The 288358-nt window shown below is 33.7% G+C and overlaps 12 protein-coding genes and 2 non-coding genes across 31 annotated transcripts in view; 7 read left to right on the forward strand and 7 right to left on the reverse strand.

The window, feature by feature from the left end:
• Positions 1 to 1078: 1078 nt before the first annotated feature.
• LOC125059982 (1,2-dihydroxy-3-keto-5-methylthiopentene dioxygenase) lies at positions 1079 to 3753 on the reverse strand. Of its 2 annotated transcripts, XR_007118751.1 has the most exons (5): positions 3544 to 3753; positions 3228 to 3394; positions 2588 to 2720; positions 1931 to 2114; positions 1079 to 1831 (listed from the first exon to the last, which is right to left on the reverse strand). XR_007118751.1 is itself a non-coding variant. In XM_047664715.1 (4 exons), exons 1-4 carry the CDS (start codon positions 3667 to 3669, stop codon positions 1983 to 1985), a joined length of 558 nt encoding a protein of 185 aa, XP_047520671.1. In that variant the 5' UTR covers positions 3670 to 3753; the 3' UTR covers positions 1079 to 1982. The 2 variants fall into 2 exon arrangements, 1 of the variants encoding a protein (XP_047520671.1); XM_047664715.1 differs by having other exon boundaries at positions 1079 to 2114.
• Positions 3754 to 7404: 3651 nt separating this feature from the next.
• Positions 7405 to 66038, reverse strand: LOC125059973. Of its 2 annotated transcripts, none has more exons than XM_047664701.1 (5): positions 65803 to 66038; positions 26672 to 26728; positions 20728 to 20818; positions 7976 to 8652; positions 7405 to 7786 (listed from the first exon to the last, which is right to left on the reverse strand). In XM_047664701.1, the coding sequence occupies exons 3-5, from the start codon at positions 20783 to 20785 to the stop codon at positions 7676 to 7678; spliced, it is 846 nt and encodes a 281-aa protein (XP_047520657.1). In that variant the 5' UTR covers positions 20786 to 20818; positions 26672 to 26728; positions 65803 to 66038; the 3' UTR covers positions 7405 to 7675. The 2 variants fall into 2 exon arrangements, with proteins under 2 accessions (XP_047520657.1, XP_047520656.1); XM_047664700.1 differs by lacking the exon at positions 65803 to 66038 and adding an exon at positions 45428 to 45547.
• A 4665-nt stretch (positions 66039 to 70703) lies between these two features.
• Positions 70704 to 75867, forward strand: LOC125059977 (EF-hand calcium-binding domain-containing protein 1). 2 transcript variants are annotated; one of them, XM_047664706.1, is made up of 5 exons: positions 70704 to 70912; positions 72072 to 72174; positions 74115 to 74377; positions 74805 to 74927; positions 75582 to 75867. In XM_047664706.1, exons 1-5 carry the CDS (start codon positions 70704 to 70706, stop codon positions 75691 to 75693), a joined length of 810 nt encoding a protein of 269 aa, XP_047520662.1. In that variant the 3' UTR covers positions 75694 to 75867. The 2 variants fall into 2 exon arrangements, with proteins under 2 accessions (XP_047520662.1, XP_047520663.1); XM_047664707.1 differs by lacking the exon at positions 70704 to 70912 and adding an exon at positions 71690 to 71789 and having other exon boundaries at positions 75582 to 75864.
• A 1114-nt stretch (positions 75868 to 76981) lies between these two features.
• LOC125059971 (epidermal retinol dehydrogenase 2-like) lies at positions 76982 to 89066 on the reverse strand. Of its 2 annotated transcripts, none has more exons than XM_047664698.1 (7): positions 88976 to 89066; positions 82246 to 82381; positions 80589 to 80740; positions 79729 to 79906; positions 78601 to 78786; positions 77750 to 77932; positions 76982 to 77143 (listed from the first exon to the last, which is right to left on the reverse strand). In XM_047664698.1, coding segments are annotated over exons 1-7 (918 nt in total). In that variant the 5' UTR covers positions 88978 to 89066; the 3' UTR covers positions 76982 to 77062. The 2 variants fall into 2 exon arrangements, with proteins under 2 accessions (XP_047520654.1, XP_047520653.1); XM_047664697.1 differs by lacking the exon at positions 88976 to 89066 and adding an exon at positions 83501 to 83599.
• Positions 89067 to 99876: 10810 nt separating this feature from the next.
• Positions 99877 to 132451, forward strand: LOC125059969 (17-beta-hydroxysteroid dehydrogenase 13-like). 5 transcript variants are annotated; one of them, XR_007118750.1, is made up of 9 exons: positions 99877 to 100018; positions 101579 to 101648; positions 120436 to 120595; positions 126031 to 126182; positions 126864 to 127041; positions 128680 to 128865; positions 129321 to 129503; positions 130607 to 131441; positions 131676 to 132451. XR_007118750.1 is itself a non-coding variant. In XM_047664693.1 (9 exons), exons 2-8 carry the CDS (start codon positions 101587 to 101589, stop codon positions 131437 to 131439), a joined length of 996 nt encoding a protein of 331 aa, XP_047520649.1. In that variant the 5' UTR covers positions 99877 to 100018; positions 101579 to 101586; the 3' UTR covers positions 131440 to 131441; positions 131676 to 132451. The 5 variants fall into 5 exon arrangements, 4 of the variants coding, with proteins under 4 accessions (XP_047520649.1, XP_047520647.1, XP_047520648.1 ...); XM_047664693.1 differs by having other exon boundaries at positions 131365 to 131441; XM_047664691.1 differs by having other exon boundaries at positions 130607 to 132451.
• Positions 115730 to 115818, reverse strand: Trnay-gua. Its single transcript is given in 2 exon segments — positions 115730 to 115765; positions 115782 to 115818. It is a non-coding gene; the product is annotated as a tRNA-Tyr (tRNA).
• A 5628-nt stretch (positions 132452 to 138079) lies between the features above and the next one.
• Positions 138080 to 174690, reverse strand: LOC125059938 (oxysterol-binding protein-related protein 1). Of its 10 annotated transcripts, none has more exons than XM_047664644.1 (22): positions 174543 to 174690; positions 174061 to 174216; positions 173481 to 173641; positions 172984 to 173181; positions 171851 to 171995; positions 170598 to 170743; positions 169964 to 170173; positions 168687 to 168807; positions 166998 to 167134; positions 165950 to 166060; positions 165476 to 165568; positions 164506 to 164575; positions 163809 to 163928; positions 162246 to 162429; positions 147139 to 147359; positions 146090 to 146205; positions 145369 to 145511; positions 143979 to 144179; positions 143199 to 143397; positions 141177 to 141290; positions 139563 to 139777; positions 138080 to 138670 (listed from the first exon to the last, which is right to left on the reverse strand). In XM_047664644.1, exons 2-22 carry the CDS (start codon positions 174191 to 174193, stop codon positions 138562 to 138564), a joined length of 3147 nt encoding a protein of 1048 aa, XP_047520600.1. In that variant the 5' UTR covers positions 174194 to 174216; positions 174543 to 174690; the 3' UTR covers positions 138080 to 138561. The 10 variants fall into 10 exon arrangements, with proteins under 10 accessions (XP_047520600.1, XP_047520599.1, XP_047520603.1 ...); XM_047664643.1 differs by having other exon boundaries at positions 165464 to 165568; XM_047664647.1 differs by lacking the exons at positions 162246 to 162429; positions 163809 to 163928; positions 164506 to 164575; ... (9 more) ...; positions 174061 to 174216; positions 174543 to 174690 and adding exons at positions 152726 to 152894; positions 155441 to 155541.
• A 104-nt stretch (positions 174691 to 174794) lies between these two features.
• On the forward strand, positions 174795 to 181469 carry LOC125059962 (PR domain zinc finger protein 15-like). Its single transcript, XM_047664684.1, has 3 exons — positions 174795 to 175020; positions 179312 to 180378; positions 180793 to 181469. Exons 2-3 carry the CDS (start codon positions 179372 to 179374, stop codon positions 181055 to 181057), a joined length of 1272 nt encoding a protein of 423 aa, XP_047520640.1. The 5' UTR covers positions 174795 to 175020; positions 179312 to 179371; the 3' UTR covers positions 181058 to 181469.
• Positions 181335 to 186523, reverse strand: LOC125059967 (17-beta-hydroxysteroid dehydrogenase 13-like). Its single transcript, XM_047664690.1, has 6 exons — positions 186078 to 186523; positions 184940 to 185077; positions 184000 to 184191; positions 183374 to 183503; positions 182398 to 182574; positions 181335 to 181506 (listed from the first exon to the last, which is right to left on the reverse strand). The coding sequence occupies exons 1-6, from the start codon at positions 186309 to 186311 to the stop codon at positions 181361 to 181363; spliced, it is 1017 nt and encodes a 338-aa protein (XP_047520646.1). The 5' UTR covers positions 186312 to 186523; the 3' UTR covers positions 181335 to 181360.
• A 75-nt stretch (positions 186524 to 186598) lies between these two features.
• LOC125059940 lies at positions 186599 to 206427 on the forward strand. The gene is made up of 18 exons (XM_047664654.1): positions 186599 to 186800; positions 187888 to 188115; positions 188308 to 188469; positions 189753 to 189977; positions 190673 to 190873; positions 191914 to 192073; positions 192715 to 192864; positions 194661 to 194788; positions 196980 to 197081; positions 197516 to 197637; positions 198753 to 198882; positions 199249 to 199399; positions 200463 to 200580; positions 200710 to 200760; positions 201445 to 201592; positions 202690 to 202860; positions 204219 to 204396; positions 206261 to 206427. Exons 1-18 carry the CDS (start codon positions 186657 to 186659, stop codon positions 206359 to 206361), a joined length of 2670 nt encoding a protein of 889 aa, XP_047520610.1. The 5' UTR covers positions 186599 to 186656; the 3' UTR covers positions 206362 to 206427.
• Positions 195263 to 195424, forward strand: LOC125060054. Its single transcript, XR_007118786.1, has one exon. It is a non-coding gene; the product is annotated as a U1 spliceosomal RNA (small nuclear RNA).
• On the forward strand, positions 206358 to 237291 carry LOC125059934 (tripeptidyl-peptidase 2). Its single transcript, XM_047664637.1, has 25 exons — positions 206358 to 206538; positions 208435 to 208616; positions 208699 to 208830; positions 209103 to 209289; positions 209446 to 209596; positions 210244 to 210407; positions 217776 to 218019; positions 218948 to 219078; positions 219533 to 219695; positions 220630 to 220700; positions 220923 to 221062; positions 221699 to 221870; positions 223009 to 223174; positions 224226 to 224389; positions 224990 to 225174; positions 227699 to 227913; positions 228898 to 229009; positions 230113 to 230235; positions 230574 to 230729; positions 231190 to 231278; positions 231814 to 232037; positions 233198 to 233309; positions 234170 to 234325; positions 236167 to 236338; positions 236757 to 237291. Exons 1-25 carry the CDS (start codon positions 206358 to 206360, stop codon positions 236964 to 236966), a joined length of 4002 nt encoding a protein of 1333 aa, XP_047520593.1. The 3' UTR covers positions 236967 to 237291.
• A 6719-nt stretch (positions 237292 to 244010) lies between these two features.
• LOC125059942 lies at positions 244011 to 247485 on the forward strand. Its single transcript, XM_047664656.1, has 3 exons — positions 244011 to 244139; positions 244846 to 245178; positions 245250 to 247485. Coding segments are annotated over exons 1-3 (2397 nt in total). The 5' UTR covers positions 244011 to 244137; the 3' UTR covers positions 247312 to 247485.
• Positions 247486 to 287718: 40233 nt separating this feature from the next.
• Positions 287719 to 288358, reverse strand: part of LOC125059978 (heat shock protein beta-1-like) — an 817-nt gene continuing 177 nt past the window's right edge. Inside the window, exon 1 of the mRNA XM_047664709.1 lies at positions 287719 to 288358. This exon is cut by the window's right edge and continues 177 nt beyond it. Coding sequence (XP_047520665.1) covers positions 287794 to 288358 — 565 coding nt within the window. The 3' untranslated portion in view covers positions 287719 to 287793.

The raw sequence follows: 288358 nt of genomic DNA on the forward strand, positions 1-288358 counted from the left end.
AATTTGACAGAGACAAAAGAATACTTTAAAAGAGTGGAATTACACTGATTTAATTTTTAACAATAAATGTAACGCTTTTGTTTAACAAATTACAGATTACATTGATACCAATTATAAACTCTCACTATATCTTAATATTAATTTTTGAACTAAAATACCATAAGGAGCAACAAAAATCAATGTTGGTTGTTACTTAACATCTGTGTTGGTACTCTGTAAAATTCGACAGCGTTTTAAAAGATTTTATATACAATATTAATGTTGAGGGCCTCATAGCCTAGCGGTCTTATTAAGTGGTAGCTAGGTGAGGGGTACCGGGTTCAATTCCCGGTTTGAGGGCAAGTTTCAATTTAATTTAAATTTGTTCTCGGCCTTTGGGAGGGTTGTGCGGTACCGGGCGAGTGCTTAAACCGTACATGGAGGACATGGTCGAATTTATAAAAATCTTATAATGCTGGCTAATGCATAAGCCGTGCAAGAGCCATAAAAAAAAATATTAATGTTGGTGTTACTAGATTAGTTAGTCCAATACAATAGTGAATCCAATACATGTTTGACATTTGGGAGTCTTGGAGGCTCGACTCTACTTTAGGGTACAGGTGTAGAATCATTTATAAAACCTTTGTAGCAATAGCTAATAACACCTAAAGTTAGGTTTGGATAATATAAGGAGTTTCGCAAGTTCACAATAATTGTCGAACCAAATCTATATTGAAGTTCAGTCAAACAATTTTGGTCATAATTAAGTGCTCAAGAAAATGGAAACCTGCAAATCTGGAATAAACATGAAGTCAGAATATACAGTTTGAATTCGAGTAGTTTTATTTACTAATAAGCGTTCAAGTATTACGTAACGCAATTTTTGGAGATTATTGACCCACCCCCCCCATGTAACTCGCCGTAACGTTTTTCAGTACCCAAGTACAGTACTGTACCCAAGTATAGTAAAACGTTTCGTGACCACCTAGTGACTCTTCAGTTACTATTATGTGGTGTAAGTCGAAAATAATATTAACAATAACGTGTAATTCAATCCCCGCCCCGCATCGTAACGTTTTAAAAATTACCCCCCCCCCCCCTCCCAAAACTCGTTACGTAATACTTGAACGCTCCCTAAGATGGGTTCCTGGGAATATTAAATAGAATTCTTCTTGTAAATTACAGAAAGGATCAAAAGGCCCTTGTTTGATGAAAGCACCTTGCTTAGTACATGTCCTAAAACAACAAACTACTGAATGAACTGAATATTGATAATAGATGTTAGAACATTAGTTTAAAGTAAACACAATACTTCGACTGTAAACATAACAGATGATACAGGGTTTAACATAACATCCAACTCTTGCCCATAGTAATGGAAAATACGTATTAATTAGGTCAGATGAAAACATATTCAGCAGGTCATACATTTTCTCTGCACAGAATAAAGGCAATAGCCGAAATTAATGAAATGTTTTATTTGATCCGGACATAAATATGCTCAAGTATGCCAAACTAAAAAAAGTTTTTGATAAAATTTAGTCAAGACTCACAGACGGATCAAAACACAAGTCTCGATTATGTGTTTTACTCCGAATAAGTGTTTGGGCGTGATGATGATATGCTTGGGTATGGGTTGCTACTTGTGCTGTGTTATCCCCGGAGAATGAAATACAAGAGCCTTTTGTTTCGATTTTGATACACTCAAAGATACTCAACAGTAAAGTTCAGTAACCATCCTTGAGATAGATCCACTAAAAATCTAAGCCCCTTAATACAAAAGAAAGAGGCAGACACTTAATCAGTACGAGACAGATGAAGAACTGGCAAAAGAGCCAGAAAATAAAAACATAAAAACAGTTATAAACGATGAAGTAACTAAAGAAGAACATAAAAGGAACCCCACCCCTGTATATTGTGTGGTATATAAACCAGGTACCATCACATGAAGTTACATCATACTGACCCATCTCATTAGTACCAACATGGCAAAATTATTTAATTTAATTAACTGATACAAATCCCTTTTGCAGTTTGTCGACGTACTCCTTACGACAGGACATGTCATCAGCAGGGCGGTTGTATGGCAGCCACACCGGTTCACCGACGAAGAAGCGCTTGGCACGAATGTAATTCTGAAAAATTTATTGTACAGATTAAATTTATTATCTAGAATAAAAAAATTCTATATTTTTGTTTGTCCGTGGTTAAATCTTAGGAACTATTAGTTTTAATAGATTTTTACGTTCAGAGTTATGTATTACCAAGGCATAAATAAGAGAATTTACGAAATTATTTACTAGGGTAAAACTAAGGGACATTGTATCATTAAACAAATGTTCAAGGGATTAATAAAAACATAATGTCGCTCATGTCTGTGAGTCTGGACCCTGAGATTTATTTGATCTTTTTCAGAGGAGAGACACAAACTCACTTTCACATAAATTATTTCTGTTAAATTTTAATTTTATCTAATTCACTCTGATAAATATAATATACTAAGTATATAAGTCAACTAAGTGATTGATCTATTTTCAACCTTGGCACTCAGCTCATGTTCATAACATAAAAGGTAAATGATTAAAATTTTCAAATTTTTATAACTTACGTTAGAATCTAGTGTGAATCTATGGTAGATTCCACTTGGTATTATGATGAGGTCTCCTGGAAACACAGCTATGCGTATCCATTGGTCTGCACCATCTCGTACATCAAAGTAACCAGAGCCTTCAATGACTAGTCTGAAATTATTCATTAAATTCTATTATAATTGTTTTTAAATTCTATGGCAATGTGGATGCTCTCTTTGGCCACAACACTCAAAACACACAACACACAAACATAGGATGGCCAAAAATCTACTAGAAAATTGTAAAATAATCCTATTCCCCATTGAATATTTACACATAGTAATCACCTATTATATTGCTGGGATAGAAAAAGTTGAGTTTCCTAGAATTAAACTCATGTAAATTATTAGATTTCCATCCATTTGTTCTTCTGATAGGCTGGTGCGAGTCCAACTTTAAGAATACAAAAATAATGTTTTAATATGATGATTTCAAATTTAAAAACCTTAAACTAGACCAATTTTTTTATGTCTACTGTCATAAATGTTTTATGTTTCTACTTTATGATTTTTTAATATTGGTTGGCCAACAAAACTGCCATGGCAGTTAAACATTACCCACCAACAAAGGGAACTATGGAGGTTGCACAGTAACTTAGAAATTTCAATGAAGGCCTACCGTATTTCCTCATCAGTATGCAGATGTTCTGTATAAAAGGATTTAAGCTTTTCTTCATAGTTGGCTAGACAGTTTTCCGAGCAGGTGATTTCATCTTCATAAGTGTAGCCTCGTTCTTTTTTTATTTGTTCAAGAACCCCGTCTGTGGTGTATGACTCAACATTTAGCTAGAAACAGAAACATACGTGTTTAGAAAACTAATATAATTTAATGTGGATTACAATATATTGAAAAAAATTAGAGATATCACGAAAATAAAAATATAATTTATCATTAGGTTCTTGACCTTGATTACTATTCGATAACCCCAACTTACGCTGTAATATTCTACGCCGGTCTTCTGAACTAGTTCATCAAGAGATAAATATTCTGGGGGATTCCTGTGATGTTCCAAGCGTTGGTCACTTGTGGTATCGTTATCCATATACCAAACTTTAACCATTTTCTAATTTCGTTAAGAAATTGTTGCAAGTGCTTCGCTAAGGATGCAAAAATTTATAAATTTCAAGACTCTACAAGTCATAAGCAGAAATTAAACTAAATAAAACAAATAACCTCAATAAGTTTTTTTTTTTTTTTTTTTTGTTATATGTCACAGTTAACAGTTTACAATTTACCACAGACTATCATTATGGCATTACAAGAATACTAAAATAGAGGTATTGCTATCACAACCGAGTCTGTGGTTACAGGCTAGGTATGTAAGTAACGAATTTCAAATTTCAATGTTGTATTGTATTCCAGAAGTGCACTTATGGGTATATCGACAATGAAGGACTGCACCGTTAACCGTACCGTTATCACAAATTCAACGATGGATTCGTATCGTATTCGTCTGTTATGTCAATACTATAATATCGTATTGTATACAAATGCTTGTTTATATTGTATGTACTACACAAATTATTATTATTCAAAGTTGAAACGATGTTCGTGCTTGTGTATAATTCAAATACACTTGCACTGTTAAATTAAAGTTGAAGGGCGTACAAACTTAGATTTTGTAAATAAAAGATGCCTCTATGCCAGTAAAAATAAATTTATTAAATATGATTCATCTATATAGATATAACATTAAATCTACCTTACAATACATGGGGTTTCCTACAAGAAATAACCATAGTTTGTTTTAAGCTCATGATATTGAAATGATTATTTAAATAGGAATTAAAAGAAATTTTAACATTCACGACCTTTATAATAAAAACAATTCCATATAAATAAATGTACTGATTGAATGTACTGATAAACTTAGCAAAAATGAAACTAATATTTTATACAAATCAGCTTGAGTAGAGATCTATATTACATTTTATGATTTTAATTAGTTTTATAATTATACACAATTATTTTCATAATTATAAACAAGTCATTATTATAAATTTACATTATTGATGACATTTTATAAAGTCTTATATAGGTACTTTGTACATTTAAGCTTGATATGAGTTAAAATGAAACACTAAAAAGCAAAACTCTAGTCACAACCCCGATTTAAAAACATGTCAAAAATAGTGAATATATTGGTTGTGATGTTTAAGGCTTCAAAAAAAGAATTTTAAATTAAAACAATTATCTTTATATATATAATTCTTCTGTGAGTGTGTATGTCACTGAACTTCTCTCAAACGACTGGACCGATTTTGATGAAATTTTTTGTGTGTGTTCAAGGGGATCTGGGAATGGTTTAGATTCACAAATCAGCCCGCCAGATGGCGCTGCAGTCGGTACTTTCATACTTTGCTTTACTAATCGCTTGAAATATCATGCAGGACAACGTCTGCGGGCCCACTAGTTTTAATATAATATTTAAAAAAGCTTCAAAATGATTCTAATGCTTTTAAACTAATGTAAATAAGTTGAACAATGTAACAATTAATTATGTAGAAGTAATAATCGTAATTTAAATATATTAAGCAAGTTTTTAGTTTCAGCATATTTAATATTTAAAATATATAATGGATGTGAACGCACTGTAGTCTAGTTTGTTTCAGTGTAAGATTAAGAGGCGCGACTTTGCGAACCACTCTTGTACGTCAAATCCTAAACGTTTTTGACATAAAAATTGTGTAGTTTTGACATACTCAAAACCTGAGGGTTAATCCTTGTAACAACCCTTAGCATGAACTTCACAATAGTTTCCTCGCAAACATTGAATACCATAAAATTGGTATCCATTTATTTCATTTCATTTAGGAGCTCTACCTAAATGTATCATACAAATTTGGGCTGCTCTACTGCGGAACCTTTTCGATGTTGTTACACAGTGTTCGTGATATGGGTATAAAATAAACGTTTGTCAAATTTTATTTTGCAGGATTTCATCCAGTTTCGAAATAATAAGTAGGATTTGTAAAGAATAAATTAATTTATAACAACATAAAACAGTATTAATTTACCAAAAACACTAAATGCAAAAAAGCATGGACGGAAAGCGATACAAAAAAAACTTAAATTTCAGTAAATAAAGCTTTAAAAACAAACAAATTACATCTTTTAAAACTTTGAAGCTAAGACCCCGCCATAGACACACGGGAGTCATTACGACTTTTATGCAAAAAAAATTGCCATGATTAATAAAAACGATTTCAGATTTATTGATACACTATACAAATTGTTTCTTTTAATTCTGTTAAGTAGCTGAAGATTAAAATTTAATAAAAATTCAAATTACAATATTAAGTCAACAACGAAATTAAAAAAAAAACACTAGGTATTTGTATTAGGCGAAAAAAACATTTACAAGCATTCGTCTTCGTCGATTCGACTAATCTCTGACTGTATTGTGTTGATTTACTGATTTTATTCATACATTAATTATAAGTTATTTAACTCCATTATGCTTTTTAAAGCTTAAAGCTTTTTAATAACTCAATGACACTTTATATTTCATACTGTCAAAGTACCCTTAGTGATATTGAATAGCCGGTTCTCATTAGTAATAAGAATTTTAAATAGTAACTCTAAAGGCTTAATATACACATATTTTATATACAAAATAATAATATAAATAATACATTATGGATATAAGTCCAAACATATACTACCTATTGTTATGCAAAGTATCACAATTAAATTTAAACTAAAGCTAAATTAATATGTAAGCTTAAGAACTAAAATTAATTTGAATACTGAGATCAATCACTATTTCTAAATTATGCAGGTTTTGGGTAACGTTTCTTAAAATATAGTTTTGAGTTGTCAAAAATGTCAAACGTCATAGAGAAAAAAATATGGTTGACAGCCCCAGACTATACTTGAATTAACGTTTTAGAATGTAGGTGTGAAATTAATTAATTCCAAATCGATAGAGGCCTTAGACAAAAATAGTTTATACGTTAATTGAAAAGGTCACGTGACCAAACGAGCCTTTGTCAATTACATTTATAGCATACACGATTACCGATCACTCCTGCACTAAAGTTTATTTGTGTAGAGCATTTTCCCAACCAAGATAGTCTATTAAAAAAACAACTACCCCATCGCTTGTGATTTTTAACACGAAATAAGCGACAAGATCAGTCGTTTGGTTTTATATCGTTATAACCCATCAATCATGTTTCAAAATTACCTGGAGATTTTTTGATTCACATACAGATGCACGATTTTGCACGCCTTTATATATTAAATAAATAAAATATAGGTAGGTATACCTCATCACCTTTATTCAATAAAGGTCGATAAAGGTTACGTTAACCTCTTTTGCATAAAATACCTTCTGTTAATACGTGAAGATAAAGATAAAAATTGCTAGTCTGTGCGGTAAGAGAAACGGCGTGGTTTTTTGCAAAGTAATTTAATCCTTATTTGCTACGTTATTTCATTAATACACAAAAACTTTACATTTTTGTATATTATGTTTAAAGTCTAAGTATCTCTCCAACGCCGGGTCTCTTTCCGCACATAATAAGAAAAACTTTTTGGTAAAAAAGCGCGGTTTTTGAACACTTCAGAATACACAAATGTCACTCAAAAGGCTACTTCGAAACATCAGCATTTCTGAGTATCTTTTAAACTTTCTTAAAATTGAAAATCATAATTTTGTCTATTAGAAAACCGAATATAAAGCCATTAAAATGTACTACATAGTGTAGATAAATCAAATGAGCTAAATTAACTTTAAAGCATTGGTAAATAAAATAAGGTAATTTGGGAATACAGAATCTTATTTTTCAGAAGCTGATAACTTGTCCTAACCTGAAATTGAAAATAATAAAATGGGCAATCGACAGATAACTCAATTATTTTGATAGACTTTTGTGTATATGTGGCATGAAGGGTAAGATTCAGAAAGCTAGCGCTAAGTCTGATTTCCGCACGTTCAAAATGTCTTGGATTTTGACATACGGTAGACAAAGTCCGCGCTAAGTCTATGAATCCCCAAGAACCTAAATGTAAAAGCTACAATTACTAACATATATACAAAGTATTATTATCTATACAATATCTTATAACTTGGTGTGTTTCACTGTGTCTGTCCAATAGTTCTGGATGGTCATGGCTTCAAGAGAGTTCAAGAATGAATCGTTGTCCAAACTGTACATTTCTTCGGAGTTATCCTGAAAAAATAAAATTACGAATGATTTTAGAGGACTAAGATTCATACCCAATTTTCTTTAAAACAGTAGCTGATATTGCCATCTCTATAAACTAAAATATAAAAAATAAGTTTAATACCCAAATTTTTACTAAGGTTTTTGTTGACTTTGAAAGCTATTATTCTAATTTCATAGAAGAAACTAACTTACTCTTATAGTACTGTCATCTAAGTATCCACTAGAATCAGGATTAGAACATTTGTCATTCAATGTTTGAGGTTTATTTAAATATCTTCTTCTATACAGAATAAATGCCGTACTGCCAGCTAGTCCAGCTAAGGCCAGAGCAGCGAACGAAATCCCAGCTATCACTCCTGTATCCATACCTCCCTCTGGGTCTATAACTCTTCTAGAAGACTCTATATTTGCTGGAATCTTCGTCTGCACAAATGCCGTTTCAAGGGATAATGGCTTTTCAGTCACTATCCGGCTTTCTGACAGACCCTCTATCGGAATATCGTCTTTCATAAAAACAGCTCTCCCTGATTCCGGTCTCGTCAAATTCCGCCTCTTTGTGAAAGTCGTGTTCTGCGCTTCTGTGACATTGTCTGTAGTAATTGTTGTGTTAATGTTGGCAACGTTTTCGAGCGTTACATTATCTGTTGCATTAACTGGCGTCCATTGTATTGGCTCTGTGGTCGCAGTGACGTTGACAGGAGTTGAAATCTTCAGCTCCTTTTGTGTCACGTTCTCTGGTTGCTGTAATTGTGGAGTTTTTGTGAAGTACATAGCTCTAGGTTGTCTTTCATATCGCTCTGTTTGGAGGTCAGTTGTGATGTGTAGTAGTTCTTCTGACTGAGGCGCAGCTATGATCCTTCCGGTGCTGGCTGGAAAGATAAGATAGGCATAATTAGCCGCATGTTTTAACTTAAGAATGACTCAATTTAGATAACAAAACAGGGTAAGGTTATATAGTATATCTAAAAAGCTGACTTAATGCGACACTTATATAGAATTATGGGTCTAATTACTTTTGTGTCAGGTCTATAGCAAGGTATACGGATGAAACCGCAGGGCTCCGGTATCTAGCAATTACATTAAAAAAACATAAAAATTTAATCCACTGGAGTTGATAATTTGATAATTTCATTAGGCGTTTAACACGGTGAGTACGTATAGTATTAAAATTCATGAAACGTGCAAAGTTTGCATTGATGTGGGCGTTCAATGTTGATTGTTAAGTGTACGTGCAATTAATTTGAGTAGATAATTGTAATTAAAATGGAAGCCGGTGGAATAATCTCCGTATCGATTTCGTTTGCGAAAGGCTGTATAAATTAAGCATTATTTCTTGTTAAAATCAATTTATATTATTACCAATTGTTTTTGCCCAGTGTCAATTTTTTTTAATATAATAGGGGGGCAAACGAGCTTGCGGGACGACCAAAAGGGGCAGTCTTCGCAGCCATAGACACCTATTTTTATTTATCTAAGGTGTTTTACAAGTGTAAAAAAAGATAAATAAAAATAAAATAAACCAGTGGCGCTACAACCTTTTAGGTCTGAGCCTCAGATTTCTGTATCTGTTAAATGATCATTTGTCAATGTAATAGGTAAGTAAGTGATCAGCCTCCTGTGCCTGCCACACGCCGTCGACTTTATGGGTCTAAGGAAATCCGGTATCCTAACGATGTTTTCCTTCACCGTTCGAATGTTAAATGCGCACATAGAAAGAAATCCACCAATGCATAGCCGGGGATCAAACCTACCACCTTAGGGATGAGTGTCGCATGCTGAAGTTGCTAGGCCAACACTCTTTGTAACAAAAATACTAAGCTTATAATTATATATATAGATAATATTCAAGTTAATTTGATGAAATACTACCTACTAACAGCGCAATGTAAATGAATAAAAATGTATAAACAAAAGCCGTAAACATAGTAATAAAATAAGATTTAGAATGTCACTGGTGTCCATCTAACAATGTTTAAATATTTTATAATACTACTTTAGGTGGTCCCTTTCTACGCAGTAAGTCAGTTTACAAGAAGCTGGTCTAAGTTCTCTACTCATTTAACACTTTCTTCTTTCTGTGTTCGAAACATCCCAGTAAAAAAAATACGATAAAAGTTGTTCGAGTCCTTGACCGATTTCTTCAATAGATAAGGTTATTGTAAGGATGTGAACTTGACGATATCCTCCTTATACAATGTTGTGTTTCCGCCGACATTAGTCACATTCATTTACATAATATGTTCTTAACTATTTAGTAACCATTATGAAGAAAATATGGCTTCCACTATAGTGGTACATTAAGATAACCCTATATTAAAATCAGTCAGTCCTCCTTCACTCTGTCGCATCAGTGGTCCAACCTACTGGTCTCCGACCACTCACCGCCCCTGAGCTCAAGGTGCTCCAACGTAGTCGATGGGCCTTATATTCGCCTATAATTTTGGGCTGGGCTGCCAAGTCTTCTATTTCAGCATTTTTAGACTCTCCTCCCGAAGCCGTACTCCTTTGTCGCTCCCAGGATTTTACGCAATAGCAGCAGTTGAAAGCCAGCAATTGACGGAAAATTCTCATTTCGGAGGCCAAAACACTTTTTGGGTCACAGAGCCAACGAAGTAGTATGAAGACCTTTTACTATACATTTTTAATGTCCCGTTAACTAATAATTAAATTTCACTAAGTTTCTCTGTTATAATTCTCATTAATCACTTGAAGTGAGACTGTACCGACATCCTAAATTATCACATTGATGTATTTTTAAATTTATAAGCCGCTCCTCACTTCTACGAAACTAATATTATACGATTTTCGACGAAAAAAGGCTACAAGTAGCAAGTTTTACTACACCCATATTAAATTCTCGCAAAGCAATTTAATATTGCGCGCAATTTTGCCGTTAACGCTTAAATAGCTCTATTCATGGCAAATTTATGGTTATCCCTCATTGTTCGCTAATACCTATGTGTTTTAACTGTGTATATATTGAATCTAGACAATATGCGCACATACAATATATATGAAAATTGCACGGTAACAAGATTAAGATTTGAGACAGTTTTTGCAGCGCACCACCACTATGTAGAACCAGCTGAAGTATTTCCGTACGAATTCGATTAGTCTTTTAAGAAAAGTGCGTCCCAATTATTAAAAGGCCTGCCACACACTCGCGAGCCTTCTGGCATTGAGAGTGTAATCTGTTTTGGTATATGGTCTATGTGTTTTCTTCTATAATAAACTAGCTGACCTGGCTAACTTCGTTCCGCCCTACAACCTTATAATATCGTTGTTACTTTAATTTAACTTATTTTAGGATTTCATTAATGTTAAGTATTACATTAATACAACTCTTTTGCAAATACAGAAATGTTTTATTGCTTGCCATTGCGAAAGAAGAATGGCAGTTTTACACATTAGGCATCTTCTCTCTAGCGTCAATATGGCGATGCTGCATGTTAAGCACTTTCTGATATCCAACATCTTTTGATCAGGATCAAAGCATGGTTATGCATCTCCTCATTCACATCAAGATCGGAATTTCTTGAACTGACACGAATTCGACGTAAAATGATGCGTAGTTTTGTCAACAGATGGCACCATATGGTTTTTGCATTCGTAAAATTAATTAATTAATTTATTGTTATTCGATAACTTATCCGATATTTTATTGCTTATTCTGCTATTCGGGACGGAAACAAATCCAACAAATCAAAAACCATGGCAATCGGTCCAGCCGTTCTCGAGTTATAAGTGTTGTAACAAACACGACTTTCTTTTATATATATAGATAAGTATTATGTACCTTTATATATAAACGATCATCGTTAGTGAAGAAGCCCATCCCAAGAATATAAACTATCAATAACTAACAACTAACTTGAAGGTTTGAATTTGAACAAGCGACTGTTCCACAAGAAACTCGTAACTGTAGTCTAGTTCATGACATAACTTAAACTTGTCAGAGTTCTCAATTCCACGTGACACACTAATTCAAGATCAAAGCAAGGTTCTGTAGGATTACAACATGAGCATCGCTAGAAGGTATATTAGTATTTACTAACCATACAACCAGGGTTGTTACAACGCAATCATCTTTATATTAGGTGGCCAGCCTTCGGTACCTACTTGACACACATCTTTGATTTTCCCGGGACAGTGCTCTCTTCACATAGTAAGAACAATCCATTGGTGTCAAAGAAGTTGATTACGAAATGATAAATCTGAATCGTGTCTAACACACAACGCAGCTTTCTGAGTAACGGGTTGACTGAGCCTTTCTTCAGGCCACACCAACAGCAACCGTTCCCAACTCTACAAACCAGGGCGAATAGGACGATGACAGTATGGCCATTGCTGTGTCAAGATCCATCCCCCATCATCAAGATGATTGCGTGACTGGATGCACAGTCTAGGCCAACACAGATTCTATTTTAAAAATGGAACAAGTGAGCATTGTCGGCAAATATTGTGTGATGACAAACTTGATGTATTAAATTTTCTATCTCATACATGATTTGCAAGAGGCTCATATAATAGAAGCCTAATATAAATGAGTATTTCGATAGATTTATTGCTGTCTTTAAATAGTGGAATTTAATTATCTAAGCATTAATTAAGTAGAGTCCACAAAGTCCAGTGATTGAGAATATAACCCACGGGAGTTTGAGCTTGTTACAGTTTTCGGGGAATTATTAGCAACCTAGCGCTCTGCAAGAACTCAGTTTATTGGCACCAAACTATTGCTATTTCAGACGGCGGAAACGAAGGTTATTTGCAGTCCCAAGGGGCAGAACGAATTTGTGGCAAAAAGCCCCCTTAACAAAGACGTTGCGAGTGCTTAATACTGTCTTCGAATCGACAGTTTTATATGTTCTCAGAGCGAATTCGCAAAACTGGTTAAATATCCTAACTTACGATAATTAAGTTACACAACTGTCTCATTGGCTATTAGCTGTTAGGGTAGTTGTATAGTTATAAATAAATAAACATTTAAAATGCGAAACAAAAGTCGTCTTTGTCCTTCTTTCAACCTTCGTTTTAAGTACGAATTTCAGCAAAGTTTTTATTCAAAAAGACTGGCCATTAAGCCAAGGTTAGAGTCGTTAGTGGTTTAAAATACTTGCATTTTCTTAGCATTACTTCTAAGATATATCTGACAAGACATGCACAGCTTGTTAGTATTTCTCCAACTATATTATATTGCTGTAGTGTTGGCCTAGTGGCTTCAGCGTGCGACTCTCATCCCTGAGGTTGTAGTTTCAATCCCCGGCTGTGCACCAATGGACTGTGTGCGCATTTAACATTAGCTCGAACGGTGAAAGAAAACATCGGCTTGCGGCGTGTATCAGGCACAGGAGGCTGATCACCTACTTGCAACAGATACAGAAATCTGAGTCTCAGACCTAAAAAGGTTGTAGTAGCGCCGCTGATTTATATTTCTTATACTATTTTAATATTGTTTAAATTCTGTTAAACCTTTCAATCTTTTGCCTTATGCGATATGCATTGTTGATCTATTAAAATATATTTTCTGGCTTTAGTGGCGGTTTTGGAAAGTTCTTCCTTAAATAAAATCAACGTCCAGACAAACTTTTATCTTTAATGCCTGGTGAGTGACGCAAAACAAAAGACTGGCGATGAATCATCATTTTTAGCCATAAACACAATAGTGGTTATAAAAAACCTATATATAACAAAATACCTACTACATGAGGCAATTTAATGAAGATTCAAGCCTTTGTAAGATTTTGAAATCGTGAAATTCTGGTAAAGGCATGACATACACGATGACTCAAGCACGAAGATGCCTCATCACGATTTGCGCAGTTTGCATCATCCGACTTGGGGAAATGTTAGTTTTTATATAGGTCGAACGAAGTAATATCGGATTAGTATGTATAAACGGTACTTTTATAATGTGAGGGAGTTCCTAGATTATAAGTTTGATATACTGACGTAGAATGATTGTTTTTTTTGTATGTATTATGTAATAAATACATTAACATATTAAGACATTATAGATAGACTAGCTGTATTTAATTATATTTTGACGTTTGCATGCTGATTTGTCACGCCTGATGGGTGCGGTTTTTTGAACATTAAGGTTTATTTTTGGTGAAATATATGTATATTTGAGTTAAATTATACACAAAACTTTTAAAACAGACCAAAGAGATCGGACTTCATACTACAGCTATGAAACACAAATATCTAAATGCATCTATAAATATATGACAACCAAGTGACAATTTTTTATTATAAAATGAGAAAAGACATCAAAAATCTCAGCTAGCTCTAGGCTTCCATTTTCCCACCGTTTAAAACTTCCCGAAATTCCATAAATATTTCAAGATCATAATTAGCTAAATCGGTCCAGCTATTCTCGAGTTTTAGCGAGACACAAACAGTAATTAATATTTATATACATATAGTTTATTTAACATTACCTCCGATCAGGTATAAAATAATTGGAAACCCTAAGGAAAAATAGATGGTGGATTCTATTTTTTTTATAGAACAGCATACGGGCAGAAGCCTCATCTGATGTTAAGTAATACCGCCGCCCATGGACACTCATTCTCAAAGAGAAAAACGAAAGAGAATTCGTTCGGAAATACTTTCTTCACTCCAAGTAATGTCCGCGAATAATTAAGGGTTATAAAATTTAAGGGTTTTCGATAGCATGAAGGATGCGTCAGATGTGTACTCCAAGTGATAACACTGAAGGACGTTTTACAAGTGTAGATAGAAATTATTATAGATAGGTATGTAGGTAAACCCTATATCAGTATTTCTCAACCATTTTCGTGCCATGCCCCACATGTTTTAGCCTTAATAAAACTCTTTGATTTAAAAAAATTTCATAGTTAAATTAAAGAAACATAAATGATACCTATTATATATTTTTAGGAAGAAATTACTAGTTAATTGTTATCGATACACATTAAGTAAAACATATATATATATACTAGAAGACTCGGCCAAGCATTGCTGTGGCTAAGGTTGTTGTTATATTACATAAACTATTCAAAAAAAACGGTAGGAGAACATCCGACATGGGGACCACCATGCTTTTGGTGGTTATGCCATTAAATTGTAGCTTATGTGAAACGTTGGTACTTTCAACACAGCGCCTTCTGTTAGAATTGTGACTGTCAAATAATATACAAATAATTTGCAATAAAATAATATTGCGGGTTTAAATTATGATGTAAGCTATTCTATCTTTTAAGATGGATCAAACTGCAAACGGTGTGCGAATTTGATAGAAATCGGTTAAGTAGTTTAGGAGTCCATAGCGGACAAACAACGTGGCGGGTAATTTATATATATTAAGATTTATATACTGTTTGTGCCCGCACTGTATGGTTTAAGCACTCCCCCAGTACCATACAACCCTACCAAAGGCAGAGAAGAAATTTAAAGTTACATAACCTTGCGGTCCGACTGGAAATCGAACCCGAATCACCTAGCGGACACTTAAGACGCTACGAAGCCCTTTGTTGAAGCGCAACTAGATATAAGACCAGATTATTATTCACGGTTTTATGGTTAAGGCAATGCGTGTATTGGATTTATGGATTTCATAAATTGGATTATGTAGCAATGACAGTGAGGTTTAGCGAGAGGTCGTCTCAGCGTCCTTTCTTGCCCGTTCTTCACAGAACAAGGCCTCCTGGTACTTTAGCGAACGGATGGCGCAGTCTTGCTCTTTCGTGAATTTTGTAAACGTTTTTAACATTCATAAGCATGCGCTAAGACGCATCTAAACTGAATAAACGTATTTTGATTTTGATTGAACACGAGGATTTGAATCGCAATCGTAAACGCCACACAAAACATCTGTAGCGCTAAATAGTGAATTTATAATTTATTCCAGCATTCTTGATAGCTTCTACGATTTTCACAAGACATTTTCTTTCACGAACTAGCGAACTGTGGATCGACCCCCGGTGGGGGTCTTCCCTGGAAGATACGATCTTCAAAGTCGTTTAAAGAAAGAGTATACTCATCCCGGCCCTAACCTAGGCCTCAAAGGCCGGCAACGCATCCACTAAAATGCTGCGATGGCTGCCTTTTTTGGGCGTCTATATATATTCTATATTATAAGCTCCGGTGGAAAATCCATCTGTCTTCTCTCTCTCCAACCAACCATTTTCTTTTTTTTATAAAGTGTTATTTGAGTCATATACTTATGTCAGAAACGCCCATACGAATTGTAAAATTCGAAACTTCCACGGCCTTCAATGAAATTGTTTAAATTATCATATACAAAAGCAAACGTAAATTAGCATCTATTTGTAACATTAGCTTAGTCATTATTGCGCTTCATAAACATTTGTTTTGATAATTATTAGGGTAATACTGCTAATAATAGAATGTTATGGAAAGTACTGATTTTAAAACTGACGAAATAAAGGTAGTATCGTAAGATAGGCTCAGTTTTCTGAGCATCTAAACTAAATTAATTATTATTATATAGTTATTAGGAACTCGGTCTCTCCGTAGATTTAAGTATTATTCAGATTGGAGATTTAGCGTAATCCAGTGTTTTCCAACGTTAGTCTTTCTAAAATTCTTAAGAACCCAAAATTTAACATAAATATTATTAACAATTGAATTGTTCTCTTATTTTTATTACTAGAAAATTGTCAACGAAACACAGTAAGTAAATTTTTAAAACACAATAAAATATTGAAATTCCAAATATTTTTAATACATTTTTGAATAGTCCCCCTCAACAATCAAATTGTCCCCTGTGAGTGCCCCACGTTGGGATGAAATGAAATGTCAAGAGCGGCGATATTAGTTCTAGTACAAAAAGTCCCCTAACTATGCCGCGGTCAAAATCATGTATTGCGTAATTGATTGCATGCAAATGGATCAAGTTGACGTGGGCGTGGTATTTGCATTTGTATTACCGGTTACAATGGACATACAAAATATCAGTATTTACGTTAAGAAAAGGCCAGATATTATTTACATACTACGTAGTACTATACGAACAAATAATCGCCGGGTTAGGTTAGGGCACTAATCTTTCCCTACTATCTATTTAGTTATACTGCTCAAAACAGAAATAGTAAATTAATGTCTTCTAATCGAGCACTTCTAGAGATGAGCATGACGTACAGACCCGAGCTGTTACGCAGGTTCGGCTCTGAGCAAACGTCTATGGCGAGAGAACGCCAAGGTATTTTCTACCGCGGCTAATAAATGGACTACCCGGCAAACTCAAAATATCTTAATTCATATACAAAACAAGTACACTTATGAACACTAAAACAGAAGTTAAATTAATTATAAATTTACATGTACATACTATCAGTTCGCAAGTCAAAGGCGTAGAGCGGGTTCACAATAATTGTTCCACGTGGCTCGTACGAACACGAATTATCTGCGTAATTCGCCAATGTATCGGGTTTTAGCTAAATACAATAAAATTATTATAAAGATGTAGAATTTTTTTACCTTACCATAGAGGGTGTGAGGAAATATTTTAGGAGGCGGGAAAACAGACTTTATTTAGTTAGCAGAAGTGACATTTTCTTTTTTCTCTAAAATATTAAGTTATTTGTTTTTATGTTTAGTTTTATTTTTTATCTATTAATGTACTAATGTTTTCTGTTACATATATTTTGTTCATCAATGTAATCTGTTTTGGCTTTGCATATTGTGTAAGTGTTTTCCTTTTTAATATGGATATGTGTAGCTGTTACAACTAGTAAATAAATGATATGTAATAATAATACTGCTATTCAGTGGCGGATTTACCAGCAGGCTGAGTAGGCTGGAGCCTAGGGCGGCAAATTTTAAGGGGCGGCAAATTTAGTTCATACATTTTTTATTTCGGTTTACAAATTTAAAAAAAAAATTATTATACACACATAATACGAATTTCGAAAATTGGAGAGAAATGAAAATATTTAACAAAAATCGAAATATTCTCATATACAGTGCTAATTAATAAATATTTCAACATCTCTGCATGCCATGCATTACTAATTAGATTAAATACATTAATGATTATGAACTTTTAGAATATCGCGATTCGATATTGTAATCGAAATTTAGTAATTTTTACATATATTCTTCACTTATAACTGCTATAATTTTTTCTCCGTGTACCTAATAATTATGAGATCTGCTTACCCAATTCAATCGATATAATATCGATGGTCTAATAAAAATACTGACTAAAATTGACTAATTTTTATTAAATAAAAAACTAGTTCAATATCTAGTGAGTGTAATAATAAATGTTAATCAAAGTTCGCCAAATGTATGTTTTTTACGTAAGCTTAATTCATATTTTGTAAGTATTGTATAGTTTTAAGACATACCTTACCTTACTTTAAAAGTGGTATACGATTGAGATATTTTTTCCTTAAAATAATGTTTTTTGATAATTCTTTGCTGTAAAAATAATCAAGCATCTAACACGGTACCATAGTTCTCAATAATAATAACTATATGGGAAAAGTTGATGTAACGAGGATGATGGAGCACAAATTATAAAGTTGGAATTTTATTGATAGAAAATTGATATGATTTTGGACTAAGATATCAAAATTTAGAGGCGGCAAAAATTGAATAGCCTACGGGCGGCAAATCTGTAAATCCGCCACTGCTGCTATTGTTGCATTAATACATACCAGAGTGGTTTTCAAATGTAACAAAATTTGTGAAAAAAATTGTCTATTGAAATGTTACATTGGCTGAACTTGAACTTGAAGACTTTTTGTCATAAATCCAAAATTACAAATTTTGTAGAGGATCTGAATGTTAAGTTTGGCCCTCAAATTGTACCATTTCAATGGACTAAAAAGTCACGACAGTGTAGATCAAGTCATTTAATCATTTAAGTATAGATGATAATAGGTACTTCATATGGAACTTCGCACTAGAATCACAAGACGTGAGAAGCGAGTTAACAAGAGCACGCTAACGACATTGTTAGCGACACTGTCATCGCTCGACCTCATCTGAACACTGGAATACTTCTTTAGGCATGGAGCGCGACATGATATGCACGTTACATCCGTTTATCCAATGACAATAAAACGCATGGTTTTTCTACGGTTCATGTCAAATTGTATTTTGTCAATCTAATAGGCAAGTAGGTGATCAGCCTTCTATGCCGGCAAGCCGGTTTCCTCACGATGTTTTTTTTTTAATAGAACAGGTGGCAAATGGGCAGGACGCTCACCTGACGTTAAGTGATACCGCCGCCCATGGACACTCTCCATGCTAGAGGGCTCGCGAGTGCGTTGCCGTTGTTCGTTAATCGTTATCGAAAATTCCTTCAGTAGATACCATTGCTCGGAACCCCTTCACCGGTAAAAGCCTCCTCCTGCTTTTTCTAGGTGTCTTTTTGGCTTTCTTTCTCCATTCGCCTCCTATTAACGCTTCTACTTCTTCTATCCATTATTTAGGACGCCCTCTCCTTCTTTCCCTTAGGTACTCTCATCCCTGAAGTGGACATTATCAATTGACTTTTTTATGTGCGCATTTAACACTTACTTGTACGAAAAACATCTAGAGGAAACGGGTATGTTTTAGGTCCAAAAGTCGACGGCGTGTCAGGCCTAAAAGGCCGAACACCTACTTACCTATTATAAAAAAACAAATGATAACGAAATTTACATGCAAGATGTAAAGTTGTAGCCACTGGTTTCGTTTACCTTGTCGTTATATATCAAAATATAATTTAGTGCATATAAGTTCCATAATACATAGGTATATCTCTATATATTATAATCCAATCACGGTCACGATTTCTTTGTGACATCAGTCAGCCTTCACGTCACGTCACTAAGGTTATATCTAACTGTTGCAATTGAACAGGTTTTATTATGTAATCTTGTTTGTATGTGTTTAAATAAATCCTTAAGGGAATTTAAGGGCATTTTCAATAATCCTATACTTCCTTCGTGCATGAAGTAAATTATGGAGAGATGTATGATTTTAAGGTAGGGTTTACTAACTTTGCCTGTGTGAACGCATTTGACGCAAATACTAGATCTCTTGGGTGGCTTCGCGGGTGTTATGTAGTACTTAATACTTATATTACACCAAGATTTTATAGATGTTATTCAAACGAGTAACATTCTAGAAAGCAATGGAAAGAAACGTACTAAGGATACAAAAAGTAAGAAACGAAAAAATAATACGAAAATCAAAACTCACTGTCCTTAAAGACGGTGTCATGCAGCAAGACGCACAGTTAAAAGATGGACTTTAAAGACAACTATTTGGAAAGGACTAAGGGGACGAAGAAGAGAGCGGCGTAGAAAAAAGTTGAAAGAAGATGTAGAAGCGATAGCAGGAAGCAAATGGAGAAAGAAAGCCATAAAGAGGTTTGGAAAAGGTTAGAGGTGGCCTTTACTCGTGAACGAGTTCCCATGAATTGTACCTACTGAAGGAAGTTACGACAACGACTAATATGAAAAAAATTAATAAATATAATAAACGTAAATTGTATATATTAGAATTAAATCAGCTTTATTATTATGTAAATGTAAATTAAGAACTGTATTATATGATAAAACACATCTATTTAAATAAAAATAAATCGCAAAATATATTGTTATGTGCCAAACTCTAAGATGGCTGGAACAATTCGAATATTTTTTTTTTTAATTTTATTCCATGAACTCTGAGGTTTTTATAGAGAAAATTTGGAAAAATTTCACGAAAAAACCTAGTAAGGCAGTTTTTATTTGCGAATAGCGAACATTTCCTATGTCTCATATGGTAGCATTAAGCAAAATGTACCATACGTTTGTACTACTACTAAAAAGGTAGCCTAAGTAAAAAAATCATATTAAGGGAAATGTTTCTATTATGAATGAATTCCTGAAGTTTCAACAATTCTCGTAACTTCAGTGCAATGCATAAGAAGTATGCATTGCTTATGGATAATTTTGTGCGAAACATAAGTATCTCACCTATAATAACGAGCAGCGTTGTCACCCAGAACCAGTGCATCCACCAGTGCAGTGTCATGATGAAGGCGTGATGGTGGCTGGTATGAGTCACCTGAAAATGAAGAATGAGATCATATAAATTAAGTCAATACAATTAAATTATGATAACTATTGCTTATATAATCGAAATACCATCGTAAAGTACCAACTCGGAATAACATAACATAATGTGCTAAATATCTATTTAAAAAATGCATTTAACAGGCAGGCTGTATTCAAACTTATATAAAGTTTTAAACTTTAAATTCATCGACTGCAAGTTCATTTGTTTTTTAATTAAAATTACAGCCCGAAGTAGTATAACAAAATTGTCTTAATTGATTTCATTACAAAATACTACATGACATCATCTCAGATAAAATTTATTGCAGCAGACTTCTAGAAAAATTGCACTTCCATGTTTCTGCCAACCAGACTCGTTATCGTGCTTTGTTTCACGTTCCTCACATCACCACCAACTATGCAAACTCAGTTTTGTATCGTGCAGCCAACACACAACGACCACTATATAAGCCTTGACTTGTTTAAGCTATCGCGGAATACGCTTAAGTATTAAGAATATCCATAGCGCTAAATCAGCTGCATCATAAGCTCACCCCCACATAGACACCCTCACTTTCACACCATCACACAGTTAAATGTTTTTAATAATTTTTATTGATTATTTCCTTTCATAAATTATATTATAATTAATCATGTTACCTGTAGTATTACGAAATAAATAAATATTCCAAACTTTGCTCCACTTAATTTTCCAAGTAAATAAACTCACACCTATAATAAGACCTTTTATTAAATGGGTGTTATTCAAAAGAAACCACGCAAAAGACTGGACTTTCAGCAAACAATATAAACAATTATCATCATTAATTCTCAGCTATGAGCATCACGAACCAATGTTAATTCGCTAATTACATTATAATGGTCACATGAATGTGGAAGAAACAATGGATTAGCAGAGGTTATTCGAGATAAGGAATTCGCTGGGAAACAGGTAGTATCGAAGGATTTTTAAATTGAATAATACTTGAAAAGAAATTGTGAAAACAATTTGAATAGAGGCTCATTTCTTTTAAACCACCTTCAATGATAGATTATATTTCACATGTTTTTTCCAAGACACCATTTCAGATTATTTTTAGTTTATTAGTGATTATAAACCTATGCTGTAATATATTCTGTTAAGTATTTTGATAATTCAAATATTCATAATATCAATAACCCGCCAAAACGCTTCTCTATGCAAGATGGCGTCGCACCCCTCTGACCTACCATGCACACGTTGACAAACGTCAAGTTTTTAGTGCGTTAATTGTCAGTCAGATATTTAGAAGCATACTACATCATCTTTCGACTAATCTGCGACCGCTTTGAGTTACGTGACTGAAGTTATTTTTAACAATAGAATTTTAATAAATTCATAAAAAAGCTCATATAATAGCTTTTAAAGTGTTTTATAAATATTACTCATAATAACACTTTATTATTCATTCTGTAAAATAGCTACTCGATGACTAATTTAAGACAGTTTAGTAAACCCCGTAACTCCTGAACACATTTCAGCGTTTCATTAATAATTGTTCTTCTGTGCTTAATTACGAAAGTGGACACTGGATTCCTCACGATAATTTTCCTATACTTACGACCTAATACTAATGATTACTGTGTATATAAACAAACCAATCTAATCAGTTATCCGTGTTACGCTACACGCTCATTTGCTGAGCCAAATTGTTCGTGCAGCGTGCGAGTGCAAACAGCGGAAAATTGCTTAACAGAAACGAAAATGTCATAAATATAGTCAAGATCTTGCACGTAAAGTGCAATTATGATTGCCTTAGTAAGATTTTTACTTACTAGGTTGCCTGGAAGACATCGCTTGCTAGCGATAAGGCCCCCTGTTTCATCTCTAATACTTTAATGTTACTTGTATTTATTTGTAATGTAACAATAAACAAAACAAAAAGAACTTTTGATATTAACATTTTTAATTCTGCATTCGTATGCCCCCTGTGCGCACCAGTGCTACGGATATAATATCCTAAGAGCCCAGGGCTCTTTGCTTAGGCCAGACCTTCGTCATTTTATAAAAGCTGAAAGTTCTTCTATGCGTGTCCCCTATACAGGTAAGAACGACCAGAGACTATAGAGTTTGGGTAGTGGTTACTTTGGCAGATAACAGGTAGTAAAGGTGTATAAAATAGTACCTTAAATCCCTTAAAGTATAAAGCTCAATTTTTTTATATTTTATTAGGGATAACTTTATAAATATCGTCATACATTGCCGGACACTTATGACAGTTGCTTCCCCCTGCCAGACACCCCTAAACATTAATTAATTATAATTATACTTTCGTTAGAGTATAAAAGCTAAATTTTATATATATGTTACTTGGGGACCTATGAAAATATGATACCTCAATAGCCGGACAGTTTCAATGGTTTTTACACCCTGCCAGACACATTGAAAGTCCGTTGTAGGTCCGAGCGCAAGCGCTTAGTCTTTACTACCTGTTATCTGCCAAAGTAACCACTACCCAAACTCTATAGTCTCTGGTCGTTCTTACCTGTATAGGGGACACGCACAGAAGAACTTTCAGCTTTTATAAAATGACGAAGGTCTGGCAGTCCTGGGCTCTTGATCTATAAGGAGAGCTACATGAAGATTTCTAAACTAGACGGCGTATTTGACAAGTTACTGAACACCGTTACGTATCAATTACGTATCTCTTCGTTCTTTTCCATAATAAAACAATAAAATTTAATTTATTATTAATGAATAAATGAAAGTAATCTGATATACTTATTCTATAACAGCGTAATTATGCAAAGTAAAAAGTATCAATCAGTGAAAGTGATGTGGAAATCGCAAAACTTTCGCTGTTATGTTTTAGAAAACAGTAAGACACGGCTGGACACGGAATCATCACAATCCACGACTTGGGTAACGGACCAAAACTGCAACTATAGTCTAAGAGATAACCTTCGCACAAGGTCAATCTAAATATGTAGTATTTCTTTCGGGCACAAAACCCATAGACTAAATAGATAGGGATTTGGTAAGTTAGAAGATTGCTGTAGATATTTCTTTATTTTTCCTCGATCGCGTAGAGGTCATCCGTTAGGGGAAGCATTACCGATGCACGGAGTTTCCCCCCAAATTTAGGGGGAATCAAGATATTCATGAGGATTTTTAGGGCTTACATTTATGTAAATTGTTGTTGGGTTTTTAGATTTATTGCATATTATTACATATTTCACAGTCCAGCCAGCAAGGCCAGCTGTACAGAAGCCAAAAAGCTTTAACAGTCTTCTTTTTTTTCCCCCAATAGTAATAACCTAATCGAGTATTAAGATTGCACCATTCTCAAGATATATATAATAAGCTTTTCTTTCAATGAGATTTTATATATATATTTTTTTTAATTTTTAATTTTAATTAATAAACTTGACAATAAGCTTAAAGCTATGTATTATACTGAGAGACTGGTGCTTGAAAAAGGTTGGGAAAACCTGTTATTACAAGTCACCAGTCCCTCTTGGACATAGTGGCAAAAAGTATTGCTAATACAAGTTTTTAAAAACGAACAATAAATAATTTATAAAAAATAATAACAATAATAATTAGTTAATTCGTAAACATATCTTTTAATGTTTTAAAAAATATGTTTAGCTCTTAAACTATGAACTGGCGTTACGGTTTGATTGTTGCAATCAGCGAAACTTCTATTTCCGTGTGTGGATCGAACCCAATGAGTTTTAAAGTAATATTGTTAACACTTTACATACGGCTTCCTTTAAACTGTTGAAATATTTTGAACACTAAATGTGTATTAAGCTATGTTATGTGTGTATGTATAAGTTCTACTATTTTTTTGTATTCAAATTTTAGTTTACACCTACACCTACTGGCTATATATAAAAAAAAACAACAAAACAGACAGAACAAAATCTGCCATTACGTAGTTAAAGAACGTCCATTTTGTGTTCCCATTATACATCATAATTTAAGAAGCCTTTGAAGGGTTTAGTCAAAGGTAATCTTCATGTATCATACAGAGCTTTCGACAAAGGAAAAGCAGTTTCTAGACTTAATACGGGATAAAGGGGATCTTGAGACTATATGAATAGGTTATTATCTGTTCCATATATCATACATAGCCTTTTATAGTAGCTAAATTACGGTACATTCAATTCGATGAGGACAAAAATGCTTTGACGCCAATAAGTACGATGACGTCATACCCTGAAACGCGCTAAAAGAGTTATTCCGCTAAGGATTACAACTACTCGACCGAAGCAATTGCTTTTACTCCGCAACGGCCCAAGCCGAGGTCCGAGTCTCGCAGAGACGGAGACTGCCTTGGTATAGTCTCGGGAAAATACCATTTCTACCGCGTCACGCTCGCCAGAATAGACCGAGCTGAGCTGTCAAGGCCCTTCAAGCCAACAGCGTGATTCCATTAAAAAAAAAGGCAGCGGAGGCATTTGGGCGAGTCAGTGGATACAACATCCTTCCTCTATAGTTTCATTTCACCTTTGTCCTATGATGACCGCATTAAGCATATTAAACAATCAGTCATTTCTTCAGTCATTTATAATGTTAGCATTAATAACATATATTTTTACGTTTTATCTATATATATAAAAATGAAACCCGTTTTCCGTTGTCACGACATAACATGAAAAAGGCTTGACCGATTTGGCCAATTCTTTTTTTATTATATTCTTTGAAGTACGACGATGGTTCTTACGGAGAGAAAAATTAAAAAAATTGAGTGAAAAAGTCTAAAAACAACACTTTTCTATATACATAATATTTATAATAATACTTAAAAGTCAATTTGAACTTTTATACCATATCATAAAGTTCAAGTGTTAGTGGAGGGGTTCCGGGAAGGTAAATTTTTATTTTTTGACATAATGTATTTGTTGTCTTATCAACTTTCTTTTTTTATCTTAGCTAGACCGGTGTCCTGAATAGCAGAATAAGTATTAAAAAAAAATAAAGAATCGACTGTTAGGCGGTACGATGTTCGCCAGGCCAGCTAGTATGTTATATAATTTAAAATAAATTAATTTACGTATTAATTAAATCAGCGACTCTGAATTCAAGATTCAAAGCCTTTATTTCAACTAATACAAGAGAACGCATACTACGAATACAGCGACTCTGAATACTTAAAGCTAAAGTTAGGCATCGAATTAGGGTCCTTCAAGAAAAGAGTGTACCAATTTTCTGGCATTGAGAATGCCCATTGGCGGCTGTTCTACAAAAAATCAAATGTATTGAACAGTAATACATAAAATAAAAAAATATTAATCAAATGAGGTGTTCGTAATATTTTTAACTATTTAAAAAATAACAAATTCCTTTCACATCAGGTTAAGTTAGCATAAACAATGTTTTGCCTGAACCGCGTTTCACGCTGCTCGCAGCTTGGGTTCAATGACATCAAGTTCAAAATAGGCTCATATAAAAGCTATTGAGATCTTTGTAAGCGAAATCACTAGCTTGGTTGCGTTAGAAATAAATGTCTTTAAATAAAAATTTCCAAATCATTATTAAGTATAATATGTTACTGAATTCTAAATTTCACCTAGTATTTATAATTTTATTTAATTTTTAAGAATAGATGTTACAACTAGATTTTATACTATGCTTTAAGTGAATGATTATGTAAATGAACACGACTTAACTACCTTTTTAAAATTAATTTACATGACCTGGTTACGAGTCCTTTCGCCAAAATCGTCCAAATTTTCCCTAACCTATTTAGGCTCAACTTTTTTTTTAAACTCATGCCCGGGTCAGTAATGAAAGGTTTAATAGTATGTTTTGGGATTGAATATAAGTAGCACCATTTAATATCTGATTAGTTTATGGTTATTAATGGGTACGTACTTGGAGAAACCGCAACGCCGATGCTTACTGAGTCCCAAAATCCACAGATTCTTGTATCTGAAAAGTGAAAATAAAATGAATGCCAAACGAATGTTAAATTCTAATAACTGCAATATCTATAATAAAAATAATAAAGGGAGAAAATAATTGAACTTTTGTCCAAATTAAGGTTATTTAGTTTATTCAAACTATACTAAAACGAACGTCGAAGACCAATAGCTAATAAATAAACCACTCCTTTTATGGAAATTGTATTCATTTTTACAACAAACTCCCAAGCGAAATTAAAGAATTATTACTTCAATTAGTCAAAACTCTCGTTAAACGTAAATTAATCATTAAAGCTTTTTTATGAATTTGACGAATATATAAATGATCCTAATCCTTGCGATTGATTTTTCAAATAATTTGTATCACTCAAAACTTGGTATGACGTAATTAAAAAGAGTGACAAAGATTTTCTTGCCCGCTCTACGCCCTTGACTTGCGAACTGCCCTGCGATTCTGTAACTCACTTTTCGAACTCACACAGCGGTTTTCGCATCGGCGGTCGCTCTTAAATCAGTCGTGAAGCAGTCATTTTATGATTTGGCATTCTGAAAAGGTAGGAGCTTGTAGTTTATAGTTTATCAGAATGCCAAATCATAAAATGACTGCTTCACGACTGATTTGAGAGCGACCGCCGATGCGAAAACCGCTGTGTGAGTTCGAAAAGTGAGTTACAGAATCGCAGGGCTGGTAGTAAATGTAAATTTAGAATCAATTTAAGCTCTTTTCTGTTGACATTCATAAGTGTACTTGTTTACCTATTCGAATAAACTTAGTTTGAGTTTGAGTTACCAAAATAATGTTCAGCCGTGCGAAGTAGAGACAAATTAATATAGAGTAAATTTTCATTGTCAAATACTGAATTTTGCAACTAAGATCGCTTGGGTAAGACTATGTTTTGTCTGCCTCTCTCTGACGAAGGTCGTCCTGGTTAACTAATGAAGGGTAGACAACATGGCCACGATTTTAAAATGTAATGTATTTAAAGAATATTTAAAAAAAATTACAATGTTGCCAACTTCAGGTAAGTAATGTTTCAATGATAGATGTAAAAAGTGACTACAAACCCGAAAAAAATATTTTTCTGTCAAAACTCAAAATTGTTTTATTGCTTTACCTTTTTTTTTCATTAAAAATAATGTAATACCCGCATTGTTAGCAGGAAACAATTTTCAACGGAAAAGGTAATTAAAGAGCCTGTTATAAGTACGTTCAGGTCAATCTCACACTTGAGTCATCAAGCGCAGACAGCGAACTGAGTCACCATAACCATATCAGGAAAATCCGTGAGATCATGTCAACAAGTGCTTCCAATGAGAATGTAGTCCAGCAAAGATACCGTAAAATCAGTAGCTTTATCATGACTTTGACAAGTATTAAACGCTAGGTAGAGAAGTAAATCCTATGCATCTGCTCAATCCTAACTTTTGTAATTCTTGTATTATTAAAATTAGCTTTTAAAATTTAAAATTTCAGTTTATTAATTAAAAAAATTATGCATAGTTACTTGTCATTTTATTTTTATTTATTTAGTCATGCACTTCTTTTTTTTATAGACCAGATTTATTGCTATTTCTTAATTTTTTTTCCTTACTAGGCTACCGTTTACCGGCTACGTTTTTTAAGCGAAAATTCCGCCCCTTGCATCCCTGATAACTTGTGTTACCTGTACTTTTATGTGAAGAGTTTTAAGTATTTCAAAATATATGAACAATCTTACAGAGCTTCTGGTTATGTGCAAGACTTCAACCTTTACAAGATATTGTGGCTTTTGGTTGTATTTTAGTAGAAGATTATATTCCTGATAGTATTCCTAACAAAAACAACTTCTGCGCCGCTTTATGTCATCATATAAATATAGTCAGCCCATTTACTGTAAATGCGGTAGATTCATTTAGCACAGAGTCAACATATATCAAGTTATAGTATATATATATGATATTATGTCAAGTTCAAGTAGATTTATCGAGTAAAGGTCGATCATAATTCAATTACATACTTATTGAGTGTTTTCTAGTAAGCGTCTAGAGGTTAAAGGCTATATGCCTTTATCAGTACATGGATAATATATACGTAAGTGTATTGATTTAATTTTTCGCCTGAAAGATACACATAAGGATCTTATTATTATAACATGAAATCCCGTCCCACACAAAAACCGTTATCAAACAGATTTTAGATTTAATAAGGTAAAATTTTTGATTGAAAACTCAAAACTCGAAGACGTCTGGACCAATTCGTATTTTTTTTACTCCTAGAACTTTGAGATGTGTTTTTAAGGAGAGAAAAATTTGAAGGATGGCACTGAAAACCTAGAAAGCAGTTTTTATTCCGGAATAGCGAATAGTCTCTATGGGGTATAGGAAAATGTTCCATATGTTGGTACCTATATAGCTACTAAAAAGGTATGCAAAGTAAAATAAACATATTAAGGCTAAAGAAATTTCGAGGGGGACATCTAGTATTTAAATATGTATTTATTAACTTTAACAACTCTGAGGGCAGTAAGACTAGTATTTAGAATCATTAAATTCAAATTAGCGAGCCGAGCCGAGCGTTTGCCATAAAAAAGACACGATAGTTTAAAACAAAAATATGACACAAAAATAAGGCCAATTATCAAATATACAAAAATACAAGTTCAGCGTCAAGGCAGTTACCAACTTCTAAAAGGCACTTAGCGATTTGCAACTCAGCAAAGTTTTCATTCGAGTTCTAAACTTCTAAAACGCCTTTATTGTCGCTTTTCTCAACCATGCTTTAGAACGGATTTCAGACTTTGAAATGTTTGAGTGGTATCTCGTTATAAAATTGCCTAATACCCAGATTTCGTATACACTTTTGAATTCCTATTTTATTACTATTATTAAACTATTTTATTTGGACAAGGAAAGGAGCTGGTGGCTGTTTCGTAAATTATCTTTCGTCTTGTGATCGGAGGTGGAAATGGTATGATGCGGAGTAGGTTTCAACTCGCTGCTCCCAGAGGCTCCCAGGTTCTCTTTCGCATTATACTGGTACATTAACACATTATTACATAATAAACAGTCTTATTGAATGACTTTATTTTTCTTCAGATGCCATTTTATCGCTGAAGATTGGCAGCGGTTCCTCCGACAGTTCATCGGCGGATGTGATGCCACCCCGCAACCTTTTAACAGCCCGTCTCTTGCCTTGAATTTTCCCATTATAAGCTGCCACAATTGGTATCGCTGATGACGCAAAGTTTGTCCGGATATGCCTCTCCCCGTATTATATTTAATACTACAAAATAAGTACTAGCCAAGATAAGCGATAATATACAGACTATCTGGCTTTGTCCAACATTATATATCCATTTGTGTTTATTATGTAAATAGCCGATCATTATTTTAAAGACCTTGGGATTTGAAAGTAAATGTCAATATATGCTCAATGACACGCTCATAGAGTATTGCTGCTATAACGTAGTAAAAATACTATTTATCATGAGTACTTACAAAGTACAATTCCCTTACGTCAAAAACGAATTGGATTCTGACATATCAAAATTGTAGTTGGAACTAATAAAATTGACATCGTATGTGGCAAGGGCTGGAACTATCCATGCAAAGATTAAAGTTGTCAAGAAATTTCAATGAAAATAGGTATTCTATATAAAATATTACTACATCTTCTGTATTCGCACCCAACCGCTATACTCGAGTTGCTGCTGAGTCGACTGTAAATCCAATAGCACAACAGTTGTAATTTGATACAGATTAGAGAACATTATTGTATGACATTGTACGTCATACAATATGTTTCGTATGCTATTCCGTCTCGCTCGACAGCGTTACAACAATGAACACACACCTATATTTAAGCGATTTCCATCTCTATTACTATAAAGGTTGACCGGTTGGGTTCTCTCATCAGGGTGCGGTGTGCATGACAGTTTAAGGTCGTGTATTGTGTAGTTTAATTGCGATATAAGAAAATTGGAAGCAGTTTTGAAACTACTAGTAGAGGTTAAACTATATGTATACAATATATTTTATTTATTTAATAAAAAGGCGGCCTTATCTTAGGAAGCGTTCAAGTATTACGTAACGTATTTTTTTCCTTTTGTAAAACGTTACGATGCGGGGCGGGGATTAAATAACGCGTTATTGTTAATATTTTTTTCGACTTACACCACATAATAGTAACTAAAGAGTCACTAGGTGGTCACGAAACGTTTTACTATACTAAGGTACAGAATAACGTTAGGGCGAGTTACATGGGGGAGGGGGGGTCAATAATCTCCAAAAATTGCGTTACGTAATACTTGAACGCTCCCTTATACGTACATATATAGCATATACGTTTGACCTATTCCTTTTATAATATACATATAAGCTATACGGGCATAATGAAATGAATGTATATTGCATTTGAAAGCCATTAGACGTTATATTTCATTAATACAGGTGTCTTATAATCAACGCCAAGCCGAAGTCGGGTGATAGGGCAGGTTCTAACCCCAGAGAAATAAAAAACATTGGACTTGCCAACATTGCATATACAATTCTTCTACACTGTCGGACACAGAATTATTATATGACACAATACATAAAATTAATTAACTTTTTGGAATGGCAATAATTTAAAAAATACGTGACAGTACTCCCTCAAAGGCCGGCAACTCATCCACTTTAATAGGTGTTTCAGACCTTTTTGGGGGTCCCTGGGTTCTTTAAAAAAAAAACAGTTTTTTATTACTTTTCTGGGGTTAACCATCACTTATCCCGTATAGTTATAATGACAATACAATCCAAGTATTTCTTTCAATACACGATCTATCTGCACCAAAAAGCAATCTACAGTTAAAAAATACGATGACTAACCCACTCACAAACTGTTTTTGTAATAAAATCCACAAAAGGAAGGCCGATGACACTTAGAAATTATGATATTCAAACAGTTCGCTTGTCTAATATGGACACAGTTGACTTCTATTTAGCAATATTATATCACGTGTTTATATATTTTGTTACGTGGCGTTTTTTGTTTCAAACATGGCGTATAGCGCGAAGGTTTGCTTTAAATAACCATATTGCATAGTGTATATTAATATAAACATTAACCATATTGTATTGAATAGTGGGTAGGTGTAAATATATCTATGTAATAGATAATTTATAACCAGTCTTTAAATCTTTTTGGAAAACTACATACACAGTACGTGACAGGAAGTGTATTTTTAAACACGAATATTTTTCTAATATACCTACGCTTCATTTGTAAATATAATAGGTAAACGTAAAAGTATCAGTGGCGCACCTTATGGGGTCTGGGCCTCAGATTTATGTATCTATTTCATGATCATTTCCTTTATTATAAAGCAACCTGCTGTGCATGACACAAGCCGTCGACATGTTGGAACTAAGGCATGCTGGTTTCCTCACCATGTGAAGTTATCTATCACCGTACGAGCGAGTTTAAAATGCGTCCACACAATCCATTGGGTTCGCCAGGGATCGAACCTACGACCTTATCGATGATAGTCGCACACCGAAGAAACTAGGCCAACAGTGCTCTCTAAAGGTCTCTAAAGATTTTGTAAAATAATCAGTAGATTTAGTACCTACTATGTATGATGTCGTCAACTAAATAAATCAATAAAGGTAACATAAATAAGTAAAATTAAATATTTCAGGTCTTTACTTGACCCACGAGGGTGAAATAAATATTACGAATTTAAAATAAATATCACGTTTTATGATTGACTTACTATATGTACTTACATATATTAAGTAAATCTTTAATCATATCCTGCCGACTTGACTCGTAATCGTACTTTGTTTCACGTTCCTCATATCACCACCAATTATGCATCGACCAATATTTAAGCCTTGACTTGTTTAAGCTGGCACGGAATACGCTTAAAATTAGTATTAGTAATATCCATAGCGCTAAATCACCTGCATCACAAGCACACCCCACGTACACACCTTCACTTTTACACCATCACACAACACACCCGACTTAGGTATTATTAAGTTAAATGTATTTAATAATTTACATTTATGTTAAATCCATTCGTTTCAATCTTTTTGTATATATTATTCCATCTTTGGCTGTCTTTGGTAAAATTGTTTATTTGTTATATAACAAATTATGTAAGCTGTAGGAATAACGAAATAAATAAATATTATTTAAATCATTTTTATAACTAGTTTTACATTTTTGCTAAACTAAACTATCAAGTACAAGCAACTGTGAGTGGGAGCTGTTTAACGAGACAAGTTTTCTAAATATAGTTTTGTTCGAAAAATTCAAGCATTTGCTATCATTTTAGGTAGTAAATTATAATTTCTCTAATCTTACACAATGTTCTACATTATGTTTGATTGTTTATTTTGTCATGTCCTGTTTGAAATAGTCTTTAGTTGCCTGAAGATCGCGATCCATCAAGCTTTTAAAATTATGTTTGTTAATTAGGCATAAATATTTCTAACATTCATTACCATACAGTGAGTTCAATTTGTATAATTTGCCGCTCAGTAGTAATATGTTTTTTAACGTGAGAATTAACATAACAATTCCAAGCATTAAGTATTCACATTTCCGCAGGTTAATGTAGTTTCAACTTAATAAGTTCACCTCAGCCATACTTATAAAATAACACGTTAATCTTTCGTTCTTGGCTTTCTTGTGCCTTCTTTCTTTGCCAAGGCTGGAGTTTGGTCTGAGATTTTTGTATCTGCTTTCTAACTTTTAATGTAAGCATGTAAGCATGACTTTTGTGCCTGACATGATGTTTGTAACATGGTAAAAAACTAGAATGTGAATCAGTGGCGTAACAATAGGGTGGCAGGGCTGGCAAAATGCCACGGGCCCCCGACCCAAGAGGGCCTCTGCCCAAGAGATATTATGTTCTATGGATGAATGTGAAGTCTTCAATACGCATTGGGCTAGCGTGGGGACTACAGATCATACGCTCTCGCCTAAGAGAGGAGACCTATGGCCATTAGTCGGACATATACAACGTGTAATTGAGTACGCTTAAAATCTCGAAGTTAAACTGAGAACGTGACGATTTTTACTGATAGGGCCCCATCAAAAGAATTGCCACGTGCCCCAGATAGTATAGTTATGCCACTGATGTGAATGTAGAGTCCAAAGGGGAGCCGAACGTCCGGTGACAGGGTTCACAGACTCACACCTAGCCACAAACTCTACACTGGAATAAGTTGGGTACCAATAGTAATCTGCGCAATCTGCAATTTTCTTCCTTTATTGACTTTAATGACTACAGATGAAGTAATTATTTTATACTTAAACTTAGATCTAAATGTCAGCCATAGTAGGTTACAGGTCATGTTTATTACGAACACATCCATCTGACCATATTCTATAGAAAGATAGCTTAGCTAGCGCTTTAGTCATTTAGTATTAAGTAGCTGGTGCGACTTCGTCTGCGCAGGATTAAAATAATATTTGTGCAAATGATATTTTTTTATTTAATAGACAAACGGGCAGGAGGCTCATCTGATGTTAAGTGATACCGCCGCCCATGGACACTCACACTACCAGAAGGCTTGAAAGTGCGTTGCCGGCCTTTCTGCCTTAAAAAACGCTCTAAATGATTTAGCGTGAAAGACATATTTTGTGTATGTACTTTAAATAGCAGAAGCGATAAAAGTAACTCTAGCAGTTTTGGCACCTGAGGGACAAAATATAGACTTGATTCTCTATTTCTCTATGCAGGGACATGTGTCAAGTCAAAATACGCATAATTTAAACTGTGTACTGTTGAGTGTTCTGAGGTGTTTGGGCTGATCCCGGCTGCCTTTTAACCTGGAATTATTTCGTACAGTAATGAAACGTCATCACCGCACGAAATAATTCCAGGTTAAATTTGCACCACCTTGATGGCTGAAAGTCTTACACAGTCCTCATCTCTGGGGACATCTCTTCCTTTTGCGAAGTGGCGAGCTGTGGAATCGACTTCCAATGAAATACTTTTCTGGGACATACGACCTTCAAACTTAAAGAGTTCACACTCCTATCTCCTCTCCGGCAACGCACCTTCTAAGATGAGTGTGCAACGGACCAACTAAATGGGCTGCGGTACCTTCCTTATGGCTGTTCCGTAGGTACGTTTCCCTATCATATAAAAATCAAAGTAAATAGATCTTTTAACGGAACTAATGTAAAAAAAACGAAGGTTGCAACTTTTACTTGTTATCGTAATTTACCCGAGGTGGGACTGACTCATATTTCAACCTTGAATCAAGTCATTTTGTCCAACAATTTTATAAGTTTAAAGTGAATTACTAGAAATAACTCTACATATTTATAATTAGTAACTTGTATTTATTAAAATTAGCTAAGCACAAGTTGCATACATTTAAGGCAGAGACATACAAACAACGTATGCACTTCTACTATTTTGTCTGTAGGGCGATTCACTTATTAATTTTACTGCAGCTTAGTTGACCGAAGTTTTGTATCATAAAAACCATTAACCATAAAACGTTCCCCACTAAAACGACACCACTACAGGACGATTATCAGAAGCGACTTCGCGCGACTCTGGTATGTTAAAATCTAATACATTTTTGACGTACAGAAGTCAGACTTAGCGTCTTTCCGTAAGCTGAAGCTTAAACTCAGCACCACGTAGGTTTGATCATTAAAGATATATAAACAAACATATATTGAAACACCAGCTAACATATATATGAGCAATCAAGACTAGGAAACACTGTTCAAATCTTACCTCGACATAAGTTAAAAACCGGTTGACAATTGAACCTTAAATGACATACAGAGCGTGATCTAACGGCTTTTTAGGAGCGCGTGAGCATGACATATTTATCCATTGTAAAATACACCATAAAACAAAGCAGACACGATTACAATCCACAATAATATTGGTCGGTAATACTGTATGGGGTCACGGATCCGACGATACCATGACCTCCATTAGATAGATTGTTTCGTAGTGACTTTGTTAAAATATTTTGGGTGTTGGGTTATATAACCAACTGTTATATAGTTTAAACTATCACGGAGGTAGGAAAGTAGATTAAGTGTATAGGTAACATCAATCCATAGGCGAATGCTACACGCTCGATATTTATCGTGATATTTGGATCGTGATCCAAAATTACGATGTGTAGTACATGCGTATCACGATCCGTGATACGGATCGCTGGATTTCTAGAAATCTAAAAATCCACGATCCGTATCAATTATCGTCGATAAATATCGAGCGTCTAGTCTCTGCTCGATATTTATCGCGTCAGTATTTATTCTGCCAGCGATGGAAGAGGACGCGCATATATGGAGGCGGAATAATATAGAGAATTTATACTTGTATTAGAAACATTACCTATAAGTATAGGCTGATTTACACGTATTAAGTTGCCAAGTCTTAACTAAATTTCAAGTGACTTAATTTTAAGTAACCGTTTACACGTAAAAATACTAAATAATTAGTTAAACTCATTTATTCGCTCAAGATGGACGACCACAGAACAAAATATTATAGGATTTTCTCTTCCTGATTGGGGATTTACTGTATTGTATGCTCCAATACATGATTGTGAAGGTTCTGGGGACTCAACGTAATACGTATTTGAAGAAGGCGAAGGAGTAAAACGGCTACTATTATTCATTGGGGAAGGGGTTCTACTACTGTTCATTAATTGTTGTATACGCATATCGGACAAATAGTTTTGGATATGTTTTTGAGCTTCCAGCGCCGAAAGCAAAAGCATAGCTTTGCAATGACTCCGCCAGCTTATGCTTTTCACTTAAATTTAACTAAATTTTGCCTGTCCAAACGTGTCAAGTGATTAGCCACGCCCACCAACTTAACCGAAAAATAGACAAAATTCTATTCTACCTTGTTTAGTTGCAACTAAATTTTAACTTGCAACTTCTTACTAAATTCACTGTTTACACGGGTTAAGTTACTTAAAATTAAGTTAATATTTAGTAAATTTTTCGTCAACTTAATACGTGTAAATCGGCCATATGGGACACCTCAAATGCAAACTAGGCAAACTACAGAAAATAATTTAAAAAATAACAGATTTGAAACGATCTGGTGCTGCAGCGGAAAATGTTTACAATTCAAAGTCTTGGATATTGATGTATATCAGCATATACTGATAATAATAATAATAATAATGGCAACGCAAGCTTTCTTAATATTGTTACTCATATTGTAACACGAAATGTACGAGTGTACTCAATGAAATTTACCGTCGTACTGACGCGATTCGTATCGAGTGTGTAGTATACTAAAAAAATACAAGATAAATATCACGATAAATATCACGATAAATATCGAGCGTGTAGCATTCGCCATAGAATGTCACATATATGAAAGTGAATTGCTGTTCGTTTCTCTTGCTAAAACTTGAGAATGGCTGGACCGATTTGGCTAATGATCTTAGAATATTTGTGGAAGTCATGGAAAGGCAAACTGTGGAAAATTTAAATAATAAGTAAATAAGAATACAGAAAAAAGCCAATTAAAGATTTTATTGGGCGCCTGGTAGATAGTACCGGTGATCCCAGAGCAGGTGCTTTCATCACTCAATATCACAATACAGCGAGGAAATGCTACCAGCATTAAACCGCTACAGGGACCAAGATTTCTATTAATCTAATTTTAATAATTACAATGTTGGTTAATAATATTATTTAAAAAAAAACCACATTTGTAAATTCGTTGCTTTAATTATTTATTAAATATAAATATTACATAAAAAATATTCTTATTTTAAACCCTCGTGAACTGTAATCGACTACTTATGCCGTTTCAAAGCACAAAAATATCAAGTTAGTTACGGCACGTTACTATTCGAAATATGTAAAATGGTAATATAATACACCAGGCCCTGCTTAAGTTGCCCATATAAAAATATCGTAACTATTTCATTTAACAATTACGTGTTCCTAAATAAATGTAGAATTTATTATAACCAACGTTTTCCTAAACAAAATTTGCAGTCCCAATACGCGCTATTCGTGTGCGGTATTGCGGTTAATAAATTCTTTACTTTAGGCGACTATTTTCAATACATATAGCAGGAAATAAACAAATAATTATGTAAATAAATAAATAAATTTGTGGCGCTACAACCTTTTTAGGTCTCTGTCTCTGACTTCTGTATGTTTCATGATCATTTGTCAATCCAATAGGCAACTAGGTGATCAGCCTCCTGTACCTGACACATGCCGTCGACTTTTTGGGTCAAAGGCAAGCCGGTTTCTTCACGACGACTCATTGGTCTAGTGGTTAGTACCCCTGACTGCGAATCCATGGATCCCGGATTCGATCCCCGGCTGAGACGAACATCGATGTGATGAGCATTTGGTGTTGTGCTTAGGTCTTGGGTGTTTAAATATGTATATCTATCTATAATATGTATGTATATCCGTTGCCTAGTATCCATAACACAAGCTTCACCAGCTTAGCATGGGACTAGGTCAATTGGTGTGAATTGTCTTTAAAAAAAAAAAATTAAAAAAAAATGCGCACATAGAAAGAAAGTCCATTGGTGCACAGCCGAGGCTCGAAACTACGACCTCAGTGTTGTGTTGAGGGTAACAATATTCTAATTTGTGTCTAATATTATATTAGTCTAATTATATGGTTATATAAGCTACCAAGACTCTTACACAGTACGACAGACGAATCAGTACTTTAAAACAATAAACCTGATTACGTTATGAATAAGATAAATGGTGCTAAGACTATTAAAGTTTTGTCTTTATCACTCCCATGTAAGTTTGTATTAATAAGTAAAGGAGACATAACTTTTATTTATCATTTAGGTGATTGTATATATAAGTTTCCGTTCGCAGTGTCACAGACTTCGTATTTTTGTAACGAACTTATCAACAATAACTGTTAAACTAACATACCTATAATGAATTTATTAATTATACACCTAAGCTTTCTCGGGTATCCTTATTAGCTGTCAAAAATCCGTTCGGTTACCAACGCGGCTGAAAATTTGTTTATAATATGTAATGATTATATCTTCATTATTATTATTTAAACTGTATTATCGTAAACGTAACGAGTACCAACGTTATTAAATACGTGACACAACGGTAATTTACTTTTGCGTGTAGTGAACAAATAGATTCGCTGTTTAAATACTCTACATAGTGTAAGAGTCGAATACCAATTAGGGCAAACAACCGCCTCGAAACACGTTCACAAATTTTTTTAAAAACTCGTTAAACATTCTAAATACCGATTGTCTCGGTATAAATTATAAGCTTCAGAAGTTATAATGAAAAACATAGCTATTAAGGACCTGGTTGCATTAAGAAGAACTACGAATGTAATTTTTTTTTTATGGATCAGGGGGAATCTTGCAGGAGGCTCATGGTGCTACGGCTGCCCGAGGATATTCGCACAGCCCGAAGGCCAGTGCCAGATGAATCAGTGCGCTCTTTTCTTGATGGTACAATTTATCTGTCATACGTGTTAATATTACACACATTTGTTATATGTGCATATATGAAATCATTTTCAGATAAACTCTTTTATAACGCGTAATAGAAAGATACTATTCTTTGGTCACGTCCCAAAAGTTGAGGACAGAATAACAAGTGTTCGATATATTAAATTCGTCACAGTTACATACATTTAACAACTTTATCGACCTAAATAACGTGTAATACCACTGTTAAGTACTTATTACTTTCTCTTAAAATTGGCTTTGGAACATATCGCCTCAAAGCGATCACAGCGAGACATCCTGCCTTTGATATTTATCATTGTTGTTTTTGTTTTAGTGAGTCTTAAAAGGTACATATATATTTTTATTTTAAAGCGGAACACATAAGACAGAGAACACACAACATAAAAAACACATATTACACGAAAACAATTATAACAGAGCAAAGAAATAAAAATAAATGTCATTAAACTAGATTAAGAAATTAAATCATATGTATAGGAAATTTAAAAATGTAATAATTTCTTCTTTACATTTGTTATTGGTGACGGAACAATGGCTGGCATCTTACGCCTGAAGATAGATAGATTATTTATAACGTAATACACATCATAATAAGTATACCTTTTAGTTTGAATAGAAACTCGATACAATTCAATTTACCTAACGCAGAGTTGGAGATGCTCCTGAGACCTAACATGTAGTTACACATTACACTCACTCATTCACTCACATGCTCACTCGTGCACTCACTTAACGCTTTTTGTAAAAAAAATTGGAAGATGTTATAAACAGTTTAAAATAAAAACAAAAAAAATGTTATAGAAAAGCTGAGAACTCTACCACAGTTTCCCAAATCTTACACACTATAATGAATAAATATATTTTTATTTTAATACACTGTAAACAAACATTACAAGTAGGTATTTCAAGACCATCTCCTAGACTATGTATCTCATCTCATACATATTTAGACTTAGTTCAACGCACTATGACTAAACTGAGAACAATTAAGAAGATTTATAGCGAAAGTCAACATTTCAGCAACAATAACCTGGGTTCAATGACAGTTTTGGTGAAACACCGCACTTGTAACTGACCGAAGTACAAATATGTATCATAGCCACTAAGTAGTCTATATATATTTGGTCGATTATCAACTCATTTTGTCCCTTTTCATACACATGTAAAATATAGGTTTGAATGTTTAAGGAAACATAATAATATTATAAACGTGAAAATTTGTATGAATATTTGTTGCTGTTTAAATATATATAATAATAAAACTTTACAATAATACAGCTCATACATTAGATTATACAATAAGCTATTTATTTATAAAAGCTTGCCAACGCTCGGCACACTAAAGTTAAAAGAAAAGTAAAATACAATATTGAATGAGACAAGCACTTAGAGGCAAACATAACTAACAGGAAAATATAAAAAAATACACCAAAAAACTACAGGAAAATCGATTTCAAAGTGTGAACTATAGATATCCATTATATCGGCAAGTTTTGGCCAAAACTTCGACATTAGGGACAAATGCTATAATAAGCTATAATTAATTAATATCCATTTGATTATGAATTACATAGCCTCACTTGAGACCTTAAAGGATTCGCCATAGGTATAGTTTTCAGAAGCTAGGCTATAGCTTTGATCTCCCTTGAATTTAAAATCGTTCTTGAGGTAAGAAGGTGTATATGGATTGCAGAGGAGTGAACATCACGCCGCTGATTTATTTTAAGATTAACTGGATAATAAATATGTTAAAAGTGTATTATTATATTGTTTTTACAAGTTTGCCATATCTAAATTTCATGTGTAAGCTACAAGCTAAAAACTGAATTGAAATCACAGTACAAATTTATTAACTTTCGTAGAAACAAAATAGGCTACTCAAAGTACTAATCTCTCCATAAGCCCACCATACCAATGTTTCATACTTCGTTCTTAGTTTAGTCGTACTAAGTGAGAATTTCAAAAGTCTTACACAAACGTTTGAGCAAGCAATTGATTTAGTGAACTAATTACAACCTTGTTTCCCAGGTGAATCGAACGAATTTCCAACGGTAATATTACGTCCATCCACGACCCAATTTCAATATCTTGAACACTTTGATAATATTTCTTAAGAACTTACAGATTAGATCTATAAAATTATTAATTATTCTATGCGATGATTTCTCTGTACTGAATTTAATAAAGTTTCGTAATGTTGGAAGAAAAGTGTCTCTGTTTTACGGACTGTTATATATAAATAGGTATTAATATTCTTTATTACAAAATAAAGTGACCCAATTTGTTCCTATCGAAACAATTATTAAACCATGGTACTCTGGACTTACATAAAAGAAACTTGTCTTAACTGCATACAGACATTTGATTGATTATATTTATTATACTGTACGGAAAAGAGTTCGAGTTTTCCGAAACTGATATCGAACTCTTTTTTTACCCCTTATATATATATCTACAGGTTTTAGCAGCACTTACCATTTAAATGTATCTTTTGTGACACTTTAAATATAAATGAGTACAAAATTTTTACTAATTGCTGTGAAACCACCAGCCCGCATAGCCGTTCATTAATTAAAAATAAGAAGAGATTAAAAGGGGATTATTATTTTGGCCTTTACCGTGAGAACTGAAAACATATTAGGAAAGCCAAACGTTTAACACCTTCAAAGGAATGTTCCAGAAAAGGCGAATATAAATTCTTTTGAAATAAAACTCGGTAACGGTAACGATGTTAGTAGGACTCAACTTTTAGATTTGTACACATTGAATTACTTATATGGTTCTATGTTTTCCTGTGTACTTTTTCTGGGTTGTATTTGTTTCTCAAATACGACGTCGTCTAAAGCAGGATGTTCTGTGAATTGAATGGCTTGTTGCTTTTAGTACAATTGGGGACTGTTTTGATATTAAAAAATATTGGTTGTTTGTAAAGTAGGTTTACGATCGAGATGTTTACGTGATAACGTCTTATTGGTGATATAAGTTTTTGGGAAGTAAGGAATTAATGAAGATAACAATTTTTTCAAATTTTAAATTACATCTATCGTTTTATTCACACTTTTGATGATAAATTTCGGGTGTAAAATGACAAGTTTACTTATTCGACTATGATATACATTTTTCTTCATACATTCACGGAATGACTGGCAGCGCTCGAGATGAGACGGGAGATCGGTCCGTCTCTCTCTCGTTATACCTGCGATCGCGCTCGTGAGGTTTTGGTGTGACACAAGTTTCTGAACATGTCACCCGACTTAAACGATTTTAAAGACGTTATCACGTCAAAAAAAGCTTGTTACGATACTTGTAGTAGTAGTAGTAGTCATTTTCTGACACCTCAAACACCGTAGAGAATATTTTTTTTTAAATATCACAGGAGGGACCTGATGCTAAGTGATACCGCCCTCACATTGCTCGCAAGTACAATCGTACAATCATTTCAGAAAATATAAATGTCTATGAACAAAAGGATATTGTACTCCAAGAACTGGGTTTCTTAGTACCTATGGGATATGTGCGACGGCGAAGACCTAGGTTATTTGCGATAAGGCAAGAACCAGTCTGTTGCACAGATCCCCGTTATCAAAGACGTTGCGCCTACTGCTGTCTCCGACACTATCGACATATTTATATGTTCGCAGAGTGAATTCACAGTAGCGATATTGTGTATATTATGTGTTTAATATTATATATGTACTTTATTATATTTTATTTAATGTTTCTCGACATTATCGTAATGGCATAAATAAATAAATATTTGAAAAAGACTAGGGAATGTCAGGATATGAAATATTAACACTTGATAAGGATGAGGGGGAAATGTCAACATGTGTATGGGAAACCATATGTATGAAAACATATGTCATCGTATTAAAATAAGCAAGAAGGCAGTAGACTAAGTCTTACAAGTTGCACAATCGTTTGTATATTCAATAATTACATATTTGATTATCACAATCCTATATAAAAAGGTTTTTTTTTTTCAAAATGTGAAAATATTCTTTATTCTCGTCTACAAATATAGTTTTCCTTATATTATTTACTAGGTGGTGCCCGCAAACCTAAATTTAAAATAACATTTGTCCTAATGATGTAACATGAAAGACATATTTTATCTACTTTAAATACCAGAAGCGATACAATTTGAAAAGCGATATTTTCATTTAGGAATCAATTTATTACTACCAAATGCGCATTTGAAATAAATTTTCAATTTTTATTGTAGTCATGGTTCACTATTTTGGCTATAGTGGCTTACACATAAGACATAGATATATACTGCGGCGGTTTTTTGTAGGATTATTTAAGATAAACATTTCCATCATACATTACATATGCGTAACTTTAGTGGTTTTGTCAGCGCACGCCAGAATAGCTCACATATGCTAGATTTTTCCAACTTACCTACTTGATATTTTGGATAATTCACACAATATCTTTATACACACACATTGTACCCTATGTGTTATACTAATGTATAATAAGCTATAAGTTTCATTAAAATCCATTCAGTAGTTTTTACATGAAAGAGTAACAAAAATCCGTCCATACTTACAAACTTTCGCGTTTATAATATTAGTAGGATTTGATTGCAAAAGATGATTCTATTTACAAAAGTAAGTCGATCGTGGGAATTACATAATAACTTAAATAATTTCCTGTTTATGAGCTCTATAGATGTTTTAAATAAATAGTACTCGCGTACATGGTTTTGAATTAACAAATAGGTTCTATATTCAAAAGGCGATATTTCAGCATTCAACAGAAAACTTACATCAAACTGTTGGAGTATTGAAGCCGAACTTCCAATTAGTGTACCCTTTGTCAATATCAAAGCTTGCTCAGCTAATTAATAGTGACCGATGACGGAGGGAAATTAATGAAAATGTCAAGATTCTTAAGAATATAGCCCGTTTTATAAAAGCCTAGTGCCATATTTAGATCAATACATCATAATCAAATAGTTAAAATAATAAAACTTGAAAGCTTCGTGGGAAAAAAGGGACCTAAAGAAGCAGACGGATATCCTAATATATGGCATATCAATGCAAGCTGCGAAAAACATATATCCTATTGACGTTCACGAATAATTGAGTATGATAATCGTGTCGTATCGTGCTACAGTATAAATAAAGGAAAACATATAGATGTCCCTGGCATTTGAGACATTCGAATTTAAACTTTGTGCAACCTTTTTTCAAGAGTAGAAGCATTTTAAAGCAACTTTAAGGATATTTTAAGTTGTGACCGGAAATTGACATAGTGCTAGAGAGAACCTTATTTGGATTTCATTGTTCCGGGTGTGCCCTGACTTGATTTTCTTATGTTGGTACCAAAAACATTGGTAAATTATGAAATATTTCAGGAAATCTATTTATTATGATTATTTAATCTTAAGACTGCAAATATTAACAATAATAATTATACTTAAACATTAAGTTATTATTGAAATTGAATTATTCATATTGGACCGGATCTGACAAAGAGTTGTACCCCATTTAAATTTATATTTGTATAAAAGCTCTTAAAAAACTTGTTTTTTACATCAATGTAAAGCGTAGGATGTATTTTTGTCTGCCGATATAAATTAATAACTTAATAATGAAACAATTATAAACAAAAATAATTAACTGGATTTATTTATTTATACACACTTCGTTACATTTATACAAAAACAAATAACATAATATATAAAAAATATAAGGGATGCAACGGGATTGTCGGGCTCGTAATCTTCTTCGTTCGATTTATATAAATAATTTGTTGCAAGCTATTTCATGTTAAGGTTAATAAATGTTTAAATAGCTGATATAAAGCGAGAATAATTTTATTATTCCGCGTAATCCCAAGTGTATTACACAGTTTGAAACAAAAGGAAAAGCCAAGTTGTGAATCATTCATTCTTTAATATTTTCTTCCTTAGGCAGATTAATTTTTTTATACTGCTTTACAATATTATGCTTTCGTAGTTAGTGCCTAGCAAAATCTCAACTCTGATGTCGTGGGTTCCAATCCCGACTATGCATCTTTTTTTCTTCGTCTGAGCATTTTTCCGCTTGCTTATACCCCACAATAATACCACATCTAACACCCAAACTCTATGACACAGGTGATCACCAATTTGTCTCCAAATAAAAAGGAGCAAAACATATTAAGTAAAGGGTTTTTAGCGCCGCAATTTTTCTATATTATTACCACATTCGTAACTCAACTATTAATATTCTATAACATATGAAAACCCTACCTTTAAATCTTTCGTACCACACAATCCAATACACAAGTACACTACACCACAGTAACTTTAATCAAAAATATATCAGATCGACTACACGTCCGGTCCACCTCCCCGCCATGTTGCGACTGGCTCGTTTCATTTCTAAACCCGGCTCTAGGCTTTATCAATCTATAGCCTGTATTTTAATGTTCTGTTAGTAATCGACATATATCCGACTTTATGTGACAAACTATACCATTGAAAGGACTTTATTACAGTATCATGGCACCAGAACGATGAGTTACAGGGTCGGGTCATCATAATCTTGATCAGCGTTTTGCGATATAAACAGCTGCAATCTGGCTCATCTCATGATCCCTGGATCAATTTCAATTTTTTTATAGGATATAGGCAAACGCGCCTACGGGACGCTCAAAAAAGGGCAAATATGGCAGCCCAAAGACACCCATTATAGTGGGTGTGTTGGCGGCTTTTTAGGGATATTCTATTCTTAAAATGATTCGAGGTCTTATCTGCCAGGGAAGACCCTACCGGGAGTCGATTCCACAGTTCGCTAGTTCGCAAAAGAATGTCTTGTGAAGCGGACCGTGGAATACTTCCAGACATCAAGGTTTCAATAACTGGAAGCGATAGCATTGGCTTAAACACTACGAGTTACGATTCTATAAGAAGCATTTGACAGCCTTTTCTACAATGCAATCTACCATAATAGTCATAGAATTACCGGTACCAATTTTGAGCATTGTAAAGTACAACTTATAAATAGTAATAAGATATCAATTTTGAAACTGTAAATGAATAATTTTGACAGGATTACAAAATGGCGTCAATTTAAATTTAACATAATCATAATAAATGTTATATTCATTAACAACTACGAAAGTTTTGAATCTTTAAGTTATAATGCCATAAAGCTGAAATTCCTGTACAGATCAGCGCAAGATTGGCAAACAGTTTATTTACATTCGGAAGTAATTTATCATTATATGTTATTTTATAGTTCACAGAGCACATTAAATCTAACCTAGTTATTTTAAAATAGATTTTGTTTAGTTTCGCGTTTACATTAATATAAATATAACGTAAGGTCTCAAACGGCCTAGTGAAACGTGAACTGAATTGTTCTTGATTTCTTGCCATTAGTTAATTGATTTCAACTTAGAAAGACTTAGAAGATTTATAATACGACGTGCACTTAATGGATTTTATAGAAGTTATACTAAGCGCTAAGGGTTTCGGTTTCAATCAGAGTTGAGAATAGCGACGAGTCGACGAATACTTGAGTCTGATTGTGATTAGATACTCAAAAAACGTATCATGTCATGTAACGCGTATTGAACTATAGATACTGTTGGTTTAGCAGAATTGAGAAATATAACAGACCTGAAGCCATAGTCTCTGTACTGTAAAAGTATACATGGAGTCAGAATGATGTTGAAGAGTTACCCTAAATCTCGACCCTCAATCGGACCTTCAGACTCAAATAGATAAGGCTAGTATATAGTATTGTCTTTTATTAACATAACTTTTACACATTTAAAGAAAACACTTTTTTACCGGATTGAAGTTATGAATTATTTTAAACTTATAATTATTTTTGTGATACTTTTTGACATTCAACAGCTTTTGTCTTCAGTCACCGTGACAACGCAAGCTTAAAATAATTATAAGTTTTTAATAATACATAACTTCAATCCGGTAAAAAAGTGTTTTTTTAAAGTCTGGTAATATTACAGGAACTTATACTTGGTTACGGTTATAAAACAATGGGCTACATAGGATTTTTAAAACTCAGTCATTTAAAATTATTGTTATATATTATACATTTACACGTATAATATATTACAATGTTATTGGTACAAATATATTTAATGCAACCAAAGCAATGCTCCGTCGTGTTTTGTATATTATTGATTAATTTATTATGAACATACCTACCTACTCGACTGACTGAGGCTGACCACCTAAAGTAGGTGGTCAGCCTGTGTGCCTGACGCACGCCGTCGACTTTTTGGATCTAAGGCAAGCCGGTTTCCTTACGATGTTTTCCTTCCGTACGAGCGAATGTTAAATGCGCACATAGAAACTATGTCCATTGGTGCACAGTCGGGGATCGAACCTACAACCTCAGGGATGAGAGTCGCACGCTGAAGCCACTAGGCCAACAAGGCTCTACTACGTCGAAAATAACATTTAAATTGTTAAGCCGCTAAAACAAAGTCTGAAAATGCGAAAAATAAACGCTGAAAACTATAGGAAACTTACTTGTATAACTTATACTTTCTAAAATGCATTGGTAAGGCCTTATTAGAGCCGCCTCGCATCGTTGCATACGGAAGTGCAGGCGGAAGGTACAGAATAGGTGAGAAACTAAGGTAAGTTTACCTATATTGGAACATTCATACATGCCTCGACTAACTATGGAATGGAATGCTTATAAAGGTTTTATGTAAATTGTTACCAAATATTTTCTATATATCTATATAATAAGATGGTTATCATTAATTCAGACATTCGTATTACAAAAATCTACACGCATACTTGAATGAAAAATCTTAAAAAATATCTATGTTTTAGGTTAAGATAAATATTTCTCTATCCTGATTCAAAATAAATTATCACCACTATGCTGCATTAATATGCATTTATGAACATGCTTTCTTTGTTTATCACAGGGTAAACACAAATTGACAGAAAGAGCCAAATGAGTACTATCGTATATCAGCTTCCTATCGGAGGCGCATTGTTTAAAATGTATCGCTTTAAAATTGATTTACATACACTTAAAACAATCTTCTAAGGGCCGGCAACGGACTATCCCTGGGCAGCGGGTGCTGCCTTTTATGACTGTAGGCTCGTTTGCACCTATATCATAAAACAAAAGAGAGAAGTATACAGTAATATACTCCTATGAAGCATGTCGATTGGCCCATGTGCATAAACCGGTCGACCTAGCACACTTCTAAATTAAGACTACAATTACACTCAATAACCTATATTATTTATTACCTAACAATATTGATAATTACTATTATTACCTTGGAACTAAATTTAATATGTTTTACGCAATTTTTAGAGTGACGAATGTAATTATTCCTTAGATTTTCCTTCTTCTACCGCATTTACCGTGGAGAGTATTAAGAGTAGGTGTTCGGATTAATACCTGCAGCTGAGTTTCATCATCGGACTACGAGGTAGAGTACGAAATACCACCCGTATTACCCCAACTTCCGTCGTTCCATAAATGAGCGTTTTTTTTAAGGCAGTGTTTGCCGCTCACCACCACTATGTGAAACCGGATACCCACTGAAATAGGGTTCTTAAAATTGGCTTCTTAAAAGGCCTATAACGCAGTTGCGAGCCATGACAATGTGAGTGTCCATAGGCGGTAATATTATTTAACATCAGCTGAGCTACCTGCTCATTTAATGAAAAAAAAAATATTAGAACGCAAAGAAGACAATATTCGTCTATTTCCATATTCAAAATACCAAACGTGACTTCAAAACATTGAATTTCTCTCTTTAGATAGAGTAAATCCGCTATAGCAAAACCATTGAGCCATGATAATAAAACGACGCTTTTTGATTTTCAAATCCTGTAATCATTTCTTATCCCTAAACCGATAGAAACATAGTGTTACCATTTTGGTATAAAAGGACGAAATATAAAGCTTAAGCAAGTATTTAGTGTAAGAAATCTATGCTCCCCCCCAGCCCCTTCCTTCTCTGCACTGCATTACTAGTAAATCACTGCGGAGTCCCTGACCCGCAGCCTTCTAATACTCAAAAGCGCAAATTTATTAACCGAATCTCAGTTAATTAGGTTAATTGAAGACCAAGGCCATTAAAAGCACAATAGTTGACATTTCTTTGAATAATTAGAGCGCGAAACGCACAGTAGCCGCCCATTAAATATTCTATTTTTGAAAATACAAGTGCGTAATTTTATGCTTGCAATATCGGTTAGTTAAGTTATCAGTATTGCATTAGCTTTATAACTGTATAAGGTTATGAATAACACTTAAATATAATGTGTACATACTTGAAGTACTTTATAAATAAAAATGTGTGTGTGTCAGCTACGACGCACGATTGGAGTTTACTCCTTACGAACGATAAAATGGCGATAATGTTCTGTGACTGTCGACCATATTTTCATATTAAAGGTGGTAAGAATATATGTTTTTATAATATAAATGTTTGTAGTAGTAATAAAACGTACCTTTATCATCTATGCCCAAATAGGATTTTCTTTTTGTGACCAAAGTTACCTTTATAGTAAGAGAAGAATAAGAAAGAACAATCTTTTTAGTTTTAATTTCACTGACCATTACTATTGACAAAACTCTATAGCACGCTAGACAATCTACTTTTATTTTTTACACCTGTCAACACTGACAATGTTGTAACGTGGCTGTCAAAACGTGAATTCAAAATAGAAAAGTCTGTGTAATGTATTCCATCTCATTCTTTTACACGTTCAATCCTACAGATATATATGTTTGTCTCTTTCTACATAACGCCTCAACTTTTCGTGTTACGAGTCCCGATCGTATCTGCTGGAGTTTCATTGTAGGGTCTCAAAAGAAGCAGGCCGAATAATGGCAACTGAAACTGCATTTGAGTAAATAACATTTTGGAAGCTGGGAAATTTGTTTACACAAAAAGCCGCTGATTGCGCACAGAAACTGACACAGACCCGTCTTCGTAACAATATCAATATTAAAAATCTTTTATGTTTTAATTAAATCACTGAAATCCATCGTATGAAAACACACTGTATCTCACAAGTAATATATTAAATTGTTTAGTGCGATTGCCAAGTCAATATATACAACGTAAAAGATTTTTAATTTTGATATGGTCACTATAAGATGTTAGATTACCTTTCTACAACGAAGTTATAGTCGAGTTGTTTCTGTTTCGAGATGGTACGGTGCCGCTTTTTTCTCGACTGGCGGTTACACCCCAATATCACATTTAAATGAAAATCTTTCGACAATTGTATAACCGAATATGTACAGCAGTAAAAAACCTATAACATTATTGGGTTCAATACGGAATTCAAATATCTTTGCAATTCAACTATCATGTATGTTGTAAAAAGGAAATTACCAAACAATATAATCGTTATACAATAAAACTGTTAGCAATGTAGCAAATCGATTATAACACAATTTAACATTCAATGGTTATTTAATTTTTATTGCAATGTGAACAATAAATCATAAACTATAACTTCCGTACACAGAAGTATACAACACTGCTCACTGAGCATTGTTAACCTAGTGGCTTCAGCGTGCGACTCTCATCCCTGAGGTCGTAGGTTTGATCCCCAGCTGTGCACCAATAGACATTCTGTCTATGTGCGCATTGAACATTTGCTCGCACGGTGAAGGAAAACATTGTGATGCAGCCGGCATGTCTTAGACCCGAAAAGTCGACGGCGTGTGTGAAAAAAATAATCATGAAACAGATTCAGAAATCTAAGACCCAGATCTAAAATAGGTAGTAGCGCCACTGATTTTTTTATATACAGCACAAATTTAGCAATATGCACTTTTACATACTTAAACAGCTCAAAACTAAACTGCTCAAATATACATGACATTCGTTTTCAAACACTATTCGTATTAGACCGGGAGATAGTTACACAAAATATTGGGTCATTTGTACCAGTATGGCGGTTCTTCAGGGGATGTTACGCAATGAAAAAAAAAAAATATGATGGTCATAGCTCTGGTATCGGCGGCCCAATCACGTGGACGTTAGTCGAACTCGTCGGATTAATTACGAGTGTCAAACGATTTGATCCACAAAAATTCTAGTATTTTCCGATAGTCGATAAAAAAAATAAGAGGCGGCAGTGTCATGCCATACTTCTCCGGTGTGACTTACAGCCCGCCATACCGACGCGAATGCATTAATTAAAAAAAAATCACTTAATCAATGTCGTGCATATACGAAAATCCCCATGCCATACTTTTCGGACGGTTCGAATTATATCCACACAAACGGAATAAGACCCCTGAAGAACCGCCATACTGGTACAAATGACCCAATATTTTGTGTCACTATCTCCCGGTCTATATAGTAACCTGTCCACATCGTATCCCTAACTTTCGTACTCACTGATCTAACTGCAGTTATCATGATTCGTTTGCCTTATCATGTGTTCCTTTTGTATTGTTCCTATCACTGTCTACATGTTTTAATTGCTTTGTTTTGTTCCATTGTTCGATTTCACATCTCTACGCAAATATTTTTATACCCCTTATCAACATAGGAAGTACCCTTACCTTCCGAATAAACCTTATAGTCTATAGTCCCAATCTCCAATAGACCGTCACGTACGTATAAATTAACCGTTACATTTAACTTTCGCTGCAAGGAAATAAACTCACGTAAAAGTGAAACACGTGGAACACAAAACAATCAGAGCAGTATTAAAAAATTCATCTTACTTCCTAATTGCCTATTAGCATTCATATTAATGAATTATCGTTGTGAAAGATAGGTTAACTGATTAATATGTAATGCTTTCCGTGGTTACTACTGTACATGCCTTGGTATGTATATTATGCTACAAAATATACAAAAAAAAGTGCGTACGTACAAAGTATATATGTCAGAAGTGAAACTTCTTTGGCAAACTAATTTTTAACTCTTGTTCATATTTATACAAATATTAAACTTTAGGTTTCCGAGACTTAGAGGGAGGGAAAAAGGAAGATATGTTAGGAATGTAATGAATTTAATTGTCATTAAAATATTGTGTCGAAAATTAATACAAATAATAAATTTATTTTTTTAAATTAATTTCTTTTATAATAAAAACACGTGTTAAAAATTCGTCATTTGAGATTTCAATAAATTATTTTGTATAAAATATAAAATAGTAGAATACTAATATTTCATAAATTCTCTTTACGAAATTTTAATTTAAAAAAATAGAATTTCTATAAGGTAATTCACCCTTCTCACTCTCTCTCAATCGCTCTCTCCCTTTTCTTCGACAAAAACGCTGCACATCTTCGTGACGTTCCGTAAAAATTTTACCGTCATGCGCCTAAATAAGTTTCACTTCAAAAATATTATTATTTTAATTCAATATTTACCCAAATAATTCTATTTACAAACAGTTTTTTTACACGTGGTGATCTTTTCTTTAGATTTAAAATTGAAATTATGACAGTGTCGTATCTACTAACAAAGTATAGGCGTACATGTCCGCGCGTATATATACTATGTAGCCGTCAAAAGACGATATAATATATGACATATCACACCCGAGAGTCCACAATGACTTAAGAGTTGTAAACAAAATAATTAGTCACCAGAAGATTAAGTTACAATGAATCCTTAAAACGCTAAAATTTTTAGGTCTGGGCCTCAGATTTCTGTATCTGTTTCGTGGTCATTTGTCAATCTAATAGGCAAGTAGGTGCCTCGCACACGACGTCGACTTATTGAGGTTTCGATTTCGGTTCGAGCGAATGTTAAATGCGCATATAGACAGAAAGTCCTGGTACACATCAAACCTACTACGTCAGGGATGAGCCATTGGCATGAAGCCACTAGGCCAACACTGCTCTTTTTTAATTAGAAATATTTAGCTCGGGGCATCTAGGTAAAAATATCATCAAAGACGTTTTAATAAAACCCAGCACAAAGCATATTTAGGCGAACTATGCTGAATTAAAATTCTTAACAAAGGGTTTCAGGTTGGAGAGACGTCGTTTTAATCACTGGTGCCTAGTAAATAGTTTCAAAGTAATGTGACCCTTGACAACATAAAGCTTTGTTTAAGATTCAAAATAATTAATAATAAATCTGGCCTTGCAAGTTTACTTAGACATTCTTTTTGTCGAGCTTCTTATTTCTTGCTATTTATTTGCCAGTTCTTAAATTATATGTACAAGAGAGTTTTACATTAAACGCCTCTAATCACGGACCATCAATAATCAACATTCTTTACGTAACTCAAAATGCGTAGTTAATAAGTTAAAATATCTTATAAATTTACTCAGAGACATATTTTTAAATAAATGAAGATTTTACAGGATAATTAATATTTATTAAAAAAATACCATAAAAACCTCAACATACATCAACAAACAATAATTTAATAATAAGTAATAATAATAATTATTATTTATTTATTGCAAGAATATGGTATTGAAAAATATGTAAGGTGATACAATCGTAAGTTCGCATATTCTGCCACACATACTGGCGCGCAAATTTGTCTTTAAAGGAATTTTACATTTTACATTATGGTCAATTCTTATATTATTTGTATCGTACATATCATATCATACTTTATTAAATTTGATATAATGCAATCTTTTAAATTGACAAATGCATTTTTATTTTAAATTCAATCCGTTACCTACTTTGAAGGTTTCATATGTATATTTAAAATATACTTTTTAAATGGATTAGCAAAGAATACTTGTAATGCAAACCTTAACTGGATTATTATTAAGACTTCCTCATTTTCTTAGTTATTGTCTGTTCTCGGAAATAAACTTCTATTGTTTTAACTACCGGGAGTACAGATTAAACAACAACTGATATTCTCAGACCATGGGACAATATAGAACGCACAACTAAGACACGTGTGTCGTTTGATTGTGATTCGTCAACTCGTCCAATCAAAACGACACAGTCTGTCCGTTTGACCAATTACATTCGAACGAAAAACGTCATCGTTTTGTTTTCGATCTCATTTTCCCGTTTTAAATTGGAATTGGATCAAACAAAAGAAATACATGTTAAGCCCTTCTACTGAATACTCTTGCTTTTATAAGCATGCCTGTAATCGTAACACCTGAATACACGACGTGTCGATCACATTACGTAAAATAAAGAAATTAATTTTATTTTGGACTGTTAATAGACCTGAGATCCAATCATGAACTTGATTGGGAAATCTATACAACGCAGAAAATCTGAATAGAAAATTGACTTTCAATCTATGAAGATAAAGGCATCTTTAGTCAAGAAAACATAAAAAGCCTTTTGAAATTCACAAATTGTCGCAATAGGACAATTCCCACGCGAACTTTCCATTTCATTGCGGACATAGACAATCAAGAGTAGATTTGAACTATGTCGTGTATGTATGTCAGTGCAGGCATATTAATGACGAAAAATCTTAATTGATTTCAGATTTGTTATTTAATTAAATATAAATTATTTATTTAAATAAATTTTGATTACAATAAGTAGTATTTGTTGTACTACGAAAATGATGCCATGACCTGCTACTGAAATTAATTAAAAATCTATGCTTTTTATGTCCCTGACATACTTCTAATATAATCTGTGATCTCTGGTTTATTCTACAGTCTCTCTACCATAAAGTCATATTAAATTCAAAGCAAAAGTTGTATTAATACCTCATTTTCGTATACGAGTATGTATATCGCAGATATACTAGTTTTTATTATTTTTTCTGCTGTTTTAAGTTGTCTAGGAAATCGATTTTTGATTGAAAATGATTACTGAAATCATTACACCGAATTATCCATAAATTTTCTCATAATAAATTAACGAATTAATTCTTAAATAAAAATGTATTTTCCGTGTAAGTATGTATTATGATAATACGAAACTGTAAAAGGGACTTGATCACGTTTATGAGACACTATAATCCAATTTATATACATAATATAAATTTAAATACATATAACTAGCTGGCCTGGCGAACGTCGTACCGCCTAACAGTCGATTCTTTATTTTTTTAAATATGTACTTATTCTGCTATTCGGGACACCGGTCTAGCTAGTAAGATAAAAAAAAGAAAATCAGACAAATCGGTCAAGCCGTTTTCATGTTATATCGTGACAACGGAAAACGGGTTTCATTTTTATATATATATAATATATATAGATATTATATCCAATACAAAAATTTATATGAATTATTGAAAAATATTCAAAGTCACTGAGGCGTTGAAAATTAACCGTACTAGTTTGTATTTCCCAACGTTTTGTGGTTTCTGCTCAGTTGCCTACAAAAACCGTAATGCAACTTTAAACGACTGAAAATAATTTAATGCAGCCACTTAAGCCTATTGCTTTTTCCTATACATTTTAAATTTATTACATACATTTTAAAAGCGATACTTATGATTGTGCTATCTATCTATACTATCATATGTACGATGTTACCACCAAAAACAAAGGGTATTATAAAGAAGTCCATATCTAAACTACCCCTCCAGTTACTAAAGAATAACCAGAAATAGCAGAAGCACCAACAATCAAACAAATGTCATCTAGAACAACAGGAGATGCTATAGCATTTAGACCTGAAGAGTCAAAGGTGGCGGAGGGTAGTAGAAAGCACTAGAATATTTGGAGATGGCCATTTCTAGAAGAACAGCTGGATATTTCAGTTATATAAATATTAGTAATAAGTCCACTATTGTTTAATCTGTATTCGTATTGTCGATGTAGGTACTTGTCTATGAATGTCTATTCCCTCTTAATTACGAATCATTAAGAAACGACGCGTACCAAACCGTACAAAGGCCGGCAATGCACTTGCGAGCCCTCGGGCAATGTGAGAGTCTATGGGCGGCGGTATCACTCATCAACATGAGAGCAGTGTTGGCCTAGTAGCTTCAGCGTGCCACTCTAATCCTTGAGGTCGTAGCTTCGATCTAAGGCTGTGCACCAATGGACTTTCTTTCTATGTGCGCATTTTACATTCATCACCTACTTGCCTATTAGATTGAAAAATGATCATGAAACAGATTCAGAAATCTGAGGCCCAGACCTAAAGACGTTGTAGCGCGACTGATTTATTTTATTTTTTTCATCACTTAACATCAGGTGAGCCTCCTGCCCGTTTGCCTCTAATTAAAAAAAAACTTAGTCTTATTTAAAAATGTCACCAAACGAACCGGTGTTACAATATTAAACACCAAACATATCGTATTCGCCTTTCACACCCTTTCAAGGTTGTCGTTGCATCAGCAAACCATAGCAAAAGGCACTTAATTAAGTTTCGCTTGAACAGTCCAGTCATGGACGGCCGATGAACGTTACATAAAAAGTCAATATTTTTTATACATTTTAGGTATCATGCGTAATTTCGTGAAACGATCAATAGGCGTCATAGAGACGTTGTTAAATAAATACCGTAGTGTACAGTTTGGACAACAGGACAAGTTTTTAAAGAGTTTGGCGTTAATACAGTGACGTAACTTGAAGTTACACTGTACAGTCATCCCCCCCATAACATGTATTCGTACAACGCGATTTCCGCCCTCCATATAACGTGGTATTTCTCAAACTATATTTCTGTAGTGTCCATGATTAGTTTTGCGTACCTGTTTCAATTGTGTAAGATAAATAACTTTATTAAATTCGTGTTATTGAATTGTACAAAAAAGTGGTTTTACGAGAATACTACTACAACGCGATTTGCTATAAAGCTGTCCAGGTATATCGCGTTATAGGGAGAATTACTGTATATGTTTGAAGGCCAATGAAGTATGAAGCCATATTAGCGCAAGCAAGCAACACATAATATTTCATCAATTTGTTGAGTAATCCGTCTTCAAATTAACCCTTAAACTTGATCGGGAATCCAAGTTAAGCCCAGACTATATGTGAATTAACAGCAGCAAGCAAGTTAATATAAATTAAATGTGATAAATTATCTAGTAATTATTATTAAACGTACCGTTACCCAAGCTTATAATTAATTATTTATTAACATTCTGTTGTATTTTATATTTGGTACATAAATTAAGGATACAACGGGTTGATCGCTTACAAGCGATTCCAGGCAACCCTAGTAAGAGAAAATAAAACAATAAATATTAAGGGTAAAGTACAAAAGTGCAAAAAGAGCATTACTAAATTTAAAAATATTACAGATGTAGCTTATACAATTACAAAACCAAAAAAATAAAAGCTTATCTTAAAGAGTCATGGATCACAAAGCTAGGTTCTAATAAACGTAAAAAATAATATATTTACAATTATATATTAGGTTCTATTACTAAAAAACAAATCCAAACAAATAAAGAAAACAGTTAGAGTTGCTTTTAATAAAATACCTTTATGGTTACTTGTAGACAGTCCTAAAAATTCGAAAATGGAATGTCACCAAAGAGTTTGAAAAATGGCGCCGAAGAGCTGTGTCATCTACAATAATTAAGTATTGTTGCCAGTAGTTAAAAAGCCATTTCTTTTGGAGAATTCATTCGAATGAGACTTTATACGCTTTGTATTAAACAAAGTAAAACCTCGAACTCATTTAAACAAAAGAGTTTTGCGGAAGCCGTCATAACATTAAATTACATGTATCGTTTTAAACCAGAAATAAATATGAGGCTTAATTAATATCATGTATAACTGTTAAATTATGAGTTTAAATGATTTCTTTAGTGTAATTTATACTTTTTTATTAAATCTCAACGTGATATGAAATATCTTCCTACGCAACACATTTTAAAGCTTTATCAATAGACAATGTCATTTATGTCCCATCACGTTTTGCGTCAACATCGATACTTGTTGCAGGTCATGATGGGAAAAATTCAAGGATGGAGATGGTCAAGTAGAAGGAAGATGTCCAGGTTTCAGATCATACGGGAGTGGATCGGTATCATATCAAGAAACTGTTTCGACTAGCCCAAGATACCAAGTTATTAACAGCCAATATTTAGTGCTACGTTAAGAAAAAGAAATTTATGCAAAACTTTATTACCTAACAACGTGTCAATGTACCTCTGGTAGAATGCGAAAGCGAACCTTAGGGCCTCTAAATTGGTGTTTCAGGCACCATGGGTAACTATATTGGCTCACCCGACTATGTGTAGCAGAGGGTTTGTCTGGAGCGAGTCGAAACCTACTCTACCTATCTTACATAAAAGCTCCAATATAAAAATATATAGTACAATGTAGATGTCGCAGCCAACTAGATTAATTAGTCGTTCAATCAATAGCCTAGCCTCATTACTAAACAGCGCCGTTTAATTAGTGGTCTAAATGATGTTTAGCCGTAGCATTTGTTACAACATTTAATAAACTGGCTCGCTAATGCGTAGGCTATTTCGTACGACAATGTGACGTAAATAAAAAAAGCTTATCTGACATAAGAAATTCTTTATTTAATATATTTAAAATGTTACACTTACTCTTAGTGTCAACTGTCACTACACTCTTCCGTACTATTTTTCATAAAACTTTGGAAAATTTCATCAAATTTCTTGTTGGCCGACGCTATATTGACAGTTTCGTGTGAATGGCAGAAATTGGAACTAAATAGAAATGGATGGAACTAAATTTAACAGGATAGGCAAGTAATGTAACGTCATCGATCCAAGTCATGGCTAGCTGTTTGATCAAATGGCTGAATGGCGGATCATTCAGGCTGCTAGTTAAACGGCGCTGTTTAGTAAAGAGACTAGGCTCTTGATTGAACGGCTAATTAAGCTAGTTGGCTGCGACATAGACATATTACTTTGCCTAATATCTTGTCATTGTAATTTTTTACTCCGTGTTTGCTTATGAACTAAAGATTAAAGTAAATCTGTTTATAATGACGCTAAAAACCATAATTTTTTTCCAATTATCTTGAGACAACAATTTGCATTATAGTCAAAGCTCTTAAAAGGAAACATACTTAAAAGTCATATATTTAACAGACTTTAAAAAACCAGGAGTTTGACAATTCGACGCGTACGTTTTTTTTTAAAATAAATACCGATATCCAATGAAAAATATAAATTATTGCACCGTAAAAAAGCTGTACCTAATCAAAAATTATTATTAAACAATATGCGTCACTGATCACCTTATATTGCTAATAACATCAGTGTTAAATCTATATCTAGCTAATTATTATAATTAGTAGATTGACGTCAAATTGATAAATATAACAAAGGTTACATAAGTATAATAAAGAAGTATGTACTTATATAAACTCCTTTAAAAGGAATTATTTTTTAAGGCAGTTTCGCGCCCCACCACTACGTGGAATCAGTTGCCCACCGATATATGACCAATTTGACTCAGGGTCCTTGAAGAAATGAGCTTACCCTTCTTAAAATGCCGGAATCACTTAGCATCGGGTGTGCCTCCTCCCCTTTTGCCCTCTGTTATATTAAAAAAAACTTAATTTCTTCACCTAAACAATTTTAGGTCTGGCCCATAATATAGTTAGCCCATAGCCAGTACCCATAAAGGTAATATTGAGAAACCTGAGAGAGAGACTTATAAAATATGAATCCCGTATGTCAAAATCATATGTTTGACGTATCAGACTTAGCCCTATGTCTTGTTTTTGAATCATACCCTAAAACTCTAAATATAACAAAATTGTCGCTAAAGCAATTCCCACATTATATGGACAGTATATATATACTAATAGAAGTTACACAGTCAATGCTCATGTGCACAACCGAAGTTCAAAAGCATGACCTCAGGGCTGAGATTCAGGGCTAAGGACAAAAACCTAATTCTGTTTAATAATTTATTTTCATATAAAAACATTAACATAACTTGGTATGGTCAAAGTTCATTTTTAAAATATTAACGTATAAGGACAAACAAGAACGGTTGGTGGGCCAAGTTCACTAAAGATCATATAACTTAAACTATGGGATTACATAAAAATAAGGAAATTCCGTAATGGCAACACTAACCGAATCACCTATACTAGATTGATCTTCTCTGAAACACAGCTAGAATTGTGTAATGTACATTTTAATACCACTTTAGGTAGTATGAATTTCAAGTGCGAATAAATACTATAAATATATAAAAATCACTAAGCATTATATGCCGAACAATGGCGTTTTCACCATTTACTCGATTGCCAAATATTCGCACGATATGAAACTGTGTCTCGTATGTGGGCCTTATTTCGTAGTTTTGTTTGCATCACATTCGCTATGGCCTACAAACGTTATAGGGGGTAGCTACACAATTTCACAATATTGTTTTTCTATCTTATCTTTAAAAGAGATATTTATTTATCAACACGAGCAGGGGTCACATAGAATAAAGTCCTAACCGCCGTCCAAAGACACCTGAAACGCCGGAAGAGGTCCGTTCAAGTATTACGAAAGCACTGCAACTTATCCCCCCCTCTTGCCAGCAAAAGTAAGGAAATCTCTCAAAAATAATATTACGTTTATGTATTAAATTTTTGTAGGAATCCTCGAATGTGCATTTCGTTTTCAAGCATAGACAATGTGTGGGTAATATGTGTAAAAAAGTTGACTTGTATTAAGAAAATCAAAGACGGGACTATAGTGCTTACGTAATACTAGACCAGCCCCAAGGGTTATGAGACGTTTTGCCTGCCTGGGCATGTTGTGTCTTTAAAGCTCTTAGTAGCAAATCAATTATAACAACCTGGGGATTGAGTATTAAACAAAAGAAACGCGTTTCGTTTTACGTTATATAACATCATCTTTGGTCCAATCACAATTAAGCGAAATGAGCGTTAACTCTTTTGTCACTCATTGATAAAGTTTAAATGTGCTTTGTAAAAAGTTTCTATGAATGATTATTTTAATTGCATTTAATTGTTCAAATGCAGGACTTATTAATACTTTTAACCGACTTCAAAAAACCGAAGGAGGTCGTTACAAATGCGACGTGTACTTTTTGGTTAATTTAGGGAACAATGCTTTCAAACTGTTACCGCGCCTCCCGTCCATAGTGAACAGATGGGGCTGTTGGGTTTTAGTGGGTAGGTGTTCATTGCACCAGACGGACTGACTCCCACACTTCCTGCGTCACTTTTTTATGTTTCACTGCGCCCCCGCGCCGGAGCAACGATAAAAAAGTAAATTGATTTCCCAACAATAAAAAAAAAGGGAACAATGCTTTGGTGTTTTAACTACACTTATGAAAAAGAGCGTATACACTTGAAAAACAAAAGCAATATCGCTTTGCATCACTGATAATTTAAATAAGATAAACATGCTTTCACACGTTTTGTGATAGTGACCACAGAACTATCAGCTGATAATCAAGGGCAATGTATTAATACCATTTTAGTAACAATATGTTTTTCTGTACAGAAAAATATGTGTACTCATTTATTCTGCGTGTATACCTTTAAATAAGCTTCTTTCTATTTCGTAGTCAATATCATTGTCTACGCCAGAAAGATTCTTAGCACATATAAATTGACTTTTTGCGTTTTTCAAAAAACTTTTATGTTTCTTACAACTAAGTTTGACTAATTTTCATATTTTTAATACATGCAATAACTAATTGTTCTTTACTAATATGATGTTATTAATAACTAATATTTAGTGATTAGTAAATCTTGTAAATTGACGAACAAACAATTTTTTACAAGGTAAGGTTTAACGAAATCTGATTTCAACGAGAGTCTTAGTTCAATTAGAACTTCTAATTAGATATATATACATATATATATACGTATAAGATTAAAAAAAAAATGAATCGCAAAATATGTTGCGCTTAGCAAAACACGAAAACAGCTGAAACATTTCGAGTATTTCTTTTTGTTTATCCCTTGAAATCTAAGGAAGGTTTTTATGGAGAGGAAAATTGGAAAACTTTAAAAAAATTAAATATTCAGTTTTATTTAGTACTTAGAATTTTCCGGAAAAGCGAACAGTCTCTATGGGGTAGCATAAGATGTTCCATATATGGATGGTACTCGTATGTAGTAGCTATTAAAAAGGTAGGCTAAGTATAAAAATCATATTAAGGCGAAACACAGTTCGCGGGGACAGACATAAAATATTTATAAGAAATGTTTACAATACTAATCAGAATAATCAGAAGAACCGGAAAAATATCAATGTCTCTGCTGGACAACTGCCCGCCAAAGTAGTAGCCGTAGGTTGTATCACGAGATTATTTACGACTCTTGTTTTATTTAGGATTTACTATTGATAAAGTTGTAGTGTTTCGTTTTTAACCTTGTTATTAGGTGTTTAATATTCAGATATTAATAGATCATCTTGATTGGGATCCGATGGAAACTATATCATTAAAGACTGGTTCAAAAACTGATTATCTTACAAATACTCTATAAACCTTAATAATAAAACAAAAATTTGAATTGCAAAGTTTCTTAGCAAGTAGGTGAAAAGGGAGATCAACTTATATAATTTTAAATAATTAAATACATAAGCATCATAACAGTTTCTAACTAATTAGATTACAACTAACCTACCAGTAACCATTATTGTTATATTAAAATAAAGTGCTATTTATGGATTTCACCTGCGATTTGATTGATTCGAAATCTGTGAATTTCTGACCGGAAAATCTATATTTATAATTCTTTATGTGATTCATTATTATCCACCACAGTTAATACTAATACAGACAATACTAATTTTGATTTATATGAACTAGTGTATGCCTGTATGCTAGTACAGTGTTTTTGCTCAAATTTTACAGCTCTTAACAGATTTAGCAATTTACATATTTTTTTTTTTATAAAACGGGGGGCAAACGGGCAGGAGGCTCACCTGATGTTAAGTGATACCACCGCCCATGGACACTCCCAATGCCAGAGGGCTCGCGAGTGCGTTGCCGGCCTTTTAAGAATTGGCACGCTCTTTTCTTGAAGGACCCTAAGTCGAATTGGTTCGGAAATACTTCAGTGGGCAGCTGGTTCCACATAGTGGTGGTGCGTGGCAAAAACTGCCCTGAAAAACGCTCAGTTGTGGAACGGCGGACGTCGAGGTGATACGGGTGGAATTTCGTATTCTGCCTCGACGTCATATATTATATTATAGCGATACATCGAATCGAAAACTAATATAATCTGTCCTCTTTTGCATAAATACTTGTCAGATACGGCGTTGCATTGTGTGACTCTTAACCTACTAAGCAACGTGAGCCACAATTACGAGATAGTTTTTAATAAAGCGAATCGATACTTTACAATTTAAATCCATTTAAAATCTTATTGCGTGATTGCACCACTTCCTTATGATAAAATAACACGGCTAAATAGGGTGCGTGTTGCGTTTTGATTGTAAAATGCAATCGCCGCTTTGTTAAATATACATCTAATATACGAACACATAATTAAAGAATTTTTAACTCTTTTGTCGTAAATTTGTTGTCCATATCACATAGGCATATTTTCTTGGAGATATTATGGCTACTTAATAATGTTTTATTGTAAAATATTATTGATAATAATAAAAGACAAACGTTTATAGTATTTCTCATTAAAGTCATTATTATATCTTTACTTCCCTTTCTTTAGATGTTAAAGTAACTTATTTGTTATTTAAAAAAAACGGCGGGAGATTTCCACAGATGCGCTCGGGAGTACAGATTATAAAACTAAAGAGCGTGCATATTATGTCCCTGACCAATTAGAATTAGGTCATCATACTATTTAAGAACTACAAAATCACGTCCGACGATATGTTTACTCATTGTCCAAGGTAACGAGGAAAATGCTGACGGATTTTTTACGTACCATGAGTTATGTGCATATTTCAGTTAATATCTTCATAAATACCACGAATCACCGAATAATGTTTCATTACTGCATTCTAATGCAGTCATATAAACATCACCTCATAGCGAAAATAGGTTTATTTAATTTGAATCATAGACGAATATATTGAAATTGAATTATGGTTAATGATAATACGAAATAGCTGTCAACTATTTATTCCGCGCATTACAATAATACTTATATGTACTTAAACATTGTTTATCATTTTTGTCTATGAAATTACCTTCAAATGTTCCCTATTGAATTTCTGTTGTTCAAATATTCAACCATTGTGTTTACAATTAAATCAATTTCGGTTTTAGTACCTAGTATTGTATTCCAGGAATCGGTATTATTTACTTCCAAGTTCCAACTGTAGACTGGGATCAAGGAACCTGATTGCCCTCAACCCGTAGGACTAGTGTAGCGTACTCAAAGCTACGTATTAGTAGATCGATTTGCATGCAAGGCAAAGAGGCTTCATAATAATTTAAAAAAAAAAATCATGATCACGTCAATAATTACGAATTTAGCTTAAATAACAATACGTTATACGACAGACAATAGACTTTTAAAAGTGTATCAAACAGTGGTTAAGACACCTCCACCAGTTTTATTACTTCTAAAAATTTATATCATGCAAAATGCCTTTAAAAAGTGAATACTGGCAAATAGGTACAAATTATACTTTAATACTACTAATACTTATAGATACAAATTATACAACAAAAATATATATTTTTTTTTTAAGAATACTCATAATATTTCTTCTTTTCATTTCTATGTTTTGTATTATTAGCGTTGCCTGGAAGAATTAGCTTAATATTGATAAAACGTCCCATTGTACAATGTAATATTATTTATGTCTTATATTTTTTAAATTGTTTTTGTATTGTGCAAAACAATGAAAATGAATAAATAAAAAGCAAACAGAATTTGTTTCTTTAGGGAAATGCTTTATGTTTGTGTTTATTAGTAGTCACACTCTATCAACAATCAATCTAACGAAACTGAGATTAAAACCTAAAATTTCTTGAAAGGAAACACCACTCATTGATAATGATGAATAGCATTGCCAAATAACACTTTTTACATTGTGTTTTTAATACACACATGATAGAATTCCTATAGACTTCCTATTTGAAGTACATACCACAATATACAATATCTTAATATCTATAAGTTCATCTTTGGACACTACTTCAGCTATTTTAAAATCAACTTGAATAATTATTGAATTTATCATAACCGCAGAGCTGGTTTAAAATAAAAAAATATAAAGTAACTTATGTTTTATTTTGTAAAACTATTTTCATAACAAAGGCATTTTAATTTTTCAAATTTATTTTGTTTTATACATAAGAACGACACTATCCACTATAACATAAGGAACCTTTTTATTTTGATAATTTTGTAATTTAATAATTAAACATATGATGGCACTACAAATTGTTAGGCAAGTTCAAGTGCAGAAAACACAAGTAAAATCAGATGTAAAATTCAAAAAAATACGTGCTTTGAATGTCCAACATATTATATACAAACCAAAGTCAAGTTTTAATATTTCCGATTGGATTATTAAGTAAGTAATTTTAATGAAATTCCTTAAAAAGTAAAATAAAAAAAAAATATGGGTGGCCTCTATCCTTTATGTTAACTTTTTCTTATATCTTATTTTTAAAACGAGTCATATTCTTGGCGCAATAGGGAAATAATTACAGTATACCTTGATATTTCAAAACAAGCCAAATATCAAGCCTTTGTTTGGTTGGTTTGTACGGTTTATTAAAACAAGTAAAAATAGACGATAACAAGTTAACAAGAAAATTCTTAAACTTCGTTTATTTAAATATAATCAACGAATTTTTAAAAACTAATAATAAAATAATAAAGGCTTACCAAAATTGGTTGTCGACGATGATGACAATGATTGTAGAAGATCGTGTATCAGTCCGTTATCAGGAAATAGAGCAACACTGCAAAACTAATATTTATTTCACTTCACTTCACCGGTCGTCCTATGATAAATTTATGTTAACGTTTTTTATCCAGAAAATAGAAATACAAGAAAAGCAAATACAAACGAGCGCTGGCATTCGCTAACCGATCTCCCTTTGCTTGACAACTGACAACCTTTCAGTGTTACCACTTACAAATTATTATGTACCCAAAGTTCTACCCTTAATATTGAACAAATTATACTTCGTTTAAAGTATTATTGTTATAATAGTTTTCTCCAATTTAAAAAAAAATATTTAATACTATTAGAACCGAGACCTAAGCTTTTTTTAAATTATATAAAGATACAACATTAAGTAATATGTCATTAGAAACACAATACATTGTACAAAAACTATTATGTATTTCTTATTATATTTTAGGAATATATTGTATTTTCAGTGTTCTCTAACTATAGTAAAGAGATAAAAAAGCGTAAATAATCTATAACAACAAACTTAGAATATTAGATAAAAGTAATAAATCCCTTTCATGTGTGAGGCCCAAAAAAAAATTTCATCACTCGTAATGCTTATAAGCACAGTATAATTCATTGATGGATTTAGTTATTACTAATTGATATACTTACAAACGTGAAAGCAATTAGTGTCAATTTTGTATCTTGTACCCATTGATATATAAAAAACCCAAGATGCACAGTCTCGAATAAAAGTAACGCTCGAAAGTGTCCCGAAACACTATTTCTGTCATTTTCTATAACAGTATGTCTATAACAGTATATGTTACAAGCATATATTATTGCAAAATCAACCTTACGCGAATTTCTTAAAGTTGTTATTACAACGCAGTGTATACGTACTTAAAGCAATAAAATTTTACGACCGACCGTGGTCGGTAGGACAAGGTATTGAGTGGAGTCGAACATTACTTTTTTATTTACAACTATTTAACATAATTTTAAATTTATCCGACTTTTCGGGTGCTTTACAGCGTGCGTGGTCACGGTGACTAAAGACAAAAGGTGTTGGATGTTAAATAGTTGGAAATTTATAATAATACATAACTTTAATCCGGTTAAAAAGTTTTTTCTTTAAATTAAAAAATAATTTGTTAGTAAATATATTTGTCAAAAACTACACACAAAAAAGTTCAAAAGTACATAAATTTATTTATAAAAAAAAACACAAATAAATAACATCGACTCCACGTATTAGACGCGAGACTATTTGAAATGAGTGCACAATTTAGAATGTTGCGCTCATTTTTTGAGGACGTTTTTTAGACGTTGATTGTGCATCTTGGGTTTTTTATATATCAATGCTTGTACCCCAAAATTTTAGAAGTACATATATAAGTTGATGGAATCTGTCAAAGTCGGAAAACGAGTTTTATCTTTTGACAGTGATAAATTATCACTGTAAAAATATTAAAAAAGATATTCGTTAAAACCGGTTTTGTTAAAATTCACAAATAAGTTATTATAAATATTCAATTTAAATGTAATGTAATGTTCTAAATCAATCAAAATAAATTTTTCATTAGTTAGTTATATTAAGTGGAATCTTGTGCCAAATGTAGAAACCTCATTTACTACAAGAATCAGTTCGTATTCTAGTAGTTATCCACGAGTATAATAGATGGCGACACTTAATAAAATATCTTGATATCGACAGTAAGATAAAGTAATATTTTTTATTATAGTTTTCTTTCTTCTTTTCTATGGTAATAGTACTAAATCTTTGATTATTATGGTGTATAATCAAATTAATATACACATTTCTTGTTTCATCTATTTAATAATAACCAAACTTTAATAGAAGCTTAATTTTTTGTATGCCTTTTAAACAAATTAAGATTTGTTTATTCATAAAAGTAACTATTTAAAAAAAATAACTAAAATAATATAAATTTTTAAAAAACAGTACAGGACAATACATTTTGTACTTTTTATAACAATATTTGTAAAGCATTAAAAAAAAATATTTAGCTACAGAAAAGCGATCATTTTCGTACCAGAGCAGAAGTTTGATTCTGGTATTGATTTAATTTCGCACAGGAATCATAAATTGTATCTAAGCAACAGAAAAACAGACTCGTGATACCCATACCACCATCTTATTATGCGTTATATATATGTGTTATATATATGTGTATATGTGCAGTGTGTAGAATATATCGAGAAAGGTAATGTTATAATATAGATGATGACTTAGTAAAAACAAAGACTAAAAATAAATTACTGTTACTAATTATTAAATTCTTCTACCACCAAAGACAATTAAAGTATGGGTTTGCTATAGTTGATTCTACTATTTTTGTATTTTGTTTAGAAATTTTTAAATCTTTTACCAGGCCATAAAATAAAAAATAAATAAATAGAGCAGTGTACGTGGAGTTGTATTGGTTTTCCATGTTAATACCAAGATCGTATCTGGCGAACTGTCGTAGTAAAATATATATTTCATCGTTACGTAAGACGAAATAAAACTCTATATGTAGATAGACCATGCACGTAGAGACATATTTCTTCTATAATTCTTTCATAAGGCACATGTCCCTCCAATAAGACTTGTTATAGGGTTTTATTTATAAGTAGGTTGCGTTTTGCGGACCATTAATCAGTAAGTTTACCACGTAAATTCAATAGCGATTCTATTGAATATTAAGTTTACGTACCAAATGATTTTAAGTTTGCGTTATCAGAGCTATGAAATTGAATTATTTCGTTGAGTACAAAATTGTAATCGGTATTGGTTTTAGAGAGTAACGAGGCTTTTTATCCTGTCAAGTGAACAGCTACCTCAAATAAACTGTATTAGTTGCCTATCAAAAGTCAGTTACGTAATTTTTATATTTATTATATATTATATAATTTTTTTAAAATTTATATTTAATTATCTGTGAAGCCAGAAGAAAATCATACGGCATACTTAAAGTAATATCATCTAAAATTGCTAATAAAGATTTCAATATAAATAATATAATTTCAATTAAAACCTAAACATATCAATCAAATATACAGTATTTACAATTTGCTTAACCTACATAGTGATAATACAAAATAATAAATAATAAAAAGTTTGGTCCCTGTGACAGGGGTACCTTTAACGCTGGCAGCATTTCCTTGCTGTATTGCGATACTTATTCGTTGAGCGAGGAAAGCTACAGCTCTGGGTCACCGGTATTATCTATCAGGCGCCTATCTTATATCTTAAATTAAATGCAGCTGTGCACTTGAACCCCACAGCCCAACTTTATGAAAAATTGTATCTTTTAAACCATTACGAAACGAAATCTAGGTAATGAGTCATTACTTAGCATGAACTCCCGTACGTCATATTGACGTACGAAAGATTTAGCGCTAAGTCTCGTTTCTCGTTTGTAGCTAGTGATGAAAAAGTTATTTTATGACTAAATTTGTCAGCCGTTGCATGTTAAAGTTGCGTGGCACAATTGTGTTGTTAAAACAAATAGTTTACTCAGTAAACTTTGCGTTTAAAAAGATTAACCATGAAAGTACAATAAATTATAGTTATTTCAGTCAATTACAACGATTTATCGAAGTTCACTTAAAACCTCTTTGTTCTAACTTATTTACACTCGTTGACTATATATTTAAACTTCTTATGTTACTTCTCACACAGGAAGGTGGAATACTGCAATTAATTATATTTGTAACTAGCAGTGTCCCTTGACTCGCATTAAGTCGTAGTGTGAAGTCTATCTATCCGGGAAGGTGACAAGCGAGATATGTAACAAAGAAAAAAAGTGGCTTCAGCGTCTGACTCTCATCCCTGAGGTCGTAGGTTCGATCCCCCGCTGTGCACCAATAGACTTTCTTTCTATGTGCGCATTTAACATTCGCTCGAACTGTGAAGGAAAGCATCGTGAGGAAACCGACATGTCTTAGACCCAAAAAGTCGACGGCGTGTGTGGAGGCTGATCACCTACTTGCCTATTAGATTGAAAAATGATAATGAAACAGATACAGAAATCTGAAGCCCAGACCTAAAGAGGTTGTAGGGCCACTGTTTTTATTTTTATTTTTAACAAGAGTTAAGCGCGTTTAAGAAAAAAAACAATACATGAAAAAGAGAAAAATATATATGTATAAGCAAATTGTTTTCGTATAAACCGATTTAGGTCTGGGCCTCAAATTTATTTATCTGTTTCGCGATCATTTTAAAAAATAGGCAAGTAGGCGATCAGCCTTCGTGTCTTAGGTATGCAGGTTTCCTCACGTAGTTCCTAGGCAAATATACCATTGGTGCCGGGTGCCGAACCTACGGCTTCAGGGATGAGAGTTGCACACTCACTCACAGTCAACACTGCTGTAAAGTATGTAATATAATAACTCCTGTCAATAATTTAATTATATAAAGTCTAGGCTAACAGACTATAAATACATATATATAGATGCAAAACTAGAAAGTAACCAACTGAATAGATAAGGGATTTTTTTACTTAATTCGACGTAATCTTTTGCTCTAGTTCACTGTACCTTTTGTCTAGTCTAGGCACTTTTGTTTCACATTGTCTATCTTAGAGTACACACTTAATAACCTTACCCTAATTCTTTGGTACCTCGCACCAAGCTTACTAATAGCTAGATAACTTCCTCTACTTAATTGAACTACAAATTGTGCTGTTAGACTTTGCTAGTTCCTTTCAAAGTTTTATTCAAATGTTTAGAACTTTTATTTAGATGTATTTCTAACACATCATGGTTCAACTTGGTGGACTGTAATTTAAAACATATCATTTGTGTAAAAGCTAATTAAAAGTAAGTTAAGTTAGTTAAGTAAATACCTAAGATGACTTTACAAATCCCGTATCAGATAATGGCAGAGAAGAAACAAAAGCAAATCAGCATGGCGGCAAGCGCAATTGCTCTTCGAGGTGTCCGCCTCTTCCTAAGTGCTAGTAAAGCAGCAGTGGAGCGGAAATCACCGCCAGCACCGCCTAAACGCCGCACCAAGACCGTGGTACCGATAAATAAGATACCACAGCAAGCTCTCGAATCTCTTCTGAGAACGACGAGGTTTAGCAAGTGAGTGTACTTTTATGTAAAATTAAAAAAAAATATTGATATGTTTTTACAGGTGTCTTGATGTTGACTATAGACAATAGAAATGTTATAAGTACCCTTTAAAATGGAACGATGATAACTTTCTACCTCGTAATTCGTTAAAGAAAATACAGTCGTTAATGGAATGAAGGCGTAGATAGTGCGCAATAAGGGTCAGATTTTAAAACGAGACTTAGCAATACTCCCGTCAAAATCCAATATATTTTTGACGTACGGGGTTTAGACTTAGCGCCAAATGTCTCGTTTCTAGAAATAGGACTTTTTATCATTCTTCGTTGTTCGCGCCTGTCAGACGTAATGATGGCATATCCTGTCGTTGTCAAATAAGCACTTCCAATCTCTGTGTCATTAAACTAATGCATCAAACGACCTATTTCTATTCACTTTGTATTTTAACAATTTCAATAATAAAAAAAAATTGCCATTTACTCAAACTCCATAGCATGTTCTACATCGAAACTCTATGTATGCTTATAACATAGTTGGCCGTGCCGTAGATATACGTAGGATAGGACAGGCCCTCTTATTATAACTACCTTCTTTATTTAAGGTGTGACTTTCAAAAATGTCCTATCCATCGTTCCCTTATAACAATGGTACGACTCCCAAAGCGTTTCCAATTCCATACAAAACGCATGTCTATCTAAAATTAGGTCAAACTATCATGATACGAATAACAATTACCTTATAAATTTACTGAATGAACTACTAAAGGCACTATTTCCCTCTGTTTATGAGATACAGTTCACTTCTAGTCCGCCATCGGTTCAGACATGCCTAATCGAAAGTTAAAAGAGAAATCTTTAGAAATGTTGTTTCGAAATACACATTTCAGCAAGTGAGTGTAATAGATAAAAATATAAAAACTGTTTTATTAATTGCCAGCTCTTTTAATTTTTTTTTACGCGCGCAGTCAAAATATTTATTTTCGGCCAGTACCTAATTTATAGCGACACGACTCTTATAAGTTAGGTCTTTTCTTTATGATTGTCTATGATTGAGTAATATATTATAATATGTGTAATTAGTTTTTATGTTGACAAAGCGGAATGCGCTGCTGTTTTTTGATTATATATTAAAAAATATGGTATATTAAAAGTAAAATACTGATTTTTACAAGGAATGAATTGGAAGCACTATACACAATGTACCGAAAACTGGTGGTGGATGCTCAAGCGGCTGCTACGCCTACCATCATTGGACAACCTGTTCCTAAGATAGATGTGAGTAATTCTTCCAGATGTTTAGGCCGTACATTTGAATTTTAACGAATTTAAGACACAGATTCCATTGTTGTACATTATCTATGGTCAATAGTGTTTCGATAAAAAGTTTTATTTGAATAGGTAAGTTACATTCACCTTCGTTATTTGGCTCTCGGTTTCATACCGGTCATCTATATTTTCGAAGCAAAAGTGGCAATAAATAAAATTATTGAACGTTGTCTTACTTATAATACATTGCACTAAATATGAACTGTAAGTATTTTAAATACCGTTTACCATCTAAATTGATGGAAAATTCGTTTTATTTATACCTATACAACTACCCATGCGATAGTTGTGTAACTTAATTATCGTAACTTAGGATATTGAACGTAGTGTTTGCAAATTCTAATAAATGGACTAAGTCAGTTATTAGATATCTTAATGTTAAGCAACATAAAAAACAAAATGAAGAATTATTTTTATATGCATTCGCGCTCCAGACTGCTATTGTTACATTAACACAAACAACAGTCGTTTTCAAATGTTATATACCATGATAAACAAATAAGTATCGCAATACAGCGAGGAAATGCCTTATAGGTACACTGCCACAGGGACCAAACTTTTTAAATTTCTTTTAATTTACTATTTATCAATTTTCATAATTATTATGATTATGTAGGCAGTATTTAATTATAATTGTATATTGAGATTAGATTATATTATCCTGTTATATAGTACATATATAATTTTAAAAAAAATAGACGCACATATATCTCTATCCCATGCACTATATAGGCATTTTCGTATATGAGCTATTAAGCAAATCTTACTTGGCTATATATATATTAAACAAATACGGGGAGTTTTGTTTATACAGGAAGCAAACGGACACCAACATAGCCAGAATATTCGCAAGTGCGTTGCCGGTCTTTAACAGTAAAAAAGTTTTTACTATCAATATAGTCTTTTTGTGTAGTAAACGCAAAGAAACTATTCAAAAAATGGTGATCATAAAATACAATACATGCTATGGCCTCACGCAATCACATGGTGATAGTTCAGATTCGTGACCAATTACGGCCGTAATACCAAATATTTCGACGACATATATCTCTGAAATATTGTTACGGAAATTGTCGTGACATTAATAAATGATCTTTCAACTGATATCAGACCCATTATAAAACCTTTTGTAAAATCGCTATAGTCTGCGTGGTGGTGAAACTAAAACAGGAGGCATTGCACCATTATAAGGGTCTGTTTCACAATGTACGGATAAGTTCTACATAAGTTCCAAATTAACTATTTATTACTTATTGGTAGGATAAACACTATTGTTGCGTTTCACGACTGTCAGATAGCGCTATTCGTCACATTGCGCTAGTCTATCATAAGTTATGAGTCCGATGAATGTCAAATATGTCTATAATAAATATTTATTATTATTCTCTTCCATTAAGTGTGACATAAATTATATTATTATTCGAATGTTGTTTTTAAATTATGTCCAATGTCGTAACATCTTCCGTGGGCAACTTCATTCTGTTAAGTTTGTGTAACGGTGCGTGCGCATCGTAAAATTTCACTCTCATCAATTTTTCATAACGCGCCTAAAGAAGTATAACTTCAAAAATCGGTTCCCAAATTTGCCGCCCTAAAAATTTTTATCCAGCCTACTAAGCCTGCTGGTAAATCCGCCACTGCCTCTTACCAATTTTGAGCAGTTGAAGGCTAAAATAACGACAGAAGTGATTTCTCTGCAAATTCGCTAGTCCGCTTTGAAGAGTGCATTCACCATGATGGAAGACATCTTGACGGTGTAATATTCCGTATATAAAATCCGCACTAATACATTATAAAATACTGCAATTAAAATATAACAAATACAATTTGTTTTTTTTATAAATATTTAAAGTTTATAATCGGCGCTGAGACAACCTATATAATTTCAGGGTATAGATCAGAACACATTCCGTGACGTCATGCATAACACCTTTGATTTAGTGACTGAAGAAGTAGTCCTAGACCGAATATGGAGTTCTTGGGATCGAGGTGTAAATGGCGGAGAGGGGGCCTTAAAGTTTGAGGCCTGGGCCAAGGGTTTAAGTGTGTTGTTACGGGGCAGTAACGAAGAGAAACGAACATACTGCTTCGGTGTATATGACCTGAATTCGGATGGTTACATAACTAAGGATGAAATGTTTTTGTTACTCAAGTAAGTTAGACTATAATAATATTCGACGACGAGTGACCTCTCTTTCTTTTCCCTGGTAGCTCTTTCCCCCTTGTTATGCTGGTAGACCGCAACTTTGACTCATTATTTTCTTACTCTACGATTTAAGTGGTTATCAGCAGAATATGCTATGCGTGAAACCTGCATTTCATGTTTCATATTGATTTCACATTAGGCCTATACTTTGTTGGTTTTCTTAAAATCAATAGAGATCTACAGATTTTTCAATGAAACAAACGGGTAGGAGTATCCTGATACTACCGCCCATGAATACATACACTACCAGAAGGCTTCGCGTTGTATTCTTTTATGAATTGGTGATGAATGAACCTTTTTTTTCCGGGACAAGTTCAAAAAGTCGACCAAATATTCCATAACGTAAGGTAATATTAATGTTAACTGATTTCAGAAATTCCTTATTGAAGCAACCAGGGGATGAAGACCCCGACGAAGGTGTGCGTGACTTGGTTGAACTAGTACTTAGAAAAATGGATATTGATAAGGATGGAAAAGTCTCCATTGACGATTACAGGTCTGGAATCTATTGTTAAAGGGTAGTGAATAGATTTTACATAATATGGCGTTATCGCTATGTAGTGGCGAGCACCAGAAATTCGTATTTCTTCTATGTAAGACTTTGATATAAATTGCGTCATAATTCTCTCTTACCCAGACCTTTTCATACATCTGAATCTTTTTACTTTGGGTTTTATTCCCGCCGGAATCAATATTGTTTAGGTCCAAACGGATACGTATTCAACGAAGTGTAATTCGAAACGTCGATGATCAGTCAGTTTCCAGCTTAATCCCTTGGCGTTGCGTAGGGATATGGGTTTTCTCTGCATCTTCCACAGCACTTACTATGGAGAGTGTTCAGAGCAGTTGTGCGAATTACAACTTGCAGCTGTAATTCATAGTCAGACGTCGAGGCAGAATGCGAAATAGCACCCGTATCACCTCGGCGTCCGTCGGTCCATAACTGAGCAGGCAGTTTTTGCCGTGCACCACCACTATGTGGAACCAGCTGCCCACTGAAGTTATTCTTGAAGGACCCAAGAAAAGAACGTACCAATTGTTAAAAGTGCCATTATCACGTAACATCAGGTGAGCCTCCTGCCCGTTGCCCGTCCAGAACGAATTGAGAACCGATTCAGAGATGAAAGTATATAAAAATATAATTTTTCAGAGAAGCAGTTCATCAAGAGCCTTTGCTTTTAGAAGCTTTCGGGCAATGTGTGCCGGCAAGACGTCATGCAGCGACGTTCCTTAAAACACTTTGTACAAAGTTATCAACGTAGGGACTGGTGACACTACGCTTAAATAGTGTAACACACTTTTATGACATGTGACTTTCTGGTTCTTTCTCTGTCGTTTAATTACAATTTACATTTGGAAGTGTAGACTTATGTTAGTAAATATAGAATTTAAGCGAGACATCTCAAAATATTTAGATGAAGCTTTATTGTAGTAAATGAAAAAGGTAGGTTTAAGAAAATCTTTTAAAAATATTATTGTATCTTTGATTAAGTATATACGTTATATGTTTATGTAAGCTAAATATTATGCAATGTGATTGTAAATGAAAGTATTTTTTTATTTTCCCCGCTTCACATTACTTCTAGAAGTAAGAGTAGGGTAGGGTAGGGTAGAAGGACTCCTTTCTCCGCAATTAGACTCGTGGTTGGTCCGTTGTGCGTACGAGTCCTGGCTAATTTAGCCAGCCTAGCTCCTTCCAGAAGCACAGAAGTCTCCTGGGCACTTCACAGGCTTCCCGGAGCGACCTCACCGTTCCGAGGATTTTTTCACGTTGATTAGCCACAGCCTCGCATTCCAGGACTACGTGGGTGACTGTTTCTTCTGCGCTGAAACAGCCTCTGCACAGGGGGCTGTCTGTCGCGCCTAGGATAAAAAGATGTTTATTTAGGAGGCAATGACCCGTTATTGTCCCTATCATTATTTTGAGGTTGGTTCTATTTAAGTTAAGTAGTCGCTTTGTCAGTTGCGGGTTTACTGCTGGCAGAGCCACTTTGGACTGTCTGCAGGCCGCACCATGCGACCATCGTTGTTGCTGGAGTTCAGCGGATCTCTGGCGAATCCAGGTTCGCACCAGCGAGAAGGGCAAAGGAAGGAGCGGATACGGGCCAGCAGGCATCATTCCGGAGCCTCTTCTCGCAAGCTCGTCCGCAGCATCATTGCCGAGAGATCCACTGTGTCCCTTTATCCACTGCAAGGTAACCCTATTGGTTCGGGTTATGACCTCCAGTGCTTCATGACACTCCAGTATAAGTTTGCTGTTGGTTTTTTTGTTTCCGAGCGCCATCAGCACGGATGCACTGTCGGATACGATTTTAATGCAAAAGTCATTAATCCCTAGCCGCTGCACGGCTCTGGCTGCTTCGGTTAAGGCGACACATTCACATTGAAAGATCGTGCTCTGTGTGCCCAAGGGTAGGTGTATGTTGATGTTGAGATCAAGAGAGAATATGCCAGCGCCTGAGCCAGACCCTGTTTTGGATCCATCTGTATATATACGTAGCTCATTTACGGTCGACCGATCATGTTCCTCTAGAAGAAGAGTATTGAAACTTGTAAGAATATTTATTATTAAACAACATTATAAAACTGTAACATCAACACTTATTTGTACAAAAAGATATTAAACTTAAATCAGTCGTCGGCATCAACCCCTGCATCGAAGAATTCTGACCACAGACAAGCTGCTTGGAATGGCAGAAGACGGAACAGGTACTGAAAGAAAATAATTTTATTGAATTAAAACGAGATTTAAATCGATTTAAGATGGTCATATTGACACGATTTAAGACGTTTTGCCACAAATTAAGACAATACAAACACATTTTGACACAAGTGAACACATTCTTAACGGTTTTTGGCACAGTTTTAGATGATCGCGATTCCTAAATAGTTGTGCTTTAATGTTGTTAATGTATGACATTAAAGCAATAAATTAGGATTCATCATCGATGTGTACATTATGACCTTTATACGTATCGTTAAAATATAAATACTATGTTGTAATGATGCTTAAGATTTATTGATAGTCAATAACATTTTATTTTGTTTGGTGTCTAGAAGCTTGTACAATTCCTGGGTCATCGGGAGGCTTTAAATAATAGAGGATTTTATTTTTACAATTTTAACCAGTCGCGTAAGACAATAGAATATAAGCGAAATAATAAAATGTAAATTGATATGTAACGAATAAATGCAATATAATAGTTGAAGAGAGTGTTTTCCATGTTTATTCTATGTCAAGCTTTCTTTACGTTAATATATGGTATCATGAAGCTCATAATAATTATAATAATAATGAAATGATCATTTATATCTTACCCTATTAACATAATGGAGATCTTGAGGTATCGTAATCTCAATCTGGTCTCTTCTCATTGCATTGATGATGGTGTCGGCTGCCTCACCCGGCTCCACTACCTTGAACAGCTTCTCAAAGCGAATTCGTGGCTTTTTGCAAAGTCCCGTGTTAACTATGGTCGGGCAAACAGTTGTTAACTTAATCTGTGGACATTAAACAATATTGTGATTCTGTAAGTGTATGCATCAACTTCTAAAGAAACGAGAAAAATAGGCACGCAGCTAAACACGATAGTATTATTTACATTATAAGATATATTCCTTTATAAAATATTTGTTTGGTGGGTTTTGGGTACTGATAGATTATAGAAATTAAAATCCTTTATATTATTTTTATAATAACTAAATTATCTATTATTATCTCTCGTGGGGTTCAAGTTCACAGGCGCTATTTAAAGAAATAAGTTGGCGCCTGATAGCATGTAGATAGTACCTACCGGTGACCCTAGCCTTGCGATTCTGTAACTCAGTTTTCGAACTTTCACAGCGGTTTTCGCAGCGGCGGTCGCGCTCTAATCAGTCGTAAAGCAGTCATTCTACGATTTGGTATTCTGATAAGGAGGGAGAGCTTGTAGTTTATTGTTTATCTGAATGCCAAATCGTAAAATGTCTGCTTCACGACTGATTTGAGCGCGACCGCCGCGGCCGCTGTGAGAGTTCGAAAAGTGAGTTACAGAATCGCAAGGCAGTACTCGAACATTGCGTCATGTTAAATAAATTAATTTGAATGTCGAATACATGGACAATATTCGAGATGAAAAGTTGTACAAGTGTGAACACTAGATAGTAGGCTGCTATGCATGGTCACTCACCCCGCTAAGATCCCTTTTATCAGCTCGCAGTTCCATAGCTAATGCATCCATGATTCCCCTCACAGCATACTTAGATCCACAATACGGCACCAAATTCCGGATGCCCATGATTCCAGCCATCGAAGACATGGAGATTATATGCCCGTGATTCCGTTGAATCATTGATGGTAGGAATGCTTGAATCATCTACAATATATATATATATATATGTATATATATTAACTTTAGATCTATATGTTTAGCATTTTTTTTATAATGACATAATTATACATTAATTAGTGGTTCAATGAATGGAGACATAACATAGTAGTATAAAATAGTTAGAAATATATAAACATTTGAACTTAAAATATTTTTACATATTCAGGCTATGTCATGATGAATGGATAATAGTACCTGCGGGTAGAAAACGTTGTGGCGGTTCAGATAGATATATGTCTTGGCACTAAAAAGAGTGGCAAAAAGTGTAAGTATTTTTTTATAATTTTTCGAAAATGTCAAATGCCTCGAAAACCTACCGAACATAAAACATATTTTTCGTAATCATATATGGCCAAACGCCGGCTGATACGCCGCCCATGGATACTCATTGCCAGGGTGCGTTACCGGGCTTTTAAGAATAAATCTAAAAAGTTTGTTTTAGCGTATTTTAGGACCGGTTGGTTGGATTTATATGTGTATAACACACAAAGAACTCATTTATCAAGAGGCACGCCATTCTTCTATACGTCTGAAAACGATTTATATTTCGCGGCTAGTTCATTAGTACAGACGTAACAAAAAGCTTAGAAATTTTGAAAATTTTATGATAACATCCAAGAATCCATAAAAGATTAAACCAATATGTCAGATACGACATATGTAACTAGCTGAATAATTTGTATCACCTCGACATCTGTCGTTCCGCAACTGAGGGTAAGTTGAGGCAATTCTTGCCACGCACAACCAACTATGAGAAATTAGCAACCGACCCATCTATTTAAGAAGCAATATGACTCCTTCAAGAAGAGAATGTAGCAATTCTTAAAAGGCCGGTAACGCACTGAGAACCTTCTGGCGTTGACACTGTCTATGGGCGACGGCATCACTTAGCATCAGATGAGCAACCTGCTCTAAAAAACCACATACCCATATATACCCATTGATATTAAGATCATTCATCAGGCGGATTTCCCTTTCAGTCTGCTCAAGCACTGGCTTGCAGGGCATGATACCAGCGTTGTTCACCAGTATCGTCACGTCACCGACTTCTTTGCGAACCTTCGCGGCCAATTCCATGACAGCTGTACGGTCTGTGACGTCACATCTGTGAAAAGTTACAGCTTATGTTCTTAAATATCCAGAACATTTGGAAATAAAATTACACTCAAATGAAACATTAAACAACTAGACTGCCGATTTTCATTTAATGTAAAAAGTAATTTTTATACATAAAAATCTTCTGTACGTGTATTTGGAATTAAACTCCAAAAGCTGGACCGATTGTGATCAAACAAATGTTTGTGTTCCAATAGACTCGAGAAAAGTTTAGATTAAGAATTAGATGCTTTTTTGTTACAGCTTATTAAACAAAGTTTGAAACGTGTGCACAGGACGTTTGTCGGCTATGCTAGTATTTAAGTAAAATTCTTTGAAGAATATGAACTAGTTTAATACATTCTTTAAATAAATTGACGTTTTGAAGGCTTTTCAGCAATGGTAAGCGAGAGATGATATCCGTTAAGAGGCCTAATAAATAAAATAAAAATGCTTTTTCCAACTAATTTTCTACTAAAATGCACAACATGATTAACTGTTATGATTATTTAAATAAATGCAAACATTTTGTTACTTACTTACTGTATACATAATTTAATATTCTATATGTTACAATTTTAGTAGGAACCCCATTCAGACACACGTCACATGGATATTAAAACCAAAATATAACAATCAAATATACAGTATTCACAATTTTCTTAACCTGCATAGTGAAAATTAAAACTTACTCATATTTATATGCATTTCCCTTCTCCTGCTTTATCATTAGCGTTGTTTCCTGGTTGCCTTCGGGATTAATATCGACACAGATGACCGTCGCCCCAAGTCGTGCGAACCGCAGCGCCATCTCACGCCCCATTCCATGGCCAGCACCACTTATCTATGAATATAGAAATCTATAACATCTTTATTAATTTAAATAAAACACTATTTTGACCGGATTGAAGTTATGTATTATTATAAATTTACAACTATTTACCATAATTTTAAATTTATCCGACTAAAATTGTCAAACACCTGGGATCCAATAATATCCAAATTAAAATCTCAAAAAGAAACACAATCCGCGAAAATAGAGGACACCGTGAGCCATTTTTGCCAAAACCCTCCATCTTTTAGTCGATACCAACTCCGGGGAAATAAATACAGATAATGCAACTTTCTCTGCAGCTGTGATACTTTTTGACATTCAACATCTTTTGTCTTCAGTCACCGTGACCACGCACGCTGTAAAGCACGCGAAACGTCGGATAAATTTAAAATTATGTTAAATAGTTGTAAATTTATAATAATACATAACTTCAATCCGGTCAAAATAGTGTTTTATTTAAATGAATAATAGTTATGTTAATCAAAGACAATACTATCTTTATTAATGCAATAGACGCTAAATTAAATTAAATTTTACAACTTTGGACGAGAAATTGCATGACATGACTAATCACTTATTCTTTTGCGAACTAGCGATCCGTGGAATTGACTCCCGGTAAGGGTCTTCCTTGGATATATGACCTCCAATTGTTAAAAAAGAGCATACCCTCAAAGGCCGGCTACGCTGGGTGGTTAATGCGTAATGCCGAAAATGAGTGACCATGGGCCAAAAAAAAGCTAAATAAATAAGAAAAGCGAGCATCTCTCCGGAATGGGCGTCTCCTGCGACTCGGATCTGGGCTTGGGCCGTCTCGGGGTGGTCAATCGCATGAAGTAGGACGGAGGCTCACTAGAATGAGCGATGAACGAACTAAAGTTTCTTTCCTTTCCCGGTGAAGGCGGTTTTTTAGCCCAATTTGATTTTGACTATTATTTGCCTCCCGGGCTTTTAATTTTTCGTTAGCTACAGTGATTGGATCATCCATTAGGACATGTCGGGGCCTCCTATGGGCCTTTTTTGTCCGTAAGGGGTAATAATTATATATAGGTGCTTTTACGCACCAACGGATTGTTATGATGTTGACTTCATTTCATTGGGCTATGGTAGGGCAATTCATTAGTAATTATAAAACCATCAAACAGTTACAGTTACAGTAAGCATTGGCTTATAAAATTTATATTAACTACTAGGTGCCCCTGCGAACTTAATATAACTTTTTTACTTACCGGCTATAAACTACATAACAACATATGAAACATTGCTATGCTACCACATAGAGACAGTTCATATGACTGAATAAAAATATTTTTCCAATTCTTCTCTCCATCTCGAAGACTCAGATTTCCAGGGATATTAAAAAAAAGTACTAGAATTGGTCCAGCCGTTTCCGAGTTTCGCGCTATGCAACATGCTTTGCGATTCATTGTAATGCATGCAATTGTAAAAAAAACGTAAGATTTAGCCGAAGTAGTTTAGACTCTCTCTCGACTCTGAATCTAACCCTTAATACTTACTAGAACGATTTGCCCCTCGACAGACTTCGGTTCACATGGCACCACGACCCGGATCATAGCCCGGACGCTTTCGAAAATGGACCGTAAGAGTGTCCATAGGAACTCCAGAAATAGATATATAAATGTATTGATTTCCCTAAAAATGAAATAAATTTATTTATACGTTGAAATATGACGTAACTAATTAACACAAACATGAATATAAAAGATAGAAATTACAACGAGGAAAAATCACATAAAATCAATACAATGTCGGCAAAATAGTATCTAAGAATAAAAACACCATTTAGAAACTAAACAGACATTTAAAAACTTAAACCTCATTAAAAGTGTAATAAACGGAATTACGCCTAATTACTTTATACTTAAGGAAGATATGTAGTATAAACTATAGGGGAGGCCTATACCCGTGAAGGGGGTTCGATCAACAGTACTGAAGGAAATTAGGATATCGAGTAACAAGAAAAAAAAAAATATATCAAATCATAACTGTATATTCAACATTTGTAAAGATTGTAAATAAATATGCTTTATTATGTAGTATACATTTTATTTTTTATTATTTATATATATATATATTATTTATACATTTTAAATTTTATTTCATGTAGTAGAAGTTCTAAGAAATCATTTATTCTTATATAATACAAAAACAATCTTTTTCAAAAATGTAATATAATTATGTTGTCTCATTAAACCTTTCTCATAAAACATTATTATAATGAATACGATAACGATAAAAAATTTCCTAACATACATATAAGTAATAAAAATAAATAAAAAGAAAATTAAAACAAATTTAAAAAGTTTGGTCCCTTTAATTCTGGCAGCATTTCCTCGCTGTATTGCGATACATATTCGTTGAGCGAGGTAAGCACCAGCTCTGGGTCACCGGTGCTATCTACCAGGCGCCAACTTAAATCTTTAATTAGCGCCTGTGCACTTGAAACATTTTGTAAACAAAAATGTTATATTGTTTACGAACGAAATTAATAAAGACAGTTTAAAATCAAACTGCGTTTTTGTGTACCGTAATTTGACTTTCATTAATTTTAAAGAACAAGTACAATACGATTATTTTGTCTAAATAAAAGAAGTAAAGGAAACTGAACTAAAATTTGCATATGCAATAACATACAACGTCATTATGGTTACAGTACTACGTCTTCAAAAATAAAAGTACACATAGAATTGTTACATTATTTACAGAACTATTACCAGTACATTATTCTACCAAATAAATTTTACTAATTACCTGCAATTCATATTTACAAAACAATTATTTACATTTGATGTATGCCTCACACAGCGTTTCAGTAAAGACTGTTAAAAATAGAATGTGTGTCGCACTAATCAGATTTAGCGTTAAGCTTGTAAATATAGAAAAAATTAGATCAAGGTTTTGGGAATTGGAGCACTGGAGTAATAACAAATCTTAACAGTGGTAGATAAAATGACCTCAGAGGGGTTAAATTTGGGTTTGTATGTTATCTTAAAATTTATTTATTTATTTACGCAACTATCTTAACTGTTAATTGTAATGGTTGTTTTTACGATTCAATTATCTTATTAAAGAACATTAGAAGAAAAAGTTGGGCACTATCAATAATAAATATTAACAACGGTTTTTACAATTTTACGTTGACATATACATAGCATTTTATGATGAAAACATTCTCTCTAAGCCTGTAACTCCTTATATTAAAAGCTATTTTTTTATTTATTGAGAGTTTTAAGATTGTTCACTGAATTGAATAATGAGTATTGTTTTTAGAGTGCCAAATCGTAAAATGACTGCTTTACGACTGATTTGAGCGCGACCGCCGCTGCGAAAACCGATGTGTGAGTTTGAAAAGTGAGTTACAGAATAGCAGGGCAGATCTCGCTTGAAAGACGCCACGAATACTTCTTCGAAGGTCCTTACCCACGCGAACCATAAGCCCGAATGGCAAGTGGTAGAACGCTATGCTACGCGCAGAGTAAGTACATAAGAAATAATGGCTACCTTTTTAGCTTTTTGCAAGCTAATGTGTGTCATAAGTAGGTACACTGGATGTTTTCAAATACAGAGTAAACTCCATAATCGATTTCACGAAAAACCCCTTAAAGCGTCGAAATCACTCGGCTTTGGTTGGTTTAACTTGTCTTCCATACAATGATACACTATACATAGCATTACACCCACCTTCAATAACGACAATTAAACAATAAAAAGTCTTTACGTTGCCGAAATCAGTTAAAACTGCGGAGATGTGTACGTTATTTTGTCGCTTTATTGTCCTAGCATGTAATAACTTCGACTCTCGACATCATACATGCCGAACTTTCTAAGAAATCCGTTCTTTTGTTTACAGATTGGGATTGCTTGAGCGTGATTTATCATGAAGACGCCTCAATATCGCAAGATATGAAATAAAGTAAGTAAAAAAATACAACATAGTTTCTGGTGCAGCAAAAGACATCAGGTGAAAATATCAGACTATACGCACTAGCGTTCAAAGAAGAATTGTCTGAAATAAACTTTTTCTTTTTCTACTACTGACTTTTCTTCTTTCCATTTAACGACAACTCTAAATAACGTAACGTCAAAATTTACACAGTCCCTTGAGTGTCATTATATAGAGTTTACACTGTATTCATTTAAAAACATCCTATGCAGATTGATTCTGCGTTATAAAAAGCAATTGTTATTTTAAATATAATGACATGAAGCAATTATAAGTCGCTACAACTACTTCAATCAATGGGAAAATAACATACAAGTTAATTCCACAGTGTTTATATTCGACTATAATTGTAACAATGATTATAGGCTATTATATAAGTATTCATTTATTTAATTAATAAAAAAAATAAAAAATCCTTTTTATTTCTTGCAAAAGAACAAAGTAAACTTAATACTTTATATATATAATTTTATGAAAACAAATTACACTAATTTTTTTATTATTATTATTTGTTTCTTTTTCTATTTTTATTTCTATTTCCCAATTATTTTGCAAGAACCCTTCCGCAGGTGAAGGCCTCCTCCAAGGAACTCCAGGTATCTCGGTTTTGGGTGAGTTTCATCCAGCTCGAGCCAGCCGTTTTAGCAATGTCGTCCGCCCATCTCGTGAGCGGCCTTCCTCTGTTTCGTTTCCCAATAGGGCCTCCCCACCGGGTCACTCTTATGGTCCATCGATCGTCAGATAGTCTTGCTACATGCCCTTCCCATCTCTATTCAAGCTTTAGAGCATAGTTTAGCGCATCAGTAGCTTTTGTTACGCTTCTTATTTTTGAGTGTCTTATTTTATTATTTTTTCTAATGTTAAGCATGCTCCCTATGACAAGTTCTGATTTTTCTTTTTATTTTATTTATTTATTTAATTATAAGTATTCTTACAGCTAACATACATAATATTATAAAACAAACACTTAGACAGTACAGAAAGCCAAATCAGATTACATAGATAAACAATATTATTAACAACAAAAAAAAAAACATCTTCTCTGTATATTTCCAAGTCTGCATATTGCTTTTAAAAATTTCCTTTAGACTCCAGAACTTGTTTCAAGTATGTTGAATTCGCCTTTCAATTTCTAAATAGTTGTGGTCCTTTTCAAAGCTGATCTGTTTTTCTAGGTAAACATACTTGTTTGTATATTTCAGAATTTCTCTATCGACCGATATTGTCTTTTCTATACTGTTTGTCATTAGCATTGTCTTTGTGAGGTTTATCTTTAGACCTACCTTCTTGCTAGCCGCATTTAAGAAGACCTCACGTTTACTATTCATATAAGATATATTATTAAGGATTTTCAAAATGAATCACATATTGTGTCTCTGAAATACAAAGAAACGACATTTAATGTTCACTTATCCTCAATTATATCCTTTAATCTATCTTTTTATAATAATACAATGCACTAATTAATCTGCACGTCATCCACCATTCAATCGCGCGTCACTCCGACGCGTCCCCTACCAACTTCCACAGACAACTTTTGACAAACAGATTTTATTTGTTCTCTTAACTTATACTTACTTACTATGAACACACTAGGTACATGGCTAAATAATTTAAAAGAATTAGCCATGCTCCTATATGCCATGGGCACAGGCAACAACAATAGTTAGGTAAAGCAGTGTTGGCCTTGTGGCTTCAGCGTACGACTCTCATCCCTGAGGTCGTAGGTTCGATACCCGGCCGTTCACCAATGAACTTTCTATGTGCGCATTTAACACTTGCTATTACGGTGAAGGAAAACATCGTGACTGGCATGGCTTAGACGCGAATAATCGTCGGTGTATGTCTTGATTGTTTGCATATAATCATATTTATGGAACTCATTCTGCACCTAATTAAATAATTTATTTATAAAAAGTAGTTAAGTAATTCCGCCGCCCATTGACAGCCAAGCCAAATTTCTTTTTCTTAATTCTGCTTTGAAGAGATACTGTGTGACAGTTGCCGTCGTAGATAGGAATATTTTGGCTAATGTCTACACTACTGTTAGTATGTTAATAAGAAGGAAATAAATTATTACTATGTAATAAATAATGTTATATCATTTTAATAGAACTGCTTACTATATTTAACTACTCACAAGGTGAAGGTTTGCTACAGGTTAATAACCATTTATTATTTTATGTATATTGAGCGACCAGTTCGACAAACATGTAATTATAAGGATGTGTGTTCGCTGATGTATATAGGATCTTTCATAAGACTTTTCAATGTCGATAAAACAAACTTTATTTAATCAAGTATAATATATTATTTATGTACAATTCAAACTAATTACAAATTTTAAATGTTACATTTGATATAAAATTTTAATATCTACCATATATAACGCATTTGATATATATAACGTTTTTTCCACAACTTGTAAGGAAATTAATATTTATAATTTAAAATTGTATTATGTACATCAAATATTATATCTAGTATAAAAAATTCACGTGTCACAATGTTCCTTCCCATACTCTTGCGAAACTGCTCGACCGATTCTTATGAATTTTTTATGCATATACAGTAAGTCTGAGAATCGGACAACATCTATTTTTCATCCCCGTAAATGTCAAGGGTGGTTCCCGTAAGTTTTTATTTTTTAGACAAAACTTTTGTTTTTATTTGGGTTGTATTTTTGTATGATACAACATACAAAAATACAACCCCTAATCGTCACCCCTCTACGATCAACGCCTATTTTTTATTATAGTAGATAGTTATTTTTATTGAACTAAAAGAATGTTTCCTAGAAATAATATACATGGCAAAATGACGTTTGCCAGCTCAGCTAGTATTAATATAATAGATAATAAATGAGAAAATATTTAACCCGGAGAGGTAGGCTATCAGAATATAGATAGCACTAATAATAGTTCTCTAGTCTCTACAGTAAAAATACGACTCGTAGTAATTACGACTTGTTTTATATTAGAATTCGGCCATTTAGCGACTACGACTTTTTCGTTACGTTTTACGTCGTCTTGAAGTGATTGTGGTAGTATTAGTATCGGTAATATATATATACCAGATACCTATATATACATAAATATTATATATAGGAAGTTTACTTATTTCAAAGTTGTTTTAAATAGGTACCTCATTTACGTATTGAATGAACCTACAGGTATAACATAGACCAACACACATCAATTTTATAGTTGTACGAGATATATGTTACCTTACTTTAGTTAAGTTATATTTAAATATATTAGGTAATAATTAGAAGCTTAAACCAAATGTAAATCATCGCACACTTGAAGCCAATATTGAGCCCTTTAGTTTTTACCACTTATAAATTGAAATTTTCTCGAAAATAATGTCCAATAACATAATTGTTGTATTTATGCACCCATAGATGAGTCAAGTTTGTTTTTTAGCGTCGCAACCCCTCTACCCCTAATTTTGTGTTAGTTATAAGCTCATATTTTAAACCATTAAAGTCAGTCGATACCCAGCTTCAAAGAGTTTTATTTAAACATCTCCATACAACAACCATCATCGTCCTTAACTCTAGCCATTTTGTTCACGTAGGCTTTCTTAACTCGCTAAGCTTGGCGATTATCTAAATCTTCGGATTAACGCCCCGAGTGTATAGAAAGAGGCACTCTCTTCAGCAGCATTTTCATTACATATATTCACGGCATTTAATTACTTAGAATGTAATATTCTCGTATTGTTGTGAGTGGTTATTTTAGAGTAAAAATTATCCTCTATTATTTAACCCAGCCCTGCGATTCTGTAACTCACTTCACGAACTCACACAGCGGTTTTCGCATCGGCGGTCTCTCACAAATCAGTCGTGAAGCAGTCATTTTATGATTTGGCATTCTGATAAACAATAAAGTATAAGCTCCCACCTTTTCAGAATGCCAAATCATAAAATGACTGCTTCACGACTGATTTGAGAGCGACCGCCGACGCGAAAACCGCTGTGTGAGTTCGTGAAGTGAGTTACAGAATCGCAGGGCAGCTCTCTGATTTGGTTTGTTTCTCGGATAACACTATCAACGCAAACAATTGAGTGTGATAAAGTCTTTAAGAACATATTTTAACATCTTATAATTGAATAAAATTTAACACGTTTTAATTATAAGTATAAAACTATATTTTACTCTTAATAAACATGTATTTATTTAATTAAAACCTCAATAGAGGAACTTTTTAATTTTATTGTAATAAAGTGTCGTAAGAAATTTATTTTAATATTTCATATAAAAAATCAATAATTTACTCACATTACGTCCTCCTCTGTGTCTCGCACGTAACTAACTTTTATAAGTGATAATGGTTATAATCTATAGACAGTTGACCTGCGACAGAAGATTCTGCGCTTTTGAAGTGTATCATTTATCCTTATCTATACGTCATACGCCATACGCATACATGAATAATTCTTTGTTTTTAGCGGCCGCTAATTACAAAATATTGCTGTCAAACAATATTTTACAGATTTTATTTCAATACACAAAAAAAATTTAGAATATTGATATAAGTTACAAACTGTTCATGACTGTTACTATTTAAAAAGTTATTTCCTACTAATGTTTGGTGATAAATCGCGCATATTCCGGAATTTATTTTTGCCTTTACACCAAATATCTTGCTAAAAATAATATTTAACTATTTTATATATTGGTATATACGTCATAAAATTGATATTTATTTAGTAATTTCTCGATCTATACGGTCGTACTATTTATCAAAATTGGATGAAGCAATGCAAATAAATATACGTCTCAAATTGCATTGCTTTGGTTTTATTTTAAATTCTGAATGAATGCCTAAGGTAATTTAAGGATAGCTACAAGCGATTTTATTAATTAAAATTAAAGAAATGTATTCGAAATATCGCGCTATGTAATAAATTAAGACTAATTTAAATATATTTTATTTCTAACGTCGCAGTCGTGTACGTTTTTGTAACGTTCCCAAGACAATGTAAGTTGTACGATCCAAATACAATGTAAGTAGAATTTCCTTGAATACTCTAGTTCTGATTGATAGCACAAAAAAGTAACTGCATCAATGCACGATTGACCTTTGTAACCGGTATGCGAGGTTTTAGTTCTATTTCCGGTAAAATAATATAAACCGCTCGACCGGAAGATTACTTAGAACTTACATTATTGGAAGACAGTAAAAACCTATATAAAAATACAGTTTGCGACTCATTGGTCTAGTGGTTAGTACCCCTGACTGCGAATCCATGGGTCTCGGGTTCGATCCCCGGCTGAGACGAACATCGATGTGATGAGCTTTTTGTGTTGTGCCTAGGTCTTGGGTGTTTAAATATGTATTTATATGTCTATCTATCTGTAATATGTATGTATATCCGTCGCCTAGTACCCATAACACCAGCTTCACCAGCTTAGCACGGAACTAGGTCAATTGGTGTGAATTGTCTTTAAAAAAAAAAGTAAGTGCGTGATTTCAGGCAACTAGACAGTGTTCACGGTTTATTTAGACTGAATTTAAATTTACTATTTGTATCCTACCTTTTCTGACCTTTGAGGTGGTAATGGACATGGTGTTATAACCCGGAATAATCATATCTAAGGAATTCAGTACGAAATTTAATACTAGATAAATGTACAACGAAAAATCTTTCTTTTTTGCGTTTTAATGGTATGTACATATTTGATTCAATACGTTTTATGATCCATAGATCCAATTTTGTTTGGAAATCGTTATGTCAAAATCCAATACGGATTTATTACGGAATCCTAACCTGGATTCGACAAGGTCCTCACATTGCAGACTGTCCAAACTGGCACTATCCGCTAGTGGTAAAGCGACTTCCAAGCCGCAACGGAATTAATCCCAAAATAATAGGGACAATAACGTGTCACTGTCTCCTAAATCTCTTTGGCCTTCGCGCGATAGACAGTCCCTTGTGCAGAGGCTGTTTCAGCGCAGAGGAATTAGTCACCCACATAGTATCAGCATACTATAATAATGTTGCCAAGTTAATAATAATGATCCGGTGGCGCCACAACCCTTTATGGTTGCACGCTGAAGCCACTATGCTAACACCGCTTCCCAAGTTCCTCTCCTCAATCTTGCCAAGTTAGGTACCGATATCAAATACCTCATACATGAAAGCGGTTTTGAGGATTCCATTTCGCGTTCTATATTTATTGGCGAGGATGGAAAAATGTTTGTATAAATGAAAGGTTATAATCAAAAGTGTATCAGCATTATCGGGCACTATTGTCCTGCAACCTTCAGGAAGGTTAAGTCAATAATCTCTCCAAGCACCTAGATAAGAGGTTTACTACCTCTATAGTAAGAAATGGCGTTCTAAATTCAAAATGGATATTCTACTAATGCCATTGATAAGATATTAACATTGTTTATTTTATCGCATCAAATATATAAGACTTGAATATAAAAATATCATTCAGTGGAATTTTAATATATATAATAAATTAGACGTCGCTTCATTACCATAAGATAGAAGATATAATAAAGATACTAGACCAAATCAATTGTAAAGTTTTAAATTTTTAACTCATATTTTTCTATGAGCGGGTTTCACTTGAAGGTATAAAAAGTAGTTCAAATAGATTTTACTTTAATTTCATAAGAAAATGATCTAGCTTTTCGGAGAAGTTTGGTAGATACTGTGATATGATAATTTTATATTCTTAGAGGACATTTGCGTGCATATTACATCGCCTGTTGTTATTTTGACAGTACTGATTTTCTGTTCCATTCAGGTGCATGGACGCCACGGTCGTACGTCATCTTGACGCACGACCATGCTGATGACGACGGTCATGTTTGATTGATTTGTTTTGTAAATTAATTCGTTCTGATCGTCAAGAATATAATAAATATAGATAAAGACATTTTTTAAATATTTTATATAATTAGCCAATTTAAATATAACGCCAGCGGTTCCATACGACTCTTGATAACTAAACTGTCTTACACAAATTAACAAATTATTCAATTCGATCTAACTACAATTAAATTTGCAAATATTACCCTAATGAGGCTGAAATTGTATAATCATGTCAATGATAATGCGAATGCGACCTCCTGAAACAATCTTTTATGCGGTCGTGCATGAGCTGCATGAGGTGGTTTTACAGAATCAGTGGGCCTAGAATCAATCGCTTTTGGTGGTCGATGCGTAAAAGCATTTGGTTAAATTTTTGTCTATACATACTTTTATTTATTATTATTGTTATTTTTCCTTTAGACTTTACTTTATTTTTAGTTATAGTAACGGGTTATTTTGAGTTTTTTTTTTGTTAATAATTTTTGCAATTCTTGTACTCTACCCTCTGTAGGTGTTTCTTTTTCATTGTTCCACATTAGGGTTGCCTGGAAGAAATCGCTTGTTAGCGATAAGGCCGCCCTTTGCCTTATAACTTTTGTAACATGTTTTTTTTGTATTTTTGTTATGTGTATGTTTGTGTATAAGGTAATAAAGTATAAATAAATAAATAAAATAGATGTTAGTAATGTTGGAAGGTTATGGTGCTGTCCACATACAATTGTCTATGATGCACTGCATTTAAATTTGGAATATCTTTATTTTGTTTTTAGATGTGCGGTGTCATTTAAGTTAGTTCATATATTTTCTCATACAAGTAAACACAATGTTTTCAAGTATTATTTGCATTTTAATTAATTGCTATAGCCACTAGTCCACCCTATCATGTAAAACTTCCTCCTGTTCATAAATTGTAGCAATTGTTTCTTCAGAACTATAAATAAAACTTATCAGACAATGGTTATGACAAAATTAAAGTTGTAAAACTAAAACAGTACATTTAATTTAAGGAATGTTCTTCCTGGGGTACCTTAAATGCTTGAATTTCCTCACTGTTTGCGATACATATTCGTTGAGCGACGAAAGTACCGACTCTGGAGTCTGCGGTATTATCTACCAGGCGCCAAATTAAATATTTTTGCGCCAGTGCAAATACTCCATAGCCAAAAATCTCTAAAGAATGTAAATAACGTTTTTGCAATATAATAATAATACTACCATACAATTAACATGGCGCATTTTACATTTCATTGATAAATTAGTTTTTTTTATGTAATAGGAGGCAGGGGATGATGTTTATGGCTCGCAAGTGCATTGCCGGCCTTTTTCTTGAAGGACCCTAAGTCAAATTGGTTCGGTGTTTAAAGGCAAGGTGGAATATTGCTTCTATCTATGTAAAGGCAACTTCATGCCCTAGCAGAATTGAATTATTTCGTAAATTTATTATAATAACATGATAATTTTAATATGTTAAAGCTAAATTTCATGTTTGGTTGAAAGCAACGTCAAATGTTAAAATTATATTTATTTCGCATTGTCCATATATCGGAAACTGCTGTATGAGAGTGAGAGGTCAATAACGACATCTTGCAGCGGTTCCAAGTCTTTATCAACCGCTATCTCCGCTGTATTCTGGTATATACTGGCTCTTTAACATTGGGAGTGCAACCGCGAAATTTCGATTAGCCAGTAGATGGCGATGCAAGTGGAAATGGATAGGCCATACCTTCGAAGAGATCTCAGTTTTATTTCAGTTCCTCCCAGCAGGCGCATGATTGGAGCCCGTAAGGAAAGCGAATTCGTGGCCGTCCCAAGCAAACCTGGCGTCGTACAGTTGCAGATGAGGCAAAGAGAGTCGGAAAGACTTGGAGAGAGGTGAAATACGAGGCTCAAGACTGAACGCGATGGAGATGCTGTGGACGCCCTCTGCCCCATCTAGGGGTTATAGAACATTAAGTCATACATCGGAAAATTAGTCTATGACCAAAACACTACGACGGATTTAGTGCGCAGCAATCTACGGGTCTGCTAGATTTTATAAGTATGTAAATAATTTTGATTTCACCGTAAATTTTTTACTAATAGGTATATATAAGTTAGTCTTTCTTATTTTATACTACACTAGGAGACCGGCCAAGCGTTGCTGTGGCTAAGGTTTTTGTTATATTACATAGAAGTAAACTATTCAAGGGAGGTAAGGTATGAGGTCTCAAATGTAGGATAGAATACCAGTCATGGAGACCACCATTCTTTTTTGGTGGTTATGCCATTAAAAGCTTATGTGAAACGTTGGTACTTTCAACATAGCGACATTGTTAGAATTATGACTATCAAGTAATAAACAAATATTTATATATATATTTATTACGGGTATAAATTGAGATATAAGCTATCCTATCTTTTAAGTTGGATCAAACTGCATACGGTGTGCAAATTTAATTGAAATCAGTTAAGTAGTTTAGGAGTCCATAGCGGACAAACAACGTGACGCGTAATTTATATATATTAAGATAAAATGCAAACCCGACAGACGTTGTCCTGCATGATATTTCAAGCGATTAGGATATTAAACAAAGTATGAAAGTACCGACTGCAGCGCCATCTGCCGAGCTGATTTGTGAATCTAAACCATCAAGGGCTCCACCCAAAAGCATACAAAAAAAATCATTCAAATGGGTCCAGCCGTTTAAGAGCAGTTCAGTGACATACACACGTACAGTTGAATTAAATATATTTTAGTAAGCTATCCTATCTTTTAAGTTAGATCAAACAGCACACGGTGTGCAAATTTGAATGAAATCGGTTAAGTAGTTTAGGAGTCCATAGCGGACAAACAATTTCATCATCGGATTTCGAGGCAGAATACGAAATTCCACCCGTATCACCTCGACGTCCGCCGTTCCCCAACTCAGCGTTTTTCAAGGCAGTTTTTGCCGCGCACCACCACTTTGTGGAATCAGCTGCCCACTAAAGTATTTCCGAACCAATTCGACTTAGGGTCCTTCAAGAAAAGAGCGTACTAATTCTTAAAAGGCCGGCAACGCACTCGCGAGAGCATTGAGAGTGTCCATGGGCGGCGGTATCGCTTAACATCAGGTGAGCCTCCTGCTCGTTTGCCCCCCGTTCTATAAAAAAAAAACAACGTGACGCGTAATTTGTGTATATTAAGATTATTGAGAGATAATAATATGTCGTAATGCAATATAACTTGTAGTGACACCAACAATCTGCGCTTACAAATCACTGCGATGTCCTCATACCCTGAAACGCACTAAAGAAGTTATTCGGGCCGCAGAGGCTATTTAGAATTGAAAATATCTCGGGCTAAAATGGAATACGTAAAGATACCATTTTCTCACATCAGGAAATAAGTTATACAGAAAACGATATCGGAGTGGAACAAACGGTACAAAGCTCATACCGCCAAAACAACGAAATTTTATCTATATATATAAAAAGAAAATGGTGTTCGTTTGAGGCTCTTTCACGCTTAAACCACTGATCGTATCGACATGAAACTACCACCATTCGATGCGAAATTTTTCCTAGATTCCTAGATTCCTTCCTTAATTCCAACGTTCCTTCATTTTTTTATTTCTGTTTTACTTTTATGAAAATTTTTCCCGCTAATAAAAACAAAAGAGGCTTCCTAGAACCGCAAAACGTCAACATCTGTTAAAAACTCGATTTTCGAAATATTTCAATTTTCTTAGCGGGAAGTTAAAAAGAAGAATAATAAAAATATGAAAAAAAATAAAATAATGAAACATAAAATTTATTTTAATTCGTCCAGCAAAGCGGGCGCGAAACGGCTAGTTCTTTATAAGGCCCGACCCGTCCCGGCTTCGCACGGACATACCTAAATAATTATTATGTACTAGTAGACTCGGCCAAGCGTTGCTGTGGCTAAGATTTTTGTTATACTACATAGTAGTAAACTATTCAAGAGAAAAGGCAGGAGAACACCAATCCACCATGCTTTTTTGGTGGTTATGCCATTAAATTGTAGCTTATGTGAAACGTTGGTAATTATTTTGATAAGGATCAATACCTAGGTACGAATAAAGAGCCTTTTCTAGCGGTGGTATTTTAATTAAAAAAAAATTAATAAAAGGACGCTTATTGTAACGTAACTATAAAATATAGAGACATGCTGTCGAGATATTTTTTATAGATAGTGATGTGTCCTGAAAAATCGAAGTACATCATTTTGTTCTATAGTTTCTTGTTTATTTTTTTACACCTTGGGTTAGATTATTCAATTTAGTAAGCACCCCTATTTTTTTGAAAATGAAACATAGCCTATGTCACTCGGGAATAGTGTAGCTTGCCAACGGTGAAAGAATTTTTGAAATCGGTCCAGTAGTTTCGGAGCCTATTCATTGCAAACAAACAAAAAATCAAACCTTTCCTCTTTATAATATTAGTAAAGATTTAGCAATAGTGTATAGCTGGCTCCCTTGGGTACGGGACTTGATGATTGAAAACAAAACGAAAACAGCTAGTATATGTATATAGAGACATTGGTTAATTAATAAAGATGTGTTGATATGTAAAGAATGTAAATATTACCCAAACCTTGTTCTGTAGCAATCAACTAGCAGAATGTTTGGCAAAAATTAAATGACCGATCCGCCTGGTAACCCCACTTGCTATAGCTCGCTTTGTGTAAGTTGGCATTTATTTTGCTGAAATCCTCGAATTTTGACTTGTTTTGTCTATAACAAGAATCTATAAGTTTCGGATAGTAGTGTGTCTCAAGGTTAGCTTAAACACAGTATTTAGAAAAAAAACATAAAAACGATCGAATATAAAAAAATGCTTACGTCATGTAACTGGAAAAATTACAAGTTCCAAACTATTGATTAATGTTTATAAAGACTTATCACAAGACTTTTTTTACACAATAACATAATTATGGCACGTCGTCCGTCGGATAGCCGATTTAATTTTACATTAGTCTTCTGGGCTCAGAATATGTATTAAACCCTTTTTAATTTATTAACTACGGTAATATTGCGATTTTTCGTCGGTAATCCATTAAAAAAATGTTTGTTTTTTATATGTATGGTTTGTATATTTAATAGTAACGAAGTGTAAATTAATAAATAAAAAAATGAATCCGACACAGCTTATTTTTTTTTTTTTTAAGACAATTCACACCAATTAACCAAGTCCCATGCTAAGCTGGTGAAGCTTGTGTTATGGGTACTAGGCAACGGATATACATACATAGATAGATATACATACATAGATAGATATACATATAAATACATATTTAAACACCCAAGACCTAAGCACAACACCAAATGCTCATCATATCGATGTTCGTCTCAGCCGGGGATCGAAACCGGGACCCATGGATTCGCAGTCAGGGGTACTAATCACTAGACCAATGAGTCGTCAATTATATTAAATAAGCACTATAGAAAGACAGAAATAACAGGTAGATATCGTCTGCGCATTTTATTTATTCAATTTTCGAACCCTTATATAAATACTCGATATATATATATGCTCAAAGAGTAAATAATATATATTCCATTACCCAACGACTATTGCTGATCACTGCTTAAAGCTTTGCCCAATTATATAAATTATAAACAAAGATTTACGGGCAAACATGTAATTTTTTTTATTTAGCTAAAAAGACCACTATAAACCGCGTGGACTATGCATAATCTTAATACACAAACAAAACGCGACCTTGTACTGGAAAGGCGTTCTCCGCACATTGCACTATGCCTTCGCCGTTCGCCCAAGGTCAACGACATGGTGTTTTGGCCCACATTACTTTTACGATAGATTACCGCTTTTTGTGCAACTCTTCGTGTTGTAATGTCTGTTAAGGCGGAAACATACTACTAAAGGCGGAAACATACTACCAAAACGCGACGCTACACCACGCCATCTGACGCATGTCAGTACTTATCAATCCCATATATTTAATATGGTCAGATGCACATAGACAACACGCCATGTGATCACACGCGGTAACATCCAATCGATTTGGATCGGCGTGTTGTGGATGTTGTGATGATGACGTCATGCGTCAGTCTTTCGAGTTTTTGACACGAATGTCAATTTATATACTTAGATATTTTTGGATTTATTTGGCGAAATGAACGACGAACAATTAATTGAGTTGGTGAAACAATATTCTGTTTTATATGACATGAGATTACCTCAATACAAGGACAAAAACAGAGAGTTAGGATATATAGAATATAATAAAAAAACTAAATACAACACACATACAATTTTTTATTTAAATTAAAATAGACATCTGGGAAATTTATTTCTTAAAAATAACATCATCCAGGTGTGCACCATTGCGCTGCAAACATTCCTCGAATCTGAACCTCAAATTGGTAAAAACTTGCTGGCACATTGCAATCAGCCTTCTGAATTTGCAAGCGTGTCGTGGTGTCGCGTGTTGGTAATGTGCACGATGGACATCGGGTGTCGACACGACACGTCGCGTCGCGTTTTAGTAGTATGTTTCCGCCTTTAAACGCGACGCGACGTGTCGTGTCGACACCCGATGTCCATCGTGCACATTACCAACACGCGACACCACGACACGCTTGCAAATTCAGAAGTCATTGTCCTTGTTTTTGTCCTTGTATTGAGGTAATCTCATGTCATATAAAACAGAATATTGTTTCACCAACTCAATTAATTGTTCGTCGTTCATTTCGCCAAATAAATCCAAAAATATCTAAGTATATAAATTGACATTCGTGTCAAAAACTCGAAAGACTGACGCACGACGTCATCATCACAACATCCACAACACGCCGATCCAAATCGATTGGATGTTACCGCGTGTGATCACATGGCGTGTTGTCTATGTGCATCTGACCATATTAAATATATGGGATTGATAAGTACTGACATGCGTCGGATGGCGTGGTGTAGCGTCGCGTTTTGGTAGTATGTTTCCGCCTTTATAGTTGCTTTCCTTGAATTCGCTAGTCATTATGTGTCAAATATTTAAAAAATACTTAAGCATAATGTTATTTTTTTATTAATTTTCTGCAAAATTGTTAGTATGTAGTTAAATTTATGCTATATAAATAATGATGATATTGAATAATGTTCTTGATTATATACACTAGATTGCTTTAAAAGACAGGCAGAATAGCTTTAAGAAATAGCTTTTTGGTTAGTAAGCAATTTAAATTGTCATTAAAAAAAAATTCATTAAATTTAATATATGTATTTTATATACTGTATGTAATTGTTAATAGTTAGTAAACCAGCACTGAAGATTCCACTAAAATGCTGTGTACAGATATAATTAGACTTCAGGTTTACAAATGTTGTTTAGTGTGTAATAACTGTATGTATTTAACCAATCTGTTTTCTGTTTCTGTAGGTACCTAAAATGTTAAAAAAAAAACGTTAAATTTTATATTTTTTTAAATACATTGAAAATAAAAACACTGCATTAAAATGGAAGTTAATCTTGATCTAGTACGGCTTGAGTCGTTTCAAAAGACTCAAATCAGACGGATAATAAGTATAATCGCTACAGGGCCAGGGTTTTTGAATGGGTAGGAGACCTTGGAGCAAAAACTCGATTTGCTACGTTGAATCCTTATAACATTTTTTGACCGTCTAAAAGAACTTTGTTTTAATATTAATTAAATAACTGGTTTTCGTGCCTAAATACCCAATAATATAGCCTGAATGTGGTCTTGAATTTTAATTAATTTTAATGAAATAAAATAATTAACGGCTAAAATATTAGTCTTTCCTTTCTACTTTGATTTTGTTCCCTTTGGAGTAGAGACTCTTGGGCCGTGGGGTTCAAGTGCACAGGCGCTAATTAAAGATTTAAATTGGCGCCTGCTTGATAGTACCGGCGGTCCCTGAGCTGGTGCTTTCCTCACTTAACAAATAAGTAAGTTAAGTATGGCAACAAAGGAAATTTTCAGAGAGGAGAAAGGAGCAATTTTTAATTATTATTATTATTATTTGAATAAAATCCCAAATTACTAGGTTTATTTGTCTTGGACGGCCAGGATTTTTAAGATTTTCAGTAAAAAAATAATTTAAAAAAAGCCATTAAAGGAAATTAATGAACCAAAAATGATTTACGGTGAATCATTAAAAATATAATTATAAAATTTTAATTGTTTTTGAAGTCAGAACTATTAACTAGTAGTTCCCTGTTTTTTTGGAAAATACGTTTCGGTACGGGGTTACTAAATATTATCTGTGGTCCGTAAAATCTATAGTCTATAACATATAAAAGCGCAGCAACCACATGTAAAAAGATATCTTAGAATAAACAGTATACATTTATAATTATCTTATTAATTAATATAAATGAAACATATCCACTTTGTTATCAGAAACTGCCGATGCCGGTGTCGGACATTCTCACAATCAGTATTTTAGTCATTCGTCGCGCTTTGTCCGGAGTACACGCGCATTACAAAACTCGCGATATACTTCCGGTATTTTGTGACTGTTTGATTATAAGGTAATTATTTTAAACATTGCTATAATATGTTGTCTCTTTATTTAATTTTAGGATGTCTTTAAGGTCAGTGTTGCCCGGATTTCCTGCTTCTAATAATAATATTGACCATTTACAAAAAGGTATATAACTCTAAATATAAAGAGAAATATTTGTGTTGTTGTTACTTTGAATGCTGCATTATCCCTGAGTAACACAGACTATATGTACTTCCAAAATATAATAATAAAATAAAATCAAGTATCAAGTAAGTTTAATCCACAAAATATATCAAACTGTTAGGGATACTATAAAACATTAAACTATAATTTTGATTTATTTTTCCCCTTATGTAACTATTCTGATTTTGTTATAAATTTAATGCGTTTTCAATCATTTATGTTATGTCGCGATTAGTTTCCTTAGTTTTTTTTACTATTCATAAAATGTAATAAAAACTTTTAGATATCAGACCGTTCACTATAAGTGAGAAAGACAAGGTTGGGTTTATTTTTCAGGTTATTAAGTAAGTTTTTAGTACCAAACATGCATTATTTTCAATCGCAATTCAACGATAAGGTTTATATATGGATTTATTTACCCCCACATATATTAACATCACATTAATATCTGTTCATGATAATAACTCTATTGACTTCGGTATTCTAGATATATCATTTTTTTTTAAATTGCTTAAGTTTTCGTCCAATTATGAATTTATTGTAAATGCGTATAGCTTTATACAATATTTCACGATTTTGTTATTTAATTTTTTTTATTATAAATTTGCCACAGGGACCAAAAGTTTTTAAATTTGTTTTGATTTTCATTTTATTTATTTTTATTATTACTTTATAGGTTAAGAAAATTGTAAATACTGTATTTGTGTAAATAAACTAAACTATATATTTTACTCATTATTTGTTCTACCAAAACAACCCGTTAATATTGTTTTTTAATTAATTTAATGTATATTTAAAATCAGCAGGTAATATCTGTAAAATGTTTAATAAATTAATTTAAGACTAACATACTTTACTAAAAATGATGTTTAACATAAGAAAGTGTCCAATAACACTACGTACAGTCTCTATCAAAGGGAAATATACTGTTCTTGTGTACTACTTTATCCAACTCACACCAATTCGAATGGTTTTGTCCTTTTCAATCTTCTTACTAGGCCTGTAGTGTCAAGTTAATGCCTCGACATTCACGTATTGGTGGAGCCTTTGTGTTTGGACTCCAGCAATCCTTTTGATTATTGTGGTAACGTCCTCTACATTAAGGTCCCAATGGAAGTTGTCATTGCGAATGTACCAGGGACTTTTTAGTAATTTGTCAAAATTTATTTCAATATATTTTATTTATTGTGCAGCCACGACAACCAATGTTGAAATTATCACTTGCTTTATACTTATCAATTTCTTTTCATTCCTCTGAATATACGAGCATATAATATAAATTGTGCCCACAGAAACATCCTTTGCACAGCCGGGCCTCGAACCCACGACCTCAAGGAGTGAAATCGTAAAGTTTTACTACATAATTATATAGAATATTTAAAAACGGATTCTTTTGTTACAGAACTTACCATGGCAACAACGGAAATACAGAAAAATGGAGGTGCACAAAATTTAATAAAACAGGCACCCTGGTAAGTTGTACAAAATAGTAAACAAAAACATACAAGAATGACTACTTTTGTACTTAATAATATTGTGGGGAGCAGTGTTTGCCAAGTAGCTTCAGCGTGCGACTCTCATCCCTGAGGTCGTAGGTTTTTTTTTTAAATAATATTGTGCATAAATTACTAATTTTTTTATAAAGTACATATATGTATTTGTCTAATAATATATGAGAAACGTCAACCATTTATGAATAAGCATTATTTTAAACTATTATGTCACATTTTTAAAATTCGAATTCAAGGTATCGAAAAAGAATTAATAGTCAAATATAAAACCTTTTTTTTAATGTAAACATATTATTTTAATGAAGAAAACCTGTCATTTTATTATTCACGGCACCTAATGAGGCTCGCCTTGGACATCAAACAATCTTCCTACATTTAGTAATACATAATTGGAAATAAATGCAAATGTCAATTAAAATAATACTTAAAATTTAAAAACATATATTAATAGGAAACATGTTAAAATATAATCATAGCTGATAGCTAGTTTAAAGCGACTTTGTGTTTTGCCAAATAGGTAATCTTGGGAGAGTTGGAGTCGACTTTTAGCGCGAAGTATTTCTTCCGCGTGACAAATACAGTACTTTTTTGACATACGGGAGTCTAAGCATCGTGCTTAATCTTATCCTAAGTCTACGCAATAAATTTACTAAACTTACGATCGTTTCTGCTAAAGTCACTCGTTTGGTTAGTTTTAAAGCCCAAAACTATATTTAATTAAATATAACACTCATAGAGTACTATGTAAAAAAAAAAGGGTGCGTGTACTTATGTACGCGCGTAAGAAGGTATACTTCTTTGGCATTATTAAAAATAGTTTTTGATTGCATGCAAATAATTAATAATTACAATTAAATAATCAAAGACTGGAAAAGGAGTCATTATAGTCAATAATTAAAACTCCTTTATTTGTTTAAAAGTTAAATGACAAATGTCATTATGATCATTCAAAATTCTAGGCATACGAACTTCACGCATATTCTATTTTTTTTTACTTGTAGATTGTCTTATTCCTATCTCGCTCGCGCACGCTATAATCACACTCCCAATTTTGTGTCACAGGTGCGCGCGCATCGTAAAATTTCACTCTCATAAATTTTTCATAACGCGCCTAAAGAAGTATAACTTCAAAAATTAATTTAATCTCTTTTTACTAAATAATTACATTCCATAAATAAAAAATCTTTTATACATATTTTAATACCACCCAACCGTAATTCTTTTTGCAAAAGTCTATAAAGGAGGTTGATACGGTAGAGTATGTATTCGCCACAAAACCTTAGCGATAAAAAGCGGTCCATAGAAAATTTAACAGCAGTAAGTAAGTTCAAAAGTATCCACTATATATTTAGCCCTTTATTTCGGGTGAAAGAAGTTGAATTGACAGGAATGAAAATCAGGCAAACCTTCATAAAATAATTGTTGAAAAATTCTGCATCTATCCTACATAGATTAGGGTATTTTATTTGAATTTGAATTTATTTAAAATTTATAATATCAATTACTTGAAATGTATTTTAATATTTTATAACGTTTCTCTCTAACTATTGATCAGATTTTGCGTGTTTTTCACCAATCTATCTTACTTTATTTATTTATTTCATTAATAAATTTTTGGGAAAGATTTAGGTGTATGCATTCCAATTTGTGTAAATTGACTGAAATATTATATTATTCCTAAAAATCTTGCCAAAACACGATATCCACACGGGCGTAACTGGTGGCCGAAGCTTATGATTACTTATACTCCTATCAATATTACTCACAAAAAATATTGGTTGTTTGTAAAGTAGGTTTACGATCGAGATGTTTACGTGATAACGTCTTATTGGTGATATAAGTTTTTGGGAAGTAAGGAATTAATGAAGATAACAATTTTTTCAAATTTTAAATTACATCTATCGTTTTATTCACACTTTTGATGATAAATTTCGGGTGTAAAATGACAAGTTTACTTATTCGACTATGATATACATTTTTCTTCATACATTCACGGAATGACTGGCAGCGCTCGAGATGAGACGGGAGATCGGTCCGTCTCTCTCTCGTTATACCTGCGATCGCGCTCGTGAGGTTTTGGTGTGACACAAGTTTCTGAACATGTCACCCGACTAAAACGATTTTAAAGACGTTATCATGTCAAAATATGCAATTTTAAACAACGCATATAACATAAAGGTTTTAACCTAGGACTGGTTTGGTTCTCGGTATAACAGGTATGTTAGTACAAAAAAAGATTACCTTGAGAAACAGTGATTATATAAATTGATAATTTAATTAAATATTGTGTCCCAACATAATACATGATTTTAAACAAAATCTATTAAAAATACAGAAAACAAGTAATACTTTATATTTGGGAACTAACATTAAATAAAAACTTTAGAGGTGTCAAGGGACACCCGGATGGAACGAAATTCCTTTCGATTAATTTATATGTTTATTGGTATCATAACAGTATGATAGATTTTCTTGACACCAATCTTACGACGAAAAAAAAAGCCAACAACACGAGGTGTTCTCAGGCGGTCACCCATCCAAGTACTGACCTCGCCCGACGTTGCTTAACTTCGGTGATCGGACGAGAACGGTGTATTACAATAGCAAATAGCAAAAAAGTGTCGTGACAACTTTTCGTAAGAATTTTTTCCGTCTAGCCCCCTTTCACAACGCGCGATAAGGAACTTCGTTCCAAAATAGATTTTTTATAATAAAAGGAAATGTCTGCCCCACGGTCCCTTTGAATAAAATACTTTTACATACCTATTCCGATCGACGGTATTGATAGCTAGGATATAAATACTATATGTAATATATATGTAGAAAAAAAATCTAAGCTGTATATTTTTTTTGTTATGATTAGAAATTAAACAGGCTTTTAGTATTATTATTATTTATTAGCACATACATATAAGGTCATATCAGTTCGGGACAACTTTGAATTTAAAAATTTCTTAAGAATAAAATTGTTTTCGTCGGACACACATCATCATCATCATCACAATCATTGGCGTCTGGGCCTCAGATTTCTGTTTCTGTTTCATGATCATTTGTCAATCAAATAGGCAAGTAGGTGATCTGCCTCCTGTGCCTAACAGACGCCGTCGTTTTTGGGTCTAAGGCAAATCGGTTTCCTCACGATGTTTTCTTTCACTGTTCGAGCGAATGCTACATGCGCACATAGAAAGAAAGTCCGTTCCTGCACAGCCGGGGCTCGAACCTATGACCTCATGGATGAGAGTCGCACGCTGAAGCCACTAGGCCAAAACTGCTTAGTCATCTTATTATTGTTGCCAAGTTAAGATCGATAATGACGATACTCATTTATATGTACATACATAATTCTTTGTTTTTAGGATGCCTTTGTACACAAAGTTTATAAACATAAGTTAATCACTGACTTAAGTACATAGTAACGATATAAAAAAATCAAGTGGTCAAAAATATTTCTTTTGATATCTCGTAGATAATCCTTATACCAGGATTTGAATCCCTGTCGGAACGACAATTATAAATAAATACTTTTTTAAATTTTTATATTACATAAACAATATAATTAAAGAAAACACCAAAAACCTCTTAGGGGTTTTTGAGAGAACCCCACCAGATTCGTGGCGTGGTATAGTTTGGAAATTGGTATTGTCTAAACAAAAGTCAAAATTCAAAATCATTTATCATATAGGTAACAATGAACACTTATGAACGTCAAAAAAGAACAACAGCTTTAGTGCAATTATAAAATTTTGGGTTCTTTGAAATCAAGTTTTTTAACTAATTTATTCATAATATTTGAGACCTGTTCTCAACTTCCTTAGTTAATTAATATTATTTATTAATATTATTAATAATATTTGTAATTGTAATTTATCTTAGGGTATGTGAGACTGGTCGAAATCGACTGCAAATCTTACGAATTACTATTTTATTTATTTATTACAGTAATATAATTGAATATAACTGTAATACATATAGGACATATTATTAAATAAAATACTTAGACAATGTACAAAGCCAAAACAGAATACATTATGTAACAAAATATACTACACAGAAAATATTAGATAGTCATTAAACAAACTACAAATTAATATTTTAAAGATAGAGATCGTTACTGCTAAATGAAGTCAACTCTTCCCGCTTCCTAAAATTCATCTACATCTTCATAAATTGTATTGTAGTTAGCTAAAACCCAAAACATTGGCGAATTACACTGATAATTCGTGTTCGTACGAGGCACATGGAACACTCATTGACAGCATAGCATTTATTGTGACAAAATAGTATCTCACCTAATGAATGTGTCAAGGATATTAAAAGCAACGCATTTATATTTATCACAGGTAGGAATCATTTTCGACAGCCAAGGTCAATCATAAACAAAAGATTTTTTACCAATTACGTCATGGTCTGTCAAATCTGGCAGATTACTGAGGATTACAAAGCTATTTTTAAATCAAGAACGTAACTTAAAACTAATTATCTAACAGTCACAAAATATACACGAACTATACAACTGTGTTAACAGCCATTACCACCTTCTTTTTCGTGGGTAAATGCGTTACGCATACGACTCCCTCGACGCGAATGCCGTGTGGTGGAGGGTTATGTGGGACTCACTACTGTGCATTCCCACTAAAACCCCACGGCGCGGCGCCACCAGCAATAGCCCGATGCAGGACACGGTAACATGGTCTTGTCCGCGGCCGGCCACGCGATCAGCGGTCGAAATCACGGCCCGCTATGGCCATAAATCATGTGGAATGGACCTTGACACAGCCATACTCTCATCGGCCAATTTGCCCGGCCATTACTGCATCATCTTTGTTAAGGGGGCCTGTTGTCATATATTTTTCCTGTCCTGTCTCTCTCTCTTCTGTGGCTCAGGTCTGAGCGTCGTGGTCAGCAAGGAAACATCTGGAGCGCACTATCTGTTCTCACCGGATTCTGTCCAACGGCTCTCTTATTACAGTACTCCTAGGGACCGCAAATAAGTTCCATTTTTTCCGATACGAACTCAGTTCTTACTTGTATTATACTTACTATGTATTGTATACTTAACTAAGTGTAATAAATATGTCTCACTTAAGGCCTCCTAGTTCACAGTACGTTCAATCTGTTTCTTCTATCACTCTTATTTCAAAGTAAATGATCAGCCTTCTATCTGACTCATGTCAACTTTTGGTTTGGGACATGCCAGTTCCACGCGAAGTTTTCCAGAAAGCCTGTGGGCCAACACTGCTCTTGCTGCCTGGTCATGAGTCAGACAAAATTTTATGATTGAATCATTAAGGCAAGCTATTGTTTCTTGTCATGGATCTCGATGTGTTGTTCTGATTATTGGATTCCTTCGAAGATGTTGTTAAAAAAATGCAATTAATAGGTAGGTTTGTGGGTCAGCCATGGAAAATATGTTCATAATCACATTTTTATGTCACTTAGGTATAACTAAAAACATTGATAAACCGCGGCTGATATAATACAAAGTTTATTAACCTCGGTTATCTCTCGTTTAAATAGAGATGTTGACGCGTTATTAATAAAAAAAGTATTACTCCAAAACTACAAAAACTTAAATCGCTGGATCAATGTAAAAAATGTTATAATATTATTGTTGACAAATATTAATAAAAATCTGGTATATTTAAACTCGGTCTCCCAAATACCCGTGGTTAAATGGAATTAAAAGGAGTCGATAAAGAAGATATTGATGTTATATCCATTGAATTCTATATTCCTTTCTTCCTTTACTCTGGCTAAAACTAAAAGTGTAAGTAACAATTCAGACACAACAAAAGTGCCGTATTGTATTGATCAAGAACATAATTTAATACTTACAAATAATTAATTACTTTTCGTTTTGTTATGATTTGTATATTGTTATTTTAGGTCATATTTATAATTAATTCGAGCAGTGTTGGCCTAGTGGCTTCAGCTTGCGACTCTCATCCTTGCGGTCGTAGCTTCGATCCCCAGCACCAATGGATTTTTTATGGAACTTTCGCTCGTACGGCAAAGAAAAACATCGAAAGGAAACCCACATGCTTTAGACCTAAAAGTCGATAGCTTGGGCATAGAAGGCTGTTCACCTACTTCCCTATAAAACAAATACATAAATCTGAGGACCAGACCTAAAAGGTTGTAGTGCCATTGTTTATTTACAATTAAAAACAAACAATGGTTTAGGATAACATTACATTGGGACAATGGAAAAATTATGTACCTTAATGTTAGACTTTGGCTAATTTCCAATGTTTTAATGTGAAGTCATTCATCAAGAGAAACCATAAAGCAGAACGAACCGCGTATACGCGGCAATCAAATTGTCATCTGTCACTCGTTTGCTAACGTCAGTTCAAGGCCAGATTAGACAAACCATAACAGATACATTAAAGCCCAATTTAGCTGGACAGACACGCACACTTACGCAATAACTCACACGAATACACAATTAACCTTATGTATGGACGTGTAACCTTTTAGCATTGGAATCGTGTATATTTGTATATAGTATGGATTATTCCCAAGGCCTCCTTTTGATCTTTGACAGATGTTGATTGACATCAAATTTTGCACTCTGCCCCCCGTTTACGTGTCTCAAGGCTGCTTTAAGCAAAAAATATTCATTAGCAGTAAGTTAATAATTTAAAATTAAGACCGTGAAAATATATAAATGTAGAAATACAGATAAGATAATATTTTAATTGAAAAATGCATGCATTACTTTTAATTAACGTTTTTTATTCAAAAATATAATAATGAAATCTTATTACAATCAAAACATATTTTGATATTTGAAGTAGGTACATAATATTACCGGTTTAAGATTGCAATATAAAAAAAACTACTTTTAGCTACTGTCAGAGTCGTGTAGGTTTATAAAACCTGCACGTAATGGACACAATACGTAAATTCAAATCCTCTGTAATCATTGATACCATTACCATCAGCAAATGAATAACTTCGTCGCCTTTCAACTGTTTCAAGTCATCTTTATAATTACAATAACTACGCTATTTATTCGACGCTCAGAGATATCCTTGTTCATGGAGGAGATTAACTTTTTTAACACTACTGCCACTAAATTTTGTTAATCGTTTCGAAAATTCGTCATTTTACGCTTCGGGATTGATCTCGAAAAATGGCACGAGATCTCGATTGCATTCCCTAGTTGTAACCAAGACTGTACTCATGACGATGTATTCTGTAAAGCAAGCGGTGTTTGTGTAAATGTATTGAATGTGTATCAAAATCAGTGCCATAATCTGATATTATCTTATATATACAATTCTCGTGTCACAGTGTTAGTTACCAATTACCATACTCCTCCGAAACGGCTTGACCGATTTTTATCAAATTTTATATGCATATTCATTAGGTCTGAGAATCGGCTACTATCTATATTTCAACCCCCTAAAAAAAATTTATAAGGGGTGTCCACCCCAAATAAATTTTTTTTTAATATAAGTAGCATACAAAAATACAAATAACCCCTAATTTTCACCCCTCTTCGATCAACCCATATTTTTTATTATTGTAGATAGCTATTTTTATTGAACTAAAAAAAGTTGTTCTAGAAATAATATACATACATGGCAAAACAACGTTTGGCGAGTCAGCTAGTATAATAATAAAAGATTGAAAAGTGTTTCTTTTTTCGGTATTTTTTTATGAAGTGTATATTGTCAAAATTATGTAGAATAATATACCTATGTAGTTTTTACATTCACAGTTTATAATACATATAATTAAAAGCAAGGTCGTAAGAAAATATTTTAACCTAGACTTAATAATACAATGCACATTAAACAAGGTTAAATTATTTTAACGTGAACATGGTAATAATTAAAATTAATTAAACAATTAAATTGTACAAACTATGATTTCGAAATACATACAGGTCACAAAAAATTTTAGGTAATTAAACTGTCGCGGATTAAGATACATCGAAACAATATCTTGATAAATTTATTTGATAGCTAGAATGTTTTAAATAGATTTGCGAAAAATAATTAATTTCATAATGGAGCGTGTGAAGTCAATTAAAACGCGGTTGCTAGGCAACCAATAATCGTTCAACAACATTGACATAGGTGTCTTATAGTAAACAATGGAAGTGACATTTTCTATTAACTGTACCAAATTATAAGAACTTTTTGGATGCTATTTTGCAAATGGCTTTTTCACTGTTTACCGTGTCTCTGGCCTACAAGACAGACGTCACACGGTCGTTTTAAAAAAAGTATTTTACCGGTTTTTTAAATACATATAGATCACAACATGGGATTTGTAGTTACCGCTAACTGGATTGAGTCACGTGACCACAACTTTGGACTCTTATTGCGTTTAAATACCAAAGTGAGACAGAACAGGAGGATAATTCAAATTCCAAAGGCTACCGTTATTTCGAATGTTTTTTTTTAAATTACAATGACCAGAGGGAGTTAATTAGCCAGATAAGTGTGTCGCTTTGAATTCGTACATAGGAGCTAAACGTTTCTCACACTGTTAATGATCTGTTATGTTACTAGTTGCGCCACCAATATTACGTTTTATGTACTATAGGTATTACAGCCATTGATGCAACGCGACGCATACTTGGAGATTATTGTATAAAAAGCGGATTAGCAAATAGATGATTGGTTTATGGGAACCGATACGTTACATACATATAAATACTAGATAAATATGAATGTTTGTTGGGCTTCTTTACAAGCCACTACGAGTAGTTCAGTAAAATGTATTAGAGTGCCCTGTAACCCGCAGATCCTTGATCTAAAATAATAAAATAAAAATTTGTTTATTTATTTTAAATACATATGCATTACAATGTGTAAGATTTGGGAACCCTTTTAAGTTAAAATACCTGTGTCAGGGTTCCCAGCTCTTCCATAACAAACTTAATAATAAATTCCTTAAAATATATTGGTATATAATTAATTACATCTTTTATTTTATTTATTTATGATTTTGATTTTTCAACTGTTATCAACACGCCTGAATGCATGAGTAGTGAGTGAGTGAGTGAGTGAATGAATAAAGTGTGTAACTACATACTAGGTCTCAGTAGCATCTCTAATACTGCGTAAGGTGTGCTCGTAAGCCAGTCCTTTAGTCGTATTTTTAGATTGTATATGTTATACTGTCAAAATGCCTATTGCTATTATCAGCAATAGGCATTTTGTTAGGCATAAGATTAACAGTATGAAAAATAAAGTGCTAATAATAAAACTTGTAAATAATCATTAATTTAAAAAATCATAATTAAAATATTACTTTCATACGTAAGGCACATGACACAAAACGGTCATATTATATGAATAGACGATGACGTAGCCAGTTTGTAAATAATATGTCTTGTCTTCTAATAATCTTTCTCTAAAATAGCCTTTTTTATATAATTTATGTCTGTCATATAATTCTCATCACATATAAGTTCATATAAATCATACCCACAAATATGTTAGCGCCATACCCCAATATTGTGGGTGTCATAAGTTAATTCGAGAAGATGATTACTAAACTTTGAACGCTTATAGTTTATTAAATTTAAAACTTCGCTTAACCTAGATGGGACTACATCAGTGAAAACATGATATACGTGTAAAGTTAACACGTACTAAATCATGCGAGCAAGACGAAGTCACGGGCAGTCAGTAGTTGCGTTGCGTTGTAGTATGTGTAAAGGTGTTAATAATCTGGTGAAGTAATTATCTCTTTTATACATAATATTATACTCTCTCGTAAAATTCGAATGTCTAATTTAATAAAACTTACTTGCAGCCTTATTATAAGAGCAATAAAAATATTATATTATCTTTGTATTGTTTTTTTTTTTTTAATTTTTGTTTGCGGAAGGTTTACTTTATGGCATAGTCTAATGTTTACACTTTACTTATCTGTGAGAACGCCACACATGCGCGGTGCGTTTGGCGCCATTCTGATTTGTCATACATTTTGTTGTTCCGAATGTCACGGGTAATGTTCTAGATTCTTGTCCTTGAAAATCCTTGAATCGTGATTGTAGTAAATGTGATAATAATTGTGTCTAAATAATCAGAAATTAAGAAAAAAGTTACCTCCCTTTCGAAAAACATATGTATGTATGGTAAAATCCAGATTATCCTATTAAATGAGGTTCTATTATAAACAGCTCATACAAAGTCTTAATAACACAAAATTACGAACATTTTTTATTTGCTGGAGTTTCGTCAGTGATTGTATTTTTTGTATCAAACAAATTTCCGTAGTTTTTATTTTGCCAAGTCCTAATAAAAACGAACACAAGGATAAAATTAAATACCCACTCGCATTGTTTTCAATTGATGCTGTATATATTATTATATTATTAGTGACTTAACCCCGTCCCACCAAAAAGGGTCATTCACCCCACGCTTCCTTTAATCAGTTGTTTACATATCGGCTAATTGTTTTCAAATAAGGTAGGTATAATAAATGTTTCTAAGTATGGCTATAAAGCATTACAACAAACCACCTATTGTATTGTATTTCGAAAAGCGTGTGTCAATAAAACTGGGCTAAACTTTTTCCTAAATTGTATTGAAATGACTATGGAAACAAGAAACTAATGTCTGGGTTTGAAATAATGTTGCCTTTGTATTCTAATGTCGGGAATAATAAACGGTTTTATTTGATTAGATAGTTGCAACACCTAACTTAAAATACCAAATATCGGGTGGGATTTTTATTTCATATGGGCTGTATCCTCGGCTGTGCAGCAATGGACTTTCTATGATTGCATAGTTATATGCACTCATAGAAGAGTAGGACTACTCAAGAACTGTAAGTTGTGACCGAAAACACCGTGAGGCAACCGCCACCCAAAAAGTCGACGGCGTGTGTCAAGTACAGAAAGAAGGCCAAGAATACTTTGCCTATTAAGAAAATAAAAGGTCACTGTTTTTTTTTTAATTTTATAATTATATAATCAAATTTCGCCGATATCCATTACAATGACAATTGACGTCCGTATGCCAAAGTAAATCAGCACGTTTTCGACATACCGAAATGACACTTAGGGCCCATAGTTTTGTCTTTGAATCGTAAACTAAACTAATACAGCGATAGCAGACTGTGATATATAGCAGACGGGTGGATAGAATGGTTTGTTATGATCACAGCACTGTAACCTTCATACTAATAATGAAAAAAGGTGGAAATGTTTTGTGAATAAATGAAAAGACGTAGCAAATAATAATTACATTATTTCGCATAACCGTTACGCAGGTTGTCTTTCCGCGCAGACTAGATACAACGAAAAAATTAATGATAGCTACCAGAAATATAAAATAATTACCCCATAGTACTCACAGCCCATAAAGACGGGGTTTCAGGAATAATTATTGGGGAATCCTTAATAAGGCAGTTAGCTGAATTTAAACGCCACCACTTGTATGAGCCCGTAGGTCGCCTCGTAATACTACTAAAATGTGAGCGTTGTGTCTTCTGTGTTAATAACTATAGACTATTCGTAGTTTTCCCGCCGTGAACTATTATAATACAAACACATAACGCAGACGAATCCGCGTATGCCTCTTGTATTCCATATAACAAAGCTGAATTAACACCAATTTAATAACTGAAACAATCGCGGGAAGGATCGCAGGATGCGTATTCAGTTTTTTTTGTAATATTTCCGATAATTATGCAACATGCAGTTGCATTAGTGAAAGTCTGGCCGTGCGTTGCGGTGCATTAGCGTTCTAACTTCAAAACCTATGCCGCGTGTTGGCGCGCGGCAAACGTGTATTTGACATTTAACCTTTTTGGACATAATTTGAGATTTAGTGATGTGGCTTAACGTGTCTGTGGTACAGTCCGGAAAAAAGGAAAAGCTACTGTTTTTTGAGTGAGTATCTATGGTTGATATTTGAAAAAATCGTGATAATCAGAATAATTTATTGCCATAGACAGGTAATAATTTAGGTAACTATTTTATAAATTTCCACAGTACTGTTTTGTACTTTTAGTATATTTTCTGTAGAAGAAGATTAAACATTGTATTACTGGCCTTTAGACCGTGACGTTTTAATGATCTATGGAAATACTTTTCAATTAAATAACATTAACAAGAATTAGTTATCAATTAACGAATTGTTTATTAACTATTTCTAAAGTTTAGTGACCTTATAAGAATGTACCTATTGTCAATTTATACAAATTCAGTATACAATCAGTCAGTAGTCGTATAATCTCATAGTGTCTAACTAGTAATTATTATAATTAGCTTCAAATAACCTATTCTGTATCAGTAAAATGGATGAATGAAGAAAATGGCGGCTTTTGTTGCTTACCGGTTGAACGCAAAGTTCATCTTGCTTAAATAGTCGTGTGTATCAGCTACTGTTTTTTAATTAAGTGGCTTAAAAAAACACAGACTATATTTGTGCAGAGAATATAAAAAAGACAAAGGTTAATAAATAATGTGTTTTTGTTTTTTTGTTGTAGCAATTACTTTGAATTGTAGAATTGTATTGTTCTTTAAATTTTTAAACACAAATGAAACAGCTCCCAGGGCCGTATTTAGAGGTCAGAAGGGCAACTCCTTTGTTGCCCCTGGCCCCAAATTAATTTCAAACAAAATGAAAAAAAAAATTCAGTCGAGTTTTTCAATTAATAATTTATTGTGAAACCAAGTCGATTCTTTTAGTATTTAACAAACATAACAATATATGAAAAGAAAAGTGGTTTACTAGTCCGAATTTAAAACATTTTTTTTCTGAGTCTATTGTGGTGCCCCCTCTTTTGCAGCTCTCTCTAAATACGGCACTGTCAGCACCACCGTCCACCTGTATACAAAAGCATTAACAGGAACTCAAAGTACTCGTAAATATGTTTAAAGTTTTTTGTGATTAATTTTTTAGTACTTTTTTGTAGTTTGTATATTGTTACGTTAGGTTTTCGTTTTAATTGTACAAAGGTACTGTTCCCTATTAAATTATAGTTGGCTATTTTTTTAATTTATTACGTGGCATTAAAATCATCTTTCAGTCTGAATTATGCCCAATGTATCATGTTGCTTATGATTATTATTGCCATTAACAGAAGAACAAAATGATTCTGTATTTGATATTCAAAAATTCTATGAGCCCAAATTATTTGAAAGCAATATCTATACAAATACTGTATTAACACTACATAAAAATTTCGTTGTCATTTTCTTTCCGTCTACTCTTTTCTGTGTTGTATACTTTGTAATATAGGAAATACAGGAGAAGAAATCAGTATTTCTTTAAGGATACGCTTATATTTGCACAAGAGCAAGCTAATTATTTTCTTAGTTATAGTTTTTTTACATTGCCTTTGTATACGAGTTTCCAGTGGAATACAGGTAACAGTATCTCGTTACGTAAGGTATTATCTAGGTAATCTATACTACGAACGGGTAAGTATGGAGGCTTTGTAATAACTAGTTTAACCACTTTCTCTAAGGCTACCTAGTACCTACGTTACCTAAAAGTCTGATAATCGGGATCTATGGCAAAACTCTAAAATCTATTACAGTATATAAAATCCACTGATGTCAATATAATTAAATGATATCAATTTCAACTGAACAATAACAAATCCTCTGATAATCAAAACTTGTAGTACGAAGTTCGAAACATGATTGACACTTTATTTGTTTAGAAGTTGTACAAGATGTATGTTTACAAAATACAAGAAAATATGTTTAAATTCTATAAAAATTCAACACACATCAAGTATATGAGATAGGAGTTACAACAGGATACAGATAAGAACAAAAAACAGGCAAATCTGAAAAAATTAAAACGCATTAAACCTCTCATAAGGACAAAACAACAAGTTTAAATATACATTTTTGTGTCACAACAAAAAATTATAATGTAAATTATAATTATTGTTACGAATAAACACCAAATTCATATAATTGTATAAGGATATATTAATTACAAAATCAGTGCTAATTAAAAAAATAATTTATTAACGTTTGTGTAAATCACAATAATATAAAAATAACTACTTCTATAGAATTTAACAAAAACACTTTAAAAATACGAAACTCCTTCGAGCCGGATTTGAACCAGCGACCTATGGATATCAATCATTTAACAACTACAGTCCACCGCTCTACCAACTGAGCTATCGAAGGTTACAGATTACGTGCGAAATTATAAAATACATTCTATTAGTAGTTCATAATAAATTTATCGTTTTTATCGATATCGCAACTATTATCATAAAACCTGATAATATTTTGTAATTAATAATAAAAATCCGATTACAGATAAGAAAATAATCGATATTACAATATTTCTAGCAACTCTTTCTACACCTAAATTACGGAAAACCTTTACCAATGAATTTTCCTAATCTACTTAAACGATTCGAAAAGGACAAATGTTATAGATATCGTGATGAATCAAGCGTAACCACAGACGCATACTTGTAATTGACCTGCAAGCTGCAATAACACGCAAAATGCAAGGCCGTATCAAGTTGAGCGAGTTTCCCTTATATTTGAATAACGTTGTAAGGTCGCACTTGAAATTAATTAGGATTCTAAATTAATTGCACAAACACACATTGAGTATTTTAGGGTTGAACCTTTGTGACAAGTAAGTAAGCTAGGTGTTATTCCCGTATATACTTGTTTATAGAACAGGTGACGTCCATAGACACTGCCAGAAGGCTTGCAAGCAAGTTGCCGTTGATGGAATTGGTACGCTCTTATCTTGAAAGACCCTTAGTCGACTTTATTCTGTTACTTGTTACGGTTTGCTCACCGTGAGGTTCTCACCTCTTCATCGGACAACATATTATAGTGGTGGTGCGCGGCAAAAACCGCCTTAATCATAACATAAAAAACGTCCTGAACAAAAGGGAACAATTATAGTATTTCGTCTAAGTATTGACTTGAGGACTACTTAAATGATCCTAATCCTTGGGATTGAATTGCTCCAGTTCAAACAATTTGTATGACAATACTTGGCGATTAAAAAGAGTGGCGGAAAGTTTCTTGCCTTGCTTGACTTGCGAACTGGTAGTAAATGTAAATTTACGATTAATTTAACTTGACGATTCAAAAGTGTACTTGGTTACCCACTTGAATAAAGATATTTTGAGTTTGAGTTTGACTCGGAATTTAGTACAATTAAAGAAGTCAATAGTTTAGCTTTAGTGAATTCTGATATAATTTTTAAATATATACTTTATCATATATTTTTCTTGAAACTTTATAATATGTCATTTTGGTATTTATCAGTGCGAATATCATATCAAAATTAATCATACCCTATTTATCAGTGTTGAGAAAGTTATATAATTAATAAATTTATCAAAAAATGATTAAGGGTAAAAATAATAGAATTTAGATAAACAAGTAATCGGCACTCAGAGAAAAGATTTCTTACCGTCATTAAATGTCTTGAATCTGTCAAATAACAAAAATAAAAAGAAATCCTATTACGATTTCTAAACGCATCCATAATGACCTAAATATTAAAACAAAAGAAGAAGTATTTCTTTTTTGGAAAATGTATACACAGTACAAATACAATATATCATAGCAACTAATACTTAAATAAAGCAAATCACGCAAGTTACTACGAAAGTAAAGTTGCTAGTGGGAGATTGATAATAATATTATTAAAAAAATAAATATATACATTTGATGTCGTAAACATTTATGTAGAGGCATTATTACACCGTTAATGTTATTAATTAATCAATAATTAAATTCTAAAAATTTGTTAGTTTAGGCAGGTTTTATAACAATAAAGAACCATTTTATCCGTAATTCCAAAATGGTGTAATTTCCAGTTAATTTGACCATGCCTGATCACGTGTCTATTTCCATAATAAAAGTAACATTTGCGTTAGCGGGTCCCATCTGTCCTAAAATCCTGTTCATCTTGATCAGATCATACTAATAAAAATATATTCGTATCTCCTTCGCAAGATGCAAAAATCATTACTGGTTACTTGTAGGTAGCTATTACATAACAATACGTAATTCTTATTAGCACTCCGAACGCAAGGTTGCTTTAATTCTTGATGTAATTGGTATATTTTATATATGCGTTTAGAAACTGAGGTTAAATTTAATCTTCCTTTAGTTTGAGTTTTAATATTATTATTTTTTCTATAATAGTCAGTCGACTATTATGTGTTATGACAACACTGGATGTACAAATGCTGCCTTATTTCGCGGCAAAACAATTTCATTTAATTATCCCGCCGAAATATAGAACAGGGTTGACGATATTAAATTTACAAAACAAATTAATAGAATATGATGATATACACGTGCAAGTACCTTTTACAATGGAAAAGAAAGAAGATGAGGTAGACAGCACGCTATACCCAGTCCCGTCGAAGTCTTCATGTGATGTAGGCAGCACCCAAATGTTCTCTAAGAACGGAATATTAAAATAAATCATAAAAACGTATAATCTTCGTCATAAAGTGTTTGTTGTTTTATCATATTGCATTACCATAATGTGAAATTGAATAAAATATGTCACACAACATATCTCACAGGACAATACAGAGGCAATGTAATAAACCTTCCAATTGACTTGACCACGATTGCCAAAAAGCGCTGAAAACGTTATATGAATAAAACTGTACTGGAGCAATTAGAGTTTTTTTTTTCTTGAACTCTGAGGAAGGTTTTTATGGGGAGAAAAATTAGTTTTTATTCCGGACAACAGTCTCTATGCCCGCGTTGCAAAATGTTCCATATTGTATGTAGCTACTAAAAAAGCTTCTCTTTTCTTGAGATTCGATTCCCTTTGTGCACATTGGTGAACCTCGGGTAAGAGAGTCGCACCCTGAAGCCCTTAGACCTACACTGCTGTGAAGAATGCCCATGCTAAGTTCTATCTTACTCGTAGAAGAGATATTACTATACATTTATAAATATACATAATTGTTACTGCGTTTGCTATTTCGAAATACTTTACTTTGTTACCTGCACGTGATCTCACCCAGTTTGAAACGAGTTTTTAATTTATTCCTTCCTGTAAGATAAATACTTATAATTCAATGTAAGACAAATTAACTCTCAACTATACTTAAATATCACTGCGATAAAAACATTTTTTAATGTCGCGTACGAAAACAACTCATACATAGAATGGTAATGTATTGTAAAATATATCATAGCACAATGTAATAGAGACGCTATTTGTAAATCACGAGAATTGAATCAATCCTAATACTTTATCTATCAATTGATTGTTTTTAGTTAATCAATCTGGCTTCGATAAAAACGCTACAAAAATAGTAAAAGTAAGTTGGAAGGCACAGAAAACATTCACATTCTTGACAATATATGTTATGAAAAGCCGCAGAAACCTATTCGAATCGAAATCTAATCAAAGCATTAAATATTATTACTATGATTTTGTGAGAAGAAAACTCTGAGAAGTACAAGCCGATAAACTCAGTCGGGTTTTAATTAGTGTTAATTTGGTTAAAACCAACTCAGAGATTAAATTAACGGTTATGCATTTTTTGTAAGATTTATTGCGTATCATTTACGATTTGTTATCAGGTCAGTAGAGAAGTCAAGCATATGTGTAAATTATGTAAATACTTTGGCCATTGTTGACATAACTCTAAGCTATTGGATTTAAATAATAACTGACCTTTCTTAAAATAAATGTGCATTGGGTAACATGTAACATTCAGTATTCTTGTACTTTACTGAGTCTTCAGTATTGTAACTTTATATCTATAATGGGCTGTATAGTGTATAGTTTTCATTTCTGCTCGCCCAGGTTTGTAAAATTAAATTTGTAATTGTTAAGTCAATCTCCGATACTCTCTTTAGCATTATTTTATCACATTGATATACTTGATCTATATCTATTTAAACCCCTGAACCAGGATTTGTTCGAAAATAATGTTTACTAGAAAAGAAAAGATAAGAAATAACTATTTTACATAATAAAAAAGTATGTTTAGTTAAAAAAGAATGTCGTGAGCATCTAGTCTATTCCATTTGACCTATAAACGGTACTCGACAAAACAATTTCTACACAACACTTACAATATTATACTAAATTAAACTACTGTTGCACAATAAAAATACTTTCCGTTTCAGCAGGACAGGTGAAGATGTTCTTTAAGATTGTTAGTGAATGTATAAAGTTTTGAATTGTTAGTGAACATTTTGCATTTAAGAACGGGGTAGAGATGTCCCTACTAATATTACACAAACAAAATCTTCCCAATAAACAAATATATATAATAATACTCGCTACCCCGCGAACTTCGTTTCTCCTTCATGTAATTTTACTTAGCCTACCTTTTTAGTACATGGAACATTTTGCTATGCTACCCCAGAGACTGTTCGGTTTTCTGGAATGAAAACTTATTAGGTTTTTCTGTGAATTTTTCTCTATATAAACCAGAGTACAACTCATAACATTTTAATAAACAAATAAAAAAAAAGAAGTTGATCGTAGAGGGGTGAAAATTTGTGGTTGTATGTATTTTTGTATGCTGCATCATAAAAAATAAAAACAAGAAAATGGTCTAAAAAATAAAAAATATTTTTTTTTGGGATGGACACCCCAAAGGGGTTTGAGAGATAGAAAGTGGCCGATTCTCAGACTTACTGAATATCCATAAAAAATTCAGAATCATCGGTCGAGCCGATTCGGAGGAGTATGGGAACGAACTTTGTGACACGATAATTTTGTATATCTAATAGAGATGCAATAATTAATGAACTAACAAAATATAAATTTATTTACAGGACTGACGAGCAAGGCATCACGATGAAGGTGTACCAGGGCGTTATGATGGCGCTAGAGATTTTAGTTCTGATTGTGAAGCTGTATGCGACCTGGTTCTACTGCCTCTACCGCTTCTTTGTACCGCCAGAACCTAAGAGTGTTAATGGGGAAATTGTGTTGGTGAGTTGTTTTTTGTTTGTAGTAAAACTGATATATTTTTCGGATCGCCTATCCGTTTACAGGTGATAAAACTTTTGATTGAACTATTGAAACTATAAACTATTGGTGTTATGACTTTCTTGGATTCTTCTTCTTTTCTGTAATCCTTTTGTAATATATATCATTGTAAACTTATTAATTATAAGCATATTTGTGCACGCACCCAATTATCTCAAAATTCAAAAATCATTTATTCACGTAGGTAACACAATGTACACTTGTGATTCGTCATTAAAGAAATACATATTAATGCTTCTAATTTTACATTTACTGCCAGTTCTCAAATCCAGGGCGTAGAACGGAAGAGAAGAACTGGCAATAAACTCTCCGCCACTCTTTTTAATCGCCATGTTTTTTTTTACACAACGTTTGTAAGGAGCTGCAACCATTACACCATGTTCCACATGACATCTTAAGTAATTAATAATAATAACAAATTAAAAACAAAGACTTGTCCCTTATCAGCAGGAGGCATGGTGAAATAAAACCACGCACTTACATTCTCGTGGGAACAACACGCAAACACATAGTCGAAATAATTAACATCACCGCATACACGAATTCAAGTACGACCAGTCACCACAAGTAGCACCCGTTCACGAGTATGACGCATGGCCAGCCATCGACCCCCTCGCCATATTTTAGGGAGAGAGACAACCCGACGCATGGACGCCGCCACAAGCAATGACATTTAAGCGAGCATGACGATCCTTGAAATGTGGATACATAAGAAAGTAATAATTATACTGAAATAATTGGATACCACATGGATCGCGGTTTGTTCCCACTTTACATTAAAACAGTCGTGGATGTTGACGATCGCCCCAGAGTCTGGAAATGCAGCCGAGAGATTCAGTCGTGTTACCTATAATATATACTGGAGCAACTCATATCCAAGCACTAGGATCGTTTAAATATTCATTTATATTATAATAAGCCTTAGCAAGCAGTTTTACTTTAATGTACGATTTAAATTTATTTATTGACAACGCTTGTATCTCACTAGGGATTTTGTTGAAAAAACGTATACAATTGCCTTGGAAAGAATTACTCGTTTTATGCAGCCTTCTGGTTGGTGCGCTAATTTTGTCTTTATTACGAGTACTATAATTATGGAAGCTACTATTCTTTTTAAAGATATCTATATTTTTCTGCACATACAAAATATTCTCATAAATGTATTGACTTGCCAGAGTCAAAATATGTAATTCCTTAAATTTGCTTCGGACCGACTCCCGTGGGGACAACCCACAGATCGCTCTTATAGCCCGCTTTTGCACTACAAATATCGATTTAATGTCAGCTGCATTACCCCACAAAATAACACCATATGACTATAGTACTATGAAAATAGCTGAAATAAACAAGCTTTGCTGTGTTCTCATTCGTAAGATCGCGTATCTTTTTTACTGCGAACGCTGCGGAACTTAGCCTATTCGAAAGACCTTCTATGTGTCGGCCCTACTATCTAAAGTAATTCCCAAGAACACCGCATTATCAACAAAGTCTATTTCCTCGTCTTTAATTATTATTATTTGAGAATGACTACTTTTTACATTTGTAGTTACAAATTTAACACATTTTGTCTTCTTTTCGTTTAACTTAAGATTATTTGTATTAAACCAGTGAACTACACTGGAGATGGCACTGTTTACGTTATCAAGTGATGGTTTTTGTCGTTTCACTTTAAATAAAAGCGAAGTGTCATCAGCAAACAGTACTATCTCGTGAAGCTCCTTTACAAGAAATGGTAGGTATCGTGGCCACATATTGGTTATAATTTGTCTCTTTCCTTTTTTGTTACGTATGGTTAATGGTTATACTTATGGATTTTTGGTTTAAGACAAGTCGGGTTGTTCACGGCTCAATCATCAAATGTGTTTGTAGAGAAAATGAATGTATGTTGCTATTCAATGCGGGACACAGATCAAAATTCTACGTTAATTTTACTCCTTCATAGAAATAATCATACGTATATACGTATTACAGCAAGAATAACCCGCAATTTTTCACGAGATAATAATTCATAAAAAAACTGTGTTCAACAGTGTACCAGGATGAATCGATCCTGAATTAAAGTAAACATAATAATATTAATAATTAGTTTTTTCAATAAGAAAAGTTAAGATATGTATATTTGATGTCAAAACTCTATAAGTTTACAAGTAGACCATATGTACCGAAGCATTGAATATGTAGATATATTTTTATATATCACTGACGACCGACTACAGCATTGCATATCCTCAATTTATCAATTGATGCTGCCGCAGTAGGCCACCAAGCCAGCAGGAGCAAGATCTTTCTTGTATTCCCGATGATTCAATGTTCTTTATTCTCAGTCTAGTATGCTCCGATTTGTATGTAGTATGAAGAAAAACTTATTACTTTAATGGTTATTTAGCAATGACAAAAGGACCAGCTTATAAAAATATAATCCAACGCAAATAACCGTTATCAACGAACTTACCTAATTTACAAATGAATAAACGATATGTTTATGACTATGTGCCACTGTTTGTCGAAATCCAATACTTTTTTGACAGCCGAGAGTCATACCGAACTTAACTCAAAACCGATCAAGAAGATCTTTCGTTACAAAACTTAGCAACTCAAATCCAAAGTATCAGTATTTTTAGGAAGAATGAATTACCTATAGTATGAGTATGCGGACAATCATCGGACATTGTTAAAAGGCAATTATATTTTTATATATAAGCTGCTCTTTGTTATCACTAAATTCACACATTAAAACTTAAGAAATATCATAACATAAAATACAACATTTCCATACAATTGATGTCCAATTAAATTTTAAGGTATTAATTATAAAATTTAAATTGATACACGTTCATAATTTAGAAACGTATTAAAATTGACATACGTACGTACAAAATAATACAATACTTCGTATTTGTAAACGAAATACGAAGTTACGGACAGAAATGAATAAACGACGAACTTTAGATTTACAAGTAAACACTTCGCATCCGAATTCCATTTCGTTTCGGATATGAAAAAATTGCAAAATGATTATTTGAATGACATCCTTAATTCCTAAGTGCGCACTTTGATCTCGGACAAGTTTAGACGTGTAAACCTGATTTGAGGATGATTTTTGAAGTTATACTTCTTTAGGCACGTTATGAAAAATTGATGAGAGTGAAATTTTACGCTGCGCGCGCACCGTGACACAAAATTATCAGTATGAAGTTGCCCACGGAAGATGCTACGGCATTGGACATAATTTAAAAACAACATTCGAATAATAATGGAATTTATGTTACACTTAATGAAAGAGAATAATAATAAATATTAATTTTTCAAATATAAACTGAACTTTATTGACTATAATGACTCATTTTCCAGTCTTTGATTATTTATTTAATTATTTGCACGCAATCAAAAACTATTTTTAATAATGCCAAAGAAGTATAACTTCTTACGCGCGTACATAAGTACACGCACCCTTTTTTTAAGTTATTAGTGTCCGGAGATATTTTGGTGTATTTCATGACTGATGCAAACTAGCTGCTGTGGTCTCTGGCAGAATGACCAGCGCTGCGGAACATTCTGTTCCTCAGCATAATGCCAAGCCAGAGCCAATAACAGCCACAGCACACACGCATTACACACTTGAAACTAACCGAGTGGGAAAATAAAAAACAATATTTTTTATTTAATTTTTTTTCTTTGGTTATTGTTATTTTGTGTTTTTATGTGTGTGTGTTTTTGTTTGTAATAAATGATATGTCTATGTTTTTAAGAGGAATAAGCTAAGCAAACTAGCTGGTTTTGCCTGCGACGGACTTTTTTAATTTATTTTAATTTTTCAATTAAGATCAAGTACTGGGCGTATAGCAAAAACCGAGCTGTATAGATTTATATAATTCTGCATATATTAAGGAAACCTCATTTGAGCAATATCTGAAGGTCCTTTTGTAATATCAATTGGTTTCGAATACGTAACCATGAGAAGGAAAACTACTTTCGATCTGTTTCTTCATTTCTTTTATGCGTCTAGACTGGTCTCACTCGAGCCGTTATTTAGAAACCAAATCTCTGGTGATGTAAAGCCACACTCAGAGTCATTCCATAAGAGTCAACATTGACTTAATGATTACAAGTTTTTCATAAATAATTTGGATGTGAAAACGGTTTTGCCGGCCTATGCTTCTACCTCATAGGCGCTCGCGCGGCGTTGTTGTTATTAGTTCTATTAAAGTTTAAATAAAAGGTTGTTTGCCTGGGCATCGTTCTTTATAAGCAATAAAGACGAAGAATCAGCATGGCCGCTAATATTATTTATTGAAGTTTTAATCACACACCTTTATTACAATTATCATTAGAAAATTTATTAATGAAAGAAGAAAAACAAGAAAAGTGATGAATAAGATACAAACAAATGCAATTAGGCTATTAGAAAGGCAATCGCCCCTGTCAATACATAACAAATTGCTTCTTTATAAACAAGTGATAATGCCTATGTGGACATATGGCATTCAGCTTCATGTACAGCGAAGAGGAATGTAGAAATAATAAAACGGTTTCAGAACAAGCTTCTTCGGGACATTGTCAATGCATCATGGTATATACGTATTAAAAATTCAAGTATCCGCAAGGATCCTAAATATATCCACTTAAACAAGCTACATAGCCATGTGAATGCTAAAGCAATCCAACTTCTTGACACAACAGGAATAAGACGCCTAAAAAAACTAAACTTTTTGAGTTAATAAACCTAGTGTAGTGAAAAATATGAAAGTGATGAATGAAATCTCGGACTCACGAACATAGTGTCAAAACATTATAGAACACTAAGACTGTTAATGAACATTACCTTAGTTCAAGCTATTCACTACTGTAGAAAATTAAGTCAATATTAATTAGCCATAATTATTGTATAGGCTAGATTGTAATTCATGTAAAGTCGCTCTCTCTTTTGTAAACTTTATTGTAGGAAAAAATATAAACATGATAATGTTTAAAAGAGCAGTGTTGGCCTAGTATCTTTAGCGTGTGACTTATCTCTGAGGTCATCGGATCGAAACCCGACTACACACCAATGAACTTAGTGTTTATGTGCGCAAGTGTCGGGCACAGAAGGGTGATCAACAGCTTGATGCATATGATCACGAGACAGATATCTGAAGCCCAGACCTAAAAAGTTGTAGCGCTACTCGATTAATGGATAAAATATATAACCTCCAGTGCTTATCAATGTTGTTTAAGATGAACAGTGTTTGTGAAAATATAATAAATGGTGTCAAAAATTTGGTCTGGATTTTTTGACGTTAAACTAAAATTGACTGCCTTTTTGCTTTAAGGATTTAATTGGACTGTTATAGTCGGAGCTAATTGGTATCGAAGACCTTTAAATGTATTTCTCGTTTCAGATAACTGGAGCAGGCCACGGAATGGGAAGAGAAATGGCGTTGAGGTTCGGCCGTTTAGGAAGTGTCATAGTCTGCGTGGACATCAATCCTAAAGGCAACGAAGAAACTGCCGAAATGGTTAAAGAGAACAAGGGAAAGGCACATACCTATAAGTAAGAATGAATCGACTTGAGTTTAGGTCATATGTACCCCATGTGGAGCAGAGGGCAGCATTCAAAAACCTGATAGCTCTTGGGCAGCTCTCGTAATTTCACTCCACGTCCTACCAGCTGCCTTCGCCTCTGCAATATTGCTTGGGGTCTGCTTTACGCGGCCACTTTCCTTTTGCATGACAGTACAGGGCTTGCTTGGCAATGTGACTTGTATTCCTCTGGAGCGTAGCCACCCACTTCCACTTTCGGCGATTTATAGTCATCTCAATTGCATAGCTCCAATATCTGATGTTTAGAGATTCCCTCGGGCCAGAATTTGAATGACTTAAAACTTGATTAATAAATTATAGGAAACAGGTTCCTAATTTGAAATGTTATTACGTCTAATAGTGTAAACAAAAAACTTGCCTACACCGCTGAATCTATTGTAATTACAATCATCTTTTAAATGACTTTAAATTCCGCAGTCTATAATTATTATAGATCTGAAGTTTTTTGTATCACTTTAGTCTATATTAGTCTCTTTGCAAGAAGTAGTTTCCATACGAAAACGCAATCATTATTGAGAATCTATCTCACCTACTGACATGAAATTTCTACGATCTCTATCACTAAATGTGTTCTTCATCAAATCGACAACCACCTATTCAGTGGTTTAATCAATGTGGATTTTTTTTCCAGATGTGATGTAACAGACCGAGAGGCCATTAATCAGCTGATAGAAAAAATTCGTAAGGAAGTCGGAGAAGTCACGATTTTGGTGAATAATGCTGGTATTATGCCATGCAAGCCTCTACTCGAGACCAATGAAAAGGAGATCAGGCTGGCCTTTGAAGTCAACGTTCTCTCGCATCTATGGGTAAAACCTTTTAATAAATATTTAAAAACATATTTTCCACAAGTACTTCTAGTTACCTGTGGGGAAATTAGGTTCGGTAACGTAGGTTTAACTATGTTTAGTAGATAAAAAATGAATTTACAATGAAGTTTTTCTAAGACGTGGTAATTTTTATATCTAAAATGGTACATAATACGAGTATACGTAATCAGAAGAGAATAAGGGTAAGAAAGGTAAAGCTAATTCTATATATAGCAGAAAAAATAAGATTTAAACTTTATTTTGTAGCGTAAGCACATAATAATATTAATAAAAACCTTTGATTTCAGATTTACATTTTAATTCATATGTATTTCATTTTATATGTCTGCCCCTTTTTTAGCAAAAGCTTCCTCCGAATCCCGCCATTTCTGGCTGTTATTTGCTACTCTATGCAATGTTACACTCTTGATGTTTTCTTAATCTGGTCCAATATCCTCCTAAATTCCTAATTGGTCCTAACTTTTCTTCCTCTTTTGCGATTATTGTACCTTGAGCACCAGTTTAATATTTTGTTGCTCCACCTTTTTGTTCCTCGTTTCTGTTGCGTAACTTGTTGTTAAATCTATCTTGTGGTTGTTTATGAAACTATGTATGTGTATATTCAAGTGATATCGAGACTCCTATCCATACAATAAGTTGATTTTTTATTAATTATGTAATAATTTAACGTAGTTCTAGAGGATTCGTTGCACTACAACTTGATACATGCGTTTTATAACCACTTCTCCTTTACAAGTGGCTTTAGTTAGAATTACTACTGGTTATTTACCGCAGTATGTAATTAATACTCTGTTTACCAAGCACGTGTGCAAACCACGTCAAAAGATTCCTTACAACCTACTCAAGTACTTTGCTCTACGAGTGATATTGTGGGTGATTCTGAGTCGAGAATTAGCATTAGCTAAATATGACTGACGAATGTCAAATCCAATACGTGACACTTAGTCCAAAATACTGCCCTTACCTTTCCTTACTGACGGTACCTCTTTAGGTCTTGGCCTCAGATTTCTGTATCTGTTTCGTTCTTCATAGGTAAGTAGGTGATTAGGCTTCTGTGCCTGACACACACCGTCGACATTTGGACCGTGCGTCCATGCAATGTATTCCTTACAGAGTGTTAGTGTGAAAATCCATTGGTTCACAGCCGGGGACCGAATCTACGACCTCAGGATCGGACTCTGAAGCCAAACATAGCCCAACTTGGTCCCTATAGAAGAGTACCCTTAATTCATTAATAACTAGCGGCCCGTCCTGCCTTCGCACGGGTGGACATTTAATTTTTAAACATTTTTTGTAGATATTGAGATGTTTATTAATATTGTGGAACATTTTTTTTCTATCATCAATAGTTTTCGCAGTGCAGGCGATGAAAGATATTTTATAGGCATTTTTTTACACCTTTGGTAACATTATTGTAGTTTTAGTAGGGATCCTTATTTTTCAATCAGTGATAATGTAGCATTCAAATGGTGAATGAATTTTTAAAATCGGTCTACTACTTTTTGAGCCATTTCGTTACAAACATATATACATACAAATCTTTCCTCTTTATAATATTAGTATAGATTTATAGGGAGATTTAAATGGAATAATATTTATTATTATATTATCTTTCAGCTACTCCAAGCTGTGCTACCCTCGATGATGGAGAGAAATCACGGTCACATCGTCGCTATGTCCTCAATGGCTGGAGTCCTTGGTCTCCGTAATCTGGTGCCCTACTGCGGTACCAAGTTCGCAGTCCGTGGAATGATGGAGGCTCTGCACGAGGAACTGAGGGAGGATCCGAGGGACTTCAGTGGAGTAAGTTTAATTCACAGACATACATAAATACTAGAAGGGCCTTTTTGATGTTTTGTAAATACATATTTATTCCATTAATTTATATTGAACTTAGGATTTTTACAGACGTAAATATAGAATATGTGTTTTTTTATTTTTATTTTTGTTATTTTATAGGTATGTTGTTAATTATAAGTTACCTTTAAAAGAACCTAGATTGTTATATTGCGATGATAAATAACTTTTTCTTTAGCTGTGATACTTTTTGACATTCAACACCTTTTGTCTTCAGTCACCGTGACCACGCACGCTGTAATCACGCGAAAAAAATTATGTAAAATAATTGTAAATACATAACTTCAATCCGGGTAAAGATTATTTATTAGATTTCTGCCTTCATACAACGGACATAGTGTGTCTGCGTTATAGAAGGTTTTACATCAAATGTGTTAAAATACATAATTTTCAATTTACAGATTAAACTAACCTGTATCTACCCGTACATCGTTGACACCGGCCTGTGCAAGAACCCGAAAATCAAGTTCCCGTCACTGATGAAGATCATATCACCCCAGGAGGCAGCCGACAACATCTTGGATGCTGTTAGGAGGAACTATACAGAGATCACAATTCCCAGCTCCTTATATTATATCAATCAGGTAAGGTCATTTAACAAGAACTTAAAATCAAGCCAAATTTCAAGATTTTTACTCGTCTGCGTCCTTAGACAAATACCTACCTATTTCCTAACATGCCATGTGTCGCTATAGAGTAGATAATGTAACTCTTGTCACAATACTAAAACTAAGTAACAGTCACAAGTATTTTTTAGAACATAACTATTTATTAGCCTAAATACAATAATAGTTTAAAAATGAAAAAAAAGCTAAACTGATAAGCCCACTTATAGAGATTATTTTGTGTTTGATCTATAAAAGATTCTCAATTTACATGTTTTTTAATACTCAAAACCTTTTGCATGAATATTTGCTATTTTAAGTAAGACACCGCGATCTTTTAAGTTTATTGACAATAAGTACACCCTTAATATTTCAAACCTCATAAGCTTCCACCCCGAACAGTGGTTTTACTATTCCATTATGTGTGTCTAATGTAAAGTCCCGTCATATAATACAAATATATTCAATATTTCACATCGTCATTATTTGTAGTCAACGTTGATAAACAGTGCTTCTAGGAACATTATTTTTAATGTATAATTTACCTTAAAACAATTGACTGATATAGTAACAACTGCAAATCAGAGATCCATATAAAATTAATATTTTATGAAGAGTAAACACAAGTGTTTTATTATAACTGCCGTCCCGGGTAATATATCGAAAAACTTACCCGATTTATCTATTTACTAGCTGCACTGTAATTAATTTGTAACCTAGAACCATAGACAAAATAATTTTGCGTTAAACGTGACCCGCTAACGCCATATTTGTACAACAATAAAACGTCACAAGCCTGATTTAAATCCATATTTGGCCCGATTGTTGTATTGATTACCAAGTGTCAATACAACTTTTTAGTTTTTACTTGCAGTTTAAGCTTTACATTCATATTATCGTCAAATATTAATAACAAAAGTTTTCTTTTGTTATTTTAAAGTATGATGGTTGTGCCGATGTTTATACTTTGTTTAAATTTACATTTTTATAGCGGGTAACGCGTGTCGCAAAATGATTTTGTCTCGAACCCTTTTCGTTACCTTAAGACCTATCCAGTATTATGTTGTACCTTTCCATTTCAGTGGTTCCGAATATTCCCCAGACCCGTGCCCCTGCATTTAAAGGATTTCTTGGATTCTGGACTTGAAGCGCAATAGATTTTATTTCTTATTATATCGACTTCGATGGACAAAATCGTTAAACTAAATACAAAAGTCTTAAAATGACCTTTGATTAGTTTATTCGAGTACACTCGACTTTAGCGAGTAATTAAATATAAAAAACTTATTTACTAAATTAGTCTCCTTTCACTGTTGTAACTAATTTGATGATTTATTAATAGTGGAATTAGATTGATTTATTAATAAGGAAAGATTTGGAATTTAATTAAACAGCGAATCAATCGAAACGCTATTGGTGTACCAATTTGACTTATAAAAATCGAAAATTAATACAAAAGTTCATAAATTCTAGGTATGAGATAAAAATCTACCATAAGTAATATTTCTAAGTTAATTGTAGAAAGAACTTCTAACAAATTAATTGGATACATGTACCAGCAGTTTATTAGATAGAGACACGAAGGATTTGGTTTTTTGATATAAGCGACTCTCAAGGTTGAATCGTGACATACAGAAGGTTGCTCTCTTGTCTATAAAAAAAAAACAAAGACACGAATATAATCCGATACCAAGCCAGCAATAGGAATGTAGCGCTACGAAATACTTTTTTTTAAATACCGCATTAGTAGTAGATAGTAGGTATTTCGTACTCGTACTACGTATAGACCAATTGGGTACACCCAACATTAATAGGAAATTAACTTAAAAATCATTTACAGTGGTGCAGATTATTACCAGTAACCGTGCCGCTGCATATTAAGGACTTTATGGACTCGGGGCTCGAACCTCAATAAATGTAGGTACAGTCTAAAATTATATTGTGGTCGCTTCATGTAGCTTTGTATCCAGGTCGTCATTTAGTGTCATTTCATCAAGAGGAGTCGCTTCATTATTCAGATCATCTTTGTGGGCTGAATGTCTGGCATATAACATACACGAAATATTTGTATGTCTTTATGTTATCTTCGTTATGGAAACGAACGATTATGGGAATATACTTTTTAAGATATAATCATGATTTATTTCAAAGGTTTTGTTCAGGAGAAGCCAACCGATTTCCAAACCTGAAGAGGATCCGATTTTATAATTCTTTACCATATAAGATGAGTGTGATAAGTAGATGTTAAATAAAGTAAGAAAAGTCTTTTAACTAAATACTGCTTCTGACAATTTTCTTCTATTTAAAATTGCCATATTGAAACAATGTTAAAGTGTCAAGTGTCAACTCTTTAGCCAAGAACACTTTGCGACTAACGTTACCGAAAATTGGTTTTGCATTGCGGGTCACGCTTGACGCAAAGTATTTTGTCTAGAGTCCCAGGTCTTCTAATATGTACATATTAGAACAATACAGCCAATATAATAGCAACACTCCATACAACTTAATTCACAGATAAACTAAATGTCCAAAACCAATAGAAATTAAGGATATCTTTTAATGTTGCGAAGTGAGATGGGTAATTAAGACTTTTAAAGAGAAATATTATGTACAATATGTTTCTGATTATTCGTTAATGTTATTAAATAAATATTTAATCACATCCAAATTTAATGCTTATAATATTGTAATAATACTGCTGGTAGTCGACGTAGTTTAAGGGTAATGTTTGTGCCTTAAGTTGTGTACTGAACATGACAATATATTTATCTGTAAGTTTTGTGAATTTTGTACTTTTATACTAAACATATTTAAATTTGATATTGTATATTGGGATTCGCTAAAAAATAGTGCTATATGTCAATGACAATTAAATGGCTTTATATGCAGACAGCTCTCTATATGATGTCGAAAAAAACAAAAGCTTGCGACACTCTGATGTCGTAGGTTTGATCTTCTCCTGTGCACCTATAGACTTTCTATGTGTGCATTTAACACTCGGTGAAGGAAAACTTAGAGAAGAAACCGGGCATCCTGTAGAACATTGCACCAGTTTTATTGAATTTAAAAAGACTCGTAATGCTGATTTTTGTGTAACGCTGAGTGATCTAAGATAACGCTGACTGACAGCTGAGCACTGACAATCGCTGACGCTCGCCACTGATCGGTGCTGAAAATCAGCCATGTTTTGCCCATATTAGAAAACCGAATATTCTGAAACTAATTATGGAGAGTCTGTTTGAATGTAACAAAAATAATGCTATTAAATTTAGTTGTTATTGTCGTGAATATATGAAATAGCATAGCATTGAGCATATTTAAACTCCAATTTATTTAGGTAAAGCAATTTTCGAGATTTTATACAAATATTTTTATTAATAACTTGCTTACAGTGCCATTATAGTATGTCAAAGTTAAAAATAGTGAATTGTTTAATTTCAACTTAGAAAATAAACTAATTCACTAATTTTCATTACATAATTTATTACGTAATATATATTACGTTTTTAAATATATAAAATTTATTCAAATTAGCTTCTCAGGTCTTGTGAGACAAATTAATAAGATTTTGGTACAATACTATAACTATTAATTTAAAAGTTAAGTGTTTGCTAAAATATATTTATATAATAAAAATATGGAATGTTCCTTTTATTATGTATGATACATTTTTTTATATGCTATCGAAAACATTTGGGCTGTTGTGTTTAAAATATTAGGTTGGGGAAAAAGTCTTTTCGCATTATAGTATGTATGAACTTGTAATAAAATCTCTTTGGTTATACTATATGTATCTAGCTGGTTTTGTTATCAAGGAAAGTTGAGATTTTAAAGAAGATAATTCCAAAATCAAATTAGGATAATGACTGTTTTTTATTTATTTTTCGTACCGTCAAAATGAGTGTATCGAATGAAGAAATTCGATACATTTTAAAATTTTACTACAAAAAAGGTCAAAATGCAACACAAGCCGCGAATTTTTTTTGCGATGTTTATGGACCTAGTGCAGTGTCTGTGAGAGTAGCACAAATTTGGTTTAAGCGTTTTCAATCCGGAAATTTTGATGTCAAAGATCCAAGTCGCTCTGGTCGAAAAAGTGGAGCAAGATCGGCATATCAGTAGTTACGACGTAGCTGAAGAACGGGGAATTGACCACAAAACAGTTTTGGCGCATTTGAAAAAAACTGGGTACACAAAAAAGCTCAATACTTGGGTACCTCACGAGCTCACTGTAAGAAACCTAATGAACTGTGTACTCATTTTTGATTCTTTATTACGACTTAATGAAACCGAACCATTTTTGAAGAAGCTGATAACTGATGATGAAAAGTGGATCACGTACGACAAGAACGTGCGAAAAAGGTCGTGGTCAAAGGCCGGTCAGGCTTCACAGACTGTGGCGAAACCCGGGATAACTCGCAACAAGGTGATGCTGTGTGTGTGGTGGGATTGGAAGGGCATTATTCATTATGACCTGTTACCACCAGGCAGGACCATCGATTCTGAACTCTACTGCTAACAACTGATGAGATTAAAGCAAGAAGTTGAGAGAAAGCGGCCGGAATTAATCACCAGAAGACGTGTGGTTTTTCATCATGATAACGCTAAACCTCACACATCTTTGGCCACTCAGCAAAAACTAAGAGAGCTTGGCTGGGAGGTGATAATGCATCCGACGTATAGTCCTGACCTTGCACCTTCAGATTTCCACCTGTTTCAGTCTCTTCAGAATTCTTTAGGCAGTGTCAGGTTATCATCACGAGAGGACTGCCAAAACCAATTATCGCGGTATTTTGATCAGAAGCCCCAAAATTTCTATAGCAATGGGATCATGTCCCTACCTAAATAATGGCAAAAAGTTATCGAACAAAATGGTACCTACATACTTTAGTTAAATGTAAATAAACTATATTAAAAAATGTTTTGAATTTTCTTAAAAAATGCGAAGAAACTTTTTCCCCAACCTATTATGTTGAAGATGTTTATATTTTTATTGAAGGTTTCATATATTCGTGAAATTGTGATATGCTGTATAGAAATAAATATTGTAATACATTAAATCGTTTTATTACAATCTTTTATCTTCAGCATTAATAGGAATAATGCTGCCAACATTAAATAAACACTGCCACATGGACCAAACTTATAAATTTATTTTAGTTTTTATCCATTTTTATATCATTTTATACATAGTACATGGTTGAAAATATTGTAAATACCTACATAAATAATGAAATTAAAAAAATATATCCTACTAATATTATAAATGCGAAAGATTGTAAGTATGGATTGGTGTCTTTCCCGTAAAAACTACTGAATGGATTTTATTGAAACTTTACAATAATATAGATTATACATCAGAATAACACATAGGCTAGAATTTAGAAATATATTGTGTGAATTGTCCAAAATATCAAGTAAGTAAGAATAAATCTACCATCTGCGAGCTATACTGGCGAGCGCTGCCAAAACCGCTAGAGTTACACATATGTAATGTATGAAGAATGTTATCTTAAATAGTCTATTGACTATATCTTTAGTAGTTGTTTTCTACGCCACGCTGTTATAGGCTACTGGAACTACTAATCCTGCGCAGACGAAGTCGCGGGCACCAGCTAGTATTTAATGATTACTAGACATATACCTATCGCACAAGATAACGAAATTTTCTGTAACCTCTAGGTACACAGACCTTGCCTGAAAGGTTTCTGCGTCAAAAAATAAATAATGAATATGTAGGAAAGGAGGCAAAGAAAATATGATACGGGTCTGGCGAGCTATTGCGCCCCGGCTCGCCCATGAATATTGTAAATACATAATAATATTAACGTTGTAGCGACGTATCTCACGCAACACAAATGAGTCTGATTTTATTTTATGTAGTATTTTATGTACTCTTACTAAATGTAAGTAATATGTATACAAGAAAAATAAAACAATAACAAAAAAAGAAGAGATAACAAATGGAAAAAGTCCCTGGGCACTATGGCACGGGCCATAGAACTGTCACGTATATCTATGCCATCTTTTCTAATTTTGAAAATACTCGATAATTTATGTGTTATCAAAACTCATATGATATCCGCGGTTTCCATTAGATATATTACATATCTAGGCAAAACAGTTAAAGCCTAGACCAGAACTCTTCGCTTTATTTCAACAGAGCATACCTGTTTTCTATTGTTCTTCTAATTGTCTTATTTTACGTTTTAAAATAAAATCTGGACTTAAATGTCCAGAACTCTTTCTAAAATCTATCAGAAACGATAGAACTATTGTGTGTGCTACAGGAACTAATTTTTTTTGTACTCAGCTGGTAAGTGCTCTGCTAACTTTACAGACAATTTCGTACGACATAAAAGTACTGTCTGAAATTCGCTATGTGATTACTTCCGCCTGAATTGTGGTATACATATTTTCAAGGTATAGGTTGGAGAGTTATTGCCGCCTTTGGCTACAATTGTCATGTCCTAGATTATATTAAAATCCAACAATTTCGTTAAAATTGCTCGAAAAAAAATTTTTGTATCTGATTTTTGAGCACAAAATTATACACAAACCATTCAGCTCGCAGCCTCCAACCAGTAGCAGGACTGACATGTCTGGATTGCTAGATCCAAGAGAGAAATGAATTTTCTGCAATTTAGCTCTTTTCACTCATACAAAGAGTGAGCAGAGGGCGCAGAAGTCGATTACTGGTTGGGGGGAACTACCTAGTTGTTTACTCTAGAATATTGAAATTTGCTACACTAAATGTACTATGACAAGATGGGAAAGTCATCGGCAATTTGGTTGCAGACTTCTATCTATTAAACATCAGAAAACCGACAGGCAGAAATCTTTTTTGATTAGTATGAGGTAGCATAAAAGATTAGTTTCCCACATTTGCCGCCACAAAAATCTCAGCCTGCAGGTAAACCAACCACCGCCACTCCCACTCCACGTGATAGATATTGAAAGAACTCGTCCATTTTCTTTCTAAATTACTTTTGTTAAGCGTTAAATGGAATTAAACAAATTCATTTTTGTACTATTTATTGAATAAACATTTATAATCAGGTATACATTTGATATAAGCTTAACTACAGTAAACTACTTCACTACATAATATCTTTTTAAACATTTTCTAACAGAATTTACAGTTATACTTAAGCGTATGAAAATATATATAATATTTATATATTTATTTTATTAATACAACTGTGTATAAGAATTTAAATGCATTTTTATTTAAATAAACATTAAACTATAAAATATGATTTCCTACATGCGCTATATTTATTATACTATAATTATTACTTAAATAATTGACACCCATTTATATTTAACGATGCCTTCTCTTAATCAACAAATTAATAATAATGTTAATTATTTTTAGTGACGTAAGAAAAAATATGGCTTTTTTTTTATTTATTCCGCTAGATTTATTTTATTATAGATGCTTAACTGATGATCACTGCGCATTTGTGTACTTGGGTCTTCAGAAACGAGACTAAGTTAAGTCTGATAGGTTGTTTTTATTATAGAACACGGGTACCCAGGCAGGAGGCTCATCTGATGTTAAGTGTACACTCTCAATGCCAGAGGGCTCGCGAGTGTGATGCCGGCCTTTACAATTGTCCTGTTTAATAAATTTTTAATCAAATTTCGACACTCAACTGCATTTGTGATATGATGTAGTTTTAATGATTCAAACAATGTGTATAGGTTTCCGTGTCTGCAACCCAGCTAAGGGGTGAGAAAAAATGTACAAAAGTTTTTTTTTTCAACTAAACGGTAAATTTTGAAGGAGAAATAGAATAGAAGAAGAAAAATAGGAATGGACAAATTCGAATTTAAGTTCCTTTCAGACTTCTAATTTCTACTAAGTCTCGTTTCTGAATCCGATTCGCCATTGGTCTCAATTAATTAAAAAGCCAATTAATAGATCAATATTTGTATTATCATACGAAAGGTACAGCCCTTCGAGACCTAGTAGCTTAGCAATTATGGTAAGGTATTAATTTTATCCAATAGAATTTGGATAAAATTTACAAAAATGATTTAATTTAAGTTAAATCATAATAAAAAGTTGTTGATATCTCTAATCATTACTACACACGCTTATCAATGAAATTTGACTACATACGAATCACATTTCTAGTTACATAGACACATTTAACATATATAAATAAAATTGTTGTTAACCTTTATAAGCGTAATACGCCTGGGTATAGATTTTATCGTCAGCTATTGCATAGCTTCTATCGCGGGCCTCCAGCGTGGAGACCGAATCCAGAAATTCCGTAACGAAAAAAACCTTGCGCGTTAGAGTGGGACAGAACGCATACTGCGTATTCATATCTCTCTGACGAGATCGGTGTAGCCGGTGCGCGTTAGAGTGAGACAGACTATATAGGTGAGATAGTCTGAGTCTGGTAGAGTGGTAGATTGAGTTAATTTATCAAAGAAAAAACTTAAGTTAATATCAAAGAAAAAAAAAATATGCAATAGCTTTACCGCGGCAGTCCCCGAGTGCCACACTTTTTTTTAATATTTTTCCTCAGCAGACGTATTTTTGTATAATATAACCCAATGCTTTTGTAAATCTGTATTTATATATAATAATTTGTAGTGTGCCAAAAAATAAGTGGCCTGCTATTGTGCATTAACATCACAGACTATATAATAATTAGATAAAGATTAAATTTCATTACATTAAAGCTACCAAACAATATTCTAGTATTATTCTTATAAACTATATTATTTCCAAGCGATAACTGGAAGCTCTTTGAAATAAAATACTTTTTAATATCGCTTATAAAGTATTGAGCATTAATAAAACTTAGAGGTTAAGCCCTTATAAAAGTCAGTACAAACACCAGAAACGATCTGTCACTTTTTATCATGACGTAAATGCAATAAGAGTGAAAGAGACACGGGTTTCTTGCCGTGTGTTTGAGTATTACGTAGGGCGTAGTGCATTTTCACATGTCTAAGTGGAGTTAAAGGAAGGAAGTTCGTTCGTCGTAAAGCTGGAGATAAAAATACTCTTAATTTAAAATATATCGACATCTTTCAGGTGTTGGTAGTTTCTATCCCAATAGCCGCCGTTGTAAAGCCAATCTTCCTGTTTGGTGTATGGGTTTGTGCCTTGGCTAAACCATCTGGGAAATATAAATGTTATATATTACTATCAAAGTATCCTTGCGATACTAATTCGTTGAGCGAGGAAAGCACCAGCTCTGGGGTCACTGGTACCTACTATCTACCAGGCGCCAACTACTGTATCTGTTTCATGATCATTTTGTAATCTAATAGGCAAGTAAGTGATCAGCCTTCTGTGCCTGACGCACGCCATTGCCTTGTTGGATTTAGGGAAAGCCCGTGTCCTCACGATGTTTTCCTTCACCGTTCGAGCGAATGTTAAATGCGCACAAAGAAAAAAAATCCATTGGTGCACAGCCGGGCATCGAACCTAAGACCTCAGGGATGAGAGTCGCACGCTGAAGCCACTAGGCCAACACTGCTCAAAGGTTATTTAGAAGTAGGAAAAATGTTCATTTTAGTAGCATGCCAAAAATATTAAAACTTTCTTTAGTCTTAAGACTTAAAAAGGTAAGGTATAAGGTTATAGGGAACACATGATTTTATTTGTACTGTACTAAGCGTTCTTTTTTCAAAATACCAATGCCAAAGGTTATTTTAAATAGAGTATGTTACCAATGGACTTTTCTTTTCTTTGTGCGCATTTAACATTCGCTCGAAAGGTGAAGGAAAACATCGTGAGGAAACCGACATGTCTTAGACCCAAAAAGTCGACGGCGTGTGTCAGGCACTTGAAGCTGATCACCTACTTGCCTATTAAATTGAAAAAATGATCATGAAACAGATTCAGAAATCTGAGGCCCAGACCTAAAGAGGTTGTAGCGCCACTGATTATTATTATTAGTAAATAACCTTTGGAAATGTTAGATTTAAAATAGACCATCAATTACCATTGACTTAATTAAGCTGAAAAAAATATGTTTGTAGAAGCCTAAAGAACTTTTAACTCACCTGGGTTGCCAAGCTTCTGGCGTTTTCTTCAACAACTTCCTCGCTGTCCGCTGCTTCTCCTCCAATCTGGTCTTCTCAGCAGCGGCACCATCTATATCACCTTGTTCCAATAGTCGGACGTCCGGTCGAAGGCGGCTGTCAGTGGGACACAATTGTCCCTTCATATCTCGCTCCAACTCATTTAAGGACATTGCGAATTCCGTGAATTGGTAGAACTGAAAAATATTTGCAGAATGGTTTTGTTTCGTTTACAGACACTAGGTTTTTGGTCTCAGCGTGCTACTGGGTCGTTTTATGTGATAAAGTATATGCATTATGCACGTTATTTTAGTATGAATATACCTAAAGGCGACTTCTAGGTCTAATGATGCTAATAAGATATTAATGCTAATAAAGATATAATATTACACATTATCATTGTAATATATAGTTTATTCACTAAGAAAGCTATATAGCATTTTAGCGATCTGTTTAAAAGTCAAAAAAGTCTAAAATCATTTGATCATATAGGTAACACAATGTACACTTATCAAAAAAAGAAATGTATATGAAATGCTTCTAACTTAACATTTAGTGCCAGTTCTCAATTCAAGGGCGTAGAACGGAAGATAAGAACTGGCAATAAACTCTCCGCCACTCTTTTTAATCGCCATGTTCTTTTTTACATGTTTATGACGATCATAAGTGTACATTGTATTACCTATATGATTAAATGATTTTTGAATTTTTACACAACGTTTGTAAAGTAAAATATCACAACTTAATGGACTAATAAATCCGGACACACACCTAGAAAGTAAATTTCCGACGGCAAACCTGTGTGCGACCGCTTTTTTGCATTCAGGGGCCCCTTTCTTTTTAATAAAATCTCCCAATCTATGGTTTTTAGAATGTCAAACTATCCAAATATAAACTGACAAAACGCATGAAAACTATGCTAGCCGAATTTCGATTTTGCAGAGGCCTGATAGATAGATATAGATAAACAATAAACTACAAGCTCCCACCTTTTCAGAATGCAAATCATAAAATGACTGCTTCACGACTGATTTGAGAGCGACCGCCGATGCGAAAACCGCTGTGCGAGTTCGAAAAGTGAGTTACAGAATCGCAGGGCTGCTACATATTTGGTCACGACTGAGGTTCCAAAAACTAACACAGACACAGAGCACGTTATTAACTCTTAGCCACAGTCTCAAATACAGAGTGTATTATACGCTTTAAATATGCACCCTTTACCAGAATTATTGTTATCTAGTTACCCTCAACACAGGGCTCCCTAGTGTGGAACTAGCGTTCTCAATTTTGTCACAACCATATTTCGGTCATATTTTATTATTATTAACTATCATCGATTACTGTATGACCACAATTTGCCCTCAATACGGAATAATAATAAATCAGTGGCGCTACAACCTCTTTTAGATCTTGGCCTCAGATTAATCTGATTCATGATCATTTTTAAATAGGCAAGTAGGTGATCAGTCTCCAGTGCCTGACACACGCCGTTGACTTTTTGTGTCTAAGACATGTCGGTTCCCTCACGATGTTTTCCTTCACCGTTCGAGCAAATGTTAAATGCGCACATCAAAGATGCAAAGTAATAAAGTCTACCTGCGCACTGTTCCCAGGTCTTGGACTTGCCTCCCACAGTGTGACGGATCCGGGGATATCAATGTTATAGGATTCGTCTGGCTTTGGCACTTCGTCTGAAGTTTCAGGGTCATCCTGAAAAGTAAAAGTTTAAAACAGACTTAATAGAAATACAAGCTAAGCTGTTTAAACTATAAATTCATTAAATCATTTTCTTTGTTGACCAGTAGGTGAACAGCCTTGTGTGCCTCACGTCAGCAATTCTTTGGTCTAAGCTAAGTTATTATTTATTACCTTTATTTTGCAATATCAATAGTAAACTACTTTAGCTATAAGCTCCAAATACTAGAGACACCTATTAAATATATACAACTAAAGACTTCATAAAAAGTTTAGAAAATATATGACTACTAGCAGACCGGCCAAGCGTTGCTGTGGCTAAGGTTTTTGTTACATTTACATAGTAGTAAACTATTCAAGGAAAACGGTAGGAGATCTTATGTGAAACGTTGGTACTTTTAACACAGCGCCATTTGTTAGAATTGTGAAAGTTAAATAATAAACAAATATTTTGCAATAAAATAATATTGCGGGTATAAATTAAGATGTAAGCTATCCTATATTTTAAGTTGGATCAAACTACACACGGTGTGCAAATTTGATTGATATCGGTTCGGTAGTTTAGGAGTCCATAGCGGACAAACAACGTGACACGTAATTTATATACTACTAGCTGACCTGGCTAACTTCGTTCCGCCCTACAACCTTATATTGTATCGTTGTTACTTTAATTTAACTTATTTTAGGATTTCATTAATGTTAAGTATTACATTAATACAACTTTTTTGCAAATACAGAAATGTTTTATTGCTTGCCATTGCGAAAGAAGAATGGCAGTTTTACACATTAGGCATCTTCTCTCTAGCGTCAATATGGCGATACTGCATGTTAAGCACTTTCTCATATCCAAATTCTTTTGATCAGAATCAAAGCATGGTTATGCATCTCCTCATTCACCTCAAGATCGGAATTTCTTGAACTGACACGAATTCGACGTAAAATGATGCGTAGTTTTGTCAACAGATGGCACCATATGGTTTTTGCATTCGTAAAATTAATTTATTTATTTATTGTTATTCGATAACATATCCGATATTTTATTGCTTATTCTGCTATTCGGGACGAAAACAAATCCAACAAATCAAAAACCATGGCAATCGGTCCAGCCGTTCTCGAGTTATAAGTGTTGTAACAAACACGACTTTCTTTTATATATATAGATTAAGATATGGCTCAATTTTGATGAAGATAAGAAGAGAAGAAGAAGAAATTTTGAAGAAGACTTACTGTAGGTACGTATTAAAAAAAAGAAAATAATGAACGAGAAATGCTGATGCAGATCTGTAAGAACTGGAGCCGAGCTCCCCCATCTCAATATACCAGGGCGGAGAGGGCGATTGGAGACTGACCCAATCATCACAAATCATTAATGCCCGCGGAGAACCAAATATTGAAGGTAGATCGCGTGTCGGGGCCCACGACAAGACAGGACAAGGCTCCGCTGTTACACCACTCCATCAAAAGTATCGGTGGTGGGGTTTTAGTGGGTATACACAGATTCCGGGTCTTACATAACCCGCCCCAAGCGCCCCCGCGGGGAGTATGCGTAATTCATTTTCCCAATTAAAGAGACAAGAATATTTAGCTTTTAAGTTTTTAGTTTGTTATTATTATTTTTGTATTACTTTAGATTAAGGTTCTATATTTTATTTATGTAACATTTGGTTCTGCACTTCTCGCACTCATCATGTTTCTTTTTTTTAGGTTTCTCTTTAACTAGGGTTGCCTGGAAGAGATCACTTATTAGCGATAAGGCCGCCCGTTGCATCTCTTATAATTTGTGTGTATTGTGTTATTAGTGTTTCTTTTATTTTTATTGCAACGAAGTGTAAATAAATAAATATTTAAAAGGATTATAAAGCATATAGATATGTATATATGTAGGGGTTTTAAATATATGTTATTTTTTTTAATAATACTGACGTCTTGTATAGACATAGATCGCAAAGCCCCAACTTTGAAGCTGTTGAGCTTAGCGAGGACTTTCTTCGGCGTGTGCGATGGCGTCTGTTGTGTACTGGCATCTTCTCCTCTCTCTTTCGCCCATTGTTCGTAAGTAGCAGCTGAGCAGCACTTGATGTATTGTGTCCATTTACCGTATAAGTACCGCAAGCGCTTTTTGCTGTAAAGACGAGAAATCATTATGTATGAAAAATATTTATTTTGTGAGCTGCGACTTTAGAAATTTTGATTTCTTTTTTCAATATTTTTACAAAAAAGCATGGAAATGCACACAATCAAAACTTCTTAACTTTATTTACTAATATACATTTTTAATAGTTAAAAAGTTTGTAAACATTTTTATCAGGCTTAATCTTTAGTAGTTTTGGGTATTTTTAATGCTGTTCCGTTATACCGCCACAAAATTTTGGAGGACCACAAACTTATTAGACAAGACTTATTACGAAACTACTCATTGAAGATTTTACTATTTAAAAAAAAACCTGTATAAATGTGTGTGTGTGCCTGGATCAAAAGAGCAGATACATTTCACCATCTACTTTCAATATTTTTATTAGACAAAGATAAGTTTTTTATTGTTTTTTTTCTATAAACCATCGGGCAAATGGGCAGAAGGCTCATCTGATGTGATATCGCCCATAGACACAAATGCCATACCAGCCTTTTAAGAATCGGTTCGAATACTATGGGGAGCTGGTTCTACATGGTTAAGTTATGAGACGACAAACAAGTATAACAAACCTGGGGTCCATAACAAATCCATCGACCCTATGCAAGTCCCTATTATTGAACCCAGCTGGTTTGAAGCAGAGGTTGGCTTTAAGGCCAGCGCCTCCATGGCACGTCACCTCCATGCTACCGTACTGTTCCATCCAGAGCTTGCCAACTATCACGTTATGAACGCAGCAGTTTACGTTACTCCATGTGTAGGCTTCACCCCATCTAAAAAAGGTTTTATTTGTAACAACTTTTATACGTTAAATCTATATATATAAAAATGAAACCCGTTTTCCGTTGTCACGGCATAACATGAAAACGGCTTGACTGATTTGTCTGATTCTTTTTTTATAATATTCCTTGAAGTACTAGGATGGTTCTTACGGAGAGAAAAATTAAAAAAATTGAGTGAAAAAGTCTAAAAACAACACTTTTCTATATTCCCATACAAAATATTCGTAATAATATTTAAAGGCAATTTGAACTTTAATACCATATCATAAAGTTCAAGTGTTAGTGGAGGGGTTCCGGGAAGGTAAATTTTTATTTTTTGACATAATGTATTTGTTGTATTATCAACTTTCTTTTTTTTTATCTTACTAGCTAGACCGGTGTCCCGAATAGCAGAATAAGTATTTAAAAAAATAAAGAATCCACTGTTAGGCGGTACGATGTTCGCCAGGCCAGCTAGTTAATCATAAAATTACACGTAAATAACCTTCTTGAAATAAAAAATATCTTTATTTTCTGTTTCATTAACTTGGAGTCAAATCTTGGATATCAGTTCTGATCGCATGTTTACTTAATTTTTAAATGACTGATCGTACCTGTAGGCCCTGGATACCAAATATCTGAATATGGCACGAGGCAGACACAGTCTGTACCCACAACCAAAACCGGTACATGGTTTTGACAGGAATTGAACGCAGGACGGTTATACGATTAACATTACATTGTCTATACAGTATTTATCTATGTTCATAAGTAGACACTTACCACTCGGGGACTGCCGCGGTAAAGCTATTGCATTTTTTTTTTAAATTTGGTAAAATAATTCAATCTACCACTCTACCAGACTCTGACTAACTCGCCTATGTAGTCTGTCTCACTCTAACGCGCACCGGCTGCACCGATCTCGTCAGAGAGATGTGAATACGCAGTATGCGTTCTGTCCCGCTCTAACGCGCAAGGATTTTTTCGTTACGGAATTTCTGGATTCGGTCTCCACGCTCGAGGCCCGCGATAGAAGCTATGCAATAGCTTAAAACCGAACCACTATTGCTGAAAGCGAGATTTGGAACACACGTCGAGGTATTTCATTTTGTAATAAATTCGCGTTACATATTTATTTCAATGTGTCGCGTTAACCAAAGGTCTTATAGAGAGTAGAAAAAGAATGAAAAATTAAGTGTACCTGGGCAATTCAACAGTGACGTGTCCTTTGGGCTGAATCTCAACACTTTTGCCACAAAACTTGAGTTTGGGGTGCACTGAGCCGTGGAAGACGAAGTGGGGGCTCTCGGCGTGGAACGCAGATACTGGGGGATGGTGGGACACCTAAAATGAGTTTTTAAATGCGTTTAATAGGCGTTTTGAATTAGTAATTGGTAATGAATTCATTATTTCAAAATACTCACGCTTCTGCTAACAGAAATATGTCATTAAATCCGCTTTTGAAGTTAGTACTCGTATACATACTTCAAAAGCGGGTCATTTAGATTAATGTGAAAAAGAAACAAAGAATATCAAAACTATGGCAATAAACTGAATAATTCTAGACTAGGGCATACTATACGTGAATAGAATTTTTATAAAATACTTATTACATAAATTTAATAAACTCAAACTCAAAATAACTTTGTTTATATAGGTAAGTACACTTATGAACGTCAACAGAAAAGATTCTAAATTTACATTTACTACCAGTTCGCAAGCCAAGGGCGTAGAGCGGGCAAGACACTCTCCGCCACTCTTTTTAATCGCCAAGTTTTGAGTCATACAGATTGTTTGTAAGGCAGCCATAAATATTTGAACTGGAGCATATCAATCCCAAGGATTAGGATAATTTTAATAATCTTAAATTTATAAAAAGCTTTATTGATTAATTTACGTTTAAAATAATTTTAGTAGTATACCTGTTCACAAACTGCACGGAACTCAGTACGTTCCAGCTCAAAAGTTTCACCGAGGAGAGGATTAAATGGTTTACCGAGGCGCTCCCAGTTTGAGGCTAAAGCGCTAACTGCAAATGCTGCAACAGGTGTATTCATAAAGTGCAACCACGGTATAGTATGGCTATAGATTAAAATTTCCAGATGTCTATTGATTATTATTGCTGTTTTGATCACGACTAGTCTACACTGGAGGTATTCTAATTTATATTGAATTGGTGCAGAATTGGACAAGAGTACGCTCAGAAATGCACGTAGTAATCTTGCAACTCTATAAATCTCATGGCCCAAACTCGGTCACAATTCGGCTAGATCAAGCGAAGGATTGCACAGTGTGTGTGTGTTTTGGTGGTGCATGGGCAGTGGCGGATGGCGAGCATCGACAACTTCCTATGTCATATAATGCCATTTTCTACTAGAAGTTCTCACATTAAAGTTTTATATTCAATAGAAATCAATAAAGAATCCTACATAATCACTACATACGCTTTGACCAACCGAAAGTACTTGCGAAAGAGAAAAGATTCTTCCCAAGATTGGTACGCGAAGCCATTGAAATAAAAAAACACCCCAATTTCAATTTCAAATCCAATAATATCCAAATTAAAATCTCAAAAAGAAAAACAATCCGCGAAAATAGAGGACACCGTGAGCCATTTTTGCCAAAACTCTCCATCTTTTAGTCGATACCAACTCCGGGGAAATAAATACAGATAATGCAACTTTCTCTGCAGCTGTGATACTTTTTGACATTCAACATCTTTTGTCTTCAGTCACCGTGACCACGCACGCTGTAAAGCACGCGAAACGTCGGATAAATTTAAAATTATGTCAAATAGTTGTAAATTTATAATAATACATAACTTTAATCCGGTAAAAAGCGTTTTTCTTTAAATCAATAAAGAATGTAGAAAGAGAAAGATACGCGCGAGTCCTAACTTTGTCTACTATGTAATGATCTATTTAATGTCTCTTACACATATAAACACACACGTATAAACACAATATCTTACCAGCAATATATTCCATCCGATTAACAGGATCTGTCTGTTCTGACGCCATCCTCAGAAGATGAGCATACTCCAGGTATTCCAGCATCCGCTGGAGGAAGGAAAGTGGTTCATTGAATACCACAGGCATGGTGATCTTGGATAATTCCTTGCCAACACAGTTCTTCAAAACTGACCACAGGGAGAAGTCGCCACGGCTGAATTGAGCCACGGGAAGTGATGTCCTGAAAACATAGAAGAAAAAAGAAAATATAATATGCTATCTGTGTATGACTTTTTTCTCTCTCTGTCTAACCTACAACTTGAACTGCTCGTAAAGGTACGAGCCGAAGACGAGAAGGTCTAAGTTTTCTTTTAACCGATTTTCATATGCGTCAGACTAATTTGGATTCTGGAATGATCAGATTTACTATTGGATCCTATGGGTGGCAGTCAAGCTAGATATGATCATGGCATCGAATATCTTCTTTTGAAAAACATAAATGAAGTGTGTCTTAAGATATGGCACATATGACAAAACATGTATTCAAAATCCATCCTACATAGATAAGTAATAATAATAAAAACTGATAAATAGACAATATTACTAAATTCATAACGTTTCTTCCGCCATTTCCTCGCTGTGCGGTACTTATGCGTTGAGCGAGGAAAGCACCAGCTCAGGGGCCATCGGTTCTATCTACCAGGCGCCAACTTAAATATTTAATTAGCGCCTTTGCACTTGAAACTCAAGACCCAGGAGCCTACTCCAAAGGGAACAAAATCAATCAAAATTAACAAAAACAAAGTTGGAGGAAAGCCTCTTATATTTGATCCGTTTATTATTTTCCGCCTGCTCTGCCGCCGTGCATGTTTTTGTGTTTTTTGTATTTAAAAATATTTAATGAATTTTTAAAATATAATATTTTAAAAATTCCTTTTATACATATAAGAAACTGTTTGAAAAGACAGTAATTTGAAGGAATGAATACTAAGCTATCTATTAATATATTATCGAAAAAATATTACATTAGATTAATAAAACTAAGTAAAATCCAAAGTACGATTCGTACGTATATTACGCCTACGTAATTTTTATGCTATAAAAGATTCTTTTGAGACGGAGTACGAAGGTCACATTTTTAGAACCTTGCCTACGACCCTTTACAGGGTTGCCTCATATGTTTTAATATATGTTAATAAAATATATTTAATTATTTATTATATATAAACATGATCTTAAATAGAAAATAAGTTGGTGTGGTGAAAACACAAACTGTCTACGCTATGTTACGTTGCTGAGAAACACATAAATATATCTATAAGATAAATAAAACAAAACGTTTCATCACGTTGAATCTTTATCTAATTAAAGGAGTCAATTATGTGTACGTTACTATTAAAATACTAAAAAATATTTAAGAACTATGTATATTAACTAATAATAATTGAAGTAGAATCGGAAAAGCGGACAGAGTACCTTGACATCCTACACGCAAAGATGTTTGAACTTGATTTGATATTTTAAAAGAGTACCGAGAGTTTTTTACGCCGGCTTTTTCACTCGGCCTACACCTTCTGTCTTCTTTGCCGATGAGTAGGGATGTCTACCTATACAAAATTAAAGACGTGGAATAAGTGATACCACCCAATTATTTTTGTTATATCCTATCAAGTCTCCTAACTTCTTTTTTTCATTTTACTCGAGCTAGAGATAGAGATAATTAAGACAATAGAAACACAATAAAACAGAAATTGGAACGTCCTAATAAGGCAAGCAAATACTTAAGTTTCCTGTATATATAAAGTAATATATTGTTTTATCGTATCCATTTTTAATTATTATTACTATTAATAATATTCTATATTATATAGTTTTCATTTATACATTAACATTTTATATATCTCATAACTCTTGTATTAGATATAGCCCTGTGCTCGAGCTACGAAAGCTGGGCTGAGTTGTTCAAGGTCGTTCCCGAGCGATCAATACTCGCATCCGGCATTCCCGACGGCTCATTCAGCGATATACATTGTACAAATCTTCATACAGAATTAATTGCTATACCTGTTACATTTGTATTACTTAATAATAATTACGTAATTTAAATGAAATATCATATAAAAAGGCACTGGCGTTCCTTTGGCTGTTACGTTTTTTATATTGCTCACTCTTGCTTTAATTATTCAAAACAATTAAAACACGGGTATATATAATACCCACTCCCGTGTTTATAAAAATATACGCAATGGCTATCAAACTATTAAATCGTCTTCCCAGAAGGTATAGATCACTGCCGTGTAATGCTCTTTTGGGGAATGTGATTAAATTTAGGCAAAGGTGCCTTTATAGTGTGGGAGAGTATTTTAAAACCATAAGTTTTGACGACAATTATAATATAACTTCTTTTCATTATGACGTTATGATAATTAATATGACATTTGCATGCCTATTTTTATATGGCTGATTGTGCAAATTAATTGTGCACAGTTAATTTATTATTATTGATTTATGAATATAATAAAGCCACTTATATCCATACTATAAAAGTTACAAATCAAATGGGGATTAGTTTTGTTATTAAACACTTAATCTACATAAGTCATAGTTATTTCCATTCGTTTTCTTCAATATGGACCTCTTTTGGTGGCCTCCTCCTATTACGATTACGAAGGAGTGTTTTATCCAAAAGGGGTCCTTATTCCTTTCCATTTGGATCTATTCTTTGCTTCCTCCATATATTTCTCCACAGAAACCTTTGTTATCGTCAGCCCATCGCTTTTGTGGTATTCTCACGATTCCTGAAGGTCCCCTCAGCGGTCCATCTTGCAATATGGCTTGCCCATTTCTATTTTAGCTGAAAGACGTGGTGGACGTGGTGGACTATGCGCATATGTGATCTAAGTTTTCGCCCTGATTTGATTGTCATGATGCTCCACTCCATTGCTCTCTGGCCACTTCACTCTTTCCGTAAACTTCCAGGTTTGGCACCCGTAGACCAGGCTTGGAACAATGCTAGTTTCCATGTCTTTTTTAAATTAACGCTATGAATATAAACTTGACAAAAAATATAAAATTCAAACAAATTATAAAGTTTGGTCCCTGTGGCAGTGTATCTTTAATGCTGGCAGCATTTCCTCGCTGTATTGCGATACTTATTCGTATTTGTTTTATCTTTGCAAGTGTTGAACCATTAATATTATTTAAGTACGAATAACATAAACGTACGACGAAATTATCTAACTCTAGGTATATATAATTATGTTCTTTATATCTATATCTATATATATAAAAATGAAACCCGTTTTCCGTTGTCACGACATAACATGAATACGGCTTGACCGATTTGTCTGATTTTTATTTGTTGTGTTTGTAATTGACAGGAGAAGGTTCTTATAAAAGAAAAAAATTGCGCGAAAAATTAGAAAATTTAAAAATACTTAACCACCATACAATTCGAACATTTTGATGTAACCTTATGGCGTTTGACATAACATTGACAGAATGCGTGCTGCAAATATCGTCAAATAGGATGTAAGAAAAATGAATATCGTTTAAAATAAATGCTTCGATCGGAATATAATAATATGCGAGCCAGAAAAACAAACAAAGAATGTTGTATAACATAAAGCATTAGAATAATAAACACTTTGTTTCTGAAATATTTTTTAATTAATTATACCAATTTGAAATCAATATTCATAGTTAAGACAGGACGACAACGTCTGTCGGGTCCGCTAGTAATATATAAAGAACATTATTATACCTAGAGTTTGATAATTTCATCTCTCTGAAGGCTTTATAAAGTCACTAGACGTGTTGATTTTCAGCAAAACTAATATTTGCTTACCGAAGCAACGTACGAAAACAGAACCTTTATATAAAACTTTGCTCTCGGATCACAAACACTTTACGGGTATATTTTTTAACTTTAGGTAAGTTTTTTTTTAAATATAAAACTAAATCAAAGAACAATATTACCCCTTTATAAAAACCAAATTTGTCCAATTGCACTGTTAAGTAATGTAGGTACTCTTTCGTCGCATTTCCTTGCAAATAAATTATTATTATTATGTTAGGCTATTTTCGTGCATCTAAGTATTCCTTAGTTAAGTATAAATATATCTAATACGTAGTGAGATAGAATAGATACTGATTTTCAGTTATTAAACCTTGATTGTTGTTAATTAATATCAGTTTTTCAAATGCCTACAAAAACTTGAAAATTTGAATAGCAGTCACGAACCGTCATTAACTTTTTACCAGAAATAAATTTAAAGTGGTTTTACCTATTCATTTTGTATACCATATAGTAACGTAAAAACGTAATGCTAAAATCATATAAGCATTTATTAAAAGTCAGTTTTAAAGGAAAATTTCATTTGTATATGTTAACGTAAAATTGTAATAAAAACCGTTAGATTGTAATCTATCTCGCGAGATTATAAACTGTCGAAAGATTGTGAACCTCAGCGTACTGCTTACAATTTAACGTATTATTACATGGTACATGGTATTTCTCCTGGTTCATTTCTTTACTAGAAAATCCACTATATATTCTTGATATTAATGAATACCTGACCAAACCACGAGCACCTTTACTCGATGAATTTTAATTTCTAGGTAAAATATCGTTGGATCGTATTAGAGGCTTAGAGACAAAATGATCAGATGACTAAAACTATTTATTAATTGGAAATACCTTTTAATTACTAACTTTTAATAGGTACTTGTATAAATACTTAGGCTAAATATTTATAAAAGTAGTACGTTTCTAGTTAAATAATATTCATGTAAACAATCTTGAAGGCAATTGCGATATAAACTTGTTAAGTCTGCTCGGAGTGGGAAATTAAATTTTAACACGTCGGCTGGAATTATTTACTGGGAGTAAGTAAAATATTTAATATTCACCTTAAATATTTTATATTAAGCATTCAGTATTTTCCTATCGTGTGATTATAGCCAGTAGTCTTTAAACCTGAGATCTCGCGTTCGAGTCACGGCTCTGAATAAGAGACCTTTTCATTCTGTGCGCAAACACTTACTCCTATAGTGGAGGCAAACATCGCGTGGGAACCGGCATGTCCCAAAAATCGATGGCATGAATGCACAGAAAGTCTATAAAAAAAGATATAAAAGAAATGGATTCAATTTGAGTCGAAGACCCATAGTATAATATCACTTAGGATTTTTCCGTGGACGAGCTTGGAGCGTCTATTATCTGACGTTTTGACACCAGTTCTTCAAGCATTTCAAAAACAATAAAATAGCACAGAACATACGCAGTCGATATATTGTAGTCTACATATAATCTGTGTCTTGATAATTATCAATTATGATTTCTATAACAGTATGTATTCTCAAACAGGTTACCTGAATCGTTTTAAAATCTCTAAAAATGTATAATATAGCTAAGATCTTTCAAACTCAAAATAACTTTACTCATATAAGTAAACAAGTATACTTATGAACGTCAGAAAAGAAGTTAAATTAATTGTAAATTTACATTTACTACCAGTTTCAACTTTGCGCCACTCTTTTTAATCGCTAAGTTTTGAGTTATATAAATTGTTTTGTCAAGATGCCAGTTAATAAAAAATATCTTACCTGTACTTGTACTGCTTGTGAACATTATCTTCCATCTTACAACCACTAGAAGTTCGAGAAAAGTCACTCCGAATTCCACACAAAACACTCCACTATTCCCTGTGTATAATATTTACATCCATCCCAAATATCGATACTACAACACGTTAGTGGTGATTTGAAACTACAGCTAATATAATAAAAACGTTTAGTATTTAGTCGCTAGAACTACTGAATCTATTTAAATTTATTTCATACATAGATAGCCTTATTATGCCTTGGAAACGCGGGAACACGTACATTTTTTTTTATTGGCTCTGGCACGGTTTGCATTAGCCAGCGTCAAAGTATAAGATTTTTATAATTCGTGCTTTTTGCCTTAGAAATTCGATCATATCCTCCATGTACGGTTTAGGCAGTCGCCCGGTGCCGCACAACCCTCCCAAAGGCCGAGAACAAATTTAAATTAAATTAAAACTTGCCCTCGAACCGGGAATCGAACCCGGTACCCCTCACCTAGCTGCCACTTAATAAGACCGCTAGGCTATGAGGCCCCCCACACGTACATTTATAAATTATTCAAACTAGTGAATATTGCCATATTCGAAAATATGCATGTCGCAAATCTTTAGCTGTCTTAACTTTTAAATGATATGTCCTTTTTATGCGTGACGTTTTATTTTGGCGCGAACATTACTAACTATAATGTAATTTATGTAACGCGAAGTAAATAATATGAAAATGACAGTTCGTGTCGAAAAATTTTCATGCAAATTTAGTTTTCGACTTTCTACATACACTATTGTTAAGGCATCTTGACTAAACCCCCTGAAGCGTCCTAAGTAATACGCAACACAAGCTATTAGATATTATTATTTCATAGAACGATTGATGTATTTTGAACGATAAATTAGAAAATAATAAATAAACATTTGCCATTTTGTAGCGTTTGGTACATATTGAGCATATTAAACAACTGTCATTGTCATTATGGTTTGACGTTCATACTTAGAAAGCAATTGTCATAGACTAAACAAAACAAATTTTATAAAACAAAAAGTAGCTGTATTGTAACCAAAAATAACGTAGTTATATTTATATATGATAAATTAATAGGCATTTGTGGCCTCATCATTTGACATCTATGTCGTTAAAACTGTAGACACATAAAAGCAAACTACCTACCTTAATTAAGGTGAGTCACGCTAAGTTTAAATATTTCTATGAGTAAGTGTTCTCTAGAAGTCTTAAGTTAAAGTAACACCGTATAATGTTACTAATGCTCGGATAATAACACACCATGTCTATGTGAGACATTACAAAAGTAGGTCAGGGCCGAGGTAAGGCTCCGAATATGCCAAACATAAAAGGGACCCTTTTTATGTTTGGCATTTTCGTAAAAGGTTTGAATGAAAATCCATAATATTTTTCCTACGTACTCACTGTATCTACACTAAACATTTCTATTCTATGCAGTGTCGGTAAGTCGGACGATATAAAAACATATTTTACCGGAACAAATTGAAAACCAAAATATTTTTTTAATTTAGTAGTCGGGAAATAACATACAATATAATATAAAGCCAATGTTCAGAAGCCCTTGCTAAAAAAAAATATTGAACAAAATGTTATTTAATAATACGTCACCATAACAGATTTCACAGATAAACCTCAGACAAAACCAAACCAAACTATACAAATGTTGGCGAAACAACGTTTTCTCAGCACTTGAGACAGTACATCTTGACCTATTTCGTCGTATTGTAATAAGAAAAACATTTAGATCTTGCTACATCTAAGACGTAGAGGGTAGATTTAACTTGCGTTGACTCTATTCAAACATTTTGTTTTTAATTAATTTTGTTCGTATACATTCGTTAAATTTGTATTAACATTTTATATAGAAAGTAGAAACGTAAACAAGTAGATTTGGTGTACCATTTAGGGAATAAGTTCTTTGATGTCGGTACAATTAAGTAAAACACTTATATGAGGAACAAAATTAACAGCGGTCCGTAAATTTTCTTCAAGCACCTTCAAGGACTAATATTATGCGGGTTTGGAAGAAGGCCAGTAGCAATCATTCTTGAAGTACTATTAAACAATGTTATACTTAAAACGTTGAGAATTCTGAGAGCTAACTGAACTTATTTTGAGTAAGCCATTTATGATTACAGATATTGCAAATAAATAAAAAAAAAATCAAAGTAAGAGCTGCTTGAGTGACGACTGACAAATTAAATAATTAAGGTGTCAAACATTGTAATTATAAAGAAGTAGATATGGACCTTGTAGCTTTACCGTATACCTACGCAAAAAGGTAACAATAGCTTTTAATTTAAAAATATTGTAATATTTCATCTAAAACAAATCTTCAAGAAGAAGAATGGGCAGGGAAAGAGCTGATATAATATTAAGATATAAATAATATATAATGATCGGAAAAGATTTTAATATGATAATAATTAGGTACGCAGTTACATTTGCTATAAAAAAGGTACCACTTTTAGCCTTTTTAATGCTGGAAAGCTTAAGAATATGGGTATAAACAATTTATTTACTTCATTGACTAAATGGGCCATAAACCTTATAAATAGATATACCTGGATAAATTAATCCATTGACCTGAACAACTTTTTCATTTCTCTAGACATTTTAATATATAGACACATTGCAGCGTCAAATCCACCACTGAACGTTACAACATGACAAGCCAAATATAATTACGTAACTCACGATATAAATTTAAGACGTGCACACGACTCGACCGCTGTAGCGCAACTGAATGCTGAAAAATACCGAATATCTCAGACTGGTGGACGCCTACCCTCGCCCACGCAAACCACCCCACGCCTAATGGCGCCCAACACTCACAGTTCCTACAACTTGCAGTTGTTAAGAACCTTGTAACAAATATCTATATAATTATATGGAATGCGGGAGTGGTTTTTGCTGTCAGTAGTTGGGAATAGCTAATTAATGACTTGGTATAACTCCGAATTGTTGAAAAAAATGTAGTTTAGTTTTATTATCGAATATCTAGGTATAGGTGTATCATCACGAAGTCTGGGGCTGGTTTTGCCGGACCACCACGTGGCCCCATTTACTTGTCAAGGTATATCATATTAGGAGCCTTCAAAAAAAAGAGTTATCTAAAAAAACCGGCAACGCACCAACAACCTTGTATCGCCTTTTTACCATGGTTACAATGTCCAAATAAATATAATACTAACAACATGGTAACAAAACCGTACGAACTATAAAAGAATTTAAATCTGAAATGTTGTTGATGAAGTTTGCGCTTCTAGAAGAAAAATTTACTTTAAATGTGACAATCATATCAAACTTTACATGAGTACCAAATGAAATTCAAAGCGAAACATCTAGAACATTATGAAGCTCTACGATGACTTGTTGACACACTGTGAAAGAAGGGGAGTGAGGATATTATCGCAATTGATCGGTTTTCCCACTGTATTAGTCATTTCATTACATATAGCTAATTTAAGGTATCTTAAGCCTGTCAGTAATGTCGACAAAAAATTACCTACTTCAAGAAGTTTTAACAACAAAAAAGTTCTTATATAATATTTATTTTCAAACCAATTATAGTACTAGAAAGTTTGTTAAAGCCAAATTGGATTTTGAAAGGTTAAAGCTAACATTGTGATGGAATTAAAAAGTAATTAAGGTACAGGGATAGGTTAAATAACTATTTCCACCGTGTAGTCTCGTAAGATCCCTATGTAAAATTAAATATTTTTTCCGAGTCAAGGGAATACTATTAAAATTTCTATGATGGCAATACAATTATTGATTGGACCGACCTACGTGTTTACACTCGCAGATTTGGTCTCCAGACACCGGCAAGGTCAATCGATTTTCATTCTGCGCACTTTTATTGTTACTTTGGTAACTAGGTTTTATAGGGTACGATAGAGTGACCATGTGAAAGAAATAAAAAAGATGAAACATATGACATAACAAATATTTATTTTAAAAATAAATTGCTTGAGTCAAATTCACATTATTATTGTTACTACTCTTCCATTGTACTTGTTGTTTTTAATTAAACATTGTAAAACATCAAAGTTGTGGTTTGCGGACGCGATATTGACAGTTTGAAGAGTTTCGTTTCGAGTTTGAGAGTGGCAGAAAATGGAACTAAATTTAAATGAACAGTCAACAGGCTAGGCAAGTAATAAAACGTCATCGATCCAAGTCATTTGCCTAGCTGTTTGATCAATAGGCCATTATCTTTCAGGCCGCTAGTTAAACGGCGCTGGTAAGTTAAGAGGCTGTTGATTAAACGGCTAATTAAGTTAGTTGGCTGCAACATATCTATCACCCGTGGAGGTATTGTATAAATAATAACTGTAACTGATATTTACTTCTCTATCTATGGACCTGTGTCAATTAATGTATGCATGAAATGAAAAAGGTACAAACCAAAAAAAACAAAACACAAATTCTAATAAATTTATTAAAAAAATCAGCAACTTAATATAATAATTGGTAACTTTATGAACACATTTCACAATAAAAATTAGTTCTAATATCGGCTTTACACACAACTAGACTTACTTTGAACTATCGACGCCATATTATTACAAAATTTCAATGGGAAAATCTTTGTCTAAGATATTTAAAAATTTTCATGTAATTGTAATTTGAGTATTTACCCTCTAAGATATTCGCTAATATGTTTGATTATACTAAATATCAAATTTTCAGTCTCCGAGTTTGATACCTCTTTTGGGTATAGTTTCTGAAGCAGTAAGTATACAATTGGCAATTTAAGTGATTTTGTTAAAAGTTTTCACAAAAAGTTTGCGTAACTTGGAACAACATTAATTAGTGTATGTGCGTGTGCATTTATTGTGTGTATATGCAAAAATTGTGTGCGAAGAACATATACAATCATACTCAGAGTCGTTTGTTAAATTCTAGTGGATGATTCAGCCATTTTCTTAGCTTAATAAGGCCTTTTACTAAACTTCCTTAAAGCGACTGATTTAGTTGTCATTCAAAATAAAGTATAAAAAAAATATTTTGGAATGTCACTCGACTGGTCATATATGCTCTATATTTAGATGTTTTTAATTCTGTTTTTAAGTTATTTTATTTTAATTGTTGGATTGTTCAGTGTGTATATCTGACTCCAAGATAGTATGGGTCCACTGAATATGAGTTGCTAGTGGCAGCAATTTAAATTAACGATTGAAGTAATGTTTGTATTTATTTTCTATATATGTGTGTGTTTTAATCAAATAAACTATTTTTATTTAACTAATTTATTAGATATGTAACTAAATTTATTATCTACCTTTATTTTAATTTTATAGTGTTTTAACGATGCCCAAGTGTCACGTGACATTAAAAGGCTTGAACAGTATTTTCCTCCATTTTTCAACGGACAGTATGAAAATTTAATTTAAAAATCAGGACTAAATTTAATTGTGTTCTTTATAATTAAGCCTTAGTTTGATATGAATCGAGGATAAACTTTGATTTTTTGTTAGTCTGTAGATATCCCGCGAGAACCGCCATGAGAGGCGAAATTATGGCGCATTTTTCTTGAGCGCGATGGTACGTCAAGAGCGTATATGTCACCGTAAAATTGTAAACACCGTTAGATTGTAATATATCTCGCGAGATTATAAACTGTCGAAAGATTGTGAACCTCAACGAACTGCTTACAATTTAACGTATTATTATTCGGTAGTTATATGAAATTGTTGGAAAGTAAAATTAATCTGTAATTGACCAAAGAAGTTTGAATGATAACTAAGTTAGTGTAGTACAATCTACCGAATAATAATACGTTAAATTGTAAGCAGTACGCTGAGGTTCACAATCTTTCGACAGTTTATAATCTCGCGAGATAGATTACAATCTAACGGTGTTTACAATTTTACGTTAACATATATAAGCCAATCCATGACACGCGACACGATTTGTCGTTTCGTTTGACCAATCACTATCAATTGCGTCATCGTATTACCTTTCGTTATATTTGAACTCTCCTGGATTGGTCATTACTGGATTTGAATCTTTTAACATATTTTTATAATCAATGTCTAAACTATAAAAACCAAATATATAGAGCGAAAATATCAGTCAGACGAATAACATAAAAATATTAAATAAAAATCAATCATATATTTGTACTGGTTTTTGTATTTGGTTACAGATAAAATTCCTAATAGATAATAAAATTTCCAAAAAAACCTCGAACTCCATGAACATGACTAAAGTATATTTTAACATTCTATTAATCTGTGAGAATTAAAATAGGTTACGATGGCCATGACCGTCAAAGCAAGACTGATACAATATTACTTTAAATTGTTGTCCATTACAAAATAAACCTTGATGATAATGGTTGAAAGATGTTATTACAATTGAATCAAAGTAATACCGAATCAAGATAATATTCATTACATAAATATCACAGTATTTTTGGACATTCACAATATCAAAATTAAACACTAATAAATCCATCAAAAATATTCCAATAGTCAATTGTCAAATTCTTAAATGCAAATAACACTACCATATATTGTGCTAGTATGTGCAAACAAACCGTGATTACGATACACCGCCACACGAAATGGCGCTAGCGTCTACTCAATATCATCTGAAAATCTTTGATTTATAATTCGGGCTTGTGGACGGACCTAATAGCATTGTCACCGTAAAATTGTAAACACCGTTAGATTGTAATATATCTCGCGAGATTATAAACTGTCGAAAGATTGTGAACCTCAACGAACTGCTTACAATTTAACGTATTATTATTCGGTAGTTATATGAAATTGTTGGAAAGTAAAATTAATCTGTAATTGACCAAAGAAGTTTGAATGATAACTAAGTTAGTGTAGTACAATCTACCGAATAATAATACGTTAAATTGTAAGCAGTAAGCTGAGGTTCACAATCTTTCGACAGTTTATAATCTCGCGAGATAGATTACAATCTAACGGTTTTTACAATTTTACGTTAACAGCATCACCAAGTATGAAGGGATCCAATTCTTACGATGTTTTCCTTTACCGTATAAAGGTATGACGTCGGCAGAATTTATAAAACAACTTACGCCCCTACCCGAGAACCTTAATATTCATTCTTTATATGGCTACCCCGAACTTACCCACTTAACCGCCATCCCTTTATAAGATAATATAACGTAACCTCCTCCCCCCTCCCCCCATCGCAGAGGAGCCTAGGGTCTGGCACCCATTTTAGTGCGTCGTCTGCTTATAAGGGAGAAGTAGGCTTTTTTTAAATAATCGGATCGTATCTTCACCGATTTTACAGTTCTACCTAGCACTATAAAATCGAAAAAGAAAATGCTTAGTATCGCGGTCCGTAGAAGAACGGTAAACAAAATAGTGAGAATCAGGAATTATTGCTCATAAGATAATACTTCTCCCTTATGAGCTTTCCTTAAACTAGTAGAACCAGATAATTTAAACCCGTGATTGCTTAAGCGTGTATTAATTTTATAGCACAATTTTTTTTATCAATTTCCTACTATCTGACTCGACGTGAGATACAGTTTGACAATTTTTTTATTTTTAAATTACTATCAAATTACGTACATCAGATCAATTACATCTTAGTTTAAAACCCATATCTCAAAAGCTACCTTATATCACAGTTTTATATTCATTAAAATGAGCAGCGTTTTGTTAGGTTAATCATTGAAACATAAAACTCATACAAAATAACAAAAACTCGGGTAAACCAATATGTTTTTCTTAAAGCGACCATTTTGAGCTGAAACAAAAGAAAAATAAAATATATAACCAAACATAAACGGTTAATTAAAAAAAACAAAGTTATTAGAAAATACGAAAATAACGTCTGTAATTATAAACGAAAGAACGAACAAACATGGTACAAATGGGCTATTTGACATAAATTTAAACATTTTATAGTTACTAGCTGTGCTCTGCAGTTCTACCCGCATTAATTCGGTAGGTTGATGTTCTATAACCAATAGACTTTTAAAGGCAAAAATATTTTCTATATTATCTGTAGATATTCATGTCTTCTATAAAACTGTACATCACTTTGTTCTATTGTCAATAGTTTTCGTGGCATACGCGATTTAGGAATTTTTACTGGCCTTTTCACATCTAGGGTTACACTATCGTAATCTTAATATAATTATATAAATTACGTGTCACGTTGTTTGTCCGCTATGGACTCCTAAACTACCGAACCGATATCAATCAAATTTGCACACCGTGTGCAGTTTGATCTAACTTAAAAGATAGGATAGCTTACATCTCAATTTATACCCGCAATATTATTTTATTGCAAAATATTTGTTTATTATTTAATAGTCACAATTCTAACAGATGGCGCTGTGTTGAAAGTACCAACGTTTCACATAAGCTACAATTGGATGGCATAACCACCAATAAAGCATGGTGGTCCCCATGACTGGTGTTCTCCTACCGTTTCCCTTGAAATGAATAGTTTACTACTATGTAATATAACAAAAACCTTAGCCACAGCAACGCTTGGCCGGTCTGCTAGTTTCATATAAAAACAAAACTTTTATGAAAATATTCTATAGCCTAGGGTATAGTCTAAGGGTGAAATATTATTATAAATCAATCCTGTAGTTTCGAAGCTTATTCAAACAAAAAATCTTTCCCTTTATAATATTAATTTAGATTAGTGACTATAGAACTAGTTTACAAAATAAATAAATAAATAAAGAAACTTTAAATTCAAATTAAAATGTCATGCCTCCAAAACGCTGAGCAATATGGCGTCGCACCTCTGTGACGTTTTCGTAAACAAATGTAATTTTTACGTGTTAATTATCATTCTTAAAATACACAAATACTATACTATATTAATTATAATATTATACTATATATTTCGATCAAAAACCGTCTCCAGCTAAATTAAACTATACAGTATTAACGATTAGAAAGGCGAAGACATGAGATGTAAGTTTTGACATATCTGTGACTGTTTTGTGTCATGTGACTGACGTACGAAACGTACGTATTTGACCTACCTTTTTAGTAGCTACATTTCAACATTGTTACCTTGCTATGCTACCCCATACAGACTGTTTTCTTTTTCGGAATAAAAGCTAAGTCCTAAACAAAACTAAATTTTTCATTCTTTTTCCAATTTTTCTTTCCATAAAAACCTTCAAGGAATGAATAAAAAATACTCGAATTGATCCAGCAATATTTTGCGATTCTTATTTATAGAGATTATGGATTTTTTGATAAATAAATGTTTATTATAAGTCTATAACGATTTTAAAGCAACTTTATATACGGATTACTCTCAATAGTTTTCATACTGTCAAATAGCCTATTTTATCCCCATTGGCTAAGTAATAAGTATAAATAAGGATTATGCATTGAAATTAAATTAAAATATCATAAAACTTATTAGTATTTATTATAACTTGATGAAACTTTAGTAACGCTAAAATCCTGTCAATAAAATACAATAAATAAAAAATATATAAAAAATAAATAAATACAATAAAAATACTTACCTTGGTACATAATTCTTTCTGTACGTCCGTGCGTTGCGATAAACATGTCCGTCCTGCGATACCAGAGTCCCACGGGAGCTGCAAGGGCTGATCGCTGTATTAATGGACTGAGGAGACCCGGACGCGAATGACCCAGATAGACGATGATCCATCTCTTGATTTTCATTCGTTGGTGTCACATCACCTGTTTATCCACATTTTACATTTATTACATTTTTATAAAGAGTAAATTTTTAAAAGTTGGATTTCAAACTTAAATCTATACAAAAAGTACAACCAGATGTGAATAAAAGGGATAGACGATGTTGATGTTTCTCATTCGTGGCTACATTTTTTTGTATTATATTGTAGCACTTTTTTAAACTTAAATGTAGTGCAAGCCAAAATGTTGACACTGAGTTTCTTTTTTCCCACTCATTGCATTTTATCGACATTTTACATTAAATTAGAGTAAATTTTTGAATATTTAATTCGAATGATAAATCGATACAAAAATGTATAGGGAAACCGTACGTAAATGATAATCGATCTCTTGATTATAACAACGACAATCGACAACTCATTGGTGTAGTGGTTAGTACCCCTGACTGCGAATCCATGGGTCCCGGGTTCGATCCCCGGCTGAGACGAACATCGATGTGATGAGCATCTGGTGTTGTGCTTAGGTCTTGGGTGTTTAAATATGTATTTATATGTATATCTATCTATAATATGTATGTATATCCGTTGCCTAGTACCCATAACACAAGCTTCACCAGCTTAGCATGGGACTAGGTCAATTGGTGTGAATTGTCTTTAAAAAAAAAAAAAAAAATTGTTAAATCACTAGTTTACTGACATTTTACATTTATTACATTTGTGTACAGTGTAAACTTTTAAAAACTTTCGAAAATTAAATCTTCACAAAATATTGAAGGTGAGGGAAACTCGATTAATGATTCATTAACCAGTCTCTCATGATCATTCATTAATTCATTGGTAACTCGACACGAAAACATGTATTTGATTTAGACGTTATTAATAGGAAGGAAGAAAATATGAAAATTAGTCAATCTGAGACAATGTTTGCCTAAAATATTGTTTTAAGTTTGAAACATGTAACTAGTGTAAATAAAATTAATAATACGAATATTACATGCCTTCCATAAAAATACCATATCACTAAGGTTTTAAAATGCCAATCATAAAATTAAAATGAATTTTTATTTTATCTCACACACTGTTTTATTGTGTTATATTATTTTTATTACTCATTAATGTTAATATTCTACGGTTTCGATATTTGTAAATATGTGAGGAACATGTATACTAACTTTTATAGTACATATAGTAGTTTTATTCTAAGAATACATTGTCTTCACATATAATTATTCAACTAATGTAAACAAAATATTGTAAACCTATTTTAAAAGAGTAAGTGTGGAGTTTCTTGCCTATTCTTCTCCACACGAAACTACCTTTTGGAAGGGGCAACTAGAATCTTCTTTATATTTTATTTGACGTTCAAATGTGCCATTTTTGTATTTCCAACTTATTTTTGCTTAGTAATAGATAGATAGTTACCATTATCACTGCCTACCGGCGTTCGTCTTGTTAAGTCGGGACTGCTTCCCCAAGGACTTAGAGCGCCGAGGGGACTACACAAACCAGCTGTCACTAATGTATCGTCATCTTCTTCAGAGTCTGTATTAAAAAAAACAAACAAGAACAGAATATAAATATCTACGTATACTATCACAGAGTAAAACGTACAGAGAACTAAATTAGTGCCAATATTTGACACATCTTAATATATATAAATTACGTGTCACGTTGTTTGTCCGCTATGGACTACTAAACTACCGAACCGATATCAATCAAATTTGCACACCGTGTGCAGTTTGATCTAACTTAAAAGATAGCTTACATCCCAATTTATACCCGCAATATTATTTTATTGTAAAATATTTGTTTATTATTTGATAGTCACAATTCTAACAGATGGCGCTGTGTTGAAAGTAAGTACCAACGTTTCACAAAGGGCTACAATTTAATGGCATAACCACCAAAAAAGCATGGTGGTCCCCATGACTGGTGTTCTCCTACCGTTTCCCTGGAATAGTTTACAAGTATGTAATATTACAAAAACCTTAGCCTGCTAGTTGAATATATTTTATGAATAAATCATAATAAATGTGTTTTCGTACAACTGAATTTGGTACAATAGTTTTGTTTAAATAAATAATATTTTATTTAATTTATTTATTTATAATACACTTACCGTCATAAACATCGAAGAAATTGTCCCTCGATTCGTTCGGCGTTCGTGGAGCTTTCTTTTTTCTCTTGCCCTAATAATGTCAAATTTCACATTTAAAACATAATCGTTTAGTTTTTTACTTTGACTGGCCGACGAACCCCAACGCCCTTACTGAACTCACAACATGAGACAACACAAAGAGAGAGAGTTGTCAAGGACCTCGAAACAATAGGGGTTCGAAGTTGAACGCAAGACTCACAAGATAGATTGCGATGGCGAAATATACTCGCGGAGGCTGAGGCTGTATAGGCATTGATGATGATGAAACGCAAATTTATTTACAATCATGGTCCATAATGACTGACAACTTCGCATCATGTAGTTAAGTTTTGTTTAAATTAATATTATACAATTCTATGGACCAGCGTTTGTATTAGCTACCATATAAAAGTGTTATTTATAAATTAAATAATAAAAAAAAACAATATAGCAACTAGCGCCGTAAAGGTAACCGTCACCTGTAAACCTTGAAAAATGATATACCTAATGAATCATTCTAGATCAATATCTAATATCTATTGCAACCGCAATAAATTCCGTGCAGTAGTTTTTTAATTTATCATGAACAGACCGACGCGCGACGTGGCGATTGGCTTGTTTTTACATAATATAAAATATGTATTATTAAATATAAAATGACTTTTTAAAAGTTATATCAAGCTCTTAAGCTTACCTCAAGAACTCAATCATAATATATCTGTCATCGGTAAGGCGGCGTTAGTAAGAAAAGATTTCGTTGACTTCTTTTTCGCCACGACGACGATAGAAACAGGAAAGTCTTTATATAAAAGAATTGGAAAATCGATTCAGTAGATCCAGACATCTACCCTGGATTCCTAAGACAATTAGAAATTTTACAAATTTGAGTACTTTTCTAAATTGTACACGTACAGATTATATAGTTCACAACTTGACTTACAGAAATACTCACTCTGGTAAGTTCTTCAGCGACGGACATTTCAAGAGCGTGGTGTGTTCTCGCGAGTGCTGCCAATGCTTCCTCCAAAACCCGATTGCGTTCCAACTAGAATAAAAAAAATGGTTCAAAGTACTACATTTAAAATAGCATTTTAAAAACAGTACTTTGCCATAAATTTAAAGAAAAGTTATATTTCCTTACACAGGTCTTTTATTAGGTATTATTAGTTAACACAAAAGATTAGAACGTGTAGGTACTTTACACTTTTAAAATTTACTGAGGGTAGGTTAGTTACACGTCCGTTCCGCACGAAGTCTCGAAATAAAAGTGAGTCAACGCCGGTATTGCTTCGCGTTATATAGGTTTCTGCTACAAGGTGGCGTTAGTCCGCTAACAGTATAATACCTTAATAATAACAAATAAAATTCTCGTAATTGTGTGTTTGTGTGACGATTTCTATAAATTTCTTAAGAAAGAATAACCTACCTCTTTAGCCAAGGCAGAGGCGTCGCGATCTCGCGTTTGCGCAACTAAGGCGATGCAATGACGTAATGCTTGTAATGCTGCTTGACCAGATCCGTATACGTGTTGAAAACGCTGAAGAATTAAAAAAAAATCTTCAATATTTCTGCTAAGTTCATAGAGTTCATATAAAGGAGAGAATAAAGCCACGCCGCAAAACCGCCATGTGTGACTTATAGAAGTATGCGTCGAACGAGTTATCTTGCATTACCTAAAATACGTACGAACTACGGCAAATTTTTTTTTTACATACACAGCTTTATAATAAACTACCCACAAATATAAAAAATATTATCATATTTCTTTGGTTACTTTTACTTTTAAGTTTATTGCATGTACGGCTATATTTTTATAGTGGTTATTATAAGAATCACTACAATGTTATGTTAATATAAAATATTATTGTCATGTAAGTGAAATTTTTGTCTTTTTGAGAAATAAAGTCTTTAAACCTAATTATAATTACGCTGAACCGATTTTGATGAATTTTTGTGTGTTCAAGTGGATTCGAGAATTGTTTAGGTTTACAATTAGATAGGTCATTTCGGGTCCGCTAGTAGGTAACTAATCATAAATGATTCGAAAATAAAATTTACCAGTTCTCAAATAAAATCGAACTAGAAGAACTGACAAGTACGTCACTCTTCTTTGATATAATTAAAAATAAACTTTTCAAAATTTTTCATACATTATAATGATTGTCTCGAAATTGCGTTAATGCAGTTGCCCTTCTTATTAAGTGTTTAAGGATCTGTTTCACAATGTACGGATAAGTTCTAGGTACATAAGTTCCAAATTAGTTATTTAGTACATAGTAGGATAAACACTATTGTTGTGTTTCACGACTGTCAGATAGCGCTGTTCCGTGTTCGCCACATAAAGTCCATCATAAGTTATGAGTGTACGTGTTGCATAGCTATTTGGTACTTTATCCATACATTGTGAAACAGACCCTTACTGCTTTGTAATGTAATGAAGAAATAAATAATTTTAATCATAAAACTAAACATACCATATACGCAGAATGCTGTAAGGAATTCCCCTGTCTGGTCTTGTCTAAAGCTCGAAGGATCGCTTCGCACTCATTCATTTGATTCTCCATTAACGCCATATGATTGTTTGCGGCTGTTAACGAGTCTTGCATCGAACCTGGAACATGAATATTTTGTTTATACAGAACTGGACACATTGCCTACACATGGCCCATTTCAGAACACAATCCCAGCTAATGTTAAGTGAGATACTAGAGTAAGTAGTACTCTGCTCCTCTCCTTTGCTGTTTTTACAAGAAACGATCACCCAAATCGTGTAGTGCGGCACTTGGGGGTGACAACAACGAAGGGGTGACACTCCAGCGTGCTTCTATGCGAGTGTTGTTTGAACCTGCTTCTTCTATCCCCTATAGAAGAAGCAGGTTCCTAGGAGCATTCTCTAGTACAATCTAAAGAAGAATGAAAGGCAGACAACAAGACGGCGATATTCGCTAACTAACTGATATCGATACAGCTAGACTTGTTTATTTTAGTTACTTTCACAGTTTAACGACTTATGGCTTATTATTTTGGGGTCAAAACTATTTTCATCCTGCAGAAGAGGGCTAACCGTGCAATCGTTTAAAATGTAGGGAATCTCTGAGAGATAAATGCAAGGAAATTAATAACCTTTCCCTCGCAATATATTTATGAAAATATTATTTATGTATACAAAAACAGTGATTAGTTTACTAGAACTGAACATACGCACAATGTTAAAACTCGGAACAAACGCAGGCTGCAATTTCCCCGTACTAGACTATCTAAAGTCAGTCATTCATTTTTGGGAAAGGGATACTTTTCTTTTATAAAATCCCAGAGGCTTGTCAGTCGGCTTGTCAGAGGATAGTCATTTTGTATGATGATTTGATATTTTAAAAGAGGACCAAGAGTTTTTACGCCGGCTTTTTCTCTCGGCCTACACCCTCTGTCTTCTTTGCCGATGAGTAGGGATGTCTACAGATTCAAATTTAATGACGTGGAATAAGGGATACCTGTATCTTATATTCCAAAATAAACATATTTTGTTTTTTTTTATAGGTAAGACTTAAGAGCCTTAGCCCTTCTCTCAATAGCATCCAAGGCACCCAGATGACAATTGGCAGCACCAGCCCAGAGAGACTGCAGGCTTACTCCCACATGAACGGACTTGAGCTTGATAAAGATTAAGAAGCTGTTTCGGTGTGAACCTTTGGACTTTTACCAAAATAGTAGTTTTTCCTGTCACCTGGGCATTACAATGAATGAAACACCCTAATCTGACATCAGTCGACAGCGTAACGCCAAGCAACTAGACACGGTCAGCTATATCCAAAGACTACTGAATCCAAAAGCACTCTTTTTAGAACTCATTTGACACGCCTGGATCTTATTAATAAAGGGGGGGTATGAGATTGACTCTACTATTTTACTTTAATCATATATCTACTTACTTATATATATTATTGTGACACAAAAAAATTGAGTGTTTACAAAAATACCTATTATTTCACATAAGGCATAACATGTATGTTAGAACAAGTTATGAAAAAAATGGTCACGAAACAGAAAATCAAAGGTAACTTAAAGGTCGACACTACTTTTTTGTTTTTGTCTCTATTATAGTTCTCTATTTAGCGAATTTGTTTCTTAAACAAACATATAATATAAAAAATATGTAAAATCCTTACCCAATGGTTTACATTCGTCTTCCAAATCTTCAGTTGCTTCCTTCGCTGCATCGGGTGCCGCTCCCGCCCACAAATAATGCCCAGAATACGCGATATGCTCTTTTAGAGCTGTGATCCATGACTGAAATGAACAAATGTTACTATAGCGTGTCCCTTAGACCCAGTGGGGCATGGCCAAATATCAAAAATTATCGCCGGGAAACGAATCAGAACATTGGGGTTATACGCTAAATACGCTAAACCATAAAAATGTTCATATAAATGTCGGAAATAGAAAAAATTAATACAGAATAAAAATAGATTTAAACGTACGATTTTTTTTTTTCGAAAAAAAATTCTTACATCCAGCGGCTTTAGCTTATAAGTTTCTTCAACAAGTTTAATAATATAACGTTAATAATATGTATAAATTTATATTGTTTATATGTATATACTTAGTATAATCTCTAGACATAGACAAAATCAATACACAGCACCCCAAAGTGGAGCTAAAAAGCACAAAACTAAGACAAATGAACATCTTTGGAGGAAACCTTTTAGTATAAGATCCCGCTATACAACGACCTTCACCGAGATGCTTATTTAATGAAACTTACATTTAATTTAATATGTCAATAAATATAATCTATATGGGTTGCTTAGCAAATTTCAGTCCAGAGTATGTTTAATTAATATTAAAAAAAATTTTTTTTTTATAATTTGCATGTAGTAAATTTTTTGAACTTTTTTCAATCAATATTTTTAATCAGGGTAGTATTATATATGTATCACTAAAGCCTTCTTTTATACTAAAGATGTATATATACTTTAGTGTCACATAAAAAATATACACATAAATAATTAATTGATTAAAAACAACCTAACTTTTGCATATTCTATGGGCTTCATACTTTCGATTGGTATAGAATTTATCTAATAATCATACCGGTGAAATGTTTAAAAAAATATTTTTTTTTTAAATTAATTAAAAATACTCTGGACTGAAATTTGCTAGGCAACCCATATGGATTATATTTATTGACATATTAAATTATATATAAAATAATGTTCATTAAATAAGCATCTCGGTGAAGGTCGTTGTATAGCGGGATCTTAGACCATTTAGCCAATATCGTGTTATTGCAGAAGACGAGTAATTTTAGGATTAAGAAAAAAAATTATTGGAATACCATAAATTATTACAGTTTAAATTAAAAGGAATTGATAATGAATATTTTTGTTAATTTTTATAGTATTGCCATACAGTTAATAAATAAATTTTACAATTATATACCAACCTGCCTACATACGGCAACATTATCTCCAGGCGGCACAGCCAATCTATGAGTCTCACCATCGCTGAAGCTAATCACAATGAGTGCGGGTTCGGTGTCCGGAGTATTTAATTTAGCAGCGTCCATGTATTTCTTGTCCCGCCATCGGGAGACGTCGCGAGCCGCCTCTGCACGGTTCCCATAGTATAGTAACACACCACGTTGAAGTACCCCCTAAAAATACGTGAGTATTGGCTTTAGGCGCGCTAAAGCCCTACGCCGTGAGAACCCCAGTTCGCAATGAATATTTCTTTCCATATGCGGTATTCTCTTTTGGTACGTAAATTAATCAATAAAGCTTTTTATAAATTTGTCGAATACGTAAATGATCCTAATCTTTGGGATTGATTTGCTCCAGTTCAAACAATTTGTATGACTTAGCGATTAAAAAGAGTGGCGGAAAGTTTCTTGCCCGCTCTACGCCCTTGACTTGCGAACTGGTAGTAAATGTAAATTTACAAAAAAAATTACTTTTTTTTTGACGTTCATAAGTGTACTTCTTTACCTACATGATAAAAGATATTAAAAAAAATCGCCTTAGACCCAAAATACGAGGTTTGACAAACACCAATATTTGAATGCTACATTAAAATCTTACCCAAACGGGCCTCCATCCAAGGAACCTGGACCTTTTAAGTAATGGTCCTTCGAAACGGGCAGCGGTGCGTTGTAACCTTTGGACCGGGCGAACGCTAAGTACTTCGCGGATATCATTGTCTTTAGCTAAATCTATGGCTAGTTGCCCTGTGAAAAAACAATACACGTGATCATTTGATCGATTTGATCACGTGATCGATACTTAGGATCTAATTTCACTCACACTCCTTCAAGAAAAATGTTCGAACACTTAACAACTCAACGCACTTGTGAGCCTTCGGGCAGTGTGTATCAATGGTCGCCGGTATCACTTAATATCAGTTCTGTTCTATAAGTTCTATTAAAACAATTCCCACTACTCAGAATTTTTTCGTCGTCCCGTTTTAATATCATACAACATATTACGTCCAATCACACGGTTTTGTCTTTACGTAAGGATACGTTACGGTCCTAAATTAAACCTAATGTTTAAAGAACTTTATTTCTTATTACAAAAAAATATTTTTATTTACATGAGATACTTAATATGTATATACGAAAGAGATACATGTCGCCATCAGCTATCCCAATTTTGGTCTACTAGGCTCATTCTGATATGTATCTTTAATGTCCTTTTGAATTGGTTTCGTTGGTAATTGATTAAATAATTGCACACCCTCATACCTACTTAATAGACTTGTTCAAATAATTTGTATGTGGCTTCGCATAGCAAACTCGCTCGAGTATTGCGGGTAGTGGTGTGTTTGATTTTTATAAATGATAAGCTACTATGGAGAGAGATATTTAAAACTTTTGTAATAAGGATATTTATTTATTTATTTATACTTTATTACCTTTAATTCAAAAACATACATATAACAAAAATAAAAAAGCCGGTTACAAAAGTTATAAGGCAACGGGCAGCCTTATCGCTAACAAGCGATTTCTTCCAGGCAACCCTAATGTGGAACAATGAAAAAGATACACCTTAAGATACAGGTATTTAGAGATCAAGAGAAGAGAGTACCGGTACTCAGTTAAATAATAATATTATTTAACTAAGTAGTAGTACTGCCCACTGAAGTATTTCCGAACCAATTCGACTTAGGGTCCTTCAAGAAAAGAGCGTACCAATTCTTAAAAGGCCGGCAACGCACTCGCGAGCCCTCTGGCATTGAGAGTGTCCATGGGCGGCGGTATCACTTAACATCAGGTGAGCCTCCTGCCCGTTTGCCCCCCGTTCTATAAAAAAAAAATAATGATAAGAAGAGTTACCACTATTGTTTCTGAGCGTTGTATCAATGCCATTTTGTAGTAGAAGCACGGCCACCCTTGCGTGACCACGGTAAGCCACACAGTGAAGACAGGAGTTGCCTTGGGCGTCGACGCAGTTTATACTTGGAGGATTTGAGCTTGTCAACTGTAATTAATGTATTCTATTAAAAAACTTTAAAAGCAACAATAGAAACAAATCACCTTAAAATAACTAAATCATTTCAAACTAATAAGGAATTTTAATTATTAATACAATTATACATTGAAATAAATAACTAACCTTAACATAAAAAAAATTAAATTGAATGATGACTAATATCATATTTCAATAGTATTTCCTATCTTGTGGTTTCAGAGTTATTGTATTATACCTTATTTGGTATTTGTATGTCCTTTTAAGGTACCGAGTATTGTAATAAAACGATTTTCTTTATGACACGACTATTTAATATGCGTGTTGGTACAATACTGATCTATATTAAAACATCGATACATTTATATTAATCATGTAGCCACAATACTTTGAAAATCTAAAAATTTATTATATGGTTTACAAAAAAAGCAATACTAGAAAAAGAAGAGGATGCCCACCAGAAACCTAGGAAGGTAATAAAATAGTAGAAGAAGAATAAGGAGGTGGCCTCACTATGTCTAAGCTTGTGTACTAGTATGAAATGTAACAATAACATAAACTGAATGTAATATTAACTATAGTACTCTAATAAAGGCTATTATTATTATTTATTTCTTATTTGTAACCGATAAAAACTAAAAGAACACACATATTGTATTATTAACATGATATTTAGTTGTTAATTAGTTTGGTTTGTCGATAACAGGTTTTTGCATCGACAACCTGTTAATAATCTTTATTTTGATGGGCTTAGTTATAGTGTGTGTAGACTCTATGTAAATAGGTGGTTGTGGACTAAGAAAATAAGTTCAACATTTGTATGACGTTTTGGTGGAAAGAAAAGCTATGTCAGCAGTTGATGATTTCACCACACTTATATAAAATAAATAAACACTTACTCCTTAAGATAAAAGTTATACTTTCAGGACTAAAAATGCCATTGGAGTCCCTTTCAACAACATTTTCTTTTATTTTATCATCATAAGTGTATGACACTTACCAATTCTTGGACATCATCAAGACGTCCATTTTTAGCAGCATTCAAAAGCTTTCGTTCCTTCTCGAGACGCATTGCTCTATCTGCTGCTTCAAGAAGTCTTTGCACATCTTGAGACTTTGATACATCACAAGGTGTTTTCCCTTCTCCATTCATCACAGTCACATCTGCATTTTGATTTAAAAGAATAATCACTAATTCCTGCAAACAAATAAGTTTATTAAAGTGTATAAAATTATCATGATCTAGTCAGGGTATCAGGCAGAGATGTCACTTTACAGCGGATGATAAATGTTACAATATGAACTGACGCAAGGTAACTACTAAATAATCAGCTATATGCAGACAAATATTTATATTCAATTCTAATATTTTTTTAGACTACTGGTAAGTTACTGAGAATCCAAATTTATATAACTTTTATAAAAAATGCAATCACAATGTTTACGATTAAAATAAATGTATTTTATTTTATAATTTATATAGACCAACCAACCAACCTCGTTTCCAATAAAAGCAGCCTTATGTAAGGCTGTATCACCATCTTCATTGACTTCATCAACGTCAACTCCAGCCTCAAGTAGTGCTAAAACTACTTGTTTGTGTCCAAAATATGTAGCTAGATGGAGTGGTGTCCATCCGAGATTACCCCTTAGTTTCCCTATAAAAATTATAATACTGTTGTAAAGATCAACCTATCACCTTTTCATACAATCAATTTGAGAGAAAAACTAACATAGTGCTGTAGCTGACCACATTTTAATAAATAATGGGGCATGCTCACAGTAAAAAACAATTACAATTTGTTTTCATTTATTTATGTATCTAATGAAATATGTCATGTAGACACTCATTAGGTCCGTTGTGCCTATAGTCCTGGCTAACTAAGCCAGACTAGCTCCTTCCAGAAGCACAGAAGTCTCCTGGGCACTTTGTTGAGTTTACCGAGCGACCATATGCTAATATGCAACTTCATTTTGAAATTAACCATATGTTTTAAGAATATGCTCTATTAACCTAGATAAAACAAAAGCAAGATAAAAAAGGGAAAAAAAGAAAATTTAATGTAAAATTACATACCTTTACAATTTAAGTCTACAGTCAGTTTTTCAGCTTTCTTTGCTTCTATTATAGCTTTTACCATAGCCATTTCTCCATGGCGAGCTGAATATAACAACGATTCTTCAGCCTCTTGATTACCATTTCCAGTCATTTTGGCGACGTAATTGGTACACACTGTGAGTATAATATTTTATTCATTTATATATATTAATAATAATTAATTTATATAAATAAATAAAATATAATTATATATAGATATATATAGAATAAATGTGTAATAATATAAATATATTATTACACATTTACATTTTAATTTATTCACTGCTGAAAGCACTTTGTTTTACTGTTCGATAATAGACTACTTTAATTTAATTATTTTTAAATAAATAAATAACAATACGTTTTACGTATTCCAGTGAACGTTAACTAGTATTTTATAGAAAAATATTTGTAAGTATTGATAAAAGATAATATAATAGTAGATATTATATACTATATACCTATATATAGTTTACTGAATACTCGTTTGTTCGTCAAGTTTTATGAAGTGGATTCTCTCTATCTTTTGCTTCGACGTAGTTTTCATTTCTTGAATTCAAATCAAATGGCTGATGAAAACAACACAATCTTATGATCCATGTCAAAAACAAATAACAGTGACAAATAACAATGAGAAACTACAGACTACGAAAGCGATTAGAAATACAAAATACGTCGTCCTGCGTTAATGAATACTGAAAAATATAATTATAATTGAAGTCGTTCTAACATATTATGCACATTTGTTGTGCATCATCAAACCTTTAAATATAAATAATATCTTGTTATAAAAAGGAAACAAAGTCCAAGCTGGATTTTGGTCGCCCTCTCAATTATTACAGAAATACACAACCATAAACCATTTTGATAGCGGTTGTACGCTGTATTAATTTATTTAATGAATTTTAATCTTAATCTGTGATTTTGTTTGGAATTAAAATAACGGAGGTGAACACTTGTATAAGCAATGTGATAAACCAACTGAGATCAGCTGCATAAATTGCAGTGGGCCTCATCTTGCGATTTCTAGATTATGTCCTACCAAAATAAAGAAGATTAGTGAAAAGAAAAGCAACATTTCTTATGCAAGTGTTGCCTTAACAAAACAAGTTACCACCAATGAAACAGATTTCCCTCCACTCCCTCCACCAAAACCACAACTTGTAAATAGTAATGTTATTGTAAATAAGTCTGCAAATAAGTCGGATGTAAATAAAGTTAAAATAGTCCCTTCTAAGGACCTTAAAAATCTAATAATTTCCAACAACGATGTACTTATGGCCCTAGTGCAGACGTTGGTGGAATTAGCCAATAAAGATGACAGTACACCCACGAATATGAAAACTATAAAAGATGCATTATTAAAAAATTTAACATAATGGATTGTGTAGGGCCTATTGCTACACAATCCAAGCTACGTATTGTTCAGTTTAATATTCAAAGTGCAAATAGTAAAAAACCTTTATTAATTCAATTTTTAAAACAACAAAATATTGATATTTGCCTTCTAAATGAGACATGGTTTAAAGATAATAATTTTAAAATACCAGGATATAATATTTACAACAAAAATTCAAACAATGCACATAATGGAGTTGCAATACTAATAAAACCATACCTTAAGTATAATATATTAAATACTAGATTTTATGAAGATATACAAACAGTTGGTGTATCTGTATCAACTGGACATAGTAGTTTAACAATTCTCTGTATATACTGTCCACCTTCAAGTGGGCGTATACGATTTAATAGACTCCGTTACATTATTAATGATTTACCAAAGCCCATATTTATGAGTGGTGACTTTAATGCTCATCATATTGCATTTGGTTGTCAGTCAACCAAAAGTAGAGGTCAGGAGTTATTTAATTTAATTGATGACTTAGATTTGTGTATTTTAAATGATGGTAGACCTACAACCTTAAATCGCCCTAGACAAACTGCTTCTGCCATTGATGTAAGCTTCATTAGTGGCAGCCTCGCACCACTATGTGAATGGTCTGTACATGATGATACAATGGGAAGTTACCATTATCCAACAATAACAGAGATTTCATTAGATATAGATAAATATCATCTCAATTCCCCTGTAGATAGGTTTATATATAAAAGAGCTGACTGGGAAACATACACAGATCTTTCAAAAACAATGTTTAATGATTTGATACTTCAATCACATGATCCTATTTCAACATATAATAATTTCTGTTCTCATTTAGATACTCTTAAAGAAATGTCAATTCCAAAGCTCACTAAAACAAATACTTTCATAAGCAGACCACCATCTCCTTGGTGGAATTGTATATGTGAACAAAGTGTTATTGCTTCATATAATGCGCTAAAACTATATAGAAAAGAACCTACTATTGAAAATTATATTAATTACAAAAGAAAAGATGCCCAGAAAAAGAGAACAATTTCAGAACAGAAAAAAATTGGATGGAATAACTTATGTAACACTTTTAATAGAAATACTCACATAAGTAAAATTTGGAATTTATTAAAAATGTTCAAAGGCATAAGACCTAAGAATAAATCATATACAGATGTGTTTATATCTCCACTCTTGGATAAATTATCAGATAATAGCAACTTAATTGAAGTAGATCAACTGAACATTGTTTTTGAAATCAACAATGATAACCCAAATTCAAAATTTTTACTGGATCCATTTTCATGGTCTGAATTTTTAACAAGTTTGCACTCTAGACGAAATACAACTCCTGGCTTAGATGATTATCCTTACATTGTAATTAAAAACTTAGATGTTTCTGCCCAAAAGTTGTTTCTTAACATCCTCAATTTGCTTTGGAGTAATAAATGTATTCCACAGTCATGGAAAACACAATGTGTTGTCCCAATACTTAAGCCCGACAAATGTCCTGAGTTTGCTAGTTCTTATAGACCAATTTCCTTGTCATCCTGTCTTGGTAAAATATTCGAAAATATGGTGAAACTCCGTCTCGATTGGTATGTTGAATCTAAGTGTTTCATTCCACCTATACAATTTGGCTTCCGTAGAGGGCGTAGTAGTGCAGACAGTTTCACCTCTTTAATCTCTGACCTGAAAAATGCAAAACATAGAAAATTAAACACAGTTTGCGTATTCCTAGACGTTCAAAGTGCTTTTGACAGTGTTGATCCTGGTATACTAGTTCAAATCATGTCTAGGTTGGGTGTGCCCGGGCACTTATGTAAGTGGATTTTTAATTTTTTGAACAACAGAACAATCTATGCTAGGCATAACAATATTCTATATGGACCCAAATGTGCCTCGAGAGGTACAATGCAGGGTGCCACACTATCTCCATTACTGTACAATATATACACAAGTGAAATTTGTAAATATGTAAATAATAGGAATGTAAATATTTTACAATTTGCTGATGACATTGTATTATACAGTAGTAATTACAACTTAGAGATTGCAATAGATAATATGAACAAATCCTTATTTCAACTATTACAATATTATAATTATCGTTTACATTTAAAAATTAACCCATCTAAAAGTAGTGTTATGTTTTTTGGCAATGAAGCCTCAAATTCAAATATTATTTACAATAATGAAATTATAAATAGAGTCACTTCAAAGAAATTTTTAGGAATAATACTAGACCCAAAACTAACTTTTGAAGAACATATTAAATATATATCCAAAAATGCTCACAGAGGACTAAATGTTCTCAGATCACTGTGTGGTGTAACATGGGGTGCAGACCCTAAAATATTGTCAATATTGTATAAAAGTATTGTTAGAAGTCACTTAGATTATAGCTCACTCGCTTATATGAATAGTTCTCATGTAAATAAATTAGACAGATTGCAGAATAAGGCTTTAAGAATAATATCTGGTGCTATTTGCTCAACTCCCATAAGGGCCATGGAAGTTGAGACAAAAGTGATGCCTTTGATTTTGAGGCGAATCTTACTTGCTGAAAGATACTGTCTCAAATTAATAGCATCAAACAACACTCAAGTAATAAACAAAATTGTACCTTATATAGATAGATCCCCAAGAAGACCATTAACAACAGCACAAGGTCTAATATGTGGTAATTCTCCAACAATGTCCGATATATTTCTGGAAATAGACAATAGTTTTTCTAAAATTAGAAAACAGTGTCCATGGCCATGTTACTCTTTCTCTTATCAGTGTATTTCACATCCAATTAATGTAGTCCAACAGACAATAAACAATAATTCGGAAATGCTTCAATTTTTGGAGGAAAATACAATGTACTATGTTATCTACACTGATGGGAGCAAAGCAAGTGATTATGTACATGCTGCTCTATATGATCCACAAGCAAAATTTTCTTCAAGTTTTATTCTGCATGAACCCTGCTCTATATTTACGGCAGAGGCATATGCAGTGTATCAGGCATTAATGCGTATTCGCGAAATCAATAATATTAAATATTTTCTTGAGTTTGATAACAGCTTTAACTACCCTTACAGTTAAATTCAAGTCTAATTATATCCTTTACTTCATTAAACAAATAATTCAACAATATCACAATAACAATATTCAAATTTTCTTTCTATGGGTACCTTCCCACAAAGGTATCTCTGGCAATGAAATGGCTGATAAAACTGCATATGAAGGAGTTAATGCTGTTGACGTTAGAAATACAATGAATGTTCCTATGTCCGATTACTTGCAATGTATTGACCAGAATATTCAAAATTTGTGGTTAGAAATGTGGAAGAAAGATCAAGATACGAAAGGAAAATGGTATGGAAGCATACAAGTAGACTTACCTGCAAGACCTTGGTATCATCGTATGCCAGATGTTCCTCGAGACTTTATTACTATCATAAATAGACTGCGTTTTGGTCATAATACTGCACCGTCACACCTTGCTCGACTCGGCATTATTGCGAATAAAACATGTTCACATTGTAATTCAAGTGATGGAACTGTGGAACACATTATCTTCGATTGTCAAAAATTTTTGATCGACAGACTAGTGTTGGCCAGTGAACTTAGTGATGTTGAAAATAAGTGTGATTTATTGTCCCGCCCGCCGCCTTTAAAACAATTGTTACAAGACGAACTTACTTATAAGCACATCTACAATTACATAAAAAATACAATAAAAACAATTTAATGGAATATGCTCATAGGCGTAACATTACGTCTATGAAAATTAAGAGTTGACCTAAAGGTTGTAAATGCCAGGTCATAAAATCCCAAAAAAAAAAAAAAAAAAAAAGAATTAAAATAAAGGGGATTTAAAATAACAGAAAAGATAATGAAAAACATAATATTGAAAAGAAATGCATGAAAAGTAAAATGGAAACTAATTATGAGAACTATTGTCGAATTTGTTTAGACGTAGAATCTAAACATATTTGCATTTTCAGAGATTCGACCATTCAAATGCACATAAAATCATGCCTCACTGTTAATATTGATGAAAACGATAATCTTCCAAAGAGTATTTGTGAATCCTGTGTGTGTCAATTAAGTAATTTTTACCATTTTCAATTAAATGCACAATGCTCTCAAGATTGGTTGGAGACATCGATACAAGAGAAGCCAAAATATTCAGAACAAAAAACATACATTCATCCATTACCTGACTCTGAATATAATTCGGATTCTCTTCTAGAATTTTTAAACAATACCGCGAATATTGAAGATTATTTGAATAACTTGGGTAAAGAGGACATACCAACTATTGTTAACATCTTAGATAGAACTGAAGGTGACAAAGTTAAAATATCTCCAAGTCAAAAGAAAAAAGCAATTAAAATGGACATAGACGTATTAGACTCAGATAAAGAAATAGTTAAGGAGTTGTTAATGAAGGAATCAAAACCAAAAAATACTGATCTCCATTCATGTTTCGCCTGTAAGGAAACATCAGACAGCATTCAAACACTGTCTAGACATTTAAGTGTTTGTGAAAGTGCAAGTCGAACTTGTGTTCTCTGTAAACAGCTATTTAATTCCAAACAAAAAATGTTACAACATTTTCTAACACACAATATAACTGAGCCCTTAACATGCACATGTGGAAAACGGTTTGAAAATAAAGAAAAGCTTAATTATCATACAAAAAACTGTAATGTGGATCATATTGCATCAATGGGTTTCATGTACAGATGTAAGCAATGTAAGGAAACATTTACAGAGAGGTTTCAACTATTTAAACATGCTAAAAAGCATATTTTACGAGGGGAGCAGCAGATGTGTGATATATGTGGGCATATATTTACAGGAAATGAGGCCTTAGAAAAACATAGGAAACAGGAACATAATAAATTGAACAATTGTAAATATAGGTGAGAATTGCTATATAATTATAGATTTCTTAAAATGACCCTTACTTAAAAAGTTGCTACTCTCATTTTGTATCATGAAAAAAAGATATTATAACTAGGCAAACAAACCTTTGTTCGTCTGATAATATAGATGTCACCGTAAAATTGTAAACACCGTTAGATTGTAATCTATCTCGCGAGATTGTGAACTGTCGAAAGATTGTGAACCTCAACGCACTGCTTACGATTTTACGTATTATTATTAGTGAGATTATAATCTATCGAAGTGAAACCGTCAAATTGTGAAACGGATCGCCCCTCTCCCACTAATTGGTTGAACGGAATATGCCCCGCACCACCATATTTGTTTGTTAGATAGTATCACTCCAAAGTGCTGGTATTAAGTAATCTCTTATGAATTTTAATATTTTACAGGTGCAAACAGTGCAGTTTCTCATCAGTCAATCGCAAGGAAATGTATCATCATGTGCAAAAACACACTATTGGAAAGAATTTAAAGCATTTATGTGAATTGTGTGGAAAATGTTTCTCTTCCAAATTAACCCTACAAAGACATTCCTTGCAACATAACTCTACTAACTTAAGTAAAATAAAAGAAAAATGTGAATCTATGGTTATATGTGAAAAGTGTGGCGAGACCATAATTAATATAGATATAAATAAACATAAATGCATGTGAATAGTTTTATATATATATATAGTAGTATCCTGTATCCCTTGTCTTCCTTAGTGTATGCCTGGGTTCATGATAGTTTAGTATTATTACACACCATTTGTATAGAGATCTCAGATTTTTCATGTCTGAGCAGAAGTTACAAACCTATTTCGTATACATTATTTTCATTAAAAAATGCTGTATTAAAATATTTTATTAAAAACCAACATGTCTAAAATATCTAATTAACTTCATAATAAACAATGTCAAAGATTTATAAAACTAAATAATTTTGACAATATACAAAATAACAATACTAAATTATTCTTAACAAAAACAAAACCAGCCTCTGTGAGGGTAATTAAAGAAATCTGTTAAAATAATCCTTATTCTGTAAGGCATAAGGTTGTTGAGATCAATAAATGTTTTCATTGCAGTTGGTATGCTGATGCATTTTTTATTTTTTCTAATGCCTGAAAACAGAAAGGGAACATATAACATCAAAGAGGAAACCAAAGAAATTGTTAATGTGTTAGGAATGGCTGTCCACAAAAGCATTTCAGTATGCGGTCCGTCTATGGACCGCTTTAGTTTACAATTTATGTCTTTGGTGTTTAAATTAAAATTTTGATGTTGATTTTAAAATGATGCCATATTAAATATAGTAAGGTGACCAACATACTCCTTTACTGAGTTTAGTACTCGTTTTTCGCAAACCTACTCATTTCTAATCCTGTACTCTGAAAGTACTCATTTGTATTTCTAAAACATTTTTCAACAAACAGGGTTTTTTCACTAGGGAATGATTATTGGAGCAGTGAGAAGTCGCAACTTTCTGTAAAAACATTATCTGCCGTCTTAACAGTCAAATTTAATATGCGAAATGAAAGTTGTTCGAAGGTAGCTACATTATCAGACAAACATCCTCGTTTAGAAAAATAAATCCACTCCGAAGAAAAATATGTTTTTAAAGAAAATAAAGTTTTTATCGCTTTTTCTTCCTTTTTTTCACCTATGAAATACTTGCAAAGTGTACGCTTTTTGAACTAAAAATAGTTGGTCACCTTAAAATATATAGGGACTTACCGGGACTGAATAACAAACAAGCAACGCACGTAATATTTAAGTGTAGCCGATTTTAGAACTCAGTTTATTTTTGTTGGTGAAACTAAGTTTATGTTCTAAGCCTATCCTCAACTAAACTTTTAAGCATTCATAATCAAGACAATTTGTATGTTATACTATTGCACTTTAAAGTATTCTGGTTTGTGCAAGATTTCGCGGAAATCGGGTCAATTTCGGTGAACTATTAATCATCCGTTGGTGATATATACCAGATTACCCCATTTATAAAATAATACTACCTTCAATGATAATTCTTGCAGCTTCCTTTGCACTTATCTCTGAATACCACCAGCTAAACCGGTGAGACGGTGGTGGATATAAGCCAGTAGAAATCGTAGCGAGGTACACTGATGTAGTGTGTATATTCTTTGTCCATGAGTCAAGACGTAATTCCTCGGTTATTGACTCCATTAAACCTTAGTATAAAGAGTATTTTAAGATCTTACAATAAAGGAATCAAATTTTTTTTTGAAGTGAAACTTCTTTAGAATCGTTGTGATTTCAAACCGGATGCAACGGAAAAAGAGACAGACACATAAATTAATAGGATTTGGCGTGGGAGAGAGTGAGATAGGAGGCATTATACAGTGTATAAACTTTAAATTAGTGTGTATTTGAACATTTTCTGAAATAAAAAAACAGATTTGATGAAAATTAAATAAGTAAGTCAAGTAAGTAGTTTAATTATAAAATTAGATTATTTATCAATTTTATTTAAAAATCATTAGTTATAGAAACTTTTTGAAGTGAAAACTTCGTACTACGCTTAATTAAAACTTTATACACTGTATAATGCGTCCTATCTCATTTTCTCCCACGTTGGATGTTGTGAATTTATTTCAAACTTTTATTATTTTAGTTTTTACCAAATTAAAGATTGATATTAAAGTTATAAATAAAAATTTAACATTAAAATATATATTTTTTAAAGAAAAGATCCTACATTTAGATAGATAAAAAGTCCAATTTATATATTTTAATTATAAAAACTTTGTTTTTGAAGGTTTCACTTCTACCTCGTGTGAATTGGACACATGATTTTTTTTATTATGCTTAAACAGTACGACGATAGAAGAAGCACTTTGCTAACAAGAATAACTTCTATACTCAGAGTTATTATATATCGACTATGTGTCTAATAAAAGATATCACCATTTACCGAGGATTACTTTAGGAACCTATAGCTTTTCTTTAAGACTTTATTATATAATTTACCTCTCAGTCCATACTTCGCCGCACTATAAGGTATCATGTCCGGACAGGGCAATAAACCCGCGCTAGAATTGATGGCCACTATATGCCCTTGCCGACGTTCAATCATACTGGGAAGAAAAGCTTCTATGACCTGTCAATTATTTGTTTATTAACCTTAATTCTTGTTCATTCGACCATAAACATGGGCGGATCGTAAAGTAGACACACAAAAATACACCGAACGAAAACAAGCGACGGGGAATTCCCCGTTCCGCTCGATTTCACATTCAACACGCATTGCACATGGGTTGATTGATCTCAGGAATACCTTATGACTGGATTCTAATTTGGTTTCAGTGGGGACTTGGGGCCTTTTGTATTCACGGTGCCCTGGGCTGCAGACCGAAAAGCCCTGTAGATCCGTACCTGACCATAAATCGTGATTAATACCAGGATGTTTTGGTGGAGAACAAGTACCTTATAGAATTTATTAACCTACTTTTTCTGATTGTAAAAGGTAAGTTATGTTATACTTTAAAATCTTATCAAAAGCACGAAGCACAAGACCGTCTTTCTTACACGCCTTCGCGCTGAGAAAACTACCAAATTGAATTAAATTTTACTGAATCATTTGGATTGGGACTTACCCAAAAATGTGCTAGCAAGTTGATCTCAATTAGTTTAGCAATACTTTCCGCTTTCAGATGTGTCAGCGGTCCGCAACTAACTGCCCCAGCGTTACTGACTACCATCGACACGTCGGCGATTTGTCTCCGTATACTGGCTGCGAGGGATGATACTTGTTCTCGAACTGTTACATCAACTGTAAAGCCATAGCTCTGTAAACATGTAATAGTATCAAACAGGATAAGCCACTTCATACGTTTCTATAAAGCATGCAAATGTACGATAAAAATCTCAAATCGCTTCGAGTGCTTATAAAATTTTAAGAAATCGAACTCCAACATCAGATCCTGCCCTGTCCATGGTAGTTCATTCCTTGGAAATTTAATATATCTTCCACCGCATTTAGCAAGTATACCTGCAGCTGAATTTCATTATCGGACGTCGAGGCAGAATACGAAATTCCAGCCGTATCACCTCGACGTCCGTCGTCACACAACTGAGCGTTGTTTAAGGCACCACTCACCACCACTATGTTGAACCAGCTACTCACTGATGTATTTCCAAACGACTTAGGGCCCTTTAAAAAAGAGCGCACCAATTCTTAAAACCGTCAACGCACTTGCGAGCCTTCTGGCACTGTGAGGGCGGCGTTATCACCCATTTGCCTCCTTATATATATAAAAAACTAGCAAACTCGGCGAACTCCGTTTCGTCACCAGATGGCTTCGTTTTATGTAACATTTCGTTTGGTGATCCCGCTTTTCTGTTGCAATTTTTCCTAAATTTTTGCTATAAACCTCACGGAGCTCGAGAGCTTTCCAACGAATGCAAAACCGTGGAAATCGGTTCGTGCGTTCTGGAGTTATAGCGTCAGGAAGGAAAACCCGACTTATTTTTATATAGTAGATATATAAATAATAGAAACAGTTCGTAATTCAAATTCAATTTGCCTGTGCTTACATCTCCATCCTTCTTCCTAATTTCGTCAACGACTGCCTTGTTCCGCCTCGCGTCTTTGTCCCAACAGATCACGGTTGCCCCAAGATCTGCGAACTGCAGTGCCAACTCGCGTCCCAAACCTTGACCAGCTCCGGTTATCTGAGCATCGAAATCAATAAAATATAGTAGGTTACATTTTTAAAACAATATTTTACTAGAGTACTCATCGGTAAAGATATTAGATTAAGTTTAATAACGTGAGTTAAGCAAAGTTGTCTTATTTTTTTTTTTTTTTAAAGACAATTCACACCAATTGACCTAGTCCCATGCTAAGCTGGTGAAGCTTGTGTTATGGGTACTAGGCAACGGATATACATACATACTATAGATAGATAGACATATAAATACATATTTAAACACCCAAGACCTAAGCACAACACCAAATGCTCATCACATCGATGTTCGTCTCAGCCGGGGATCGAACCCGGGACCCATGGATTCGTAGTCAGGGGTACTAACCACTACACCAATAAGTCGTCTTATAGAATTAGGTAAAAGCTTTTATCTAGCGAGATTGAGTTTCATTATTCTGAACACTTAATTTATTCTAAAGGACATAGTTCAATTGTACGCAGCCTCAAAATACGAAGTTTTTATTTTTTTTCTAGAACAGGGGGCAGAAGGCTCATCTGATGTTAAGTTATGTGCTCATGGACACTCTCAATGCTAGTGAGCTTGCGAGTGCGTTGCCGGCCTTTTAATAAAGCTCTTTTCTTGAAATACCCTAAATTGAATTGGTTCGGAAATATGCGTCCTTCAATGGGCCGGTTCCACATGGTGGGAGTGTGCGGCAAAAACTGCCTTGACTGACGTATCTCCGTTATTTAAGCAGTGTTAGCGATCCCCGACCAATGGACTTTCTATCTATGTGCGCATTTAACATTTGCTCGAACGGTGAAGGAAAACATCGTGAGGAAACCGACATGTTTTAGACACAAAAGTCGACGGCATGTGTCAGGCACTGGAGGCTACTTGCTTTTTAGATTTAAAAATGATCATGAAACAGATTTAGAATTCAGATCTCAGAGGCCAAGACCTAAAGAAGTTGTAGCGCCACTGATTTATTTATTTTATTATCTAATTTATTTGAAAACCTCACCAATACAGTTTCTCCATTCATATTCTTCATAGTGGGTGGAATTAATACCCTCACAGCTGCAGCAACGCAACATGAGCACAGCTTGGCTACCAACACCATCGAATCTAACACGTTCAAAGGAATAGCGGCCACCCAACCACTTCCCCACCACGGCAGTATCCATACTTCTTGGAACCTTCTAAACTTTCTCGCCACGTGCCCTATAAAACGTACAAATATATTTCTGCTACGCATAAGAATGAGTAAAAAGATATAAATTGTGCAAATTGCGTTGCGACAAATATGACAATATTTTTTTTGCCTATCACATGTCGTTTGAGTTTATAAGCAAATACGTTAATCTGTGGTCATGTGATTTCTTCAACTACTGAATGTAATTTTAAGGATTTTTATACATTTAACATTGTACTCATTTTCAGTAACTAATTTAAATTATTTACACAATAATTAGAAAATTATTAAATCTTGAAGCTACATTTAAAAACTAAAGTCATTTGTGACGACTATGTATAGGTGATGGACAACGTCAAATTACTTTATTTATATATATTTTAAATATACGAGATATTTGCTTAAATCATGGCGAAACCTTTGCAAAAGGAAAGAGAAAACCGCTCTGCGGATAAAAAGGATCTGACATTCCATCCTTATAATATTACCCCGGAAAGTGCCTACACTTCTATATTGCTCTTGGAATCACGTGAACCAGAAATATTGTGTCAGGTATTTTATAACTATTGAGACTTTTAAGCTATTGCGTAGATTTTATCGCGGGCTTTGAGCGCGGCGACCGAATCAAGAAATTACGTAACGAATAAAACCTAACACACGATGACGTAATATAGGTGCGGCAAATACGCGTTAAAGTGGGACAAAATGCATAGCGCATTCCCATCTCTCTGACGAGATCGGTGACGTAGCGTGTGCGCGGCCGGTGCAGCCGGTACGCGTTAGAGTGAGATAAACTATATAGGGGTTTTAGTCTGAGTCTGGTAGAGTGGTAGATTGAAATAATATCAAAGAAAAAACTTGAATTAATATCAAAGAAAAACAAATACTGCATAAATAAAAAATAAATAAATAATTATAACTGCATAAGTTGATAAAAAATGGTATGCAATAGCTTTACCGCGGCAGTCCCCGAGTGCTACTAGTTTTTTTAAGAGTAGATTCAAGCTCCACTATGGATAAAAGTTTCATTGGTTTTCAATATCCATTATCAAACACTCCTGTTAATCTAATATATTAAATTCTCATGTCTCGCTCACGCTGTTTGTAATTAGCAACACAATAAACAGGAACATTTTGCTATTCTACCCCAGAGACTGTTCGGTGTTCCGGAATGAAAACCTTTTAGGTTTTTCCGTGAATTTTTCTCTATATAAACCTCAGAGTTCAATTCATAAGTTTTTAATTACCAAATAAAAAATATGGGTTGATTGAGGGTTGAAAATTAAGTGTTGTATGTATTTTTGTATGCTGTATGATAAAAAAATAAAAACAAAAAAAAAATGTTTAAAAAATAAAAATTTTGGGGAAAAATAAATGTTGTCCGATTCGCAGATCTAACCGATATGCACACAAATTTTCAAGAAAACACGAGAATTTTATATATTAGATAGTGGCAGAATATCTTGAAACATCTTTGAGAAAACTTGACTTCTGAAATAATGTTGTCCTGTAATTGATACTTTTAAGGCAAATAGGCATTCTGCCTACCCCTTTATTGTTAGTTATATGTGAGTTACCCTCAAGCTGTGCATGCAATAATAATATACAGATCTTTGATAATAATAAATTTCATTTTCAGACACTTCGAGCCATAACCAAGTTTTCCGCGCAAGAGTTTCAAAATCGTCAGGTTTTGTTTGACCTCAACGCTATAAGGTATATCCTACTTCATGTGGAACATCCTGAGCTGAATATAAAGAGGTTTGCGCTAAAGGCTTTAGCCCAGCTCTGTCAGCTTCCAAGAGGACCAGAACAAGTTCTCGCTAATCCTCAGAATTTAAGAAAAATTGCTTATATGTTGGTGAAGGTATGCTTTTGTTTACACTGTATTTAGTTTGTAGTGTATAGCTATATTTTGTGTCTCGTAGGAACTCTGTATGTACGTATTTTATTTATATACTTTTATGTGTGCGTTGTAAAAAAGTAGTGTAATTTTATAACTCACTCTGTTTAATTAAAGTAACGTAAAATTTCTATAATTAAAAAAAAACAATTATAGATAGAAGATGTCTTCGTGCTCGAATTTGCGTCGTTGGTTTTGTCCGAGCTAACACGTGAACCCATCGGCTGTGAACAGCTGGTGTCTTGTAATATACTCAACAGTCTTTGTAATCGGATGAAGAATAGTCTCGATCCTGACGTACAGAAGAATTGCTTACAAGTGAGTATATTATTTACTTTTTTACACATATTACCCACACATTGTCTATGCTTGAAAACGAAATGCATTTTCGAGGCTTCCCATAAAAAATTAATACGTTTATGTACTATTATTTTTGAGAGCTTTGCTTACTTTTGCTGTAAAGATAGAGCAAAAGAGGGGGGGGGGGGGGGATTAATTGCAGTAAATACGTACGTACTTACGTAATACTTAAACGGTCCCTAAGGTGTGGGCGAGTGCGATTTGTTGACTGTTAGACCTAGGCTAATAAAAATATGCAATCGTTTAAGAAGGAAGCATAAAATCACTATCGCCTATTCTATTATCTACAATCTCAGGAAAATTGTCCTAAACATACTAAGTGTTGTTAATAAAAAAAGGGTGCGTGTACTTATGTACGCGCGTAAGAAGTAATACTACTTTGGCATTATTAAAAATAGTTTTTGATTGCATGCAAATAATTAATAACAATTAAATAATCAAAGACTGGAAAAGGAGTCATCAATAAAGTTCAGTTTACATTTGAAAAATTAAATAAATAAATATTTATTAATATTATATTTATTATTATTTTCTAATTTTAATTAGTATTGATTTAAATATTCAATTTAAAACATTTCTTATTATAATTCAGACGCACATTTATATGTGCGTCTTATTAATTAATAATAATATTAATATATCTTATTAATTAATAATAATAATTAATTAATAATATTAATTTTATAATTTGCAATTGTAAAATGAAAACAAAATGAAAACACGTGTTTTAAATGTAGAAACTCAAAGCATGTGGATAAATATTATAAATATAAATACACAGTGAACAGAGGCGGCGTGCGTGCCAACATGCGCCACTAACTTCATTCTGTTAATTTTTTGTCACGGTGCGCGCGCATCGTAAAATTTCACTCTCATCAATTTTTCATAACGCGCCTAAAGAAGTATAACTTCAAAAAATCTGTTAAAAAGAAACTTACTTAAAGCATTTAAATAATAAAAATTTACTTAACGCTAAATGGGCGGAAGTCTCTGACTGCGACTACTGAAAGGTTGAACAGTGAACTGAATAAATAATGTAATAAGACTATTTAAGAAGTTTTATTTAAATATTACGTTATGAGGTGGTACGTAAATAAATAAACCGAAAATTTACCAGCGCTGTTTCAAAGTCCAATAGAATTTCACTGACCTCAATGTCCTAATTTGAAATATGTCAAAGTCAAAATCATTTATAGGTAACACAATGTACACTTATGTAGTTCATACTAACTTTTCCATAGACACTAAGTAACCTCCTCGAAGACCCCGTATGTGCATCTGAAGTAACCAAGAACCAGCAGTTCAGTTGGGCTTCTCTGTTGGCTTTGATGCAGAGTCCATACTTGGCTATTCAGCACGCCGCTCTTAAGACAGTTGACCAGCTCATCTGCAGATACAAGGACCAGGTAGTCCAGAAATCCTTCAGAGCGTCTACTGGTGTATTGGATTTATGTGATATACTTGAGGTAATTTATTTTTAATCCTTTTTCTATTATTTATAGGGTTTAATAGCTTAATCTGTAATTAGAGTTAGTCTAGTGGTAAAATATAATTAATTAAATAATAACTGTAACTTGCTCTTGCTTTTGCGTAAAATAAAAACCTGTGCGTGACACACGCCCTCGACTCTTTGGGACTTCACCGTTCGAGCAAAAGTTAAATGCGCACATTGAAAGAAAGTCCATTAGTGCACAGTCGGGGATGGAACCTATGACCTCATGGGTGAGAGTGGCATGCTGAAACCACTAGGCCTACACTATTCATCAATATTTTTGAAATTTACACAAGATCAAGACAATTATTTTATTGAATAATATCGGAGACCGTAAACTATAATACAAAAAAATATCTATGAAAAACATTGCTACAGTTCTCGAACACGATTATATTATTATTTTTTTATAAAACAGGGGGCAAACGGGCAGGAGGCTCACCACTTCACCAGATGTTAAGTGATACCGCCGCGCAAAAAAATAGCCAATTTTCTTAATGCCATAGGGCTCGCGAGTGCGTTGCCGGTCTTTTACGAATTGGACTCTTTTCCTGAAGGAGCCTTAGTCGAATTTATTTGGAAATAGTTTAGTGGGCAGCTGGTTCCACATCACCACTAAGCGCGGCAAATACAAAAATACAAATTGTTTATTAGATCTAATCTATTTAGTCCTACGAGTTCCGTGATGTCCATACTCAAGTGCTGGGAGTTCTACGCAACTACGTAGAGACAGAAGAGAATGCGGCCCATCTCTACCAGTCAGGTTGTATTTTACGGCTACTCGCATATCTGGAGATGGCCCTGCCCGCTATGAAACCACATTGCCTTGGTGTGCTTACCAAAATGTCATTTAACTCCAATGGGCGTGACGTGAGTTTTATAATCACATATAATACTAATTTAGATTTAATACTCTCGAAACTATACTAATTCAGTTTTAATACTCTGTAAACTTTACTTATTTAGTTTTATTACTCTGTGAACTATACTAATTTAGTTTTAATATTCTCGAAACTACACTTATTTAATTTTAAAACTATAACTGCATTCATATTAATTCAGGTACTCATTCTTCTTTTATAATATATGCCTATTATTATCTTACTAACTGTGTCCTACGATTTTGCTCGCATTAATTTAGTCGTATCACGATGTTATTGTTCCTTAATAAATGAACTAATAAACAACAATAGTTCCGGAGATTAGCCTACACGAAGAAAAGCTTGAGGATCTCAAGTCTTGGTATTAGGTACAGTCACTGCTATGAATAATCTGATTCTTTTGAGCTGAATAACATGCATAACCTGATTGAACCATGATTTCTGGCAATTATTTGTCAGGCACATAAGATTATCTTCTCGCCTTAGACGCAATATTTGAGCTTGCGGGATCTTTACTCACGTCATTCACAGAATAATCTATATCTATATATATAAAACTGAAACCCGTTTTCCGTTGTCACGACATAACATGAAAACGGCTTGACCGATATGTCTGATTTTTTTTTATAATATACCTTGAAGTACGAGGACAGTTCTGACGGAGAAAATTTAAAAAAAATGGAGTGAAAAAGTCTAAAAACAACACTTTTCTATATTCCCATACAAAATATTCGTAATAATACTTAAAAGTCAATTTGAACTTTAATACCATAGCATAAAGTTCAAGTGTTAGTGGAGGGGTTCCGGGAAGGTAAATTTTTATTTTTTGACATAATGTATTTGTTGTCTTATCAATTTTCTTTTTTTATCTTACTAGCTAGACCGGTGTCCCGAATAGCAGAATAAGTATTTTAAACAAATAAAGAATCGACTGTTAGGCGGTACGATGTTCGCCAGGCCAGCTAGTTCAATATTTCGAGACATTTATTGGCAGTTTTGTTTTATTATAAATGTTCTGCTGGCGTGCAGGCTCTGTATGAAACGGGCACAGATCTTGTATTCTGTCACCAACTGCTAAGTTCGAATGTGGAATTGCTCGCTGATGCTGCAATGGGAGTTGCCAACATGACAAAGCTTTTGCCGGCCGCTGTTCGAATGTCAGATACCAACATTATAGAAGCTCTCTGTGGTAAGACAATTTTAAGTTAAACACATTATAACCCGGGTTGTATAACAGAATTACCAGTCGTAATTTCTACGACTCGTAAGGTTTTCTTAGCTAGACTATTAATAGTAAATGCGTGCTTTGCATTTTAAACCTTATTCCATTGTATTAGGAGAATCTTATGCTTAGTGAGGGAAAATAAAATCGATTTGTTCTTTATAAAACAAAAGCAGTAAATTTTTTGAAAAATTTATAAAACAAAGATACTTGAAATCGCGTATGTATTATTTTTTTAATGTTTCTATTTGAATTCCAAAAAATTCAAATGTTATAAAAAATATTTTGACTTAGAAGAAACATTTTTATATGCATTGTAAAGTATATAAGACTCACATCCTGTCCTGAGGTCGTAGGTTCGATTCCCGGCTGTGCACCAATGGACTTTAAATATGTACATTTAATATTCGCTCATACGGTAAAGGAAAACGTCGTGAGAAAACCGGCTTGCCTTAGACCCAAAAATTCAGCATGTGGCACCGGACGCTGATCTCCTACTTGCCTATTAGATTGACAAATAATACAGAAATCTATATAAGTTGTTGCGCCACTGATTTATAGTATTTTGTTAAAATATAAGTAAAAAAAAATTAGTGTTTATATTTTAGCAATCCTAGCGGATGATGCGGCTGTATGGTTTTATATACGGATGAACGCTATACGCGCACTTGCCGAATTGTGTCGTATTATACCAAAGGCGGCCTTTAGTCTTATTGAGCCCAAGACGTTTGCCTCGCTGAGGAATATTAATAAGAAATGTAAGTTCTTATAATATACACATTAAAAAAACGTAGCGGAACAAGATTTTTCTCCTTTCTATTGCTTAAACTAAAATTAGATTTAAATTAACTTGTACGCTATTTTTTACCTTGTTAATTTGTTAATTACTACAATTAATAAAAAAAAACAATTTGTATTTTTTTTATTAAAAAAAAATTAAAATGTGCATTGTAGACGAAAAACTAATTGGTGATAAAAAAGGTCCATCAAAGAAATATTTTTATATCGTTTGAATATTCGTCTTTAGTGACTTTCAGTAACGTGTGTGGCCTCCATGAGCCCTAATCACGGCTTGACAACGACGCGGCATGCTTCGTATGATCCTCCGAATATCTTCTTGTGGAATTCGCTCCCATTCTTCAATCAACGCTTCAGTGAGCTGCTGCAGTGTTTGAGGTGCAATCGGACGCTTCCGGATGCGCCTGTCAAGCAATTCCCAAATGTGTTCAATTGGATTTAGGTCAGGGCTCATGGAAGGCCACTGCATTACACGGATTTCCTGCTGTCGTAAGTAATCTGACGTGATGGCTGCAGTATGCGGCCTGGCATTATCTTGCATTAAAAGAAAATCTGGGCCCATACCATATGCTGCGGGCCTAACATGATCTTTGAGCACATTTTCAATGTAAGTTTGAGCACACAAGCGCCCGGGAACAACGACGAGATCTGTGCGCTCGTCCAAACTAACTCCGCCCCAAACCATCACAGAGCCGCATCCAAATTTGTCATATTCCTGGACTGCTGCTGCACTGTATCGCTCGCCTGGGCGTCTGTAAACACGGAGACGACCATCGCAACGTGTTAGACGGAATCGTAATTCGTCAGTAAAAAGCACTGGCCTCCAATGTCGAAAAGTTGCCAATTAGCGTGATTTTGCGCGAACTGTCGGCGAGCTTGTCTATGTTGAATTGTTAGACGCACAGCCCGAACTGATCGGCGTGATCTCAAATTGGCTTCCAACATCCTATTTCTTACCGTCTGGTCGGAAATTTCTACACCAGTAGCCGTCCTTAGTGTATTTTGTAGATCTCTTGCAGTTGTGGTGCGGTTACGTAAAGCACAGTTTTCTCTTTCGACCTTGACCACGCCTTCGTGAGTATTCTCCCGTCTCACGGTATCGCTTCCAAAGTCTGTAGATAACAGAAGGGGCTACTCCTAGATCATTTCCTACATAACGCATAGTTCGACCCTCTTCAAGCAAAGCGATTGCTCGGGAGACATGCAATTCAGTCAGATCTGGCATTATGACCTAAACTCACTCGCTTCAATGAATAACAATACTCAAAAGGCTCACTTCAATTTCTATTAATACTCAAAAGATTGAAAAAAACTACTTAAAATGTGTTTTCTGTGATTAGAAAGTAATGAAAATTCAAAGACGTCACTTTGTTTTTCGTCTACAATGCACATTTTAATTTTTTTTAATAAAAAAAATACAAATTGATTTTTTTTTTATTAATTGTAGTAATTAACAAATTAACAAGGTAAAAAATGGCGTACAAGTTAATTTAAATCTAATTTTAGTTTAAGCAATAGGAAGGAGAAAAATCTTGTTCCGCTACTTGTTTTGAGCAGTAAATATTGCCGGGGCGAGCGATTTATGTTAACTGTTTGTTATGTTAAAGATTCAATCCCAAAGATTACTACAAAGATACACTACCGAATTTTTTGTCAATTTTCTTGTTTTTAAATAGTTTCAATGTAAGTTTTGGGATGCGTGGAGTATGATTTGTTACTCTTTGTAATAATAGACGACGATGAAATAAATTTTCAGTTAAAGATACCCCAATTGAGGCGCAAAGGCTAGCGGTACAGTGCTATATCAATTTGCAGAACTACCACGTGAGCACACGAGCTATGCTTAACCCGGAATTCATGGTTGAGCTGCTTAATATATTACAAGTAATTATTAAATATAATGAAAATGTTATTGTACGATAATAAGAAGAAATTTTAAGTACGTATTCCTAACAAAATAAAAAATTGATATTATAATGTAATAACGTTACCACAATACATAACAAAAATATATTTAAAAAACACTTAATCTTTAAAATGAGTTTCGACGATAATATTATTACAATCTATTTATATCATGCTCAAAAACTATAATTTGGAAGCTTGCTTCAGTACAAGAAAAGTGTAAACTAATTCGAAAAGATGGCACTGATATCTGAAATTATTCAAAATTCCCTAAACAATGCTTTTAGATAGTTTTGAAATGTTTGCCTAGATGGCGCTATCAGCAATATAATCATTCCTATGAAGTACTATATATCAACAGGAGGTGGCGCCATGCGCTGACATAGATTTTTAAAACGCGGTATCGAAATACTGGCATTGCTGTTTAAGATCTAGCGCGACATCAAGGAAATCATACTTACCTGGCGTAGGGGACACCGTGATCAGGAAGGCGGTTCCCCCAGAGCGAGACTCTACCATTGCACTGCGGTAGGGTTGACCTCTGCGATTATCCCTAATGTGGATAACTCGGACGCGTAATTTTTGGTAGTGGGGACTGCGTACGCGCCGTCCCCCCATAATTAATATAGATATTTATATCAACTAGTGATTAGTGATAACTACTAATTTAATATGGTTGATATTATTCAAAAAATATAGTAACTAGTAAGAGTGACTAAATTAATTTATTTAGTTACTCTTAGGGCCGAAACACATAACGCAAACTGCTTATTTTTGCGGCGCCGCAACGCCAAAATCGGCAGTTGCGTTGCCGCGTTGCGGCGTCGCGAAACAGGGCATTATGGTAGGGCAACCATTTTCTCGTGATTTTTGAGTGTGGATAGACGTCTCTCTGCGATGGATCGTAATAAACTTATTGCTTATTTGTTATTAAGAAGACATTATTCTATCTTAAAAATACGGCAAAGAAGATACTGGATACATCCATTAAGTAAGGGTATGAATCCAAATGGCGAGTTCTTTTCTAAAAAATACGAAGCATTAAAGATAGACGAAAAAAAATTTGTTGCCTACTTTAGAATGAGTATATCATCATTTGAAGAGCTATTAAGCGAGTTATCAAAATATATACACGTGTTGTTTGCAAGAGTGTTAGAAACAAACTGCATCCTTGTCAACAAGTATGACGTCATAACGCTGGAATTCACGTCGTGCGTTGCGGCGCCGCACCGCTATAGCGCACTGCCGATTTCAGCGGCGCGGCGCCGCAACGCGCTTATGTGTTTCGGCCCTTACTATATTTTTTTAATAATATCATCTGACAACTAGGGATGTGACATTCTGCTTAAAAAATCGATTATTTTTGTAGCATGAGAAATCGATTTTTCTTAAAAGAATAATCGATTTTTTTTATTAACCGATTTTTTCCTAATTTTTGAATTAATTTCAAAATAAACACCCTAAATATTTAATTTTTCATGGTTTTTTTAAATTAAAAATAAACAATAGAATTTATAAACACAAATTAACGCTTAAGAATAATCAAAATCGAAATTAACTTAATCTCGTTTTGATAGATTTTAGGTGAAATTTGATAAATGCTGAGTGTATGGCGTATGCCTTTTCAGTAGCACATGCAGTATTTTTGTTTTCTTTTTAATTGTATGTAGTCTTGTGCTGCTGAATAAATTTATTTTACTTTTAAATTATAGTGTCCCATTCAAACTTGAGTTTTTGTAAAATTAACTGGTTTTATTATCCTTTCGATGTTTTACAAAAAAACATCAATGTATCGAGTATATCAATACATCTTCAAAGAATTGGATTTAATATATCGCATTGTAAACATCGTTGTATATCGAATATCCCTAATAGTTCGAGGTCCGGGTTGTATAAGATCAGACATAATGTCGGGAGGTGGCAGATAAAAAATCGACTGTGATTGATTTTCAATTATAAAAATAATCGATTATTTTAAATATAAAAATCGCGTAAAAAATCGATTCTCACTTTAAAAAAAAATCGATTAAAATAGATTTTTTTAATAATCGATTATTTTTACACATCCCTAATATCAAGTATTGTACAATTTTCTCTGAATTTCATTTAATACAATAATTATTATTTATTAATATCTAATATACCTATATATTATTGTTATCACTTTCAGCGTATCGATATTTGCCTGAAAATAAAGACATGCACAGTTCTAAGTGGCTTGATGAAAGAAGATTTGGCTAAAGATCTTTTTACTTCTAAACAAGGAGAAGAAGTCAGTATCTATTTAAAAATTATATGTTAATTGTTTTTGTAACAAATATATAACTTAATATTTCTAACACCAGAAAATCAATATGAAAGAAAGTGCATTTCTGTCGTGGGCAGATAGTCTCTTCCATTTGACATATTAATAATTTTAGGTACTTGACTTAATAATTCTACATAGCACATACAATTTAATAAACTACTGTTGTACCTACAAGAAGAATACTTTCAGTGTCAGCATAGGACACGTTGAGAAGATTTTGCTAAAGATTTTTAGTGAATGTTCAATTTGAATCGATAGCGAAAATTTTGTTTGTAAGAAAGTGGTTAAAGATGAAAAATGCAAGTCGTCTAGAAATATTTTTGCTAACATTCATGAACATCTTGGCTTTGATTTCCGGCCCAATTTTTTCGAATCCTAATACTCTAAGTATTGTACAGGTGATTTCAAATAACCTACACATTGAGCATATCGGTCTACGCACTGCTTTGTGTCAGTTGATATTCGCCAGCGTAACAGAAGATGGGGCTGACGTCTATGTGGAGTTGGGCACAGTACATTAGTTAGTAGAAATTATGACAAAAATTTAAATAGACCTCACAAGCCTCTAAATTGGAGGTCTCACTAGGCACTTTACAATTGAGCTTTATTTAAGGCAGTTTTTGTCGTGCCAAGTATTTCCGAACCGACTTAAAGTCCTTCAATAAAAGAGCGTATTAAGAAGCCAATGCCAGCTCTCTGGCAGTATCACTTAACATCAGATGAGCAGCCCGTTAGCCCCCCTTTTCTATTTAAGGCCCGGCGCCCATTATCGGCATCGGTACGACTGAGGATTTTAGGTGGCAAATAGCAATATACTACCTATAACATAATGGCAATAAAGTAGAAATTACCGTGCTATGTGGTCGTAATAACAAAAATACCGCTTCGGTATGCTTGAGGCTGCAGGTGTATCGGCAGCCTTGAGAATGCTTCGGGATGCTTCCGCATCCTGCGGTACGCCGCCGGCGCCGAGGCAACACTCGGGGGATAGTTTGACAACTCTGAGACTGTTATGATGAGAAATACGATATTGAGACGCTTCGGCAAGCTACAGGACGGTGCGGCATCCCTAAGAACGTTGCAGCATGCCAAAGCATAATTGCCGATAGTGTGCGCTTGCATGTAGGATGCCGAAGGGTCCTTTTCCTTGCCGATGCCGATAATGGGCGCCGGGCCTAAAAATTACAACTCTCCGACAAAGACGTTGTCTATTGGATCGTAGTCACTAATTACAATCAAACGGAATGTGCTTTTCATTTTTATTTACATTCTTACCTTACCTCAACATGCTACGGTGTCTTTACAAATTTTGTTTGAATAGGCTGCATATAGTTATGATTTATTTAAATATTCATACGACAATTCTGAACATAAAAAAAAGAACATTAAAAAACAATCGTATCCTTTTCTAAGTTAACGGTCGTAGGTATTCCTTTAATCTTGAACGTTTTGCCGTCGTTGCATGAATGAATTTTATCTCAATATAGGAAAATATGATTTTTATTTAAATGTACTTTCCTTGTACTGTAACGAAGATATGTATATATTACACCCTTGCGTTATTATAAAAATACCATAACATTTTTTCTACGGTGTATTTTGACTGCTAGAAGTAAAACTAAAATTTCCTATCAGTATGGTTGAAAACAAACAAGCAAGGTACACAGTGAGTGCGTGGGAGCCGGCGCTGGAGGCGATCTTCCGCCAACATCCCTCTGCTAAACTGGCCTATACAGGTCTACTTGACATCAACGATTTTACTCAGGTAATCCCGGCGTTAGAGCATTCCACAGCGCATAATACTTTTTCAAATTTAAGACTGATTTTGAGTAATAATTTCGATTCTTAAATATTCTTACATATTGACTACCGTTTGTCAACAACAACTATGTACACTTAAATTTTGAAGAAAATAGTTCTTAAAACTGTTTTATGTAATTTAAAACTAAATAAATTATTATTATACGGACGAATATTATTGTGGTTTATGAATAAAGGGGTAAGTTTTTAAGAAAATTTATGCCCCGAACGCGCTGTAACTGACTGTCTAAACAAAGTATAATTGCATTGCAAAATACATATGTATAAAGAAATATTAATAGACATACTGTCACAAATATTGTCCATTTAGGAAGGATTTTACGTACTAAAGAAGCTAGCTGGTGAATTCCCCACCATACAGCAATTGATTGAAAGCACTCCACCCCATCATGAACCTGTCTTCATCAGTATGTTCCATCAGCCGTATGACGCTGTATCGACTTCGGATATTCGGACGCCACGTATGTTTACGTAACATTTATAAATATCATAGCATTTCATAGTTTATTTCCCTTCCCGACAAAAAAGGCCCGTATGAGGCCCCGATATGTCCAATCCAATGATGATCCAATCACGGTAGCTAACGAAAAATTAAGAAATATGGGCAAATAATAGTCAAAATCAGATTAGGGTTAAAAAGCGCCTTCACCGGGGAAGGCGTGGACCTTTACTTCGCACTTTGCTCACTCCAGTGAGCCTCCATTCTGCCCATCAGGCGATTGACCACCCCGCGACGGCCCAAGCCGAAGTCCGAGTCTCGCAGGAGATGCCCTTGTCGCGGGAATACGCATATTCCGGACGAGTTACTCTTGCCAAAACAGCCCGAGCTGAGCTGGTAAGGCCATTAAGGCCGACACCGGCATTCCATTTATAAAAAAAAAACATGGTTTATTTTATTATTTATACATAGCAACAAGGCCATATGAGGCTATCAACATAAGAAAAAGAAAAGAAGGAAGTTAGTTATTTTGACGGCTCATTGGTCTAGTGGTTAGTACCCCTGACTGCGAATCCATTAGTCCCGGGTTCGATCCCCGGCTAAGACAAACATCATGATGAGCATTTGGTGTTGTGCTTAGGTCTTGGGTGTTTAAATATGTATTTATATGTGTTTGGTCTATCTATGTATAATATGTATGTATATCCGTTGCCCATAACACAAGCTTCACCAGCTTAGCATGGGACTAGGTCAATTGGTGTGAATTGTCCAATCATAAATAAATACAAATTATAACCAATGTGTGGCCTCGATATTAGGTGCGGACGGCGTGTACAAACATAATGATAATAATTGATAAGTTTGCAAAGATAAATATGTATTACAAAAATTAGCTTAAATTACAAAATATGTATGTATATGAAAGAACCTTAGTTTGATATGACAACAAATGTAATTTCCTAATTCTAAAATAACATGATAATATAAATAGAAAAACTAAAAGTTAAGTCAATTTAACATAAGTTTAATTCATTACGTTATGTTTAATTATTTGTTTTAAAGTAATTATAATAAAATATTTTTAGATTTTGCATCAGATCCGACGCTTACGTCTCAAGCAAGTCGATTGCGCCTGCCAAAGTTGCCTGATGATGTGAATTTACGAAATTACTTGCTACGCTTAAAGATTTGGTTTGGAGATCCGTAAGAAACTATATTTCTTAGAACAATTTATACATTGGGTCATCCATAAATACAGTAAAACGTGAATAGTAAAAATCTTTTTGTGATTTATTTGCAGCTAGCCGATTAATGTGTTGCATTTAATTTCAGAGCAAAGTCGTTGCATTATTTTGAAATAGAAGATGCTCATTTCGAAGTCAGGTAACACTGTATTATATTTACAGAAAAAAAAGGTAAATTTTAAAATTCTCCCTTATTCTCTTTAATTTTAAATCTCCTTTTTTCGTCGGTTAAAAATGAGATTTAACCACTTGAGACCATTTTAATCGGAATGTCTTGCTCCCAATATCTCAAACATAGAAGGCAATAAAAAAGAAAAATTATCAAGAAAATATATTTTAGTTATTTTATGAAACTAGTTTAAATATAGATACCCGCAAACATCTTGAGCATTATACAAGGGAGTGGGGGAAAGTTTACGCATCTGGGACACAAACGTCAAATTCAAACGTCAACGATTTACCAATCACGCGATCGACACGTCACTCCCGCCGCCGCCCATCCCATCGATACCTAAAAATCGCTTCTGCGCAGTCAAGGACATTTGTTCAAGATGTTTGCCGGTATCTGTAACGACATTTTGACACTTTGAATAACTGCCGCCCTGGCAATGGACACCTGCAACGCCGGGGGCTAGCGGAAGTGCAACCTTTCAGAGAATGGGACGCTCTTTTCTTGAAGGAACCTAAGTTGTATCGGTTTGGAAATACCTCTACTGGCTATACCTCTACTAGCTGGTTCTACAAAGTGGCAGCGGCACTAAGTGCCTTATAAAGCGCTGAAAACTGAGACTTGTAAAAATTCATAACTTTCTTAACAATGTAGATATCGTGACAAATGCGAAGAAGTCACGTCATCGCTGAAACAGCGCGCTCAACTCTTAGCCGAGTTTGTGGTGGAGCAAATGAGTGGTTTAACGCAAGAACGTGACTGCAGTATGTCTAGTGTTGATCTGCACTTGGCCGATTTGATGGTATTTTGGAATAATATAGTATGTAGTTCGAGTATCAAGTATCCTTGGCTAAACACTTGTCTAATTACGAGAAAATTTATTACTAGTAGCGTCTATGTGACCTACGAACTTTGCAGCCCACTTTATTTGCTACATACTTAATTCCGTGTTATGGCTCTTCAACGATTTGCCATACCAAGGTTTAATTGTATAGTTGGCAGATATGACTATATATTTCCAGTTTCATACGTCTAGGTAAAAAAGGGTCTCCCACAGTGGCGTAGCTACCTAAGGGCTAGGCGGGGCAGTGCCCCGGGGCCCTGAAGCTCAGGGGGCCCTCAAATCCTTACCAGAAATCTCGATCGAACTGAAATTTTGGAAATTTCTCCCATTTTCAAAATAAATATGACAGGTTGCAACCCCACTTTAATCATGACAACTCAGTTGAGAGAAATTCAAAAGTTATGCCTAGGGAATTTCCCTAAATTCTTTCTGTAGGTTGGCAGTGTCGTCAATTTGACGGATAGTGATAAATGATAATATGTGCGTTTTGGAATTCGAGATTAGATGCATTTATAAGAAAGAGTTAAACAACAGTTGTTTGAGTGCCCTGCAGTGCACAAAGTAGCTTAAGTAGCTTAGCATTTTTAAAGTATTTGTATATCATATTTTTATTTGATAAAACCTAATCAGTTTACACAGCAGGGGGCCCCATTTTTCAATTTGCCCCAGGGCCCTTGGTTGCCTTGCTATGCCACTGGTCTCCCAGGTAGCGTTCAAGTATTACGTCACGCAATTTTTGTAGATTATTGACCCCCCCCCATGTAACGTACCGTAACGTTTTTCTGTACCCAAGTATAATAAAACGTTTCGTGACCACCTAGTGACTCTTTATACCTAAAAGTTACCATTATGTGGTGTAAAGTACTGGATAGTCGAAAATAATATTAACAATAACGCGTAATTCAATCCCCACCCCGCGTTGTAACGTTTTACAAAGGAAACCCCCCCCCCTCCAATTTGTTACGTAATACTTGAAGGCTCCCTAGGATGTTACATACTTCTATACTTTCGTAGAAGGAAAATATAATATTATTGCTTTAAATAATCTTCATTAGGAGGACCTTGGATCTCGCGTGCTGGGTTTGGGCTGGATTCGTTGCGGTGGTCCTTTAGAACGAGCTATTTTATACAAGGTGTTAGCCGATCGAGTGGGTTTACCTTGCGCTTTGCATAGGAAGACCAGCGCCCATGCATGGTGTGAGGTGGCCATTCCAGAATTGGATCCTGTGAGTGTACTTTAACGTCATTGTTTTTATTATGATGATGTATAGTAATATATACAACTAAATTAAGTTGTATAACCTTGTATAATATGCAGCATATGTCGCAGCCAACTAGCTTAATTAGCTGTTCAATTAACAGCCTTGCCGTTTAACTAGCGGCCTGAAAGATGTTCAGCCGAAGCATTTGTTACAACATTTAATAAACTGGCTGGCTTAGGCCATTCGAACGATAGAGTCATTATTTGGCAGAAATAAAAAAGATGAAACTACTACTACTAAACGGCGCCGTTTAGTTAAACGACTGGGCTGTTTATTGAACGGCTAATTAAGCTAGTTGTCTGCGACATATATGCTTTTTTTTCATTTTTGACAGAAATTGTGGCGTACAACCCTTTTCATTAGGCAAGTAGGCGATCAGCCTTCTGTGCCTAAAGGCCGATTTACATTATCTTAGTGTTTAGGAGAGTGCTTTAGGATAGTACTTTAGTTGAAACATGTAAACGCTACTTGCTTTAGTAAACGCTACTTGCTTTAGTACGGTTCTACTTGACTTTCAAGTTGAATCAAAATAGAATCGCTTTTTATTTTTGTTTCAAGTGATACCCCTCCCGCGCCCGCGCACCCCCCGAGTTCTTCCCTCGTTGTGTGTAAACACGTAGGAATTTAGTAAAATCTTTAGGAGAGTGCATAAGTGCCGTGAAACGCGTGCGTGTTTTTTGATTTTAAAAGATGGCTAAATGGTCGGAAGATACAACTATCAGATTTGTGTCTGAATATGTTGTTCACGAATGTTTGTGGAACGTTAAAAACAATTTATACAAAAATAAACAGGCTAGGCATTCGGCATACACTGCCCTAAAAGAAGCTATTTTATTTATTATTTAAATTTAGTTTATTTATTTCGAATAAAATCTCGTCTTATATTTTTTCCATAACTATATAATATACAAATTCAAATTTAATGACGTGGAATAAGTGATACATGTATCTTATGTTCCATAATAAACATATTTTATTTTATTTATTTTATAGTTAGTATTTTGCATAGAATAGAGCGTATTTGCCGACGTCGTTGCGCGTTCATTGTGGCGCTGTAATGATACTCTACTGGAAGAAATGTAAACGTTCACTCGCAACGCACTAAAGAACTTGCCTTTCAACTTGTACTAAAATACTCTCCTAAACACTAAGATAATGTAAATCGGCCTTAACACACGCCGTGTCATTTTTGATAATTTGAGTAAAATATTATTTAAATTTAATATACAATTGCCGCTTTTTTATATTTTCTTGTTAAATGCTATTACAAGCCTTCTACATTCTGACTTAATTTAAAGCGGACATTTTCTAAATATTTTTAGAGGGAAACCCTAGAAAAAGAAGAGAGTTATCCAGCAGGCTTATTACGTGCTAACTACGTAGTGGATTTAATGACGACATCCGGATCATTGCTACCACGAGGCAGCGTTGAGGCGAGGAAAATCTGCGGAGCTGGGTGTACCCCATATACGGCTAGACAAATGACTGAAGTGTGTCGTTGTACGCATTAATTTAATAAAATCAATTTAATTCGTTTTTAATTGTTTATAACGTATAATTTAAAAAGAGAAAACTCATAGGTAAACAAAATAATTAATATTTTCAGATTATTTTGTTATCACATACTAAAATCTACCTATATATCATACTATTATCACATACTTACATCATAATATATTAACATGAGGAAAAAATATTTAAACCTAAGTCCATCTATGATCTACCAAAAACATCGGCACATTCGGAACGTTGCCACTGTCCACATTTCGCGTATCTCAGGGGCCAAGCTGTTAATAAAGACTACCTCCGAATTAATAAGTTATATTTGTGTGCCCGAATTCAGTTAAAATCTGATAATATGAAAATATTAGTAGTATCTTTATAACAATCAAATATACAGTATTTATAATTTTCTTAACCTACAAACAAACAAAAACCATTTATTCATAGTACATAGTAATAATAAAAATAAATATAAAATTAAAACCAGTTTAAAAAGTTTGATCCCTGTGTCAATTTACCTTTAATATACTGTTAGATTTGAAAGTACAACATTTGCAGTACCACCATCAATATACCAGATGTTTTAATTTGATTTTAAATTTTGTATACAAGATTAGCGAGACTAAAATGACATTACATTACACTTTGCATTACAGAAAACAGTACAGAGTAATGCGTTAAACAACTAACTTTTCCTAATTGTTTCTTGCATGTAACACTCTAATGTTAACATTCAAGGATTTCTGCTTATTAGATGCCATCCCACTAAAGCAAAAAAAAATTTTATAGTTTCACAAAATATATATATTGCTGATCCATTAGTTTGTCTTTGCTATTAATATATGCTATAATTTGCATTACAAGGGAGGTTCAGGGTGGAAGGACCACCTATTGTCAACAGATATAGACAGATTTTATTTGATAAAATTTAATTTATCACTTTAATACATTTTAAACATGGACAATATTCTATAAAAAAATTACATTGACTTGCACTGTGTGTGTGTATGGCAGCTTTTATTTACTAGTTTTAGTTTATTTTTACATCTATTAATTACCAACTTTAGTGTTTTAAAACCTGCATTAATAAATAACTGTTTTAAATAAATGGTCATGTTCTTGAAAAATAATAAAACAAGTTTCTATGCTACAATTTGTGTATTGTTAAATAAGATTTAAAATAATATCAACTACAAGATACTTCTTCTCTTCTAATTATCTGGAATTTTTTCTAGACCCTGAAATAATAACATTATAGAGTTAGTACCTATTTAAGAAATGGAAAAGAATGATATTGATTCCAAGCAGCTAAAAATTGGTATCAATATTAACTCCAATTTTTGAGCATCCTACTATATCATGATCTTTATTATTTCAATCACGGCAATATGTTGATGTGACATGTTGACTATAGTCGTTACTTTGTTCTGCATGTATAATTTTCCTATATTAAATTACAAATGATCATACATTGGTATAAAACCAGAGAAATAAAAAAGTATAATTAACTGTTTTATGGTCTTACATTAACTACATATGGGTTTCCTGTTAGTCTTGTATCCCTATGGTACTGTTTTCTTTCCCAAAAAGTGTGGAGTCCGCGACGATAATGCTGAAAATAAAACAGAATGTTGTTTTATTATTATCACATTATTATGGTCTTTCAGCTTATTTGGCCTTGGCCTCCAGTACCTAAATTGCAGAATACATTATAATATTATAGCCTAAGCAATACACTCAATTAAACTTATTAAGAGAAAGAAGAATTGTTAGAGGCCATAATCAATTATTAAACTGTAAAAAGTATTTATTATCTGTTAAAAGACAAGTGATGATATAACCAAAGATTCTCAATTTTCAGTGTATAAGTCAAAAGTTACAGGGCACTTACATTGCCTAAAGTTAAATTGTGAAGATGGTAAAGCCCCCATCCTGGGAGTCCAAGACCAGCTGTTATTATGAAAAAACTGGGAAGAATTTCGTACCACATAATTAAAAGAGTTCACTTCAATTCCACAAATAATTTTACGGTCATACAGAAAAAAAAACTGACAACAAATTGGGTGTTACCAGTATCGTATCAGCACGAAAGAAGTAATAAAAAAATTGAAGATTTTTTTATAGAAGATGGAAATTCATGTAAGTACAAAATATTTTTTATAAAAGACAGAACTAGAGCTGTCAAGTTATTAAATTAAAAAATCTAGTTTACTTTATTAAATGTTTAAAGCAAGAAGTTGTGGGATTACACTTCTTTGTTAAGTAAACTATATTGTTACGTCACTAAAGTTAGGCAGTAATTAACTTGATACTTAACGAACGAAATGATTTTATTATTAATCTGTGCTATAACTAATAACTATAGTCGTCAGTCGTCACAAAAAATAACGCTGAACGACGTTAGCACATGGATACATTCGTTTCTATAAGTGCTACCCTTTTATTTACGAAAAATAAATATTTTATGTCACTTTTTATCTTTATTGTTTTGTAAAATAGGAGAAATTCTTATTTTATTATAGAATAATAATAGGTACTTTGTTAAGTACTTGGTATTTTGTAAAGGTTGATATAAATAAAATTGAAAGAAGGCGGATATTTTAGATATTTCTGGTTAAATGCAATAAATAATAACAATAAATTAAAAATCTATTATAATTCCTTGAAATAGTGTAATTAAACAGTAATACGTTACATTTCCGAGAGCTAAGTAATGTAGCCACCAGAGACCTAATCCAGGTAGGCCCATGCCTGCTGTAATAATCACATAAGCAGGTAGAATGTTAAACCACATTATGGCCTATGGAGATAATCTTAAATATTCAACATTTTCAAAAGAAACTGAATGATTTTCTTATTTGAAAGATGAAATTCCTAATGAAACAGTTTTTTTTTTATTTCTATGCAGCCAGCACAAATATAATAAAAAAATAAGTCAACTGTACTTACTTGGAAATCTACATAGGAAGTTTTATTTATTTCCAAAGTGAATTAAATACGGTAGTTGCTACTAAATGTTAAGTGTAGTGCAAATTCTTGGATAGTAAATGCAAACATTTATAAAGGTTTTTCTTAATAAAATTATTGGTAGGATTGTGGTTAATTTAAGTTACTGGAGACTAACAATGTGAATAAATTTCTTTAGAGAGAGAGCGGGACAAAGATATTATGTCCCGCTGATTCTATTGCATTTTTATTATTTAAATAATAAAAAATTTTATGACATCTCGTTGGGAATTTTGGCACATGTTAATGACTAATGTAAGGAAGTTAATGACTAAAATAAATACCATTGAATTTTAATGATACACGCACTACTAGAAGTTCTACCACAGAATATGTGAGATTTATAAAAATGGCATTCAAAATAAAATCTAAATTGTTGTATTCTCAGTAGGGTAGAGTAGGTTAGGCCATTCAAAATTCCGAAAATTTTTATAATTTCCGAGAGATACGTTTATTTTGTATTAAGAATTGTATTAAGTTCCTATTACTAATACTTTTATTTCTCTTCATATCTGACATTGTTTGTATTTAAAAGCAATTTAGGTACTTCTTTATTATTTTTATTTTGCGGTAAAAAATAATTCTTAATTAGGATTTGTAGAATCGATAAGTTTTTAAATCATCTTACACGCTTGGTCGCGATCTCTCATGTAGAAAAGTTAAGTATATGATTATGATTAAACAGTAAATGTTTATATTTTTTTTTAAATATCATAAAGTAAGTAACATATTTTTGTATGGATATGTGAGATACACACTACTGAAAATTGATTGAACTTGATTACGGAACAGAAACATTTATTATTGTTATTAAAAAATATTATTTTGTTTCTACACAAATAAAAATGTACATAGGTTTGAAATTTTTATTAAATATTTGTATTATAGGAGTATTTATTTTTTGAGCGCTTTAAGTGGTGTGTTTAGCCACCTAAGGCATTTACACAGATTACTTAGGCATTGTCAAGGACAATTTTCTAGTGACAAAACTACAAACATAACATTTCGTATATTTAATCTGTGGAATAGGTATCCGGTCAGCAAAGATGGCAGACGTACCGATCGATTGTGATTTTCCCGTCTGGGGTTTATTGCCAAAAAAGGAAACGGGAATAGTTTCTTTCTTGAACAAATATCCTAATTACGATGGGAAAGACACAGTTATTGCAATTTTTGACTCTGGTGTTGATCCTGCAGCGTCGGGGCTTACGGTAAAAAAATATGATTTGTCATGATTTTGTTTGAATTATAATTGAATTGTTTTGTAATTTCATGACTGAATAATATTTCTAGATTACGAGTACAGGAAAAACAAAGGTAATAGAGAGGTTTGATTGTACTGGTTGTGGCGATGTGGACACAAGCACCGTGATACGGAAGGTGGTTGATGGTTGTATCACCGGTATAACCGGTCGCAAGTTAAAGGTAAGGGCTTGATAATAATTGTCTACAAATAATACCATTTTTTACATATTCATAGATATATTGGGATTTTTGTGCAAGGTCAATGACTTGCTAAACGTCATTCACAGCTGTTCGATTTTGTTGTTGCTATGGTCCTGAAAGTAATAATAATCCTGACACGTGTCTTAATTTTATAATTTATCGTTTTATATAATTTATTATAAATTATTAAAATTACTTGTCTTACCGAATTTTAAAATGTAAACAATTGAGTTCAATATTTTTTATTCAAGATACAAGAGTCATGGAAAAATCCAACTGGAGAATGGAGGGTTGGAGTTCTCTACCCATTCAGTTTGTATCCTACAAAGGTAAAAGAAAGAATTCAAGAACACAGAAAGGAGCATCTTTGGGATGTGGGACATAAAACAGTTTTTGCTGAAGCAAACAAAAAGTTACAGGAGTTTGAGAGTGAAGTTGGTAAGTGTATCTTAGCCATCAATAAGGAACATATTTTGTTCTGAGTCTTAATTATATTGTTGATAATTTATATTCTATTAGAACTATATATATAGAATATATATCTATATAATATATAGAATTATATCTACATATTTTTAATTTTATTGGTTACAGTGTCAAAGAATTCTACACTAAGTGCAGAAGACAAGCTAATAAAAGAAGAGTTAGAGGCAAAAATAGAAGTGCTTCAAAGTGCTGACAAAAAGTATAATGACTTGGGACCAACTTATGATTGTGTCCTGTTCCATGATGGCAATGTCTGGAGGTATATAGACTCTTGTTTATTTAATATTAACCAAGTCAGACTCTTATATTTATATAACTGGTAAATAAACTGGTAAATAATCTTATCAATAAAGCAAAATTTTGAAATGTCAGTTGTATGGTAAATAATTATATGCATATAAATATACTGTATAAGTAAAGCCAAAATTTATATAATATAGTAATAACAAGAATATTTAATACTTGTAATGCCTCCAGCATTACATAGTTTTGTTGATAAGTGACAAATATGAGCTGTTACCGTAATGGACATAAATGTATGGTGATCAAATAATTACACATGACTACAGTCATTATGTTATGTATTTATGACTAAATGTACCCTAAACATTGCAAAGTCTTCTTACACTTATAATTTTTATTCGCGAAATACACTATATAATATAAATGAATCTTTCTTATATAAATTGGCCTTCCATTAATATGAGAAGTAAATATTTTAAGTCATAAAGACTTTTAACATTAGTTTATATGTAAACAAGGAATCTTGAAGATCTTATGAAACTTAGACTGGTTTCTGCTAATAATTTGATCTAACAACTACAATCATCATCTTTTACATAGATAAAGATAACGATGGAAATATTAATTAATAATTCATAATACTATTTATTTTTTAATTACCAGAGCCTGTATAGATACATCAGAAAGTGGGGATCTGTCATCAGGGCCCCTGTTGGGAGAGTACAGTCGAACCCACGAGCACACACACCTCACTCCATTGGATGAGATGACAGTTACTATCAATGTTCATGATGAAGGAAACACCCTAGAAGTCGTTGGCATGTGCTGTAAGTGATTATCTTATGTAGAATGGCATGTATCATACAGGTTTTTTACGTGTGTGCAATTATCACTCATATGGTGAAACAATAGATTAAGAGGAACACAGCATTTCTTAGACCTAAACAATCTATGGCCTGAGTCAGGTATGCACAAATATAAAAGAGCTATGTTTCATATTGGTTGCGCCGGATTGTTATTTTTATAATAATTTTTGATTTTAAATAATGATTGCTCAATACATATACCCATCCTAATACTTCCTAGACGCATGTCTCATCACCCACCTATTTTATGTCCCAATCCTATGACGGTACTAGTTCCGGAACGGGCTATAGGTGGCGCGCACGTCGATGAGTCTCTAATAAGAATTAATTAGTGACAATTTTGATGACCCGCGTTATGGTTGATTATTCGCCGCACGCTCGCAACGCTTCCTTTTTCTTTTTAAACATTTAATTTTTTATTATAAACTTTAACTATACTTAAATTCAATTAACTTTAACTTGATTAAGTATAATTTGTGAAAGTGATTGTTCATTGGTGTACAACAAAGGAAAGAAGCCACTAGAAGAAGCCACGAGGTTGAAGGTACTGTGCCGACATCCTTTCTTTCTTTTTCCCATTGTCCATTATTGAGCAATCATATTAGGTATCAATAAGAAAAAAATACAGTCCACTATATAACCACTTCAAATATTTAGCTTATAGGTATAAAGTTTTATAAAGTAACATCCCGCGTCTCCATTAAAAGTTGGTCCAAACGAGCCGAGATATATTTCTTAGCTTATAGTTTTACCTACGCTCCGCTTATTTTCGCTTAGTATAATAATTTAGCTAAGCAATTTTAATGTTATGCTTATAACATTTCGATCATTACTTGCATCGCTTTGTTAAACGTACGCGTGACCTTGGCATAGTTTGTCGGTCACTGCAACATATTTGCACTTCAGTAAACTTTATACCTAATTATTCTTAATTGCTTTTCTATTCTATTATATTGAATAACTATAATTTTACCGCTATTTTAAATTAAAAATGCCGAAGAGTGATAAGCTTTCGGAATCTACAGATCTAGCTGTAGATATACAACTCGTATTATTAGAACAAAAACGGAATACAATATTCATTTGTTTACAAGAGGTATTTGACCTATCTAAAGATGCGGATTGTGACCCTTTGATGAGGGAAAACTTTCTCGACGCGAGTAGTAATATTGAAACGTTACGCTCAGACTTTATTAAAATCTTAGATGATTATAATAATCGCTTGTTATCTTTAAATCCTAAGGCGACTTCAGAATTTAAAAGTTTAATTGCATTCGAGCGGCTTTACAGCCGCGTCAAGCGCTTAGTTTCACTGTACAGCTGTAGTGCTAATAAAACTGATAAGGATACGCCGCGGAGACTTAAGCCCTATTTGCCTCCTATCGAGTTGGTATCTTTTGACGGGGATATTAGGTCTTGGCCTTTATTCTATAATAACTTTAAGACTACCATACATGAAAATGAATCACTTACGGACGGTGAAAAGATATATTACCTATTAGGAAAACTAACAGGCAAAGCAAAATCGGCTTGCGCCGGGTTTACACCTTGCGCCGAAAATTATGAAATAATTTATAAAACACTTATTGATAAATTTGAAGACAAGCGTTATCTCGCAACCTCGTATTTAGATCAAATTTACGATATTAAGGCGATGTCTATCGCAAACGCAAATAACCTTGAGCAATTTTTAGAAACATTTTCTTCTTCAGTTGCCGCTCTTGAGCATTTAAAGCTAGATAACCTAGCCGATTTCATATTTATGTATATGGCTTTAAAAAAAATAGATACTGAAACAGTTCGTTTATTCGAACTGTATAAACGCAGTTCGGATATACCAACATGTAGCGAGTTTATAAGTTTTATTCGCGAACACCTAAAAATATTACAACGCACTTCAGGTAAATATGATGCTAAGAAAACTTTGGAACGTAAATATGATACGACAAGCAAAATTTCAAAACCAACGCATACATACCTAAATACGGCGACTGCACCTACGCAGCCGGTGTGTTCCCTATGTAATACGCGACACGAACATTTGTATACATGCTCAACTTTTCATAACATGACCGCTAACGATCGTTTTAAATTTGTTAAGGCGAATAATCTGTGCGTGAACTGCTTAGGGAAGCACCGATTAACTGCCTGTAACTCTTCTTCACGCTGCCGCCGGTGTAATAATTTACATCACACCATGTTACACTTTGATAACAATAACACCGCCGCAGCCACGGGCACCACGTCTGGTGACAGTACTTCACGCACTTTACCTGCTGCCACGCTGCGCAATGCCGCTTCCACTGTGCGCCTTGCCACTGCCAGCACTTCGGTTGACAGTAGTACCGCTAATAAAGGGCGAACTTCGGTGATACCCACGCAACCCCATGACGTCACATTGTGTTCCTTATCTAATTGTAATGCTTCCCGCACACCTACTACGGTGTTACTCGCTACCGCACGCGTTGTTGTTTTCGATACGCAAGGTAGGGAACATAATGTGCGCGCTTTATTGGACAGTGCCTCGCAAAGTAATTTCGCCAGTCGCAGCTTATGCCAGCGGTTGGGTTTAGAGACAAACCAGAAACCCTCATGTTCAGTGGTTAAAGGGATTGGAGGTACTACTAAGCCAATTCTAAGTTCGGTTTCGGTGAAATTCTTTTCCCGCTTTGATCTCAGTGTGTGTTTTAGCATGGACTCGCTCGTAGTCGACAAGGTCACGGAGCGCTTGCCCACTGTGTCTGTGGATATTTCGTCGTTGATCAATTTTAATAATTTACCTTTAGCTGACGATACCTACGCTGCCCCTGGAGATATTGATTTGTTGATTGGAGCATCAATCTTTCCTCACCTTCTCTTATCTCGTAAAGTTCAAGGTCAGTCTGATTGTCTCTCACCGCTCGCTTTAGAGACCGTGTTAGGTTATGTTATTGTCGGCTCTGCTCCTGCTCTAGTTGATAATCACGCGTCTGTCTCATATTGTTGTGCTACAGACCCGCTTGACGCTGCTGTACGTAAATTCTGGCAGATAGAAGAAGTAAGCGCCCCGCAACTATTGAGTCCAGATGATAAGGCGTGTGAAGATATCTATAGCAGCACGACTACCCGTGATACGGATGGTCGATACATGGTCGCGCTTCCATTTAAAGGGGATGTATTTTCATTAGGTGATTCGTTTAAGAAATCTAAAAATCGCTTTCTTTGTTTAGAACGTAAAATGCAGGCATCACCTAAATTAAAGGAGGCGTATGATAACGTGATTAGTGAATATTTAAATAAGGGTTATATTTCTCCCGCTCCTCTAGACACTGAAGAAACTCGGAATTTACCCTCATATACAATACCTCACCATGGTATAATAAGAGAAGATAAACTTACTTCTAAATTACGCATCGTCCTGGACGGTAGTTCAAAGTCCAGTTCCCAAATCTCGCTTAATGACATTTTATATAATGGGCAAAATCTGCAAGGAAACTTATTTCATATTATTGTTAATTTTCGCTTATTTCGTATCGCTCTCTCCGCTGACATTCGTCAAATGTTTCTTTGCATTGGAGTTCGGCCATGTGACCGAAGGTTCCAACGCATTCTGTATCGCTTTTCGCCGCAAGAACCCTTGAAGGTTTATGAATTTAACCGCGTTTGTTTCGGACTGAAGTCTAGCCCGTTTCACGCTCTTCGTACCATAAAGCAACTAGTTTTGGATGAAGGTGCTTCTTATCCGCGAGCACAGCAAACAGTCAAGACTGGTTTGTATATGGACGATTTTGTCTACAGCATTGACAACGAAGATGAGGCTATTTCCACCGCTGCGGAAGTAATCGCTTTGATGAAAGCCGGACAATTTGATCTTGTTAAATGGACAAGCAATTCACAAAGAGTCTTGGATTCTATTACGCCGTCGCATCGTCTCTCTGCTGTAAAGGAGTTTGATGACTCTGATTCGCATAAGGTACTAGGACTATGCTGGTCACCCGCAACAGATAATTTTAGTCTTAAAATCTGTACAACCGCTGAATCATGTACAAAGCGTACTATTCTGTCGTGTGTCGCTAGGATATGGGACGTCATGGGATTTGTTGCACCCGTGGTCTTATACGCAAAACTTCTCATAAAACAACTTTGGTTGTGTGAATGTGATTGGGATGATATACCACCCGACCACATCATTCAACAGTGGTCCCGTTTTAAGGAGGAACTTCCTCTTCTTGGAAAAATTAAAATTCCACGACATGTTGGCATCGCGTCCGGTGATGTTGTAACCGTTGTGGGCTTCGCGGACGCAAGTGAAAGGGCCTACGGAGGAGTTGTGTACTTTCATGTAAGAGACAGTCAAGGTCTTCGCAAAAACTCATTTAGTCTGATAAGCGCTAAATCTAAAGTGTCACCTCGTAAGGTGGTTTCGCTAGCACGTCTCGAGCTTTGTGCAATATTAGTCCTAAGCAACTTAATTGCTAATGTAATTAATGCTTGTAACAATCGCATTAATATAGATCGTGTTTTCGCATTCTCAGACTCGACTGTAGCTCTTTGTTGGGTGCATTCTTCGCCCCATCGTTGGGATACTTTCATTGCTAATAGAGTCTCTAAGATTCAGAATGAATTTCCACCGCAAACATTTTATCACATCGCTGGCCATGAAAACCCCGCTGATTGTTTATCTCGTGGCCTTAGTCCCGCACAAATCATTGATCATCCGCTTTGGTTCTGCGGTCCTCAATGGATTCTATCAGATCCAAGTTTTTGGCCTGTTACGGATTTTAATCCATCTACTGTGTCTCAGCCTCCAGAAGTAAAGAAGCATGTAACTCTTTTCACTGCTGAAGACTGAGAAAAGTTTTTTAATTACGCTTGCAAATCGTTTTTCATCTTGGTCAAAGCTTTTACGCATTGTCGTTTATATCTGTCGTTTTGTTAAATTATTGCCTCGGCGTAGTACTATAATCGCAGCGGATTTAGATTACGCTGAGAATTTAATACTGAGTGACCTTCAACGGTCCCACTTCTTCAACGAAATCGCTTGCTTACGTACAGGCAAGCGATGTACCCCTGCTTTTCAGCGCCTCAAGCCATTCCTTCAGAACAAACTTCTTAGAGTCGGAGGACGATTGAGTAACGCCGATATAAAATTTGATAGTAAGCACCCACTCATACTTCCTCGGAAAGGTCATATTTTGAATCTTATAGTGGATTACTATCACAAATTGAATTGCCATGCAGGTCCGGAGCTCTTGATGTCCATACTGCGTCAAAAATATTGGATTTTGTCCGCTCGAAATTTAATTCGAAGCCGGGTTCACAAATGTTTACCCTGTTTTCGACTCCGCGCTAAACCAAATTTTCCTGAAATGGCCGATCATCGCTCCTGCCGAGTTACACCAGTCGCTAAACCCTTCGTACATACTGGCACTGATTACGCGGGTCCCTTTAAAGTGAGTAGTTCGCGTGGACGCGGAATTCGATCGTTCAAGGCATACGTATGTCTTTTTGTGTGCTTAACCACCCGCGCTGTTCACATAGAAGTTGCAGGTGATTTGAGCACAGCTAGCTTCCTTGGAGCTTTTAAGCGTTTTCTATCACGCCGTGGTCCCGTGGCTCGCGTGTACTCAGATAACGGCACTAATTACGTAGGCGCAAAGCGCACGCTTTCGGAGTTACACGACTTCTTAGTTTCAAAACACTTTAACTCTGAGTTTGGTCACGTATTAGCTGAAACTCGCATTGATTGGTCATTAAATACTCCAGCTGCTAGTCATTTTGGTGGCAATTGGGAGACCAATATTAAGAGCCTTAAAACTCATTTATACCGGGTGATAGGTGATCAAATTCTAACTTTCGAGGAGTTCAGCACTGTACTTGCACAGATCGAGGCAGTGATGAACTCGCGACCACTGTGTCGCACGCTATCCAATGATCCATCGGAACCTCTCGCGTTAACACCCGCACACTTTTTAAACTTAACACCGCTAAAGTATCTACCAGCTAGAGAAATCGAAGAAGATAGATTACATTTGCTTTCGCGTCATGAGTTAGTTGACAAGCTGGTGCAGTCCTTCTGGAAGCGCTGGAAGTCTGATTACCTTCATACATTGCAAATGCGGAACAAGTGGAACACGCCAGCTAAGCCAATTTCTAACGGCGATGTTGTAATAGTTATTGTCGACAATGCACCGCCGCTCCACTGGCCGTTAGGAATAGTGGAGGAAGTTTTCCCTGGTTCAAACGGTGTTATACGTGTGGTCCGCGTTCGCACGGCGTCAGGTACCTATCTGCGTCCTGTAGTACGTCTCTGTCCCCTACCTAGCGAATAGTTACATTTGTATAGGTCATTGGTTAGGTTAGTTAGTTTACATTTGTATAAGTCGTTAGTTAAGTTAGTTACTTTAATAAACTTTTCTTTAGATCGCTTTTCATATCGCTATTCATTTACTTTCTAGTTTTTCTTGAAGGCAACCCTTCAAACCCGGGGGAATGGTTGCGCCGGATTGTTATTTTTATAATAATTTTTGATTTTAAATAATGATTGCTCAATACATATACCCATCCTAATACTTCCTAGACGCATGTCTCATCACCCACCTATTTTATGTCCCAATCCTATGACGGTACTAGTTCCGGAACGGGCTATAGGTGGCGCGCACGTCGATGAGTCTCTAATAAGAATTAATTAGTGACAATTTTGATGACCCGCGTTATGGTTGATTATTCGCCGCACGCTCGCAACGCTTCCTTTTTCTTTTTAAACATTTAATTTTTTATTATAAACTTTAACTATACTTAAATTCAATTAACTTTAACTTGATTAAGTATAATTTGTGAAAGTGATTGTTCATTGGTGTACAACAAAGGAAAGAAGCCACTAGAAGAAGCCACGAGGTTGAAGGTACTGTGCCGACATCCTTTCTTTCTTTTTCCCATTGTCCATTATTGAGCAATCATATTAGGTATCAATAAGAAAAAAATACAGTCCACTATATAACCACTTCAAATATTTAGCTTATAGGTATAAAGTTTTATAAAGTAACATCCCGCGCCTCCACATATTTATATGTCGTGTAATATTTATTTTATATGCTGATGCTGTTTGGTTTACACTTGTAATCAAACAAAAATAAATAATAATTTTTGGTATCATATATTATGTAGGATCATATTTACATCTCAATCTGGAGAGGTCTTCAGAAATTGAATCAATTTCTTAAACTCTTAAAATTTGAGAGCTTAAAGATTTGTCAAATTCTAATAATCAGCCAAAAAATTTCAGATATGTACTCCTGAAGTAAGAGCTATTTGTAAAACACTAATACTTATTTGTATCTCTTCTTACAGCTACTCATGGAACACATGTAGCAGCAATTGCCTCTGGGTACTTTCCTGAAGAACCTGATAGAAATGGAGTAGCACCTGGAGCACAAATTGTCTCACTTACAATAGGAGATAGTCGACTTGGTTCTATGGAGACTGGAACGGCCTTAGTTAGAGCTTGTATCAAAGTAATGGAGCTATGTAAGACGACTCAGATAGATGTCATTAATATGAGTTATGGAGAACACGCACATTGGTCTAATGCTGGGTATGTAAGATTTTCTTATTAAAAAAAAATAGTGTGAGTCAAACTTAAATTTATTAAATTGGCATTGAGTGTCTATGGGCGGCGGTATCACTTAACATCAGATGAGCCTCGTGGTCGTTTGTATCATGTTCTTTAAAAATAAAAGTACGTGCGTACAAAGTACACATGTCAGAAGTGAAACTTCTTTGTAAATTATTACAAAGATAAATGCCCCAATAGATGATCATGTACCAGTATATGATCACTACATGTATTTGTATATCTCTATTTACACTGTTTAAACAGAGCTAATGTTTAATTGTTTTGTTTATTATTATTATTAATGATAATATAAATAAATAAAAAATCGTTTACTGCACAAGACATTATGTGACAGAATTGCCTAGATGGCAATTCTGTCACAAGTTCTAATAATATGTAACTACCAAACGAATACATCAACCAATAGCGTGTATTTTTTCCCCTTACTCTCTCTCTCAATCTTTCTCACTATAGCTCTCTTCCACCTCTCGCTCCATGGCACTGTGCATGATGCGACGTTAGCTCTATCTCACTCTCTCTCTCGATCTTTCTCACGTGCTGCTCCCTACTCTCGCTCCATGCCACGTTCGCCATTTCTTACTCTCTCTCAATCGGTCTCAATCGCTCTCTCCCTTTCGACAAAAACGCTACAACGTCTCCGTGACGCTAATATTATTATTATTATTGTGTTTCATCCATTAAAATTTAACCCCCATGAGTCTAGATCAGACATTTTTCTTTTTCCTTGGTTATATTTATTTTCATTTGACCCTTGACTAAAATACTTTACAGTTAAGATGTAACACCACACCAGAGCTATTATAATTTCTATAAATATTTACCCTGCAAAATATTTCTGTACAGGTAAAGAGTTGTTTAAACATTCATAATTTTTTTGTGGTTACAGCCGTATTGGTGATATTATAAGCTCAGTTGTTAATCGTTATGGTGTATCATGGGTGGTGTCCGGTGGTAATCATGGACCTGCGCTGGCGACAGTGGGTGCTCCACCAGACATTGCTCACCCTGTTCTAATTGGTGAGTATTCTAAAATATTTGAAGATGATAAATATGAATATTTGAAGAAGATTTTCTGTGGTTTTCTTTTAAATTTTGCTGCATTTTCATTGACTAATTTGAGATAAATCTATTTTGTGTTGTCAATAGAATATTTGCAGAGACATAAGAGGTTATTAGAAGTTATGTAAATTTCTATAGGTCTTAATAACTAGGTCTGGAACGAGGCTGCTTAAGGGAGCGTTCAAGTATTACGTCACGCAATTTTTGACTTACCCCCCCCATGTAACGCGCCGTAACGTTTTTCTGTACCCAAGTATAGTTAAACGTTTCGTGACCACCTAGTGACTCTTTATACCTAAAGTTACCATTATGTGGAAAGTCGAAAATAATATTAACAATTTAATCCCCCCCCCCCCCCCAAATTCGTTACGTTATACTTGAACGCTACCTAAGGGGTATTAATAATTTAAAGGTGTGGGCGCGTACGTCTCACCGGAAATGATGAGCGCTGCGTACTCTATGCGTGCACGGGTCCCACACGGCGCCTTCAGTTGGAGTTCCCGCGGTCCCTGCCCAGATGGCGCTGCCGGACTGGCGATTTGCGCTCCAGGGGGTGCTGTCGCTTCAGTTGCGAGGTGATTAACGTTTAAAGAACATGATTACATCATCAAATTGGATATTCATTGAAAAGCGGCATATTCAAAAATTCTGAGTTACACATATTTATTATTGAAATATTTATTACTTGAGTTCTCTTTAATAAGAAATAAATATATATGTCGGAGAAATATTGTCACTCCATTGATATTTACATCGTAATTAGCGGTTTTAGTGGGGATTATATATCTACATATAATCCCCACTAAAACCGCTAATACAAAACATATATCGTACAGTATTTAATTTACTGAATGAGTACTGCCCACTCCATTAGCTCTGTTCTGATCGTATCAAGTTCCTACTTTATTTGTTAAAAAAGTATGAAACAATTAAATAATAACAAAACAAATCTAATCAAAATAAAATCGACTGTCAATTGACTCAATCAGAAATTTCTTGATAATCCGAGCATTTTCTGACAGATACTTAAATTTTGTCGGAGATTGAAAAAAAAGGTTGCGTGTACTTATGTACGCGCGTGAGAAGTTATACTTCTTTGGCATTATTAAAAATAGTTTTTGTTTGCATGCAAATAATTAATTACAATTAAATAATCAAAGACTGGAAAAGGAGTCATTATAGTCAATAAAGTCAATAAAGTCAGCTTACATTTGAAAAATTAAATAAATAAATATTATTATTCTCTTACATTAAGTGTAACAAAAAAATTCTATTATTATTCGAATGTTGTTTTTAAATTATGTCCAATGCCGTAGCATCTTCCGTGGGCAACTTCATACTGATAATTTTGTGTCACGGTGCGCGCGCATCGTAAAATTTCACTCTCATCAATTTTTCATAACGCGCCTAAAGAAGTATAACTTCAAAAAATAATTGTAGTATTTTTAATTTATCTAAATTTTCACGAGTTTAAAGCTTAATGTTAAACAAATTCCATAATATCTACAGGTTTACTCTTCGCAACTCGCAACTAATGAATGGAACCTCAATGGCCGCACCTCACGTCGCTGGAGCTGTCGGTAAAATATATTGATTTTTCCAAATATAGCCATTTCAGGATAAAATTAAAATTTATCATATTCTGTAGATAAAGAGTTTAACTTGATACTTGATGTTTAGGTTTAAAAAAATCATATTATAAATAATTATATACAATTTAAAATATTTTCCCAAAAAAATTGGAACTATTGGAAATTGGCTTGGATTACCATTATAAAAATACAAAATGTAATCAATTTCAGCTGTATTAATGTCCGGACTGAAGGCTAAAGGGTTACCGTACTCGCCATACTCTGTGAAGCGTGCTCTTGAAAATTCAGCTACATATCTGAACCACGTGGAACCTTGGGCTCAGGGCTGTGGATTGCTCAATGTTGAAAAGGTATACAACATTATATGATTAAGATTAGTACACTAATATTTTTTTGCTTTTTTAGCATTTGTTACCGAATTTTATGTCTGACTTAATAAAACACTGAAATTTTTTGTTTCCGTTCTATATGCGCTAATTCCGGATCGAAGGACCATGTACAGAATGGCTTTCTTCTCGTGATTTTAAAACCATATTTGATAACTTCATTAAATTGTAGATAACTTAACTACTTAATAAGTGCTGATGCTAATTCACTAAGGGTAAAAAAATCGGAACTTATGTATTGGATTTTGACATACAAGTCAAGCTGTTTCGACTGTAAAAACTGACATTGACATTACTTAAACTTTGATAAAGTCGCATCGCGGATATTAACAATCAAATTAAACAATTCTCGTACTGCTACTAATAAGAGTAATTTAACAAAATTATACTGATTTCAAATATACGACGACATTCTTTAGGTACTACGTGATGTGTATATTAGACCTTATTTAAAAGAACATCTCAACTTTTAAATTCCGAAAAATTTGATAAACATACTTACGATATTTAGCCCAACGCCTAAATATATCATCATAATGTCAAAAACATGTGGTAGTAATTTTTTAAGTCGGTTAAAAATAATTACAATTGTTATTTCAGGCGTTCGAGATCCTATCTCAATATCACGAACAGCCGGAGCGTGACGTCACATTCAACATATCATGCGGTGCCAATACCAAGGGAATTTTCCTAAGGCCGCGTCCCGATGAACCGCCGAGAGATGTCGCTATCACAATAGAACCACATTTCTTACATAGGGATTCTGAGACCAGTAAGTATTTGGGTTCCTACTACCCTAACCCCTAAGTTTTTAACTTAGGGGTTAGGGTAGTAGGACTCCTTTTTCCGCAATTAGACTCCAATTGGTCCGTTGTGCGTAAAAGTCCTGGCTAATTTAGCCAGCCTAGCTCCTTCCAGAAGCACAGAAGTCTCCAGGGCACTTCACAGGCTTCCCGGAGCGACCTCACCGTTCCGAGGTTTTTTTACGTTGATTAGCCACAGCCTCGCATTCCAGGACTACGTAACTTAAAAACTTATTTGAAGTACCAACAATTGTTAATATGGCCTGTACCACAAAGAACCGTTCGGTGGCCGTCGATACACAATCTCATACTAGAATAATAAGTCCTGAGTACATACCTCGTTACAATGTCTCACCAAAAGGACAATAATATTGTCAGCCGTAAGGATTTGGAGAAATTTTATATGAATAAATAATAGTTTAAAAAAACTAGAACACGCTTTTAAAGCACATTGTTTTGGTTTTGGCACATTGGTTGCTCGATAGAATGGCACAGAGCGCCCCACGCTTTTTCACAATAATACCAGTATTTTTTGTTCATTACCATTTTCAGCCTAAATTAGGAATTATTGTTCACTTTTTAGTTTGATGTGCTTTAAAAGCGTGTGTTCTAGTTTTTTTAAACTATTATTTATTTATTAGCTAAATTTTTTTTTTCGGATTATTGCATTGTCATCGATCTTTGACAGGTACGCAAAGTTTGAATTAAATCTGTCCGTTAAAAGTGGGTCAAAATCGAGTCCGTAGGAGTCGGATACATACATACATACAGGTGAAGCTAATATAAAGCGTGTAAAGAGAAATGCTCGGTCCCTTGAAATTCGTTATAAATAACACTATATACATGCGTCTTCTCAAATGACTTCATTACGAATACTGTTTGGGTCGCTCTAAAGCATTGTTCTCTTTGTGCGATTCTTAAGCCGCGTATCGACTATGCGTGCACCTGGTGTATGGTGCACAGAAAAAATAGGGTACATAACACTCAGAGTCACACTCTTTAGTCTCTTGTAGAGGTAACGGGTGAATTTATTTTGTTCCCCCTCTAATAATCCGTGACTTCTGACTAAAGCGATACACAAAAGCGTATATAGGTGTATAATTTCAGAGGAAGCAGTGATTCGCAGGCAGATTCAGTTTGGTGTGCGATTGGCGTTATCATGTTGCGCCGAATGGATCTCTGCGCCTACGCATTTAGATCTCATGAATGCGCCAAGACTTCTGTCCGTGCGCGTGAATACATCGCATTTACAGCCAGGACCGCATTTCGCAAGGTAAGATAAGATTTTTTATTATTTTTATTGGTCTTCTATGTATGTTGCACTATTTATTATTATTATTTAAATAATCTCATTCGGTAATATTCTAATTATGAAATGAAATATAAACTTTTATTGGCATATTTTATTAAGAAAATTAAAAAAATAAATTAAAGCATTATTCTCCTAACAAAACAATGCTTTAAAACAATTTTTTATTATTAAAGTACAATGTGTCCCGACCAAGGAGGTTTCAATTCAATTTAAATAAACATTATCTGTGGTGAGCGCGCAAAGCGCTGGTTTCGAGCCAATAGACCAATAACAGACTTTTGTTTCTTTCATATTGTATTTTATTTAATGTAGCTACCGATAGCCACGAGATTAAATAAAGTAGTGTATGCAACTGCATATCATTATGTATTAAAACACTTGTGTAATCTTATTTTGAAAAAAAAAACTAATGTTTTAATACCCTCTATTATATGACAGTTGCATACACTACTATTATGCACTTCTTGTACTTTACCCTCTGTAGGTGTTTCGTTTTTATGGTTACATATTAGGGTTGCCTTGAAGAAATCACTTGTTAGCGATAATGCCGCCCGTTGCCTTATAACTTATGTAACCTGTTTTTTTTTAATACGTATGTTTTTGTTTAAGGTAATTAAATAAATATGTTGACTTTTTATATTAATTCTACTAATCTTTGAAGAATTTTTTGACAGTAACGACAGTGGCGCTGCAATCGTTTAGGTCTTGGCCTCAGATTTTTAAGTATCTGTTTCATGATCCTTTCATTTTCTAATAGGCAAGTTTGATTAGACTTTTGCACTTGAGACACGTCGTCGACTTTTTAGGTTCAAGACCTGCCGTTTTCAGTTTCCTTCACCGTTCGAGCGCGTGTTAAAGCGCACATAGACAGAAAGTCCATTGGTGCACAGCCGGCGATAACACCACGACCTAAGTAGGCCGACACTGCTCTTTATTTGAAGTTAAATTAATTTTCGGATATTAATATGTTTTGGGTGTTGTATTAAAAATATTTTAACAAATAAAATTTCAGTATAAACGCATACGACGTCGCCTGTCTAGAAAAGGGCCCGGTGTTTCGTATCCCCGTGACAGTTCTGCAACCGCAGCCGTTGCCCCAGTGCGCTGCAGCTCCGCAATTAACGCACAGTAATGTGGTGTTCAAGCCCGCGACTATACGCCGACATCTTGTTATACGTAAGTATACTTAAGATGTTATAGTCTATTTGAATACTGATTTAACTGGAATGTATCACGTTATATATTTTATAAGGTCGGTAATTGCTGAAGAGCACTTGGAGTTATAAATAATATATAATAAAAAATACTAGAGAAATAAAAATATTATATAACAACACGATTTTCACGGAAATTATAATGATGGGTATCCATAATTAGTTTTGCGTACCTTTGCATCTGTTTCAAATATGTTGTTATAAAATTAAAGTATAAATAATTTATTAAATTCCTGTTCCTAGTTTTTGAATTGTTCTAATATACTATTTTAAGACAATACTCCTACAACGCGATTTCGAATAATCGAATCGAAATATATAATCAGACCACTAGTACCAACTTTTATTAGAGAACTAGAGAGTAGAGTTTTTAAATTTTCAATTACATATGTGTTGTCATTTGTTAAAATTTGGGTTATGTTTTCATGTTTTAGTAAAAGAAGTTTATTTTTTGTAATGTTTAAAAATAAATGTTTTGTGTTTTTTTTAGTGAGCCTTGTTTTGGTTTATTGAATAGCTATTAAACAGTAAAAAAGCTAAAATTACTCAACTTTTATTCCAGCGCCCTTAGAAGCGACGTGGGGAGTGCTAAAAATGTCTCTAGCGGGTAATAACGGCGAAGTCAGCGGTCGTTTCCTCGTACATTGTATGCAATTGGCGCCACAACGCAGTTGTCGAACGCACGAAACGCACAAAATGCTGGCCATCACTAGTGAAGCACCTACCTTATTGCCATTTCAACTTATTGTAAGTTTGTACGAATATATCGAACTATTTATCTATGTAAGTGGGAACTGTAGACACCGCAAGCATGCCGCTGAAGCATGCTTCGTGCGTAGCTATCGTACTTGGGTTTTCTATGTGTGTTACATTGAATGGGCAAGGACAATAATGTATCAGATTTATGAATTTTACTTTTAGTATTTGTGTAAATCTTACATTATGATTACTTTCATTCAATTTTTTTTACACGTTTTATATTAGCTTCACCTGTATGTATGTAACCGAAACCTTCGGACTCGAATTTGACCCACTTTAAACGGACAGATTTAATTCAAACTATGTACACTTATGGTAGGGGAGCCCACGATGCTAAATGGGGATTTACTCGAGCGTCGTAGAGACCTATTGGGATGCAAAGCTTAGATAAAAAGAAGAAAAAAATGTTATATGATAAATTCCGTTTCATCGGTGGGGGAAGCGGCTATAGATAGTTAAATATGTAAAAAAAAACTGTTGCATGGACATCCTCGAGCGCGTCAGATATTGATAGCATCTATGCCCTACGTATTTTTAATAATGTACGTATGTTAATCTGATCGTTTGCATGATGCGGGTGGTTGTATTTAAGGGTTGAAAATGAAAAAAAAAAAAAAATTATCGAGCGCGTCAGATTTTCTAAGGGAGTGTTAAGTGCACCAAAAAAAAGCTCTCATTCACTAATCTGACGATTTCGATGGGACGCAAACCCACAGCCATTTTCTTAATTTGCAAAAAAAAATCGCAATTTTGAAATACTCAAGCGCGTCAGATTAAGATATATGTGGTTCATCTTTATGTTCTAAACGTACTGTCTCATAATCTGACGATTATCTAGAGGGATTCGCCTGATCTGACAAAAAAAATTTAGAAAAACGGTTCACCTAAAGGGCCATCCCTGCAACTTCCCGCTAATTCCATTCCTGGGCGCTTAAAATTGATATTTTGAGCTCGCTGAGTTCAAAGAAATAACATTTCGATGCATTTGAGCTCTCCCAGCTCGAAAGTCTGATAGAAGTTTCATAGAACACTATTTTTGGAATTTTCAAACCGCAATAACTTTTAAATGGATCAAGCAATTTTCACGCGGTTGGCGGCATTCTACGCAGTTTTATCATCCTCATAAGTAATTTTGAAATTTTAATTGATCGAACCACAAATTTCGGAGTAATTCCGAAAAAACATGGTGGCGATCAACGTGGTTTTTCAAGCTCAAAGGCGGATTATTATTTTTGAAGTTGATCGATAAAGAAACCACTTTAAAAAAAAAATTCTTATTTTTTTAAGATTTTTCAAAATTTCTCAAAATCTATCGGTCCGAATCGGTTCAAATTCACAGGAAATGTAATTTTGAGGGAAATATTTAGAACGCCGTTTAGTAGATTCCGATCGGTTTAAGGAAATGTAGGCATCACGCAGCTGCACGCATTTAACTTTATCGACGAATTTTTGTTATTCGGCTTGTGGAAATCGTCAGATTTTATATTTTTCATTATTCTTGAATTATTTCCTTCAAAATAAAAAAGAAATTAGCTACGCTCGAGAATGTCGAGATGACGTTTTTTTTTTACAACTTTGTTGCCCTCCCCTTTTTTTCCGTCACTCTCAAATTGTCAGATTAGTGGAATATACACTTTTTAGGATGTAATTAACTCACCCTACCTTAATCTGACGCGCTCGGGAATTTCTGATGGTCAATTTTTTTTTACTAATCTGATCCTGTCTCCTTCACGCGCGGCCTTATATATGGGCCTCATATTTTGTGGAGGTACTTAACCGGGTACAAGGTATCCCCCTATATATTAATCTGCCGCGCTTTAGTAAATCCCGAAATCCCCTCTTGGGCTCCCCTACCATTATAAAGAATCAGCGACAATATAATCATTTCATAGGTTTATCTCGAAAAAACAATGAATTTTTTTTAAAGTCCACAAAGCAATACGATTAAATTGAGACAACACGTATTGCTGCTAGGACTAAAAAGTGGAAAAAAAATATAGTTTATAATATGGCGCGCTTTGTGCCATATTTTTCGTCTATCGAGCAACCCACGCTTTTTCACAATAAAACCAGTATTTGTTCATTACCATTTTCAGCCTAAATTAGGAATTTTTAATTGTTCAAAATAACAACGTTACGTACGTAAAATATAGGTTCAGTGCGATTCGATAAAATAGGAAATCATTATAGCTTTTGCATATTTATCTGAAATTAACTAATAGTAAAAGTCAACCAAAGGATTTGCATTATTTATTTTACGTATTAGTAATACTTTTTTAACATAGTTAACAATTATTTAAACATTATAAATAAATAACATTAACGTTTGAATTACAAAATTTATCAATTTATGAAATAGCATTAATCATATCATTGAATTGTCAACATGTAGTGACATTCCAATCAGCTATCAAGGTGGTAGCGCAACTGATTTTATTATATTCAATTTATTTAAGTTTGCAGCGAGAACATATGTACTCGCAATACATAAGCACTGTTTGTATAAATACAGGGTGGCGTAACTCTAGAAGTAGTAATAGCGAAGTATTGGGCGAACCTGGGCGACTTATGTATGGACTATACCTTGGAGTTTCACGGACTTAAACCAGACTTTGGACCCCAGTTAACATTAAGTGCGCACGCGCTAGGAAATGTAGCGCTCGCTGCGTTACGTGCACAAGACGTCCAACCCGCCGCCCAGCTTAAACACTCGGAGCCCCTATACAGGTGAATAAAAAAAAATTGTGCGTGTACTAGGTGTACACACGTAAGAAGTGAAACTTCTTTATGACCTTATTTTTCGAAAAATGATCTACTATTTGCAACTTTTCAGAAATTGGTTAAATATTATCATAGACATGAATTCAAATAATGCAATTATTACATTTTACCTTATTACTACTAAGATTATTACAGAATTTCATTTATTGCATTTAGTTAAAGTAATCCGACTCAAGGTTTTCTCGCGAGATTTGCCGCCGATATTTTATTGAAAGTTTTGTAATGGAATGGCCATTTCAAAACTTTCAATAAAATATCGGATTCAACCTGCGATCGATCAAGCTATTTGTAGTTGGTATTAAAAAAAAGCAACATGGCGCGTAACCTAAAAACGTGACGATTTTTTTATATAAATTTCTCACATACGTCGATAAAGAAGTTTCACTTCAATACCAGATTGATACGCACTCAATTATAGCATTTTTTATGAAAGGATGGTTTTGAATTTGACCCATGTATTGTCTTTGGATCTAATTTTTAATTATAAACAGTTCCAAATCCTTAAATAATTACTGTCTAGTGAACTAGTTTATTGTAATTAATATATTGTATCTTTTTAGTAAAAATTTAAGAGATAGAAAAAGTCCCTGTACACAATGGCAGTAGATTACTATTATAAAAAAATTGTTTTTGGATCTAAATTTTAATTATAAACAGATCTAAATCCAAAATAAAAGACTATATATACACTTCCTATTTCCGGGCAGTGTACAGTAGTTTCACAAGAAGTGCATACAATAGTAGATGGCTATATTTTATTTATTTTTACTTTTTTCTATAAGATAATAATGTTACTCTTAATAACATTGACTCATTAAGCATTTTCGTAAAGGTTTTAAAAGAACTTTCCATGTGCATTAGAAAAGTTACTTTTCACACATATTTTATATACTGACACCCATATATATGCGCACCTTGTACTAATTCCAGGCCAACAGATTCCAAAATAAGTCCGCTGACTAGCAGAGATGTGATTCCACCATCGAGGCAGATCTATCAGATGATTAACACATACACCTTCCACATCGCAAAAGCCACTGAGGTATATTCAGGTTGAAAATTCATTTTGCTTTTCTGTATTTAATAACCATCGAATTGATAGAAATTATTATTTGAAGTATTTAAAAAAAAGTAATTAAAAGTATTTTAAGTAATTAAAAATTACATTAAAATAAAATCTGAAACACTGGTCTCATGCCCGGTTTTTACATTCATAATATGTATAAAACAATACCATAATACGAGGCGTAACTGCAACGATTGGTGGATTATTGGGATTCGAATTAAATATCTACCATTCGTAGGTATAACTATAGGTTAGATAAATATTAAATTATGGTGTTCCCTGACTAACTTTACTGCCCAGCTGCCCACTAAAGTATTTCCAAACCAACTCTTAAGTCGAAGAAAAGAGCGTACTAATTCTTAAAAGACCGGCAACGCACTCGCCAGCCCTCTGGCATTGAGAGTGTCTATGGCTGTCACTTAACATTAGATGAGCTTCTTGCCCGTTTGCAAAAGTTCTATAATAATTTTTTTAATGTTATGGTTCTTCAGTCACATCGTTGCAACCATCTTTGCCGTTCAGTTAAGCATTTAACTAATGATTTAAAGATCAGTGCCAATCGATATTTAAATTGTCGTAAAACACCGTTAAGTTCGTTAAGGTCAATAGTTCGCAACGCAAGTCAACGCGCGATCAAATTTATAGAGGTCAAATGACAAGCGTCAACGGACGTTACATAACTGTCCAAGCGCGTGTCAACGCACGTTCGTCTGTGTCTAGAGACTTTCTCTGGGCGCCGCGTCAACGCTCGCTGATGCGCGTTAACGCTCGCTGATGCGCGTTAACCCACGCTGATGCGCGTTAACGCACGCTGATGCGCGTTAACCCACGCTGATGCGCGTTAACCCACGCTGATGCGCGTTAACGCACGCTGATGCGCGTTAACTCACGCTGATGCGCGTTAACCCACGCTGATGCGCGTTAACCCACGCTGAAGCGCGTTAACGCACGCTGATACGCTTTAACGCACGCTCCTGTGAATGTGTATGTAAATACCACGATGTCTAGTCGCGCTATTTGAAAACGCGCGTCAAAATTCTGCTATCTGAACATGGCCTGAAAATGTAAATATATTTCAGGTAGCGCCAATCGTATCTCTACTATGCGATATGCTCTACGAGTCAGAGTTCGAGTCTCAAATGTGGATGCTCTACAATTCTTCAAAGCAGTTGATGGCTGTCGGCGATGCGTATCCATCCAAGGTATATTAACATTTTTATGTACTGCTGTTTACCAGTGACTGAAACTTATAATTAATGTGTTTTGTGATTATACACTTTATTTTATTTAGTTCTGTTAACAAGCTTTATAGTAAATACCATAAATATTCTTTAATAACATCTTTTTTTTTAAATTATTTTTGTTTTTTTCAACACGCCTGAGCGCATGATAGAGTGTGTGGGTGTGTGTGTGAATGAGTGAATGTATGATCGAGTGTGTGGGTGTGAGTTAGTGTGTGAGTGAATTAGTGAATGAAATGAGTATGGTGTGTTTATAAGCCAGTCCTCTAATCGTATTTTAAATTGTATCCTTGTTTCAGTATTCAGTGAAGCTAGAAAAAGGTGAATACACAGTTCGACTAAGCGTACGTCACGAGAACAAATCTCTGTTGGAACGTCTACAGGATGTTCCACTCGTTGTTCAGCAGAGACTAGCGCAGCCCATCACCCTTGACGCCTATTGCTCCCAGTCTAATGTATGTATATGAGATATATATTGCATTTAGTTTTCAAGTAGACTGGCTATAGAAAGCTGTTCCAATTCCACAGTTTTAATTTTTATATTATTTTTGGTTTAAAACAAAATTAAAATATAAATAATTCCAAAAAAAAAATTACCTACGAAAGCGCACAGCTTATTATTAATAAACTACCCACAAATATAAAAAAATATAACTTCTATCAATTCATTCAAATCGAAGCTAAGTGAATATGTTAGACAAAATTACCTTTAAATTCATTTCTTATAATTACTTTTAATTCATATTTCTTTGTTTACTTTTATTTAGTTTATTGCATGTACGGCTATCTTTAATTGTGATTATTTTAAGAACGACTACAATGTTTTGTTAATCTAAAGTATTATACTCTTACATAGTGACATTTTTTGTCTTTTTGAGAAATAAAGTCTTTAAACCTAAATCATTATATTTCCAGGCCCTAACGGGTGGTAAAAAGTTCACGACGGCTTCATTATCCAGTGGTAACTTGTTGCCACTCTACTTCACTCCTGTTCCTGCCGATAAGTAAGTTTTTTTTTTAAGAAAAAAAAATTGTCGCAAACTCGTAAGTCTTGGTCTCAGATTTCTGTATGTACCATGTAAGTCTTCCTTGCTCACATAGAAAAGTGGATTAGTATACATAATATATATAACCGTGACTCAAACCCACCACTTTAGGGTTGCAAAAGACATGCATATTGCATAAGTCACTTAGGCCAAAACTTATCCCATATTTGTGTGGAGAGGTTAGCTTTAACTGTCATCGTAAAATTGTAAATACCGTTAGATTATAATCTATCTCGCGAGATTGTGAACCTCAACGCACTGCTTACAATTTAACGTATTATTATTCGGTAGATTGTTATCTATCTAATATATCTTACATTGAAAATATGGTTTATATTAAACATTCTATATGAATACAAAACAGATAATTGATAGGTCACCTAGTAAAAAGAGTAGAATGATCCTAATATAATTAATAATCTCAAATTTATATTATATATTTGTTATTATTCAATTCCATTTAGACCTAATGTTTGTCAATATTAAATTCCAGAATAAGTCGTTCTAACCTAACCGTCGGTCAAACTTTAACGGGCACAGTTACGTTCGCTAAGGACGAACTCGGTCGTCGCGTTGACGTATACCAAGTGCAGTACGTGCTCTGTGAGGCGCCTCGTCGTAGGGACAACCGCGATAAGGAAAAGGACAAGACAAAGACACACGAGGACTACTTGGATGCTGTTAAAGAACTGTCTACTACTTGGCTGCCTAAACTTGGTAAGTTATACAGAAAAACATATCTAATCTAATATATAAAATTCTCGTGTCGCGGTGTTTGTGGTTAAACTCCTCCGAAACGGCTTGACCGATTCTCATGAAATTTTGTGTGCATATTGGGTATAACTGAGAATCGGACAACATCTATTTTTAATCCCCCTAAATGTTAAGGGTAGTTAGTCCACCCCTAATTTTTTATTTTTAGGTATTTTATTTTTTTTATGATACAGCATTAAAAAATACATAGAACCTCTAATTTTCACCCCACTACGATCAACCCCTATTTTTTATTATAAATGATATACATGGCAAAACGACGTTTGCCCGGTCAGCTAGTAATATAAATGATTTGTGAATATTCAATGGAGTTTATGAGGAATACTGACTTGTAAAAGGTGAACTAAAGTGTTATTGTATCATGACCGTTACAAAACTAACCTCCTTATTCTTAACTATACTTGAACATTTTAAAAATTACACAATCTGATAACCTCCTTTTTTGCGGTCAGTTAAAACTAAATCAGTGTTTTTTTCTTTTTTGAGGGAAATATAGCTCGCGTGGATCCTATTTTACGCTATTTTAACTACGATCTTCTCCCATTCTTTCAAGATGACCCAAAACGGAATCTTTAGGCTTTAGCTTTACGTGAAATTACGTCGAACCGTTTCGGACGTGTACGACACAGTTTCTTTGCAATGTTTTTTTACTGTACGAGAAAGTATTGATCATATAAGTAAGCGGAAATAGTTTATAATTGTTTCCAAATTTGTATACAATAAAAATATAAGTATATATGATGAATGAATCTCCAATGTGTTGCTGAAATAATTATAGATTTATTTTAACTGTAGTTCTTAAACAAATGATCTTGAACTAATAATTAACCCAAAACTCAGGGGACATGAAGACAAGTAATTAATCAATTACCTGAAATAATTATAGAAGTTTATTTGTTATTTCTTAAAAATCCATCAAAACAATTATTTTATTCAAATTCCCAGTTTTCATCCAAAAATATTCTAACAAAAAATGCTTCTTGTACACAATATAGACTAACAAACTCAATATTTCAATTAAATAAAACGTCAGTTTTGACGCATGACAGTTAATTAACAATTTTTTTTTCTTTCCATATATGTAGAATATTTTAAATTTTTAGAAGGCGACAAACTGGATCAAGTGTATGAGGAGTTGGTGGAAAAGTTCCCCGGATATCTCGGCGCACACGTCGCTTACCTTCAGGCTATAGATCCGCCCACAGATTGCAATAAGTAAGCAATTATATTTAGATTAACTTAATCTTATTTTATTCATTAATTTGTAATAATATTAAAGTTAAGGATATTTTTGAAGTTATACTTCTTTAGGCGCGTTATGAAAAATTTATGAGAGTGAAATTTTACGATGCGCGCGCACCGTGACACAAAATTAGCAGAATGAAGTTGCTCACGGATGATGCTACGGCATTGGACATAATTTAGAAACAATATTCGAATAATAATAGAATTTATTATGTAACACTTTAATGTAAGAGAATAATAATAAATATTTATTTATTTAATTTTTCATATGTAAATTGAAAATTATTGACTATAATGACTCCTTTTCCAGTCTTTGATTATTTAATTGTAATTCATTATTTGCATGCAATCAAAAACTATTTTTAATAATGCCAAAGAAGTATAACTTCTTACGCGCGTACATAAGTACACGCACCCTTTTTTTTATCTTCTTTCCCCATTTTCATTTAAATGCATTCCAAAATTTCATAGCAATAGTATTATCTAATACTTTATTAAATGTAGGTTAGGTATAAATTTTGGAGTTATAATTTTAAATAAATTGAGTAATTTTTGATATTGTCCTTTTTACCGTCTATATATTATGTTTTAATCGCTTTGTTTTGTTCCATTCTTTATGTTTAAGTAATTCTTATGTACACAAATGTATATCTTATGTACACTTTGCATTTTGCACTTCTTGTGCTCACCTTATTTATTTTTTTTCCCTCACAATGGGTTGCTTAGAAGAGATCGTTCGAAAGCGATAAGGCCGCCTATAGGCAATATATATATATATAAATAATTTAATTTTGTGTGTAAATATTTTAATAAACTTTTCTAATAATCAGGTTGCCAAGTTTGGGAGTGCCAGAAGTGACGACCGCGTGGTGTGAGCAATTGGTCAATGTGGCGGATAAAGTGGTTCGTGGGGTCGACCAGGATGAGTTATTGGCCTATTTGGGAATACGGAACGATTCAAGACCGGAAGCTGCTAAAATTAAGCAGTAAGTATCACTTTAATATTTTTACATAAGCGATTTAGATCATGAGCATAGGGGAACGAGATATACGGCTTAAGAAGCTATAATGGACTGGGTTATCAAAATGGAGGAAGTAAGAGTATCTGAAGGCTTTTAGATGAGGGCCAGCTAAAGCTAAAGCGACGCACCGAAGTTAAAAGTACTGGATGGTGTTGAGTAGTATCTCCAAGCCAAGGGAATCATGAACTAAAAGCAAATAAATAATAGTTTAAAAAAGTAGTTTTTTTTAGTTTGATGTGCTTTAAAAGCGTGTTTTTTAGTTTTTTTAAACTATTATTTATTTTTTAGTGAAATTTTTTAAATTTTTTTTTTCGGATTATTGCATTGTCATCGATCTTTGACAGGTGCGCAAAGTTTGAATTAAATCTGTCTGTTAAAAGTGGGTCAAAATCGAGTCCGAAGGAGTCGGCTACATACATACATATATACATACATACAGGTGAAGCTAATATAAAGCGTGTAAAAAAGGTATCTGCTCGCCCAAGTCCGGTGGACTGTAGCCTCGATCACGATTATTTACATACTATTTATTTATTATATTAATTATTGATTACTGCATTCACGACTTTTTACATAAAAAACAACATACATTTACCTTTTTTTAATTTCATTATTATTCAAATACGTTCTGGATTTATAATTTTTTCAAGAGATTTAGAATTAATCCAAAATGCAGACGTTTCGCAATGCCTGGCAATAACTTTCGAAAGTCTTATCGTGTACAATAACTCCTGTATCGAATCGTATTGTGTATGATGTCGTGTAGGACGCTTTTGACTCGGGAGCCTTGGCGCCGTTGAGGGTAGTATATTATGTTGACTGTATTTAGCCCCATATGAAGCTAAATAGTCATGTTAGAGCCAGTACAAAATAAATTCACCCGTTACCTCTACAAGATACTATGGAGTGTGTCCCTTGTATCTGCTTATGTACCCGACCCTGTTTGTTCTGGGTATGGTGGGTTATGACCAGCTACGTCTCAGAAGAGAGCGTTGTCAGTGTATTTATTTAAGATAAGGGTCGGGTTCATAATCTGGATATAATGGAGAGACTGAGTCTACGGGTACCAAGTAAAAACCTGAGGCGGAAGTCTCAACTTTTGGATGTACGCGCGCACATTCCAACTTGGTTAGCGAAGCTCACGCGAGCAATACATACAATAAATAGAATTTCTGTTGAGGGTCTACCTCATTTTTTTTTATTTGTTTGTACACTGGCTGAGTTCACAAGAGTTGCTTCCTTTATTATTAGTTATAAGATTTAGGTATATTAATATACTTTTGACGTGATAACGTCTTTAAAAGCGTTTTAGTCGGGTGACATGTTCAGAAACTTGTGTCACACCAAAACCTCACGAGCGCGATCGCAGGTATAACGAGAGAGAGACGGACCGATCTCCCGTCTCATCTCGAGCGCTGCCAGTCATTCCGTGAATGTATGAAGAAAAATGTATATCATAGTCGAATAAGTAAACTTGTCATTTTACACCCGAAATTTATCATCAAAAGTGTGAATAAAACGATAGATGTAATTTAAAATTTGAAAAAATTGTTATCTTCATTAATTCCTTACTTCCCAAAAACTTATATCACCAATAAGACGTTATCACGTAAACATCTCGATCGTAAACCTACTTTACAAACAACCAATTTTTTTTTTAAAATGTTTTTTAAGTAGGTTAATCGGTGTGGATATAATTAATGTGTCGTTTAACGAATTAGTAATAACTGTAAAAATATAATAATGATGTGAAATAAATAAAATAAAATAAATGTATTATAGCTATAACATTGTTTACTTTACAGGGAAAATGAGAAGCAGCGCGGATACCTAATAGAAGCTTTATGTCGTAAGGGAACAGCTTTGTGTCGTCTTCACGCCTTAGCATCTAGTGCCGCTGCCAGAGATAAAATCGCAGATACGCTAAAGGACAATATGAGTGAGCTGCTAAAGTTCACAGACCTCACTGATACTAAGGTTATACATATGTTATTTTTATTTTATTCTAAAGTAGCGGACAGACGTCCTCTCGCGACTTGAATATCGACGCGAAATGAATTTAATATGACATCCAAAAAGGGATTTATTAAAAAAAAAATTGGCTATAATGTCCACCGTTACGTTATTGAATTTTCATGAAATGTCAAATGTATTTATATAATATATATTTAACTGGCCCTACCGTATATTTTTTTTTAAAAGGCCGGCAACGCACGCGCGCCTACTGGCATTAAGTGTCCATCGCCAGCGGAATCACTTAACATCAGACTCCTTCCGGATTGCCTCATGATGTATATAAAAAAAAATTATTATTTTTTAACTTTATTATTCTGTCATGTGTCAACCAGAAGATTTCGCCACGAATCGAACTCTGAACCTCTACATACCTTTTTAGGTGATCCACTACGGCGTCTGGCACTGCTTTACCCTCAAACACTGGGGCCGAGCTATCAAGTTACTTAACAAAATGCTGGAAGAGAAACCATCCCGTGAGGTCGAAGAGCGTCTCGTGGCTGCGCACACGCAGCTTGGCTGGTCCCATCTCGCGGAATACACGCAGCGTGCGATTCCCACCAAGTATCCCACCGCATTTAGACCTTTCTAATTCTCAATTCTATTACCTCTAGACAAGTGTTTAGGATAATACGAATAATATCATTTATTAATAGATAGATCCTGTTTGGGTATTTCTATCCTTAATTCACTGAAAATTGCATATTTTTTCAATGTGTTTTTATATATTTTTATTCACAGAAAATACTATATAATGCGTTAATAATGGAGTCAATTTACTTTGTCTAAATAATTGAATTAATCAGTGACATTTTTTGAAATCAATGAATTGAATTTGTGTATTTCAGAACTGCCCGTCATAACTTTTAAATATTTTAATTTAATCGTTGTAATAACTCTATAACGTTTTATTAAAATTATGATTCAATAAATGGAAACTATTCATAATGAGACAATTAAGAAGGATTATACAAAGTTTTTTGGCTTTAACCACAACATTTTGAGGATTTTGATTGATGTCCTGCGATTAAGATATACTTCAACAAAAAAGTAATTAATGACGTCATCTAACATTTATCGCATTTTTTTTTATTAAGTTGATATATTACTTCGTTTGTCTAGTTGATATATTGCATCATATTGTTTCGTTTGTCTAGAGGAGGTTAATAGAAATTACATACAACTATAGATTATTATAATTCAGAGGTGACATAGGGAGCGTTCAAGTATAACGTCACGCAATTTTTGGAGATTATAGGACCCCCCCCCCTGTATCGCGCCGTAACGCTTTTCTACAGTACTATACCCAAGTATAGTAAAACGTTTCGTGACCACCTATGGACTTTTTATACCTAAAAGTTACCATTATGTGGTGTTAAGTACTGGAAAGTCGAAAATAATATTAACAATAACGTGTAATTCAATCCCCGCCCCATATCGTAACGTTTTACAAAAGGTAACACCCCACCCCCCCCAAACTCGTTACGTAATACTTGAACGCTCCTATACATAGATATTAAAATGTATGTTAAATGGAAATCCAACTTGTTAAATTTGCTCGATTTTACGTAAAACTTATATTACTATTACATTTTCATAAGATAAGTGAAGGAGTTAGTATAAAAACAAGCTATTATACCCGTGCTAGTAATAGTTTATTAGTGCATATAAGAAATTTATGAAAAAGTTGCCGAACTAATTCTTTGCCTATTGAGAAAATTCAATACATATATAAAACATATATCTGCCCATATCGTCGCCACTGATTTAAGCACGTAGCATAAAGCAATGCAAGAAATATTAACAAACGTCGAAGTCACTATTAGAATCGAGTCTTAGTTTAAAGAATATTAAAATCCCTTACAATTCGCGCTAAGCACATTGAATCTACAACGCCTTATTAATATAGCAAGATCATTTAGAATCCCAAATGCATTAGCAACTCTATCGTGTTTCTTATAATATAAGAAAAAATCTACAGCATTTTGAAAAATTATATGTAAAAAATCACTTCCCTTTTTGATTTGCGACCCAAAATCTCTTGGCTCCGACTTGAAATTACTACTACTGTGCTACTCCTGCTGGTTTTTAACTTCAGCAGGTCCGGCTCGGTGAGAATGTACGTAACGTAGCGTACGCGCACAACAGTTTTTTTGCTCATTTGCCCGTCCCCGTGAGCAATAAATCTAGTAGTTGGTTTGGCTACATAAAATCCGTGTATTAAGTACAACGTGAATATAGCAGGGTGTAAAATAAGTATAATTATGTTTTGTATTCTTTATGTTTATGTTGACGTTCGAATACTTTACGATGTCCCGAAGAATTAGTTAAAATGCTTAAAGCCGTGCTCTGTTTATTTTTTTATTTAAGTAGTGTAAAACTAGGTTATTGGTTTACTGGATTGTGGACGTAAATCCTACCTTAATGACTCTGAGTACAGTTAAGATTAAAGACATTCAGTTATCAGTCTTGTCTTAAGTGGTCTTATAAAAAAAAAAACATTTTTTTCAGTATATGCAATATTTTATAATACATATTAAATTTACGCTTTTCATATTTTCTTCTTGTTTTTCATTTGTGATACGATTGTTATCAGAAAGTTTAAATCAGTTGATATAATTTTGACTTAGACCACTGATTCAGTATGAATTATTTCGTTGTAAAATAGACCGTAATTCAATGCAATAAAGCGCAATATCCATTTATATATTTCTTGAGACGCGAGTGAGGTTTACGTCATGGTCAATATAGACTTCTTAAAGTCGGCTATTAAAACAGCGAATTATAAAAATCTTATACTTGACGCTGGCTAATCATTGATATACAAAAAACCCAAGATGGACAATCAACGTCTAAAAAACGTCCTCTAAAAATGAGCGCAACATTCTAAATTGTGCGCTCATTTCAAATAGTCTCGCGTCTAATAAGTGGAGTCGATGTTATTTATTTGTGTTTTTTTTTATAAATAAATTTATGTACTTTTGAACTTTTTTGTGTGTAGTTTTTGACAAATATATTTACGCTATATAAAGTGTAGGTCAGGAGGTAGCCAATTTAAAATTTTTTTTTAATTTAAAGAAAAAACGTTTTAACCGGATTAAAGTTATGTATTATTATAAATTTACAACTATTTAACATCCAACACCTTTTGTCTTCAGTCACCGTGACCACGCACGCTGTAAAGTACCCGAAAAGTCGGATAAATTTAAAATAATGTTAAATAGTTGTAAATAAAAAAGTCATGTTCGACTCCACTCAATACCTTGTCATGATCACGGTCGGTCGTTAAATTTTATTTCTTTATGTACGTATACATTGCGTTGTAATAACAACTTTAAGCAATTCGCGTAAGGTTGATTTTGCAATAATATATGCTTGTAACATATACTGTTATAGACATACTGTTATAGACATACTGTTCTAGAAAGGGACAGAAATAGTGTTTCGGGACACTTTCGAGCGTTTCTTTTATTCGAGACTGTGCATCTTGGGTTTTTTTGTATATCAATGTGGCTAATGCACAAACCGTGCCAGAGTCATAATGGAAAAAAAGTCGGCTGTTTTCTGAAATATATGGAATTGCGTCTTTGTTGCTTCGTATTAAGGCGCGTTTTCGAATGCTCTATATATCATGGAATTATCTTATGTTTTGTGAGAAAAAAACTAATATTTGTCAATTCAATTAATTCCCTATAAAACTTGTAATTTTTTCAAGGGTGCTTTTCTGTGCTCAAATATGCGCTAGAGCATGATTAAAATTGATTATGTATTTAAAAATCGTTTCAAAATTACTTCACGAATGTTGAGCGCTGAGAGGCGTGATAAGTTGGGAAATAACAAACTTGGGGATAATCTGGCGAAATAATTTCAAAGATAATATTGTCTATTACATTAATTATTTAGGAGCTTGATCTAGATTTTGCCATATTATAAACAAAAATAACTATATAAAATCAAACAACTTTAGAGATATCAGTTATAAGTATTATTTCCTTTATACGAGACAAAATATGTTAATATCTCTACTACAATTTAATAAACTTTCTGGCCGAGTTCTGGAGACAGTCAATGAAAATATTTTCGTTTAAATAATCGACTAAGGGTCCATAAAGAAAAGAGCGTACCAATTCTTAAAAGAGGGTCCTATGGCGGCGGTATCACTTAACATCAGATCCTTCATATTAGCCTCCTTTTCTATAAAAAAAATCGTTAGGGTGCGTCCATGTGCAGCTCGCGAGCAGTTTACGAGCTGCGCGCGTGCATTTTTGTTCGTAACTGCATTATATTTCGAGTGTGACAGTATAAAGGGACAAATTATTTTCAGTTTCCATTTGAGCGATAAGTATATATAAGCGATAAGAATACTGTGTTTCTGAGCATCATCAGCTCAGCTCTCAACTCACTGGCGTCTTAAAGCCTTAGTTGTTATAAGGATTACAATATATAAAGAAATAAGCTTACCTGTGGATTTTGGGCGGTTTTGCAAATCAAATTGTCGTTCTGTATTAGACAGCGCTAGCCAGTTATAGAGAATTATTGCCATACAAAATAACATTTATATAATAGTAACATTATACACATTGTAATTTTACACATTAGAAAAATATATAATTTTTTTACACGACCTAGTTACAATAAAATATGACCTCATTAGCTTAATATAGCGTTAAAATGAATTATGTTATGTAATTATAAAAACGAATCGATTAATGCTTTAGCGTAGTTCCTATATGCTATAACAATGTGACGGTTAAGAGAAGAGGCAAACTGAGATACATATATTATATGAGAACATGTATGCGTCTTTAAAATATTACCAAGTTTCTCCCAGTATTAAAAATCCCTTTACTATAATCAGAGGGTAGTCTTTTCTCGTTGGTGCTGTTCTGATTCATCTTCAGACACCTTGGCATCCACGTGAGGCGTAAACACGTTGACCTATCTGGGCTTGTTCAAGGTGACTGATTTGACATTACATTATACTATTAAAATCGAAGCGAGTATAATATTTGCTATTTTTGTTCTAGAACTCACGTTGTTAAAGTAAATAGTAATCGCATTGTCAAATGTAACTTAATTCATTTGGCGTATGTTCAAAAGCAATACAATAGATGATATTTTATAAATTAGATTTATATACTGAAGTGTAATACATACATGTATGAAGTTATGCTTAATACGTCCATCTTATAGTCAGCTGAAATTGTGATTGGATATAATCATATGCGGAGTGTTTGTATGTAGATCACTTTATAGAAGTTCATGCAGAGTTTGTAGAACATTTCTCATTGTGGAAATGGAAATAAAAGAGTACATGAAAATGAGTTTTATTTCTTACTTTTATTTATGTATACCATATATAAAACCTTTAAATAAATTTGTAAAGGATAAGTGCAACCAATTTTTTAAAATAAAATTACTTTTATTGTCTTTGTTGCAACTTTACGAAGTACTGTCAGCATAATTACGTTACGCACATCAAATATAATATGACATTGTTCATAGAATCATTTAAAAAAAATTTAATATTTTAAAATATATAAGAAAAAACTTTCTAATTATCGCGCTTACGTAGCACCAGTAATGCATGCGAAAGCGGCGGGTGTAACTGCTTAGACGTGACTATTGTCGATGTCACTTACGAAACAGTTTAATAATTATTGTTTCTTTGTCGAAGTTTGGTTAAAACATTGATATATTGCTTGCATATTTGCACTTCGTATAGTACTTATATCAATACGTGATTATAGCTTAAGAATTCTCTGGGTCACAAACTTGCGCCTGGCAAGAAGTGGTAGCCAATTAAATGCTTCGCTCGACTGTATAGCGTCTTTATTGCCACAATTTCTTAAAAACTGCTTCTTTGGCGATGTTTTCATTTTATGCCGAGGTTTTACTAATTAGTCCCAAGAAACAAAATAAGAAACATCCAATGCAAACATGTTGAGTTTGTGTAGAAAATCGTGTGAATATTTAAATAATTAAAGTCATTGGCAGTATATTTTTGGAAATTGGACATGATTAAAATACAGTTTAATGAATACATTTTTAATTGTATTTTTTCAGTAGATTATATTCGCAAGTCAACTTACAAATCTATATATATAAAAGAAAGTCGTGTTTGTTACAGTGTTGTACAGTGTATAACTCGAGAACGGCTGGACCGATTGCCATGGTTTTTGATTTGTTGGATTTGTTTCCGTCCCGAATAGCAGAATAAGCAATAAAATATCTGATAAGTTATCGAATAACAATAAATAAATTAATTAATTTTACGAATGTAAAAACCATATGGTGCCATCTGTTGATAAAACTACGCATCATTTTACGTCGAATTCGTGTCAGTTCAAGAAATTCCGATCTTGAGGTGAATGAGGAGATGCATAACCATGCTTTGATCCTGATCAAAAGATGTTGGATATCAGAAAGTGCTTAACATGCAGTATCGCCATATTGACGCTAGAGAGAAGATGCCTCATTAGGCATACACATTTGTAAAACTGCCATTCTTCTTTCGCAATGGCAAGCAATAAAACATTTCTGTATTTGCAAAAGAGTTGTATTAATGTAATACTTAACATTAATGAAATCCTAAAATAAGTTAAATTAAAGTAACAACGATATTATAAGGTTGTAGGGCGGAACGAAGTTAGCCAGGTCAGCTAGTATGTATTAAATTTTGTCATTGTAAGTGCCTTCATAGTTCACAAACCGGTATATTTCCGGCATTTTACTGTCTCATTACGTACGATTAAACAACGTTATTTAATTCAAATCATTTCCTGAAATCTCAATATAGTTACGTTAAAAAAATATAGGTTTATAAATGTATGCGGTAGGATATGACGGGCAAGTATCTTGTCCTAGATTATGATCCCTGATCGAACAGATATCCATAATAATTACTAAAGCTTCACTATCGGTGTCCAACATCCAATTATCGGCAAACAATTATTATTGAATTATGCATGGAAACATGACTGAAATGATATTCGACGCTTACATGAGAGAATTAATATTCATGAATGTGGGATATGTCCTGATCATATTACAATCCTGTAATATGAGGTATGTTATATGTTTATTGTAGCAGGTAAGTAGCCTTCAGTCCTATTGTTCCCTACTAAGCCTATTATAAACAATTAAATTCATCATACATCCAATAGGTGGATTATGGAGCTTCCATCAGTCTTGATTTAACCGGAACTAAAGTCCTAAATTACTCGTTATTACCTAAAATAAAACATTAACTTTCGTAACCCATTGCATCGTTCTTTAAATTTCATGTAGGGCTGTAAATATGTATTAATAAAAACAAAACATTTAATCCGGAGGACAGAATAATAATAAAACTCAAAATAGTTTAAACCTTTAAACGGTTTTGATTCAAATATGTAGCGTCATCCTACTTTATTGAGTAATACCAATACCGTACCTCAATTTTGAGAAAAATTATATGTAAAAGTAGGCGGCTAGCGGAACGATCCAACTTCCACCGCGCAGTATAATTTGTACCGGTTGTCATATGAGAATTGCGGTCGATACCAGCCGAGACTCGGCTTAGGGGCTTGGATATAGGGCATATTTTCGTTTGTTTTGTGAAAACGGTGATAGCGGGAAGGACGCGGGGTACCGACGCATGCCGAATACCGCTATCGCTCCCGAGTAGTGCCGAGCGCGACGTCAAGTGACAATCGTGAATCGGTTTTTATTTTATTACAACAAAATGCATTTATAACTGGATTTTGTGCGTTATAAAGACAATGTAAGTAACCAATTTATACAGAATAACACACGAATAACTACTTTACACAAAGTATTGCTTCAACATAACACATACATTTTGATTCGGAGATAGATTCGATTTTTTGCTAATCCAATCATTACGTTTAATAGTTGTGTCATGAGTTTGGATATTGAATAATAAAACCGGTTTGTTTGAATAAAAATATCGAGCTTAATATCGTTTGCTATGCCGTTTTGTATGATATTATTATAATTATTTATTGTTACCATCAGGTCATAGTTTGCTTTATATATTGAGCATATCGTCATAATATGATCAAAGCAAACTATGACCTAAAATGGTTGTTATGAATTGCCTGGTTGGATTTTTAGAATTGCTTGCAAATTGGCAAAGTGATACTACTTTTAGTGCTTAAATAGGCATTTTTATTATTGAAACAACATTTCTGCGAATCTTTTAAATCGCAACGAAACAAGCTATTGAATAAAATTAATTTTAATATTACGTACTTACATTTGCACGTAGTAAAAAAATATGGGTTGATTATACCTATTTGCTTTAAATAATTAACATGTTATTTTGTTCTTAAGATGGGTTAGATATTTCTGCGTTGATTTCATGTATCCTATTTTCATTAAACAGGCCACAAAATTTACTTTCGCTCAGAAATCAAGCCGGGTTACTCGCCGTTTTAGTTTTAATTTAATATTCATCATATTTCCAGGTCGTCGGAAAATTATCAAGAGTACAAAAAGAGACGTAATCCATCATCAACATGGAACTATTTCCTTACTGCAACGGACAGATCAAGTGCAAAGTGTAAAATCTGCTCGAGGATAGTAAGAACAAATGGGGCTTCCACCAGCGGCTTGCATGCCCATTTAAAAACTCGACATGGTATCAAGGTGGATTCTGTACAAAAACGGAATAATTATTCTGAAAATGAAACTACGAAAGCTTCTCACGATGCTCCTCTATTGATCGTTATGGCACAAGATAATAATGGTTCTTACGATGATAATGCAGGCAAATCACCCAAAAATATAAACATAGAAAGGTATATAACGTCTGTCAAACTGTATATAGTACTACTAACATAAGTATAATTTCAACATACATATTTTTCAGGTCCAGTTCGTCTTTTGAAGAGTATTCAAGATATCATAGGTCGTCCTCATATTTATGGTGTCATTTCTTAAGATCTGCTGATGCCCAAACTGCCAAGTGCAAAATATGTTCTAAAATTCTTAAAACCAGCGGGGCATCGACAAGCGGCTTGCACACCCACTTAAAGTCGAAGCATAAAATCAACATTTTAAAAAGGACAGATAAAAGACATCCGATAGGCCGCTTTAACGTGAAGAAAGAAAAGGTTGCAGAAATACCAGTATCTATTGTAAAACAAGAAGCACAAACCTACGATGAATCGGAACTTGAAGCGCCTGTTTATAATGATGATGATCTCGCCCAAGAAGTGGTCGATGAATCATCGTACAATTTAGAAAACTGTGAGCAAAATGTAAATACGAATATGAAAATAATTTCAAGAATGGCAGCATTAGATGAGCTCCCGTTAAGTAGCTTTTGTGATTCTATAGATTTATGTAACCTCCTATCGCAATCTGGATACGAATTACCATCATCTAATATCGAAACAATCAGTCTAATACTTGAACAAAGTGACTTGGTCAAAATTGAGATAGCTAATGAATTAAAACAATTTAAATCATTAGGTATGAAGTTCTGCCTTAGTTTTGAAGAGTATATAACATTAAATAATAGGACCTACGTAAGCATTAACATCTATAATGTAGATTCTAAATTTGGTTATCCAAAGAATTTGGGATTACTTAAAGTAAAAAGTGGCATGGATAGTGATGACATTATAAAAATGATTAGTGATCGATTGCTAGCGTTCGATATAAATCTTAATAATGATATAATTTCTTTCACCAATTCGCTGTCTCAAATGAGACTCGGAATGTCTCTCAGGATCGACAATCAATTTTGTTTAGCACAGGCTGTTCAGTATGGTGTACTGGAAGTTTTATACAAAGAAGAAGATTCACAAATTTACCAAAATACAGAAGACTCTTATGATAGTGACACTGAATATAATACAAAAGAATGTAAAAATGCTTTCTTTATTAAGTATGCAGAAATCATAACAGAACCCCAACTAATTTACAAAGAAATTATTGAAAAAGTCAGAAAATTAGTACGATATTACAAAAATTCAGCAGCGAGAAATGAAATATTACAAAGTAACGTAAGGAAGAAACATGACAAAGAAATACATCTTATCCTTGATTGTAAAAAGAGTTGGAGTACATTATGCGAAATGATATGCCGATTTTTGAAATTAAAAGACTGTATACACGAGTCTCTAACATATTTGGAAATGGATTTGTTCATTAATGATGAAGAATTACAAATCTTGAATGAAATACATGAAAGTCTTGTTGTCATTAGAGCGACAATAACAGTTTTGTGTAAACCAAGTGCAAATTTATTAACGGCTGATACTGCCCTACGATTTATGATCAGAAAACTGGATGCTCAAAACAATGCAATAAGTCGTCATTTCTCTACAGTACTTAGAAAGCACATAAAACGAAGTAGAACAATTACATCGAGTATACTACAATATTTACACCATCGCCATATATATAATGAGTATGCAGAAGATGATGCTTTTACAAAACCCACCTCGGAAGAAATGGTGAACAAAATTTTAACATTACTTACGCGTATAAAACCATCAATTGAAGATAAGTTAAACACATTTGATTACAAATCAAAAACAACCGCTAGAAGAGTACTCGATCCATTAGAATCAGAAGATGATGAAGAAACGTCAATTGAAAGACAATTAGAGAATGAAATAAATAACACATGCCACAGCGAGATACCTAAACCCAAAGAAGTGCCACAGGAGTTGGATCTGAAGAAAATTATCTTGGGAGAAATTAGCATTTATGAAAGTACTGGAGGTACTCGGGGTTTTTACCTAACTATGGCTTACGATCTTTTGTTATCTGTCATGCCGGCGACATCAGAAGCAGAACATTTCTTTTTCTCTAGAAAAGATGCGCATAAGAGATTGAGTTCTCACCCTGAGGCGTTGTTGAATTCTTTATTTCTTTTAAGGGCATTCTTTAAAGAACAAAGAAGACTTGAAGAATCATAGTTATTTTCGGACAAAAGTTCTTACTACGGTAAAAATGTTTAATATAGTAAGTAGAAGAATCTGCATACCGAATATATAGTAACTAATATTTTCTTGTTAAATAAATATTTAGTATTAAAGTTGTCGTTTAATGGTACTACCATTAGTATAGTAACGAAATAAAATATTGACCCTAGAGTTGGATTATTTTGTTTTGGGACCATTAAGGCGGAATGTTAATAAAGGCTGAAGGTATGTAAATCATACAATTCAGTTTCCTTTAACTGTTTTAAGTAGGTAAGTACTCAATGGTAAGAGCGAAATTAATGAATATCATGTTACTGCACATATTTACGTAGTAATTCTTTCGTCATTCGAAATCCTCTATCTTAAAAGTGCAGTCATATAATTAATTTCTAACGACGAGTGCATAGTATACAAATTTTTGTAATATCTTTTTTGTAATATTCCTATACTTTAGTAACATTTGTGTTTGTAGACTTATTAATTGTAAGCATTATGAAATTATAAACCTTAATATGTTGTACCGTCCGCACCAATTAGCGAGGCCACACAATGTTTATAATTTGTATAACTTGTTTTTTTCTATTTACAGAAAGAAGCGCTGTGGTTGGCGCGGCTATAAAGACATAGATAATGTCGCCCATTGACAAAAGAGCAGACATAGATGAGTTTGCTAGCATATCATGAAATTGTCTGTTCTTTATTGAGGGATATTTTAGGGTCAACCGTACGTCGATTATATCCTGTGTAATATTTATTCAAGTTCATTTGGTAGGTATATTCTGCTCTCTATATCACCCTGAACTCTAAACAATACTATTCAAATGGAAACCTTGGGTATATTACCTGGTTTGTCAACTGGAGCGCATTTATTTTCAATGGACTGAAGAAACTCAATTACAAGTTACCTATACAAAATTCTATACTTACTTTTAAATCATGACAGCTATTCGACTTCACATAGGTATTCAAGAACGTGATTTTCATGAGCTGATTCCTAAACTTGTGTGATCATTACTTTAATAAATTCAGGTGATTTAAAAATTTAATATGAAAATTTTGCCGGCTGAGGCCGGTAATGCGGTTAGGCACCCAATTACGGTGGCAGTCGTGATTCCTTTCCTGCAACTCTACCTGAGTATTGAGAGGCTTACACACTGTGCTAATATATTGAAGTAGACATATACAATCATATAAAAAATAAAAAAGTGTGGCACTTGGGGCCTGCCGCGGTAAATCAACTTACGTGATGCAATTATAATTATTTATTTCCTTTTATTTTTGCAGTTTTTTTTATTCAATATTAAATAAAGTCTTTTCTTTAATATTAATTCAATCTACCACTCTACAGGCTCAGACTAACACGCCTATATAGTCTGTCTCACTCTAAAGCGTACCGGCTGCAATGGCCGCGATTACGCTACGTCACCGATCACGCCAAACCGATGTGAGACGCGGTATGCGGTCTGTCCTGCTCTAACGCGTATTGGCCGCACCTATATTAGGTCATCTTGTGTTAGGTTTACTTGATTCAAAGCCCGCGATAAAATCTATGCAATAGCTTAAAAAAACAGAATCACGGACGTATGTTTTTATGTCGCCTGAGCTCCAAACTCGGTTTTCTTTTCTGGCGTATTATATCTGTGTAAGAAGGGAGGGTCTCTCCGACTTAAAGGAAGCATCCTCGATAGTCTAGCCAATATTAATGGCGACCATTAGGTCGCCCCTGGCTACAATGGCTAAGGTCGAAAAGTTGGTCATCACATTTCGGGGTATGACGTCATCGTGGTGATTTGTAGGTGTCGCTACATACATAAGTTCGTGCTTAGTCTCTTACGTATACAATCTTTAGATCAAAATATAAATAAAACTAGTATGTACTAGAAATTGATTTGTCACAGTCAGTAAAGGCGCTGCTGGAACCGTAATTTGCTACATCTCAGGAATTTTTATCGACTCGAGCACAACTGTCAGAGATTTTGAATTCGGTTCATTTTTACAAGCCCGTTTCTTCAGCCAATGCTATTTCATACGTCTTTCTTATCTACACTTATAGATATTCTCTTTTAGAGGCCCTTTCATCTAACCTTTCTAACCACTTCCTCTTAAACAAATGTTCATTATAGATTCAAAACTGTACATTCACTATTTTTTTTAACAATCAACAACATCTTAACCTGTCCTATGCTGAAACCGAAAGTGTTCTTGTGCAACAGTAGTTTAATTGTAAAAATGTGTAACGTAGAATTTATTAATTCAAGTACCTAAAGTTATTAATATACGACACCGGGAATCCTAGTGTACTTTATTCTTTAACTAAACATCCTTTTTATTATCTGTAATAAAGTTCTTTTTCATTAAAAAGTGCTAGGATTTGATTTGGAGTGAATATGCTACAAACTAATGGAACGCTATTTTGAATGAATCTTTTACCGTTAGAACTTAAATATTCATGAAAGGGTTAGGGTTCTGTTAAAAGTTGAAATTACGATAGCGTAATCCAAGGTGTGAAATACAGCAATAAAAAAATTCCTATATCGCTTACGCTGCGGAAACTATTGACAATAGAGGAAAGTGATGTATTATGTATTTATTGAATACATCAATATCTACAAAAACGTTCGCGATACCATATAATAACAAAAATATTATTTTGGTATTTAAAGTGAAAGCTGTAGGTTATAAAACACGGTGCTACGAGCGAGTTCATGGAGGTGGAACCGCAGAACACAGCAAATTTTAAATAAACAGTAACATAGCTTTAAAAATAAATTGTTCCTTTGTTTGTGAGTAATACGAATTTTTGTGTTACATAATTTTTCTCTGAGACTAGAGCGTATTTTACTTTTCGGGACCTAATACATCATACAATATTGTGTTATATTATTTTCATACACACGTGTTTGAGACACGGGAAAGCTAAGTAACTATTGTAATTATCTTAATTACTTACCAATCATTCTTCATTTACATCATAATAACCCTTCAGAGAGCAGTACAACGCAGCAAGAATAACGCGCAAATCAAACATGTACCGTGTGCAATAGTGTGGTAAGATCATGAATCGACCCTGAGCTGTAGTATCCAGATACCAGTAATAAATAAAATTAAAACAAATATATATAGCCTTTATTCGAGTACCTACTACACTACACTTAACTACACTAAGTTCATGACATAATGTTTTACGCTAGTACTCGACCTCCGCCGGAGTAAGGGCGTCCTCCAAATTCTTCCACTTGCCTCTATTTCTCGAGACAATTTTCCAATTTCACACACACTATCTTTTATATCCCATCTTTCCAATAATACCTTAACAATAATAATAATTTAACCAGAAATATTATTAATATAATTAGAAAATAAGCTATATACGCTGTCTACGATTACGTGTACACAAACAAAGAAGTGGTATCATTTTCTAAGCAATTATAATAACACTAAAATATTATTTAATCATAAAATACTGTGTTACAACTAAATAATATGCCATATTTGGTGCCTTATCCATGAAGAGATTACGAAACTCCGATTACTACTTATTGTCTAAGAAAAATTATGAAAAAACAAGATAATATACAGAAACAGTTTATTTATATGTATTTACAAAATTATTTTTAGTCTTAAAATTAAAATAATAACTAAACTATCTTAACTCAAGATTTAATTTGGCACCTGGTAGGGACCAAACTTTTTAAATTTGTTTTTATTAATTTTTAATTATTTTTCCAGAAAGCTTGCTTGTCTATTGACACATTTTCCGAACGTCACTTTTCCACTTTATCTTCCCCTTTTTAATATCTCAATTTCGTCAATAGATTCTTTTTTCTCCCTTCTATTTATTTTCTTAGTCACTTATTATTTGATCAAACATGATTCGTCTATAAATAACCATGCTGAACTAGGAAGGAATATTTTTAAACACCACAGTCACGTATTTGTATGGAATGTTGGACATATCGGGAGTACGTGAGTCGCACTCGATACGGTATTCCATAATACAGGAACTTCTATATATATTAGGTTTAGGTTTGATATTAATTTTATACCTGTGTCGATATAATTTTTTGTTTATTTATAATAATTCCCTTAAAAATTTCATTAATGAAACCATTTACACTGTCAAACGCATTTTAGTCAAGCAAATAAATTTTCCCTTATTTACAATTAAATTTATACGCAATTATTATTTAATCAGATAATACCGATAATAATCACTTCGTATGACATTTATAGCTTTCTAAAAAAGTCAATAGTTGAAATATAATGTAAATATAAATAACAGGTCACAACAAATTCAAAGACACTCCAATCACTTACTCTTTAAGAAAAATTATTGCTAACGGAGATTACTTCGAAAACAATAAAAGTATTGGCAACTTTCTACATTAAGCCGTTTTTAATTTTGTAAACATTTTCAGAGTTACCTAGGTACTAATTAAATAATATGTAATGATAATGATTACTATCATCACAATTTTTTACATATGGCTTACTAGCTATATTTTAAGCACAAAATCGTTATCATAGACAAACCCCCATACAAATACAAGAGTACTATTTGTAATAAAGAAACTTCTATGTCAAAGTCAATATATCTATTAACGTAACTTGTGTAAGGTATTGTGTAATAGAAATGCGTTATTATTTAAACTGAAAGCGTCCGTTTTCTCTTATTAGCACCCGAACGTAGTTCCACCCATGAAATATATAGAGGACCATTCTGTAATACATCCTCAAACAATATACATGACATTTTTTTATGTAAAGAAAACGTTTCAAAGAAAATGCATTTTAAAAGTTTAGTTGTGTTTTTATCTGTGGTAATCTGTGTAGTGGCGGACGGAGAGGTGGAAGCTAGAGGAAAGAAGAAAAAGATCGCATTTTATGGTAATTTTTTAAAAGTAATTTATGGCTTAGCTTTTTTCTTCCAAGTTCTGTTTTTAAACTCTGCAACACAAACTGTCTCGTATAACCTTAAACTTTCATTAAAATCTGTTTATATTGTATTTTTAGTAAGTCATTTTATTATTATTATTGGCTAAACTTATATTGTATTCAATAAAATAATAATTCAACATTATTAGATATTAAGTTAAAAATTCTTAGTTTTCATTTTCGTCATATTTAATTAGATACAAAGATAATAAAAAAACAGTAGCGTTAAAACCTTTGAAGGCCTGGATATATAGATCTCTCAGATATCTGTCTGTTTCCTGATGTTTGTTTTTTCCAATAGGCAGGTAAGTGAATACGAGCAAACGATTTTAGGCTTTAAAACATGCCGAATGAGCGAGAGTTTAAACACAGACATGAATTACATTGGTGCATAGCCGGGATTCGAACCAATAGCCTCAGATGAGAGTCGCACGCTAAAGCCAATTGGTCAACACTGCTCACATAAATAAATATCTCTTATTTAGTTTTAACGAAGAACTAAAATATTACTAACTATGTATGGGATATCTAAAATTATTGACTGATTAATGGTCAATAGTAAAAGCGATTCCATAGTCATCATAATTAATAAAATTAATTTATTATGTCAGTGCAATAGTGTTCCTTTCAGCTACCACTGTCCTCGTATGCCACCGAGCTTATCTATGAATTAATAATGTCAAGTCAAATCGAAATCAAGCCAGTTTAATACTAGTAGTATTAAACTATGTACTAAAAAATTAACGACTATTCAATGGTCGATAATTAATAATAATGCCTACATGTATATAATAACTACAAATATTTTCAGTGTTCCTGGCGGATATCGTCCTCAAAAAGGTATTCATCTTAAAGCTGATATACGCTTTCATCTTTTTTGTGATAATCCACAAAGCTGGCTACTTCCTATCCTGGTTTGTGAGCTACCTTAAAGACCAAGAGCAGCATCATCATCATCATGAATACCCGAGTTATGGACCACATTATGACCACAGTTATGGGCCTTATAAGCGGAAAAGTCACGGTATAAACTGACATATATGTTTATCGTAGAGTCATTTATAGACCTACAACTTAGACTGAGGCGGCCTTAAAAGAATAAACTTTATTAATAATGTCAATTTAATTTATTTGGTCACATTAGGTTAAATTTAACGCATACAGACACAAAACATATAAGTTTATGTGGCCCATACATACCTTCATACACAAACACAGGTGGGTACACACGGACACAAACATACGCATACACACACCCCAGCACCCCAAGAATTCTGCTCACGTAGGCAGAGAGAGGTTTCCCAAGTGTCCATTGATTACTTTTGGAAAGCTTCGACAACTGTCCTGTAAAGATTTGTTGTGATAAAGATATTTTTTGTTTTATTGAAGTGAAACTTCTTTATCGGGGTTGGTAAAAAATGTAGTATAACATTTTTTCGTTACGCGTCACATTTTTCCGTTACGCGCTATCTTTTGAAGTGAAACTTCTTTTATCGACGTATGGGAGAAATTTTGTAGCCGGTTACGCGCCATGTTGCTTTTTGAAGTTAAACTTCTTTATCGGCGTTGGAAAAAAATTTACACACATTTGTCACATTTTTCGGTTACGCGCCATCTTTTTCTTGTCCCTACCACGGTTGATCCGAAGAGATTCGAAGCCATTAGTAACAAAAATATATAATAACGATAACAATGATAGTAATACTAATAATTCTATTACAATTAATGAAATTCTGTAATAATCTTAGTACTACATAGTAGTACAGTAATAAGTTAAAATGAAATAATTGTATTTTGTATTCATGACTATGATAATAACAGCCTTTTGTTAAACTTTATCTAATTTAATTTTATTTAACCAATTTCTGTAAAGTTGCATATAGTAGATCATTTTTCGAAAAATAAGGTCATAAAGAAGTTTCACTTCTTACGTGTGTACCTAGTACACGCACACATTTTTTTTTTTGACTTTAATATTAATGTCTAGATTGTATATTAATGAAAAGACAGTACTGGTACGTTGTTTATTTACAATTGCGATACAGTTTACTAATCCGTAGTGTTCGTGTCGAACTTAGGATCAAATAGTCGTGGTCGTCATTGGGGCTTACAGCGTACCGGTACTGAAAGTTAAAAGACTTACCAAATTGTTAATTTATATTATCTTATTATTTATTAAACTATTTATTAATTAACAGTTTTTATTTATAATAGCTTTATAGTGGTACTAGTAAGTAAATGCATAATATTGAATTGTGCTGCCGCATTTATAGTTTTCTTATGTTCCCTTAACACTTGTTTGAATGATAAAGACAAAGATAGTGAAGTGATATTCTGTAGACCCGAAAATCACTTGGGTTGGGAATATATAGAAAAACATATCGAAGAAACAGTACAACGCTATATTCGAGACTTTACTACTTTTAATTGTAGCACCACCAGTAGTTAAATTTATACCTTTACTAGCAGACTCGGCCAAGCGTTGCTGTGGCTAAGGTATTTGTTATATTACATAGTAGTAAACTATTCAAAGGAAACGGCAGGAAAACAACAGTCATGGGGATCACCATGCTTTTTTGGTGGCTATGCTATTAAATTGTAGCTTATGTGAAACGTTGGTACTTTCAACACAGCGCCATCTGTTAGAATTGTGTCAAATAATAAACAAATAATTTGCAATAAAATTACATTGCGGGTATAAATTGAGATGTAAGCTATCCTATCTTTTAAGTTGGATCAAACTACACACGGTGTGCAAATTTGATTGATATCGGTTCGGTAGTTTAGGAGTCCATAGCGGACAAACAACGTGACACGTATTTTATATATATTAAGATATAACTTGAGAAATCTTGTACGGTCCGGACCGGTCCGTTTATTGCTATAGGGAGGTTCCGTAAAACTAAATCGAATCGAATCCCTAGGAGAAAACTGGAAAAATATCAAATTGAAGTTTTTAAATCACAATTCTAATAAAACTGCATTTCACAGACTATCTTTCGCCTAGACACTTTTACAGCGTTTATGAATTTCTTAAAGAAGGTTAAATTTATATTCTTTATGTATTCCATACCAATTTACGTAAAGAAATTTAACACGAATAATTCAATTAAATTTAAAAAAAAATACATTTGTAAAGTCATTGATATTGAATAAAAAAATAATGATTTTATTAGTGTAACGAGAATGTAGGTGCGTGCTCCTATTTTACCATGCCTCCTGCTGATAGAGGACAAGTCTTTGTTTTTTTATTTATGTTATTATTATTAATTACTTAATATGTCACGTGGAACATGGTGTAATGGTTGCAGCTCCTTACAAACGTTGTGTAAAAAAAAGAGTGGCGGAGAGTTTATTGCCAGTTCTTCTCTTCCCTTCTACGCCCTTGATTTGAGAACTGGCAATTTATGTAAAATTAAAAGCATTAATATGTATTTCTTTACTGACGAGTCATAAGTGTACATTATGTTACCTATTATTAAATGATTTTTACTTTACTTAATTTATTTTATTGTTTTTCTTTTGAATTAAGAGCAGCATTTGAATAATAATTAATAATAAGTAAGTTTTATTCCCAGTTACTTTCTTGATTTATGTATACATAAATTTCAATGTTATTTTTCCGTAGGTGTTATTATATCTTACAATTGTATAAACAACATAAACAAAATAGCATCTAACGGAGACAACACAAATAAAATCCCCGCACATTTGTCTCCTTCATCAGGATTTCTTATTGTTTTTGGCAGAGTGTCTAATTAGGAAAATAGTAATTTGGCGACGTATGCCAACAAATTGTGCCAAAAGTAATAAGATTTAGGACTTGGTGCTAATTCAGTGTGTTGGTTACCATAGTTACCATTGTTTACATGAAAAATGTATATCCGTGGCGACACGGTAGCTTTCATTTGTTTTACAATAAGCAACCAACTATAATAATAATAACACCACTATGGAGGTATCTATATATAGCTTTCACAATTTTGACGGCTCATTGGTCTTGTGGTTAGTAACCCTGACTGCGAATCCATGGGTCCCGGCTGAGACAAACATCGCTGTGATGAGCATTTGGTGTTGTGCTTAGGTCTTGGGTGTTTAAATATATATTTATATGTCTATCTATCTATAATATGTATGTATATCCGTTGCCTAGTACCCATAACACAAGCTTCACCGGCTTAGCATGGGACTAGGTCAATTGGTGTGAATTGTCCAATCATATAAAAAAAAAACAAATTGTGTATGGTGTACAAACGTTACTTATTGAAAGTAATACGTGTTAATCTTCCGTTTTCTAATGACTCCAAAAAATTTGGAGGAAATAACATTTCAACGCGATTTTACCCTTATGAGGTCTTCATTTATCATTATTACAATATATGAGCATTACTCTCGTAAATTTGTAGCGTAATGTTACTGATATAATAGCTGTATATTGTTGATTATTTGAAATCGTTCCTGTAATTTTAGACTTTATTATAATAAACACAATAGAAATTATCCTTATATAATTACTGGTATATCAACGAATTGGCCGCAATACACAAAATAAATAATACAATATATAATAACGATGTACAGTAATCTTCTTTTTTTCGCTAGAACAGCATAAAAGATATAATTAGATACTGTGTTTTACGACTTCATAGAGACGCTCGCTTTATGAGCAGCCTGGAGGCAGGTGTCCAGGTGCCCTAATATACACTAAAGTTGTTATAACTTCCGTCTAACAGCATTTTATTGTCTATGCAATGTTCTTAAACGTACTGTTAAGAAGCTAGGATTGAAACATGTAAAGTTAATTAAAATGTTAGTATGAAAAGCACGTACTAGTTCATATAAGTACGTACATACTACGGCACCTTTATACTGGGTGGCGCAAAAGTAAAGACCCTATTTGGTTCAGCTATAACATTTTTTCTAAATTAGAAAACACGATTAAGGTTTCGGCAAGTTATGCAAAATGTCATAAACAGGGCTCAAATGTGCATCAACTCTGGAGGTCACCATTTAAAAGACATCATCTTTAAATCTTAATGGTACGAAATTTAATGGCACAAATATACATTTAAAAAAACCTAAATCTAGTTTTCTAATTTAGAATTTTTTTTTATAGTTGAACCAAATAGGGTCTTTACTTTTGCGCCACCCAGTATATGCCAAACTTAATCAAAATAACATTTTTTAGATCATTATCAAAGATTAATGCTTCGTAATTGATATTACTGTTCTCAATTCAAGGGCGTAGAATGAACGAGCAGAAACTGGCAATAAACTTTCGGTCACTCTTTTAAATCGCTAAAGTTTTGTTAGCACCTGGAACCATTATCTAGAGCCGTCGCACGGATCTGGTGTAATCTTACGCATTATATTAGATTGTCATACTTTGTATACGTAGTCGGAAATTAATTTCTCCCCTCCTACCTGACAAACCTTTCATAATATTTTTCTCTTTTTTTAAATCAGTTATAGCGCCATCTAGCTTGTGTCTCATCTAGTTCATAGAAACAACATTACTACTAAATGAATAAACATAATTTGTGTTGTCAGCATAGTCATGTATGTACCTACGCTATAATAAACATAATATTGAGCTGCGTAAATTGCAATTTAAAAAAAAATGCGCTACAACCTTTTTAGGTCTGGCCCTCAGATTTCTGTATCTGTTTCAATATCCTTTGTATCCTAATACGTAAGTAGGTGATCAGCTTTCTGTGTCTGACACACGTCGTCGACTTTTTGGGTCTCAAGCAAGCCGGTTTCCTCACGATGTGCGAATGTTTCCTTCACTGTTCGAGGGAATGCTAAGTAAGCGCACATAGAAAGAAAGTCCATTGGTGCACAGCCGGGGATCGAACCTACAACCTCAGGGATGAGAGTCGCACGCTGAAGCCACTTGGCCAACACTGCTCAATTATAATTACGTTAGGATGATATTACAAAAGCGGTTGTTAATTCGCCCAATATTGATATTGTCATCTAGTTGTTGAATGTAGTCCATGGAATGTAAATAAATATTAAATAAACAACGCTACGACGCTTTATGGGTCTCAGAATACTGTGATCATTGTTCTTTTATTATATTAGTGAACAGCCCTGCGATTCTGTAACTCACTTCACGAACTCACACAGCGGTTTTTGCATCGGCGGTCGCTCTCAAATCAGTCGTGAAGCAGTCATTTTATGATTTGGCATTCTGATAAACAATAAACTACAAGCTCCCACCTTTTCAGAATGCCAAATCATAAAATGACTGCTTCACGACTGATTTGAGAGCGACCGCCGATGCGAAAACCGCTGTGTGAGTTACAGAATCGCAGGGCAGTTGAGATTTGAAAGCACAACCAGGGTCGGAAAACAAACATTTCTTATTTATGTATGAAGTTTAGTTTTGTGAGTGCGTCCCAGCCCTTGAGAATTGACCTTTTCGACCCTTCAGTTCCGTCATTTTTATCGTTCATTTCTGATGCCAATTGCTCATATATGCGTCTTTATGTGCGGTGATAAAAAAGACATCCGAAAGGGTACTCCTATTTATTTCAGCATAAGCTAAGTCCCATTTCGCTGCTATAGCTTAGTTGTACACGGTTTATACTTTCGTCCATATCTTTTGATTTCATAGCAGATAATACGATCGTTTTGGGACGCACATATTTAATTCTAATGTTCACATCAGGTGAGCCTCCTGCCCGTTTGCCTCCTGTTACATAAAAAAAAAAAAAAATTTGGGAATAAGTAATCATAACAATCAAATATACAATATTTACAAGTTTCTTAACCTACATAGTATCTTATAAAAAAAAAAATAAGGAAATTAAAACAAATTTAAAAAAGTGTACCTTTAACGCTGGCAGCATTTCCTCGTTGTATTGCGATACTGATTCGTTGAGCAAGGAAAGAACCCGCTCTGTGGTCACCTAAAAATCTTCCAGGCGCCAACTTAAATCTTTAATTAGCGCCTGTGCACTTGAACCCCGCGGCCCCAGAGTATCTACACCAAAGGGAACAAAATTGGAGGAAAGACTTATATTTGAGCCGTTTCTTATTTTCCGTCTGCTCTGCGATCGCCCCAGCTTTTTCGGGAGGTCAGACGGGGCAAACGTGTCCACACAATTTGGGAATTAATTAATCAAGTTTATTATATAATATTAACAAACTCAGAATAAATAAAAGGTGACATAAGTCCCAGCAAGCCTCACTTCAATAGCATCTGCCTTGCGATTCTGTAACTCACTTTTCGAACTCACACAGCGGTTTTTACAGGGTTTCCGCCGATGCGAAAATCGCTGTGTGAGTTCGAAAAGTGAGTTACAGAATCGCAGGGCTGATCACTGACTTTTATAATTCCTTTCCAAAATCTGCGCCATGGATATTGAACTACCTAAGGTCTTGTAGGTATTGAAGTCATAAGGGTAATGCTAGGGATCGCATAACCAGTCAATTATTAACTAATTGTTGAGTCAATCATTGCTGTGTGTTTTATTTTTCTGTTCTATGTTGATTAGTGTATAATGACTCCAAATTAAATTAACATAACAGTGAGATTTTATTATTAACCATTTTCTTAACTGAAAACAATAACTAAACTTAAAATATAATAACTAAAATATATTATTAAAAGGAGTCCCTTTAGGCAAGGTTCTGAAGATACTGGCAGCGTTCCCCCTTTGAATAGCTAGACTAATTCTTTGTCCGAGGTAGCTGCCAGCTCTTCGGTCTTAATAATTATTATTTGAATGTATATTATAGTTTTTAATATACATTCGACATATACTGCACCCATAAAATTTCATTATGTTTAAAAAAATAATGTCCGAGGAATTGCTTAGTACCTCTTAAGAAAATTTTAAGTGAGTATTCTTCAGGATATAAATACCCAAGGTTTAATCAAGCGACAATTTATGGGCATCGTTAGAATATCTTAATATTAAACACTCCTATTAAACAAATAATTTCATAACATTTTGCTGTTTAGATAAACATTACTATTGTCAAAAAGAAAACGGAAGGCGTAATAAAACAGTTGTTAAAAGCTACTGAAATTGGTTTATTGAGCGATGGGAGCGTAAAGTGGTTTAACGAATTCGCAATAAATTCACAAACAAACGATGCGATTATAAAACATTTACACATCTCGTAAAACATGGACAAAGATTAGTTTCGCAGATGCACTTCTATATTTTATACGACACGTTTTCAGTCGGTCGAGCAGTGGATTAGTAGACTTGACTTTAGTGTGCGACTCTCATACTTGAGGTCCAGCTGTGCACCAATGCTTTTTATTCTATATTCACAATGAACACTGGCTCGTACGGTAAAGGAAAACATCGTGAAACCGGGTTTAGATGACAGGTACAGAAGGCTGATCGACCTACAGCCTATTAGAAAAAAAGTGGACGAAATTTGGACACGATTCAGAGATCTTAGGGCAGTACCAAGGTTTCTATCGGTACCAGTTCTTCTACGCAGGATATAAATTTTATTAAACTTATAATTAATAAACCAGTTTCATTTAAGATAGAATAAAGTAATACAAAGCTAACACATTAAAGGCGTAGTCGTGTTTTTATAATACTAATCCTTAATGTTCTGGATAAAACATAAATTGTCAGTAATATCCACTAAAACAAATTAGTATTTATAAGTATTAATTTAAATGTATTATTTAGACTTGAACGTAATTATCATATACTGTTAGAAAAAATGATTGTAACTTCGTTGCAAGAAGAGCAGTACAGCTAAAATAATAAAATAAAATGGGGGGTTAATTAAATCTTTATCGCTTTTGAGCGGTCTCTTTCTGGCAAACACTGTGAGAAAAAAAATCAAGAAGTGAAATACTACATAATATATATACCTACATTTGCTTAGACCTAAAATGAAACAAAACATAGCAATTAAAACATATGTAGACAATGAATCATGAATTTCTCTAATAAAAGGGGTAAACAAAAATGAAATAATGGCACATTGAATGTTTTTGACAGTTTGTGAAATAAGGCCTTACCTGTTCAACATAATCTGGCAGAGCCTTTTAATGGTGATTGTTCCGAGCTTTTGTAGTGAACAACTGTTATTACCGATACAACCGTTATCACGAATTGGATGGGAATATACGTTTGCAAAAACCTGTAACACATAATTGGATGTTCAGTGCCATATGCGGTGACATTATCACTTTATTAACGCTTGTCAGGTGAAAATAAAGGTACATATAAATTATTAAAAACATTTGAATTTGGACATTATGTACACATTCGTTTCGTGTCAGAGCAACGAGATCAATCCATAGACCAAAATAATAAAAAAATGTTTTTTTCTTAGGATTTTTTATACGTTTATGGAGTCTTGTGACCCTTATGGTGCATGGAAGTGATCGATTTCTAGATTGATTTCATTACAGGCAGGTGATAATAATATTTTTTTATATAGCATTCAAAAATCGAACACGTTTCACCAAATTAAACCTGTGGGTACGCCATGTGTGTATAATTACTAAGCCACGTATCACTATGGTGTAATAAAACCATCACTTTATCATTCGCCATTATCAGAGAGTCTTATTCTACCGACGTCTTCATAAGATATATTTCAAAAATGTATTTAAAAAAATAGCTCCACAGATGAACAGTATCCAATCAGTGCAATCTAGTTGTAAGCGCATCTGAGCCCTTGCAAGGTAATTTACTGGTACTCGGGTTAAACTCATTTAGATCTCATTTAAAACTCCTTGTAAAATACGAAGCGGAAAATCCGGGCTTATGCTTTTATACTTAACGAGGGTATTTTACATTAGCCACAAGCCTTATTGCGATAGTTAAAAAAAAAGTTTGTATGTGAGACACTGGCTAGTTATACTATATGGTAATAAAAGAAAAACTAGGAAAACTATCATTCTTTTAAAGAAAGTAAAAATTAGGAACGTTCGAAATTCAAAATTTCCCTCCAAATTTGTTGCAAACAAATTTTTGTCATTTAAAAATGGAACTTCGTTGAAAACAATATTGTGCGTTTTTGTACAATCCTAGATAGACGTCGCTTAAAACTTGGCGAATGCTTTGCTTGTCTTATCTTACAGTTTTGCCTAATACGAAATCGTTGTAGATTATATTACAGTCAGGTACATCTCCTTTGTAATGCTAATAGCTAAACACTTTCTTTCAAAGAAGGTGAAAATTTTTAAAACCGTAAAATTTAAATGACCATGTGTGGAACGTGTGTGGACAAAGGCGGGCCCGATTCTTCCGAAGAAATGCATTAGTCACATAGAAAAGGTATTTGTTTAAACGCTGAAAACAATAAAACTTTCCTCGAAGGCTTAGAACAAATTCATGTGTTAGTTTGCAAATGCCTTATTTATAGGACGACGATTGCCATGACAAGATCTGTACAGGAGCATTTTTAAATTTAGAACAAAAGTGCTGTGAAGGTATCTATAATAAATCGTTGTTGTGAAAAAAGAAAACATGTTAAAAGAAGGTTTTTTTATTCTACTTATAGTTGGTAGTTGTTATTGTTTGGAAGATTTAATTGAAGATGCTAGAGCGATGAAGAAAGGTACTGCTAAATTGATAGGTAAGTTATTGAATTGAATTATTATTATGAATGAATGAATTACATTATTATATATCAACATTACAAATAGCCATCAGCTACAAATTAATCTTCGATAAGTCAAATAAATTTGTGTTAGGGTCGATTCGACCAAACAAGAGTAAATCTTAATCTTAGAATAAATCGTCAGTTAATCGAGAGTAAATCAATTTTACGTTTTACCAACTACAAATTCTAAGAATAGTGGGCTTATTCGGGAATTGCTACTATACCGCCGTTTCGCACGGAATAACAGCTATTCCTAGAATAATTTAATGGCGTCAGTCAGTCCAATCAGCTGATTTCTGTCATTTCACAAATATGTATTCTGTGTTTTAATTTCAAGTCAACGCAACGCACTAAATTAATAGTCTGGCATTATATAATGAAACGTTTAAACAATTTATTATTTATTTATTTGTTTTTAGATTTTTTATTTTCTATAATATTAGAATGAAATTCAACTGGGCTCAACAGAAGTTCCTTTTTAGACGAAAGCCTCAAACAAACAAGAAATAAAAACTTTTTGTTGTCGTTTGACACCTGTTAAGCCGGGTCCACATTTGTAGCATTTCGGTGTATCGTATCTCCGTTGCGTGGCTTCGGCGCGTATCATGATCGTTAGTTTGGACGCAAAATGATACCCGTTTATGATACATGCCGTATTGGATACGGCCCGATCCGCACTAAGCGCGTATCTTGATACACCTCGTATCCGATACGCGTATCACGATCGGTGGTATGGACGTATTTTGATACTGTATCGCGATACGATACTTGATACACCCCGAACCATCCTGTGTCGGTTTTTTCGCGATCATCAAAGGGAATACACAACATCAATGGGTGATATGCGAGTGAAATTTTTGTATTTTCCGCTGGTATGCTGAAATTTTAAATCTCGCATCAATGGTATTCCACTATGTTTGTTTCGGTTTCTAAACACTTCCAGCGCCGTCTACGTCTGGATTTAACTGTTTTTGAAATACTATTGATGACACCGCCAAACTGTGAGCAATTGCTGACATTTGGGAACGAAGACATGACTGAACCGTACGAGAAGGGAAAGGTGCACTGAAAGACACGCGCATCAGGATACATCGGAAAAAAGTGAAGCGTCTATATTTGTAAAGTTAAAGCCGATACACTGACATGATACAGCATTTGATAAGTATGGACGCGTTTTTTACAAGATACGCCTTAAAAATACGACATGGACAAAATGAGCGTCCATATTTATGATACAAATACTAGGTACGATACGACTGATCGTGATACGTCAACATGCTACAAATGTGGACCCGGCTTTAAAAGCTACTTTTTCACACTATAATACGGCAAAATCGAGTTGACATGATGTATGCTCTTACACTGTCCCGTTGTAGAACAACATTTATTTGCCGAGTTTTATTTTCGTTCACCTTTCTCTTGCTATTCGCGTATTGTTATTCCTAGCACAATTATACTATCGATTACGTGGACAAACGACTATAGATTTACTCGAGATTAAAATCATGCAATAGATTATTCTTGGTATAGTTACTCGTGTATAAATTGAAGTTTGGTCGAATCGACCCTAAATCATTTAAACAATGCAAAGGGGAGTAAAATAAATTAAACGTTAAAATTACGTAATTATTCCAGTGATTGATTGAATACCAACAAAATCTGAAATTGAAATTATTATAATGATGACTTGGACTCTGACGTAAGTCAATACTAAATGAAAAACAAAACTCCTTTCGTTGTTGGAAGTAAATCCATTACTAAATTATTAAAATAAGTTTTGAAATGAATTTATCTCATCCAAACGCGTAACAATTGATATTTTCGAAACAATGGGCGGCGTATTAAAAATCGGAAAAATGGTAGACTAAATTCTTACTATAAGGAATATCATTAACGAAGTCTTTATTTAGTAAAAAAAGTAGTATATCATATAACCATTGCAGGCATATATCCAAGGGACTCTCGAAATAACTTCCAAAGTCTTTCATTAGAGAATTTCTTTTAATTCTGTTGGAAATACAATAAAGACTTAATAATAATGATCATTGATCATATTTTGAATTAGGCAGTGAATTTTATTGTTTTTGTATAAAATGATTATGTATAAATTATACATTATATTAAATATCTCTAGTATAAAATAAAGTCAGTACCCGGCGTCTCTCCGCTAAGATCTTTTAAACTACGCAAACTACGGATTACGGAATTAAGGACTTTTAAACTACGGATTTCAACAATTGCGATTCAAGAGTTAATATCGATAAAGTAGCTTTCCGCTTTCTTTTCTTTATTTTAAAATGCTCTTTCCTATTTCCACGCGAAAGAAGTATATTACAACTAGTATATCAAAATTTATACCTAAGTTTTCGTGTTGCCAAAAAAATTTTTTTGTTGTGTTGGAAAAACCAAATAATACGTAATTTAATTATTAATATAAATCGATGCATTGTGACGTTTAATGACCAGTCACCTTGTTAAAGATGTAAGTATCGTTGTAAAAATGAATCTACTTTTTACAAATACACAAATAGGCTTATTTAAATTAGAGATTGGCGGTAATGGATGAAAGTTTTTAATAATAAAACTGACCACATTCTATTATAACAACCAGGAAAATGCTAGTCTAATTACGAATTCAAATAATGTAAATTTTACATTAACACGCTATTAATACATAAAATTTACATATATGTTAAACCATTTATAAATGGTATTCTTGTGTCTGACAGCCTCATTGGAATAATGTTCAGAAACTGAAGAGGCTGCTAAGTTGATCGATCAGGTCACGGCAAGTCTTTTAGAAATGTCAATTTAAATATATCGCAATTTTTCAATATAAAATAAAGGTTTTTAGTCTCTAACCTTTGAATAGATTCTTATCTAGATTTTAAAGGTCTCTACAGTACTCAGTTTTTCCAGCATAAACATTTGACATAGCTTGACATTAATTCGATTTTAAGTAAATCAGCTAAGAGGTTAGTCTACATCACAGGAGTTGAAGAGCTGGCAGCTACCTCGGACAAAGAATTAGTCTAGTCAAAGGATCACTGCCAGTATCTTCGGAGCCTTGCCTAAAGGGACTGCTTTTAATAATATATTTTAGTTATTATATTTTAAGGTTAGTTATTGTGTTTTGTTATTGAAATTTTGTCTTAAAGTTCTTCGTCGGAGACCTTTTTAAGTAAATCATATTTTGACATTACTGTACTTTATTGACATTTTGAATGGTATTTTTATGCCGTTTTTTGAAAGTTCACAATGTAGAGAATTCGATGTACATATTAATATAATCTTAGGTAAGGTTACGTACACCTTCGGGCACCATGAAATTTAGACAGCGCACGAGCGTATCAGATGCTCAGGGTAATAGTTTCCTTTAAGGGCCTTGAATGTGCTACCCAATCTCCCGTCCATAGCGAGCAGGAGAGGTTGGGTTTTAGTAGATAGGTGGTCCATTCTCCACCATACCAACACATACTCAGCGTGACACTTTAATAAGTTACCCCGCTTTACTTTACTTTACTTACTGTAAAATAGACTCAAATCTTGACGATTGCCGGAGTGGCGATGAGCGGCGGAATGTTTCTTGCCAGTTCTTCTTGCTCGTACTTGACTTGCAAACTGGTAGAAAATGGCAATTTAGAATCAATTTAACTTCTTTTCTGTTAACTATAAGTGTACTTGGTTACCTATATGAATAAAGTTATTTTGAGTTTGAGACAAAACAAGTTATACTTAAATCCAATTACTTTTTCGTGTCTTTCTGTTAAACAGTCTTTACGATGTGATAAAAAGAAGCTTAACTGCGGCGCAAATAGACTATTGTTTAGCACTGTGAATTGTGAATAAAGAAGAATAAAAAGGATTGTGTGGTTTTATGAAACCACGGTAAATGTGAAACTTTTTATAATAATATTCCATTAAGGGTATAAAAATCACATCATCAATCTTAATTTTGTACTTGTAAAATTGGAATGATAATGAGAAATAATAAAAGTAGACTAAGTCTCCAACTAATGTTTTTATTGAACTTGGAGTCTTAGAGAGTACGACATACATAATACTTAACAATTATTTAGATTATATACACATATTAAATAATAGTCTATACACTACACGGTCAGATGCTGCGAACTATAGGCGCCGCCATATTGGCCTTGGCTGCTATCACGAGCGCCTTTCACTTTATCCCTACTCCGCGGCCGACCGTCACGCGACATGCAACACACAGACGAAAAAGTTTCACTTTAAAAACTACAAGAACTCATTATATTTAAAAGCAATATCTTACTTTGATTTCATGTTTCATCTTTCAGGTATGATTCTACTATTCATCCTCTCGAAAGTGGCAATCTTCAAGGCTGTATCGGTATTCCTGATGATGGCATTTTTCCAAAAGCTTTTTACTATTGCTGGCGTCTTCTTAAAGCATTATATGAAGAGACCAGCGCCAGTATACGGTGGTCCTAACTACGATACAGTTGGATATAGCTACGGGGCTCCAGAAGAAAAATTGAAGGAGGGATACTTTGGTAGCGATATGACGAGTTCCTTCGACTGGCTTTTGACTAAGAGTAAATGATTTTGGTGTTATTTTTGTTTTATTTAATTAAGCTGTCCAAAAGCGAACATATTACCAACATTCAGGGCCGCGCCGCCCATGTGTGCGAAGTGTGCGATGCACACAGGCGCTAAGACAATAAGGGCGCCGCCACCGAAATTATTTATACTACAATATTCTTACGTACAATTGAAGTTTCATTTTACGCTTTGGGTTTTAGTTTACATTAATTACTCAGAGCTTAGCGAATCAAAAGAAAGGCCGCTGCGCCGTGATTGAGTGTGTTTATGTCTTATGATTTCAATAATATGCCGACATACCTTGATAGAATCCAAAATGAACTAATTTTTATACTCGGTAACCAAATTCAACATTTTATTTTAAATTTATGTCTAATTAATAAATATTTTTCAATAATACTGGATTGTACTCCTGACGTTTCACACGAAGAGCAAATTAGTATGATAATAATATTTGTTAACTTTAACATGGAAACTAGAAAGTTGGAAATAAGAGAGCATTTCCTAGCTTTCTGTCAATCATAGATACAACTGGCGCTGGAGTAAGGTCATTTATAATAGAAAAACTAAATGACATTAATTTGTACATAAACAACTTAAGGGGACAAGGCTATGATAATGGCTCAAATATCCGCGGTAAGAATATTGCGGGATCTAAATCTCCGCGCTTTTTGTGTACCGTTTGCTAGCCATAGTTTAAATTTAATAGTAAACGACGCCAATCTCATACACGACTGGATTTTTTAATATTGTGCAATTATATAAATATTTTTCGTCCTCTACTAAAAGATGGGATTTATTACAAAGATATATCATAAATCTGACCTTAAAAACGGTTAGATATAACATCGTAAATAAACTATGTAACAATTTAATTCGCGTTTTATTTTTCACGGCAATTGGCAAGCGGACGTTTTACCTATTTAAAAAAATAATATTTAAGTAGGGATATTAAACTAAAAAAAAATTTGCTTTCGGTAATTTAAAAAAAATAATAAAAAATATATTGAAACTTGAAGATTCGTAAAAAATAGGCCGAAAAATATAAATAGTTCCCTCAAAGGCCTGCAACACACCCGCTGAAAATGTCTATGGGCTGCGATGACTGCCATTTTTGTCCGTCGCTCAGGCTCGTTTGCCCCCTATAAAAAAAAGGAGGCGCTTCATGGGTTTCGCACACAGGCGCTGCCGGGGGTAGGCGCGGCCCTGCCAACATTGTTGGACACGAGACTATCGTTTAGGTGCTTAGGTGCATTTAGGTGCTATGTTTTTTTTTATTATAATAAATAATCATAAAACGTACCAAAATCAAAATCATTTATTCATAAGGGTAACACAATGTACACTTATGAACGTCAAAAAAGAAAAATGTATGTATTAAATGCTTCTAATTTTACATTTACTGCCAGTTCTCAAATCAAGGGCGTAGAACGGAAGAAAAGAACTGGCAATAAACTGGCAAATATGTTTGATACGGGTAAAGTGAAGAGAATTGGCAGAAAATAACTCGTTTCACAGAAGCCATAAATAAAAATTAAACATCAACAAGCGAATTTTACCTTAAAATGCCTTAAAACAATATACTTTACTTAGCTTATAAAGTAAATTCTCTATTTTGTAAGGATTTTGGATAAAGGAATGGTAAAGTTAGCGATTACATTGAATTATTTAAATTAATTTATATTAAAATCTTCTTCGCATTAGAAACATATTTATAAGCAGTTTCGAGTGCAGTGTTTTAATGTTTAATGCAATTTAATTTGGTTGAAAACCACTCCGACATAGAACAACAAAGGCTGTGGCAGCGAGTGGAATATTTCAAGACTCCTAGGGGAATTTGCTTAACATATTGCATACAGTATTTATTTTATGTTGCGTTCGAGACTCAAAATTTGTGAGAGAAGTGCTATATACGAAGCCTCTTTAATTAATAATAAGTTGTTATTATACTTTGTTGCCACTTGACGAAGTGAAAAGCATTTTAATTATGGCCTAAAATATGGAATAAATAAATGATTTAAGAAAATTTTAGATGAGCTTATAGCTTTAAGAATTCGTTTTAATATTTTAGATTATTTTTGAAGTTATACTTCTTTTGGCGCTTTTTAGGGAAAAATTATGAGGGTAAATTTTTAATATGCACGCGCACATCGTTACAAGAAACCGACACCCTGAAATTGTCATAGTCAACATTTTAAAATAAAAAATGTCAATTTCATTAATTATGTAGAAATATTTTTTTGTGATATTTAAATAAACTTTATTTAACTAGATAATGCGTTATAATAAAACTTTCAATGTATTAAATACCTATTTTCTATTGTTAGTGTCGTTTTTTCTACAAACGTAGAATAAGGCGAAAGATAAAATTTTTAAAAAGATTTTTATCTTGTTTCGCCAAAGATATATTTAACTTCTAACGCGTGTACATAAGTACACACACATGTTTTTTTATCATATTTTATACATTATTTAATCAATTATATTCTTGCAGTTTAGTCTTTGTTCCGCGTACTTTCAGGTTAATCATATAGTTTTCGCCGGTATTAGTGTTTTTTACAACAGTTTTTTTTAATATTTAGTATAGTCTGTTCTGTGGAAGATGGCGACATGACAATTTACATAGACTTAAAGCGGTAAATTTATTTGAAGAACTTCAACGCGTTTAATACTTTCATTGTCATCTCTAGTTTTAGGTATGATTAAGTTATATTATGGTTACTACTCGTATAACAATGGTGGTCTAGTGGTTTCAGCGTACTCTCATCCCTGAGGTCGTAAGTTAGGCTTTGGAAGTGTCCTATTGCACATTCAACATTCGCTCGTAGAATGATACATGATACTCTTGTTTTAAATAACATGCACATTATCCACCCATTCTAATTTTTTTTTTTTTTTTTATATATATATTTATATTTTGCCAATTCCTTATTGAATTGTGTTATATAAAGATAAGGCAGACGATATCGCGGTTCAAGACTCGACTAGGCAATGAGAGTAATTTTAAGAAATTCCCCAACTAAATTAATTCAAAGTTTCACAATTAGCCTCCAGAAGGCTCTAGCTACAATGAATCGTGTTTTCTTTTATTAGTAACTTCGCTGGGTTTTATTAGTTTTGCTGTGACTTTGTATTGTAGCCCAGTTGGTAAAGTTAAGGTGTACACATAGTACCAATACTCTACGTTGAAATAATAACAAACCTAAGTTATAAGGTGGTTTTACTGACTTAATGAAATATATACAGGTAAAAACCAAAATAAATCATAACTCTGCAGGGGTTGAGTTTAGAGACCTCCCGTAGAACAATTTTTTGCCGCTGATGACCTCATCTATCCCCTATTTGCGTTTGATCCACGACTTTTTGGCCACCCTGTATAGTTAGGATCAAATTATAGATGTATAAAAATTGTGGCGATACACTAGGTTTCAAATGTCTGTAACGAAATTAGTGGTAATACTAATATAAATACAACTTTTATTAATAATACCTACCTATTTTATTTCTTTGTTTACTAAATTAATAATAAGCTTCAAAAGATTTTAGTACTTACAAACTAGTATTATTTGTAAGTTAGCAACGGGTGTTAAGTTAGGACAAGTTTTATTAGATTAAGTTGGTACTTATCTAAACCCTGACCTTATAATATTAACATAATAAACAACTGTGTTCAAGAACCCTTCATGTCTTAATTTAATAAATTTAAGTCCATCTGAAAATGGTATTATTGAAGAAAATTATTTTTAATTTTTTATAAATGATTGCTTCAGTGGTATACTATAGTGATCAGTTTTATTTGATGCACTTTCATATTAAATGGCCTATGAAAAGTTAAGAATCAAATAAACAAAGTCTTAAACCTTTATTTTCGAAATTTCAACCATTCGACTTAGGGTCCGTAAATAAAAGAGCGTACCTACTAAAACTCTTAAAAGGCCGGCAACGTACTCGCTCCCAATGAGAGTGTCCATCACTTAACATCTGATGAGACTCCTGCCCTGCTGTCTGTTCTATAAAAAAACTACTTAATTACGACGTCGAGAATCAACCAAATTAAGAAAACACTAAATATAAACATGCACATGGCAACATTTAACACAGACTATATCTGTCAAACTCATGTGACGGTCTATTGAGGCTGCTTGCAGAGCACACTTATCATTCAGTGTTGCTATATTTACATAAAACGTTTTTGTTATAGTTAGTACATTTAAATAGTTTAGTTTCTCGACTGTACGGTATTGGTTTGACTCACCCTAGTGGACTCTAGAGTACCGGCTCCCGGATAATTAACTCTTGCTCGCTCACCCAAAATTTGTCAAAATGTGTCAAAAAGCCCAGAATGCCACCTAGTTGTCTATTTTAAAAAAAAACAAAGATTTTATCTAAGAACATGATATATAATAATATGATGGTTCGTAGAGCCATTCGATTATTATTATTTTTCTAAATCTCGATAACTTATACGAATCATTAAGAATAAGCATGCATTAAGAATATTTCATGATTCTTTAGCCCCCGCAAAATTATAAATTGTTTTGCTCAAGACAATTTAACATTTAAATGAACGTCTGAGAACGTCAAGTTCAACAATCTAAGGAGTAACGACCAAAATTATATATATTTTCTGAAATATATTTTATTCTTAAACTTTTTCTAAAATGGCATGAGGTAAGTTTTTAATGTTGGTGTTTTTCGAGTATTCGCTGACCTTAACCATTTATGCTATTGATTTTTTTAGTTAGGAAGGAAACATACATATATATATCTAAAAAACTAATGGCGCTTCAATCTTTTTAGGTCTGGGCCTCAGATTTCTGTATCTGCTTCACGATAATTTGTCAATCTAATAGGCCGGTAGGTGATCAGCCTCCCGTGCCGTAAACTTTTTGGTTGACTATTGTAATTATGTTAATTCCAGCCGTAGTATATGTTGCAGAGGCGAGATATAGCTGAAGCGAGGGTAAAGGGAAAATATGCGCTAGTCCGTAAGGATTATTTACTTAATTTCCTAATAACCGTTTACTAAGCAAGCCAGTTTCCTTACGATGTTTTCCTTCACCGTTCAAGTGAATGTTAAATGTACCCATAGAAAGAAAGTCCATTGGTGCCGGGAATCGAACCTAAGAGCATTGGTGAGAGTTGCAGGCCAACACAGCTATATATAACTATCATCACTAAATAGTATAAAACAAAATCGCTTTCTCTGTCCCTATATCCCTATGTATGCTTAAATCTTCAAAACTACGCAAAAGATTTTGATGCGTTTTTTTAAATAGATAGAGTGATTGAAGATGAAGGTTTTTATGTATAACATCATTAAATAGTGGAGAAATACTGTTATTTTTGAGGTTTCTATTGTGATGTCGTAAAAAATTAAGTTTTTTCCGTTTACATTGCAAACGCAATGCCTACGAGATTTATCAAAATAATGTACTAAGGATACTAGAGACACATTGAAAAGGTCTATCTAGTATCAGCATTGCACCCGTGCGAAGCCAGGGCGGGTCGCTAGTTGTTATATAAATTATAATAACTAAAATTGCAATAATATAGAGATTACGGAATGCAGACTACATTCTGTTCTACAATTACATTTTTAATTTAAAATGAGAGTTGTGTTTCATTTAGTGGACACAAAGGATGACGAGTTTTAAATCTTCAGAGAAACGAAATGTTCTTTTAGGTGGACTCTTTAAAACTTATTATTTTTTCGAACACAATATCTCTATTACGACCAACTATAGGTTCTAAATATTACGCGTATTATAAATATGATGTAAGTTACAGATCATCGTGAAAATTTGTGAAATCTCTTGAAATGTACATTGCATAACATTACTTTTCGCTTTTACGATGTTTAGCGCCTAATTATCACATCCATGCCTCGAAACCTTCTTATCGCGAGAGTTTCTGACAGAAACATTCATAGTTCTATCGTATATATGACTGGCTGAAATTGTCTATCCAAACTTCGTGGTGGCTAAAATTAAAAAAAATTACCGCTAATATTTTGAAAACAGAACACGCCGAGTTCCATAAATTAAAGTGAAACAGATAAATTGTGTTGACACAAAATGTCACATTTTACCGCCAAAATGAGGATAATTATGTTAATTCTGGCCGTAGTATATTTTGCAGACGGCCACGAAATCAAGAAGGGAGAAATAGCTGAAGCGAGGGGAAAAGGAAAATATGCGCTAGTCCGTAAGTATTACTTAATATCCTAATTAGCGTTTATTAAAAATTATTCGGTAACAAAGATTTATTGACTGTGGTTTTTATTGAAATAGAGTGTCATAACAATTTTCAACAAGAATTATTGAAGTAATGACAATACGAGTATCTCAATTATGTAATTACTTTAAATAAAAATGGTTATGACAGTTGCCAAGTATTAAATAAATAATTGGTCATATTTATTTAGAGTGCGTTGAAAACAATTTAAAAGAATGACCTAGTAAAAAGTCTCACAAAAATGTGGCTAAAAATGGCTTGCAATACGTGCAATAATATTTGTTTCTACAACTTTTCGAATCTTCATACTTCTAGTTCAAAACATAATTTAAAAGTCACAAATGGCGAAATAGTTACGACTCTGAATACATGTTCAATTCTGTGACAAAATCGTAACAGCTCCGATCTCCATTATAGTTCAGATAAAAGCAACTTTTTGAAACATTAATGAGTAGATTGTGCTCTCTGTAAAGTTAGGCGGGCTCTCTCGAAGTGCACCAAAAACTCTAGAATATGTCACGGGAACTCTCGCGAACGAGAGATTAAATCGGTTCTATTTTCACAAGAATTTGTACCAAGACTTTGAATTCCAATTGAAATCCAACCTGTTTGTTAGTCCTTTCTCATCTTACAACTGGTTTTTTGTGAACATTTCTCTTAAGTGTATTTATTTAAGCATTCTAGAGTGTAACGATGATATTAAGGAATGACTTAGAGAGAACTACTATTCCCGTATGTCAACATACAATATATTTTTGACGTACATGAGTCAGAGTTAGTCTCGTGTCTGAATTTTACTGTAAGATTATTAGACCACGGTACTACATAATTACCATAATAGTATTTTCCGTGTAAAAATTTTATTCCGTTTTCGTAACGCGTAATAAGCATTCATTTAACATTTAAAACGTTAATTTATCTTTAAAAATGCTCTGAGATTCCTCTATTATAGCAGAAGTATACGAGGTTCATTTTATAGTTAACGAAAAAATTAAAAAAAACATGTATGACCCAATTGTACAATTATAACATGTATTTAAAATTTTAAAATATCTTTTGCAGTTAACCTTGCAATAGTTTTGGCTGCAAAAGTGGGTCTATACAAGATTTTTCTCGGCATTGCTTTCCTGGTAGCAGCCATTAAGGCAATGGTTCTTATGGCGTGGTCTCTAGCCATTTATAGATATATCCCGAACTGGGCATATCCAAAAACGTCGGCTTTTCCTGATAATTACGACAGAGTGCAGCCTCCGTCTACTCTATTTTTGGATGCGATTATTAACAACATAAAGAGACATAACTAGGTACCTTTTATTCTTAATTATTTGATAATATTGTATTTCTCTATTTAACTTTGACGACTCATTGGTCTAGTGGTTAGTACCCCTGACTGCGAATCCATGGGTCCTGGGTTCGATCCCCGGCTGAGACGAACATCGATGTGATGAGCATTTGGTGTTGTGCTTAGGTCTTGGATGTTTAAATATGTATTTATATGTCTATCTATCTATAATATGTATGTATATCCGTTGCCTAGTACCCATAAAACAAGCTTCACCAGCTTAGCATGGGACTAGGGTAATTGGTGTGAATTGTCTTTAAAAAAAAAAATACTTACTTGATGTAGACAGAGTGTTGGCTTCTGAGACTCACATACCTGAGGTCGTTAGTTTGATTCCCGGCTTTGCACCAATCGACTTGCTTGTGTGCATTTTTCGCTCGAACGATGGAGGAACAGATCGCGAGGAAACCGGCTTGCCTTATACCAAAAAAGTCGGCGTGAAAGAAGTAGAAAGAACTAAAAACTTTATAATGAAATAAGTGATTGGTTTTGATTTGATGTCAATGCGAAACGGTCCGGATTGTAACCATATTTGTGGATATATTCTTAACCCAAAAATCAGCCTTGCGATTCTGTAACTCACTTTTCGAACTCTCACAGCGGTTTTCACAGCGGCGGTCGCGCTCAAATCATTCGTAAAGCAGTCATTTTACGATTTGGCATTCTGAAAAACAATAAACTACAAGCTCCCTCCTTATCAGAATGCCAAATCGTAAAATGACAGCTGCACGACTGATTTGAGCGCGACCGCCGCGCGGCGAAAACCGCTGTGAGAGTTCTAGTTCGAGCTAAAGCTCTAGGTGAGATTCCAATATGTTTTTGATAAACTCGAACGGACTCAAACTTCAATCTCGTTTCTGAATCTTATACTTTTGACCGTCAATAACTATGCCTAGGTAGTATACCAACAAATTAAAAAAAAATTTCATCTCGACAAATTAGTCTTTAAAACAGAATTTGTTTATGATAAAATCCAGTTATAGTTTAATAAGCAGGAACTTCATACATTTTCCTTTCTTTTTTTAAATCCTGGAGTAATCGCTAAGGTACACAACTTTCATAAGTTCAGCTCATCTGCACCTATAAATTTCAAAATAAGTATTTTAAAACCTAGGAACTTTTAATAGAATCCCTGATAATAACTTTCTTTATCGAGTTTAAAATTATTTTTGCGCGAAATTGTTTTACCAAGTTTAGGATTGTCGAGGAATTAAATAAGATTTTCGAAATGTTGTTAAGAATTTCGTTTGATTTACCGCTTTTACATTACAAAGTAGTTAGTGTTTTAAAGAACGTATTTGTAAGTAGCAATGTAAATAAATACAACTGGTTTTAATAATATATTATCAGCCCCCTCCGGATTTACTCGTATTTATTAGTCATAGCGTAATGTTATTTTTAGTAAATGGAATATAGAACCCACTTTTTTTATCCGAACCATTAAGTAGCTAAAATTAGCGTGATTATACCTATTTTAAAATTTGTAAGTGCAACTAACGTAACAATTATTTTATATATATTATTATATCTAGTAACTAAAAATGTTTTATCATATTAGCAGAGCGGAAAACCTAAAGTGCGTTTAAATTAGAAGTCATATTTGAGAAGTGAAAACAATAAAATGTAATATATGATACGGTATTTATTTGTTTAAACAATTTTAATTCGCAACAGTTGTATTAATGAATAAAAATAACCTTAATACACAAATGTGACACGGAGAATTAATGCTGACAGCATTTTCTTCCTGAACTGCGGTGAAAAAATGATATTTTACCTTTCTTCTAAATTCAAAACACTGAACAAAGAAGTATATAATCTAATAATTATTTTTAATCTGCTTGTATGTGTTGTAACATAGGTAGGCGATTAGGTAATAAGGCATATTCAACTGAGTCTGTGTCATTGGCGGCCATACTACAGGCCCTAACTATAAAATTTGCCCATCACATACAAATTATTATGTTGTCGGGAGTGTATCCCTGGATTACACACCTTTTTCATCCAGACACAACCGTGCCCTTACTCAACTCTGAAATAATTAAATCAAGAATGAAGAACATAGCCTAGTCTGGGGATTTCTATGATTGGAAACTATGCATGCCAAATAAATGAATGCTATGCACATTTTTTCTAAGATATTATTTTATGTCTAACATTAAAATTAATTAAATAAAAAAAGCTACCCATTAGTTTTGACAAAAGATTATTAATTCTTATGCAATTTGCGCCAACTATGCACTAGTCAGAGTGGTATATAACTATTATAAAAACCGAAGGAAGGATTGGATTTTACCAATTATTAGGTTCATTATGGGTTTTATCTTCACTATTGAGAGTTACAGGAGCAGTGTTGGCCTAGTGGCTTCAGCGTGTGACTCTCATCCCTAAGGTCGTAGGTTCGATCCCCGGCTGTACACCAATGGACTTTCTATGTGCGCATTTAACATTCGCTCAAACGGTGAAGGAAAACATCGTGAGAAAACCGACATGTCTTAGACCCAAAATGTCGACCGCGTGTGTCTGGCACAGGTGGCTCATCACCTACTTGCCTATCAGAATGAAAAATGATCATGAAACAGATTCAGAAGTCTGAGGCCCAGACCTAAAGAGGTTGTAGCGCCACTGATTTATTTTTTATTAGGAGTTACAGAGTACGGGGACATTTCTTATAAAGTAATGTTCATGATGTAACGTTTAACGTACATCTCTTGAGATAATTAACTTATTTTCTATTTCATATTGTTTCAGTACATTTCTTCTACGTTGCAGCAACAAAACTCTTCGTACTAAAAATCGTTTATGGAGCACTCTTTTACGTTATCGTCTACAAAGCGTGGCACTTAGTTCTCTGGCTGCTGAAGTATATAAAAGCGAACAAGCATCACCACGTTGAATATGAACATATATATGACCATGGACATGATGATTTTGGTTATGCTCATTTTGGTCATGACCCCTACGGTGCATATGAGAAACCGATATATGGAAGAAAGGAATATTCTAGTAAGGTGTATGATTCAGACGGATCGTATTCAGTACAAAGCTAGTGTCAATAGGTCTTAGGCTGAATTTCATAATATGCTGATTGTCAGTCAGTACTAGCTAGTACTGCTATGTTTTCATAACGGAAACGTTAAATAAGAATGGAACGGAAACCTAGGCAACGCAAGCGTGCTGCATGTACCTTTTAGATTATCAGTGCCAAGCTGCTGTGCTGTTTGTATACCAAATCTATGAAGTTAAATCACGCATCGCGCTTTGGGTTGATATAAATATCGCGGCCCCTGACGTATCAAGACTATTCTAAAGTGGTTTTAGAATAATGCCGATAGCTGAACGCTGAAAATAGCTGTCTATCGGCACTGATAGATACACGCTGAATTTTTTATTTAACATTTCCGCTATGAAGACATAACTTAACAGTTAGTAAACAATATTAAGAAAAGTAATTACAGGGTTAAAAAGGCATTATTTATTTATTTTTAGTATTTATTGTAAAATATAATTAGTAAGAAACAGATCTAATGTTTAATTGTAAATAGAGACATATAACTGTAATATTTCATCAATCATTGACAATTGTAAATAAAACTTGTTTATCATATTTAATTTTAATAGAATTGGTAATTATAATTAAAATTTAATAATTGGAATTTATTGCTCTGGTCCTCGATTTAAAGAATATATTATTTGATAAGCTGAATTGATTTAAAAAGATCATTTTGTTGATACAGTCGCAGAATTTCTACTGTCCCATCCAAATTGGGGGCTTTAAAGAATCTAATACAAGTAATATAAGATCTCTTATTTCAGTTGATGTAATATTCAAGAGTGGCCCTCTGTACTACTGATAAAAAGATAAATAAATCTAAAAATATTCGCTTTGTATCAATGAATATTGTCAGGGATATTTGATAAATCAATTAAAGGAGAGAAAAGAAACGCCTTATAATAATTTTAATATCTATTATTATCAATAGCATCGCGCAACAATTTTAGAATGAGATTTGATTTTTCATATTTAAAATGATAATAAATGAATATTTTATTAATTCTCTTCGCTGGTTAAAATCAACCGTTAACGCATATATGCGGTTTATTAGGTACCCAAAAGTCCTCTATATAAAGCCAATGAGGCTTTTTATATTCGTACTCTTTTTTATTTGTACTCTTTAACTATTTCGACTGTACTTTGGCACAGTAAACGCTTCTTTTGGTATCACGGCTGTAATGTTATATTAGGTGCCTGAAAGACAGAATCGATTACCGCAGAGCAACGCAAGGAAATTTTGCCAGTTCCTTTGTCACAGGAACCATTTTTAAAGAACGTTATACGGTGTAAGTTAGTGCCGTATCACCTCAATGTTTATAAGTGTTTATAAGCTGTTCTTGCGTGCGCCACCGTTTCTGGAACCAGGTGACACTAGCTAATCTAACCGGAGAGCGACGCAGGTATTCATAGGACGTCGCCAATTAGCATTTTAATTTAATTAGCACTTAAGTGACCCATCTGCCCCTTTGCATTTTAATGTGTATTAGTTGTTGGTTGACAAAATTTTACTTTATTCTTATATCAAAAATAACATTCATAACATTCTCGTTAATAACATACTATAAATGAGCAGCAGATATAAAAATAATTGTGAAATCACATGCATTAGTTATTTTTGAAGTTTTCAGTAATAGTTCATAAGGCAGAGTTTACGAATGTAATGATGTCTAATTAAAACTTTCTATCGAAACGTGAAGTTCCGAAGGTTCTGATCCTTGCTAGTTTATTGAAATTGCAATTGACGTAAATGAAATTTCAATTTATTATTACAAATTGAAATTCATCAAATTGATATTGAACTTGTTTAGCGAGCACGCCGTCATTGAGGGTAGTTTAAATATTTGGATACGACGCCACTGAATTATTAATTTCGACTACAATCTAGACGTCATAAACATTTGCTTGAACAAAAATTTAATCTGAACGACATTTTCTTGAAAGCAGCAGAAAAACATTGTTCAGATTTAAATTTGTCCACCCAAGAATTAAATGCTTCCACAATTTAATATTATTGTAGATGAATTTATTTACTACCTCGACTCAAGCGATTTTGAATTAAGAATATAAGGGATACTATAATAGTAACTCTATAAGTCTTTATAAGTAGGCCAACATGTCCCTTCTCACTATGTTGCCTTCATCGATCGAGCAATAGCAATAATCGGGGTTTGAATGCAGGACCTAAGGTTGGAGAATCGCATGCTTGACCATGCAAAACACCGTAACAACTACGAGTTATGGAACCTAATGTTAATTAAGTTACATATATTATAAGCGTAAACAAAATGTAAACAATCATCACAGTTGAAGCCAATACCCCTTTAGTTTTTACCACACTTATAAATTGTATTTTAATATGGTTGTTGGATAATCGAGAGCAGTGTTGGCCTAGTGGCTTCAGCGTGCGACTCTCATACCTGAGGTCGTAGGTTCGATCCCCGGCTGTGCACCAATGGAATTTCTTTCTATGTGCGCATTTAACATTTGCTCGAACGGTGAAGGAAAACATCGTGAGGAAACCGGCATGTCTTAGACCCAAAAAGTCGACGGCGTGTGTCAGGCACTGGAGGCTGATCACCTACTTGCCTATTAGATTTAAAAATGATCATGAAACAGATTCAGAAATCTGAGGCCAAGATCTAAAGAGGTTGTAGCGCCACTGATTTATTTATTATTTGTTGGATAATCGATAGTTTCGCGTGTAGACATTTAGACTGACTTTAAACTATTTCCACTTCGTAAAATCAGCTTGAATAATCTACAATAATTTAACTATAAAAAATGTTTATATTCTATAGAAACCAAAATATATTGTAGGTATATGGATTTGGAGTGATATGGGTAACTAGGAATAGTAACAATCAATCAAATCACGAGTTCTATTGTTTTGTTTCCCACCATGTAGAGAAAACTTAATTGTTAATACATTTTTAATGTTTCATCAAATATTGAGATAATTCCCGCTTGGTCATTGATTTAATTGTTTACAAGCAATATTTCAAATCGTAATATATTATACTTTTCCTTAATTACGAGTGTTGGCAATAGCCAGTACTATAAATAAGTTAATTCGTTAAGTTAATAAGTTAATTCCAGGTAGCCTGATTATTTGAAGCCAGAAATATTAACAAGATACATCATAGTTGAGGGTGTGTAACGAAGAAAGCTTATACGATTATCAGACTGCGTAGTTCTCGGTGATCGGTGAATTAACTGACATATGTAAACAATTTGCCTAATATCCTAAAATTCTGTAAAATATACCATATTGCTGATGATACGTGCTTAGTAGTAGATGAGCTTAGTGAAGAGGAAGCAGAAATAAAATTACTATAAGAGTTTGAATCTCTAGCGAATAGTTCTTATTATACCTACAGGATTGGCACTCTATACTAGTAAAGTGATTACATATACCATATTGCTGATGATACGTGCTTAGTAGCAGATAAGCTTAGTAAAGAGGAAGCAGAAATAAAATTACGATAAGATTTTGAATCTTTAGCGAATAGGTTTTATGATACAGAATTGGCACTCTATACTAGTAAAGTGATTACATATCATGACCTGATAGTCATAACATAACACTATCGCAAACACTCCAAAACTTATGGCCCACAACCACATGTGCCTACACACCAATATAAACAGCATTGTAAACTGTTACTGTGATATAATCGAGTTAGTGCAAAGACATAAGTACCGTGGCTTATATAGATGATAGTCTAAATTGGAAACCGCACATCAACACTGTTTGTGACAAACTAAACGCGTTGGCGGAATTTATTATATGTGATATTATAAATTCCGCCGTATTTTGTTATTTATCCAGCTATGAAAGAACCAATCTTGACTGAATATTCGCCATACAACAGAGAAAGTAAGAATTTCAAAACATAGTAAATCATCAATACAAAAACTATTGCAGGTAATTTGCGCTGTGCTCTTTGTAAATTATACCCATACATGAAAAAAAAATGTGTGCGTGTACTAGTGTACACACACGTAAGAAGTGAAACAAACCTACACGGTTTTTGACATAAATAATAATGATTTAAAAGCATACTTTTTATTTAGAACTAAACATAATACTCCAATATTAATTAAATATAACGTGAAAAACATTATCCAATATAAATAACGGTACGTTGCGGTAAGCCTGAAGTTAGTTTTCACAGGTAGGCAAACTTCACAAACAACAAATCTTGCAACTAATCAATAAACTGGATCCGAAATCGCAGGACAAGAAAACAAAGATGGCGCCGTAGCCGAAAAATGTGACGCGTACGCGTACGTAATTTTTTTCCAACGCCGATAAAGAAGTTTCACTTCAATAATTTAATTTACACTAAAAATAATTTTATTTTACGCAAAACAGTACAATCGCATATAAAACATACTATCGCGTAAGGAGGACAAACAATAATAACGAACTAAACTACTGGAACTAAAAAAATAAAAAAGAACACTAGACTATGTAAATCACAATCTAATTAACTCTTTACCAGAATGAAACATGACAAACAGCCTAGCAAAATATAAATAAAAAAGTATTCATAATTTTTCTTCTTTTATTTTATATTTACCTACTTGTACAACTTGTAAAGGCCTCAAGACGTGGAACGGGCGTCAATAACAGGTTTCTACCGTCGCACTTTCAACACTAAGATAGTAAACCAATTATCATGCCATGTTTGAATTTTGTTTAATTTAAGTAATTAATTCAACTTGTTAATTTTGTTTTAAGTATATACACACTACAACCTCTTTAGGTCTTGGCCTCAGATGAATCTGTTTCATGATCATTTTTAAATCTAATAGGCAAGTAGGTGATCAGCCTCCAGTGACACACGCCGTCGACTTTTTGGGTCTAAGACATATCGGTTTCCTCGCGATGATTTCCTTCACCGTTCGAGCAAATGTTAAATGCGCACATAGAAAGAAAGTCCATTGGTGCACAGCCGGGGTTCGAAGCTACGACCTTAGGTATAAGAGTCGCATACTGAAGCCACTAGGCCAACACTGCTCCAAGCATTTTTTACAACCTAAAAAAATATATCGGTTTACTGTAACATAAGACAGACTTCTATTATTGTCTTACACATTACGAGTAATACAGTTATTATTTTAAGGCAGTACATGAGAGGGCGAATTTTTGCCTCGACTGTCAGGCAATGTCCATTTTTTTCAAATAGTACATACTAGATTATCAAGCATATAAGCACACCAACCAAGCGCTCTTTGTAAAAAAAATATCGTAAAGCGATCCAACCGACCAAGAATGACACAATATTAATAGTACATAATTTATACATTAGTACTAAGTAAAAACAAACATGTTTCTCTACAAAACATATAGTAGGCCATGAGCTCGGTCCATTCGTTGGTTTAAAAAATTGCTCTTCAGGGGCACTTAACATAAGGATGTTGCGGAAGTCATGACTGGCCGGCGCAGACTTTCTACTGCACTATATTTTTCTAAAAGAATTTATGGCACTGAAGGCTCAAGAGCAGACGGATCACTTAAAGTTAAGAGTTAACCGGCGCTGGATGCCAGGTGGTTTGCAAGTGTGTTTGCTACGTCGTAATGGTTAGAAAATGCTTAAAATGGCACCTCGTTCCTTAAAACGTGTCGTCGTATGCAAGACGTCAAGGTGCAAAGAATTTTATTGTCTGTCCATGAATTTTGTCCTTAAAATTTAATTTTTGTTTGGCACACAGGTCTGGTTTAATTGTATTTTTAAGACTTATAGCTCTGAATCCTATACGGACATCTGAAAGGAGAAAAAAATGCTCTGGAAATGTGGCATGGTGGCGGATGCTTAGGATTCCATGGACAGATAAGGAAACAATCGTGTCCATACTAAGACGGTAACAGGTAAAAATCTTCTTTCGAAACTTTGTTACCAACGCATTCAGCGTTTTATTAGACAAGTAATACGCAGAGATCCCGAAAGTTTTGAAAAACTCGTGACTTGCAGAGTGGAGGGTACCAGACCTCGAGGCTGATCCCCTACTCGCTGAACCGATAAGGTAAAGGCCCTTACAAGACTTACCATCACCCATGCCAAAATCTTGCCAAAGTCAGGCGAGAGGAAGGAAGTTGTGCAGCACCACCAACACGACCTTCAGAAGAAGAAGATTCTTACAATTCAGCTTATTTGAAGAGAAATAATTAAAACGCTTTTTTCACGCTCGTTACCAGTGGGCTTAAATAATAAAAACATTTCAGAATGAAGCAGCCATAAACAGTTTTATAGTGCGCGAGTAATGTGCTAATATTAGTGATTTACCCGCCCAGGCTTTGATGTACCATCTGCTTGATAACTTCATTATTTATCTACTTTTTATTACCCGACACTACGGTCTTATTGAAATTTATAATCAATCAAGTTATACTATCTTTTTTTTGCAACTTTTACAGTAATTACTTCATGGTAAAAATTTAATCGAACTTAAAATTATAAATTGGGGAGCGTCGAGTAGACGTAAGGAAGAAAACAAAACACTGTTACTGTCTTTGATATTTGTTACTGTGTTGATAGATATAGTCTGGATTAGGTAGCATTTATCTAATACATATATAAAATTCTCGTGTCGCGGTGTTTGTGGTTAAACTCCTCCGAAACGGCTCGACCGATTCTCATGAAATGTTGTGTGCATAGAATCGGACACCATCTTTTTCATCCCCCTAAATGTTAAGGGTATTCCACCCCTTAATATTTATTTTTTATTTTCAGACAGTTCTTTCTGTTTTTATTTTTTTATGATACAACATTAAAAAATACATATAACCCCCTAACTTTCACCCCTCTACGATCAACCCCTATTTTTTTATTATAAATGATATACATGGCAAAACGACGTTTGCCCGGTCAGCTAGTTTATATATAAATATTGACATGATTATCCAAAATTACTCATTTCGCTTTAAAAACCGGCAGATTGAGAACGCACGCTGCGGGTGAATTCCATAATTGGACGTCGAGGCAGAATTCAAAATTACATCCTCTCCATCTCGATGGCTGGCGATCCACAACACAGCGGTTTTAAAATCACCTATTTGTTGTGAGTATTCCCAAATTTATTCGCGTTAGGGTCCTTCAAGAAAGGAACGTACCTACCGTTCCCAGAAATATCGGCAACACACCCGCTAGCCCCCGGCGTTGCAGGTGCCCATGGGCGGCATTTATCACTTTTTACAAGCTTTATAATTAAAAAATAATAGTTTAATATTTCTATGAAACGACATTTGAAACTTTGTTGATATTATAAAAACATTTACGAGTATGTTGTTATGTCATGGAATTTCATGGAATTTCATGGAAGTACAAGGTGTACGACGCCGCGGGAAATATCTAATTCAATTGATGTTTTACTTTTATTGTTTGGTATACATTTTTTTTTATTTAACAAACTAGGTAAAGATTTTGGATGTTTTTTGGTATTACGAGTAAAGTTTAGTTATAGTAGATTAAAGAAAAAACTTTTTAACCGGACCGCTCACGGTGTCCTCTATTTTCGCGGATGCTTTCAGCCATTTCTGCCAAAACCCTGCATCTTTTAGTCGATACCAACTCCGGGGAAATAAATACAGATAATGCAACTTTTTCTACAGCTGTGATACTTTTTGACATCCAACACCTTTTGTCTTCAGTCACCGTGACCACGCACTCTGTAAAGCACGCGAAACGTCGGATAAATTTAAAATTATGTTAAATAATTGTACATTTATAATAATACACAACTTTAATCCGGTTAAACAGTTTTTTCTTTAGATGTGTAAAGGTTATGTCAATAAAAGACAATACTAATAGTAGATTATATTAAAAAGAAGTAAAATCATAGAAATTCGATAGTCGGTAGTTTCTATTTGTGAAAGTTCAGTTTTCGCAAACACATACATGTTGGATATTTTGTAACTAACAGTTACGTAAAAGCGAGTTTCTGTAACCTTTACTGGGGTCAAATTTGTCAAAACATAGAAAATCGAGTACTATATACAGAATAAATGGGTTTTTCATATACAAATATTCAAACCAAACCAAAACTTAATTAAATATGACTCATATAAAATAGATTAAAATAAAATAAATAAAATAAAAAAATCATTTAATCACATAAGTAAAATAATGTACACTTATGACTTGTCAGTAAAGAAATACATATTAATGCTTCTAATTTTACATTTACTGCCAGTTCTCAAATCAAGGACGTAGAACGGGAGAGAAGAACTGGCAATAAACTCTCCGCCACTGTTTTTAATCGCCATTTTTTTGTTTTACAAAATGTTTGTAAGGAGCTGCAACCATTACACCATGTTCCATGTGACATTTTAAGTAATTAATAATAATAACATAAATTAAAAACAAAGATTTGTCCTCTATCAGCAGAAGGCATGGTGAAATAGGAGCACGCACTTACATTCTCGTGGGAACAACACGCAAACACATAGTCGAAATAACCAACATCACCGCATACACGAATTCAAGTACGACCAGTCACACAACGATTAACATATTTATTTTCACACTATAACAATGTTGATCTAAGACTTGCCGGTGTCATAATGTTTATGATAACAAGCAGTTTTCAAATGCACAAGGAAATAAAAATTTACTGGTGAAATGGCGGAATTTGAACTCGGGACAAAAGTGTGTCAGTCGCGACCTTCCAATATTGCATTATGACAAAATCCATGTATACTAAAATATTCATATTAATAACATATAAATAACCGTATCTAAGTAACGCAAGTTTCTTATCACAAAACTTTTACAATTTTTTACGGGCTGAATAGGTCTGTGAAAGCAAGTTTTTTATTGAAAAATTTAAGAAAGCCATTCTGTTAAAATTAATCAAATTCAAATAAATTTTGCCCTTACAGCTTTTGATTTCAGTTAAACCGAAATTAATTACTTGTAAATATTGTTTATTAAAACACATCCTCCACAAACTAAACATTAAAGGTTTTATATGAATCAATTAATATAAATATAAACGTTGGAAATTAATATGTATGTAATGTATGTTTAATTACCCGGGCTTATATATTCCGATAGATATTAATATCTAATATATTCTCGATTTCTGTTTCCGTTTCAAAAAATGTGAGATATGACTGAGAAAGGCGGTTTATTTTCGCGACCACTGCATTGCACTGCATAATACTAGGTTAAAACCAGATTAATAATCACAGTTTCAAAACAATTTATCTTGAATTAATAAAATTGGAGTAGATTTAATTTCATGCTCTGTGGCGAGGAGTATTTAAATTCAAAACAAATATGTATGTAGTTTTAAAATTGTTATAAAAAACGCATTATAGCAGTATATTATAATAACTACATCCGTTTCGACGTTTACTGTCAAAATATATTACAAAAATGTAATTACGTTTTAATTAATTTGATTTCCTAATATTTTAATGGAAATGTTTTTGTCCCAGCCTTAATGTATCTTTCCCACTTTAAAAAAATATAAGAAATCCTCAAACATAAATATAGTCTTTTATCTCTAACTCGATTCATCATTGTAAGGAAATTTATTGAGTCCTATTTATCAGAATCCCGCGAGTAAAATATCGCATAATAACGCCCATAACTTATATTCTTAAAATAATTGGCTAAGTTTACTAAACATAAACAACACATCGAATAAATAACATTTATTTAACACACTTAAAGCTTTTCACCAGTCTTAATATCACAACCCAAACTAATTAACTTCATTCCTCAGGCTCAATTAATGCATAATCGATGCCGTTTCCATCCCCGCCTTTGGTCACTTCATTATCTTTAACAAACTTGGTTGTAGTTTTCAATTCCTTCTTTCTTATTTTACCAACGTGCGTTGTTGCTTCTACTTCTAGTTCTAGTGGTGTTGGTGATGTTTCCTTGTCTACTTTCTCAGTTGATGTTTCACTTTGAATAACTTCGATTGGAACCTCTCGCTCAGGTGGCGGCGGTGGTAGTTCATGTTTCGGAGCGGAGATTGAAAGAATCCCTTTTTCGTTTAGAACTGCTTTTAGCTCCTCCTGTCTCGTGCCAGGTGGTAAGATAAACCGCTGCATGAAGTGGTTTGCCATGTATCGTTTGTCATCTTCATTTTTCAATTTATGTTTGCCTTCGACGATCATGTAGCGGTTTTTCACTTTAATTCTCAATTCATCCGGCTTGTAAGTACGAACACTGAGTCTGACGAGATATTGTTCCGAATCGGAAATAATTTGTGGATCTTCTAGCGTATCCTCTAGCTCCAGTGCTGCAGCCGCTCTGATCAGGTGACTCCAG

Source organism: Pieris napi, chromosome 20, assembly GCF_905475465.1.
Source record: "Pieris napi chromosome 20, ilPieNapi1.2, whole genome shotgun sequence".
Taxonomy (NCBI): Eukaryota; Metazoa; Arthropoda; class Insecta; order Lepidoptera; family Pieridae; genus Pieris; species Pieris napi.

What these genes read in the sequence shown, in the direction of transcription:
- LOC125059971 (XM_047664697.1), bottom strand. An exon ending in ATATCAATGGGTATATATGG is followed by an intron (nt 78,787 to 79,728) that starts GTATGTGGTTTT and finishes TATATATTGTAG; the next exon opens with ATGATTCAAGCATTCCTACC. An exon ending in ATAAAAGGGATCTTAGCGGG is followed by an intron (nt 77,933 to 78,600) that starts GTGAGTGACCAT and finishes TAATGTCCACAG; the next exon opens with ATTAAGTTAACAACTGTTTG.
- LOC125059938 (XM_047664643.1), bottom strand. Translation starts at nt 174,193, where the DNA reads ATGACTGGAAATGGTAATCAAGAGGCTGAAGAATCGTTGTTATATTCA. An exon ending in CCTCTGCCTTGGCTAAAGAG is followed by an intron (nt 165,569 to 165,949) that starts GTAGGTTATTCT and finishes TTTTTATTCTAG; the next exon opens with TTGGAACGCAATCGGGTTTT. An exon ending in AGAAAGAATTATGTACCAAG is followed by an intron (nt 147,360 to 162,245) that starts GTAAGTATTTTT and finishes CTATGTTTTCAG; the next exon opens with GACATCACTTCCCGTGGCTC.
- LOC125059934 (XM_047664637.1), top strand. Translation starts at nt 206,358, where the DNA reads ATGAAAAAACTGGGAAGAATTTCGTACCACATAATTAAAAGAGTTCAC. An exon ending in AGAAGTCGTTGGCATGTGCT is followed by an intron (nt 210,408 to 217,775) that starts GTAAGTGATTAT and finishes CTCTTCTTACAG; the next exon opens with CTACTCATGGAACACATGTA. An exon ending in GAAGCTGCTAAAATTAAGCA is followed by an intron (nt 234,326 to 236,166) that starts GTAAGTATCACT and finishes TTTACTTTACAG; the next exon opens with GGAAAATGAGAAGCAGCGCG.
- LOC125059967 (XM_047664690.1), bottom strand. Translation starts at nt 186,311, where the DNA reads ATGCGTAGCAGAAATATATTTGTACGTTTTATAGGGCACGTGGCGAGA. An exon ending in ACTTGCTAGCACATTTTTGG is followed by an intron (nt 183,504 to 183,999) that starts GTAAGTCCCAAT and finishes AATAATTGACAG; the next exon opens with GTCATAGAAGCTTTTCTTCC. An exon ending in TGCAAGAATTATCATTGAAG is followed by an intron (nt 181,507 to 182,397) that starts GTAGTATTATTT and finishes TTCTGTTTTCAG; the next exon opens with GCATTAGAAAAAATAAAAAA.
- LOC125059942 (XM_047664656.1), top strand. An exon ending in AAAAATATAAACATAGAAAG is followed by an intron (nt 245,179 to 245,249) that starts GTATATAACGTC and finishes CATATTTTTCAG; the next exon opens with GTCCAGTTCGTCTTTTGAAG.
- LOC125059940 (XM_047664654.1), top strand. Translation starts at nt 186,657, where the DNA reads ATGGCGAAACCTTTGCAAAAGGAAAGAGAAAACCGCTCTGCGGATAAA. An exon ending in TTGCTTATATGTTGGTGAAG is followed by an intron (nt 188,116 to 188,307) that starts GTATGCTTTTGT and finishes AAACAATTATAG; the next exon opens with ATAGAAGATGTCTTCGTGCT. An exon ending in CCATTCCAGAATTGGATCCT is followed by an intron (nt 202,861 to 204,218) that starts GTGAGTGTACTT and finishes AAATATTTTTAG; the next exon opens with AGGGAAACCCTAGAAAAAGA.
- LOC125059962 (XM_047664684.1), top strand. Translation starts at nt 179,372, where the DNA reads ATGAAAAGTAAAATGGAAACTAATTATGAGAACTATTGTCGAATTTGT. An exon ending in TTGAACAATTGTAAATATAG is followed by an intron (nt 180,379 to 180,792) that starts GTGAGAATTGCT and finishes AATATTTTACAG; the next exon opens with GTGCAAACAGTGCAGTTTCT.
- LOC125059969 (XM_047664691.1), top strand. Translation starts at nt 101,587, where the DNA reads ATGGCAACAACGGAAATACAGAAAAATGGAGGTGCACAAAATTTAATA. An exon ending in TTAATGGGGAAATTGTGTTG is followed by an intron (nt 120,596 to 126,030) that starts GTGAGTTGTTTT and finishes TTCTCGTTTCAG; the next exon opens with ATAACTGGAGCAGGCCACGG. An exon ending in ACGTTCTCTCGCATCTATGG is followed by an intron (nt 127,042 to 128,679) that starts GTAAAACCTTTT and finishes ATTATCTTTCAG; the next exon opens with CTACTCCAAGCTGTGCTACC.
- LOC125059977 (XM_047664706.1), top strand. Translation starts at nt 70,704, where the DNA reads ATGGCAGAGAAGAAACAAAAGCAAATCAGCATGGCGGCAAGCGCAATT. An exon ending in AGAACGACGAGGTTTAGCAA is followed by an intron (nt 70,913 to 72,071) that starts GTGAGTGTACTT and finishes GATTTTTACAAG; the next exon opens with GAATGAATTGGAAGCACTAT. An exon ending in AACCTGTTCCTAAGATAGAT is followed by an intron (nt 72,175 to 74,114) that starts GTGAGTAATTCT and finishes ATATAATTTCAG; the next exon opens with GGTATAGATCAGAACACATT.
- LOC125059982 (XM_047664715.1), bottom strand. Translation starts at nt 3,669, where the DNA reads ATGGTTAAAGTTTGGTATATGGATAACGATACCACAAGTGACCAACGC. An exon ending in CCGGCGTAGAATATTACAGC is followed by an intron (nt 3,395 to 3,543) that starts GTAAGTTGGGGT and finishes TTCTGTTTCTAG; the next exon opens with CTAAATGTTGAGTCATACAC. An exon ending in CATACTGATGAGGAAATACG is followed by an intron (nt 2,721 to 3,227) that starts GTAGGCCTTCAT and finishes GAATAATTTCAG; the next exon opens with ACTAGTCATTGAAGGCTCTG.
- LOC125059973 (XM_047664701.1), bottom strand. Translation starts at nt 20,785, where the DNA reads ATGACACTGCACTGGTGGATGCACTGGTTCTGGGTGACAACGCTGCTC. An exon ending in AACGCTGCTCGTTATTATAG is followed by an intron (nt 8,653 to 20,727) that starts GTGAGATACTTA and finishes TTATCTTTCCAG; the next exon opens with CCAGCACCGGAAGGATCATA. An exon ending in TAGATGACAGTACTATAAGA is followed by an intron (nt 7,787 to 7,975) that starts GTAAGTTAGTTT and finishes TTATTTTTTCAG; the next exon opens with GATAACTCCGAAGAAATGTA.